This window comes from Papio anubis, chromosome 10, assembly GCF_008728515.1.
Source record: "Papio anubis isolate 15944 chromosome 10, Panubis1.0, whole genome shotgun sequence".
NCBI lineage: Eukaryota > Metazoa > Chordata > Mammalia > Primates > Cercopithecidae > Papio > Papio anubis.
Genome location: NC_044985.1, coordinates 117,806,519 through 118,094,876, shown reverse-complemented (window position 1 = coordinate 118,094,876; position 288,358 = coordinate 117,806,519). Strand labels below are relative to the sequence as shown.

Genomic DNA, 288,358 nt, shown 5'->3' with positions numbered 1-288,358 from the left:
TACAACAAATATGATTAATGGTTAACAGCTGATGAATCTAGATTTAAAAGTATATGATTATTCAGTAGGAAATTCTGGCAACTTTTTTGTAGATTGACATTTTTCAAAATTAAAAAATTAAAAAATATAAAAAACAGAAATTAAAAAATTAAACCCAAGGAAAAAATCTAGTAGAAAAATGAACAAAAGCTATTGAATAATTGGCTGATAACTACTTGAAAGTGGGGGTTCACATCATTAATCATGAAGGACAGAATTAATAGTATCCAGTAAATAAACTGTGGATTGTTAAGGATACTATACAGCAATGAAAAGAAACAAGCAATTGCTGAACAGCAATATGGATACAATGCACGAAGCTAACAGCAATTTAAAAAAAAGAACTCCCAGACCAAAGAGTATATAGCATGTAATCCATTGATATAAAACTTCAGGGATGGACAAAGCTCATTTATGAATTTAGAAATAAGGGCCCACGGGGGCTTCTAGGGGCTGCTAATGTTTTGATTCTCTCTCTGGGTGCTGATTACACCAATGGGTTCACATTGGGAAAACCCATCCCACTATATGCTTCTTATGTATATTTGTTTCTTTATGTTACTATAAGAAATAAAATATTTTTTAAATAAAAAATAGGTTTTTTTGTTTTGTTTTGTTTTGTTTGTTTTTTGAGACAAGGTCTTTTTCTGACATCCAGGCTGGAGGGCAGTGGCACAACAACAGCTCAGTGGAACCTCTACCTCCTGGGCTCAAGCAATCCTCCCACCTTGGCCTTCCAAGTGGCTGGGACCACAGGCATACACCACCAGGCCTGGCTAATTGTTTAAAATTATTTTTGTAGAGATGGGGGTCTCACTACATTGCCCAGGCTCATTGCAAACTCTTGGGCTCAAGTGATCCTCCCATCTTGGCCTCCCAAAGTGCTGGGTTTACAGGCACAAGCCACTGCACCCGGCCTAAGAATAATCTTATACTGGAAAAAAACCTTTCATTTCAAACTCAAAAGAAGAGAAATAGCAGTCGTTTGCCAGCTTACTTCACTCTCGCTCATTTCCTGAAGTACGGACTGGATAGTCCCTGCTATTTGCTCTGGAATTGGAGAAAGATGAGTCATGCTGATGAATGCAGCATAGTTTTGAGAGGAGCTTTGAGTAATTCCCACATGAAAGAGAACCTGAAATTAATTACTGGCTATTAACACAGGACAAGTGTGTGAATTAGTAGCCAAAAAAATAAAACAAAACCTATTGAAACTTGTTTGGAACAGAGGATTTACACTTGAGACGTGTGCTCCAGACACAAGTGTGTCTTCACACTACATCAGTAGGAGTTCCACCAAGCACGGGCTCAAGGCTGTCAAGGCTATTTCAACTGCACAGACAGCACCAGGCTGCCACACACATGGATCTAGGAGTTTCAGTCTTGAGATTCATAACTGCAATACTATGAATTGCTTTTTTAAAATTCTAGACAGGGTGCAATGGCTCCTACCTGTAATCCTAGCACTTTGAGGGGCTGAGGTGGGAGGATCACTTGAGGAGTTTGAGACTAGCCTGGCCAACACAAGAAGATCCTGTTTCTACCAAAGATAAAATAATTAGCCAGGCATCGTGGTGTGCGCCTGTAGCTCCAGCTACCTGGGCAACTGAGGCAAGAGGATTGCTCGAGCCCAGGAGTTCAAAGCTGCAAGGAGCTGTGATTGCACCACTGTATTCCGGCCTGGGCAACATCAAGTGGGCTAACAACCCTCTGGGCCAAAGCAAATCACAGGGTTGAGTCCATCATAAAGATGTGGGGAAGTTTCCCTGCCCATTGTGGGTGAGCACCGAGAAGCTACATGGTAAAGGGAGCAGATACTGGGAAGAACACCGCATTCCCATTTGTTCTTATCTGTTTATGAGCTGGTTCAGAGGTTCTCATACCTTCGGTGCCTGGTGCCAGTTTCTCTGAAGGTCCCTGCCACCCCTCATCCCTCCCTTGTTCTGTGTTGCAATTGGCCGCTTCTACTCATGCTCATGTCTCCCTTTGCTCCCCTTGCTCCTCATGCTCAACTCCCCTCTCAGAGCTGCTGACTTCCATGGCCACAAAATAAGTAGGGTCCCCCATTTCCTTCTCTCACACTGCTCTGAAGTTTTCCTTCCTAACACTTACTTCTGGGGTGAAAGGAAGTAAATTCTAGAATCAGAGGACCTCCACAGGCCTCTAAGGACCTGGGGATTCTCAGGTCTACATTTCTTGCTTTAGTGATGCATAGTCTGAGGCTCTGGGCGGATGGAACTCATGCTTACTTGGCTGGTGAGGAGTGGTCAGGAAAGAAATTTAATTCTGCTAACAAAGGCCGCAGGAGAGAAATGGACAGAGATCCTGACTGGCCAACTCATACAAGAAACGTAAGCAGTCAATGAGCATATAAAGAAAATAATATTTTACTTGCATTCATAATCAAATAAATAAAAGTAAATCGTCTATATATACATATGGAATTTTACTGGCTACAATTGTTCCAGACACTAAAACAACAAGCACATTTAGAGTTTTTAAATAGTACTGATGAATACTGTGAATATTCAACTCGAATAGGACAACTAGAATAGTCCCTCAATGTGTTCCTTTGGTTAGGTTTTTTAGTTTATTTTGGAGGGGGGAGCATGTTAGTTTCAGCTCATCATGAATATTTATTCCCAATGATCAGTTTGAAAAAAATGGAGCTGAGAGCAGCAGACAGAGACAATCGATCCACAGAAAACAAAGCAGGCAATCCATTGTTGCTAAGAAACGTCATCCTTAAAAGAGCAGCAACTTAACTCAAGCCCATCTGAAAACTTAGTCCAGATATTCCAAAGAGGACGGGGAACCTGCTCCGGGGTGAACCTGCTGTAGGGTGAACCTAACTCATGCCCATCTGAAAACTTGGTCTAGATATTCTGAGGGGGAAGGGCAAGGGGAACCTGCTCCAGGGTGAGGAAACCAGTTTGAAGTGGTAAGCAGGGACATGGATCCAGGTAGACACAGGAAGGAAAGATTCTGCGGAAAAAGCTTACATGCAGAATAAAATAACAAGAACTGACTTTGGAAACCTTTTGCATAAAATCAGTACAAATTCATGGAGTATCTAAAGATAAACCTACCTGTCATCTTTAAGCCATGGCAACTAGAAACACTGCATTTTATAAGCTAACTGTGCAGCTTTGACTAAGACATAATTAAGCAGTAATTATCTGTTAGCCCTGGAGGACAGGGCTGACTGGACCTATAGGTAACGGCATTATGCAGGGAGTGTAGCGACTATCGTCATTTTCATTAGACACCTGGCAGGAGGCAACGGAAACCTTCCACAGAAAGGCTCCTCCTTCCCCACAGGGAGACCAGGGTGTGAGAGGCTGCAGATACAGGGCTTCCAGTTAGAAGCACAAGATGATCTGCCCTGTGGTCTTGTCCACTAAGACAAACTGGAATTTGTGAATCTTTCATACATATGAACTGATGAAAAGTCAGATCTCAAAGCTTGAGCTCTGGACAAGTGTGTAGAAAGACACCAAGACATAGCCAAAAGAAATCAGACCTCCTTGCACTGACAGAATGGACCAGAGCAGGATGGACCCCACAGGAGGGAACTGCAGAGCCTAGAGCTGAGGAACACAGGTCAACTGAACTGTGCTCTCAGCCACACCGGCCCAGGAAGACCACCACTTCCTCAGCACGGTGGAGCTGCAGAAAGACACATACGCGGGCCACAGGTCCTTAATGCACCCTTAGATATATATAGGCATGATGAATTCTAGGTGGCTGTCTCATCAGCGTGGCTTCCACTATTCTTAAAAAAGCATTTTCTTACTTTCATAAAGATGTCCAGAATTTTCTTTTTAGTTCCTTAGGTGGTGTTATCTATATATAGCTGGATTGGATGGACCCTACTTCCTAATGATTATCAGCATTTCCTGATGCCTGGGTGTGCAAATCTAGAAAATTGCCTTAGGTGGGGCTCTGTGTTTGTTGAAGAAGGAAAGATGAGAAGAGAAGGAAAGAAGGAGGAAAGGAAGGAAGGGAAGGGACGGAAGGAGGAAAACGAAAGAGAAAGAATGAAAGAAGGAAGGAAGGAAAGAAGAAAGAAAGAAAGAAAGAAAGAAAGAAAAGAAAGAAAGAAAGAAAGAAAGAAAGAAAGAAAGAAAAGAAAAGAAAAAAAAGAAAAGAAAGAAAGAAAGTAAGGAATGGAAGGAAGGAAGGGAGAAAGAAAGAGGGAAGGAAGGAAAAGAGGAAAGAAAGAAATGGTTGCCACAAGCCAACAAACAAAACGGTTATCAACTTCTCTGTGTGTGTGTGCGTGCGTGCTTGATGCTATGCCGCCACTGTTCAACCTCAACCATTGAACAACTTATCCTTGTGTTCACCCTTTATGGCAGAGTAGGTTTGGAGAAGTACAGAAAAACTCTAATATCTTCTTTGTCTATGGAATGCATTTGCTGTAATAAATTTCCTTCAGTAAAAAATATTTCCAAAGGATTTTTGAAGTGCTTTTAACTGCTCTTGACATTTGAGTGGATATAGCTTTAACAATCATCACCAAAATACTAACTTTATATATTTAGAAACTTAAATTCTCTAATGTGAAATCATGGTTATAGAAACACTGTGTGTGTGTGTGTGTGTGTGTGTGTGTGGTCTGTGGCTTGTGTTTCTGAGCCCAGAATATTCCATGGACTCCACCTCCCCATGGTTTTTGGTCCAAGAAGCAGCCTGCTGCCATGTTCCTGTCTCCTGTCCTCCTACTCCATCCTCATCTGTCTTCCTGGTCTCCCACTGCTCCTTCTTCTGTGGGCTGCACATGTTCAGATCTCTGAGCTTCCGCTGTATTTCTTTTGAAAATTCTATATAACCTGGGCACATCCCTGACTATGCCCAAAGCACTCATGACTCTCAAATCTGTATTTTTAACCTCCAGTTTTCCTTCTGTCTCCCAACTGTGGCAGCCAGACATCCACTCCAGCATCCTAGCCTCAAGTCCCTTCCTCTTCAATCCATCCTCTTCTTCAGTGCATCCTCCTCACTGATCTCCACGTACACTTTTAAAGACTGATGTGTTGTTTTAACCTGTTGCTTAAAGTCCTGCTCATCACCTAGAATATGGTTTGGCTCTGTGTCCCCACCCAAATCTCACGTTTATTTGCAATCCTCAATGTTGGAGGTGGGGCCTGGTGGGAGGTGATTGGATCATGGGGATGAATCCTTCATGAGTGGTCTAGCACCAGCGCTTTGGTGCTTTTCTCAGGATGGAGAGTGAGATCTTGTGAGATCCAGTTGTTCAAAAGTGTGCATCACCTCCCGTCTCTCTCTTGTTCCTGCCCCAGCCATGTAAGAAGGCTTCCCCTTCATCTTCCACCATGATAAGTTTCCTGAGGCCTCCCCAGAAGCCTTGAAAAAGCCAGCATCATGCTTCCTGTATAGCCTGAAAAACTGTGAGCCAATTAAACCTCTTTTCTTTATAAGTACTCCAGTCTCAGGTATTTCTTTTTTTTTTTTTTTTTTTGGAGATGGAGTCTCACTCTGTCGCCGAGACTGGAGTGCAGTGGTGCAATCTCAGCTCACCGCAACCTCTGCCTCCTGTGTTCAAGAAATTCTCCTGCCTCAGCCTCCCTGGGACTACAGGTGCGTGCTGCCACACCTGGCTAATTTTTTGTATTTTAGTTGAGATGAGGTTTCACCGTGTTGCCCAGGCTGGTCTCGAACTCCTAAGCTCAGGCACTCTGCCCACCTTGGCCTCCCAAAGTGCTAGGATTACAGGCGTGAGCCACTGTGCCTGGCCTTCAGGTATTTCTTTATAGCAGTGTGAGAATAAACTAATACAACCTACAAGCTGAAGTTCCTACTCCCATCTCTCCTCTTGTCTGCGATGATCCTTCCCAACTCTTCTCTCGCTGCTCCCAGACACTGTTGACTCTTCAGTCAAGCAGGAATGTGTGGAGCTTCTCCAATTCCAATGTTTTTCATGTCTCTGTGCCTTTGCATGTGCTGGCCTGGCCCTACCACCCCTAATCCCTTCCCTTCCTGATTCCCCTGTATATTCCTCCTCCTCCTCAGAACCTCACTCAGTGCAGTCATTTCTGTTTTGGCCAGGGTCCCTCCTCTGCACCCCTCCTATTAGCATTATTTAAATTTATTTGCTTATGTGTTTGTTCCTCTCCTGGAAGGTGAACCCCTCCATTGACTTCCTCATTAGCATAATCCCTGGCATGTGGTATCTGCCTAATAAATGTTTGCAGAGTGGGTGCATGCGTGAATGTCTGTGGATCTGGTTCATTGACTGTGGTTTCATGGGGAAAGCAACTGAGGGATATAAGAAGTAGATGCGTTCCTAATAATTTAGGTAACACCAAAGGTCAATCTAATGTAAAACTAAGCCAGCCAAGAGTACCTGTACTGAGTTGAATAGTGTCCCCAAAATTAATGTTCTTCTTGAAACCTTGGAATGTGACCTTATTTGGAAATAGGGTGTTGTAAATGTAATTAGTTAAGGTACTATTGGAGTAGGGTGGGTCTTTAACTCAGTATGACCCATGTCATTATAAGAAGAGGAAAAGAGATGCAGAGACAGTGACATGCAGGGTGAACACCACGTGCCAACCAATAGAAGCAGAGATTGGAACAACACATCTACAAGCCAAGAAATGCCAAGGGTTGCCAGAAACAGCAGAAGCTAAGAGAAAGGCATGGAATAGATTCTCTGCTGGGGCCTTCAGAGAGAGTTTGGCCCTACTAAGAATTTTGACTTCAGACGTCTAGCCTCCAGAGCTGTGAGAGAAGAAATTGTCATTATTTCAAGCCACCCAGCTCGTGGCACTTTGCTTCAGCATTCCTGGGAAACTAATACACCACCTTTGCCTGAGTTCAGTAATTCCTAAGGAGGAGTAAGGGAATAGGATGCTGATTAATTACTGCATCTCTTTGCAAATAGGAAACAGGGTACTACACAAACCAGTTTGTCAACGTGAAATGTGATATGCTGACTAACTAAAACTTTCCTCCACCTTTCTACAAGTGCCTCCAAAATAAGGATGATGATTGAGAGCACATCTAACGGAAAAGGCACTGGTGATTGAATGAGTGGCAAAGATTGTGGGCCAAGGCCAGAGTTATTTTCTGTCTTTTCTTTCAATTGATCCCTCGAGCAATTTGGTCTTTCAAACAACCATGAGATTCTGAGTGATCTGTGGGGCCACTTTCACTTTAAATTCAGTGATTCTCAGAAAAGGGATAGGTCAGAGGACCAGAAAATGGCAAGGCCAAAAGACAGGGGAAGGGGAAGAGCCTCAGGTCAGGGGGCAGCTGGGGGAAGGCAGGGTCTGGGGAGGGAAAGGAGGTGAATCCTGCAGTCTGGGAATGCCAGGCTTCCAGGGATCCAGAGCCCTCTTACCTCACTACTGAGGAAATGCCCAGGAAAATGACTCCCTGCCCCCGACCAGGCTTGGCCCACAGACCCGGCCGCCATGCTGGTTTATGTGTTTGTCTTTCTGAGATGCTGAGTTCTACCATTGCGTTTTCAGCTTGACTGCCTTCAATAGCCTCCCTCCATTGTCTCTCCTCTTTCTAGCTCTTTCTTCATTCTACCACCAGCATTTTCCACGTCAAAAACAAATCCTATGGGGCCATTTCCTTTCTTTGATGTGTTAGGGCTCGCCTCTGTCCATAGAGGCAGCTCACACTCCTATCGCTCTAGACTCCTGCCCTACCTTTCCCTCCATCTCTACCCAGTCACGCTAAACTTCTAGTTTCCAGAATGCTTTTATTATGACCCAGGCTTTTATCTTTTTGCAGTTATTTATCCTTTAAAATCTAGATCAAATATCAGATGATATTTCAGTTAATTGTGTTCATTTGTCCTCACAAAACTCCCTGAGTAATATCCTCATTCATACTTACGAACTTTTGAACTATTCCATGGCAAAAATTGTAAAAGTATTAATAAAATTTTTTGTTTTAAATAATATTGTTTGTTTCAGTATCAGGAACTCTTATCATTATAATGGCTTCTACAATGCCTAGATTCTGTAATAAAATCTTAGCCCCATTGGGCTTGCAGATTCTTGGGAAGCTGTAATGTAGGGAGTAGGTAAGAAAACATCTCAAACCCAGCTTGAAGAAGTAAACGTTGGCACATTTAAATTGTAGACAATGTCCCTATTTACGACGTGGGATCTTTCACAGTCTTCTCTCAGATTAGCTCTTCCTGCCCCTACCGTCACTATGACAATGCACACCCCATAATGAGCAATGGAGACTTTCTCAAGAGAGCTTGCAGGACTGAGCTTGCCAGTCTAAAAGCATAGAACGATACGTCATTACAGTGTTAATTTTCAGTTATCTGATTACTAATGTTTCTGAGCATGTCTTTGCACTCAAAAGTTTCTTGGTTTTTTTTCTCTACCATGCTTATTCATCATTGTCCTTTGCCCATTTTTTTTTTCTGTTGGGATGCTATCATTTCCTTATTGTTTTGCAGGAGTTCTGTGTGTTCTAGAAAGCAATCCCCTGTTTATCATAGGTACGGCAAGAATCATCTCCTATTCTGTGATTTCTCAATGATTTCGTTTACACTGTTCTTTGATGAATGGAAATTATCAATGCTAATGTAATCAAATTAATCACATTTCACCTTCCGGCTTCGCTTTTGAAGTTTTACTGATTCAACTGGTAATGACAAAAGGAGCCACTTTTATATTTGCACAGTTGATTACTTGCAGACGGAAAGAAAAAGTGTTTAAGTCAAAGGTGCCGGCATCCCTCAGTCCTTATCCCATACACCAGAAGGGTGACAAGAAAACAGAAAAGGTCAATGACTGCAATGAAATTATGGGATACCTCACTGGTGAGGAGCAAAGCCTAGACCACAGCTGAGTGGGTGGTTTATCGTCTGCAGTTCTGTAGGAGGCGCGGGACGGGCGGGGGGTGAGACTGGAAGCCCCAGACCTCATTAGAACCCAGAGAACCCAGGAAACCATGAGACACTGTCTCTTGACAGCCTTCCAGGGGAGACAGGGCAGTGGGAGGGCAATGGCCTCATAGCAGCTACTCACCAGTCTCTTATCCTCTTGTGTTCTGGGAGGAACACAAGGCATTTTGCCAAGACTCAGATTCAGCTGCAGTTCAAGCCTTTGCCTGCGTGGCCAAGTGGCTACGTGCAAGGTTGCCAGTAACCATGTTCCTTGCTCTTCCAGGTTTGTTAGAGTTGCATCTTAACAAAGGCTTTTTCAGCACATTGGAGATAATTGCGTGATTTTCCTCCTTGAATGCATGAATGTGGTGAGTTACACAGATTCATTTTCTGATTTGAAATGTCCTCGTATCAGAGCAACCTTCTTCATCACAATGAATGAGATGTGCTGTTGGATTTGGGTAGCTGACACTTTATTTGGGCGGTTTGCTCCTACGTTCAAATATATAACGGGCCTATGGTTTTCATTTCGTGAATTGTCCTTATCTAATTTTAGAATCAAGATTGCAGATGACTTATACAATGAGCAGTAGCCTATTCCTTTTTATACTTTCTAAAACAACTTGTGCGATACAGAAATTAACTACTCTCTGAAAGTTTGTCAGGATTTACGTGTGAAACCATCTAGATTTGAGTTCTGGGGAAGAGGGAGGGTCTTCAATGACAATTTCAACTTTTTAAATATTGCCAGTCTATTCTTGTTGTATTTTTTCTTTTTCCAGTTTGGCATTTTATTTTTTTCTGGGATTGAATCCAGTAGCTTTTCACATTAAATGTATACATGCTCCCAATAAAAAACTTATTGCTAGACTGTACTTATTTTTGTTGTTTATTTTGGTTATTTGCCTCCTCTCCCTCCCTCTCTCTTTCTCTTTCACTCTCTTTCTCTTTCTCTATCAGCCTTGCCAGCAATTTATTTATTTTAATAATCATTCCAAAGAACCAGCTTTTGGTTCTGTTAATTTTTCTCTGTTGTTTTCCTGTTGTTGTTTCTCTGTTGGATTTCTGCCCTTGCCTGTATTCTACCTTTCTATCTTGTTTATTTGGATTTGCTCTACTGGTCTTTTTTCAACTTGTTGAGATGAAAAGTTCATCAATTCATTTTTAACATTCTTGTTTTCTAATAAATATAAATTGATGAATGTCGTCTTCGGATACAACTTTTTGGATACAACAATTTGGACATGAAATGTTTTCATTGTCGTTCAGTTTTAAATATGCCTTAATTTACTATTTCCTTCTTAACCCATAGGCTCTTTAGTAATAGGTTAGTTTCCAAAGATATGGGATTTTAAAACCAGCCATTTGATGTTAATTTCTAACTTTCTTGTGTTGTAATTGGAGAACAGAGTATGTAAATGTTAATCCCTTAGAGCTCCCTCTGATAAGTTTTTTAGATTTAGTTGAAAAGCACATGCAGTTCTTTTGTTTATTTGATACTGAGTTCTATATATATCTAACATCTCAAGTTTATCAGTGGTATTGTGAAAGTCTTTGTATTTCTGCTTATCATGGTTATTTCTGAAAATGTTGCATGATTAATCTATTTCAGGGAAAGATGAGTTAAAGTCTCTCATACAGTTGATTTGCCTATTTCTCTGTCCTTTCATCAATTTTTGCATCTTATATTTTGAGGTTGTGCTGTTTGATACTTATAAATTTGTGAGAGAGATATAATTTTCATTCTATTGCACCTGTTACAGACATACAAATGTAAAACCTCCTTCTTTGCTCCTCATAATTTTTTCATTTAAATCCATTTCATCAGATATTGAAGTTGCTACTTCAGCTTTATTCTGCCTTGTATTTAACTGCTTAATTTTTTTCTAATCCTTTCATTTTCAAGCATTATGTATCCTTTTCACTTTAGGGTCTTTTGTAGACAACATATTGTTGCAAATACCAAAGGCCAAGCCTTCATGACCTGCTCAACTTATGGAGAGATGAGGACTGACTTCAGAGTGGACAGTCCTGAGCCGCCCAGGCGGTGGCATCCTGCCTGTTGCCACCACAACCTTCGTTTGCTCTTCTGGTCAGGAAGAAGCAGTGGAAGGTGCAGTCCCTGGGGTTGAAATTGATCAAGTCTGTTGACTTGGAGGAGGGTGTGAAGACAGGACTGACCAGGAGAGGCTGGGCAGCCACCACCTGTTCCCATGAGTCTCCTCAGCACCCACCCAGCAAGGATTTTGCCTTGCCCCATGGTATCCTATCCTTATACAAAATCAGCCGAAGATGGCCTCTGCGTGTTGGCCTCAAGCTTGTTTATTTCTTCACTACAGGCTGAGACCCGTTAGCTCAAAAGCTTGTTGGTGCCAAACTCAGATTTGTACACATCCAATTACTTTAAAAACAGCCCAAACAAGCAAATTTTTAGCCATGTAGAACCTGCCTGCATTGCATATCCTGTGGAACCTCACCAGAGCTTGTTCTTTATAGATAGAGTTACAAGGCCATGAGCCTATACTGCCCTTCAGACGAGATCAGGTGCGTTCAGGGTGTTATGTCCGCAGACCTATGCTGCTTTTCAGAGTTCTCTGACCCAGGGGATCTGCTGTGCTGCTGAGCAGCATCACTTAGACATGGAGGCCCTCTCTTCCACCCCCTTCTGCCTTAGGAGTTCCTTTGCCTCCCTCCCCTTGGGAGTAGTGACCCTGCAAAATCCTGCTGTGAGGGGCGTTCTCTACATGCAGAGTTGTCAAAGCATCCCCAGACAAAGCTTGTGTGTGCTGCTGCCCCATGTGGTTATATCTTTTTCCTTGATTAGCCCCTAAATCCCTCGAACTCTTATTCTGGTCAACGCTGGAAGCAATGGCCGAGACAGTGGTTACAATGTCTGCAGTAAAGTGGCAGGTAGTGACTGTGCCAAGGGTATGCTAGCAGGATTTGAGAAGCTGTTCTCTAAACCATCCTCTTACTGCTGCCTCTTCCCAACTTCCATGCCAGGCTAAGACTTCCACCTACCCCAGACAGTAGTTTAAGGAAGCATCTGCCCTCCTCCCCAGGGGCTTCTCTTGGTTTCACTGGTAATCTTAAAAACATTATTTATTTCTGTGCTTGTTCTCTGGCTTTTACCAGTTAAAAGAACATGTTTTTTTCTGTTATCAAAGTAACATTCAGTCTTTTTTTTAAGTAGAGAAACTTTAAAAAGTGGAAGAAAATGCAAATATTTTTATCATCCAAGACATGCACAGTTAACAGTTGGGTGCATTTTTTCAAATCTTTTTTCTATTCATTTTTTGTTTTAAAGTTATTATGATCATGTGGTACATTCAAAATTGTGCATAATGACATTCAAGTCTATTTTTCCCTGCTTGTAAAGAAATTGCATGCTCATCACAGAAAAACTGCTTCTTGGTGATGTATTGACTGTTCTCATCTAAAAAATATCCAAAGATTCAGGCCCATCATTATGAGTTTTGAAGATGCAGAATCTCACCACCCTAGTTTTTGGCAGTGAAAATGGCCATTTTGTTGTTCTATGCATTCATGCTGTTTTTGGAGTGGAAAAAAACAATCATTTTGTTTAGCTGTTCTCATGGCACAGCCACATATAGCTTGGCCATTATTAGCAAGTATTAGAACAGAATGGTCATTTTTTTAAAGTAGTCCTCAACACTGACAAGACAGTCCATCTAAGTTGAGAAAACAAATGGAAGATGTGGAGTTTTTGTATGTTTCCTTAGACCAAGGATCAGAAGTATCCCTCCCCTCACTATGCCTTGGTAAGACCCTGTAATAGCCTTGACAAGACCCTGAGAAGGGGGTTGAAAGACGCAAGTTAATGCTTCCACCAACCAGGGAGAATGACTGTTCCATCAGAAACTGACAAAACTATAGCAAACACCTGTGTGCCTGAAAGGAGAGTCACAACCATGGCAAATACACAAGCCACCTGGAGTCCTGAGTTTGTGAGACCCCAGAGGGCCCTTCCTTTTTCAGTGATGTGCTGGAGGTGACTTGTACAAGTTCATGAGACCTGATGTTGTGCAAATCTGCCTAGCTCCATGTGCAGTGAATCGGTACCTCGAAATTGGCTATGGTGGTAGTAGTTACACTGCAGAAATTGGCAAATACTACAAGTTAGCTTTTTTTTTCCCACTCCCAAAGCCAATTGCTAATCATTCATGAGCACAACACTGCCTTTGATGCTCTGAGACAACAGAATGTAGGAAAAACAAGTCTCATATGATGTGGGACTGGCAGAGTCCTTTGCTATACTCATGTGAACTGCAACTCCCCAGGTGCAATGCGCCACCGAGAAAGAGCCCACCTCTGTGTCTGCTTGGTGGTTTCCTGAGTCTGGTACAAGTGGGAAGAGAGAAGGAGATGGAGGTGGGAGGTTAGGGGTGGAACATGCTGACTGCCTTAAACAATCGCTCCCATGTATTAAAGGAAACGCTACCAAATTGTTTTGTTTGTAAAGAAAGTGTCATTTTCTTCTTTTTTCTTTGCTCTGTGTCTGAAATCTATCTTATCAATTCATGTCTTAAATATTTTTGATATCTACCAGGTACGAAGCACTGTTCTCTGTACCCGCAATGCAGGAATGCACCAGACAGACAAATCCCTGCCTTTACACAGCTTATGCCCCAGGGGTAGAAACCATCAATAAACTCACAAAAACAAACAAACAAACAAACAAAAACAACAACAAAAAAACACAAAAGCAAAAGGCAGCAGAAGTGCTCTGCTAAAAATAAAGCCAAGTCAGGTAACTGAGAGTGAGTGGAAAGGCAGCTTGGCTCAGTCAGGATGGTGGCCATGGAGATGGAGAGATGGCAACAAGTTGAGAGTAAGTGCCAAAGACACCTGACACTCCTGTAATCAGAAAAATGTAAAAGTCAGTGTATTCATCCATTTTCATGCTGCTGATAAAGACATATCTGAGACTGGGTAATTTAGAAAGAAAAGGGGTTTAATGGACTTACAGTTCTACGTGGTTGGGGAGGCCTCACAATCATGGTGGAAGGCAAGGAAGAGCCAGTCATGTCTTACATGGATGGTGGCAGGCAAAGAGAGAGAACTTGTGCAGGGGAACTCCTTTTTACAAAACCATCAGATCTCATGAGACTTATTCACTATCATGAGAACAGCATAGGAAAGACCGGCCCCCATGATTCAATTACCTCCCACTGGGTCCCTCCCACGACACACGGGAATTGTGGGAGCCACAATTCAAGATGAAATTTGGGTGAGGACACAGCCAAACCATATCAGTCAGCTTAAAAAGAATATGTAGAAGGATCATCTACTTAAAATATGGAGCGTGAATAAGTAAGGAGCACCGAGATGAGCTATCAAAAAATAATGGAGACTTCTAAATGTCCTAGAAATATTACCAAAAACACGAAAAGGAGGTGCTTTTAGAAAAGCCACATTTATTAATTAATAATATTACACTGTATTCTTATTTATTTAATTATATTATGTTATAAATGCCAGCTTATATTATCCAGACAGCCTGTGTGTGGCTGAAATGATTTAACCACAACCCATCAGCTCACTCTGGGATCACCTCCTCTATGTTCCTTTCATGCGCTCAATTCTGGAACTCAGTTTACTCTCCAAATGGCGGTGGCGGCAAAGGTGATGTAGCCCTTCTGGGAAGACTTCCAGACCTCTCTGATCCGGTCATAGCCCTGCCGTGGACATCTGTGGCACTGCGTATCACTCCTTAGTAGTTAATTTCACATCGTTTGTGTCATGAGAAGATTGATGCCTGTCTCCTCCATCAGTCTGCAAGCCCCATGAGGACAGGACATGCGTTTACATAGCCTGCCCTTACAAAAGGGACTCCACCAAGATATCTTGATTGAATGGTAACTGCAGAAATTCTGAAGCCACATTTATAATTTCAATTTCCTGCCAGGCAGTCTCTTAAATACAATAAATAATGGACTTTATAAAAAGTTGTATTAATTTACTGATTGAACAACTATATACAGAGCATCCACTGTGCACCAGGAACAATGCTAGGGGTATATGGCTGTGACCACCATACTCACTGTCCCTTTCTCATAGAGCAAATAATCATTTTCTCATTGTATACAATTTTCTTTCCAGCAGTTTCTCAAGTGTCAGTTAATAATCTGCCCATGCCTTCATAAACAGAGCATGTTTAAAAAGCTGGTTAGAATTCCTTTGCACAACTGATTATGAATTTTATGGATGTAACAACATATCTCATTTTCTTCCTGCATTGGAAAGGCTAGTCACTGCATGATGTTGCCTCTGCAATTAACATGAAACAGAAACCTTTGTTTAATTAGTGCAGTGTAATTTGGATCAACTCTTTATTATAACTCTTCCCCCCAATATGACCATCAGGAGGTTCCTATGGTCCTGGTTTTGCCATGTTGGTAAAACCTTATAGAAACCTAGCTGAACCCTGTTGTGTTTATAGTCCAGGAAAATCAATTGAAAAATATCTATATTCCTTTGTAAAAACTATATGTCTGAAATTTACATCCTGCTATTGTGAATTCCTTTGGAAGGTTGACAAACTTCACATTAGCTTAAAACTAAAATGCCCTATTTGTCAAGAACTTGGAAGAATGACTTTCTCTATGACTAGCTAAAAGAAAAACAGAGCACATGTTTCTTTATATTGTTTCTCTGGACATAAATTAGGTTTACATGAGAGAAGGATGCCTAAATTTGTATTCTAAATAATATAGGAAAGAATTCCAAAGCTGTTGCACAGATTGGAGCAATATCCACAGCCATTTTTATTATCAATACATAAATTCCTTCAGATAAAATGTGTCTCTATTTCTTTTTTCTCTCTCTTTCTCAGTATATCTCCTTTCCATTCCTTCCACTGCCAACCTCTCCCTTTCTCACATTTTCACGTAACCACACATGCATGGACACAGGCACAGAAACACGTCACAACTTCAAGGGAAGAGGAAGCCATCCTGTGAGCACTGCAATCAACATTTTCCATCTTCGTTTTCTCTGAATGCATTTTTCTAGAGCAGAAGACTCACAGAAATAAAGGACAATAGGTTCCAAATCTGCTTTCAGCTCTACAGTTCCCAATTCTAAAAATGTCCATCAAAGCACGTAAATGGGACAAATCTGCATAATCATTGGAAATCAAGAATAAGTTCCTTTTCATGCTGGAAAGCCAGAGGGTTTCCAGACCCACGCCGGACTCAGTTTCCCGGTTGTAGCACATGCTCATTTCCGACAGCTGCCATAACTAAGCACCACAAGCTGGGCGGCTGGAAACATCCAAAATGTATCCTTTCACAGTCCGGAGTCTCCGAGGGAGAATTCATTCTGTGCTCCTCTCCTGGCCTCTGGTGTTGCCGGCAGTCCTTGCTGCTCCTTGATTTGTGGATGCATCACTCAAATCTCTGCCTCCATGGTCACATGGCATTTTCTCTGTGTGTCTGTCTCCAATTTCCCTCTTCTTGTAAGGACACCAGTCATTGGGTTAGGGCCCATCCTAATCCATTATAACCTCATTTTAACTTGATTATGTCTACAAAGACCCTGTTTCCAAATAAGATCATATTTACAGTCATGTGATTTTTGGGGAGATGCTATCCGATGCATTACCCAACACATGGAATGAGAACTTTGGGGGTGGTCATCATGGTTACCTCCCAAACATCCAGCCCACCACTAGGGAAGAGCCCTCTGGTTTGGTTGTACCATTCCCACACACATCCAGTTATTTTTTGTTGACAGTTGATACAGTTTCATCCTCTTTGTCACAGTGATTGATTCAGAAATCAATATGTCGTGAATCACTAATTAGTGATTAGTAACACTGATTAGCTTAGGAGTAGATGAATGACTCCAGTTGGTTTCTTAAAAGGGAAGCCAAGACTTATATCGATGGTCCAGGAGAGAGAAGTCTTTTTCCATCTCAACTGCCAAGGCACAATGATGCAAAGCATAGTGCTGCGGAAGCTGTTCAGCCAACACCAGGAACATCAGCCTAACAGTGAACCCGATGCAAAGAGGGAAAAGTGAAGCATCAGGGAAATGCATCTGGAGCTCTGATCACACTCGGCTGAACTGCCTCTATTGCTGGGCTTCGTGGTTACTGGAGACAAGACTTTTGCCTTTGATGGTTTGTCAGTTTGAGTGGATTTTCTTTTTTTCTTTCTTTCTTTCTTTCTTTCTTTCTTTCTTTCTTTCTTTCTTTCTTTCTTTCTTTCTTTCTTTTTCTTTCTTTCTTTTCTTTCTCTCTCTCACTTTTTTCTTTCTCTTCTCTCTCTCTCTCTCTTCCTTCCTTCCTTCCTTTTTTTTTGACAGAGTCTTGCTCTGTCACCCAGGCTGGAGTGTGGTGACACAGTCTCAGCTCACTGCAACCTCCGCCTCCCAGGTTCAAAGGATTCTCCTGCCTAAGCCTCCCAAGTTGCTGGGATTACAGGTATGCACCATCAAGCCTGGCTAATTTTGTATTTTTAGTGGAGACAAGATGTCACCCTGTAGGCCAGGCTGGTCTCGAAATCCTGACCTCAAGTGATCCACCCTCCTTGGCTTGCCAAAGTACTAGGATTACAGGCGTGAGTCACCACGCCCAGCTGATTTTCTTTTATTTATAGATGAAAGCATCCTCTTTGGTAAATTCCTTCTAAGAAAGAATACTTTCTACTGGAATATTCCAGTAGAAAGGAGAAGGGGCCTCCAACAGGCATCCACTAACACCCTGGGGATATAGGACCAGAGGGAGGCTGGGATGAGGTCATTAGGAGTCTGCCCTGAACCCCCACTTTGTTGTTTTGTTTTGTTTGGTTTTGTTTTGTTTGAGACAGAGTCTCACCCTGTCGCCCAGGCTGGAGTGCAGTGGCACGATCTCAGCTCACTGCAACCTCCACCTTCCAGTGAACCCCTTTTTGCTTCTGCAAGCAGCATAAGAGACCATGACAGTACAGGCAAGGATTGAAATCTTATGCACATGCCAGTGGCCACACCAAGCAGATAATTGGTCCAAAAATGAGGAGAACATGGTTTCCTTCAGTAGGAAATCCTTTCAGGCAGAGACCTGGGTGTGATATTTGGGAGATCCCCAAGATTTGATTCCTCTTATCAAAGAGCAATGTGCAAAACCCAGACACATCTAGTGGTGGTAGAATGCGGGGGTTGAGCTTACTCATTGCACGTAGTGAGCACTCAATAAATGCTAGCGATTGTTACTACTGCACGAGAAATCTCTTCAAGACATATTGTTAAATTAAAACTGCACATTATTGAACAATACACGCACCAAGATTAGTTTTATAAGGAAAAAGAGGAACCCACAATACATTCTGTATGTACAAGCATGCTGTAAATTATAAATTCCCCTAGACCGAGAGCAAGAGGAATACACACCAAAGTCAATAGTTGTTATCCCTGGAAAGTGAAGATGGAATGGGGGCTGGGAAGATGAAGAAACACTCTCACGTTTTACTACTGTTCTATTTTAATATACACAATTATACTATTTTACAATAAAATATGTACTAATGTACTTCCTTGGGTAATTAAAAATTGTTTTAAAATGCTCAGACTCACTAAGAATAAAAAAATGCCTATTGGAAAGATGGAAAGATGTTATTTTTGTCCGTCAGAGTGGCTAAAGTTGCAGCAATTTGTCATATCCGGGGCTGCTAAGCATCTGAAAAATGAACATTCCAATATTCTCTGAGTAATAGAATTGGTACATAGTTTTGGGAGGAAATTCGACATTATCTTTCCAAATTTAGATGTGTTTACATTGTAACTCTAAAGTGTCTGTTCTGGAAATTCATTCTCCAGAAACCCTCCCCGTTACACAAAAGATGGATGTTCAAGGATGTTCTTCGGAGCATCTATGATAGCGGAAAGTAAGAAAGAGTCTAAATGTTCTTCAACAAAGAATGGTTGAGGAAACGTTGGCTCATATGTAGTGCAGAGCAGTGCTGGGCAGCAGAGCTTCCACAGGTGACGGAAATGCTCCCAGTCTGCTCCCTCTCGCACAGTAGCCACTAGCCACGTGCGGCTGCTGAGCACTTGAAATGTGGTCATTGCAATGGAGAGACTGAATTTTAAGCTTTATTTCATTTTAATTATTTTATTTTATTTTATTTTATTTTATTTTATTTTATTTTTGAGACAGAGTCTCGCTCTGTCACCCAGGCTGGAGTGCAGTGGCGCAATCTTGGCTCACTGCAAGCTCCGCCTCCGGGTTCATGCCATTCTCCTGCCTCAGCCTCCCAAGTAGCTGGGACTACAGGTGTCCGCCACCACACCCGGCTAATTTTTTGTATTTTCAGAGAGGGGGTTTCACCGTGTTAGCCAGGATGGTCTTGATCTCCTGACCTTGTGATCCAGCCTCCTTGGCCTCCCAAAGTGCTGGGATTATAGGCGTGAGCAGCCGCGCCCGACCCATTTTAATTATTTTAAATGGAAATAGATCCATGTAGTTAAGGAATACTATATTGGGCAGTGTGGGTCTGCAGACTACTGCTCAGCCAATAAAAAGGAGATAGATATACAAAAATTGATATGCAAAGGGATTTTAAAAATTGTTAAATTTTTAAAAAGCAAGTGCTGAGCCATTTTATACATCATGTATGTTTTTTGTTTTCAAATATTTGTGTAAGTACACATATATGTAAGTAAACGCATAGAGAATGTTTTGAAATAATACATAGCTGCTAATCTTTGGGAAAAGAGTAGAAATGGGAAGTGTAGGCAAAGGAACTTTTATATATGACTTTATATTTTATGACAGTGTAATAATGTGCTACTTGAGTAATTTTTAAAATAATTTTAGAAAAGCAAGAGATAAGTAACATTGAATAAATCACTGGGATGCATATGTAATATTTTGAACGTATTCACAGAGTCCATTTCAAATGCCTCAACTTCTTGACATCTTTCTTGACTCTCCAACCAAATCTACTCTCTCCCTCCTTCAAAACCACAAGCTAGGACTCTCCCCAAGGTCCTTGTCATATTCTGCCTTAATTGTTCTCAAGTCTGTTTCTCCCCACGAGACTGTCAGTTGCTTGAGGGAAAGACAGTTTCTTCCCTGTCTTATTCATTGCACAGTATCCCCCAAGCACATTGCCCTGCATGTTATGGATACTCTACTTACTTATGCATGGAATTGGATTTTGAAAGTCTTTTATGGAATCCAGTAATCATTATTCATTTTCTCCTTTTTAGCAAACATCCTTTTCTTTCCATGATTATAATCAATATCACTTTCCAGGGCAAATGTGTATTCTCTGGCTGATGAGCTCAGCTAGTTAGAATTCTGCATTCACAAGACCGTAATCCTGGTGAATATCTGTCCTCTGTTCCGTGGCCACAAATGGTACCCCTAATTCCAGCCAGCTGTTACTAAAATGCCAGTTGTATACAATAACAAATATTAGACGGGAAAGCTGGTGGAATCTGCCTAAAACTGTCATGACTATTCTGGGTAAGGAGATATATTTACATAAGCATGCTTCATGAGGGTGATTTCTGCTCTCATCTGCCCTTCTCACTGACTGCAGACCTCATAAGGAAAGGAGACATGACTCATTCATCTTTGTATCTGCTTCAGTGCCTTGCGTTACTTAATGCATATGTTTAATAAGGGCTTTTTGAATTGAATTCTACTAAAAATGAATATTTTGCTGGTGGTGTGTTATTGCAATACATGATAGTTAAGTGGAAAAGCAGCCAGAAAACCAATGTTTTTATGTGCCTTCTATGTTATAGTTCCTATAGTGGGCTTTGAATCCACACTATTTTAAACCTATTAATAGCCTGGTAAATTATTCCATCACCACTATAAATTTTTTAAATGAGGCAAACAAAGTGTAAGTTCAGGGACACTTGGATAATAAAAGGCTGAAGTGATATTTAAACTCATTTAGGATCCAAGCCCATAAAAGTTATTGTTATGACATAAAAACACTCAGTTTTGTAAACCCAGATTATCCTAGTCTATAACGAGGTATCTGCATGGCCCAATATACCAAGATAGAGTCCATATAGTGTGTGCAAGTCCTAGAAGTGAATCAGCCACATATGAGGTAATTGGATTTGAATTGTGGTATAATTCTGTTTGTGTTTGTTTAAGCATTGCCTGAAATTATAAGACTATAACATTGAGAGGGTTGGTATCCATAAGATAGAAAAGGCAAGCCTAAGGAGAACATAACTGTCATTCAAAATACTTTTTTTTTTTTTTTTTTTTCAGAGAGAGTCTTGCTCTGTTGCCCAGGCTGGAATGAAGTGGTGTGACCATAGCTCACTGCAGTCTTTAAATCCTGAGCTCAAAGTGTTCCCCTGCCTCAGCCTCCCTAGTACCTGGGACTACTGATGTGCACCACCTCATCTGGCTTTCTTTCTTTCTTTCTTTCTTTCTTTCTTTTTTCTTTTTTTGAGACAGGGTCTTGCTATGTTGCCCAAGCTGGTCTTCAACTCGTGGCTTCAAGTGATCCTCCCACCTCAGCCTTCCAAGTAGCTCACAAGACTATTTTAATGAAGTGGCACTGAAATATGGATGGCTTCCTGTGTAGGGTTTAGCAAAAACAAATATGGGAAGGTGAGTTATGTTTTTATTTTCCACTAGTTCCAATGTGAGAATGTTGCATGATACATATTCAGGGAAGATCTTTAAAACCAAATTAAACATCCAGACCCAGACAACCAACAGCCCATGCCATGTCTCCTCCAACTCCTGCAGACATATGAATATGAAAATCAAACTTATTATTTTTCCTGAAGAAGCTGTTATGGGCGGCAGAAAAATGGCACCCAAAGGATGTCCACATCTTAATTCCCAGAACCTGGAACCTGTGGATATGTTACCTTCCATGGCAAAAGGGACTTTGCAGATGAGACTAAGTGAAAGACCCTGAGATGGAGAGGTTATCCTGCATTATCAGGAGGGGAGTGCAATATACTCACAAGGACTCTCATAGAGGGAAAGCAGGAGTCAGAGTTGGAAATGGTGACATGGCTGCAGAAGCAGAGATTAGAATTTTGCAAGGCCACGAGCCAGGGAATGTGGGCAGCCCGGAGAAGATGGAAACAGCAAGGAAATGGATTCTCCCCGAGAGCCTCCAGAAGGAACGCAGCCCTGCTGACCCACTGTAGGCTTCTGACCTCCAGAACTGTAAGAGAATAAATTCGTGTTGCTTTAAGCCACTGAGTTTGTGACAGTTTATTACAGCAGCGGTAGGAAACAAACACATTTGTCATCCTTCTTACAACAGTCAGAAAAGCTGTAGGAAACAAGTAGCTCATTCAAAAAGGGTACTTGAGGAAAATTTTATGAAAGAGTCATTTTCAAGGCGTGGGCGAAGTTGAAGAAAACCAGCAAGGGACAGTGAGGCGCCTCTGCATGGGTCACACCGGGGAGCCATTCAGGCTGGACAGTTCTTGGCACCCAGAGTGCAGCAGGAGAGCCTGTAGCCGCTGTTTGCCTGCAGCCTGGCACGGAGGCAGCCAGGGATAAGTGGCCTCACCTCTCCCTCCTCCCGTTCTTTGATCCTTTGCTGGTGCTGCTGCTCGGCCAAACCCAGCCAGAAGCCACAGCATTAGGGGCCCAGTTGAAATAGTCCAGAAAGATCAGCCCCGCAGAGCACAGAGTGGAAAGGGAAAGAATAGAGGACATATCTGGTCTTTCTCTACATTCCATTCGTGGTGAATGGTTCCATCATCACCCAACCGCCCGTTTGGCAGCCTGGAGTCGCCGCTGCCTCCTCCTTTTCCTCCCGGCTTCAATAGGAAGATTCAGCTCACACAGTCACATAGATTCGCGCTATTTCTCTTATCTCTCAGTGCCCCTACTCAATCACAATGCCTGCACTGCCCCCTCTCAGAACTAACCACCCGCATGAATGGACAGTTATCTTTCCTCTCACACAGTTCTTCATATCATGACTAGATTATCCCTAAACAATACAGAGCACTCTTTCACATGCTTTAAACTTACTACAAAAATGATAAAAGAAGAAAAATGATACCTTACTGGAGATGATATTCAGTAATTTGTGGAATTTTTTTTTTTTTTTTTTTTTTTTTGAGATGGAGTCTTGCTCTGTTGCCAGGCTGGAATGCAGTAGTGTGATCTCGAGTCACTGCAACCTCCGCCTCCTGGCTTCAAGTGATCCTCCTGCCTCAGCCTCTCCAGTAGCTGGGATTACAGGCACACGCCGCCACGCTCAGGTAATATTTTTTTTTTTTTAATTTTTAGTAGAGATGGGGTTTCCCCATGTCGGCCAGGATGTTCTCGATCTCCTGACCTTGTGATCTGCCCACCTTGGTTTCCCAAAGTGCTGGGATTACAGGCATGAGCCACCGTGCCCGGCCAATTTGTGGAATTTTGGCATACACTTTTGTTTTACATAATTGCATAAATTATATTTGTGAACCCCATCATATATATACATGAACATATACAAACATATTCCCGGACGGCAGATCTAATTAGTCTATTGTCACTGCTGTGTAAAACCCAGCTGTGAATTTTAAGAAGCGATGCTTATCATGATGCCCTGAGAGGAAAGTGGCTCAACTTTTCAAAGCGGGGGAAAAAAAAAAAGTCAAGGTAGTTCCAAAATCTGTTGTAACCAGAAGCCAAAGTAAAAACCAACAAACAGCAGGAGGGTGAGTTGAGTGTCATGGCCACAAATCTCCATTTATCTCACTTTGCACACCTCAGTAGCATTCCTAGGATTTTACTTTTTTCACTAAAGATGTGCTGTAATTCTCCACTTGAGAAAACCTGCACATATTCTCGGTGCTTGGCAAGTTTATGGGGTGGTGATTTTGAGATATGGGAGCATTATAAAGCAGGACATTTGCTAGTACTGTTGTCAGAATTGGGAGAACTTTTGACAATAGAGCTAAGGCCAGAAAACAATCCTATGAGGAAAAGAAGTTGAATCGATAGGCTCCTCTGCTTACATCACTCAAAAACACAGCGGTTTAAAATGACATATGTGATGCGGTTTTCCTGATTATAAAGCAATATCATACATTGGAGAATTTTAGAAAGCATATAAAAGTGTTTAAGGAAAAATGCTCTTCAAAAAACAGCACGATAGAATTCTTTCCAGAATTTTTCTGTAAATACACTTACTTGAGATTGGGGCTCATTCTCTCTGTTACAATTTTGTTTCAATCAGTTCTTTTCATAAGCCATCATAAGTATGCCCCATGCCACCAAAACCCAAAAATCTCACCATAATTTCAAATCAATAGGGATTTTTTCTTTCTTTTTTTGAGACGGAGTCTTGCTCTGTTGCCTAGGCCAGGGTGCAGTAGCACAATCTCAGCTCACTGCAACCTCTGCTTCCTAGGTTCAAGTGATTCTCCTGCCTCAACCTCCCAAGTAGCTGGGACTACAGGCGTGCACCACCACACCTGGCTAATTTTTTGTATTTTTAATGGAGACAGGGTTTCACCATGTTGGCCAGGCCGGTTTCAAACTCCTGACCTCAGGTGATCTGCCTGCCTTGGCCTCCCAAGTAGCTGGGACTACAGGCATGTGCCACCACGCCCGGCTAATTTTTTGTATTTTTAGTGGAGATGGGGTTTCACTATGTTGGCCAGGCTGGTCTCGAACTCCTGACCTCAGGTGATCCACCTGCCTCGGCCTCCCAAAGTGCTGGGATTAGTCATGAGCCACCGCACTCGGCCCAATAGGGATTTTGAAAAATGGCTTAATAGGTGGTGTCAGCACAATTTATTAACCAGTAGGAAGAAAAGAAAAGGCCGGGCGCCGTGGCTCACGCCTGTAATCCCAGCACTTTGGGAGGCTGAGGCAGGTGGATCACAAGCTCAGGAGATCGAGACCATCCTGGCCAACATGGTGAAACCCCATCTGTACTAAAAATACAAAAAATTAGCCAGCTGTGGTGGCATGTGCCTGTAGTCCCAGCTACTCGGGAGGCTGAGGCAGGAGAATTGCTTGAACCTGGGAGGTGGAGGTTGTGGTGAGCTGAGATCATGCCACTGCACTCCAACCTGGGTGACAGAGTGAGATTCTATCTCAACAACAACAACAACAACAACGACAAAAACTACAATACTACTACTTCTCTCCTTACTCCAAAATAAACTCTAGATTTTAAAAAATTTAAGTATTAATAAATGAAAACATAAAAGTAATAGAATCCAGCTTTAGAAGAATATTTATGATTTTGAAGTGAAGTCTTTTCTAAACATGCCACAAGACCAAAACTCATAAAGGTTAAAGTTGGACCATAAAATATTAACTTCTTTGTGGGAAAAAAAAAAAATGAGCCAAGCTGAAAGAAAAAAAATGACAAAAGAGGGGTAAAGATTTGCAGGCAATGGGTTACTATGCAAAGAATACTTACAGTCAAAATTAGTTAAATGACTTAAGGGGTCTGTTCCCAAAAGGTTAGCTACATGTTCAGTATGACATGGTTCAGCTTTATCAAAAAGAGAGAGCGAGAGACAACTAAAGAAATCAAAGAAAGACAACCAAGGAAATGCAAATCTGTGTTTGCTATCAGATTGCCAGCTTGTCAATGGTTGGTAATATTGATGGACCCAGTGTTGATGAGTGTGTTGGAAAATGGGCACAGTCATGGCTGCTCACATTTCACTGGCCAAAGCAGGTCCCATGACCACATTGAACCTTAAGTAAGAGGGAAAGTCCCATTTTATTATGTTCAGAGAGAGGGCCGGTGAGTTCATCAACAGCCCCAATGACTACCATACTGAGTGTTGGAATACTTAACGTGATTTTTTACTTTCACCTTTGTACCTTTCAGTACCGTTGATTTAGTTCTACAATTAACATATGCCTTAAAACAAAAAAGTTGGTGGGATGGTTTGGATATGTGGCCCCACTCAAATCTCATGTTGAATTGAAATCCCCAGTATTGAAGGTGGGGCCTCGGGGAAGGTGATTAGCTCATGGGGGTGGACTTCTTAGGAATGGTTTAGTAACATCCCCTTGGTGCTGTCCTTGTCATAGTGAGGGAGTGACTTCTCAAAGGATCTGGTCATTTAAAAGTGTGTGGCACCTCCTGTTCTTTCTCTTGCTCCTTCTTTCACCCTGTGATGTGCTGGGTCCCTCTTCGCATTCTGCCATGATTGGAAGTTTCCTGGGGTCTCCCCAGAAGCTGATCCTGCCATACTTCCTGTACAGGCTGCAGAACTGTGAGCCAATTAAACCTCTTTTCTTAATAATTTATCCAGTCTCAGGTATTTCCTTATAGCAATACAGGAATGGCCTAATACAGTTAGTAAAATAGCATTATAAAAATAATTTACCAGCTATTCAGAAGGCTGAGACAGGAGAATCGCTTGAACCCAGGAGGTGGAGGTTGCAGTGAGCTGAGATCGTGCCATTGCACTCCAGCCTGGGCGACAGAGCGAGACTTCATCTCAAAAAAAAAAAAAAAATTAAAATATTTCTATAATAACTCATTGTGTGACAGAATCATAATTTAGTAATCCGGTATCCTATCTCGGGCATTTGACCTTTTCCAAAGGTTTTGCCATTATACATAACACTATGACAAATATTGTATTGCAAAATAGCTTTACTTGCATTTCATTAAGATAGATTGCTATCAGCAGAATTAGCAGATGAAATGGCATCTATATTTTCTGACTCTCCTTTTCTTATCTTTCACACAACAAAACATAAACTTCGTGAAATAAAATGAAAGACAAGGGGAACCAGGAGACTGATATCTGGAAAAAATGCCTCATATGCTTCAGCAATCTGTAGTTTGTTTTTTTTTTTTAATTTTCCAGAGAATTGCAGTTTTACAAACTTTATGGGCAATTTTACAAGCGGTAGGGAAAGAGACAAATGAGACACAGCCCTTCATCTTAACCAAGAAATCAGAGCATATACCCAGAAGTCTGGCGACCTGAGCCCCTTTTATCAGCTCCTCTACTTTGGAAGCACATCTGTAACTTTGGGCCTCTTGCTTAAACTCCCCAAGCCTCAATTATTGACTGCAAAAGAGAGATTAAAATGCTCACCGCTCAGTGATGAAAAATAAATATTTTGGAGAGGTCTATTAAGGGCTAACTCTCAGGCAGGAATCGTTCCAGCTGCTTTTTGTGGTAATTTAATAATGTTGGTTTAAGAAACTGTTGCCAAGAATGGAGAAGGTTGTGAGTTCCACTGGACAGAAAAGAAAGAGAATCAATGCATCGATTAGAACACATTACTGTGTACGTTTCAGAACAACCTCTTTCTTACTTCCCACTCCCCTCCAAAGCCCAGGGAGCCAACCAGTGCTGGAAAAAAGGTTCTGAAAGGGACAAAGATAGACGCAAGATTTGCAAGTTTCCAAATTCGTCTTTGAGCAAGGATAGACCTCCTTCTTCCTAAATCACTGGTCTTCACTCACGCAATTTGGACTCCCAGGAAACAGTTTTGGTTGTTACACATGGGATGTAATGGAGGGCGTGACACTAGCATCTTTTGGTAGAGACCAAAGCTGCTGCCAAGTGTTCTATGATGCACAGAACAGTCCTCCCCCACACACCACATACAAAATCATCCAGTCCAAATTGTCAATAGTGTTGTGATTGAGAAATCCTATTCTACATTGATATAGTCTAAAATTTGATTCCATTTTTCTCTATTTAGCAATCTATTTTTCTCCAAATTTATACATCCATACTAATAACTTCATAATTTTATTTAGATGTCAAGGTTGACCATAGTTTTTCTTCTTTTTTAGAATTTTATGTTTTATATATATGTATTTTTTGAGACAGAGTCTCATTCTATTGCCTAGGCTGGAGGGTGATGGCATGATCTCGGCTCAATGCAACCTCCACCTCCAGGGTTCAAGTGATTCTCCTGCCTAAGCGCCCTGATTAGCTGGGATTACAGGCACCCACTACCATGCCCAGCTAGTTTTGGTATTTTTAGTAGAGACGGGGATTCACCACATTGGCCAGGTGGGTCTTGAACTCCTGACCTCAGATGATCCACCCCCCTCGGCCTCCCACAGTGCTAGGATTACAGGCATGAGCCACTGCGCCTGGGCCATAGTTTTTATTCTAATTTCTCATTGGTTCTAGCACTTAAGGCCTTTATTGGCACTGGCATTTTTAGCAAAATTTTAGAAGTAAAACAAAAACCAAGTGAAAAAATTTTTAAGTGATGCTTCGATTAATGAAAGGAGTTATCTTGTAGTTACAATGTATTTAGAAAACAATACCCATGGAAATTTTGCTTATACAAAACCATACAATTTGGACGAAGCTATCCCCAGATGAAAATTCTCTTTTAAAAGCTTTTATTATGTGACAAAAAAAGAGAGAAAAATATCAATAAGCCAAGGATTTCTCTTTAGATCTAGAAAAGGAGGAAAAAGAAAAAAAGCAAAATCCCAAAGGAAAAAATAACGATGACAAAATCAGAAATTATTAATTACAAAAATGAAATAAAATTATTAAATAAATCCAAATTACTTGTTCAAAAAGGCAATGACAATATGCAAGTTTCCCAAACCGAGAGGATCATAAGACAACCTCAGATGATTGGTAAAATTGAAGTTCCCGGTCTTCCTATCACCCCAAATTAAAATCCAGAACATTCGGGGAGAGGCCCTGAAATCTGTATTCTTAGCCAACACTCCAGGTGATTCTTAAAAATGGATATCCTTAGGAAACCCTGAATGTAGTCACTCTTTAGCAAGGCTAATTAAGAAAATAGGAGAAAAAGTCCAAATATGGAGCTTTACACATGCAAGGTGATTCAGAACTGCATTTATGGAAAAGATTTTAAAAGTATGAGAGAATGAAATGTCATCTATTACCGGAAAACCCTTCTACGCCTGCTCTGAGCTTTGCTGCCATTTACATTCTGATAATGGATATACTGAATCTCCTAAATTTGTTCTCCTTGTCACTTATTTATCTCTACATGCCTGTCACTTATTTGTCTCTTCACTTTTGCTTTCTTCATTAATCTCTGCAGACTTTTCCTCTGAGAATTTCAGGGAATCTCATCTAACCTTCTCTGCCTCCACCGACATTTTTTCTTTTAACTCACTAGTTGTACTTTTTGTCAGGACGCCCTTTTTTTCTGCTCTTGTGTCATTCTCTACTCACAGATACGGTATCCATTGAAAACACAGATTGAGAGCACGCCAAAGCTCTCCTCCTGCTTCCCGGAATAAGCCCATGTCATGCCCAGGAATTAGGGAGTCATGATAGGGATAGTATTTGCTCTGAGTTCCTAGACCAGTTTCTTCCAGAGCCATCATCACGGGGCTTTTCGATATCCTGTTGCTTTTCTTAGCTTGCTTAGCATGCCGAGGGGTTCTGATCTGTATCCAGGGAGCACCGGCAGTGAAAGTGGCTTCCGTCAGAGACCGGGCGAGATTGTGCAGGATCCTGCTGGAAGTGTCTCAACCCAGATTTACCATGCTTTTTACTTTGGCAGGTCAGAGGTTGTATTCTCTGCAAAAGGCTTCATAGCTGTACTGAGGCAGGCTGGGTCAGTGGCCACTTCTTTAGCGGCTGTGGAGCCTCTGGTTAGCAGCTGGTGGTGGCAGAGCCCACAGTGTTAGCTCACTCCCGCCTGTACTTGGAGACACTGTGATGAGGGCCTCCATGGACACCCTGCTCCGGTTGCAAGATCCAGGACACTTACTGGGAGGGAGAGTGGCTCCTCCTCGCTGCCATGCCATCACAACATCTCCAGGGACAGGCAGGGGCACTGTAACACTATGGGCGCTGCCACCCCTGGCTGCTAACCAGGGGCCCCACAACGGCTGGAGAATGTCCGGTGACCCAGCCTTCCTCGGAACAGCCATGAAGCCCTCGGCAGAGAAGATGACCTTGCCTCTTATCTCTGTAACATGGACCACAAGGTACAGATGGAGGTTGCGATTGCCTCCCCAGGCAGTGGGAGACACACACACCTCAACATGTCCCCATTCCTTTCTCTCCGTCTAATTTCCCTTACATGAACATTTTGCAAAACTCCCTTGAAGTCTCTGGCATGCTGTTGAAATGCACCCTCCCCGGTCTCCAGCGTTCACGTATGTTCTTCTCTTTTGGGTTCTGGATTTGACATTGGGATGGGGGAGGCATGTTAGAGGCATATGCTCCCTTCGCTATTTTAACTGAAAAGCTTACAGTGTTCTACTAAAAGGGAGTTTTCTTTTTCTTGCTAAAAGTGGAACCAAACAAGATAGACAGGGCACAAACGAGTATCTGAGGTGAGAAACAGCAGATGGCAAGGAAGCCAGCTTCCAAAGGTCTTGTGGCTCCACTGCAAGGGATGGCAGAAGGAGCCCAGGACAACTCAACCCTATCCCCTTTCAGATGGCGACCTCCCTTCTCTCCACTCCTCCAGGCGACTGCCCGCCTTTCTGCGAACAGCGCGGTGGGAGGACCACCTTTCCACAATTCGAGTCTTTAAAGCAGAAGCCTCCCTACTACGATTTCACTTTACAGGGTCGAGGTCTGATTTTCACAGGAAACTCATGTCACAGATGCTTTCCCTTCAACCCAGATCCAGTTATTGGAAACAAAGATGTACATGTCACACACACACAAAAACAAAAAACCAGAAAATAGTTCAAACAAAGGGACAGGAGAAAATGAAAATCTCTACCATTTGTCAAAGGGCCCATTAAGCTCATTATTTTCTGAAAGGCAATCTTTCGGCCGTCTTTTGTCAGTTCCAAGTTTAGAACCGCACATTCAGGATGTGAAGGTGGAAATGAAGCTAAGAGGGGCTTGACTGATGCTATTTTTAAGCCAGTCCACGTGTTCTCATGGGATGGGAGGGGAGATGCAAATATTCATTAGGAAAGGAGCACCTCATTGGCTGGAAGCTCTGCTTCTGTTGCCTCTAGCATTGGCACAGCTGGGAACCATCCCATAGCCCTCCCAGCCCCAGAACACCTCAGTGTCCATGGCTGGCTTCCTACTGTGGCTGCAGCTACTTCTGAACACCTGGCAGGGCTTCCCTGGCCTTACTACCTACAGTTCCAAGGGTCCTTGTTCAGTCCTCCCCTCTTCTCCATTCTTCAGCTTTTCCAAGGTTTCCACCTTTTGTGACATAGAAAAACGAAAAATGAGCTCATTGTAACCCACAGGGCTGGGTATTCTTGATCCCCTTGACTGGGTAAGCAAATCACTTTTGTTGGTTTTTCTAACCTGTTGGCCTCTGATACAAACAGCCCCTCTAGCAGTAGAGCTGGTGTTTGCAAGTGGGGCCCTGGAGCTGGAGTTCCTGGCTTTGAACACCTGCCCCACAATTTCCTGGTTGTATGACCCTAGAAAAGATAATTGGCTTCTCTAAGCCCCAGGATGATCAACATACTTACCCCAATAGAGTAATTGTGATGATCAGAAACTATTATTCATGGAATGCTGCCTAGAATGAATACTGTGCTCCAAAAATTCATGTGCACCTGAGATCTGTGAAGGTGACCTTATTTGGAAATAAGATATTTGCAGCTGTAATCAAGTTAAGAAGAGGTCATATTGGATTAGGGTAAAAAGAGGGAAATTGGGACACAGAGGCACACAGAGGGAAGATGGCTATATGGTAACGGAGACACAGATTGGAGTGACCCTATCATAAGTAGCTATTACTTAGGACCAAGTGAAAGAATGTCAAGAATTGCTGGCAACTACCAGAAGCTGGAAAGAGGCAAGGAAGGGTATTTCCTTAGAGTCCTTAAAAGAAGCACAGCCCTGCTTCCAGCCTCCAGAGCTGTGAGGCAATGTCTGTTGCTTAAACAGCCAAGTTTGTGGAATTTGTTACAAAAGCCTTAGCAAACTAATTGTAGATCCTTTCATATAATACCTGGTACATAGTAAGTGAACAATCAATATATAGGTGTTTTTTATTAGCCTATCAATGTGTCTAGACATAGTAGGTGTTCAATAAATGTTTATGGAATAAAATATGTAATGTTACTACATCTCCTTGAAGTGTATGTTAAAATATATTTCTAAATAAGTCTTTATGCAGAAAAAATTATAATATTAGGATATTTAGTGTTAACAGCTTTTAAACAATTTTAAACCTAAGATTAGCACAACAAGTAAATTATGGTATCTCCATATGGCAGAATTATATATATTCTGCAATAATTAAAAAGCGTTTGTGGCCGGGCATGGTGGCTCACACCTATAATCCCAGCACTTTGGGAGGCCAAGGCACATGGATCATGAGGCCGGGAGTTTGAGACCAACCTGGTCAACATGGTGAAACCCCGTCTCTACTAAAAATACAAAAAGTAGCCAGGCGTAGTGGTGCATGCCTGTAATCCCAGTTACTCAGGAGGTTGAGACAGGAGAATTGCTTGAACCCGGGAGGCGGAGATTGGGGTGAGCTGAGATCGTGCGACTGCACTCCAGCCTGGATGACAGAGCAAGACTCCATCTCAAAAAAAACAATTTGTAAGGATTTTAATATTATTAAATATTTTGAAATAAAATATATTATTTCAATGTAGAATTTTTTAGTATCATAGAAAATAAGTTATGATGAAGTTAAATGAAATAATAATATAACCCTATTAGGTTAATCTATATTAAAATATGCATTAAAAGGTTGGAGTAGTTACCTATAGGTCATTATAAGTGATTCTTTTTCTTTTTTTGTGTGCTCATTTTCATATACATTTGCTATAGTGAGTGTGTCTTACATTGATAATAAACAGAAATTTTACCTTTAAACAAAACCAATTCAGGTAGCAAAATATACATGTAATGTAACAGTATATACCTTCCCATTCTTCGTTATATTGTGCCATGGATTTTATAAACCAGAGTGATATGTGCTTGTGTGTCTAAAAACAGTATTTGCAAAATGAATTACTTTGGACCAAGTTTATATCTACAGCATGAAGAGTAATCATTTGTTGGCTTGAAATGGCATTGTATTTTGCAGAGAGCTATGTTCCTGTGAAATATTGACTGAGGCCCTGTCTCAGCTTGAAAATATAAAATGTGTGAAATCAATCAATCAATAAGTACTATTTTAATGATCATGATGTGCTTCTTATTGTACTAGGCACTGGTGGTTGAAAAGAAATTTAACCAGAGAGTTTTAGAGTACAAAGAAGCATTAATGATCACTCATTTCAACATTCTACCCAGAAAATGAATGTTCTCTATTATAAAGCTAGTTGGGCATTGTGATAAAGCATAACTTTGGTGGACTCCAATGGTGTATTCATGTTTTATGTGGTTCCCTCCCCTTGAATTTGCTCTGGCCCAGTGACCCTTTTTCAACCAACAGAATGTGGCAGAAGTGATGCTATGCCAGTTCTGGGCTTAAACCTTAATCAGGCCTCGAAACTGCTCTTCTGTCTGGATGAAGGTAGATATAACATAAGAACTACTGGTGACCATCATGCTCTGAGAAGCCAGCCTAACCATGTGCAGAGGCCACATGGAGGAAAACCGAGGCCGCCAGTCAACAGCCCTAGATGAATTTCCGGCTGCAATCAGCACTAACCTGCCAGCTATGAGTGAGGCCATCTTTGAAGTGGATCCCTCAGCCCCACTCAACCCACCCAGATGATGCCACATGAACTGCTCCTGCCAAGCCCTGCCCAGATTGCAGAATCATGAGAAAATAAATTTAAAAGACTTTGTTTAAGTCAGTAAGTTTAGGGTTAGTTTTTTTTTTGCACAGCAACAGATAACCAAAGTAGATATCTCGTCTCAGCTTAAACACTTTTAGGAACAGAAGACTCCATGCCTCATAAAGTAATCCATTCTGTTTCTTAATAGCAACAGTTATTAGAACACTGTTCTCTATATTTAACCAAAATCTGCCTTCCCGTCACTCACAACCTGTCTCTATGGTAAAGTCAGTCTGTGTGCCTGCCACATGGCAGCTCTTCCAGTTTTTTCAAAGAGTCGTGGTCTTTATTCCCCACACCTCCAGTTCCCATTGCACCCCGCACACCCAGGTTGCACATGGACAAGTCTTTTCTTTCTAGACATAAACATCTCCAACTCCCTCATGTCCTGATTCTTTCCCTACACAGCTCAAACTCTTATTAGTAAACCAGATGCTACCTAGAAACACATGTGGGACCCACATCACTGTATAATAAAGTGATACCATCTAAAAGTGTTCCAGAGCGAAGTCAAGCAATCTTCTCTACGCATCCAGTTTGTCTTGTGGCTGGTGGGTATGTGTGCACATACGTAAGGTTATTTTTGCTCTTGTTCTAAAATATTTCTGAGAGCATGGGAAATGGAATTACTCTGGTAGAACCACAAATTGAATAACTAGACCAGAATAAGTTATGGGCCTTGCATGTATCTGAGAGAAAATGGGTGGAATGTTCAATGTGGTCTCCCACAGCTGCAGAATGTGAGCCTTTCAGTGTTTTCTTTGCCTTTCAATACATGGCTGCTCGGAAATATTTTTCTCAGATATTTACTGACTAGGCTGAGCAAGGGGGTTGGGTTGATTGGAGGCAAGTATGGAAGCAAGGAGAAGAGCTAGGGGCTTGCTGAAAGGAAGGCTGAAGCAGGCTGAGAACCAGAATCACAGGCACAGGGAGGCCTAGGGCCTGGGTGTCCCAGTCCAGCCCTGGGGCATCCACAGAAACAGGGCCTGTGATGCTGCCTTCTGGAGGGGAAAACAAGCAGGGGGTGGGACTGTGTGAGCAATGGAAGTTAAAAACTAACACAAGAACAGAAAAGCAAATGCCACTTTTTCTCACTTATAAGTGCGAGCTAAACACTGAGTACACGTGAACACAGAGAAGGGAACAACAGACATCGGGGCCTACTGGAGGGTGGAGGGTGGGCAGAGGGTGAGGACTGATAAACTACTTATTGGGTACTATGTTTATCATCTGGGTAATGAAATAATCTGTACACCAAGCTCCTCCTACACGAAATGTACCCATATAACAAATCTGCACATGTACCCCCGAAACTAAAAAAATAGAAAAGGTACCCGAGGGATGAATGCAGAGCCTCGGCTGCTTGCCTATGATCTTCATAGACCCTTGGGGACTCACCCATGGATCTCCATGGACCCTCGGCTGCTCGCCCATGATCTCCATGGACCCTCAGCTACTCACCCATGGATCTCCACGGACCCTCGGCTGCTCACCCATGATCTCCATGGACCCTCGGCTACTCACCCATGGATCTCCATGGACCCTCGGCTGCTCACCCATGGATCTCCATGGACCCTCGGCTGCTCACCCATGGATCTCCATGGACCGCTGAGTCACCTACTTCAATCCATCGGTGTGCAGTTGGCAATGAGATTTTAAAGCCTCACCCCCAGGCTTTTCTCAGCTCCTGGCTTTTAGGTTCCAGTTCAGGGGACCGCAAGGATAGTCACAAGAGCAAAACAGCTGAAAAAAGAGGTGAGATAAATCTCAAAGGGGACCTGAACTTTATTCCTCCCCCTTATATCCAATCTGTGCCTGACAGCCATCCCTTGAGGCCTGGCACTGGCCTCAGAGGAAGCAGGAAACCCGACACCAGCCGTCACCCCAGTGCCGTCCCGGTGCAGTCACGCCGCAGCGGCTCCTTTACACCAGCACCAGACTCTCAGCTGAGTGCTGTTAGCCCAGTAGACAGATGAGGAGGCAAAGGCTCCGAAGGGACACGTGACTTGCTCATAGTGGCAGAGCCGGGTTTCAAAATCAAGCCTTTCTTTGCGCTGCACCACTGGGCTGCTCTGATCCGACGGCCGCTTCTGTGCTGTTTCAGAAGCTAAAGGTTTTGCCCAAGGCCTGCCAGGGGTGGCCTTTCCCTCAAGTCATCAAGGCCCCAGGAGGCCTTCAAGGCACCTTGGCTCTTTTGTGATTTAGTCACCTACATGGAGAAACTCACAAACCCTCCCCCAGGACACGGCCAAGGTCATAAGAAGGTCACCATGTAGAGAGCCTCAGTGCCTTGGCATTGGTGACCCAGGTCTGGCTCACAGCTGCGTTCATCCCTGGGTGGGACCGGTGCCCACGAGACTGAAGCCTTTGCCTCCATGGCTTCCAACTGGATTTGGTGTTGCCTGGGCTAGTCTCCCTCAGTCTTCTCCCCTTTGTTCCTGAGGCTCCAGGGCTCCCCAGTGGGTCTTCAGGTAAGATAATTTAATCCTTTGTTGTAAATGAAATAGGAGAAGAGATGGGCTCCATCAAGCAGCAGCTAGCCATTGTGGCTTGCATTATTTATGCGAAAGATACGAACATTTCTGCCTCTAATCCTAATGAGACGAGTTCGAGGGAGAACCCTGGGATTCATAAATTTGTCTACAGAGCAGAATTCATAATAAAGCCAAATGTGGGTGCAGAGTCAGGCATTTCTTTTGTGTGTGCAATTGTTACTTGAGAGACAAAAAGCTTCAGATGTCAGGGAAAAAGAAAGAGAAACTATTTAGAGATGAACAGATGCAAATGTAAATAGTTACTGGAAGATAAATGGAAGTGCCAGAGCCATAATGCATAGAAGGTTTCAGGGGGAAAATTACAGCTCAGATCCAAAGAGGATCAGATAAGATAGACGATAGTGCATGTAATTGTATTTTACTCTAATCCTCACTGGGAAAGAGACGGAGAAAGCTTGACTTCATGTCTCCCTCCCAGGGTCTTCAGTTTCCCTCCAGTAACACTCAATCTGGAGTTACTCCTTTGATGTTGATCCCCAAACAACTGTCCACTTTTCAGCCGTCCCATGAGCCTGCCCATCATGGCCCTCACCTGGACAGCTGTCGTCAGTCTTCTGGAGCTCTGCTGTTTACCCCCATCTGTTCCCGGGCTGCCAGGACCACCTGGCTGGACACATATCACATTCTACCTCTCTGGACTGCCTGTCTCCTTCACCTTGGGCCAGTTTTACATATCTGCTTTAACTCTCTCCCCCAACAAGCAGACATATATGTGTGCACATGCCCATCCACACAACACCCAGATACACACAACATCTGTATACACACACACAACATACACACACACACACACACACACACACCATCTTCTTTGGTACACTCTGGAATGGTAACCTGATCCAGATATCTGATTTCTCCCTTTGCCTGTTTATGACCCTGGAACCTGGTATGAACCACCCTGCCTTGCAGGTTTGCAGAAATTCTTCCACCCCACGGGCTGTCTCACTGTGCAACTGTAAACATGTTCCTGTCTACAACTGGGGACGCAGAAAGGTTGAAGTCAAGCTCATTCTGAATAGTAGAGACACAAAGCTGGAGTATTTTGAGCAGTCTGAAGAGAGACCCCTTCCCAAAGACAACTCACCTAATGCTTGTCGTGGGGTCTGAAATTGCAGCATGAATGAATCACAACACTGACATTTTAATCGAAGAGTAAATCTATGTGTGCATAACATAAAATACATAAAAGGGATTTTTAACATTTGTCTCTAGGGACTTCAGCAATGTGCTCTTAGATGATGCGTTAGGGCTCCGTTGTGGCCTCCTCACTCAGTGACTCTTCAGACCTGTCTGTTGGAGAGGGTTCCGGCAGCACGTTGGTGGGAGGGGTAGGACCGGGTCACTTCCTCATAGATGTGAGTGCATTGGTCACTCACATCTATGAGGACTGGGAGGACAATGTGCTTTTTCATCTACGGAGAGCTTGAAAACTCTAGAAGCTGGACGAATTCAGTTCGTTTCTCTCAAGGAAACAATGGCACAATGTCTAGAATATGCCGTGGCAGGAGTTAGCTTTTACTACATTCACGCAGATCGTTTGTCAAGACATTCATGGGGCTCCAGAGAGCACCTGGTGGTTCTCAGTGGTGTGATCAGCATGGGGCCACCATCCTTGTCGCAACAGGAGACAAGGCAGAGAATGGGATTGGGAGTCAGCAAGAACTGGATTCAATTCACTTAATGGTGTACAGTCTTGAATTAGTAACTTAACCTCCTGACACTCGGTTTTCTTGTCCGTCAAGTGAGGCTGATAACAGAGCCTACCTCAGTCATTTGGCCAATGAACCCAGTGAACAGAGTGCAATCGTCAACACGGCACGCAGTAAATGGGGCCACACCTTTCATCAGCAAGCACGCTCAGTCACTAAGTTTCCTGAATCATCCACAATAGAAACTCTCCCCAAATCGATCATCTTAGGAAATTGATGAGTCAAAGGCATTAATAATATTACTAATGACAAGTCATAGACAAACACCTTGGAGAGGCTTCAGGCTCTGGGGAACGGAACAGCAGGAGGAGCACAGGCTGAGGGAAGAGGGGGTCCCCAGGGGGATACCGACACCCTGACACCTTGTCTCAAGGTGAGTGGTTCTCACTCCAGTCAGGGGGGGATGAGAGTGGTCCTTCATATTTATTTTAAGAGATTTATTCTATGGGAATGGTATTTACACTCTTTAACAGTGGACTTTCCAACCACATTTTGGAACTCCAAGGCAAATAGCCTAACTTAGAAAGGTCCCGGGTGCCTGGTTTTGAATACTGATCTGCCTCTTCCTAGCTCTCTGCCTTTGGCAAGGAACTGGGCCACCTCAGCGCCCCATCTGTGGAAAGGGGGTACCTGTCACTCCTGCCACATAGGACCTTGTGCGAGCTAGACAAGTTCACCCCTGCAGAGTGCTTACGACAGCACCTAATATTCAGTGAGCAGCTATCATTATGATTGCTGTATTGTATTCGTTCAAACAATATTTTCAGAGTGCCTATTTTGGTGCATCAGGCGCTGGGCTCAGTGCTAGGGTGGTCCTCACCCTCTGCCTCCAGGTAGCTTGCGCTCTTCCAGGCCAGTGCCTCCACTTCTGACCTGGGCCTTGTCCCCACTCAGGCTACTCAATGACACTCGGGGCATTCTCTCCCCTCTGCGTGCTCATCATCCACTTTTCCCTGTCCATGAGATTACTCCCATCTGCACAAAAACATGCTGTCGTGTCCTCCGTATTCATAAAAACTCCCTTGACCCACATTCTCCTCCAGCAACTAACCCATTTTGCCACTTCTCTTTGTAACATGTTTCCTCAAATAATTGTCCTCACTCAAGGTTTCCCCTTCTTTCTGGAACCCTCTCCGTTTAGGCTTTTACCCCTATCCTGTCTGTGGAGCTGCTCTCTTGAGGTCACCAGGGACCCTCATATTGCTAAAACCAACAACCAACCCTTAGCCATCTTCCCTAATCTGCCAGCAGCTTTTGACCTAGTGATCACTTCCTCCTTCCTGGTGCACTTTCTCCCCTCATCCTCCGACGCCAGGCTGCTCCCAGTTCCCTCCTGCCTCAGTAGAGCACCTCCTCAGTCACTTCGATGGTTCCGTTCAAATCCCCAACCTCTTCATGTTGGAACAGTTGAGTCCCCTCTCCTCTCTATCCACATTCACTGCCTAGAGATGTCATTCAGCCTCATGGCTTGAGGCATCCTCTGTGCTGAGCGCTCCCTAATCTGTAATTCTAAACTGTTCCTCTTCCCTTAACTCCAGTCCCCTATCCAACTGCCTACTCAACGCTTTCATTCAGACGTGTAGTTAATATCTGGTATGGCTTGGATATTTGCGCTCTCAAATATCACATTGAAATGTGATCTCCAATGCTGGAGGGGGCCTGGAGGTGTTTGAATCATGAATCGATCCTTCATGAATGGCTTGGTCCTCTCCATGAGTAATGAGTGAGTTCTTACTCTATGAGTTTGGGCACATTGGCTCATGCCCATAATCCCAGTACTTAGGGAGGCCAAGGCAGGTGGATCACCTGAGGTCAGGAGTTCAAAACTCGCCTGGCCCACATGGTGAAACCCCGTCTCTACTAAAAATACAAAAATTAACTGGGTGTGGTGGCAGGCACCTGTAATCCCAGCTACTTGGGAGACTGAGACATGAGAATTTCTTGAATCTGGGAGGCGGAGGTTGCAGTGAGCCGAGATGACGCCACTGCACTCCAGCCTGGGCAACAGAGCAAGACTCCATCTCAAAAATGAAAAATAGGCCGGGAATGGTGGCTCACACCTGTAATCCCAGCTCTTTGGGAGGCCAAGGTGGGCAGATCATGAAGTCAGGAGATTGAGACCATCCTGGCTATCACGGTGAAATCCTGTCTCTACTAAAAATACAAAACATTAGCTGGGCATGGTGGTGGGCGCCTGTTGTCCCAGCTACTTGGGAGACTGAGGCAGGAGAATGGCGTGAACCCAGGAGGCAGAGCTTGCAGTGAGCGGAGATTGTGCCACTGCACTCCAGCCTGGGCGACAGAGCGAGACTCCATCTCAAATAATAATAATAATAATAATAATAATAATAAATAAAAATAAAATAACAAATAAAAGAGTGTGGCACCATTCCCCACTCCCACCATATGATGTGCTCCTCCTGCTTCACATTCTGCCATGAGTAAAAACTCCCTGAGACCTCATCAGAAACCAAGCAGATGCTGGCACCATGCTTCCTGTAATATAACCTGCATAACCATGAGGCAATTAGACCTCTTTTCTTTATACATTATCCAGCCTCGGGTATTTCTTCATAGCAATGCAAAAATTGACTAACACAACATCTTAAGTTTAACATGTCCAAAGCCAGACTCTAATGTTCCCCTTACCTCAGTCTATTCCCCCGATGGCTTTCCCTATTTTAATAAACGGCAACTTCATCTTTCTAGTTGCTCAGGCTAAAGAGTTTGAATCATCCCTGATTCTTCTTTTTCTCATATTTCACATCTCATGCACCAGCAAATCCCATTGGCTACACCCTCGAAAGATATCCAAACATGTCTGGGTTCCAGCTGTTTCTCCCGTTTTCACCACTACCACCCCGATCCAAGCCACCCCACGTCTGACCTGGAGTATTGCAATAAAAACCTCTGAGCTGTTCTTCCTGCTTCCTTCCTTCTCTGTAGGTGCATCTTTTAAAACATCATCACCCCACTACATTTGGGGTGGTCTGTTCTGCAGCAGTGGGTAACTGTAACACACATCTTTATTTTCTTAAGTAAATTTGGTTCAGGCCCCCACTCAGTAAGGCTCACTAAGGCTGTTAGGATATTCCATTTCAGCCATGCTTTAGTGGGGGGTCCTTTCATCATCCTTGGGATGTAGAACGAGAACTTTAAATAATTTTTTGTCCTAATTACTTTGTGAGTCGTCCGTCTTCAGCAGAAAGTCCTCTTTTCAGGCAAACCCTGGGGCTTATCATTCACAAATGTTGATTGATCTAGGCTCTGTTCAGACGCAGAGAACACAGGAGGGAACCAGACAGAGCAAGTCCCTGACTGCCGGTAGCTTACCTTTTAGTGAAGCAGCCCCGCAGTAAATAAATCAACAACACTGACTAAGTTTGAAACCTTCTAATTTACCGGGGTGGGTTTGTTGATAAATCTATTACTTTACCACACATCCTCTCATTGTGCAAACCATGGGAAGTCTTCGATATGCAAAGAATTCACAAAGGCAAACCAACAAGGAAGCATCCTCCAACTCTTATAAACTGAGGCACGTGTGTGTGCCTTGACTAACATCTCCCATGCAGTGAAGCTTTGTTCTCACTTTGGGATTGGTCTTTGTTTCCCCTGACACCTGCATTAGAAGTTTGTCTGATCTTTTACCTCTCCACCAATTGGTTATAATCTGAAAACAATCAGTACTGGAAATGTGGGAAGCCCTGGTGTAATCTAAAGACCCATCACTAACGTGTACCTTTCTTTTTTTGGTTAATTTCAGGCTTTAATTGCCCATATAATTGTCATTTTTAATGTACTTGCAATCAAAGACACAGACAATAAAATTTAGGTCAACCATAGATTAAATTGTAGAAGAAATGAAATTTTCTAAATTTGGTCCCGTCTCTCTCTCTCCTTTCATCTTTGCCCCAAATATCTGCATTTCCTCCATTCATTCCTCCCGTTCCTCCTATAGGGTTAGATGAACTAAGGGGAATCACACAGCCTGTGGTTCCCCTGAACTCCTCCTACCCCCACATTTCTGAGGTCTCCACTTCCATTCTTACCATCCAAGCACCTCGTAGGACACTTTCCAATTTAACAGGGAAAACAGCCCCTAGGCTGTGTGTCATGGAGGGGCCTTCAGGGATGATTTGGTCCAGCCCCCTCATTTTGAAGCTGAGGAATCTGAGGACTAGAGAGATGGCGTGATTTGCCCAAGGTCAGCAGAATCTTGAAGCTGGAGTGAAACCTTAGGAAGGGGATTGGGGAGCGGGTTTTTCATACACCTCTGACAACCCGGGAGAATTATGTTTTAGCGAAGGGGCCTCAACTCACACCCTGTAGGCAGTTCTAATCAAACTGCAAACTCTAAATATAATTCGTGTGAGTGTGTTTTGGAAATCATTTTTACTTAACTATGTCTTCAATGATTAAGAATCCTTTGTTGGGGCTTATATTTATTTTCCTTGAATCTAAAATGGTTATTTCTCAGGGGCAGAAATTTGATGATTTTTCTCTTTAACTTTTCTCTTTCAGCTTCTTCTAAGCTGCTTAAATTCTTAAAAATAAGCAGACTTGATTTTTACAGAAATAAAAAGGGATCTTTTATTTAAAAAAATTGAATATTTTAATGATCTATCTCACTTTAATTACACAGGTAATCACAGGTTTGCAGACCTGATCTTACAAAATTGGGTTAAAAGCTAAATATGCAAGATGATAAAAGAGTAGTTTTTAAAAAAAAAAAAAAAATCTTAATGTAAACAGCCCTTGAAGCAATGTGAAAAGTCTACAGATATATTTTGGCCTGAGCACATCTTAGAGTGTTCGGTTCTTGAATCACTCAGGACTAACAAAAAGCCCTTTCAGAGAGCAGCGCGGGTCTGCTGGGGATTGATCTATCATTGAACTATAATTTTTAAGGACTTCTAGATTCATCTAGAAAGATGCAAAGAAACTGTTTGGAATTAGAGGAAAGAATCCAGGCAATTCCCAGGAGAAAAGCAATGAAATTAATTAAGGGTAGGCGTTTGCTGGGAAAAAAAGATTTAATAGAAATTCCCCTAGTAATTGTTGTTAAATGCTCAGTATAAGGCCTAGCACATAGTCAGCACTCCGTAGACACTGGCAAGCATTGTTTTTATTATATATTCCTGTCAACCCAAAGCAATAAACTGAGGCAAAATTAATAGAATCTATTTGGGCCAGCAGCTTCCCAGCATACTCTTCCAAGTTGATTTCAGGAGCAAAGCAACTTGGCCTTTGTTACAAGCAAAGTTTTAAAGGCAGAAGGGGGAAGGGGAACAGGCTGATACAACGTTATTGTCAAATTCTCATTGGTTTACAGAAATAACATTGATTAGTGATTGGCTGTACATTGGTGAACGATAGAGTGTATGGCACTTTATGGCTACTTGGCGTCAGTTAGTCTAGAGCCCACATAGCAGGTGGCTTCAAGAGGTAATTATTTAGCTCAAGAGGGAGTGAGACCTGACTGCTGTCACACGCTATCACATTTCATTGCCCCTCTGGGCCTGGTAATTAAGGGGGGCTCACATTCCTCAGATAAAAAGTTTCCTTTCTTTTTCACTCCTGAGGACCATAACTCCCAAAATGCTCTGAGCCTTGTCTACCCTGCCTCCCTGACTATCCTCATCACCTTTCTGCTGTGCTGCTTATGAGCAGAGATGAGCACTGGTGGGGAGGGGGAAATGCAGCCCCAAGGAGAAGAGGTGACTGATCCACACAATTCTCTTGCTGATACAGACTCCAGGTGCCTAAGTTAGAAGATAGAGTGATTTGGAAGAAGAAAAAGAAAGAGGAGGGGAGAAGGGAGAAACAGGTCATCTCAATTTTGTTTAGGGAAAGCCTGGGAATAACACTGGTTGAATCACCCAACTGATGTTTATTTGTTTGCTTGTTAGATTCTACCCAGCTTTGTTTTTTGTTATGATTGATGTTAATTCCTCCTAGATCATGGCATTAAGACTTTTGTTGGTTGTTACCACTTCATGTGGCAATGAGTTTTACTATTTTCCTATTTTCTTCGCTGTGTTAGTGAGAAATTAGGAGGCACTGTATTATTTTAAACAGGAGATCTGATAAAATTTCTGAGTGATTCTTTGAGCTGTTTTAGATTTAGATCTAGAAAGACATCAAGTGTTGCATCAAAAGGTCCTACACAGTTGATTAAAATACATATAGTGCATTATTTCTCATGCCTTAAAATTATCTGAAGCATGCAATGCATATTCAGGAAAAGGATAAAATGACTATGACTCAACAGTGACCAAGTGAAAAATTTTCAGGTAATAATATTCTATCTTATGGACAATTCTGAGAGCTGATAATATATATCGCAATTTTAATGAGTTGAAAATTATTGTATCATATATGAAGTGAACCATATGCAACTGTCATTTTTGTGGGTCAAAAAAACAAGAATTGTATATTGACAACTTCATATAGTTCATCCTAGGAGTTGGATTTTTTACCAAACATTTATAGAGCACCTATTATGTATAGGACTCTGCTGTGGGGCTCATAAAATTGAGGAAGACATTGCCCTTGCTCTCCAAAGTGGTGTGGACAACATCCTCGAGGAAGCTGCAGAGCAAGGTGGCTGTCCCGAGAGAAAACTCACCAGAGAATCGTTTGAGCTATTCTTAGAGGTGATAGTGACAAGTGGACAAGCAAGATGCAGAGGCACGTGGACATGCATTATTGAAGCTCAAGGACCCTACAAAAGGTGCTGAAGGTAACAGGTACCCTACTTCACAGAGAACAGCTACGACTGCCATGAGAAGCAATTGCTGGCAGTTGTGTGCTCCATATGGCAAGGTCACTGGACAACGACTGCTGACCAAGCTGTGATTGGTGGGGCAGCCAGGAGGATTCACCATCAATTGACAGCAGGTGGGCTCCACAGCCCACATCATAACCTGGCTCTGGTGGAGGGTGGTGACATCAAGGAGTGCCGCAAAAGGCCACCATCATTGGCCATGGCCAAAGAAACCAGCACTGGAAAAAGGGAGAATATCCTACTGGGAAGACAGGGCTCCACCCACCCCACAGCAACCCACCCCAGGCATCCAGAGGAAGCAAGAAAATGTTGTTCTTTCATTATAACCCTTCACTCTGAAAAAAAAGATAAACAATTTTCAAAAAAAACCCAAAACCTACTGAGTTTGAAAACCCAAAATCTTAGGGTGAAGGCTCAGATCAGCCATAGAATTTCACCTTTAGCAACCTTAGGATTCCCAGTGTAGACTATGGCCACAGTACAGTGTATACATCCAATGGCTACAGGAGCTTCCATCTGATATAAACCTACTCAAAGGAAAGACAGGCATTTGAAATTGCTTGGATTTTCTCAGTGAGTATGTGCATTTTAATTTACCCTTAATTGTTTTGTGTTTGGCAGAAGGAAGCCATTAAGGAGAGTCAACAAACATCAAATCTTTTAAAATGTTTACCAGCCTGGGCAACATAGGGAGACCCTGTCTTTACAAAAAGATTTTAAAAGTTAGCTGGGTGTGGAGGTACGTACCTGTAGTCCCAGTTATTTGAGAGGCTGAGGCAAGAGCATTGCTTGAGCCCAGAGGTTGAGGCTGCAGTGAGCAGTGATCGTGCCACTGCACTCCAGCCTGAGTGACAGAATGAGACTCTGTCTTAAAAAAAAAATCCCAAACAAAACAAAAACACCTTTAAAAATGTTTAAATATCAAAGTAAGGATGAGTAAAATGAATTGTAGTACAATTAGGTGTGAAACAAGATTAATTAAATACAATTTAGATAAATATATGGTAATTTAAGCTAACTAAAAGGGAAGAGGAGATTCTCTCTATTCAACCATTAAACTATCAATGAAGAAAGTTTCATGAGCATCTGTTGAGATGTTTAATATTAAGCCAGATACACAAATTGAAAATATTATGTCTTGTAGTTACAGGGAGGAGGATTACAAACTGAGATGTTGAAAATCCTGAGATAATACAATCATGACTTTCTTACTAAAGAAAATGAGTAATATGGCTTGGCTGTGTCCCCACCTAAATCTCATCTTGTATTGTAGCTCCCATAATTCCCACGTGTTGTGGGTGGGACCCAGTGGGAGATAATTGAATCATGGGGGGGATTTCCCCCATACTGTTCTCATGGTAGTGAATAAGTCTCACAAGATCTGATGTTTTTTTAAGGGGAAAAGCCTTTTGCTTGGCTGTCATTCTCTTCTCTTGTTTGCCACCATGAGACAAGCCTTTTGCCTTCTTCCATGATTGTGAGGCCTCGCCAGCCACACGAAACTGTGAATCCATCAAACCTCTTTGTTTTGTCAACTGCCCAGTCTCAGGTATGTCTTTATCAGCAGCATGAAAAGGGACTAATACAGTAAATTGGTCCCAGTAGGGTGGAGTGCTGCTGAAAAGATACCGGAAAATGTGGAAGCGACCTTGGAACTGAGTAACAGGCAGAGGTTGGAACAGTTTGGAGTGCTCAGAAGAAGACAGGAAAATGTAGGAAACTTTGGAACTCCCTGGAAACTTGTTGAATGACTTTGACCAAACTGCTGATAATGATATGGACAATGAAATCCAGGCTGAGGTGGTTTCACAGGAAAATGAGGAACTTCCTGGGAAGTGGAACAAAGGTGACTCTTGTTATGTTTTAGCAAAGAGACTTGCAGCATTTTGTCCCTGCCCTAGAGATTTGTGGAACTTTGAACTCAAAAGAGAAGATTTAGGGTATCTGACAGAAGAAATTTCTAAGCAACAAAGCATTGAAGAAGTGACTTGGGTGCTGTTAAAGGCATTCAGTTTTAAAAGGGAAACAGAGCATAAAAGTTTGGAAAATTTGCAGCCTGACAATGTGATGAAAAGAAACACCCATTTTCTGAGGAGAAATTCAAGCCAGCTCCAAAAATTTGCATAAATAACAAGGAGCTAAATGTTAATCACCAAGACAATGGGAAAAATGTCTCCAGGGCATGCCAGAGACCTCTGTGGCAGCCTTCCCATCACAGGCCCTGAGGCCTAGGAGAAACAAATGGTTTCCTGAGCCAGGCCCAGGGTCCCTCTGCTGTGTGCAGTCTAGGGACTTGGTGCCCTATGTTCCAGCAGCTCCAGCCATGACTAAAAGGGGCCAAAGTACAGCTTGGGCCATGGCTTCAGAGGGTCCAAGCCCCAAGCCTTGGCAACTTCCACATCGTGTTGAGCCTGTGAGCGCACAGGAGTCAAGAACTGGGATTTGGGAACCTCCGCCTAGATTTCAGAAGATGTATGGAAATGCCTGGACCTCCAGACAGAAGTTTGCTACAGGGGTGGGGCCCTCATGCAGAACCTCTACTAGGGCAGTGTGGAAGGGAAATGTGAGGTTGGAGCCCCCACACATCTCCTGGGGCACTGCCTAGTGGAGCTATGAGAAGAGGGCCACCATCCTCCAGACCCAAGAATGGTAGATCCACCGACAGCTTGCACCATGAGCCTGGAAAAGCTGCCAACACTCAAAATCAGCTTGTGAAAGCAGCCCAGGAGGGAGGCTGTATCCTGCAAAGCCACAGGGGCAGAGCTGCCCAGAACCATGAGAACCCACCCCTTGCATCAGCATGACCTGCTTGTGAGACATGGAGTCAAAGGAGATCATTTTGGAGCTTTAAGATTTGATTGCCCCGCTGGATTTCAGATTTGCATGGGACCTATAGCCCCTTTGTTTTGGCCAATTTCCCCCATTTGGAATGGTTGTATTTACCCAATGTCTGTACCCCCATTATATCTAGGAAGTAACTAACTTGCTTTTGATTTTACAGGCTAAATAGGCAGAAGGGACTTGCCTTGTCTCAGATGAGTCTTTGGACTGTGGACATTTCAGTTAATGCTGAAATAAGTTAAGACTTTGGGGGACTGTTGGGAAGGCATAATTGGTTTTGAAATGTGAGGACATGTGATTTGGGAGTGTCTAGGGGCAGAATAATATGGTTTGGCTGTGTCCCCACCCAAATCTCATCTTGAATTGTAGCTCCCATAGTTCCCTGATGTTGTGGGAGAGACATAGTGGAAGATAATTGAATCAAGGGGCCAGTTCCCCCATACTGTTCTCGTGGTAGTGAATAAGTCTCACAAGATCTGATGGTTTTTTTAAGAGGAAACTCCTTTCACTTGGCTCTCATTCTCTTGCTGTCACCATGTGAGACATGCCTTTTGCCTTCCACCATGATTGTGAGGCCTCCCAAGCCACATGAAACTGTGAGTCCATTAAACCTCTTTGTTTTGTAAATTGCTGAGTCTCAGGTATGTCTCTATCAACAGCATGAAAATGGACCAATACAATGAGATTTTTCAAATATGTGGAAATGTAGTCAGTTCATGGATAGCTGCCATGAGGCCCCTTTTATAATCTAGGGGTAAGGTTAAAGGAGTGTTTTTTGCAGGTAATATTAGTATATCTCTCAAATGTAATCAAGGAAACCAGTGTACTTCTAAAATTCATCAGAAAAAAAAAAATGAGGCTTCACTGAAATTTACCATGGAAGAATTGATCATTGATGAATAGATATAGATAGATGTAGATATAGACAAACATATAGACCCACATAATATACATACACACGTATATATATCTCTGTGTGTGTATGTGTGTATATATATCCATGTATGTGATGCAAAAAAAAAAGTCATAATTGAACCTGTTACAAAATATTTGCCACAAAGTAACATGATTCAGGTGAGGGGCATAATGAATGGGTAGAGGAAATCCTGTTTCTGATGGCCACTGAGTCTGGTCTCAAATTTACTCAACTGAGGAACAAAGGCTCATTAAGCTTATCATAACCGCTAAAATTGTATGTCCTATACCAAAATCTACAAAGCAGGCATTCAACAAACATTTCCTATTATTAACAAACGTTAGCTATTATTAACAAACATTAGCTATTATTAACAAATGTTAGCTATTATTAATGAATGTTAGCTATTATTAACGAACGTTAGCTATTATTAACAATTATGTTTTAAAAGCGCTCATCAGCTCCTCTTGTGCAGCTTCTGCTCGCTGACATCTACTTGGTGACTCCATTTCTTAGGCGCTTTGCCCTCTGAAGGGAATACAGCCATGGACATGCTAGTGGTTAGAAAGGTTAATCCCAATGTTTCCAGTCCCCTTCCTTCCAGGCACTGTTTTTCCCTGCTCCCTGGAGATGTGATGTGGCTGCATGCTTTGCTTTGGCCCATGAGTGGAGGTGGCTGTGTTACTTCAGGGGAGAATGTAAGTAGCAGTGGAGGACCCTCCAGCATGCCCTCTCTCCCTCCCTCATCAATCGTAGCAACACGGTTGATGTGGAGGTGCAACACCAACCCATTGCTTGGAGGACAGCTGCCCTGGGCGTGCTGTAGCCTTTGCATCAGTGAGAATGAAGGCTTTGTTGCTTTGAGCCCTGAGTTTAGAGCTATCATGGTGACATAGCCAGGCCTATTCTGATCAACACAAGCTCCAACAGTAACCAAATTTTAACGCAGATTGTAATTCGATCTCTTCTAAGTGTTGTTAATATAAATAGGTTTCCCAAGGCCTCATCAATTTTTGAAGCAGTTAAGAACATGAAATGTCTAAATCTTCTAAGCCAAAAAAGAGGTCCTGAAACTGCAGAGACCCTGCTGGGGTACAAATTGCAGGAAGAATCAGCCTTGTCTTGTCAACATTCCTCAAACGGAGGATCAGGACGGGGCTGCGGATCTCAGCTCAGGAAAAGCTGTTCACCACAAATAGAGGAAACCAAACATTCCCTCTGTCCAGAGCAACTATGCACAATGCAAGGCAGTGTCAATCCAGCAGCCCCAGGCTGGGTGCTCTGGGCAGAGCTTGAGCCCAAATCAGAAAACTGATTAACGTCTCCATCATCCTTGATAGCCCTGACATAGCCCATAAAGTACCATAAACTCAGTGTGTGTGTGTGTGTGTGTGTGTGTGTGTGTGTGGCGGTGTGGGGGTGTGTGTGTGTGTGTGTACGATCCTGTGCACTGATTTTTATGCAGCCTGAAGTCTGAAAACCAGAGGAAGGAAAAAAGGGAACTTTTATATGCACATGTCTGGTTCTTAACTCATTTTGTCCCTAGGAAATAATCACATCTCTAGCAGTAGACCTGGGCTCTTTGAAAAGCTGTAACAAAGGACTGTGCCACCTCTTCTCATCCCACCATGTCAGTATTGCCTGCAGTGGTATCAGGACTACCTTTCCCTCCTGGGCTTCTGATAACTGCTGTCATAAACCCAGAAGTGGAGCTGTATGTTACATGGAGATAAGAATCTAAGTCCATGAATAACTGACATGCACGGGTATAATTGTAAGGCAAGTATAGGGTTATTTGCCAATCTCTTACTCTGGTAAATTCTATACTGTCTTAGTCCATTTTCTGTTGCTATAATAATACCATAGACTAAGCAATTTATAAAGAGCAGAAGTTCATTTGGCTCACAGTTTTGGAGGCTGGGAAGTCCAAGAGCATGGCTCCAGCATCTGGTAAGGCCCTCTCTGCTGTGTCATAACATAACTGAGGGCATTGCATGGTGGGAGGGCAAAAGCATTCCAGCTCAGGCCTCTCTCTTCTTATAAAGCCACCAGTCCCACCATGTGGATCACACCCTGATGCCTTTATCAAATTCTAATGACTTGCCAAAGGTGCCACCTTCAAATACGATCTACTTATGAATGTATGGATTAAGTTCCTAATACATGACATTTGAGGGATATATTCCAAGCATAGCATGTACCATGGCCCTGAATGAGAAGAGGAGGATTAGGTCTTATTTTTAGCCTGAATTTTCTTCCCTCTTGGAGTTGATACTGTCAGCCCTATAAATCTGTTTCTGTGCCATGTGTTGGCCCACGGATGATGCTCATCTATCCTAGCCCATGACACACAGTTTCTTCCTTTATTAGAATACACTCATTGCAAAAAGACTCTGCATGGAATTTCTTTCAACAGCCCCAAGGCTTTACCTGCATTCTTAATGAGGTAGGACTTTCCTCCAACCACAATAAACTCTCCTTATATTGGGGACGCTGAGAAGGTCTAACCGACGCAGCAGAAAAGAATACTGTCCTAAATAAGTCACTGGAAGGCCCTCTGTGCAGAAATGATTCTGGCTCCTCTGAGCCATTGAAATGAGGCTGTTATCCACTGCAAGTGAAGTTTGTGACCAGTGCGTTCTGCCAGACCAAAGCCAGACAAGGTCTGCCACCTATATGCTTTGAAAAGTAGCCTCAAGGTACAAGAAAATACTTGTCTGTTTTTGGCCAGCTAGTCCATTTCCATTTTCAATTTCTCCACTCCTGCAAAACAGCATGGAAGCCCCAAGTGAGCATGTTGAGAAAGGAAAGGAGACCTGTCTCTGGCTTGTACCCAGTAGGCTGGAGCTCAGGCTCAGCAGGGAGCAGGCTCCTCTTTATTTCCCTTCATTTTATATTGTTTTCACTTCCCAGGATGTCACCCTGGGACCCCAGGGAAGTCATACAGCTTGGACAGCAAAGAGGGAACAGCTCCCCAAGTGGTGGGGAGAATTGGATGAGACTGCACTGTATTGGGAGCTTGAGGAAGGCTCAAATGTAGTCTACTGCTTGTTTGAAGAAAAGGAGATACTCGGAAGGTGAAAGAAAGCCACTGCTAAATGTCCTTGAGTAGGAGTCAGCTCTTCTCATCCTATGTCTTGTCCTCCCAAGGCTACATACCTGGGAAGGAATCCCAAGAACTTGGACAAGTGAGGTTCAGAGTTGGCCTCAGCACAGCTAGGTCAGCCCCTGCCTCCTCAGAAGGACAGGAGGAAACACATTCACATCTCTTTCCTCTGTGAACTTGCCCTTGTGAGGGGTCAGCTATGGAATAAGCTCCCTTAGGGTAGAGTCTTCATGGCTGGGATCTTCCTGAAGAGGCTACTCTGAAACCTAGAGGGACAAAAAGAGGAAGACTCTGGAATTGCATTGGGAGTAAACTACAGAACTGTGAAACACCATCATCACGTAACTCAAGGAAGATGGGCTGGAGTTCAGTGCTGGGAAAGCCATGGGGCTAATTTTCAGATTAAGTTTATCTAAAAATTGCTTAGTTTAATGATTAATCTGACAGCTGAGGTGCACTTAACTTCCAGAGAGAGAATAAACAGCCTTATTCTAAGCATATATTCCGCACACATGATTGTCCAGACTTGATCATGAAGGGCAGACTCCACCCTCTTGCTGATCACTCTCTAATTAACTTTCCATGCCCATCAGGGCAGAAACATGGTGAAAAACATTTTGAAGAGTAAGATGATTCTAACCTGACTTGTCTGAAAAGCGATGTCAGGAGTTATGGCTTCCTGTGCCTTTGATCTCCTTATCTGAGTCTGTCATCTAAGGGTGCCAATTAACATTTATAGTTTGTGGTTAGATGCCTTGGAAATGCTTCACTGAGTGTCTCCAGGAGCCCATGTCAATTATTTACTGGTCTTAATAAGTTTCTTTTTAGCGTTTTGATCCTTGAGGTCAATGCCAACTTAGAGCCCTGGGTCTGGATTACACCACTTCTTCCCATAGAACTATACTTAGAAGAAGGAATCATGAATGCTTTCACAGCCATTCCCTGAGACCTCTGCTTCACCTGGTTTGTTTGATAACTGAACCCGCAGCACAATTCCCTCACGCCTTCCCCAGACATGGGTGAAAATTGTCCCCTGTGTATTCAGGGCAGTAGTTCCACAAGTGTTCTCACTGGTGAGGCACTGCATCCTCTAGTCACAGTCAACCCCCAGCAGGACCGAGTCCTAGCTCCTGCAGGGATTTTTCTTTTTTTTTTTTTTAGATGGAGTCTCACTCTGTCACCCAAGCTGGAGTGCAGTGGCGCAATCTCAGCTCACTACAACTTCTGCCTCCAAGGTTCAAGCAATTCTCCTGCCTCAGCCTCCCAAGTAGTTGGGATTACAGGCACGCACCACTACACCCAGCTAATTTTTTTGTATTTTTAGTAGAGACGAGGGTTTCACCATGCTGGTCAACCTGGTCTTGAACTCCTGACCTCGTGATCCACCTGCCTCGGCCTCCCAAAGTGCTGGGATTACAGGCGTGAGCCACCGCACCTGGCCTAGGAAAATTTTTAAAGACATGCATGAAAAAGCAACTTTATAAATAACAAGTATGCTGCTTGGTATTTTATAAGTACATTCTCTCCTATGATTCCTTTCTTCCCCCAGTGGTTCTATGAGACAATCAGTACAGCCCTTAGAGACCCAGTGAGGAAACTCACTGCTCATTCTCCCCAGTAAAGGTGAAGATAAATGACCTCATGTGTGCCCAGGCTAACATTTGGGGCCATCTGGTGGCTTCCTCTCACAGGCAGCATGATCCTCACTCTTCCTTCAACATTGACTTTCTGGATGACCTTTGCTGACCTTGGGGAAGCACACACTCGTGAATGTTAGAAAGTCTCCCTCGGTGTCTGTGAATATGATTAATGTCTGCAGCGCTCTCTGAACACACACAGCTTCCTGTTAATGAGAAGCAGAAATATGAGACAGGATGTGGTCTTCCCTATCCTGAGTGAGTCAAATTCTGGGCCCTAGTCACTCAGCCCGTTCCTGCTACTCTCTTGTCAGAGACCAGGACATAAAAAACACATTGATAGTTTGCTTTTATAAGTTCAGCACAGGGCCCAGCACAGCACTTTGCAGTTTAGTAGCAAGTAATTATATGTTTACTGAATGAATCTAGTGTATAAATTTTTTAAATTGATGGCCTGGTAAACAGTTAGACCCCCTTTTTTTTTTTTTTGAGACGAATCTCGCTCTGTGGCCCAAGCTGGAGTGCAGTGGCATGATCTTGGCTCAGTGCAACCTCTGCCTCCCAGGTCCAAGCGACTCTCCTGCCTCAATCTCCTGAGTATCTGAAATTACAGGTGTGCACCACCATGCCCAGCTAGTTTTTGTATTTTTAGTAGAGACAGGGTTTCACCATGTTGGTCAGGCTGGTCTCGAACTCCTGACCTCATGATCCGCCTGCCTCAGCCTCCCAAAGAGCTGGGATTATAGGCGTGAGCCACTGTGCCCGGCCAATAGTTAGACCTCTTAAGAAGAAAGTTCAGTAAGAATTGCTGTAACATGTTTTATTGATTCTACATGTTTTTGAGTTTCAGTCAACAATGGGTTTGACAGGAGAAGATGGAGCTCCTGTTAGTAAATGCAGTAGAATCCTTGCTATCATTGGCTTAACCATTCTGAATTTCCACAGACTACCACGACACTTTCTCATTCCATTCTCCTGCCTGCAGAAAATCAACCTAATCTACCGTCACCAGGACCACACTGTAACTGCCCAGCAAGTTCTCTTCCCTGCTGCCCAGATGGAGCCAATTTATCAAGACAGGGGAATTGGAGTACAGAAAGAGTTTAATTCACATAGGGCCAGCTAAATGGGAGACCAGAGTTTTATTATTACTCACATCAGCCTCCCCCAGAATTTGGAGGCTAGGGCTTTTCAAAAATGGTTTGGCAGGCATGGGGCTAAGGAATAGGTGCTACTGATTAGTTGAGTGTGCAGTCACAGGGGTGTGGAAAATGGTCCTCATGCACTGAGTCCACTTCTGGGTGAGGACCACAGGACCAGTTGAGTCAGGAGTCATGGATCCAAGTGGTGCCATCCAGCCCTCGAAAGTTCAAAAGCCTGAAAGACATCTCAAAAGACCAATCTTGGGTTATACAATGGTAATGTAATTTACAGGAATAATAGGGAAAGTTGCAAATCTTATGATCTCTGGAATAATGGTTAGTAATTGTTCAACTATGCCTACATCTTAGTGGAATTCAGGCCCCTCTCATTCTCCTAACCTAGTGACTTTTCATTAGTGTTACAGAGGCAGTTGAGTTTGGGGAAGGTCTATTGTCATTTGAACTATAAACTAAATTACTCCCAAAGTTAGCTTGGCCCATGCTTAGGAATGACCAAGGGCATTTTGGAGGTTAAAGGCAAGATAGAGTTAGTCAGATCAGATTTCTTTCAGTGTCATAATTTTCTCAATGTTATAATTTTTGCAATGGCAGTTTCAATACTATGATTATTGTCAGTCCTTTTGCCTTTGTGGGTCCTTCTCATAATAATAGACTTTTGTAGACCCTGATATGGGCTAAATTGTGTTTCTCAAAATTTCGTATGTTGAAGCCCTAATCTCCAGTACTTCAGAATGTGACTGTATTTGGTGATAGGGTCTTTAAAGAGGGGACTGAGTTAAAAAGAGGCCATTCAGGAGAGTCACTTGAACCCGGAGGCAAAGGTTGTGGCGAACAGAGATCGCGTCATTGCACTCCAGCCTGGGCAACAAGCACGAAACTCCGTCTCAAAAAAAAAAAAGGAGATCATTAGGGTGAACCCTGATTCAAAGACTGGTGTCTTTATAAAAAGAGGAAATTTTGCTACAAAAAGATACACAAAGAGTACATGTGCACAGAGGATGGCTTTGGGAAGAAGCAGCAAGTGAACACCATCCACAAGTCACGGGGAGAGGTCCCAAGGGAGTCAACCCTCCTGGCACCTGGCTTGGACTTCCAGCCTCCAGAATCCTGAGAAAATACATTTCGGCTGTTTAAGCCACCTAGCCTGTGGTCTTTTGTTCTGGAAGCCCTAGCAAACTAATATAGTTTCTAACATTTATCATTCATTTTTGATGAGAGAAAAAAATTAAAACATTGTTCACCCTAAAAGTTCATTTTTTTCTTCTGGTTTTACAAGAAATTGAAACATTTTTGTGGGCTCCTAAAAGTATCATGGGCTTTCAGCCATGAGCTTCCTGTCCTGATGGAGAAGTTGGCCCCGATGATCATAGGAGCACAGAGAATGACTGAACAGTTTTATGATGAAACTCATTTTCCATCCCTATATTCCTCATGAGTCTCTTTAAACACCAGCTCACATTTTATTATGGCCTAAAGCTAGACCACTGAAATAAAAGAGCTTGGCCATTTTATAACCCAGCCTCCTTAGAGAATCTTTGAGGAGTGAGATAATTTAGAAATGCTTTGATAAACACCAATTTAAAACTCAGCCACATAGGTCTCAGATAACTGTTCATAGTCTGAACAATGTCATTTCCAGGTGTCTGTGCCCCAGCAGTGGGTCATCATGCAAGCCCTTCATTAAATTCGCTTATGCATTTGAAATCGAAATAGGAAATCAGAGGTGGAAATGATTAGCAAGAGGTCACAGCTAATGCTTTATCTTGCATGAAACAATTACGTAAATTTTATGTGACTTTGCTGAGACAGAGAGTTTATTAATTGCATCAAGAATCTACTTGAGCTCTTATTTTTACCATGACAATGGCTCCTGTTTGACAGGGCCTGGGCAAAATTGGGCCCAAGCAAGAGAAATTCTGTGGTGGGATATGGGTTCTTTCAGGATGCAGGGGGTGGGCAAGAGCATGTCACATGGAAGGGAGAGTGCCTATAAGGACACAGGGACATGGAACAGGCACGTGGGCCAGGGCTGAGTCAGGAGTATGAGAAGGGGAGCCAGACTCAAAGGCAGAAAAGAGTGCTCAGGGAGGGTTTTTGATGCCACCAAGTAAAGGAGCACGAACTTTATCCTTGGGGCAAACTAGAGCCATTAAAGGATCTTAAGGAAGAGGAAAAGAGAATTAGTTTACATTTGGGAAAGAATATTCTGGGACAGGGTAGAGAATAGACTTAATGTGGTGAATGAGCATAGAAGAGAGAGCTTATCCAGAGGCCTATTAAGATGGGCCTTGCGGGAGATGATGGAAGCTCTGGCTATCGGCTGGTGATGGTTTTGAGTTTTATTCCGTCCATCTGTCTTTGTGTACAGCTCACCTGATAGAAGTTTAGCTCAAATGCCTGTTTAGATAATGCACGGTCAGACTGAGCCAGAACCCACCAGGTAAAGAACTTCTTTAGCTCTTCAGAAGATGTTAATGCCAACAGACCCGGCAAGCCCCTTCCGCCTTTTTGAAGAAAACAAATTGGCCAAACAGGGATGTTGGGGCAGGGGAATGTAAAGACGTGCAGGGGAGTTGGAGAAGCCCTGAAATTTTTGGATGTTTTTGTGGTGTGAGTGGCCTGTGACCAAGTGCCTGAGACCTAGTCTGGCATCACACAAATGCCCAGGCTGCATGGATCACAGCAAAGAGGTACTTTTTGTTTTTTTCCTGAAGGTGAAATAAAAGTGTACCTGAGGACAGGCTAGGAAAATAAACAAGAGTATTATTGTAAAGCCCGCCCAGTTCCTAGAACATGGCAGGAGTATTCTCCAAGCTGATGGGCACTACAAAGCACTCCAACTTTCCTAAACATTCTAAAAGGCATTTATTTGTCTTAGTTGGCTAGCCTGCCCTAACAAAATGCCACAGAGACTAGTGGCCTAAACAACAGAAGTTTATCTTCTCACAGCTCTGGAGACTGTAAGTCCAAGATCAAGGCGTTGGCAGCATTGGTGCCTGGTGAGGGCTCTCCCCTTAGACTGCAGACGGCCGCCTTCTCACCATGTGCCCACATGCCCTCATGATATTTTCTTTGTGCATGGGCAGAAGAGAAGGAGAGGAAGCTTTCTGGTGTCTCTTGCAAGGACATTAATCCCATTGGATCAGGACTCCACCCTTATGACCTCATTTAACCTTAATTACTCCCTTATTTGAAATACAGTCACATTGGGGGTTAGGGCTTCAATATATGAGTTTGAGGGGGATGCCATTGAGTTATAACAATGTCTCTATGTTTCACATCTCAGAACTATGGTCCATCCAAGCCATCCTGTAGGTCAGGAATTGTAAGTGCTAGACAAGCCAAGTTTTTAAAATCCCTTCTTCCCTGCAATGAAAACTTCAAGGCTCATGCAGGCTATGGGGGTGACATTATACATGCTCTATCCCCCACTTATCATGTGAATTCAGGGCGGATCTTCACAGATCCCAATTCCCAGGAGGACCTGATGTTTCCCAGAACATGGCATGGGAACCTGTGTGAAGTGGGCTAACTAATGGCTCCCCAAAGATGTTTACATCCTAATTTCTAAAGCTTGTGAATGTGTTACCTTGCATGGCAAACAAGGAACTTTGTTCATAGTGATTAAGGATCTTGAGATGAAGAAATTAACCTGTGTTCTTGGGGTGGGCTCATGTAATCACAGAGTCCTTATAAGAGAGAGGTGGGAAGGTCAGAGTCAGAAGAGGAGATGTGAAAAACAGACGCAGAGGTGAGGGGTAGGGGGGATTTTGAAGATGCAATGGTACTGGCTTTGAAGATGCAGGAAGGGCTCTTCTACCTAAGAATGCAAGTGGTATCCAGAAGCCGGAAAGGCAGGGAAGTGGATTCTCCTCTAGAGCCTCCTGAAGGAACATAGCACTGCCATCCTATTTTAGACTTTTGCCCTTCATAACTATAATATAATAAATGTTGTTGTCTTAATTCACAGAATTTGTGATAATTTGTTATAGAAGCAACAGGAAACTAACACACTGTGTAGGAAATTGCATCTCATCTATCCCTGGGCTGCACAACTGTCCTCTCTAGTTGTGGTATCCTTCTGCTCGAGGGGCTCCACATCCAGCCAGCCCACGACTAAACTGCCGTACTCATAGCTTCTTCATCTTCGACAGGAATTTTAGTAGTTAACTGGGAGCGACTTTATCTGGAGATGCTATCTCAATGCAATTTTTAAACCAGAAGTACATTACTACTGCAGTTTGGTAGATTTTTAATAATATTCAAAACAAGAATAGTTGCCACGGCAAAATATCATAAATATCACTTAAGCAACTCTCAGAGATGCTATTGCCTAAATAATTAATTGCAGTATTGCTGCTTTTGCTGCCCTTAGGTAAACACTGACTGTATGTGATGTTTTATAAGATGGTTGAATCTGCATAATGGATCACAGTCATATTTACTTTTGGGCCTTTTAAATATAGTATCCAAAGCTTCCAAGGAAATGCATTTAGCTTTAAATAAGCTCTGTATTATTGATTTGATAAAGTAATTGATGTTGTCCCAGAGTGACAGGTGAGAACTTAAAAGATGACCATTTTTAGCTCTACACACAGAAGAATGTTGTATGAACGAGAGCTGGGGAATGAGAACCATAGAGAGAACCGTTATGTGAATTACACAGGATGGTGTGATATACTGGTGAGATCTTCCCTTGTCCTGCAAGAGTTGCTAAAGGATGCAGCATCTTCCCTGAAGTTGGACACTCCTACAAATGGTCACCACTCCCCAGCACTACCATCAGAGAAGAACTGATTCTCAGCAAGGGTGGGACTCCCTGTGCCCCATGGAAAAGAGAAGCCAAACTGGTTAGAGGCTTTGGACATTGAGAGAGGCTCTAGAAGAGCAAAGACTGATTGCTTTTTGTGCAGCAAAAACAGAGTTTAAAGGACCAAAATCCACACATTCCCCCTCATCTTTCCATGGGATCTCCACTTAAACGTCCTTTCCTTTAAGATCCAGGATACCATCGCTAATTCAGAGAATGGTGACTTCCTATGCTCCAAATTCGAGAAAGGGAAGAACGGATTGTTCTTTGGTGGTAGCAACAAGTAACCACCGTGATCAATTTTAAAGCCATTCCAATCAATCAGCAGCATCTTCACATCAGTAGCTACACCTCTAAAAGCCAACCAATCAATAACAGTTAAATCCCAGTAGCCACAGTTTCACAGCTACAGGACAACTCACCTTGCCTCCAAAAGTCCTCCAATCCCTGAAGATCATAGTTCTCAAAACCCTACATAAAGTCAGCAGTTTGTTTCTTCGGAGAGACTCACATCTCCAACTGCATAGTCCTCCCTTGCTTACAGGGCAATGTATATACTCAGCTTTTGGTTCCAGATACCAAGTAGCCCCCTCTTTCTTCAATAGTAGTGGTTGTCTCTTGTTCGAAAGTAGCCAAGCCACTCACCCTACAGAGAAAGTCAGTAGTGTGCTAATACATTTTTAGTAGCCAGTTCTCTGGGCAGAAGACAACAATCCTTGTGTGCAGCTCTTGCCAATTCCTGTGGTGTAAATGCTCCTAGCAGGACATATTTCAAACTACCAAGGAAATATCAATCTGCTCACAAAATTCCTAAAAATCTAATCATCAGCTCCTATGGGCTGGTCCAAGCTGGCTCCCGCATACCACTGACTAAGGGAGAGAATACCAGGTTAGAAAAGTTCCATCATTATCCCGGGTAGAGTGGACATCATTGGCCAGAGCTCCCATGCCCAGGTACTCTTCCCACGTAAGAGCCCGAGCAGGATGCCTGCTGCAAAAGAAAATGCATAGCTGCTTCGTGCGGACAGAAAATCAGCCTCGGTCACAAGAACAGCACCTTGTCACCACCGAGGGCAGACTGCCACGGAAGGGAGCAATTGTTCCCCTTAACCCAAAGGGGATAGTCAATTGCCACATAGAGATAGAGAAGGGGATAGATTTTCCTCTTTCCCTCCTTAATGCCCCAGCCCCAGGCCAGGAAGAAGGAGGCCAGACACAGCACCCTTCATTCCATACCATGACAGCCACAAGTACCTCCAGCCTAGAGAGCTTTAGATCAGATATGAGACTGAAACTGTTAAATTGAACAAGATTGAATTGTAACAAAATGAGACTCTGCTTCAGTAACTGGACATACCTGGAAGGTTGTGGAGTCCAGCTGAGGTCGTGGGAATGGAGCTTGCTCCCTGGTGGAAAAGGCAGATGGAGCTTGACAGAGCCCAGATACAATCAGATCCTGTACATGAAGGAGCGAGGCCCCCGTCACAGCACTGCGCTGGGAGAGGCCTGAAAAGATGAGTCTTTGAAACACCTTCCCAGTAATTTCAAGACCCCTGCCTCTCCATCTGACTCCATTCTCAGCTTCACCCTGCTTTACCATGGCCTCTTAGATACCGCCCCAGCCCCAATCCGGTGCAGGTTTAGGCTGGTGTACATGTTGGTGCCATGTAAACCCCTGCTTCATGCAGTTCCTCAGGGATTCAGGATGCTGGCAGCTATGCCACCTTCACCATGTGGCTTCCAAAGTCAAGGTCACCTTGGACACTAACCTCCAGCCGGCAGATTGCCAAAGAATATAGAGGTTGGGACATGGGGAGTGTCAGCAGGTCAAGTCTGGAGATGGTCTACATCAGCTCTGCCCAGAAGCCATTGACAAGGTGCAGCTATGACCACAGCTCCCTGCAAGTGAGGCTGGGAAATGTGACCTGGCTGGGGCTCAGGGAGAGGAGGAAATGGTGGGACACTCAGTTGGGAGTTCCTGCCCCAATTGCTCCCCTTCAGATGTCCTTGCTCCTGCCATTAACAAGTTTTTCCTTCCAACTGTTTCTTTCTTATGCACATTTCTGTATTTTTCATGGAATCATTGGCTGCTTTATAAAACTGCTTATTTCACAAGGCGTCTTATGAGCATCTTTCTTAGTCAACCCATACTTCCGAATTTTAATGACTGCACCATGGGCCACTGGGTGTACGTGCCATTCTGTAGTTAATTAATTAGGCTACCATGTGACAGGACCTCACTTGTGTGCATAATTTTTCCCCTTTTTTAATTGAACGTCTCACTTACTTTCATTTTTTTTTTTAAAGTAATTCACATGCTTGATGTTTTGAGGCATTTCCTGACCACTCTGGTTGTTAAACACAAGCATGGAGCTTAGTGTATTTGAGGTTGGGGGAAGGAGGTGGGGACAGCCACACATCAAATAATCACATATATTAGTATATAATTACTAATTAAGATGTTACGATGAAGGAACGACGGTGGTGCTGGAGGGCATCAGAGAAGGTCTTGACTGAATGATGGAGGGATCGGGAAGGCATGGCCACAAAAGGCTTCTCTAAGAAAGTGACATTTTAGCTAAAATCTGAGAATAGTTCCAAGCCCTTCTAATCACTGTAGTTTTCACATTATCTTGCCAATAGTTTAAAATTCGATGCTTCAAAAACTTAATTTGAAAGAGAAGATATTTTGTATCCAAGTAACACCAACAGCAAAAGAGACATGAATTTAATTCCTACTTGCAAACCAGAGTCTCCCGGCACAGGAGGCTGCCCGTGCCGCCTCATGCCTGGCCTCCTGGAGAGGACCAGATAGATGGTGCAGAGCCCCACTGTGCCAACCAGGGACCTTTGGGACAAGGAACCAGACTGAATCCAGAATGTCCCAGCTGGGGGCCAGCTGCTTCTGGGTAGAGTGATTTTGCCATTGTGCTGGCCCCAGAGGGCTGTGAAGACTCATGTTCAGCATGCCCCTTTGAGGGGTTTTACCAGAATTAAAGGGCTTTAATGGCTTGACCTAATTGTCTTGGGCTGTGGAATTCTTTTTGGTTCCTAGTCAGTGTTCTCACCAAGACCCAACTAGTATAACGAACTTGCTATGGTTGCAGGAAAAAGAACTCACCTCAATGAAATGAGTCACTGGTTGGAAATGTAACCTGCAGGCATTGGAGGCTGAGGGAGTTCTAATTTCTCAAAGAACAAAGGCAGGCAATTTGACAGCTTTTGTTGACTGTCATAGAAATTTCCTGTGAGAGGGAGTCAGTTGCTTCATCCCAAGGAAGTGTGAAGAGGTAACACTTTTTTTTTTTTTTAAATTGAACAAAATTCACCTAAAACATTTTGCAGCCAGGTGTAGTGGCTCACACCTGTAATCCCAGCACTTTGGGAGGCCGAGGCAGGCAGATCACCTGAGGTCAGGAATTCAAGATCAGCCTGGCCAACATGGGGAAAACCCATCTCTACTAAAAAATACAAAAATTAGCTGGGCATGGTGGTAGGCACCTGTAATCCCAGCTACTTGGGAGGCTGAGGCAGGAGAATTGCTTGAACCCTGGTGGTGGAGGTTGCAGTGAGCCAAGATTGCACCATTGCACTCCAGCCTAGGTGGCAGAGTGAAACTGTCTCAAAAAATGGCATAATCCCCTCTCTGTCACCTACTTGTTGAATGTGTTGATGAAAAGAGTCAAGTTCTGTAAAATCTTTGAAAAGATTTATTCTGAGCCAAATATGAGTGACCAATGGCCCATGACACAGCCCTCAGGACATCCTGAGAACATGTGCCCAAGGTGGTCGGGGACAGTGTAGTTTTATGCATTTTAGTTTTATACATTTTATGCATTTATACATTTTATACATCGGCATCAATCAAATTCATGTAAGATGAACATTATTTCTGTCTGGAAAGGTGGGTCAACTGGAAGCTGCAGGGCTTGGAGTGGAGGATTCCAGGTAGATTCAAAGATTTTCTGATTGGCAATTGGTTGAAAGAGTTAAGTTATTGTCAGAGTACTTAAGAATGTCTGGGTTAAGATAAGGGGTTGTGAAGACCAAGGTTTAATCATGCATGTGAAACCTCCAGGTGGCAGGTTCAGAGAGAATAGATTGTAAATGTTCCATCAGTAATTCCAAAAGGGAGGAGGGCATAACGAGGCATGTCTGACCTCTGACCCCCGCTTCCCATCATGGCCTGAACTAGTTTTTCAGGTTAGCTTTGGAATGTCCGTGGGGAGAGGAGGGGTCCATTTAGATGGTCGAAGGGCTCAGAATTTTTCTTTCTTTTCTTTTTTTGGTCTACAAATGACTTTGAACAAAGTTTGTAATTTTCTTGTGCCTCAGTTTTCTCATCTGTAGAATGACAATGATGGTAGTAGCCAGTCCATCGTGCTTATGTGAGGATTAAATACATTGATATGCGGAAAGTGCTCAAAATGGTGCTTGGCCATTTTGAGCGACATGGGTGTTATTAGAGGCATCCCGAAAACCATCCTGGGGGCTGCAAGGTAGGCCTAGGCAGCAGCCTTAGAGCACAGCCCCTTCTAGGGCTTCAAGAGCTCTTCCTCCCTGAAGCCCGTGGGGCAGGGTCCAGAGGCCACAGAGACCCGTTCCGAGGTCCCTGGCTGCACTGCACATAGCCCTCCCACCACTGCTGACCCCCTGGTCTCTCCCATGGGCTGTGCCCCACACCCTCGCCTGTGGTAACTGCACGTGAATGTAAAAGCTGCACGGAAGGGTTGAAGGAGGGGGTGATCCTTGGGTGAAGTCCTAATCCCCACCGCCAGCCTCACTGGTCTCCCACAGACAATCAGAATGACAATGGCCACCTCCCAGCGTGGCGGCCGGGTTTGGAGGAGCCAGTCCCAGGTCTCAGGTCCCAGGCAGTTGTTGGGCCTTATCGATGCCTGATCGCCATCTAGTGCCCGACAAGAGTCACTGAACCTCTCCCATTACAAACAGCTGGTATCGGTGACTGCAGGACTGGAAGATTCCACTGAAGTCCTTTAGGCTTGGGGTCACCCATTTTAAGAATCCCTTCTAAAGAATCCCGGATCCAGTTTCTGTTTAGAGTTCAATACGGGACTCTGTTGCATTTTTTTAACAACTCTAGGTGTGAAAATCCTATTCCTCGGCTGGAGTCTTCTTCCTTACCTTTTAACATGCAGTTTTACCCCAAAGGTCCCCAGAATGAATAGCAATAGAGAGGAGAAAGTGTCAAAGCGAGGAGGCCTGCCTCTTGGTATATACTTGGCTGATATGAGATCACTGTTTCTAAGCAATCATTTCCTTTTCATTTCTTTCTGTCAATTAAGCAGCTCCTGGATTTTGTGCACTGTGCTAAAATCTGGGAATAGAAAGGTAACAAAAAATGCACAGACTTTGCCCTCACCAGGCTGAGGCAAGGTCAGCTAAGAGAAAGCTATGGTCAACTGGATGGGAAGTGAGAATGAGACCCATGTCCTCAGTCCCCACTGTCCCCAACGATCACCAGGGATCACCCAGGGGCCTTTCAACCGAGGGCCAGGCTGCCTCCCAGATGCTCACATCTGACTCTGCAGGCCAGGCAGTGGCCTTTGAAGCCCCCTGTAGTGCAGGTGCTCGATGGAGGGTGGGATTAACCCCCATCCAAAATTGGTTAGGATGCCCAGACTGGTCCCTTCCATTGTTAGGCTGTGAAAAGGGTCACATAATGTGACTTTCTTGGGAGATCAAGTTGGGCTCAATACATTCCAGGGGGCTTCAGGAAACCAAGTAAGTGTGATAGCAGTGGCATTGGTTCTACTGTGGTTAAAAGTGAGCCAGCCAGGTTGAGGGTTCCTGCACAGAGGCCAGGATTTGAACTCCCCATGGGCATTCAGGCACCCAGGGAGAAAGCATCAATGTTCTCATCAACTTGCCTGGATGTGGTTCCGGGGGAGGGAGAGAGAACAGATTGAAAGCCATCAGTGGTCAAACATAAAAAAGGAAGTCTTTCTCTTTATTACGTTCCCCCAGGTCATTGCAGACAAGCCTGAGAACCGCTCAACTAGATGGTCTGTGCTTCCCCAGTCACTGAGGAGAAGAATCACCCTAGGGAGCTTGCTTCAACACTAATCCCCATGCCTCAACCCACACCCACTGACGAGAATTTCCAGGGATGAGGCTGGTCATCTAAGCCTCTGCCCAAGGGGTTCTTATCATCTGGGAGGTTTGAGGAGTGCCAGGCTTGATTATGGCTCAGGAATGCACAGGTCACTTCCAGTGAGAGCCGCTTTCCAGGTGACAAGGGTTTTTACACACCATGTGACTGACCTTCACACTGTGAGGCAGAAAGGGGAATGTTCGTCCTTATTTTCAGATGGGGAGCCAGGAGCTCAGGGGCATCAGAGGAACCCCGGAAACCACAGTGCTGGGAGCCTGGAGGCTCAGCTTCTGCGTCATGCTCCCCATCAGACCTGGCGGGTTTTGCGGTCATTCCTCTGCACTTACTTTTTCCTTCACTGTGCGTATTGGGTCCTGCAAGAACAATCCCAAGAGATCAGGCCCTGGTCTGGAACAGGAATCAGCCATCAAGATGGCCCGGGCTCACTGCCAGGATATGAGTGTCTCAGCTGCACATAACCCAGGAGGGGCGGTGCTGCGCAGCTGGTCTCCTCTTCTCTAAAGGCAACACAAGCAAAAGGCTTTCTTGGTGCAGACCCTAGTACTCTGGGTCTGGACTCCTGGGGGCAACCAGAAGGATTCCCTTTGGCCTTCTGAGCTCCTAGTTCCCACCACAGGTGCCATGTTCCTGTGTTTTGGATCTCACCATTTTCAAGCTGATAGTGGCAAAGATTCTCTGCTTGACCGAACACTAGTCAGGCTTCTAAAACCTCTGGGCCCGTCTGAGCTCTTTCTTGTAAAAACCAGTTTTAGCAAAGAACCCGCTAAATCAGTTTGGCAAGAATCCTATACCTTCAAATACCTGATTGCCCTTGATATCTAATCAGGTTCGTCACCCCCACCCCACCACCCCCCAGTTGCTGTCTGATCACCCTGGGCCCTTAGTGGTTTCCATCCACTCCCTCCACCATGTCCTTGGCTGTAAATTCCCACTTGCATATGTCATGTTCAGAATTGAACCTAATCTCTCCCCATCTGCAAAACCCCATTGCAGTGGTCCCAATGCCTATCTTGAGGGCTTCTTACATGCTTTCACAAGGGCCATTGAATAATTTTTTCTTTAACAATAGATGTAACTGCAAAAAAGTTGCAGAATCTCCTGTCACAGTGGAGTGAAAGAAGTGAACACTCCAAATGAGCCTCCCAGCCCCACTGTCCCCCTTGTGGTCCCCAATGAGTCATGTGAGGGATCAGCTGGATTTGGAGAGCTTGTAATTCAGCCACTCTTCAGAGAGAGTGCGTCAGACACTAAATCAATTACTTCAGACACATGCTCTTGTAGAGCACGAAAACCTCTGACAGGACCACACTTGCTCAGCCCAGGAAACAAGCTACGTGTTTCTAGAGAGTGTGTTAATCCAGCTGGTTGGTAGGAATGTGAGTTTCTGCAAACCTACCGCATGGTCTTGGGCTCTGTAGGGAGGCAAGAGTGAGTAATGGCAGTGAGGGAGCTGATTGTAAAATAAGATCCATGGCACGCTTCATGTTTGGAAGGAATTAAAAATCCAGCTGGGTTGGCATAGCCACTTTTGAAAACAGTTTGGCAGTTTATTAAAAAGTTATGCATATACTTACGATATAACCCAGTAATTTCACTCCTAGGTGTCTATCCAAGAGAAATGAAAACATACATCCACAAAAGGGTTTGAACATGGATGTTCATAGCAACATCATTCATAGCAGCCAAAAGGCAGAAATAACACAAACGTAGATATACTGATGAATGGATAAACAAAATGGGGTACATCCTTACAATGGAAATTGCTCAGCAATTAAAAAGGAACAAACTACTAATACATGCAACCACGTGCTAAAACACTGTGTTCAGGGAAAGAAGCCAGGCAGGACAGACTACATGTTGTATTATTTCATTTCAATGAAATTCTAGAAAAGGCAAAACTATGGCAGCAGAAAGCCATAGATCAGTGGTTGCCTGGATGGGGATGGGAGTAGAGATTGACTGCAATTTTGAGAGGTAATGGAAGTCTTCTAACACTGGGTTGTGATGATGGTGACGCAACTGTAACCATTTACATTTCCTTAAAGTCATTGAACTGTAGATTTTTAAAAGTTATGTAAGTTATACCTTAATGAAGCTGTTCTAAAAATCTAATTGAGTAAAGTGTAATACAACTCACACAGCAATTAGCAACACCATAGAAGTCTTCGGTTTTTAAAGCATTGCTTGATTTTGAACCTCACCTATGTATTCTCCAAGGCAGATTACGCAGTGCCTGTGTCCAGAAGCTTCACGACTATGTGTGGAATCACAAATGAATGAGGGTGCTGGCCTGCATGCTTACGTGGTGCTAGGCACCGTTCTAAGTACACACGTTATCATCTCATTTAATCCCCAAGGTAAACCTAGGAGGGTGGCACTTTATATTATTATGCCCATTTTACAGTTGAAGAAACTGGGGACACAGAAGTTGCTTAGCTTGTCCTAGGTCACAGGCAGGCCAGCAGTGGGCTGGAGATGGCACCCAGAAGCCCTGTCTAAGTTGCCCCCTATTCACCTGCACCATGTATCAAGGGCTTTGATTTTCTCATTTGCCCCTGGCTCAGCCCTGTGGGGAGGCGTCATTTCTCCCAAAGCTTACTTTGAACCGGGGCCACATCCTGGATCTCCTCCGGTGGTTCCCACAGGTCTGCCCCCGCAGCCACAGCCTCCTTTCTCGCAGTAGGACCAGCGTTTCCAGCCCGGTGGAGGTAGCCCTGTGGGAACATCCAGCCAGCAGTGTTCACTCTGGTTTCCAAAACAAAGCAGGGCACCTCCTTTGCTGCTCCTCCTCCAGCATCAGTGCGTATGAGTTTGCCAGAGCTGCCATAACAAAGCACCCATGGGTGAGTCCAAAACAACAGACATTTATTTTCCCACAACTCTTAAGGCTGGAAGTCTAGATGGAGGTGTCAGCTGGGTTGGTTTCTCCCGAGGCCTCTTTCCTTGGCTTGCAGGTGGCTGTCTTCTCCCTTTGTCTCCCTGTGTTCTTCCCTCTGCGTGTGTCTGTGTCCTCATCTCTTCTTATAAGGACTCCAGTCATATTGGATTTGGGGTCCACTCTAACGACTTCATTTAACTTAAGTACCTCTTTAGAGGCCCTGTCTTCACAGTCACATTCTGAAGTACTGGGGGTTACAAATTCAAAGTGTGAATTTGAGGGGATACAGTTCAGCCCATAGCACTACGGGTGGAACAGGGACATAGAACTTCATGACTGCTGGGCCAGGGCTCTGAAAACAGAAGAAAAGAACCAGAGAAATGCACTGCTAAGCTGCTCTCTTGGACAGGGACCCTTCCGTCTCCCAGTGCCTCGGCATTTTGGGATTCTTGCAGTTAAGGAAAACCCAGGCCTTGCCTACTTGTTCTTCCTGGACCCTTCTGAGCTGGAAGTCCCTCCGGACATCTTATTCTACCATACTGTCATCTCCGTACTCTCTCAGTTAACTTTCCTCTCCTCTTCTGCCCCCAAAGTATTTCCATGTTCTCTGGAAAAAACTCACACAAAACTTTTCGTGGTTAATAAACCACCCCTATTGTAAAATGCTTTAGCAACTGTTCCTTTTCCATCCTTGCCTTAACAGAAGTCTGGCCACACCCTGAAGGAGGTGCTCCCCAGTGGTTTTCTAGTGGGTCCAATCATTCTCCTACACCCCCTAATCTCTCTTCTTCCTGCTGCCTTGACCCTGTTACTCCTCCCTCTTTGTAGCCAGTTGCCTACCAGACATCTCCACTTGACATCACAGCTTGATATAGCCAAACTTCACCATGTTCCTCATCTCAATGAATGACTCATCATCAAGCCAGTTGTGAAATACAGAACGCACAGATGGGGTCTTCACTCTGTCACTCAGACTGGAGTGCAACAGTGTAATCATAGCTCACTGCAGCTTCAAACTCATGGGCTCAAGAGATCCTCTCACCTCAGCCTCCTGTAGCCTATTCTTGATCCCTCTCTTCCCCTTACATGTAATCCCATTGGTTCTGGTCCCCAGCTGTCTCCAGAATCTTCTTCCAGTCTCTATTCATCCCTACAATCACTGCACTAATTCAGGGCCCCGTTGCCTTTCTCCCAGATAGCTAAAACAATTCCATATTTGCTCTCCCTGCCTCCCTCTTCCCTCACAATCTGTTCTCCACACTGGAGCCAAGGACTTCTAAAATGCAAATCTGAGATGTCATTTCTCTGTTTAAAACAGTTTAATGACTCCCCATTGCCCAGAGTAATATTCGAAATCTTTACCATGGATTATAAGGTCATTCATAATGGAAAAGGGATAAAATAAAATCTACTGGGTAAGTATTTACATTCCTTCTCTCCTGTGAGCCCGCCCACTGCCCTCCAAACACATGAGTACCCTCTAATGAAGGAGGGTACCGTGATCTGAGCTTTAATTTTTCCTTGCTCAGGGCAGTAAGTGAGCTGCCCAGCTGGAAGAAGCCTGGAACACCTAGATTGATTTGCTTCAAAACGAACAAAAGCAAGTTGTTAAAGAATTCACAGACCTGGCTTCCAGTCCCCGAAGCCCTGAAGTGAAACTGGGTTTGGACCTCTTAGCCACCTAGTAAGAAGCCTCGCCACGGGGAGCCATTGGTTCACGGGCAGTGCCCAGAAAGAGGCAATGTTCCAATGGAACCTATTACCACAAGTATCAAAAACAAATCAAAGCCACTGCCTGGAGAGGTGGCATAATTATTTCAGATGTGAAAGAAAGCATACGTGCGGAGCTTAAAGTTTTAAAAGACATATTTCCTTGAAAAGTATATCTATATACTCATTATTATATTCATCTCTTGGAAATAATAAAAATAGCTAAAATTTCTCAAGTATTTATTATATGACGTGCATTTTACAAACCCTCTTTCTTTAATCTTCTTACCCTTATTATGTCCATTTTGCTGGTAGAGAAACTGTGACTTCAAGAGATTAAGTAACAGGTGTACATAGTTAGTAAGTGGCAGAACCAGGAAACAAACCTGGACTTTCCTGGTTCCAAAGCCCAGGCAGGTGATTGTTACACTAGAGCATCTGACAGCTCTGTTGAGACAAGGTGAATGTCTCAGGTCAGGTCAGATTCCCTGGAAGCACAGCCTGAGTCAGAGATTCAGGTCAACGTGATCTATAGGGAGGGGTCTCTTTAGGAGACACCTGTAAGGGAAGGGGGGAAGCAGGAAAGGGGAGAGAAAGGAGGAAAGCAAGAAGATGGCCTCCGGTAAAGTCTAACCTTGGCTTAACCCATGGAGTGGGTGTGTGCTGGTGGTAGGATATTTGGTACATAAAATACGCCATAGAATTACACCACCTGGAGGCAAGGGAAATGGGCTTTTATACTCCCTATATCAGTCAGCACTCATATAGATGAAGGATGAGTACCCCAAGAGGTAAAAAGAATCTAGCAAATTCTACAACTCCAAAAATACATGAACAATTAAGCAAACAAGCAGTGAAGTTTCTCAAAATCTCTCAATCTAAGTTGGGATAAAAATGTCATTCTTTCCTGCCCATTAGAACACATCTGAAATCTCTTAGATTTCCCTAAAGCATGAGGCCATAATCACAAAACAAGTGGCCAATGGCAGGCAGAAGTGTAATATGGCCCAGGATCCCTGCCCGCAATGTTCATGCCCTGAGTCTCCCTGTACCCTTTGAGTGCTGGCAGGACCACACTTCTTCTCATCAATAGAATATAGCAGAGTTGATGAAATACAGACTGTTACTTCCTTGACTAGGTTACATTATTTCAGACTCTACCTTATTCTGCAGCTTCTCCTCCTCTTTCCAACCTTCGAATACTGAATTCCTAAGGTGTGGGTCATGGTCCTTTCTCTTTTTAAAAATGATATTTTTCTTGAACTTTTCTTGTATTTCTATTTCACTTATTTTTCTCTTCCCAAGTGATTTTTAAATGTTCTTGTTGATTTAAATACCATTTTTATGCTGAAACACACGAGAGTTATACCTCTAGGTACGACCACTCTTCTGAGGTCTAGACTCACATATCCACAGTTGATACTTCTAGTTGAATGTCACACAGTCACTTAAATTTAACATGTATAAAACACAACTCTTATTTCCCCCAACTAGCCACACCCCCAAATGGATCCCCTCATATTTTAATTTAGAGCAGCACGATGCAAGCAGGGCTCATGTCAGAAGCAAAGAAAGAAAGAGAGAAAGAGAGAGAGAGAGAGAGAGAAAAGAAGGAAGGAAGGAAGGAAGGAAGGAAGGAAGGAAGGAAGGAAGGAAGGAAGGAAGGAAGGAAGGAAGGAAAGAAGGAAAGAAAGAAAGAAAGAAAGAGAGAGAGAGAAAGGAGGGAGGGAGGGAAGGAAGGAAAGAAAAGAAAGAAAGGAAAGAAAGAAAGAAAGAGAAAGAAAGGAGGGAGGGAGGGAGGGAAGGAAGGAAAGAAAAGAAAGAAAGAAAGGAAAGAAAGAAAGAAAGAAAAAGAAAGGAGGGAGGGAGGGAGGAAGGAAGGAAGGAAGGAAGAAAGGAAGGAAGAAGGGAAGGGGGAGACTCTATCTCAGCAAAGAGATTCTCCTGCTGGCCTTGAAGAAGTGCCAGCCATGCTGTGGGAGGCCTCTGGAGAGGGCCACATGGCAGGAAACTTCCAGTGCCCTCTTGGAGATCCTGACAGCAGCCCCTGCTGGTAGCCAGCAGCAAAACAGAAATTATCTTCAGCCCTAGGGGCACAAGATCAAAGCTGTCAACAATGGAAGAGGGCATGGAACCAGACTCTTCCCCAGTCAAGGACCCAGATGAGAACACAGCCCAGTCAACACTTGGACTGTAGGCTTGTGAGACCCTGAGCAGTGGACTCAGCTAAGCCATGGCCAGACTGCTGACCCATGGAGACTGTGAGATGCTTTAAACTGTTAAGCTTGCTCAGTTTGATAGGCAGCAATAGAACACTAATATAGTGTGATGTTGAGTAATGGACTGAATTTGTGATTCATGTGACGATTAACGTTTATATAAGCTTAAATATACTCCAGAAATACAAGGATTATTATCATACCTGTAGGAAAAGGAATTAGAAAACTCTCATAGAGTGTGGCATAATTAATTCACTCAACAACATGTAATTAAATGCAGCAAAGTTCATTTTGGGACTCTGTACAAGACTTCATACCTATCATTTTAAGCAGACATCAGCACACAACAAATCATAATTTATCAAGCTATAAAGACACGTTGAGTCTCTAATTTGTTAATAAAATCTCACATTTTACATCTCAAATAATTGCCCCAAATTATTACGATATAATTACTCTATATTTTAGTAATAGGAACGTACTCTTCTTATTTTGTTTTAAAGAAAGATGTTTTGTGTTCTTTTATGGTTATTCAGGTGTGGCCACAAAAGGAGACAGAGGAGACAAAAATAACCTGTTAATATAATATTCACAGGTTCAAGAGACAGGAGGCACAGCATGCCACATAAGGCCACATGGGAAAGACACCAGGATGGTCAGAGGCAGAAGACATGAGGTTTAGGCCACTGTCTTTATTGGGGTTTCTAAAAGAAAAGCAAGGTAGGGCAGGGCAGCAAGAACAGCTTCCCAATATGGTGAAACCCCATCCCTACTAAAAAAAAAAAAAATACAAAGATTAGCCAGGCGTGGTGGCACGTGCCCGTAACGTCAGCTACCCAGGAGACTGAGGCAGGAGAATTGCTTGAACCCAGGAGGTGAAGGTTGCCATGAGCCGAGATCGCACCACTGCACTCCAGCCTGGGCGACAGAGGGAGACTCCACTATGTACAGAGAAACCCTTAAACTGAACTTAAGATATGTATGGAAGCAGCTTTAAGCTAAACTCAATTTAACAGGAGTAATGGCCGGGCGCGGTGGCTCAAGCCTGTAATCCCAGCACTTTGGGAGGCCGAGACGGGTGGATCACAAGGTCAGGAGATCAAGACCATCCTGGCTAACCCGGTGAAACCCCATCTCTACTAAAAAATACAAAAAACTAGCCGGGCGAGGTGGCAGGCGCCTGTAGTCCCAGCTACTCGGGAGGCTGAGGCAGGAGAAGGGCCTGAACCCGGGAGGCGGAGTTTGCAGTGAGCTGAGATCCGGCCACTGCACTCCAGCCTGGGCAACAGAGCGAGACTCCGTCTCAAAAATAAAAAATAAAATAAAAAAAACCCAGAGTAATACAGGGTGTTCCTTCCAAGGTTGCTGAGAAGATCTGCACCGCAGCAGGCCTAGAGCATCAGCAAAGATAGATTCTTGTTCCTGCTAGTGCAAGATAGATGTTGACTCCTGTCCTGAACCAATAGCCATTTCATTTGTCCTGACCAAACTGGTAGTGAGTTCAGTGAAGGGTATGAGTCTTTGCCTAGAGGGGTGAGTGTCAGGCCGGGATTCCTCTGCACTCAGGGCTCCTGGCTTTATGCTACATCTGCTTGTTGTTAGAGAAACCCCAAAAACAGCCACTTGGGTGCATTCCCTGCCCTGTCCACCCTGTGGCCTGCAGAGAATTACAGTCTGTGAACATAAGTGTGGAGAGATCAGTCCACGTGGGGAGGGCTACGGGAGAGTGATGGGCTCTAGGCCTTCCTAATTGAGAAGAAATTGTCTGCAGAGCTGACTGACAGGTGGCCACCTGACTGCTTTGGCTTCTTGTTTGTTCGTTTTATTGTTTTAAAAAAGCAGCAGCAGACAATTGTAGAGAATTAATTTTTTTTTCCAGTTCAGAAGATGAAGAATGTGTTTCTCAACCCATCTATAGAGTTTATACCATGGCAGAAATTTTACCTTGAAATTGACTTCTGGCTCTTCCTTTTCATATTTGACTATCCTTATGGATTTTTAAAGTGAGAGATGCAATGAAGCCATTGCAAATATAGCTAGTGTTCCTTTGTTATTCTAACCCCAACATTTAAGCGTTATTTCTCTGGCATTGTAAATATTTTAAAATTTTCTCTATATAGAAAATTCTCTGGCCGTGGTGCAGATCTTCACAGCAACCTTGGAAGGAACACTCTGCATTACTCCTGTTAAATTGAGTTCAGCTTAAAGTTGCCTCCATACATATCTTAAGTTCAATTTAAGGGTTTCTCTGTACATAGTGGACTGTAACCTAATTGGACATGTAAGCAGGTTGTAACCTACCCCTGTGCCAATCACAGAGTTTCAGCCAATCACAGGCCATCAACTGTTCACACTGTGTTCCAGTAAGGCAACGCGGAGCTATAGCCAATCTCTGGCTGTTTTCTGTCCCTCACTTCCGTTTTCCATAAGTCACTGGCCTTTTTCTGTCCATAAATGTTAACCAACCATGTGGCAGCCCCAGAGTTGCTCGGAATTTATTTTAGTTCTGAGGGTGTTCGATTCATCTGTTGTTCTTTGCTCAAACTTTGTCAGATTTAATTTGTCTAAAGTTTTTTTTTCTTCTTCTTCTTCTTTTTTAAACACTCCATTCTGTAGATCTCAGAGCTAGTAAGTGGCTGAGTCAGGGTCTGAATCCAGGACCTGGGCTTTTAACCACTGGGCCATATGGATTCCCAGAATTGGAAGTGCCTAAAAATTCTTGCAAATCGGCCATATATATATCTCCATTTATATCCATTTCCCAATTATATATATACACACACATGTATCTATATCTGTCTTTATGTTTAGATCTGAGAGCTGGAAGCTGCCAGACTCTAAAAGGAGAGGGGCAAAATCTGTTCCAGCTGTCCTGTGTGTCCTGTGTGTGGAGAAGCACTCAGCCTAGGTAGAATTCTGTATTCTTCATTTCTGAATGAACAGGAACAAAAAGAAAAAGAAAAAAGAAAAAAAGAAAGAAAAAGAAAGAAGAAAACCTACTCCTGGGCCCTGGTAGTTTCTGCCTCAAGACGGTATGCAAATGATGATGCAAGTAATTAGCATTAGTAATTAGGAAATGTGTTAGAGACACTGACGACCTCTCCCACAGATGCCGTTTGCATCCCCAGCAGCAGAAAGATTTGTTTGCAAATTACTTTCCACCAAGTCTATTAGAATTTCATTTCTGGCCTATTTATTTATTTATTTATGCCACACACAATATTCAGGAATGCATTTATTGCTGTCTGGAGATGACTGTCACTGATGAGGACAAAGTCGCTTCCCGTCACTCTTAATACTGTCATTAGCATATATCCTGTAGTCTCACTAGCCCCCCCAGGAGCTACTGTTTTGACTCCTCATTGAGTGATTTGCAGATTTAACCTTTGCTATCTGAGATCTCACCAGGTCTCTCCAGGAGGGACGTGGGTGTCTCCCTAGGAGACTCTGATACTGACATGCCCCTGCCCCCACCCCTGCCTGGACACCGCACCATCCCTGCAGCCATCACACCCCTCTCACCTTTAGCTAACAGCTCAGGGTTTTTCTTTCCTTGATTCTAAACCCGCCTTCTTCAAACTCAGACCCTGGACTCCTGGTTCCAGGCCTACACAGAATATGCCCAGGGGATCACCTGGAGTAGTGGAAAGAGAATACATTTTTGATTCAGAAGCCAATCAAGTTATTTGATACAAGGCATGTCCTCCCTGAACGCTTAAAAAAAAAAATCCTTAAAAACATTTGTCTAGTTTATATCACAACCATCTTAGTATACGCCATCTCCCAATTTTACATCAACGCAACTCCTTCTAAAAGAGTTTACTTGCATTGTTTTTATTATACTATTTCTTTTAAGTGTACAAACAGAAAGAAGATGTAAATTTGTTATACTTAATGCCTTTATCTACTCCACAACCGAGACAAACCGACAAAATGATTGGAGAAAGCCCCAGAGGAAGAGCTGGACTGGCACCCCCTGGAGGCTGGTGGCGAGGGGCAGGGACAGCAGCAAGAGGCTGGCAGCTTAGACAGCCATCACAACTCCCAGGGACCGCAATCCCACTAGGGGGTGTGTGGTGGGTGGTGAATACCCCCAGGTTCAATCCGGGGGCCCATGAGAACCACCCTCTCCTCCCCCACTGAGGACTCCAAAAAGGAGCAATTGGGCAAGAAGGCACCAGGAAAAGATGGCACTGCCTACTAATCAGGCAGTGGGGGGCTCAGGGCATAGATATGGCGTCATCGGAAAGGAGGCACATCTCATTCATTGATGGGTGTGTTAGGGAAGCAGGAGCATAGGAGAGCCAGAGCAACACCATTTTGAAATCAAGGCACATTCCTTGCTAGTCATGACCCATGGTCATAAGATGTTTACGGCTGAGGAAGCAGCTTGATAACACCTGCAAGGACACCTTCCTCTGACAGCCGACTGTTTGGCTGGCCCAATATAGTTATGCGCTAAATGTATTTACGCAGTAAACGCCATGGATCATTTCCTTTATTTATTTATTTTTTTCAAAAGATTTTCTTTAATATCATAAAATATTTTCATGGACAAGTGAGCTAGCAAACACACATGCACCAATGTGCCTTTTGACAAGAGTACCCCCTACCCCGACTCCCACACCAAAGTGGACATGAGATTGGAGAAATGAATACAGCAGATGGAACAGATAGAAGAAAAAAAATCAGTAAAAAGGATGGAAGATAACTTTGTGCTTGGTTATTTTCCTATGTCACAACAAAACAAGACATTTCGGTGCAAATAGTTAATCTTTCCTCTTTTTTTCCATTTGGTGGAGAAAAAAATACTTTTTCTATAATAAAATATGTAGTTTTTTGGTTTTTAACGTAACTTTTTTTTTTCTTTTTTGCAGAAAGGATCATTTCCTTTAAATCAGCAAAGTAATAAATGTTGTCATGCTGTCAGCCCACCTGCACGTAGATACAGCGTAGCTTTTACATAGATAAGACCCCTATGTAAGAAAAACTTAAAACAAAGAGGAGGCTTTCCTCCTCCTGCCTTCTGAGGGCGCCCTACTCTGAGTAGCTTTCGATACACTCTCTGTCTTCTCGCTGCACTCTGTGACTCACCTTGAGTTCTTTCCTGCGGGAGATCCAAGAACCCTCTCTTGCTGCCTAGACAGGGACCCCCTTCTTCTGGCAACAGGTGCAACTAGGAGACCAAAGGTCTCGCCTCCCTATTAATCACACTTAGTTTCCAGAAAGTAGCTCTTTAAGGGTGGAAAAGTCAGTTTTGATACCTAGTGACCATTATTTTGTATAATAATCCTACTCATACTTGTATTAAAGCCTTTTAAAAATAATATTAATACCTTTATTATTATTAATTTTTCTTCCTCCTCTAAATTGAAAAGCGCTGTCTTCATTCCAATTTCTCAGTTAATGTTTAACAGATAAATACATTCTTTCATAAAAGTCCAGACTTTCAAATAAAAATATGAAATTCATTTAGTTCAAATTATTCTTTTGGGCAGGGCGGTGGCTCACACCTGTAATCCCAGCACCTTGGGAGGCTGAGGAGGGCAGATCACCTGAGGTGAGGAATTCGAGACCAGCCTGGCCCATATGGTGAAACCCCGTCTCTACTAAAAATACAAAAATTAGCTGGGCGTGGTGGTGTGCACTTGTAGTCCCAGGTACTCAGGATCCTGAGGCAGAAGAACCTCTTGAACCTGGAAAGCAGAGGTAGCAGTGAGTCGAGATTGTGCCACTGCACTCCAGCCTGGGCATTGCAGCAAGACTCCATCTCAAAAAAAAAAAAAAAAAAATTGTAGGACTTTGATGTCATCAAATTTGGCTACAGAAATCTGTACCTTCCAATTAGGAAACTAAAGAAATACAATTAGAGTAGGGTTCAGAAAGATGCTTTAAAATGTTTCCTTCTTTTTTGGTAAAAGTAGGAAAAGTCCCAGATTCTCTTTTTTTATTGGTGTTATTATTATTGTAGTAGTCTGATACAATCAACCAAACTACCGAGAGTGATTCTGTAAGATAAGGAATGGACAATACATTGTCAGCCCCATCACATGGGGCCTCCCTCTCAATGCAGGACGAGCTTTCAGGGGCTACAGGCCCAATCATTTTCCCATTTTCCAACTGCCTGGCTTATTACCTCATCCTTTCTCCGGAGATTCCCTATATGATTCTAGGATATCTTTGCATTATTATTATGTGGTGATGTGTTTGCAATGTTTACAGCACTGTGCATCAGTGAGATGGTCTCTAGGAGATATCTGCAATCAGAGCTGTGAATTTTGATCTCTTGGTTCCAGATAAATGGTCACAGATATGTGTTCATCCCCATAAGTTGATAGGGGTGTATCTATGTATCTTTTACTTCATTATATTGTTTCAGTGAATTACTCAAATCATTCTTTATAAAGTACTTATGCTTTCAGCATTTGATATTAATGTTACAGAAAGTAATTCATATCCCCATCTTTTTAATATTCAAAGCAAATTTAGGCCGGGCGCGGTGGCTCAAGCCTGTAATCCCAGCACTTTGGGAGGCCGAGACGGGCGGATCACAAGGTCAGGAGATCAAGACCATCCTGGCTAACACGGTGAAACCCCGTCTCTACTAAAAATACAAAAAACTAGCCGGGCGAGGTGGCGGGCGCCTGTAGTCCCAGCTACTCGGGAGGCTGAGGCAGGAGAATGGCGTAAACCCGGGAGGCGGAGCTTGCAGTGAGCTGAGATCTGGCCACTGCACTCCAGCCTGGGCGACAGAGCGAGACTCCGCCTCAAAAAAAAAAAAAAAAAAAAAAAAAGCAAATTTAGGCTGGGCACAGTTTGGGAGGCCGAGGCGAGTGCATTGCTTGAGCTCAGGAGTTTGAGACCAGCCAGGGCAACATGGTAAAACCCCATCTCTACTAAAATATAAAAAATTAGCCAGGCGTGGTGGTGCACGCCTGTAGTCTCAGCTACTCGGGAGGCTGAGGTGGAAGGATTGCTTGAGCCCAGGAAGTGGAGGTTGCAGTGAGCCAAGATCACACCATTGCACTCCAGCCTGGGCAACACAGTGAGACTCTGTCTCCAAAAAGAAAAAAAAAAAAAAGCAAATTATTATGGGGTACTTTTCAACTTTTGGATATAAGCCAAAAAGTTGGGAGGAAAGCAGAAGGGCAAGAATAAGAATTAGGACAGAACTTGCTTTATTGGGCACCCTCTGTTGAGGGCTGTGCGTTTGTACAGTGAGCCAAGGGCTGGGCTCACAGTACTTAGCGTCCACCTCTCCGATGGCTCTGTCTAAACACGTAGGTTGTAGGTCAGGCTGTCTCTTACACAATCACATACCTGTTATTTGCAGAAAGGGGTAGGGTGAGGGAGGACAAGGAGAGAGAGGGGGAGAAACAAAGGATATCTCAGAATCACCCTTCAGGAAAAAGCCTTACTCAACTCCAGAAGATCCAGGCCAGATTAACTTCCTTTAAAGTGCAAGGGGAGAGGGCAGACTCATCTCCCGGAAGAACTGTGGAATCAGCAGTGACTTCTGCCCAAAGCCTCAGGACCAAATGCTGGAAGGTTAATGGGTGTCTAAGCTGGTGAGGGTCAGACCCCTTACCTGGTTCACGTAAGGCAATTGTAAAACATGTTCTAGATCACTCCATAACTTGGTTGACATGAGGGACTTTTTTGGGGCATGCATGAGTATGTTATGGATATTATCAGAAGTCCCTAAAGCTAGCCAAGTGATATCATTGAATTAGTAGAAAACAGTACTTTGTATATAAACATAGCAGTCTCTGGATGATCTAAAGTTAAAACAATGAAAAATAATGGCAGCTCTCACTTATAAACCCCTTTCCTAATTCTGGATATTGAGCTAAGTGCTTTGCTGATGTTAACCTAAATTATCGTCAGAACAATTCTATTAGGTGGGCAGGGGAGAGCAGAGGAGAGGATAACTATGCCAGCTATCACCCACCACAACCTGAATGCACATCCAGAGTTAATTGCACGATAAGAATAATTGCTTTCATCTCTTGAGCACATCTCACATACTCCATCTTACCCAGGAAGCAACTGTGATCCAGAGACCCTAAGCAATTCCTCTGAGGCCATGCAGACACTAAGGAGCAGAGCAGATGCCAGCCCAGGGCATCGGACTCCTATGCCCATGCTCCTAAGGAACATGGGGCCCATTTCAAGGTGGATCCTCAGAAACGTTCTGACTCCCATGCTGGGTACAGACAGGCTCTACCACCTACAAGAAAGAGAACCAAGCGCACTGTTCATTTTGAAGAAAGCCAAATTCTTCCATTTGAAGAGCACTTCTTTACTCTGATAGTGTCCTTTCTAACCTTTTCTTTCTAGTAGAATGTCCTTTCTTTGGTACATTGGTGGTGCTAAGAGAAGTTACTTTGTTTATCTTAACATCATTTTTAAAGTAAAACTTTGTCAACATGTATGGTCTCCAAAATATATATATCTGTGCAAATTACTGTGAGCCATATTATCCTAGGGTCTGTGAGTGACCCATCTAGCATCTATGTCTCTCCTATGTGTTGGCAAAGGAAGGATGGTGACAAGGGCCCAGCACTGAGGGAGGGGGAGAAGATGACCCCTGTGTCCTGGCCACAGAGCAGTTCTCACCTGGTCTTTCTCCATTACTGCTTGGTCAGGGAGTGAGGCTCATGCTTCACATTCCCACTCTTGGGACTCGGTGCCCAGGTTCCTACTTCTCTGCTCAGAAGCAAGCGGCCACACCTTTGGACAGCAGATGTCCCCAGAACATGTGTCAGTGGAGGCCAAACTGAGGAAAGCTAAGTGCTGAGCTGTCTCTCTGTCCCTATTGCTCTCTTGGGACAACCTGAAGATCCTTCTTGCTTTGGGGCTGGAGGGATTCTGCCCCCTTATTTCTATTTCCAGTGGCTTTGCCTCCCTCTTCCTTTGCTCGCTCTCTAGTCTTTGACAATGGAAAATGGCTTCTGCAAGAATCTTTTCACTTTTGCCTAGGTGTCTTCCTTCAGAGGTTTCTGAGTCTTTGTCTCAAGTTTGAGACCAGAGTGGCCTGGGGGACCCAAGGGGGAGAGCAGAGGAGAAGCTAACTATGCCAGTTATCACCCACCACAACCTGAATGCACATCCAGAGTTAATTGGATGATAAGAATAATTGCTCTTATCTCTTGAGCACTCACCCATTATGGGGTGAAGGGCAGGACGGAAGTCACTGAGTCCCAGCAACTCTTTGAGGGAAGTTTTATTATTCTGTTTTTATAGAATGAGAAGACTGAGATATAGTGAGTCTGAGTAAATTTTCCCAAAGTGTCATGTTGGTGAATTAGGATCTGTCTAACTCCAGATCCGTCTAACTCCAAAGCCAGTGAGTCTCATTCCATGTGCACCTCCACCATCACCAGTGAGCAACCTTCCTCCTTCCACCTGGAGACAGGTCTCTCGTGCACAAGGAGGTGCAGCTCCTCAAGGGTCTCTGAGCAAGATCAGCTGTGCCCCTGTTACCCTCCACAGAGAGGATTTCCTTGGTGAGAAAACTCACAGACCCTGTGCGGAATTCCAGATGCTTCAATGGGCAAAAAGTATAAACAGGAGAGAGACCTCCCTTGGCTTCCATCCATCTGCATGGTGAACCTGGCCTTGTAAAAGCCTCTCTGCATTTTAAACATCTTTGCCATATATCGCCAAAGAATCAGACTGGGATGTCTTGCTATCAGAATAGATGCCACATATTCCCTCTGTCCACCTGCCTTCAGGCCCCTCTGTGGAGAGCTTAATTTTTATGTGAGACTCGAATGCAGTTTTCTGCTCATGTCACCTGTGATGGCTCCCATAGGACCTGCCGGGGGCCTTCAGGTAGGGATAGAATAAACTAGAAAGACCAAGTCTCCCATTCAGGCAGTCCGAAAGTATCACCTGGATCCTGGGAGCCTGTACATTAAAGCAAAGCTCAGACTCCACTTTTCGTGGGTCTATAGGGATTAAATCCAGAGCGTAGACCCCAAATCTACACCTCAGAATACAAGGAGATAGGGTATTGGGCCATGGATTACAATTAAATCAGAACATACAAAACAATTCAAGGCCAAATGTAAGATGTCAAAGAACTTCGAATTTCGGATATTCAATAGGTTGAATATAGTTATCAAGGATGCATTATTTTAACATTTCATTGTGCCTACTATTATGTCAATAACAAAATCAGTTGTGTAAAAAAAATCTACTTATGATGCAAGGAATTTCTATCTGGAAAAACAACTCGAAAAATTTTCAGTAAATTAGAAATGAAATGCCTGAAATTTAACTGTAATAATAATAAATTTGGACTAGATAGCTTTAAAATAAAACCGTAGCTAGTAAATTACTCACTCAAAATAAGTTTTTAAAAAGGATAAAACATGCCTGAAAATTAGAGTTGAAAATACTTATTTCTTGTAAACCTGTGATTGCCATTAACAAGCTTTTGTTTTCCCGAAAAAAGAAAAAAAACTTTTGTGAATTATTAGAAATTAACCAAAGGTTAAAGGAGAAGAAAGAGCTGTAATGATGAGCTTGATTTGATTTCTATAAAAATATCTGAAGTTCAATCATTAGCATATCTATTATTTACTACTGCTATCTATTGTTTACTATGCTAGCATACTATTATTTACTACTAGAGCAAATCACTACAAAACACAGTGGCTTAAAGTAACTACAATCATTTTTTATCTCTCTTGGATTCTGTGGGTCATAAATTCAGGAGTGGCTTGATTATGTGATTCGGGCTCTGAGTTTTTTGTGAAGTTGAGTCAAATTTCAACTGGGGCTGCCATCATCTGAAGGCTTGATGGGGGCTGGAGAATCCAGTTCCAAGATGGCTCACTCATCTGCCTGGCAGGTCAGTTTTGGCAAGTCCTCTTCTCCCCATGGGGACTTCACTATGGGGAAGTCATCACTATTTGAGTGTCCTCACAACCTGATGCTAGCCTCCCCCAGGGCAAGTGACCCCAGAGAGCAAGGTGAAACCTGAAATACTTCCTATGTCCCAGCCCCAGAGTGCACACATTGTCACTTCTGCCATATACTATGAGGCATAAGAGACCAGCACCGATTCAGTGTGGGTGGGGATACAAAAGGGTATGAAAAAGAGATAAGAATCATTAAGGGCCAGCCATCTTGGACACTAGTTATTACAGAACAGTATGGACTAAGATATCATGGGTGAGATCATCATTATCTAAGCATATAAGATAACACACAATAATATATCTTTTAGTGCAATGAATTAACAGCAGCCAATCTAGTACTTTATATTTTCTATGGCTATCTTACTAAAAGCAATGTTGCTATAGTTTCATTAATGAATAGGTAGCTGAAATAAATGATAGAAGTATTTTTACCAATCATAAAAGTATTTCTACAAAAAATCAAAATTCATTTTGATAAAATGTGGCATGGCCTGTGATAGTATGGGCAAAAGACCGGGCTATGCAAATACAAAGGAGTCTAAACAAACTTCCTGAAATACATGCCAATCACTGTATGCATATGATCACCATATATATGTGCATGTGTGTATACATAAATATATATACCTATGCCTATATCTGTATATTTTTACACATATAATTTGAGGTTTTTGATGATTTGAATTATTTACAAAATGATATCACTATTGTTGTATCACTCAGGATTTGTTTCTGTTGTATATAACAAAAAAATAGGCTGGGTGCAGTGGCTTACGCCTGTAATCCCAGCACTTTGGGAGGCTGAGGGGGGTGGATCAACTGAGGTCAGGAGTTCAAGACCAACCTGGCCAACATGGCAAGACCTCATCTCTACTAAGAATACAAAAAAAATTAGCTAGGCATGGTGGCAGGCGCCTGTAATCCCAGCTGCTCGGAAGGCTGAGGCAGGAGAATCGCTTGAACCCAGGAGGCGGAGGTTGCAGTGAGTTGAGATTATGCCACTGTACTCCAGCTTGGGCAACAAGAGCGAAACTCCATCTCTCTGTCTCTCTCTCTCTTTCTCTCTCTCTCTCTCTCTCTTTTTATATATATGTTTTAGCCACTCTATTATATATGTATGTGCATATATGTATATAAAAGTATATATGTACATATATACATATACACACACACATATATACACACACACACACACATATATATATAATATAGTGGCTAAAACAAAACAGGAGATTTTCTGTCTTCCTTAAGAGAAAGCAAGAGGTCAGCACAAGGTTAGTAAAGTAGCTCTATAGTCATCAAGGACCCAAGCTCTTTCTCTCTTTCTACCGTTCTAATGTATGGTTTCCATTCTCATGTTTGTTTCATCGTCCAAGCTGGCTACTGGAGCTCCATCAGTCTGAATTCTAGGCTACGAGGAAGAGGGAGAAAGAGGAGAAGCCAAAAGAGGACACAGCTCCCAGTGGGGCCAGTTGACTTTAAGGAGCTTCTCAGAAGTCCCACACGATGCTTCTGCTTATGTTGCATTGACCAGGACTTAATCACATAGTCATACCCACATGCAAGGACAGCTGGGAAATGTAATCTTTATTCCAAACAGCTAACATTAGGGTTATTTCTCTGGTTCTGTTAAAAATAGACAAGAAAATGGATCTTGCGTGGGAAAATAGCAATCGCTCCCAATTTGTCAATTTTTATAAGACACGATTTACATTGCAGTAGGTATTGAGTAGATTTTTAAGTATTTGAAATACTGGAAGTTTATGAAACAAATGTATTAAACAGTATCTCAATGATATGAGTTTATAGACATTGGTCTAAATTTAAATTATCATATTTTTACCAAGTGAGTGTTACACACTTTTAAAAAAATGATTCAAAGTGAAATGAGGGATTTTCATTTTCAAAGGAAACAAAAATACTGTTGTGATAATTTCAGAGAAATGATGAAAGTTTCAAAGAAGGCTGGAAGGCCAAAATTAATTTCTGAAGGGTTTTGAAACCAAAATAACCTTCCTTGTTGAAGAGTTGAGATATTCAAAAGGAAGATATGGGGACAAGAATGACTTAATCTTAAATGCTAATCTGCCTTCCCACTTCTAACTAACCCCCAGTCTAGGAATGCCTCCAAAATGTTGTTGATGAATTACTCTTTAGGTAGGAACACCTATTCACTGTAAGTTTTCTTCCAAACAATCCTTGATGTTGTTGCAGAAATCATAGGCTGTGACAGCCATAGCTACCTACACATTCCTTCCAGAGCACGTATCCTTTCTCCCCAGGCATAATCCCTGGGTCTAGGGGGTTATGGTGTGGCCATCTGCCTGTCTTGTGGCCTCCCAAGACCACACTTCTGACTCTAAGTTCTCCCACTGAATCATCCCATACTGACAAACAGGATTTGTCTACCTTTCCCTTTGGTCTCTTGGTTCCTTCAGCATTTTGGGGGGTTGCTTTGCATATGTGGCTCTTTTATGAACCAGAAGTGTTTTATAGGAATGACGATTGCAGTGATGTGGTTAGTGTGTTAAGAGAACGGTAAAAATCAGTGTACAGGACCAACATTTGCGTATATAAGATAAAATTTTAATTTTTATGGTAATTTACAGAAAAAGAAAAAAATTAGAGCCATATTTAGATGAACGGAGTCATTATATGTAATATAAAAAACCAACTATGTGTGAGAATTTTACAGATTCATTGCAAAACCTCATCCCAGAAGTTCAATACACTTGAAGCTCTCAAATTATTTTTCTGTTGCTATCTAGCTAAGCAATCTTGGCTGTTTGTTAGATGGTCTTCAAAAGAAAGTTATTGGGTTGTCAGCACTAATAGATATTGGGCTGACCTAGCCAGTCACTAGAGTGAGGCTCATTTCCAATTCTTATTTACCTAAAACTATACTTACATAGCTCAAGGGGAAAAAATAGACTCGAGGCCCAGTGGCCTGAGACAGATTCCTATCAAGCGGAATTTGTAACCAAATTCATGGAGCCTGAAGGACTCACTGTTGGTGTACAAAATTTGACTGCTAAAACTGTGAAAGGGTAATGGTTTATTAACGTAATTACCCTATGAGAATTTTACACTTCAATTGCTGTGCTAAAGTTAGAAATGCAAGACATAACTCTAAGGTTTATCCTGTGTTTATAATTAGGTCTCTTTCCTTCTTTTTACGATGTTAAATTTTAAATATTAAAAGGTTATTTTATGACGATATTCTATTCTATTCAAAACAAATAAATCGACATTTCTGCTTCTGGCCAAGATGGAGTAACAGCGACCCTCCTGTCTTAAACAACTAGAGAATGGTAAAAATAATGTTTTCTATAAACTGGGCAATTTAAAAAGTTCAGGGGCCTGTAGAGAAGGTAAGCAAATAATTCCCCAAGGTTTCTCCAGCTCACTGTCTAGAAGACACTTCCAAGATTCAGCAAAGGGAAGAGAATCCAAACAGAGCCTGGTGGTCTCCCCGAATTGAGAAAAAGAAATTGAAGTTTGATCAAGAGGGCAAGAATTTTCAAGGCAAAATACTGGAGAGGAGTGAGCTACAAAGAGAGAGTGAGAGTTCTGGAGATTGCCAGAGAAGAGCCTTCAAATCTTTGGCTGAGGGTTCATCTGTGATTATGGGAGAGGCAATTATCTGAGTCTGGCAAAGAGTCACCAGAAAGTAGAATGCAGAACAATTCTCTGAGCTCACGCAGAGCTGGAAATCATCTGTGTTCCCACCATCCAAAAAGACTTTGTGATACATGAGGCATTGGGTAAAACCCTCAGAGAATTGCTTTCCTCGTGGGGCTAGGAACTAGACCTAGATTAAAAGTTGCACTGAACAAGTCCTAACAAAGCTTAAAAGCAAGCCTTAAAAAATCTGATTCCAAGTAATTTAACTAAGTAATAAAACAAAATTAAACACCAGTAAGGAATTCAAAAAATCTAGCACTTGAGAATGAAAAATTTACAATGTTCTGTGTCCAACAAAAGTTACCATACGAAGAAGCATGAAGAAAATTTACTCATTAGCCACTGAGCCAGAAATGATAAACACGATGAAACCAGCAGAAGAGGATGATAAAAACATTTATAAATAGCCCACATATGTTCATGAAGGTATAGGAAAACATAAGTATGATGAGGTGAAAGATGTAACATAGGAAAAGACCCAAATAGAACTTCTAGAGACGAAAAGTAAAATATCTGAAGAGCCATTAACAGCAAATTAGACACTGCAGAAAAAAATATCAATGAACAGGAATACAAAGCAATAAAAATCTATTCAAAATAAAACAGACAAAAGATGGGAGGAAATAACAAGGGTATTCACGACTATGTATACTATTAAATGTTTTAACACACATGTATGGAATTCTAGGAGAGGAAGGGCAGATACAGAAAAAACATTTGAAGAATAATGGCCACATTTGAATTTTACAAATCTTTAGGAAAACTGTAAGTCCTCAGATCCAAGAAGGTCAAGTAAAATAAACTTTCAAACCATTTCAAGCCACTTCATAACCAAATTTCTAAAACCTGGTGATCAAAAAACGAACACTAAAACTTGTTTTAAAAATGACACTTTAGGGCCGGACGCAGTGGTTCATGCCTGTAATCCCAGCACTTTGGGGGGTCGAGACAGGAGGATGACAAGGTCAGGAGTTTGAGACCAACATGACGAACATGGTGAAATCCTGTTAGCCGGGCGTGGTGGCAGGCACCTGTAATTCCAGCTGCTCAGGAGACGGAGGCAGGAGAATTACTTGAACCCGGGAGGCCAAGGTTGCAGTGAGCTGAGATCATGCCATTGCACTCCGACTGAGACTCCTTCTCAAAAAAGAAAAAAAAAAAAAGACACTTTAAACAGAGGCAACAAATACAAGGAAGACAGGAGTTATGCACATCAAAATACAGTAAAGCCATGTTTTTAAAGTGCTGAAAGAAAAAAAAAAACTATCAACCTAGAATTCATCGCTCAGTGAAAAACTTATACTGGAAATCCCTGAGGAACCATTAAAAAAGTAACGTGAAGAAGAATAACTACCATAAAAAGTGCTCAATCCAAAAGATATCAGGGAATAAAGAAAAATTACAAGGGAAATAGGAAATACATATAAAATAAGTCTCAGCATGGTAAATTTAAACCCAACTCTATTAGTAGTTACATTTAATGTAAAAGGCTTGTGATCAACCTCACTGTGACAGCCTAATGATGTGTTGGCTTTTGCGGGCTACAATTCACAATATCTTAATCAAACATGAATCTAGGTGTTGCTAGGATAGTTTCATTTACTTATCCTAGATAATCTGGGTGGGCCTTACTCAGTCAGTTGAAAGGCCTAAGAGCAGAGCTGAAGCGTCTCTGATGAAGAAGAAATTCTGCCTGTGGACAGCAGCATCCACCACGCCTGAGTTCCGGTTCCCCCTTCTCAGTGACCTGCCCAATAATGTCCAACTTGCCTAGCCAGTTACCACAATCACATAAGCCGATTTCTTACAGTAAATCTATTACTCTTATCTCCTACTGGTTTTGCTTCTCTGGTTGAAACCCAACTTGTATATCCATCAATTAAAAGGCTTTTGTGAATTGACAAAGCAACAAAATTCCACGGCATGTTGTTTAAGAGAAATGCATTTTAAATATAAAGGCACAGACAGGCTGAAAGTAGCATGATAGAAATACACACACACACACGTGTGAAATAGATAGATAGATAGATAGATAGATAGATAGATAGATAATGCAAATATCAATAAAAAACCTGGAGGGCTTATATTAATATAGACAAAGAATTTTAGAACCAGCAATATTAAAAGGGATTAAGAGGAAGCATTTTATAATGATAAATGAGTTAATTCATTAGAAAGACATAATAATCTACATGCATATGTGTCTAGTAACAGCTTCAAAATACATAAACAAAACAATGATAGAAATGAAAATAATTTGGCAAATTTGTAACTATAGTCTGGGATTTCAATCCTACTCTCTCAGTAAACTATAGAGCAAATAGACAAAAATCATTAAAGATATGGAAAATTTGAACAAGAGACAAAGGTAGGCCTTGAAATGCTTTTTATGACTTATCCTTAGTCACACACTGGCACCTCTGCCATATTCTACGGGGCACACAGGGCCAACTCTGATTCAGTGTAGAGGGCCCTTCACAAGGGCATAAATACCAGAAGATGAGATCACAGTCATCTCAGAGGCCAGCTATTACTGGCCTCTGAGATAATAATACGAACAGAGATGTCGTGGGTGGGGTTATCATTGTTTAAGATCATAGAGTACCATATAGTAATATACTTTCTAGTGCAATGAAAGAACAATAGCAGTCTAACAGTTGACATTTTCCATAGGCATCTTAAAGCAATGTTGTTCTTGCCTGTTTATATTCAGGAATAAAGAGACAACTGGAATCAACGCACACCACTTATAAAAACATTTCTGCAACACATCAACATTGATTTTGATTAAATGGTGCCATGCCCTGTGATGGTACTACCAGTAGGAAGTGGGGCCATACAACTGGAAATGCAGCTTAACAAGAGACTTGCTGAAGAATATGTGAATCAATACATATGTATAATTAATGTGTGCATATGTATATATATTTTTTCATTCCCATCATTTGAGGCTTTGTGCTGAGATGCCCGGCAAGAGTCAGCCCAGAAGTTTACCGCAGCTAGAAGCTGATGCCATCATTACAGAAGGACAGTGCTGGCATAGAGATGATTCACTGGCAGATGATGATAATAAAGGTGACAACCTGCCCTGCTTTTGAGCTTATAGAAACCGAAAGGTTTTAAGCATATTGAGATTGCAATCTTCCACTTATTCTTTCCCTTCCAAAACTACAAAAGCTTGCCTTTCCTATCCTGTGTTTGCCAAAAAGCAAAAGAACACTCCTCAAATACTGTCATCCGAGACATTTAGAACCTTTCATCAAAAAGACATGTGTCACAACAGGCCTACCGAGCCTTGCTGGCAGAGGAGGATCTCAGCTTGTGAAACCTGTGCATGTCTTCAACCCCTCTCCACTCATCATTCCCTTAACTCTCAGCCCAGGTACCTGTGATCCAGCATCACACCTCCGCCAGCCCTGAACCACAATCCTCACAAAGCACTACCCAGATACGCAACTCAGAGGCTGGTCCCTAACTGAAAAGGACCCCCAAAACACCAACAGTTCCTCTACTGAGGTCAGTTTTGCTGTCCAGGTACAACTGGAAGACCGTAGTCCAAAAAAAATATCCCTGACATCTTATTCGTTAATCAGGGCCAAGCATATGATGGGTTCCCAATGAAAACAAACAAGAAAGTTAATGGCTACCCTTCAGACAGCAGGGGAAATCTATGATTGGTTTCTACCATTTGCATTTTTTGTTTATACCAGGAGTGGCCATGAGGATCCAGAATGTAAGGCTTCAAAGAACCATGGCTGTTTAGAGAAACCCTAGAATACCAACCGCAGGAAGCAAGGAACTCGTGATTTTCTCGCCATTGACTCCTCAGCACCTAGGACAGTGCCTGGCACCTAGTGGAAAGTTGAATACTTATGTAATGATATTTAATTTCAATGAAAAAAAAAACTTTTGCTGAGACTTTCCTCCACAGCTCTTTGGACTAAGGATCTGGAGGCTTTACTTATTGTTAAGATCTATTCTTTCTTTCCCCAAATTATTTATATAGGAAAGTTCAGACACAAGAAAATGTTGAAAGAAGAGCAAAATAAACAATCACACACTCACTATCTAGGTTTAATAATTGTTAACAATTTATTTGATTTCTTTGAACATTTCAAATACATTTATATATGTTTATGCTTATATATATAAGCATAAATATATAAATATGTTTATACAAAAATGAAATGTATATATTATATAACATAAATATGTATATACATGTAATATGCATACAGAAATATGTACTTATTTGTATACGTAGGTAGGCTTGTGTATCAGCTGGGTTCAATCAGAAAAGCAGAGCCACTGTTTATCTGTATTTCTTCATATCTGCAAGGCTGTTCTTCATGTTTTATGCTGGAGCTTGAGGCTCACAGAGCAGGAGTCAAGAAAGCAAGATGCATGTGGAATGTGGGGGACCAAGAGCAGGCTGGAACCCACTAGTGTGAGCTGGGCCTTCACCTGGATGGACAGACTGCTGGTCTTCAGAGAGCAGGTAAGTCTACCATTGATAGACTCCCTTCATTCTTGTCACTTCCAACCCTGATGAAGTGGGTGTCCTAGTGAAGCCAGGGGTCCCTCCTTATGAAGCTAAAAGCACACACATGACCCAGGAGCTGGAGCAGCTGGAGGAGGTCCCAGGGAAGGCAGAATGCTTGCTAACAGGTGAGGGGGAGAGGGGAACCACCTACTCCGTGATGATGCACCAGAGCTGCCAAATGGCTGTGGTTTCCCCTCTGCCTTCAAAATCTCCCGTTTGTCTTTTGTGGTCCAATCTAATGTGAAACATACAGGAGAGGGAATCCTGGAAACGTAGTTCAGCTTAGTCAAGTTGACACATTATAAAGTCAGGATTTCAAAATAGGTTTCAAAAAATGTTGTCCCTTTACTTCTAAATACTTTAGCCTTCATGCCCATGGCCCACTCTTATATGGCAGAAGAGAACAGTGGACCAAGGAACGTACAACAGCCAATGCTCAGCTCTCACAAGTGGCGTGGATATAAGTGTTTGCAACAAGGCATGCGTGATTGCAGTTTGATGCTACTCTCATTTAATACAATACCTTCTTTTTAAAGAAGATTTTGTTAGATTCATCTGGCCTGGTGTGGAGATGATTTTTATTTTCCTCTTCTAAATGTAGAATGAAACCGTCAACATTGTTTTGACACACACGAAACTTTTAAAAATTTCTGCGGGAAAAAGCACCACAAAACTTGTGGTGGGGACACTGCTTTCCAATTAGTAGCTTAAGCTTTAGGATTAACCTGTTGACAAATATTTTTTTCTCCTGTTCTCAAGCTATTACAGCAAAATTTCCATCCTGGAAAAGGCAAACCATTCCAAATCTTTCTTCTTAAGATCAGTATTAGAACTCTTATGAAATATCATTCTCCCCTGCTCTGCTTTATTCTCTTGGTGCTGCTTGGATAGCCATTGCTAGAGGAAAGACTAAAACTATTTAAAAATTTATATATTTTCTCTCATTAGAGTCAAAATATCCCTTCAGCTGCAGAAACTTGAGCTGAATTAGAAGCAGCAGATGAAGAATTTTTAACCAAGCAAAACTCTATAGCAACAAGTAATTAAAGTTGATTATAATTGTAAGACATTTATTAAGGATTTCTTTAATTCCTATGGAAAATTCAACATGAAAGAACATGTCTCCGGATTTCAAGGCACACAAGTTGGCAACAAGTAAAAACCATTCATGTTAGATTCAGTCATTCAAAAAGGGGTGCATATTTTAAGCTTGAGAAAAAGCTTTACTGTGAGAAATCCAGCAAAGTCCACTACCTCAATTAAGCCCCGGGTTGAATTCTGTGTATAAGCTGGTTGCAACCCTGAGTAGATTTTTCCTCAGTGACAACTTCATTCTTGGTGGTATGATTTCCAGACAGTGCGCAAAAGCTTATTTAACCCACAAACACTCACATTACATCTCTAATCATACTATTTTTACTACATCTAGCTGCATTGTTTTGTGAAAAATGCCTTGTGACTTCCAAGTTGCAATGTCAAAAACACATCTCTCCAGAACCTGAATAGCAACTGTAGTGGAAAGGGGAGATGTTGGTCAAAGAGTAAAGAGCACAGAGTGAAGAGCACGGCTAGACAGGAGCAATAAGCTTTAGTGATCTGTTGCACAAAATGGGGACTATGATAAAACATAACGCATTGTCTATTCCAAAAAGATAATCATGTGTTGTATATTTCTAAGAGTAGATTTTAAATGTTTTCACAGCAAAAAAAGTATATGAGGTGATAGATTGCTTAGTTAGCTTGATTTAATCATTCCATACTGTAAACATATATCAAAACATCACATTGTACCTCATAAATACACACAATTATTATTTGCCAATTAGAAATAATTTTTTTAAAAAATTTTACTTTAAGTTCTGGGATACATGTCCAGAACCTGCAGGTTTGTTATATAGGTATACATGTGCCATGGTGGTTTGCTGTACCTATCAACCTGTCATCTAGGTTTTAAGCCCTGCATGCATTAGATATTTGTCCTAATGCTCTCCCTCCCCTTGTCCCCCAGCCGCAACAGGCCCCGGTGTGTGATGTTCCCCTCACTGCTTCCAAGTATTCTCATTATTCAACTTATGAGTGAGAACAAGCGGTGTTTGGTTTTCTCCTCCTGTGGTAGTTTGCTGAGAATGTTGGCTTCCAGCTTCATTCATGTCCCTGCAAAGAACATGAACTCATTCTTTTTTATGGCTGCATAGTATTCTATGGTATATATGTGCCACTTTTTTTAATCCAGTCTATCATTGATGGGCATTTGGGTTTGTTCCAAGTCTTTGCTACTGTAAATAGTGCTGCAATAAGCATACGTGTGCATGTGTCTTTATAGTGTAATAATTTAGAATTATTTAGGAGTTTGGGGGAACAATAAATACATTACATATAAAAAATACTAAATTATAATAATTTAGAATTTTGGGGGTATAATAATTTAGAATTTTGGGGCATATACCTAGGAATGGGATTGCTAGGTCAAACGGTATTTCTGGTTGTAGATCCTTGAGGAATCGCCACACTGTCTTTCACAATGGTTGAACTAATTTACACTCTCACCAACAATGTAAAAGCGTTCCTATTTCTCCACAGCCTCGCCAACATCTGTTGTTTCCTGACTTTTTAATAATCGCCATTCTGACTGGTGTGAGATGGTTATCTCCTTGTGGTATTGATTTGCAAAAAATAAATTTCTTAAAAAAATCTTTCTCTCTCCAATTAAAGTGATATGATACAGATTCCTTGCTACGCAAAGTGTGGTCTATATATCCAGGAGTGCCTGATATCATCTGGGAGCTCATTAGATGTGTAGACTATGGCCAGCTCTAATGAACTAGAATTCACATTTTAATAAGAACCCAGATCATTCATAGGGACATTAAAATTGAGGTGCACTCTCATGGATAATTGATTTAAATAATCAGGCAAAAGAATTGATGATTCCATGTTCCAACAGAAGGAGAGGGATGTTAGAGCTTGGCAAGAAACCTATCCATTCAAGTCAAAGGTCGTGAAGTTAACTTGGGGCACATTGGGACTTCAGGTGGCCAAACACCACTCAACAATAACAACAAGCCTAATGTAAAAATAGAACTAGACATTGCAAAAGAAGGTGGAAGGGTCCCCTTGAGGAGGCTTTGACACAATGAGGACATGGTTCAGTCTATCATTGTCCAACAGAGCTTTCTAAGGTATGGTAAGGTCTTGTTACTGGGCTGGGATTCAAGAAAAAGGCCACATTCTCTTGGGGGAGAAGTTGGGAGGAGCAGGGGGAAAGCCAAACAATGCAAAGCAGAATCCCAGGCCAAGAAACTGAGGCCCAGAGAGACCAATGAGACTACAACATGGGAAATGGGTGGCTCTGAAGATGAGAAGGCATCCAGGACTGAACCACCACAGACCAGTTGCTGGGACTTAGATGCCATCTTAACCACTCTGGACCCAAGGTAAAGGCAGAACTTGGAGAAGGAAGCCACGAAGATCTAGTGAGGCTCACAGGGATGAAAAGTCACAGGCTCACTATGGACATCACTGGATATGAAAAGTCCCCCCAAGAACCTCATCCTTTCACAAATGTACACCAACATAACAAGGTGTCCTTGTAGAATGATCACTCGAATGCTTGTTGCTGGAAAAATGCCAACCCTAAGACAGAATGCTCCCTTTCCTTTCCTTTTTCTTCTTAGCCTTTTTTCTGACTGTGTGAGAGAACAACTCCTCTCCACCCCCATTAGTTGTGATTGAAATAATGCAAAACTGTACACATCTTTTGGTTTCTAGCTGAAAGACAGTGAAGCTTCAACTGTTGGCTCATCCTTTTCATGATATTTTTAAATACATTATTTATTTCTTGAATAGATAATAAGTGTCTGTGGGGCCAAAACTCAGAAAATAGCAAATATTAAACAAGGGAAAACATCTCTCTCCTTTACCTTCTCCAATACACAGGTTTTTTGTCTCCTGGTTTTCATCAGCTGCATAATTTCGACATGCCGGTAACCAGATCGCTTTGGTCTTAATCCTACACCTTAATGGAGTCAGTCAGTACTCCCTGGTGGTGTTTTTACCACATTTTTTTCCAGTACAAAATTGCCTGAATGTCATCCTCTAGTAGTTTCTTCGAAAGTGACTCATGGGAACCACACTCCCTAAGCTCTTGCATGTTCAAAGATGCTTTTCTGCTCTCTTATTTATGATGCATGGTACAGACGGCTATAAAATACACGTTTTCTCTTTAGGACTTTATAGACTTTGCTCTACTGACTTCAAGGGTCGATTGAGGCTGTGAAGTGCTTTGAGCCAGGCTGATATTTTCCCGTTAAGAGAAAATTTGATCTCTTGATCTACCTGTCCAAAAGATTCTTTCTTTCTGTCTGACGTTCAGTAACTTCACTCAGATGAGGCTCCATATCAATGGTTCTGTAAATATTTCCCTCTAAGACACACTGTTATGATCTTTCAAGTTGAAGAGCCAAGTCTTTTTTTATTTTTAGTAACTGTACTTGGATTACATCTTTATTTTTTATTTTTTGGTAGCAAGGTTGAATTTATTTATGTTTTAATGATAGATAAAATTTACGTATTTACTGTGTATGACACATGGTTGAAGTATGTACGCACTGTGGAGTGACTGACTCTGGCTAATGAATCTGTGCATTACCTCACATAGTGTTATCATGTTTGTGGTGAGCACACTTGACACTCACTCTCAGCATTTTTCAAGAATACAATATATTGTTAACTACAGTCACCATTGTATATCTAGTGTATAATAAAATAGATCTCTTGAACTACTTCTCTAATGAACCAGAATTCTACATCCTTTGAACAACATCTCCCCAATTTCTACCCTTAACCTTCTTAAAATATGCAGTAACATATTTGGTTATCTTCTTTGGAGACATCAATTGTGGGTGTGTTTGAACTTCTTTGTCTGTCTTGCTTATTTCTCACTTTCTCTGCAATCCTCTTATGACTCTTGGCTCATACGAATTTTATTTTTCCCATCTTTCTCCATCTTATCATCCATTACCTTTGGCATTTTCGACATCAGCTTTCTGCACTGCTTCCCATCTGGCTTTCCTTCTTATAGTTGTTTTATTTCTCATCCACCCCTTTCAAGACCTCTCCCAATTCATGCTTTATCTCATTCATTCTCTTATCTGACCATGTCATCCCTGAGCTCCTATCTTTGGGCTCTGATTTTCCAAAGAATTCTTTTTTTTTTTTTTTTTATTAAGGTAAGGTCTTGATCTGTTGCTCAGGATGGAGTGCAGTGGTGTAGTCACAGCTCATTGCAGCCTTGACCTCCTGGGCTCAAGCGATCCTCCTGCCTCAGCCTCCCAAGTAGCTAGGACTACAGGCACACACCACCACGCCTGCATATTTCTGTATTTTTTGCAGAGATGGGGTTTTGCCATTTTGCCCAGGCTAGTCTTGAACTCCTAGGCTCAAGCAATCTGCCCACCTCAGCCTCCCAAAGTGCTGGGATTACAGGTGTGAGCCCCTGTGCCTGGCTTATTGTTTATAAAACTCTCTATTTCTTCACTAAGATTTCAGAAAATTCGCAGCGATTGGTTTAATCACAATGTTCATCTGACCCATGGTAACGTTTTTTCTGTGACGCTTGCTTATCTGCTATGTATGTTTCCTGTTTCTTTTCTCATTTTTTATATATTGCTGTTGTATAGATTCTGTGCTGATTCCTTCTTCATTCAGACTCATTGTTAGCGAGCTAAGCTCCTGGACAAACTATAGGGATAGGCTGCTGGGGCCTATGGACCAGGGCCTTCTCCTAGCCTAAGGGACTTTTTCCTGGTGTCCGGTGAAATTACTCATGACGCAGGTTTATGTGTGAGTTTTTTGTTTTGTTTTAGGTTTAGTTTCCAATTTCCTCAGTCAAGAGAGATCAGCAGTTGCAAAGGAGGTCTCCATTCAGTCTTTGAACACACCCGGACATACACATAGACTGATTTTTACACAGTGCCTATCTGGGCCTCTCTCAGTCCCTTGGTTCCAGACTGGCTTTAGGGAAGATCATGTTGCTTCCCTGCATATTCCTTTCCACATTTCTAAACAGAAGTTTCGGGTTTTGCCTTTTATTGATTTAAGAGAGAAGTGTGGATAGAGTGAGGATAGGAAAGCTATCCTCAAAACCAGAGGTAAAGCCAGGATTGGTGCATTTTCTCTGTGAATGAGTTAGTTCATTTATCATTCTTTTCCCTGGAACTATGAGAACAGTTATACTTGACTGATCTCTTTTTCTTTCTACACTGTAATTCCTTCCTGCTACTCAGAAGAGTTTGCCAGACCCTGATAGGTAGGAAGATGGGTGGATGGATAGATAGATAGATAGATAGATACTTCCTGAAGTTACTGGTTTATTGGGAAAATTCAGGGAAGAGGCAGGAAAGTGAAGGGTGGCCTTCTTTCCACCAGAACTCCAGGAGGAAACTGTCAAGACAGGAAGCAGTGGCCCAGGCCCTGGCTTAGAGAGGCAGGGGAGACCTTGGAAAGTGTTTGCTGCCCATCCTTGTCCCAGGAAGGGCAATGAGACTCTTGTTTCTTACTTATATTTTGGTAGATTGAATAATACCTCCCTAGCCCTACACTATGAATGTGTACTTTATACGGCCAAGGGACCCTGAAGGTGGGATTAACTTAAAGTGGAGGAAGGTAACTCTGGACAGCAACAAAGAGTTGATGCTGGGATTGCATAGACACCAAAATCAAAATAGCGCTATTTATGGAGCACAGTTTTAGAAATTCTCCCATATGACTCTCTCAAAAACGCTATGAAGTAATAAAGGCTCAGAGAAGTCAAATTTTTTGCTCAGAGAAATCCAGTTAAAAAGTAGCGTTGAACTGTAATGGAAATGTATGTCTGACTGTACACAAGGTCTCCCCTAGTAACTCAGCCATTTCACATCAGAGGTGGCTGACAGGAAGCAACCACCTGCAGTACTCTCTTTAATACAAAGGAGTCTCTGTAGTCCAGTGGTTTGGTGTGCGCAGAACTCGCCCGACCTGCTTCTCCCTCCTGGAGTCTGCAGGATGATAAGGACCTGTGCAGGGCATTGGGTACTCCTGTCTCTACCTTTCAACCTCTGTGTGACCTCCTGACGCTGATATCTCCAAGTCTATGGTCCCATTCTCTCTTCTCACCCCGTCCCTTGACAAGTCATGGAAAACTCCAAAGTGCAATAAACTTGGTGCCAAAAGAACCTCTTACTCTTTCCCCTACCTCCCCTAAACCTTTCAAAACTTCAGAAGAAATTTGAGCTTACTCCTTCTCAGAATGGAAGGAATATTAGAAGGAAACAATAAGAACGGAAAGGGGATGGAAAAACCAGCCTTCAAGGGGGGAGAAGAGGAAGCCAACATTCGCTGAACATATCACATGTCATGGTTGGCGTGTGTTCATTCTTAATCCTCCCAACCCACTATGGTAGGTAGTAACATCCCACCCTACAGGTAGGCAACCTGAGGTTCAGTGAAGGTAAATAACACAACTGAAGTCAAAAGACTCTTAAATACAAAACCACTTTCAACTCTCAATCTCCCTGGCCCACGCTCTTTGCCCCAGAGCCAGCTAACAAGTGGCCCTGTAGGTGAATTAAGCAGAAGCCCTTCTCCTCAAAAATATCTCACAGAGAGCCACATCTCTGATTGGGTGTTAACCAGGAGCCAGATTGCTAACAACCCGCTATGTTGGCCATGCCCACCGTGCCTGCTCTCTGGAGGATAAAAGGGAAGAGACTTTGAACAAGACTGTGTGTATGTGTGTGTGTGCGTGTGTGTGTGTGTGTCTGCCTTTCTCTCTTCCTCTGTCTCCCTCTTTCACTCTGTCTCTTTCTGTCTCTGTTCCTTTCTCTTTCTGTCTGCCTGTCCCTCTGTCTCTGTCTCTGTCTCTCCGTCTCTCATCACCCTTCCCCTACCCATAGACCACAAAGGTTTTCCCCTCCACTTTACCATGGGCAGAAGCATTCACGGGGTCTCCACTATACGTCCATGGAGAAGGAGGAAGTCAATTTTGAACTTTGAATCATACTATAGTTTCTAATCCATCAGTCACAAAGCAGTTTTTATTCATACTTGATACTTACGTTTCTAAATGACACAATTTAGAACTCTGAGAACAAGGGATTTAATTATTTATCCCTTTAAATCTTAACCACAAAACGTGTCTTGTTATCTGCCGTATCTCCAGTGCCAAGCGTAGTCCCTGGCATATAGAGCAGGCTCAATATATATGTAAAACGGTAGATATATATATTAACACGCATGTTCCAGAAAAGTGATTGAGTATGTAAATACAAGTATTGGGCACAAAATTTTATGTTAAATGTCAGCTGTGCTGCTGTTGCTTTTGCTTTCACCTACAGTCGCAGCATTTCAGAGGACTGAGATCTTACCACAGATTTCCCTAAAATATCACAAAAGGAAATGATAAGAAGCCTTCATTTCTTCAATTGTCAATCTGTCTTATTTTGACATGGTCAAAAATATTACATTTCCAAAAATATATGAATCACAGAAAAGATAACCGAACATGGAGTCTTAGTTTAAGCAACAGTTTACCTACATTAAATATACTCTGCTCTTTTGTCCCTAAAGATTTTTTTTTTTTTTTTTTTTTTTGAGACAGAGTCTCACTTTGTCACTCAGGCTGGAGTGCAGTGGCCCAGTCTTGCCTCACTGCAGCCTCTGCCTCCCAGGTTCAAGCAATTCTCCCTGCCTGAGTCTTCTGAGTACCTGGGATTACAGGCACCCACCTCCATGCCCAGCTAATTTTTGTGTTTTTAGTAGAGACGGGGTTTCACCATGTTGTCCAGGCTGGTCTCGAACTCCTGACCTCAGGTGATCTGCCCACCTTGGCCTCCCAAAGTTCTTGGATTACAGACGTGAGCCTCCATGCCCAGCCGTCCCTACAGATTTTAACCTATTAGATTAAGATAAGCTATCCTTTCTCTTAGTATCTGAAGATAGATGAGCCTCTATTGCTGACTTTAAGAGCCTACCCAAGGGTCCCCTCTGTCACCTGCACACTAACTACAGCTGGGACCAGACCCCACCACCAGTTTATAATGAACTCTATCCCAATTGAGCCTTCAGATGAGACACCAGCCCTGGCCAACACTTTGACTGTAGCTTATGTGAGACTTTGAAAAAGAAGATGGTAAGTTATGCTCAGGTTCCTGACCTATAGAAATTGTGAAATGGGTGTTGTTTTAAGTGACTAAGTTTGTAGTGATTTGTTATATAGCAATAGATAGCTAAATACAGCACCATTTGGAAAACGACCTTTTCTCAAACTTCTTCTATACTATATTAGTCTCACAGAGCTTCTATAACAAAGTATCCCTAGCCCTCTATTTCTGTGGGTTCTGTATCTATGGACCTGACCAACTATGGATCAAAAATATTTGAAAGAAAAGAATGAATGCCTGCATCTGCGCTGAAGCATATACATAGTTTTTTCTCGTCATTATTCCCTGGGAAATACAGTAGAACAACTCTTTACATAGCATTTTCATTGTATTAGGTACTATTACAAGTAACCTGGAGATGATTTAAAGTACATGAGAAGATGTACCTAGGTCACATGCAAATTATACATTACTTTATATAAAAGACTTGAACATGTGTGGATGTTGGTATCCACGTGGGGTCCTGGAACCAATCCTCCAGGGATACTAAGGGATGACTGTGCCACAAACTGGGTGGCTTAAAACAACAGAGATTTATTGCTTCACAGTTTTGGAAGCTAGAAATCTGAAATGAATGTGTTGGCAGGACTGTGATTCCTCTGAAACCTGTAGAGAATACTTCCCTTTTCTGTGGTTGCTTCAGTCCTCGACATTTCTTGGCTTACAGTTGCATTAACTCTAATCTTGCCCCTGTTGTCACATGGTTTTTCCCTGTGCAGCTCTGTCTTCACAGACCCTCTTTCCACAAAGACACCAGTCATATTGGATTAGGGGCCCACCTTAGTCCAGAATGACCTCATCTCAATTTAACCAGTCACATCTGCAGTGACCCTATTTCCAAACAAAACGACATTCTGAAGTACTAAAGGTTAGAACCTTACATATCTCTTTTTTTAGTGGGGCAATGGGAGGCAGTGAAAAATTCAATTCATAGTCTCTACCAAGGATGCTTTCTACTAGCATGCTACCGTAGCCTGAGTTAAACAAGCTTAATCTGTTTTGACTACAATGTTTTCACAGGGAGTAAAGGTTTGTGTTTTTCCTGATCCATGTGAGACTGATTAAATAAAAAACGAAAAGTGAGAAGTGGCAGGGACATCCATCACTTAAAATATTTAGCCAGCACTCTCAAAACCCAATGGTGCACAACTGCAGAGTCAACGCTTCACCGGATGACCTTTCTAATATTGCCGGTCGACATGGTTATTGCTCAGTGGAGGAAGGTGACAGAGCATGAAAAAGATGGCATTTTGTTCTTCTCTCTAATGTGAATAATAGAAGAGCTGGGAAGTTTATGGAGGTGGACGAGGACCAGTAGTTGAAGAAGAAATACAATGTTTTATATAGTTTCCAGATGAGTGTTTTATTAATGGTGACAAGACCTTACATTTAGATAATGCTCCACAATTTACATTGATATTTCCTCCCTAGCAATGTGCCTTTTACATAGTGGTTACCCAAAACGTGTTGGAAAACTGGTCACCACAATGAGGTTGGGGTGTAGAGCAGCTCAGGTGAGAAACGTGTTGGGCAGATGTTGTTATTTTCATATTCAGATGTGTGAGTAGAACCTGGAGATATTAAGTTACTCTGTTCAAAGTCATTTCCAGATGTTATAGCAGGTTGCCTGATTTGCCTTTGTTTTCAGTATATTGCCCGGAACAACAACAACAAAAAAAGGTGTGTTAATGAGGGAAGGAGTCCGGGGAAGAATAATGTAAGCCACGAAAAGGAGAGAGATAAAAGAGGAGAAAGATAAAAGCGGATTCACCCACTCTGAAAAATGTCCCAGTCTGTGGGAGGAAGGGATGTCCACAGGCTTCCCTGGTCCTCTCCTTTCCCTGAGGAGGCACAGGCTAGAGCAGGTATGTGAGGAAGATGTCCTCAGGAGGTCAAGGCCCTTTCTGAGCGTTTCAATAGCAATGGGCAGGAACATTCCAATCCAAAAGCAAGAACTAATTGGAGAACTGGACTCTCAATTAGCATGCCTGCCCATATCAAAATGCTAAAATGTTATTGGCCAGGCACAGGCAGGCACCTCGGTGCTTCTGCAAGCCTCAAGAAAGGTGTCAGTTTGGGCGAGGAGGCTTAAGCCTGTAATCCGAGTGCTTTGGGAGGCAAAGGAGGGAGGATCACTTGAGGTCAGGAGTTTGAGACCAGCCTGGGCAACATAGCAAGACTCTATCTCTACAAAAAATTTTAAAAATTGGGTGGGCGTGGTGGCAGGCACTGTAATTCCATCTACCCTGGAGGCTGAGGTGGGAGGATCGTTTGAACCTAGGACTTCCAGGCTGCGGTGATCTATGATCGCACCACAGCACCCTGGCGCCCTGTCTCAAACAACAACAACAACAACAACAACAACCAAAACAAATAAAAAACAGAAAAACCTCAATAAGTTGGGTTATGAAGATATCATGTCCCAAACAAATGCTGCCTCCCTGACTTTATCCATTTTCTCTGAACGTTAAAGATGTCTCCGAGAAGCCTGTTTATCCACCAAAGCGCAGTGTGTTTAGAAAGGTGTGTGGAAGACCTGCTCCAGCTCATAAGGACTGTGGACTGTGAGATGGAAAGAACTGCAGACTGTTATCAGGAGACGGGGTCCTGGTTTCCGATCTTGCTCTAAACAACCAGTAATCTTGGACAAGTCCTTTAACTTTGGCCTGTTGGACTCTGGTTTCTTGCATAAAATGAAATGTATTGAACACTATAGTATATCATACTTATGACCCTTTTGCAATAACAAGCAGCCCAAAATGACTTAAACAGTAAAGAATGTGTTGGCTCTGGAAGTGCAGGATGGGTTTGAGGCTCAGTTGAACCCTGTGCCTCTGGCTCCATGTCTCTGATTCTCTCAGCTCTGCCCTCTGCCAGGCGGCAACTTCATATTCAGCTTTGTAGAGGAAGGAGAGACCCGTAAAGCAGGAAAATGTATCCAGCAGGCTCCAGCAAACTCACTCTTGCTCAACCCAGGCCTGCATGGACTCCTGGGCCCATTTCTGAACCAGTCACTGGAAGGAGCTGGTGTTCCCAGCGCTGGCTGACATCCCACCACTGGCTGAGACCACATTGGCCCAAACTGTGAAAGAGACAGAAAGGATGTTGGAACAGACTTTGAGCATCTACTGTCAAAGGTCTCTAAAGTTTCATCTAACTAAAGAGTCAACAAGTTTTGTGAAACAATTTAAAAAATTAAAACTTATAAAAATCAAGGAAACCAAACTAGAGGCATACTATTAAAGAAACTTAATTCCAAATAATTTAGCTAAATTGTCCCTGGGCCTTCTCATGATACTGTGTGCAATTTAAGGATGAACGTCATTTAGTTTTTCATATACTTCAAAAGGGATGTTATATCATTCTAGCCATGACGATTTTACTAAGACAGCCTCTCTTCATGCTATATGGTGGTGTTATCTCTTCCTAAAGAAGAGACACTGGGAAGAAGATGCTAGAAAGAGGAAGGCGAAGAGTTACAGTGCATCTGCTTTGTCCTTTTAGTGTGTGTGCACGTGTGCATGTGTTCATATGCATGTGTATGTACTTGTGTGTATGAATGGGTGTGTGTGTGCTTGTGTTTCTTTTTTAGAATCAAGGAGTGTTATTTAATAGCTATTGGCCAAAGAAAGAATGTTTTTCTTATTTGATTGTACTAATCAACTTCTTTCTAGACTAATTTTTTTTTTTTTTTTTTTTGAGACGGAGTTTCGCTCTTGTTGCCCAGGCTGGAGTGCAGTGGCGCAATCTCGGCTCACGGCAACCTCGCCTCCCAGATTCAAGGGATTCTCCTGCCTCAGCCTCCTGAGTAGCTGAGTACAGGCATGCACCACCACGCCCAGCTACTTTTGTATTTTTAGTAGAGACGGGGTTTCTCCATGTTGGTCAGGTTGGTCGCGAACTCCTGACCTCACATGATCCGCCCGCCTCGGCCTCCCAAACTGCTGATATTACAGGCATGAGACACCGCGCCCGGCCTCTAGACTGAATTTTTAATGTCATTTTAAAAGTCTGTGTAATTTTGACCCTGAGTTAAAATTACACAGACTTTTTCTTTTATATAAGCTTATAAGAGGTCACAGGGCGCCTATAAACTTGCAATTAGTATTTGTGCTTCAGCACAATAGCTAGTTGGGTAATAATTTCGTGATTTATTATATTGTTTCTAATTATAACCTTGAGTATCAAGATAGTTGTTTATATAACAATCAAAAGTTTTATTCAACTGAAAAAAGCAACGAGCTCAGCTCCTGGTACAATTGCATCTGTTTAATATAATTATGACCTTTATGATGGTTATTTTAGCAAGGGCTTAACTTATGAATGCTGTCTTTGAGCACAGCACATGGAATGACTTGTCCAGATGATGTGGTTCAGACACATTTGCCTCAGTACTTGGGAATCGATGTGCAAGTGGCCTTCACGTGGGCCATTTAAATGTTAGCAGGAGGATCAAATCTTGGAAGTCTTAGAGGTTACTTAGCCCACCGTCCTTGCTGCTCAGAATATGTCACCAAGTTTAAGTGACTCACAAACACTCCTAAGGAAAAAATAATTAAAAGTTAGCAAAATACAAGTGGAATCCCAGATCCCCTGGCTTTGGAGGGACACAGTTTTCAGTAGCTCTTCTAGGCCAACTTCTTCAAAACAAAGATGCTCAAAGCCTTCTTGAGCTAACTTTACTGCCACAGCTGGTGGATTTATTTTATTAGGCATTAAAGAATAAGGACGGAGCTGACCCACACCACTTTTGTTCGCGGTACTTAAGAATAGTTTGCTCTATTTCAGAATTTGCTTTTAGAGTTGAGACCAATAAAAGAAAAGCCACAAAGAAGCACATTTTTAAATACACATCTGACACCAAATTTAAGGGATGTGAGCTAATTGTGACTAAAATATATTAAATGGGTAACCCAGACAGCCTAAGTACTGGGTTGTGCCTGGTTTTCAGATGGTCGTTTTTCATGCTCACAAGGACTCATTTGAAATCATTGTTATATAAATGAATCATAGTTATTACATGTCTTGTACCAACCAGTAGAAAATAATATTTATGGAAATTATAGGCTTTGAGCAATAGGCTTCAGGCAAGAGAGGCACGTATGGTGCCAATGCAGAGGGTGTATCCCTTGACCCAGCAATTCCATCTCCAGGAAAATTTCCTAAGGAAATTGTCAGATACTCAAAATGTATGTTCAAGTGTAGTTAATTTCTTATTAGTTACTGTAGTTCAATTTTCAAATATTAAATATTTTATGATAAAGAATAGATTGGCTTCCTCATACTACAGAATAATGTTCTGCCATTAGGAAAAATGTTTGTATTTTTGGAGGGGTATTAGTTTTCTGTGACTGCCACAGCAAAATACTATGAACTGGATGGCTTAAAACAACAGACATGTATTCTCTCACAATTACGAAGGTCAGAATCCAAAATCAAGGTGTTGATAGGGACATGCTCGTTCCCGAGACTCTAGAAGAGGACGCTCCATGTCTTCCCCAGCTTCCAGTGGCTCCAGGTGTTCCTTGGCTTGTGGTAGTATCACTGCTACCTTTGCTTTTGTGGTCACGTTGCCTTCTTCTCTCTGTGTCTCTGTGCCTTCCTCTCTTCTTATAAGGACACCTGTCCCCCAGTTAGGGCTTATCCCAAACCCAGGATGATCTCATCTCAAGATCCTTGATTGAATTATATCTGCAACGACCCTTTTCCCATCCGAGGTCACTTTCACAGGCTCTGTTTGGACATGTTTTTTGGGGAAGGGGAATGAAGGGACCACAAGCCAACCAGTACAACGAGTCAGAAAGGCAGTCGATATCACGATACATGGTCCTCCCTCCACAGTGGAAGAACACAGAGATGTAACGGGATGCTAGGACGGGCCTGGAGAACCAGAATGACCAAAAGGACCCTGCTGCTAAGCCCATATGCAGAATTTTCAAAGGGAAGGGAGGAGAACTTATGGCCCATGGCATGGAGCTCTTGGCAGGACCACAGATTTGCAAAGGGGTCAGAGGGAGGGAGGCTTTGGAGAACAGACTGTGAAGAGATCTCTGGAGAGAACAGTTTCCTTGCTGTGGAAGCCCACCTTTGGGAAAAAGGAAGGGGATGCTAGTGCTAAGCCATAGCCTTGGAGGGAAGTTAGTGATACCTGGTGTCCAATCCAAAACTGAGATGGAGAAAACGGACAGAGGCCTGGGATCCAACTGCCACCAGGAGGTGGAGAGACCAGAGCAGAGCTGTGCAAGGGCTTTGGAGGAAGGACCAGGAGAGGGCTGCGCTCGGAGGACCAGCCTGGCCTCCAGGGTTTATGAGGACAAACGACGCATGGGTGCTTCCTGGGACTACATGTGGGCAAGTAGGGAGCAAGTCAGTATATTCTCTTCCGGGGGCTGCCATAACACATTATCTCAAATGCAGGGGTTTATACCAACACATACTAATTTTTTCACAGTTCTGGAGGTCGAAAGTCTGAAATCTGGTTGTTGGCAGGGTTGCTTCCTTTGGAAGTTCTGCGGGACAATCTCTTGCATGCCTCCCTCCTAGCTCTCGGCGGCTCCAACACCCCTCGGCATTTTCTGGCTTGTGGGCGTGCACCCCCAATGCTGCCTCCATCATCACATGACCTTCCTTCCTCTGCCTCGGTTTCTCAGTTTTCTCTTTACTGGATAAGAAACCACTCTAATCTAGTATGATTTCATCTTAAACAAATTTAACTAATTTAAACTTAATTAATTTCATTTACAAAGACCCTATTACCAAATAATGTCACCTTCTGGGGTTCTGCATGCACATGAATTTTGGGGTGACACTATTTAACCCAGGATGAGATGGGGTCACCCTGAGTCAGTTCACATGAGGTGTGGAGGGGTAAGAGACTCAGGGAAGGAGGGCAGGTGTGTTGGAGATTGGCCTGGGGCTGAGCGAGGAGCTGCAGGTAATATTTGGAAGGGAGCTGGGTCCGCTCTGAGCCCAGGGGAAAAGAACTCCAGGGAGAAGGGAACACAGGGCATTTCTTAGAAGCCCTGAGTGGAAGGACCAGATTACCAAGTGCCAGGCCCAGGGCACCAAGCTACCCAGTCCCCTGCAAACTGTCCAGTCCCCAGCCTGTGCTTGCAGGGTGAGGGTGGATAACAGAACCACCTCCGTTTCCCCTTCGCAGGTGCAGCTGCAAATGCAACTGAAAGGAAGAGGCAAGAAATGTGACAGTTGGCTTAGAGTGTTGACTGTATCGAGGACATATGCTAATATGTTTGTATTGATACTCACTATGCCCATGTATCCTGCAACATGGCGTCATCCTAATTAAAGACGTGGGTCTATTTTAGCACTGGAATTGACCACAGAGCTTTTACTTATCTGAGAGTAGCCACGGTCAGCCAGCATTCTCATTCTTGGTCAGGGGAGGATTTCCCCAACAGATTTTAAAGGGAGCACAAGAGACACAAAATGTATGTGGTGGGATTCTTGGTGAATTTATTTTAGTATTTTTTTTTTTAAATCTGAAGGATCCTTTTACAACGCAATGCATTTTCTTGGAAATCTGAGTTTTGTCCCCACAGAAGCAAACCAGTGAAGAGATGAAAATGGAATGTTCCTAACACCAGGTGTGGTTTGGAATGGAAAACAGTGACCTTACCCACCCTCTGAGACACCAGGGTGGTAGACTGGGTGATGTCCCAGCGGGCCCCAGTCCGAGCGAGGGGAAGCAGGCGAGGGGAGATGGCGTGTCAGGAAGAAAGGAGAGGAAGAGCAGGTTGAGAGACGCAGGAAAACGTCAGCAGCTGCAGCAGCCAGGAGAGCTCTATTTTGGAAGAAGCTGCGGCAGCTCCTGCAATTCTGTCCGCAGAAGGACATGCATGTTCCAATTTAACTGTGATAATTGACTGGAACCTGGAGAAAATACCAAGCCTTGCTCTCGTAGTCACAAGGCCTGGGGCCCTGGGAGCCCACGGAGCCACAGTGCTTAGCAAACTCTGCCACCGAGTGCCCTCTAGCTCAAAACACCAGGAGCAGCTGGGGAACCAACCTTGGAAACCCAGCTTTGTTTCTCTCTCCCTCCTCCTCCAGTTTATTCACAAAGCCATTAACTCCCCCGTATCCTACTTCAGAGAAAAATAAGTCTCAGATTTCCTGTCTGTTCATTAATTTTGTTTTCCCTTTTGAGGCAGGTTTTATTTGGCTTTTCAGGATGCCAATTTTCTGTTGAGTGGGAGCCAAGGGAGTGTCTATTTGGATGTCAAAAGAAAGAATGCCAGGGTCACAGGTAAAGGGAAACTTGAAATGAACCCCAGCTCCTTGTCTAATCTCATGAGCTGAAAACTTCACGCCTTCGGTCTAAGATTTAGGCAAAAGTGTGAGTGTTTAACAGGGTCCTTTAGGGTAAAATAATTCCACACCCGCATCTGCACAGTTTCTGTAGCTGCATCAGACTCAGAGAACCAAGTTCTCTGGATTTCCTTATGAAGCCACTCAATGCACATTTTTCAGAAAGGCAGGCAGGACGGCAAGAGGGGCTTGCAATCGCTGTGTAAGAAGCAAACACTGGCAACATCTGATAGCCAGAGAGGTACATCAGGCCTGCAGTGTGGCTATCATCCCCTCTGCTTCATATCTATCCAGAGAACTGCAATTCCATTGAATTTTTTTTTCTTTTAATAGAAGGGAGAAGACAGAAACCAGAGAGCCAAAATGTAAGTCTTGCTTTTGCCTCTTACTAGCAATGCAACAAGTTTCCTCTAAGCTATCTTTTCCTTATTGGTAAAATTGGGATAGTGATGGTAGCTACCCAGTAGGGTTGATTTAAGAATTAAATAATATAATACATGTAAGGTTCCTGCCTGGCCTGCAACATTCAACACGTGGCAGCCATTTGGATGGTTTGTGGTGGTTGTGGTAGATTGAAAAATGCCCTCCCTACCCACAAAGATGTTCACATCCTCATCCCCAGAATCTGTGAATATGCTACTTCCGTTTTGTTTGGGCTGCCATAACCAAATACCACCGGTTGGGTGACTTAAACAGTAGAAAATTATTTTCTTACAATTCTGGAGGCTGGAAGTCTGAGATCAAAGTGTCATCAGGTTTGGATTGTCCTGAGGCCTGCCTCCCTGGCTTGTGGGTGGCCGTCTTCTCCCTGTATCTCTGCATCATGTTTCCTCTGTGTGTCTGTGTCCTAATCTCGTCTTCTTATAAGGACACTGCTCATGTTGACCCACCTCTATGAACTCATTTTATTTTAATTTCCTCTTTGAAGGCCTTCTCTCCAAATACAGCCACATTCTGAGAAACCAGAGATTAGGACTTAAACATACGGGTTTTGGGAGACACAATTCAGTCCGTAACAGTTCCCCTACATGGTAAAAGGGAAAGGTGTTATTAGGTTAAGGATCTTGAGATGAGGAGATTATTCTGGATTACCCAGGTGGACCCAATGTAACCACAAAGGCTCTTCCAAAAGGGAGAGAAGAGAGTCAGAGTCTGAGAGAAAGCTGGCCATACGATGATGGAAACCAAGGCTGGAGTTTCACATGGGGAAGACAGAGGAAGAGACCATGAGCCAAGGAATGCAGGTGGCCTCTAGAAGTGGAAAGAACGTGGAAACATTCTCCCCGGAGCCCCCGCAGGAACCAGCCCTGCCAACACCTTGATTTTAGCCCAATGAGACCCATTGCAGATGTCTGTCTTCCAGGACTGTAAGGTAATACATTTGAATTGTGTTAATCTACTAAGTTTATGGCAATTTGTTTAGCAGCAATAGGAAACCAATACAAGTATAACTACCAACCCCCCAACCCAAAATGTGTCACATGAATCATGACATTGGGTCAGGCTCCTTCTTCGAAAATTAATAAACTTTAATTTTCAGAGAAGTTTTAGGTTCACAGTCGAACTGAGTAGAAAGGACAGAGTTCCCATATACTCCCTGCTACCACACATGCTCAGCCTCTCTCATGATCAACATCCCACACCACAGTGGTGCCTTTGTTACAACTGATGAACAAGCATTGACACATCATCACCCCAAATCTATAGTTTCATTAGGGTTTACTCTTAATGTTGTGCATTTTGGGGGTTTGGACAAATGTATAATGACATTTTCCCACCAATATAGTATCATACAGAATAGTTTCACTGCCCTAAAAATTCCCAGTGCTCCAACTATCCATCCCTTCCTATCCCCAACCCTTCACAACCACCAATCTTTCGACTGTCTCCATAACTTTGCATTTTCTAAAATGTCATATAGTTGGAATTGTACAGCATGTAGTCTTTTCAGATTAACTTCTTTCACTTAGTAACATACATTTAAGTTTTTTTCCATGTCTTCATGACTTAATAGTCCATTTCTTTTTAGCACTGAATAATACTCCATTGTCTGGATATGCCACAGTTTATCCATTTATCAACTGAAGGACATCTTGGTTGTTTCCAGGCTTTGGCAATTATAAATAAAGCTGTTGTAAATATCCAAGTGTATGTTTTCAAATCATTTGGGTAAACACCATGGAACAAGATTGCTTGATCTTAGGGTACAAGTATGTTCAGCTTTGTAAGAAACCACCAAACTGTCTTCCAAAGTGGCTGTACCATTTTGCATTCCCACGGTAATGAATGAGTGTTCTTGTTATTACACATCCTCAGGAGCATTTGGAATTGTCTGTGTTTTGGTTTTTGGCCATTCTAGTAGATGTGTAGTGGTATCACATTGTTGTTTTAATTTGCAATTCCTTAATGGCATGTGATGTTTAGCATTTTTTCATATGCGTGTTTGCCATTTGTATACCTTTGCCATTTGTATACCTTCTTTGATGAGTTCTACTTACATCTTAAAGTTGAGTAGTATCAATCTTCTGGCTTTCTTGTTGTTCTTGATTTCTGTATTTGGGGTTTTCAGCATCTTTATATACACTTTAGAATCAGTATAGATACCACAAAATACCTTCCTTGGATCTTTATTGGGATTGTTTTGAATAATTCTGATTGTACATTATTATATTTGATTTGTTAATATTTTGTTGAGAATTTTTGCATCTATGATCAAGAGCGATATTGGTCTATATATTTTTTATTTTCTTGTAACCTCTTTGTTTGGTTTTGGTTTTAAGTTAATGTTGGCCTCATAGAATTAGGAAGCATTTTCTTTGCTTCTAACTTCTAGAACAGACTGTAGAGAACTGGTATAATTTCTTCCTTAAATGTTTGGTAGAATTCACCAGTGAACCCATCTGGGCTTTGAGCATTCTGTTTGGAAGGTTATTCGTTACTGATTCTATTTCTTTAAAGGTATAGGCTTATTCCAATTGTCTATTTTTTAATGTGTAAGTTTTGGCAAATTGTATCCTCTAAGGAATTAGTTTGTTTCATCTAGGTTATCAAATTTGTGGACGTAGATTTATTCATAGCATTCCCTTATTGTTCTTTTAATGTCCATGAGATCTGTAGTGATGTTCCTTCTTTTACTGTGATATTAGTAATTTGTGTTATCTCTTTTTTTTTTCTTTTCTTTCTTTTCTTTTCTTGTTTTCTTTGTTTTCCTGGCTAGAGGCTGATAAATTTCTTTAATATTTTCACAGAACCAGCTTTTGGTTTTATTGACTTTTCTCTGTTGAGTTCCTATCTTCAGTTTCACTGATTTCTGTGCTAATATTTATTATATTTCTTCTGCTTACTTTGGATTTAATTTTCTCTTCTTTTACTTGTTTCCTAAAGTTATAACTTAGACTATTGATTTCAGAGCTTTTTTCCTCTTTTTCATATGCATTCAATGCTAAAAAATTCCCCTAAGCACTGCTTTTCTAGCACACCACAAATTAAGCTGTATTTTCATTTTAATTTAGTTCAATTTTTTTTTTGTAATTTCCCTTAAGATTTTCTTTGACCCATTTGTGACTTAAAAGTATGTTGTTTAATCTCCAAGTATTGGGGAATTTTTCAGCTATCTTTCTGTACTAATTTCGAATTTAATTCCACTGCGGTATGAAAGCAGACATTGCATGATTTCTATTCTTTCAAACTTGTTAAGGTGTGTTACGGTTCAGAATGTGCTACATCTTGGTGAGTATTCCATATGAGCTTGAGAAGAATGTGTAATATGCTGTTGTTAGATGAAGTAGTCCGTAGATGTCAATTACATCCAGTTGATTGATGGTGCTATTGAGTGCAACTATGTCCTTCCTGATTTTCTGCCTGCTGCATCTGTCCATCTCTGATAGAAGAATGTTAAAAACTCCAACTATAATAGTGGATTCATCTACTTCTCTAAGCAGTTTTATTGGTTTTTGTCTCACATAGTTTGATGCTCTTTTATTAGGCACATACACATTAATGATTGTTGTTTTCTTGGAGTATTAAGTCCTTCATCATTATATAGTCACCCTCTTTAACCCTGATAACTTTCCTTGCTCTGAATTCTGTTCTGTCTGAAACTAATACAACTATTCTTGCTTTCTTTTGATTAGTGTTAGTATGATATATCCTTTTCCATAGCTTTACTTTTATGTGTCTTTATATTTAAAGTGGGCTTTTTTTAGACAAGATGGTGGGTCATATTTTGACCCATTGAAACAACCTCTGTCTTTAATTGATGTATTAGGTTGGTGTGAAAGTAATTGCAGTTTTTGCAATTAAAAGTAATAGCAGGCCAGGCGCGGTGGCTCACGCCTGTAATCCCAACACTTTGGGAGGCTGAGGTGGGCAGATCACGAGGTCAGGAGATCGAGACCAACCTGGTCAATATGGTGAAACCCCGTCTCTACTAAAAATACAAAAATTAGCTGGGCATGGTGGTGCGTGCCTATAATCCCAGCTACTCGGGAGGCTAAGGCAGGAGAATTGCTTGAACCCAGGAGTCGGAGGTTGCAGTGAGTTGAGATCACGCCACTACACTCCAGTCTGGCAACAGAGTGAGACTCCAGCTCAAACAAACAAAAAAATGTAATAGCAAAACCCACAATTACTTTTGCACCAATCTAATATTTAGGAAATTGATGTTTAAAGTGATTATTGAGATCATTGGACTAATATCTACCAAATTTGTTACTATTTTGTTTGTTGCACTTGTTCTTTGCTCTTATTTTTGTCTTCTACACTGTTTCTGCCTTTTATTTCAATTAAGCATTTTATATGATGCTATTTTCTCTTTTGTTAGCATATTATTTTTCTCTTTCTGTACTCTTCTTAGTGATTACCTCAGAGTTTCCAACACACATTACAACTAATCCACGTCCACTTTTAAATAACACTTTGCCATTTCATGGGTAGTGCAAGTACCTTATAATAACAAAATATTCCTAACTTCTCCCTCTCTTCTTCCTTGTGTCATTGTTGCCATTTATTTCATTTATGCATAAACATATTATATATATATTAGAACACAATGTAGCTATTGTTATTCTGAACAAACTATTATCTGTTAGATCAAATAAGAATAAGAACAATAAAAGTTTTGCTTTATCTTCACTTATTCCTTCTCCAATGCTCTTCATTTCTTAATGTTGATACAACTTTCTGACCTATAACATTTTCCTTCTCATCAAACAACTTCTCTTAACACTTCTTTCAAAGGCAGGCCTACTGGCAACAAATTCTCTCAATTTTTGTCTAAGAATGTTCTTATTTCTCCTTCACGTAAGAAGGATAATTACATGCAGAGTAAAGAAGTGGGTTTCCTCTCTCAACGTTTCAGATATTTCACTCCACTCCCTCCCTGCTTGCGGGGTCTCTGAGAAAACGTCACATGTCATTGGTATCTTTGCCTCTCTATAAGTAAGGTGTTTTCTTCTTCTGGCTTCTTTCAGGACATTCTTTTTATCTTTGATTTTTCTGAAGTTTGAATATGATGTGCCTGGCCCAGGTGTATTTCTTTTGGGCATTTATCCTGCTTGGTGTTCTCTGGGCTTCCTGGATCTGTAGTTTGGGCGTCTGACATTAGTTTGGAGAAACTATCAGTCATTGTTGCTTCAAATATTGCTTTGTTTCTTCCCTTCTTTCTTTGTCTTCTAGTATCCCCATTACACATATGTTATGCTTTTTATAGTCATCTCACAGTTCTGGGATATTCTGCTCTGTTATTTGTTTGGTTTTATTTTTGGTTGGGGATGGGGGGTGGGGTTGGTCATTTTTTCTTTGCTTTCCAGTTTTGGAAATTTCTATTGACATATCCTCAAGCTTGGAGATTCTTTCCTTGTCTATGTCCAGTCTACTAACGAGCCCATCAACAGCATTCTTCATTTCTCTTTCAATATTTTTAATCTCTAGCCTTTCTTTTAAATTTTGTCTTAGAATATATATCTCTCTGCTTACATTATCCATCTGCTCTTGGATGTTGTCTATTTTTTTTTCATTAAAGCCCTTAGCATATTAATCATAGTTTTGGAGTTCTAAAAATTATTCCTACACTGAAAATTCCAAAATTCCTGCCATATCTGACTCTGGTTCTGATATTTATTCAGTCTCTTCAAACTGTAAGGTTTTTTCCCTTTTCGTATGTTTTGTAATTTTTTTATTGAAAGGTAAATATGATTCCTGGGGGTATTTTTCTCCAATGTTCACTGTGAGGATGCTAGAGCATCTCAGGGTGAAACACAAATGTGTGGAGACGTCCTTTGAGTGCATCCCCTGGAGTTTTTAAAACTCAGACCTGTCCATCCTGAGCCTTCAGCAATTCATCAATTACAGCTCAGCTTTCCCTACCCTGGCGTTGTTTCCCCACAGGCTTATGCTTGTAGATTTCTGCTCTGGAAAGTTGTGACTCTCTGTATTCACCCGTCTATCTCTCCAACTTTAAGATCAGCAGTTTGTCCTGTGACCTAACTTCTCTGACAAGCCTAAGAATGTAAGAATCTAAAAATCTTGAGTTTTCAGTTTGTTCAGCTTTTACTTTTTGTTAAGACAGAGTGGAGACTTCTAAGCATCTTACGTGATGGATAAGAAAATTCAATATTTTTATTTTTATAAAAGGGATTTCCTCCTAGTCAATAGTCCAAGGGTTCGGTCAGGGTGAACCTATTAGCAAGTAAAATATTGATTGAGAAACTGACCATTAAATATATTAATATAGTCACGTTCAAATGGGATGTAGAAATGAGTAGACAGCATTTGAAATAAAGGTCTGCACAACAAATAGCACAAAACAATAATGGACAGTGAAGGGAAATATTCAGCTCATTTTATTACTAACTTAAGAAAGTTAAGAAAATAAATGCTTGACACTTTGCATAAATTGGATCATAAAAGAATAATAGCCAAAGCAATCTACTACCAAGGAAGGAAAACATGGGAATCCATCACAGACATTTGGGACCCAAACCACGTCCTACATTATAAGGGCACAAAAATATCAGGAGGGAGATGTACAGACTTGAGCTGGGCAAGGAAGAGGTCAGCTCTGGGGCCCCACTCAGGGGTTGTACAGAATATCCTGGTGTGGTGGAGGGCACAGGTGAAGGTGGAATCGAAAGAGGGAACAAGAAAAGGTGTGGTTTGGGGGTACATATGCAAACTCATATGTGTGCGTTTGAGAAATCTGCAGGTCTCAGACTGTGGCTTCTGTCACTGACCCATTGCTGTTCCATGGAAATAAACGTGGTTGGAAAATCAATAAGAATGAGCAAATTGAGGAGGTTTCTCTTTCTCTGCCTGTTGGTACCTCCAGGAAGACCGGTTCTTACCCTGGGGAGTCCTTTGGCAGGGTGATCTTGGAGGGCCGAACTGGGACTGTAGCAACTGTGAGAGTCCAGAGATGCAGCAGACGCACTCCTGCTGATCTGGGGGACTGGCTAGCACTGGATCAGGGAAGTGGGGGTGAAGTTGGTCAGCAGCTAAATATGGGACCCCAGCTCTCAGAGCTCCCGTGGTCAGTGGAGTGTGTAACGGCTCTGGTGTGTCTGATGCTCCATGACTGTTACGGACCCTCAAAATTCATATGTTGAAGCTCTAATCCCCAGTAGGATGGGGATTATTTGGAGATGAGGTTTAGGTGAAGTCCTGAGGGTGTGGCTCTGTGATGGGATTGGCGGGTCTCCTTATAAGAAGAGGAAGAGGGGTCAGAGCTCATTCTCTCTCCACTGCAAGTGCACAGTGAGAAGTCAGCCACCAGCCAGAAAGAAGGCACTCACCAGGAACCAAATCTGCTGGCACCTTGGTGCTGGATTTCCTGGCCTCTAGGACTGTGAGAGCCATAAATGTCTGTTGTTTAAGCATCCCAGTCTATAGTATCTTGTGATTGCTGCCCAAGCAGACTAAGACACTGCCATTGTTCCCTTGTCCCTGTCTGATCCTGGATGCTCCCTACAGCTCACCCCAGTTAGAGATTTCATGTGTTCCTTGGACCAGTGGCCCCAGCCACTCCCATAGCAACTGTAGCTGGGCCCCTAACTATGCAGTGCCACTCGCAGCCTGTGTTTAGACATCAGGCCTCAGCCTGGTCTGCTAAATATCTGGAAGCACCACTTTCTCACTCAAATTCTTCCTCTTGCCAAGCAGTCTGATCTGACAGGGGTCTTGAGCAAGAAAGATAGAATTTGTCATATTTGCAGTACATAACATTCTATAGAGTAATTCATAACTTGCCCTTTCCCACTTCTCTTACATACATCCTTTTGTGTCTACTAACATTCCAAAATCACTGAAGAAATGAAACAACGTATTGTGAAATGCAATATAAAATTATTCTCATGATCAAAATTAAATCTCTTGTCGCAACCTGGAAAGAAAAATAACATGGATCAGAATAGCCCTAGGAAGCTGCCTCCAAACTTGAGGAGGGCACCAGCTGATTTTCAGGCTGACACATCACCAAAGGTGACAAGAACTGACTGTCCAGCTTCTCATACATGCGGTAACCTGGGCAAGGGAGGAACAATGTGGCGTACGTGTTGGCAACAAGTCAGGCGACACTGAAACATTCCAAGGATAGAAAACAAGACAGAACATTAAATATTTGAACTCTGGCAATTTTTAATCCCAGCTGTGAAGGGACAGGAGGGTAAACACAGTCCATTTATAAAAGGTGTGCACATTCACAGGGGCTCTAAATAATGCAACATTGTTTCGCTCGTCCGTGCTGCTGATAGTTTCATAGTGAAAAAGTCACTCCAGACAAGTTGGCTCCAGTCACACCCGCCTCTGGAGAGAGGCCAAAATTGTTCTGCTGCAGGCCTCGCAGTGGCACCCAGACATTTTAAAAGAGGGGCTTTCCACTGTGTCGTGCCGGGATTTCTACAGAGGTGAGAGCTGAGAGGGAATCCTGGCAGCGACCACATTCTGCAATCCCACAAGTGGGGACAGGTGTGCTCCACTCAAAAAAAACCCACAGTTCTCTTTGTTTAATAGAAAATTAATGACGCACCTGGATTCCAGTCTGAAGGAAGTAGATCATGTTTGTTTTCAGAAACAGGCTCGGCTGAGGGTGCAGAGTATGTGGGTCCCACAGCCTCCATCTGCATCTTCTGTGACGTCTCTGTTGCTGCCCACAGCCGTGTTCCCCACTACGTGTATTTCTATTCCTACTGGTCTGCTAATGCCCAAGGAAAGGCAGTGTTCTGAGAAGGCATGTGCTGAGCTGGGGCCTGGTAGCCAGGTTAATGATGGAATTGCCTGCCACAATCCCAAAGGACACATTTCTAAAACACATGAGACAGTTCTGATGCCAGTACCCCTTACACACCCCAGCACTCTCCTGGGCCCATGGCCGTGGCTAAGCAAGGATCTCACATTCCGGGCCTAGTATTTGTTTGCTACTATCCTCTTTCTCCAGAAGAAAGTGAAATAAAAATGAAGAGTATTTTTGCCAACTTTCCAGAAGAAAGTGGAAGAAAAAGGCTTGGAAAAGGTTGTTGAATTCAAAAATTGGCAGATTACAAAAATATGTAAATTAATATATATTACTTTATATACAGTTAATATTCTATTCAGACCATAAAGAAAAATCACACCCACCCTCCGAGGATGTTTAAAGATAGGTCCTTTACTAGACCAGAGTGTTGGAGGTTGTTGGGACAGGAGGCGATGCCGTGGAGAGACGATAGAGATGGAAGGGACTTCACAACCCGGACACCAAAACCAAACAAAGACAGCATAGAATAAACTACAGTCGGTTCTCACTTAGGGAGCTTAATATAAACAACCTGAATGAAACAACGGCGTATTTACAGAGTGGTAAACCATGACCAAGTGGGGTTGTCCCAAGAAAGCAAAGATGGTTCAATACAGTGATTTGTTAACAATGCATTCTACTTTTTTTTAATCAAGGAAGAACAAAATGAGATAATTTCAAGACATTTAGTAAAGTTCAATATACATTTGTGTTGTGAGCTTTTAATAGTGGAAGAACAGATGCAACTTTAATGTGCTTAAGAATATAGATCCTCTTACACCCAAACTGACGTCAGCATTGTCCGTGGTGAAACACTAAAGTGCTTCTTAGAATGCTGTCAAAGTAAGGAACGGGACACAGCGGAGTCTATCATCACTCTGGCATTTAGTCCTGTTGGAATAGACTCATCAAAGAAAATAGGAAAAAGAAAGAAAGAATGTTTAAAAAAATGAAAAGAAGGCAAAATTAATATTATTTGAAAAAGTTATGGCTGTAATACGTGGAATATTCAAGAGTGTCAGCTGAAAATCTATTAGTAACAATATGAAAAGTCAGCAGGAAGAGAGGCCAAAATCTTAATATATGTTAGTCAATTTTATATTATGAAATATGATGACAAAAGATCCCATTTATAATAACAATGAAAAGAATTATAGCAATAAATAAATCTTAAGGGAAATATGCAGAACACATATGAGAAAATTCTTAAACTCCAGAGGGGCATAAAGGAAGACTTTAGTACATGGAAACATATATTTTAGTCTTATGGAGCAAAACTCAAAAATCCAAAGATGTCATGTTTTTCTAACTTAATTTGTAAATTTGATGCTATTAATTTGATTTGAAATGCTATCCGAGTTTTCTTCATAACCTGACAAGTTGATCCTACAGTTGAAATAAAATAAGCATATGAAAATATTCAGGAAAGTTCTGGAAAAATTATAGAAGAATTGGGGTGAGATAGCGACTAGCCTTATCAGACATTTAAAAGCTGTAATAAGTAAAGCAGTTTGCTATGGAGCAGAATTAAATAGCCACATCTACACCCAGGCACAAATGACTGATAATGACTTAGTGTATCATGCATCCAGGAAATAGTTTTCAAGGGTTGATGATGTCTTCCGCCACTGCCCTGGTAACGCATGTGGGTTTCAGTCCTAGCAGGAGACTGTGATTGGTTTGGGGGATTCTCACATCCTCAAATTCTTTCACTGCTCAATCAGCCCCAAAGCAGGCCTGGCTCCAGGAACGGAACCAATTTGGAGCACATTTCTAAGGAAGTGGCTTGGAGAACAAAAGCCCCAGTCCTCTGGACCTCTTCCTGGCGATACCTGCTTTGATAGAAAGCTCGCTTTGCTATTGATTCCCTAGACTGAGAAACCCGGAGGAAAAGAAGCAACAAGGGTATTTTCATGGGGACAATGATGACTGTGATACCTCTTACTCCTAAGGCACCAGATAATTCCTTTATTAATAAACTTTATTTTTTAGACCAGGATTAGGTTTCTTAAAAAGTTGAACAGAAAACAGTGAGTTCTCAGATACCCCCTTTCCCCACCCTAAACCTCACCCCACAGAATTTCCTCTACCATTAACATCTGGCTTGAGTGTGGCGCATTAGGGCGTGCGCTCTGCATTGCACATCCTCCGGGTTTCCACAGTGCATAATGTCATGCATCTCCCATTTCAGTATAATATAGAGCAGTTTCACTGTCCTGAAAGTCCCCTGAGCTCCATGGATGACTTTTTCAAAATTAAAATCAGACACAGGCCGAGCGTGGTGGCTCATGCCTGTAATCCCAGCACTTTGGGAGGCCGAGGCGGGCAGATCACGAGGTCAGGAGATCGAGACCATCCTGGCTAACACGGTGAAACCCCATCTCTACTAAAAATACAAAAAAATCAGCCAGGCGCGGTGGCAGGCACCTGTAGTCCCATCTACTCAGGAGGCTGAGGCGGGAGAATGGCGTGAACTCGGGAGGCAGAGCTTGCAGTGAGCTGAGATCACACCACTGCACTCCAGCCTGGGCGGCAGAGCGAGACTCCATTTCAAAAAAAAAAAAAAATCAAACATAAAGAGAAAGACAGAGCTCTTCTGACACTGAGCTGCTTGCCTTTCTAATAACAAGAAATTTACAACCATTGTAAATTGACCTGAAATACACCAGTCACTTTGAGAGTCCTCAACTCCTAAAATCCTTAGCTAATACCAATCTTATTAGTTTCTTTTATTTATCAAGGAGAACAAAATGAGATAATTTCAAGACATTTAGTAAAGTTCAATATACATTTATGTTGTAAACACAAATCGAAATTGGCTGCCACAATCCCAAAGGACACATTTCTAAAACACATGAGATAGTTCTGATGCCAGTACCCCTTACACACCCCAGCACTCTCCTGGGCCAATGACCGTGGCTAAGCAAGGATCTAATATTCCAGGCCTAGTATTTGTTTGCTACTATTGTCTCTCTCCAGAAGAGAGTCCCATCTCTTCCAAGGGAAGAGAAAAATTTCATAATGTTACTTTAAAAAACAAAAACAAACAAAAAAAAACAACAACCAGGCAATGAAAGACAAAGTCTTACCAGAAAAATAAGGCATTTATTACAGATTGAAAGTGATCAGAAGAAAAATCACAGAATTCACAAAATCATTCTTTGTTGGAACTTCTCTTCCTTCCAGTGCATTTTGCTGTTAAGAGAAAAGGAGCGTGAGGGTCAGACCACCACAGCATGCATTCACATTCCAGCTTTGGAGGCCCGGGACCCGGGACTCCTGGGCATTACTCAAAATTAGATCCGATGATACAAGACACTAGAGCAGCTATGCGAAGCAGCAGCTCCTTGAACAAACCAAAAGGGCGAGAGACGCCTACAGGAGGAAGAACAGGTAACTGGGTCTGGGGAGCAGACACACAGCCCCAGAAAGGAAGCTCAAATCTCATAAAGGGAAGAATCAAAGAGACCCCAAGCAGGGGCTGCAGCCAGGTGTTGGGCCCCAGGCTGGTCTGTGAAGGTGTTTGTGGCGTGAGGTCAGAAAGGAAGGAACCAAGCAAAAGCAAAAGAGTAGGCTGTCCATAGCTGCCATTGTGAGCGGGTGTGGGGCTGGAGATCAGGATACTCCCTCCAGCCATTCATCCATTTATCAGTTCATCTGTTTGATAAACACGTATGCACTGAGCATTTGCTGGGGGTTACAAAGATCAATGAGGCATAGTTTTGACCTCAAAAATCTCCCACAACCTAGTGAAGGGGGTGGAGGTAGTTAGAGTACAGCTTGGTAAATGCCAATTCCAGAGACACCCATGTGCAGGAAACCCGAGGAAAAGGGTTCCTGGAGAGGACATGTTCGCTGAACTCGGAGGATAAGCTGGGGTGGGGATACTGTATCCCAGCAGAGGGGGCCTGAGAGTGGAGGTGAGACCCAGACTCGGGCCCCAGGAGAACAGTCAGCTGTGTGAGGCTCTCCCATGTGACTCAGGAGACAGAAGCGGCACACAAGGCTGGGGACAGACAGGCAGCGCACTGCCAGGTGTGTGGGCGAGGACTGCTGAGGCGCACACTCTGAGGGAACTCATCCCCATCCTCCGGCAGAGCAAGGTCCCAGACTCGTGATAAAACGACTCTGACGACAGTGCACAGGTGCCTTTGAGGGCAACAAGACACAGCCACCAGGAAAATGCTGAACATAGCAGGCTGGAGATGCAGTTGGAACTGGAGCCAACAGCACGGAGCGGACAGAGCTGTGAAACATTTCGGAGGAAGGGTTAGCGGACCTCGGTGACCAACTGGGTGAGGTGGGGAGGAGGTCTGAGATGCATCTGCCTCAGCCCTGGGGGCCCTTGGAAGATGGGTTGGAGACAGGGGGAAGAGTGACTCTCCGAGGGAAGAATCGCATTTTGAAGGTGGTATGGAATACCCAGACGAAGGTGTCTGGCAGGCTGCCGTTGACTCAAGCTTGGAGTCCAGGCTGGAGGGACAGTGTGGAGGAGAGGGGGAAGAATCCCCAGACAGCTGGGTGTCAAAGCCCTGGGGGTGCTTGGCATCACCCAGGAGAGGGAAGGCCATGAGCAGAAGGAGAGCCAAGGCTGGAATCCTGGGGAACATCGTGGTTTCAGGGGCAGCAGGAAGAAGCCGGTCTGTGAAGAGCAAGAAGTCTTGGCCTGAGAGGGGACCAAATCTCAGAGGTCAGAAGGTTTCAAGAAAGAAGGAGTGGTCATCCACATCCGACACGGCCGTGAGGTCCAGGAGGAGAAGGGGTGGACGTGAGGATGGGACAGCAGTGAAGTGGCTACAGAGCAGGGCGGTGTCGGGTGCAGGACGAGAGACTGCATGAGGCCCTGGGGAACTCACGCAGATGGCGTTTTTAAAAAGACAGGATGAGAAGAGATCAAGGGAGAGTAATGAGAAGCTAGGGATAAACGAGGGGCCCGAACCCGCTCTGCAGTCAATCCTCATTGGTCACAGATGCTGTATTTGTGAATTCGCCTACTCACTGCTAACTAATAGTTATTTGAAATCCCAAAATCAGTACTCATGGTGCTTTCTCATTCATTCTCAGACAGGCACAGAGCAGCAAAAGATTGGAGTCATCCTTCTCACACCTTCCCAGCTGAGGTCAATCAAGGCAACGCTCTACCTCCATGTCTCAGCTCTCCTGCTGTCAACAAGTGTCCTTTTCGCGGTCTATTTAATGCCCCAATTTTTGCATTTTTGTGCTTTTTGTTGATGATGTCACTGTTTAAAATAGCCCTCAAGTATAGTGCTGTCAAGTGTTTCTAAGTGCAAAAAGGCTGTGATGTGCCTTACAGAGAAAATATATGTGTGTTAGAGAAGCTTCACTCAGGCATGAATTATAGCACTATTGCCCATGAGTTCATTGTTAATGAGTCAACAGTATCTATTAAATACAGCATCTAAACAGAAACACACATGAAACAAGGTTATATACTAATCGGTTGAGGAAAACGTTGGGAACAGAGGCTCAGAGAACTCTAACCCTGGATTGCCTACATGAGCGATAGTTTAGTATTCACTAATTCAATGTTCGAAGCAACTTTATAGATGATAGCTGCCTCAGATAACAAGAACCAACTCTACTTGATGCAGCAATTAATACAATGTGCTGTGAATGTGAATCAGAGAAAGTGTAAATGAATACAACTGCACATCGCCATGTCTGTGCCTCTGGAGTCTCGGTTGGGTCTTTTCTGTCTTCTGTGGAGCATCTGGCTCTCTTCAGTAGGGGGACTGTCATGGGAGACCATGATGAGAAGTTGTCACGAATGAATCTGATACCTGAATGTGGAAATCACTCAGAAAGCTGGCAGAGGTGGTGCGGGTTTTAGGGACCGGTCCTCCCACATAGTTGATGATAAGCAAGTATGTTTCTAACACTTTAGATCAGTTAAAGTCTTTGCCATCTAGTTGGTGACTACATTTCTAGTTTCACCCAACACATGACAAATGCTTCTTAAACAAATAAGCCTTGAAGTTTTGCCCTCTCATCCTATTTTTTTTAAATACGGAGATGTGAGAAAAACAGGAAGGAAGAGGGAAGAGGCTTTGGAAACAGACAGACATCAAGAGTTCAGTCTCAATCCCAACACTATCTCTGAGGGCAGGGGCCTCTAAATGCCTCTGCTTCCTCCTCCATGAAACAGAGAGAATGACAAGAAGAAAACTTCATTTGATTGTTCCAACGTTTATGCAAGGGAATGTACGAATGGGTCCAAACACAGGCCCAGGCATTCTTGAGAGCTGTGATATTCGTGGGCACAGAGGCCAGGCACAGAGGCCAGGCACAGAGGGGCATTTAATGAACATCTGTTGAATAAATGGATAAAATTATGAGAATGATTCTTTTTACTATGCCCTTATTGACAAAAGGCCTCAAAAAGAACTGCCCCCTTTGCTGCTCTTGGGCATAGTTTAGGAACTCCACACTAACAATCAAGATTGTGACATAAAGAAAAATGCATCACTCACACTGCTATGGTTTGGGTGCTGAGGGGCTTCTGGTCACTACATAATTGAAAAGTCAGAACTATTCCAGCTACAAAGATAAGAAAGTCTAAGATTCTCAAAGAGATTTTTTTCAACATGGGAGCTGGGACCTGATTTTCTACATTTCGTACCTTAGAGCAATAAATGAGAAAAAAATTCAGAGTATTTTATTTAAATATTACATTTCACTATCTACTCATATATCAAATCGTTTTCTGGCAACATGAAAGAATCCTAGAACAGTGTTGAGGGCTCTGGGGATTTCATAACAAATAGCCAAAGTCTCTGCCTTTAAAGAGCTCCCCGGTGGAAAAATGTCACTCACAATTTAGAAAGAGTAATTTTGTTTCTGGTCATGCATTCATTCATTCTTTCCTCCCAGTCTGATTGATTGTAATCTATACACTGTTCTTAGCACTATGAAATTGACGAAGGATATTTTTCATAATTTCATATAGACATATCATTAATAATATTTTTACTTCTTATAAAACTGAAATAATTAACAAGGAGAATGCATCCTCAAGAAGTTTATGGTCGGCATGGTGCCTCATGCCTGTAATCCCAGCACTTTGGGAAGCCAAAGTGGGTGGATCCCTTAAGGTCAGGAGTTTGAGACCAGCCTGGCCAACATGGTGAAACTGCATCTCTACTAAAAATAGAAAAATTAGCTGGGCATGGTGGTATGCACCTGCAATCCCAGCTACTCGGGAGGCTGAGGCAGGAGAATTGCTTGAACCTGGGAGGTGGAGGTTTCAGTGAACAGAGATTGTGCCACTGCACTCCAGTCTGGGCAACAGAGCAAGACTCTGTCTCAAAATAAAAAGGAAGCTTGTGGTCTAGTATAGACCAAAAAAAAAAAAAAAGTAATAATAAACCCTTGAAGGAATTGCATCCTGAGAGGTTAAGGAACTGGATCACTATCGCAGATGGGAGAGCAGGCTCAGAATCAGGCCCATGGATTCCAGATCCCATCGGATTGGCCTCTTCACTAGACTCACTGTGCCGGCCTCACCAGCCTCATTCTGTGATTGCAGGGAACCCAGCATGGTGTAGAAACCTGTCCTGCTAAAGGTCACGGGAGGACAGAGATATAACTGGGACTTCAGTCAAATCCCATGTTCAGGTCAGGGCTGCAGCTGTCTTTAAAAATAAATGTTTTGAGTGATCAACTTCTTCATAAAAATCAGATGATGAATTTATATTGCAATACACATATGTATACACATCCAACATTATCATGTTACAATAAACAAAATATAGCCAATCCACTGAGAACTCTATCCTCCCTGCCCCAACCCATGATATTCTGTAAAGAAAAAGAAAGATATCATTTACATTTATATAAAAGGAATATGATGTGTCTGTTTCTTCATAATGAGTAGATTTCGATCTCAGTATGGAGCTAGTTTTTATATTTAGAGTTGTGCCATACATTCAAAAGAAAACCTACCATTTGTATCTTTCATCCAAGAAGGCCTCACTGGTGAATTTCCCTTCTATTTTAGTAAAATGTCAGTTGACTTCTTTCAAATCTCAATATGGTTAAAAATTAATTATACTATGCTTAACTTATGTTTTTGGTAAAAGAATTTCAAGAACCCAAAGTGAAGGATTTCATTCACTTAAAAAATATTTACTGAGTGCTATTTATTGAGTGTGCTGGGCTGTGTGCAGGGCACTGGGAGACAGTGGCAGTTGAAGTTCCTTGAGACCTCCTCTTGGGGAGTCTGGTAGTCAGATGGGTGACAGGAAACAACCAATTGCAGTGCCCTGTGATGAGGACCCTACAGAGGCCCAAAGAGGGACATCATCTCTGATTCAGTGGCGGTGGCTTGTGATGTCAACATAGACCTCCAAAGGGAAGCGACAACTGAGCTGGGACCTGAACGGTGAGGCAGAACTAGTCAGGTGGATGGTCCCAGTAGAGGCAGAAGCTGGAGGGACTACAAGTACCTCAATGCCTCAGGAGCTGAGCAGCCAGGTAGGCTGGAGATGTGGGCAGACCCAGGTCATGAAGGCCATTGTGAGCTACACTGGGAGTTTGGACTTTATCCTGAAAGCATGCAGTGTTATGAAGACTGTAAAGCCCGTGAACACTCCAGCTTCATTATTAACTTGTGTGTGCACATGTGTGCATGTAAAATACCTATGCATGGAATTGATGTCTACAATTCCTTCTTGACATTCCTCTTAGGTGTGCCCTTCATGATAGCTACATTTGCTCCCATCTCGGCCCTAGTAACTGGGAATTTATACACATGTGAAACTCTGTGAAGCTCAGTGCCAGTGTGATAAACCTGGACTCCATCTCTAGCTTTCTATAGAACTGGGGCAGATAGGCTGTTCTTCCTCTTGGCCCAGTGTCTAGTTGTTGCCCACCTCTGCTCAGTCCCACAAGTGAAGCAAGCATTAGTTTATATGGGGCAAGGATCAGAGTCTCCTCCATGTTTCATGATAAACCTGAAGACAGTAAGCAAGGTAGACATTGTGGGATCAGAACCTGAGGCAAGAATACAATCAATAGTTCATTGGTGATGGTAGTGAAGTGATGGACCAATGCCAGAGAAATGTGTGGGGGAAGTGAATAAGACCGGACCCCAATGTACATTCCAAGAAGATGAAGGATGAAGGGGAGTCAGTGATGCCCTCAAGAGTTTTAGCTTAAGCAAATTAGGTGGATGGTAATGTCATCAATTAAGAAAGGGAACTTGAGGAAGCTAGTTGAGTTTCAGGGACACCCAGGATACACAATGGCAATGCCACATAGGCAGTTGATATAAAGGCCTGGATCCGGACTTAGAGTGTGGTAAGAGACAAGTATTTGGAAATAATTATGCATCATTGATAGTTAAAGTCAAGCAAGAAGAAGAGATAAAAGAGTAATCTACAGAATAGGGGAAGAACTAAACTAAGGAGATTATACAAATGCTCACCAGTATTTAAAGTATACATCAGCCAGGCGCGGTGGCTCACACCTGTAATCCTAGCACTTTGGGAGGCTGAGGCAGGCAGATCACCTGAGCTCAGGAGTTTAGACCAGCCTGGCTAACATGGTGAAACCCTATCTCTACTAAAAATACAAAAATTAGCTGAGTGTGGTGGAAGGAGCCTGTAATCCCAGCTACTAGAGAGGCTGAGGTGGGAGAATCGCTTGAACCCAAGAGGCAGAGGTTGCAGGGAGCCAATATCATGCCATTGCATTCCAGTATGGGCAACAAGAGCGAAACTCCCTCTCAAAAAATAAATTAAGAAATAATAAATAAAATACACATCAAGAAAAGGAAGCTAGATGGTATTTCATAGATGTGAGGTGAGGAGGTTGAGGAAGCAACCAGAGACTACAGTTGTGTCAAAAAGTTTAGCAGGGAAGGAAGAATGGAGGGAAGGTAGTTGCTTAGATGGATGAGATGGGCCAAAAGAAGGGGCTGTGCCCTTGTTGTTTGTTTGCTCCTCAAATGGATAGACTTGATCACATCAGTGGCAACAGATAAAAATGTCATGGGAAAAAATTGAGGGTGCATGAGATTGAAGAGGCAATTGAGCAGAAGTCTTGGGAAGGAGGTCATAGAAGCCAAAAGGCAAAGATTTGAATAGCACATTGTAGATATTTGGAGGCCGGCAGTTTTAAGGCATTCACTCCACATAGCTTCTATTTCTAAATACACATGTGTGCACCTGCATTTTCTTACCTCAAGGCTGTTACTCAAAGTCAGCATTTATTCTTGCTCTGTGCTGGTGGTTTGGGTATCTTCTGTTTCCAGGAGGCAAAACCCTTCTCATGATCTCTAAAGATAGAAAAGAGAAGCATAGGCTCTGTCAGTCACATCAAGAGCTGGAGACAGTGTGGACAATGTTACTACAAATTAATGAGAAGGATTGTGACAAGCATAACCTGAACCCATCTGCCATGAGAATACCTGAGGGCGTGATAACTTCATCTTCCTTATTCCACTCTCTCTCCTTCTCCCCTGTGTTGTGTTACAGCTGGGTCCAGTGCTCATTTCTCCCCACTCTGTATTACTACATGTGATGTCTCAGCCACCATGGATGCCCTCGAGGGCAGGAACTGCCACATTTATCTTTCAGTCCTCCATGGGACCTACCCAGTGTTTGGCACACACATTTGTTGAATTAAATTAAATCATCATGTTCAAAGCAGTCTCCAAGACAGCTGCACTTCTGTGTCAATGATGCTCCTCCAGGCCCAATGTGTTTTTAGATTTTGGCTTAGAAATCTCTTCCAAGACATATAAAAGAATTGGTCACATTAATTTATATCCATATAACATTTTTAGGCCCAAATGGCATTTGTCCAATGCAATAATCAGTTTCCAAGATGGCTTCCTGGTATTCACACTCCTGGGCAGTCCCTTCCCACATTGGGGCAGGATTCGCCTGTGTGTTTAATAATAAACTATGCAGGAGTGAAGTCATATCACTTCCAAGATTAGTTTATAAAAGACCGTGTCTTCTGCCTTCGGTGCTCTTGCTTGCTCATTCTCTCTCTCTCTCTCTTTCTCTCTCTCTCTCTCTCTCTATCAAATCATCATCTCTGGTGGGATCCAGCTGTCATTATTTGAGGACATTCAGAAGTCCTATGGAAAGGTCACATGGGGAGAAACTGAAGCCCTTGGTCCACCAGCCTGTGAAGAACTGAGGCTTCCTAACAACATGTGAGTGGGCTTAGAGGTGGCTCCTTCAACCCGTCAAGCTTCAGATGAGATCACAGCCCAGTCAACATCTTGTCTGAAACCTTTCGATAGACTCTGAGCCAGAACCACCCAGCTAAGTTTCTCCTGGGTCTTTGACCCTCAGAAACTGTGAGGTAATAAATGTGTGTTGTTTTAAGCTGCCAAATTTTCGGGTAATTTGATACATAGCAATAGATAACCAACACACCCAAGTTGATTATTAATCTGATTAATCAGATTTATTTCCAAATATCTTTTGAATATTCCCAACATCAGATCCAAGGGCAAATGTTTGCCACCAGGACAGAGACTAAAAAAAAAAAAAAAGCCATGGATTCTGAAGACAATTCCAAAAGAAAAGCTCATAAAAACGTTTCAGCAGTGGTCATGCTGTTGTAATAACTGTATATTCTCCCAAAGTGACAACTTGGATGAAATATAAAACTAGCATTTAAAAAAAAACAAGCATCAGGTTATAAGTTCTAGCACTTCAAATAAACTGGAGTATGCCTAATGAAGGTCAGACTTTGAGCTCACTGAAATGTTAATATCTGTGTTATTCATTTTAATGGGGAATGCTGAACATCAGGTGGATTTTGCAGCTCTTCTGGGAGGCAGCATGAAACAGGCACAGGTTTTAGATTCTGACAAATCTGATTAAAGTCCTGCATTGGCAATGTAGCCACAAGCAAATTAGGGAAACTCACTAAGCCTCAGTTAGCTCACCCACAAAATGGGAAAGAACACAGTGCTACCTCACAGAATGGTTGTGACACTGAAGAAGAAAATTGTGTTAAGCAATTAGTACAGGGTAGGCAATTTGCATATGCCAATTAATGCCATGAGTTCTTACTGCTTTCTTCGTCTATATAAGCAGGTAACACACCTGGTTGACAGGGCTATCATGAGGACCAAATGAGAAAACTGATCTGTACAGGAGAGGGACAAAATAACTTTGTTTCATCCATTTGGTGAGAAGTTTGGTTGAGTATGGCAAAAAGAAGATCATTAGACACGTTGTATGCCTGCATCAAAATATCTCATATATGCCATAAATATATATACCTCCTATGTACCCATAAAAATTAAATTTTTCAAATTTAAAAAGAGAAGGTTATTAGAGTTCATGCTACTTTTTAAATGCTCCAGAGAGTGTCAGAAAAAAATGGTGAATTCTTATTTCCTGAGCCAGATTTGATATTTTGATTCTTAGTAACTTTTAAGTCAGTTAGTGCCTCAAGGCTATCTTTTTAATGATTTGCAAAGCAAGTTTATACATTACTATTCTTTTCATTTTTACTTAAAATATTTTGTCTTTCAGAGATTTAACTCCTATGAAACTGGAAACAGCTATGAAATAGGATTTCTCAGGAATTGACCAGATTGATCAGAAAAGGGTCTGGTGGCACAGCAGGAAAGAAGCCACTTACCAAGTGACTGATCATAAAATTGTTCACTTGTGGACTCATCTGGAGTGAGACCTGTAACACAGTAATAATCATAAGACAAGACTCCTCTCACTATTCCAGAATGTTCTATGACTTCATTATGAATGCCACAATATGCTTCTTAAGCAAAAAAGCAGTAAGAGATCACCACTGAGTTTTATTGCTATCAGCACTAATAGGAAAAATGCCTCCTAAATCATAGAACACTAACCCAACCCACTTTGTATTAAAAGCCACACAGGGAAAGAAAGAAGAGGAGCCCTTCCTCCCTGAACCAAGACATTCAAAGGGATGATCAGATCTAGTTGTATGGCTGAAAGACGATAGAATTCAGCCTGTTTACTCCTGATCCTCCCAGCTACACATTCTTAAGGGGAAAACCAACACTGGCTCTGTTTACTTGGCAGAGATGTTGGGGCCATTAAATGGAACGATGTATGGAAAAGCTCTGTTGTGAATACAAAGAAATATCTAAATGAATAGCTGTATCATTACTACCTAGTGATAAAAAGTAAGCAAAAGCAAAACAAAATATTAATTTTCTTTTTTTTTTTTTTTTTTTTTGAGACGGAGTCTCGTTCTGTCCCCCGGGCTGGAGTGCAGTGGCCGGATCTCAGCTCACTGCAAGCTCCGCCTCCCGGGTTCACACCATTCTCCTGCCTCAGCCTCCCGAGTAGCTGGGACTACAGGCACCCGCCACCTCGCCCGGCTAGTTTTTTGTATTTTTTAGTAAAGACGGGGTTTCACCGTGTTAGCCAGGATGGTCTCGATCTCCTGACTTCGTGATCCACCCGTCTCGACCTCCCAAAGTGCTGGGATTACAGGCTTGAGCCACCGCGCCCCGCCAAAATGTTAATTTTCTATGACTGTAATTGTTGCAAGATTATATACATACGTATTTCTAGTTTTAAATGACTCACTAGGAAAGAACTGCAATATGAAGTTATTTTAAGAAAAAAAATTAAAAAGAACAAATCTTAACTTACCAAATGGAGAATTGTTTCTCCATTTACGAGATCCCAGCATGTCCCCAAAAATCATCTAAAGAAATTCAGGCATCAGGATGTTTCAGCACATGAAAGAAAGAAAAAGAAAAGACACTGAAAAATGTAAATGTCATCTGGAAGACTCTGATATATGTTATATAATCCATTTTTAATGAAATAGGCAGTATATTATATTAAATAACTTTATATGGTATCAAACATGTAAGTCTAAGAAAGCACATGGGGAAGAGCAACCTACGTGAAGTTTAAATTGCCCACAGATCTTTCCCCTAGACTGAGAATGTACTCCCAAACATGGTCGACCTCCAGAAAAGCAAAACCCTGTTACACAGACTTGCACATAGACTAAGTTTAGGTCAAATTTTAGAGTTTTCTCTCTACAAAGTCATTGTAATATGTTCAGTAGGAAAAGGTGTCCACAAGAAGTTTGTATGAAACCACTAAAAGTCCATGCAATCATCGCAAAGTAAAGTGGTTGCTTGGCTCACAGTCTTTCTACCAAGAGTCTTGGTAGGCTGTCCTCCCTGTCCTGGACAGTCACAGGTAGTCTCTTGGCCTCCATCACAGTCATTGGACCAGGAAGGGACACATACCAAGACAATTTAAGAGAGAAAGAGCATTCCTTTCAACAGATAGTGCTGATACTACCAGATATGCACATGCAAAAGAATGAAGTCGAACTCCTTCCTCACATCATATGCAAAAGTCAAATCAACATGGAGCATAGACCTAATGTAAGACTACAGAAACAACAAAACAAAAAATTACTAAACTGGACTTCATCAAAATTTAATTTGGCTCTTCAAAGGGCACCATCAAGAAAGTAAAAGATAATCCACAGAGGGGGAGAAAATGTTTCAAAACAACTCAATAAAAAGACAAATAGTGCAATTAAATCATAGGCAAGGATTTGAACAGACATTTCTTCAAAGAAGATGTATAATGGCCAATCAATAGTCATTAGAAAAATGTAAATTAAAACCACAATGAGAGCTGGGCACAGTGGCTCATGCCTGTAATCCCAGGACTTTGGGAGGCGAGGCAGGCAGATCAGCTGAGGCCAGCAGATGGAGACCAACCAGGCCAACATGGTGAAACCCTGTCTCTACTAAAAATACAAAAATTAGCCATGCACGGTGGCACACACATGTAGTCCCAGCTTCTTGGGAGGTTGAGGCACTACAATTGCTTGAACCCGGGAGACAAAGGTTATAGTGAGCCGAGATTATGCCACTGCACTCCAGACTGAGTGATAGAGTGAGACTCTGTCAACAACAACAACAAAAAACTACAATGAGGTACCATGTCACACTCACTAGAATGGTTAAAATAAAAAAGACAAGTATTGACAAAAATGTATAGAAACTGAAATCCTCATACAGTACTGGTGGGAATGTAAAATGGTACAGCTGCTATGGAAATAATGTGGCAGTTTCTCAAAAAGTTAAACATAAAGTCACTATATGGTCATTAAACATCGAGTTACTATATGATCCAGGAATTCTGTTCCCAAGAGAATTAAATATATGTGTACACAAAAACTTGCTCATGAATGCTTCTAGCATCATTATCTGTGATAGCCAAAAAGGGAGAAATAAACCAAATGTTGATCAACGAATGAATGGATCAATCAAATGTGGCTCTGTAAAATGCAACAATAAAAAGGAATGAAGCACTGATGCATGCTACAACATAGATAAACCTCCAGAACGTTATGCTAAGTGAAACAAGTCAGTCACAAAAGAACACAGGCTGTATGATTCCATTTGTATGAAACGATCAGAATGGACAAATCCATAGACATACAAAGTAGATTAGTGGTTGCCAGGTGTTGGGAGGAATGAGGAATAGAGAACGACTGTTATTAGGGTCTCTCTTCCACGTGATGAAAGTGCTCTGGATTTAAATGGTGGTGGCAGTTGTGAATATACTAAAAAGCACTGAACTGTACACATAAAAAGGGTGAATTCTATGGTATGTAAATTACATCTCCACCAAAATGTATTTTAGAAGGGGAGTATCAAAACATCACATTGTACACAGTAAATATATAAAATTTAAAATAAATTAATAATAAAGTTATATGTATAAAAGAACAAAAAAGGGGACACCTAAGCCAGGCCAGCAGGGGAAATGCTGAGAGGTTTCTCTAACTGGCAGCAGAGAGAAATGCCTCCTTTCCCTCCTAAGTACAGAGGACATAGTCTGGAGTAGCTTGAGGCTTTACTTCCTGCTGCAAGGAGGAAGCCTCTCTGCAGTAAGAGTGGGCGTGGAGTGCGGGAGGCACAGTGACAGAGAGAGAGAGACAGAGAGAGAGGAAGGAGGAGAAGATGGAGGAGGCAGAGAAGGAAGGAGAAGGAGAGGGAGAGGGAGGAGGAAAGGGAGGAAGAGAGAGAGAGAGAGAGAAAGGGGAATGAGGGGAAGGAGGAACAGGGAGGGGCATAGGGAAGGGGAGGCAGGGAGAGAAGGGGAAGGAGAAGAATGTGGCACATACAGGGCTGAAGGACCCTAAGTCGAGTTGTCCCTGAAGCCAACTTCTCTCCTTCCTTTCTGGGAATGTGATCCAGGGAATTACCTCTTTTTGGCTTAGACTACTTTTAGTTGAATATCTATCTCTTGAAATGAAAGGCAGTAAGTAAATTAAATGCCTGTCACCCCTCCCCTGAGCTCAGAATTCCTGTCATTATTCTTCCTCAGTTTCTCTCTCTTGGACTATTTTGGGTCTCGTATTGGAAACCCTAGCTGACTTCATCGTATCCACTCCAAATCAGAAGGATTTGTCTAAAGTCAAGCTCACTTATTAGAAACTGAAGAAAAAAAAAAAGAGAGCGCCAACCTACAACTGTACTACGTTGTACCCTTTCAGCATTGTACTCCTGATGGCGCCTGCACCAGTATAAGACTGAGTGAGTGCTTATGCACCATATGGAAAGCTTTTCTCCTCTACACATTTCTCTTTCAGGATTGTAAAAGAAATAATAAAAACTACAGTAATTCACATATCTATTTAGTCAAGGATAAGAGAATACTTGCAAATTTAGAAAATTATTTTCTCAATTTTTCATTGTTACTATACTTTAAAAAATTATGTCATGGAAAGTCCAAAGATTTTATATTCAGGTCTCTCATTATGTCCTTGCCAGACTTACTCTAAGTCCTTATTAGTCATAATTTGGATTTTGGGGTTTATTTGCCATGGCTTCCATTTTTCTTTATCTTACATTCCTTACTCTGGAAATTCCTCTACATTCTCTATGTGTTTTTCAAGTGATCTTTATTCTTATTACTCTGGGAGTTTTTTTCAGTTTTGTTTCTTCTATTTCTTCCTTCTGACGATAATTTGTTTGTTCTATGACTAAATTTATCCTAATCTAATGTCTTTCATATTTATAATATCACCATTTTTTTCACTGAAAATGATTACCAGTTGTTCTCTCATTTCTTCTCTGTTTCATGCAAGAAATTCATTTCAGAGTTTCCAGGAACTACTCAAGTCTCTATCTGCTTTCTTCTTTCCTTTTGAATTGTAGAATTTTTTTAATTTGAGAATTTTTAAAAATAAATTTGCTCAAAAATGTTTATGATCACCTAAGCTTTAAGAACAAGCAACCTGGGAGTTTATTTTAAGATCTAGTTTTTTCACAAGGGCTAACTTAATATCTGAGTCTTCTTAGAAAACTTGAAATCGGAAGAAAAGAGAGTGGTCTTCACTATGCAATTAGAAAGTTGCAACAGATTTGTGGGCTTTGCAAACAACCAGAACCCATTTTCCCATTGAGGGGTGGAAGAGGCGTTAACTTAGCTGGCCATTTACTAAATTCATTTTGTGTTGAAGGTCATAAAATGAACCAGAATCCATTTCTCTCAACATTCACTACTAAGCCCTAGACCCAGTCAGCATTCTCTCTCACCTCTTATTTACTTCATATTTACTCCATATTTATTCTTACCTAGTTCCAATCTGTTCATCATCTGATTCGGTTACCCTCCTCCACTCCCAACACACACACATTTAAAACCCTTTCATAACCCCATGTCTTCAGGATAGAGCCAGACATCGTCAACAGGACCCTCAAAGTCCATCTTGACTGCTAGTGTTCCTCCAGCTCCACCTTGTGCCTCCCTCCCCATGTTTTTCTCATTCCTGTTGTAATAGAGTTCTATCCATTTCAACCTACCAGCTTTCCTGGCAATTCAGGGTACTCCACATGATTTCCCCTATGCTTGAAATACCCTTCCCCCTCCACACTCTGCCCTGTTTGTTCTAACGTATACCCGCCTTCTGAATCTTGGCTGGAAGGTCAGTTCCTGGGATAAGCTGTCTGCTCCCCACGTGACCTGAATTCCTCTCACTATGTAGCCCCCAGTGCCTGCCTGACAGGGTAATTCCTGCTTAGTGGACACCTTTCCCCCAGACATGTCTATAAACTCCACAAAGGTTAGCACTGTGCTTGTCTTCCTCCCCACCATCTTTTTTCTCATATGAACCACAAATCAAGACTAACAAAAGACTTGTGAAGCGATAAGCATGGTCCTTGTCATTTCTGTGTTAGCTGGGCCACAGTGTATGAGTGTGTTACAACAGAATGTATTTGACTTCCTAAATATTTCAATAGGATCTAAGGAAGGAGGCCCATGGTACTCGCCCCAGCACTAAGAAACGAAGATTCTTCAACTATGGCTCCAGAACAAGTTCAGAGATCAGCTGGGAGATGACCTTCAGAAGTTGTCAGTGTGAATGGGATCAATCAATAAGGCCATACTCAACTGAACTTTTTGTGGAGAAAGTCCTAATAAACTGTGTGAAGTTCTCTTTGTACCAATAAGGCCATCCTCTGTGATAGGAGTGTCTCAGTCATTAGTTTCATTACTTTCTAATTCTGAAACGTACTTCCAGACAAAATAGTTAAGGCGTGAGTATGTTAATTATATGGGAAAATTAACTTTTATGTGTAATTCTTGAAGTAGAAATTTTATAATATTTTAATGTAATTTTCACTAGAGTTAAATCTTGAAAAACTGAACAAAAATATTAAACAGAAAGAATATGTTTGACAGAATCATCCATATAATGTTGGAAATATTTTAGAAATATCTGTCAATAATATTATCCTATTACACATGAACAAATATGTCATGCTTTTATCCCTAAAGTGAAGAGATGGCCTCTTCTTATCATATTCTTGTCCATTTCTTCCCCAGTTTTCTTGCATTTATACAACAAGTATTTTGTGAGCTGTGTCAAACATTGTGCTGCATCAAACATTGTCCTGGGCTGACAAAAACAAACATTCCCTGCCCTCATGAGACACACAGTCTAGTAAGGAAAGCAGCCAATAATTGGACACATATATAATATAATTTCAAGGAAAAAATGTCTATGTTATTAATATTACAGTATTATTGCAAATCACTTTCAATACAATTGAGAAAAAATAAGGGTCCTGCCATCCGTTGAGTATCCCAGTGCCAGGCCAGATCCTTCATGTCCATCAACTTACCGGATTCTCTCAACAGCCTATAAGGTGGTCTTTATGACTGCTAGCATTTAACAGATGAAGAAGTCATGGATCATGAGGGTTAAATGAAAGTCAAGTGTCCTGACCTGGACTGCAGAGCTGGAAAATAGTTTTGAACACTGGTTCAACAAAAATGTCCTTCTTGATTACACTAAACCACAGTGCCAGCAAGCCACATACTTAGATCTGAAACTTCAAAGGTTTGCTAATTGTTACTTTAAAGCCATTTCCCAATCCCAGGGAAATCAAGTGTGTGTGTGTGTGTGTGTGTGTGTGTGTGTGTGTGTGTGTGTGAGAGAGAGAGAGAGTACAAGAGTGAAAGAATAGGCTGGGAGAAGTAGGGGATGTGGACAGTGAGGCTGTAGGTGTCCGAGAGAGAATGCCACTGTGTCAGCAGAGTTCTGCGTCCCCAAGCCCAGGCGACGACCCAACTACCCAGCAAACCACTCTGTTTTTCACAAACCCACACAGACCCTAAGAGGTGCGGTCTGAGAGAAGACAAGGCCCCGGTCATACCTCTTCGCTGCTGTAAGACTCGGACGTGGAGGAGGACCAGCTGCAGCGAGCATGCACGCCCTGCACCTGCTGGGCAGATACCTTCACGGTGCTTCTGCAAACAGCTGTGGGCTGGAAAAGACAAAGTGGTGAGTTCTCTCTTCAGCTGTTTGTGGAAAGGAGTAGCCTCCATCAAGTAAATCAGGAAATAATGTCAGGTTTGGCGAAATGACAAAGGAAGAAAATCTTCACAGAGGCATTTTATTTTTTCAAAATGAAAGTTCCTCAAGACCGAAGCAGAAACAAATGAAATATTTAAATATCTCTTTGCTGTTTGACCCATTACAAGTCTCTAGAAAAAGCAAACATGTCCCCCATGAGTGCTGAGTGGGCTGCCCTGAGTCAATTTTCATTCAGACAAAAAGAAATGATGAAGAACCCCACAGGACTTCACCCTCTTCTTCTTAGACCTCAAATTTCATTAGAAATAGAAGCTTCTGACACTTTGGTATGAGTCCTTTGTAAAACAGAGTCACAGCGAGTAGTTTCACAACAAATAACAAATCAAACAATCCTCTTTTAAGTAACAAAACCCACGAGCTCTAACCTCGGAATGCAAACACTTTGGAAAGCAAATTTCGGACTGCTGGAGTTGCCCTGTTCAGATGGGATTACTGCCCGTGGATGTTGACTAAGTGTCTGTGGAGACCAAAGCTATTCCACCTTGGATGCCAATCTGCCATGTTGACTTCTGATTAACCCTTTTCTGGGAATCCCTCTAAGATTTCCACTTTCATGTACATACTGTAAATCCTGGCCTTAGTTCAAATTCCCTACAGTATGTAAGCCCTGGATCTGGGAGGTAATGGCACAGGATCCACTGTCTCACCTCCACCTAAGATACGGGTTCTGTTTGTAAGTCCCTATGAAGTGTTTTGTTTTGTTTTTTTCTGGTAAACTGGATTTGGGAGCCTCTTTCTTCAGCCTCTCGGCTCCCTTGGCCTTTGGGGTTCGGTTTGCATGGACCTGCTCACTATGGAGCAGTGCTGTACATGTTCTGGTCATGAGAGACATGAAAACGAACATGCCGTGTTCCTGATCTCACTAAGCCTGAAATAGTAGGGAAGACAGGTGTCATTCAACAGTCAACGGCAAAAGAACGTGACGTGTGCCAGGAACAGTCAGTGTTTCATAATCTTTTGTAAGAGAATTTTAAGTGTGTCTGGGATTTGTCTCTGGTGTTGTATTCACTTTACCTGATACAAATACATCCTCATGTTAAAAAGCAGGAAACTGAGGCACCAGGGATTAAGTAATTTGTCAGGATCACTCAGGATCTCAGACTCCACAGCTCAATGCTCAGCCACAGAGTAACACATCTCCCACCAGGGGACACCGTGTCCACACTGTTAGCGGTGGGGCCAGATGCTAGCCAGGCAGTGGCCAAGTTCTTTGGGTGACTCCAGGTCATAGAAGAAGTGAGGCTCTTCCTTTTGTTCATTTCTGGGGGGGGTCTTCTCCCACTTACCACATAGTAGTCCCTCTGGAAGGCACATGTAGCAGGATCTTCTCCAGAATCCCTCCTGCATGTAGTCTCCCGGATGCTGAACTCTAAATTCATGACCAAGCTGTTCTCATCCAGGACCTCAACCTTCACAAAAATAAAGTATCAGAGTGTGATCAACGCATGTCTGAAGTTTACGATGCTATAAACCATTCTTTCTGCCCCATGAGAAAAAAATTACGGAATCGTCCACCATGAAAGCAATACATTATCTTAGCAATCACCTAATTCCATGCCTTTCTTCTCCAGACCAAAGAGAAAAAGTGACTTACCAAAGTCGTACAATAGTTTAGTGACAAAAATGGAACCAAAATGTAGGTGTTCTAACTCCAAGGCCAGTATGGCTTCTAACACTTTACAGTGACAATTGATACTCACTATTTGTGGATTCCGTATTGGCGAACTCATCTACTCACTAAAATTTATTTGTAACCCCAAAATCAATACTAGTAGCACTTACTTTAGCAATCATCTATGGACAAATGCCGAACGACAAAAATCTTGAGTCACCCAACGTGCATGTTACCAACAGAAGCCAAACAAGGAGACATTCTGCCTTCTTGTTTCAACTCTCATATTGAAAACAGGTGTGCTTTTTATGGTCTCTTTAGTGGCTTTTTTTGTTGTTGTTGCATTTTTGTGCTTTTTGTTGGTAGCTTTAGTGTTTAAGATGGCCCCCAAGCCTGGTGTAGAAGACCCCACTAGTGTTCCCAAGCACAAGGCTGTGATGCACCTGACACGGAAAATATGTGAGTGAGGTAAGCTTTGTTCAGGGAGGAGTCACAGTGCTATTGGTCATGAGTTCAATGTTAATGAATCAACAATATATGTTAATTTAAGTATCCTCAAGCAGGAATTCACACAAACAAGGTTAGTATTGATGGGTTGATGAAAATGTTGTGACCCGAGGCTCACAGGAACCGCACCTTCTATTTCCCCTAGGAGCAATGATTCTGTGTTTGCTAATTCGGTGTTCATGGTGATTTTATACAATGTAACTACTACAAGTAAGAGGAATCAACTGTACATATTTCTAAATGTCATTTTCCTAAAAGACTGCTCCATAATTTTAAAAATAATTCCTGAAATAAATAATTAAGCAACAAGTGCATCTCTGCAGTACAGACTATTCTGCAGCCCTAGCTTCCTGCTTGAGCAGTTCTGATCTATAAATGAGTGTAAATGATTTTATTCTCCTTTCCACAAAGGAAAATCATCTAAACTCTATGACAAATCTGGGGAGTTCTGATGTCACAAAGTCCTGTGACTTCTTGAGTACTCACTGTGTGTTCAGTACCAGAGGCAGAGCAGGGAAGATGCCACGTGGCTTAAATTCCAGAGGAAGTGCCACACAGTGGACACATCAAAGAAAACTATACAAGATCCTCCCAGATAGTTATGGGGCTATCAAGAAAAACAACAACATGGCAATGGGGGTGAGGGAAGGAAGCAGCTGTTTTAGAGAAAATGCCAGAAAAATCCTCCCAAGGAAGGCAAATTTAAACTGAGCCTTGAAGGATGGGAAGAAGCTCATCCTGTGAATAGAAAGCAGAGCCAATGCCCTGGGGCAGGGACAAGTCCGGCTCTTGTGGCTGGAGCAACCTGACCAAGGCATGAACCACACACTACAACTTTGGAGAGATGGAGCGTGTCAGACAAGGTATGGTCTTGGAGCTCACGGGAACGTATTTAGATTTCATTGTCACTGCAGCGAGATGCTATCACAGGGTTTTAAGAGCTGTATCTGAATCACTGTGCCTGCTGCAAGGTAAACAGTTTGGGACAGGAACAAGGGGGCAGCAGGAAGTCAGTGGGGAGCCCACCATGGTCCAGTACCTGACAACACCCCCAGGATCCAAGTCACTTCTTCCCTCTTAGTTTCTGAACCTATCTTGCAGCAAATTGAAGTCAGCAACACATTGAACATACTACCCAGGAAGTAGAGAGATGGAGGCAGCGCTCTTTCTGTGAGAGCAAGAACTGCTTACAATTAGGGAATAATAGGCACATGCAGAACATTTTGTTTTAGATAAAAAGTGGCAAAACTCCAAGCTTAAGATGGGGATCTTTATGTCTCCTAACATAGGACACATAATGAGTGCTGATAAAAGCAGAATTTTCTGAAAACAAGTAGAAATAAAAACTCAACCTCACTGTGAATTACTGCCTCATATATTTATAATTTTAATATTTTGAATGTTAAATCTGAGTCTCATTAAAAAATTAAAAAATAAAAACCTCTCCCATCAACTGAAGTCCATTGTTTGGGGCCCTCCACTGCAGAGCATGCTTCAGCAGTTCACCGGAAAGCAATTCGATGGAAGCAAACTGGCAACACGAAAGCTGAAAAGATGAAAATGCGGGTTTTTGGGGGGTACAGATCGTTTTATTGAGCTGTGAGATAATTTTGCAACCTCTTTTGCGTCTTGAAGGGGTCTTTCAAGAATAAGGAGAAACACCTAACATTTTTGCTGTTTCCTTTGAACTCACTTTCTGCCAGTAAATTTCTATTCTGTGTAATTCAAAAAATGTGGGACAGCCTAAATGCTCAACAATAAGAAATCAACTGGAGAAAATTAAAAACCCAGCATTACTGCTGAAATAAACTATGGTAATTTACAATCAGTATTACAATACGGTCTTATTTTTCTTTAAAAATGCATTTTATACCTTCATATGAATTAAAAAACCTCAAGAGGATATCCTCTCATGGGTTTATAGTGAGTGTTTCTCACAGAAATGGATAATGAATGTTATTTTTCATTTTCCCTTTCTTGTATTTTCTGACTTTTTGTAATAATTACATTTTGGTTTTTATTTTTAAAAGAAATACAAACATATAAAAATAAAAGACCCACAGCAATCCCGTTTGACAATTGTAACGGTTAATTTTGTAGTGTCAACTTGACTGAACCATGGTGCCCAGATATTTGGTCAATATTATTCTGAATGTTTCTGTGAAGCTATTCTTTGAATGGGATTAATATTTACGTCAGTGGACTTTGAGTAAAGCAGATGACCATTATGTGGGTGGGCCTTATCCAATCAGTTGAAGGCCTTAATAGAATAAGGTCAAAAATCTTCCCATCAGAAAGGAGCTCTGCCAGCAGACTGCCTTTGGATTCAAACTATAAGTTGTCCCTGAATCTCCAGCCTGCTGGCCTACCTCATGAGATTTTGTTTTTTCCTTTTGGACTTGCCAGCCTTTGAAATTGTATGAGGCAATTCCTTATAATAAATCTCTCTCTCTCTCTCTCTCTGTCTCTGTCTCTCTCTCTCTCTCTGTCTCTCTCTCCCCCACCCCCCGCCATATATTCATATGCATGCATTTATACATGTATACATGTCATATTGGTTCTGTTTCTCTGGAGAACCCTCACTAATAGGGCATCACTGGTCACTTAGGTTTTTCAAATGAATCCTTTATTAATGCACAAAAAGTAAAGATCAGAAATGACTAGCTGAGAATAATTTAGAAAGTCAAAAACCAAAAAATGCAAAGAGGTTGAAACGTAAAATGGACACACAAAAAAGGGCATGGAGACCTCAGGGATCCCAAACCTCCATGGCTTTGCCTCCAAACATACCACAAATTTATCTGCTCCCCCCATCCTCCCTCCCCTGACTTGAGACCCCACCCCAGCATCTCACCATGCTCAGTTTCTCCCCCACCCCCCACACAGGCAGCTAGAGAGATTGTAATGGACTGTTTGTCCCCTGCCCCAATCCGTATATTGAAACTCTAATCCCTGATGTGGTATTTGGAGGTTGGGCCTTTGGGAGGTTATTAGGTCTTCAAGATAGAGCTCTTGTAAGTGGGATTAGCATCCTTATAAGAAGAGGCTGGAGAGTTAGCTAGCTCTCTTTCTGCAATGTGAGGATACAACAGGAAATCAGCAGTCTGCAGCCCAGAAGAGGGCCCTCACCAGAATCGGACCGTGCTGGCACCCTTATCCCGGATCTCAGCCTTCTGAACTCTGAGAAATAAGTTGGTGCTGTTTATGCATCACCTAGTCCACGGTTTGTTATGTGTTCATGGTACTTTGTTACTGTGGCCCAAGCTAAGCAGAGATGGTTTGCAAATGCAGATGTCCCCAGGGGTTACCCATTGCCCTTAAAACAGACCCCAATCTCCTCAAAATCATGACCTAGGCATGTCCCACTCATGCCCACCTCTCTCTCTCTCCACTCCCACCTTTCTCTTCCAGGCTCACTTGGCTCTAGCCAGCCTCCCTCTCAAGGCCTTTTGTCCTTCAGGGCCCTCCCACTGACTCTGCCAGCTCACCCCAATATTTCCTCAAAAGGTCTTTCCATGGTGGGAACTTCCTGTCACTGGAGTGAGTCTTAGCTCAAATATGCAGTCTCAGAGGACACTTTTGCCCCATCTGACTGCTGCCCCAGACCGGGCCTGTCATGTTAACCTGCTTACCCTCCTCTACGGTACTCTCCACTATTGGAAATGAATTTGGTTTATTTAACTGTGTCCTCTTCCTCTTCCCCTTTCTTCCCCTTCCTCTCCCTCCCCATCTCCCTTCCCTCTCCTTCCCCGGTAGAAACTGCTCCCTATGAAACCACAGCCTGACTTGTCCTCTTTGCTTCCCCCTGCCCAGCACAGGGCCAGTGCCCACCTTTCCTTTCTCTGGTCGTGTCCACTGAGGAAAGTCCAAGTGAGCCTATTGTCAAGGTTGGAGCAAGAAAACCATCAATGCTAAAGTCATGTGGTTTTATCTTTTCTCATCGTTTTTCAGATTTGGAGTCCAGGAGGTGAGTAACTTGAAATCAATTACAAGAATATTTGTTCCAGGTTTGTTGTTAATACCCAGTTGTTCTTCACTCAGACCACACATTAGAATGAGCAGGAGAACATTGAAGAATATGAGCCCTGCCCTCAGAGACTGGGGTTTAAGGAGTCAACCATCCCTCCTGGACATCAGAAATATTTAAATATTTAAACATCATCCCACGCGATGATGATGTGTAGTCTGAGTAGAGAATCAGTGGGCTTGGTAAGCAAACCTGGGGGCAAAGCAGAAGGGCCCAACCCTTCTCCCTACAACCATTGAACTGTACCCCCAAATATTCATGACTAAACCACTTACTTGCTTTGAACATATTCTTAGAAGTGAAACTATGCAATTGAAAGTTTTAAATATTTACTAGTTTTAACGTTTAACATGCTAGTAAATACGTTTAACACATATTTCCAACTTGCTTTTCAAATACAATTTTACAAAATTACAAACTCTTAAGCAGTAGTTGTGATTTTTTTTCACCCTGTTACTCTTTTACCTTGTTATTCTTCTTTTTCACATTGCGATTTTAATTCTGCACCTTTCTTCTATTAGAGAGGTTGAATACTTTTCCAAATCTTTCTTAGTCTTTTGTATTTCCTCTTTTGTGAATTGTTTGTAACCCTAGTGCTAGTGATCTATTCACTCAACTCTTTCCTGAGGGCTTTGCCTCTTAGTGTATCTGTCGTGTCTACTAGGGTAGAGAGAATTGGTATATTTGGAGCCATCTATAGGGTGTTTATAAAAGACGTGGTTAATACACACAACATAAATGAAAATATGAAACACTCCCAATAGGAAAAATATCACCAGGAAAGATGAAAGGAAGAGAATCTCCCTTCCAGTAGGGGAAGAAATAGAGTTCTCAACAAGAGGGCAGGGTGACTGTCGCTTGATCAATGAATTTGAATAATCAGAAAAGGGTAGGGAGAGGCAAGAATAGGCAGACCTCCAGGTAAAGGAGCAGTGTACTTGAGGTGGAGAGGCAACATTTTTCACGTGCTCATCAAGAGTCACACACATCACATATAAGTGTGTCTATTTTTAGGTGCATGTGTGTCTGGGCTCAAGTCTGGGCGACCATACCAAGATGGTGCATGAGCCAGAACACGCTCTGGTGGTTGTACCTCACAATAGCTCATCCCCACAGGCCAGATTTCCATGGTGTCAGTAACTGGTTCTCTTGCGATCTGTCTTCATGCTCTTATTCGTCTAATACACTGCTAACTTTCTTCTGTAGTGAGCAATAGCGAAATCAAAAGTAAATTTAAACTGTTCATCTGCAAGGTTGGCAACAAGATCCCGATTCCACATCGCCACAAGTGGATTTCATTAAGTGCCCATGGAAACTGGCATTTGGAAGACAATATAAGCAAGGAAGAGGGTTCTGTATTCTGATCCAGGAGCAGCTCAACCTTTGGTGTGGCAGCTGACCAGTGCCTTCACACAACATCTCTGGATATTGCAAGTGACCCCCCCACTCTGGCCATGATTCTGGAATGGCACCTAAAAAAAACACAGCCCATAGTCTTCATGAACTATAACCAAACTAAAAAAGAAAACTGGGTCCATTTGATTCATTTCCTTGAAATTTGGAAAAGAGAAACTGGGAGCCAGGCTCTGAAGAAGATCAAGCTGAATATGTTGTATTTGGAAACTAGAACTAGGAAACCATGAGCCATGTGCTCTACAGCGTAGCAGAGGGAACAAGCTAAGAGTCAGTCCAGGAGGGATGGGGGAAGTCAGCAGGCAGACAGAGAGAAATCAACACCCATCTGGTCTCTGCTGCCTGGACCTTCGGCCATGTCTTCATTCTCATTCCCATGCTGCCTGGCTGCACAGAGCCTTCATTCCTAAGACGTGCAACTTTATAGAACCTCTCTACCTCCCACCTTAACCTAAATTTGCTTGAAAATACATTCATTCCTACCTCCAAATGAGCCCCATGAAGATGATAATAAGGCCGTGAAATTACCTGGGGAACAGGAAGACAGGAGATGACTTGCTGCTCATGTTTCTCATTTCCTTTGAAGGATATTTTTACATTTCTTTCCTTGCATATCACAGACTTAGTCACTGGAAGCCCAAGTGATTACTCTCTCTCTAGCTCCCAAGGCTAAGAGGAAATAGACTATTACCAAATTGACAAGGAAAGGTGGATTTCTTTGGCTCAAAAGCCAGATTATTTCCAGTAAGTATTAGGAGCAGAGCTGCTGAATTTGAAAGGAGGCTCATTTCCAATAAATGAGAAGTTCTTAATAAAACACCTCAGAAAGAACCACGAGGACTTCAAGTACAAAAGCAAGATGCAGGAAACCAGAAGACAAGGTTAGAGAGGAGAATACAGCAGAAGAATCAGTCATCAAAAGTGGCTTGGAGAGCCTCATCACAAAAATTGTAATTAAATCCTTTCTCTGTCAAAGAAAAGAGACAGTATGAAAGACATGACTAGCTACTATCATTTTTAAACTGGAGAAAATTTCTTAAAAGTATATCCAATGAACTGACAAAAGGCAGACAGCATTGGAAGGAGGAGTAGAGAGGACTTCATTGCGCACTTACTCTTTTTAATGAGCTTCTGAATGCCCGAAACAGATACGAACTCAGTGACTGGGAATTCACTTTTGCCACAGAGGCACTGAGGGCGTCCCTCAAGGAGGATGGATCGTAGTCGTACACTGGGAAACCTGGACATGCAAGCACATGGGGCACAGTGAGACAAGACACAGGCACCAGCGTGGCTCTGCATCATCCAGAGCAGGTGGCCAGGTTGGTGAATACCTTACCTGAGCAAGACCAGTAGTTCGTTCCAAGAGCAAACATAATCAATATCTTCATCATCATCATCATCATCTTCTCCATTCTGGAAATAATGATTGTAATAGAAAGAGAGAGTGTCTCTCTACGTGTTTGGAGATGACAGTTCTTTCTAAGAGGAGCTGTCTTTATCAAACACTGGCTGCTGATTTTGACTGCAGCAATCTGTAACTTAAACAGAAGCAATTGATCCTGGGGTCAATATTTTCTGCTGACTTTTCCTATGGAAATGTTCCAGTTTGAGGACACTTTTGAAGTTTGCAACTCACCAGGGAACTTTAGCCCAAGGCAAAAGGCATCAAGAGGCTCAGGATTCCACATGTGCTGTTTATTTTGCTCTATTTTAATTTCATTCTTTTGGGGGAGGGGATATAATCTTACATTCAACAAAATGGTTAATCTTAAATTGTTGTGTATTGAGATCCCCTCATGGTTCTAAAGATCTTGCAGTTGACTGCTTATGAAAATGGCGTGTGTATAAGATCTTCTTGGAAATTATAACTTTGGAGATGATAATTTTATATACGGTTCCTAAAAATTCAGAGCAAGTACAAGTGCGGTAAAAAACTGGGACACACCATCCTATTAACCAACCTTCTGTGCTGCTGGACACTTTTGCACATCACCTGGATAATAAGGTATTTACATATTGATGATTTCCATGCACTGTAAGATCCCAAGGTAGTTTTTGAATGATTAAAAAGGAGAGCTACTTTATTAGAAGTACAGTTTGTGTTGTATGTAGGTCATTATGTTCTTATTTGTGGATTTCATGCATAAGAAGCTGTGTTTTGGCTCAGAAAGACCTGGACTGAGATCTTGGCTCGACCATGTACCGGGTGTATACCCTTGGGCATGGCACTCAACACCTCTGAACCTCAATTTTCTCATCTATAAAATGGGCGTAAATGGTTAGATGTCAGGTGTGTTATTAGTCAGGGTTCTCCAGAAAGGAGAACCAAAATATACAAGGAGAGAGAAAGACAGATTTTTTAATATATATACTTTAAGTTCTGGGGTACACATGTACAGAACCTTCAGGTTTGTTACATAGGTATACATGTGCCATGGTTGTTTGCTGCACCCATTAACCCATCGTCTACATTAGGTATTTCTCCTAATGCTATCCCTCCCCCAAAACCCCACCCCCCAACAGGCCCCAGTGGGTGATGTTCCCCTCCCTGTGTCCCTTTGTGCTCATTGTTCAACTCCCACTTACGAGTGAGAACATACGGTGTTTGGTTTTCTTTTCTTGTGTTAGTTTGCTGAGAATGATGGTTTCCAGCTTCATCCATGTCCCTACAAAGGATAGGAACTCATCCTTTTTTATGGCTGCATAGTATTCCATGGTGTATATATGTACCACATTTTCTTTATCCAATCTATCATTGATGGGCATTTGGGTTGGTTTCAAGTCTTTGCTATTGTGAACAGTGCTGCAATAAACATACGTGTGCATGTGTCTTTATAGTAAAATGATTTATAATCCTTTGGGTATATACCCAGTAATGGGATGGCTGGGTCAAATGGTATTTGTAGTTCTAGATCCTTGAGGAATCGCCACACTGTCTTCCACAGTGGTTGAACTAATTTACACTCCCATCAACAGTATAAAAGCTTTTCTATTTCTCCACATCCTCTCCAGCATCTGTTGTTTCCTGACTTTTTAAGGATCGCCATTCTAACTGGCATGAGATGGTATCTCATTGTGGTTTTGATTTGCATTTATCTAATGACCAGTCATGATGAGCATTTTTTCGTATGTGTGTTGGCTGCATAAATGTCTTCTTTTGAGAAGTGTCTGTTCATATCCTTTGCCCACTTTTTGATGGGGTTGGTTTTTTCTTGTGGCTAGCCATATGCAGAAAGCTGAAACTAGATCCCTTCCTTATACCTTATACAAAAATTAACTCAAGATGGTTTAAAGACTTAAATGTAAAACCTAAAACCATAAAAACCCTAGAAGAAAACCTAGGCAATACCATTCAGTACATAGGCATGGGCAAAGACTTCGTGACTAAAACAACAAAAACAACGGCAACAAAAGCCAAAATAGACAAATGGGTTCTAATTAAACTAAAGAACTTCTGCACAGCAAAAGAAACTGTCATCAGAGAGAACAAGCAACCTACAGAATGGGAGAAAAGTTTTGCAATCTATCCATCTGGCAAAGGGCTAATACCTAGAATCTACAAAGAACTTAAACAAATTTACAAGAAAGAGAGATTTTAAGGAGTTTGCCCACACGATTGTGGAAGCTGGCAAGCCCAAAGTGTGTGGTGTAGGCTGGGAGGCTGGAGCCCCAGTGAAGAGTTGCTGTTTCAGCCAATGGCAATTGACTGGCAGAATGTCTTCCTGCTCAGGGGACATCAGTCTTTTTCTATTCAGGCCTTTGACTGATTGGATGAGGCCCACCCACATAAGGAAGGGTAACCTACTTTACATGAAGTCTATCAATTTAAATGTTAATCTCATTTTTAAAAATACCTTCCCAGAAACGTCTAAAATAGTGTTTGACGAAATGTCTGAGTACCGTGGCCTAGCCAAGTTGACACATTAAATTAGTCATCATAAACAGATTAAATAACAACCTCTCAGAAGAGTACTTGGCAATTAATTGCTCAACAAAAGGTAACCACTAGTAAGAATTCAATTCAATAGATACTTTTAGTATCTGCTATGTGTAAGGCAACAGGTCCAGAGAATATCTGAAATGAACTAATAATCCAGCCTATCCTTCATAAACAGTGCAAATGTGGGTGCCATCACAGGAAGTACAAATCCCTGGAGGAACTCAGAGAGAAGCTGAAGAAAGACTTCTTGGAGATGATGGAAACATTGGCAGTTTGTGTTCTTTTCTCAAGCTCAGTGCCCAGGAGATCATTTGTCCCTTTGACCTTGGCCTTGATGGATGCAAACTCATTCAACAGGAGAGAAGGAGCCTCAGCCTAGGACAAAAGACCAGAAAAGGGAACAGTGGGAATGAGACAGAATCATTTGCCAAGAGATGTGGTGGGGAGCAGGGATGTTCTTTCAAGGCAGGCCAGGCACTGTTACCAACCAGGAGGATGAGGAGACCTAAACACAATAGATGTGCCCTGTAGGAAGGCAGGGATGCAAAGTTTAAATTACTGCTACCGTTATATAAAGCAACTTTATGAATCAAAGTATTGCCTCAGTTTTGCCTGCCCTCTTCACCAAGGGACAAAAGTATGCTTCTGATTAGTTTACATACTGACCAGGTCATGATGCTCTCATGAGTATTTACTGCCCTGACCCAGAAGACGTTCTTGCTACAAGTCTTACTCATCAGCACTTTGGCACAAAGGCATGTTTAAAATCCCTGGATAATCTCAGGTTCTAAGTGCTCATTCATCTCATTTACGCACAACTCTGGATCCAACAGGTTCTGGCCACTCTCCAGCCTTATCTCGAGCCATCCTCCCTTCCCCACTAGGTGTCCTTGTGTTCGTTGGGGACACCAAATGACTTCCATCCCAAGGCCTTTCCACATGCTATTCACTGCATCAGACAATAATGACATTCCTCTTACATGCCCCCAAATCAGCTTCTCTCTACCACTCAAGTCTCAGCTTAAAGAGCACCTCCTCAGAGAGCTTCCCTTGATCAAGCCCTGACCTAAACCAGTCTACCTTCTACTCCTCCATGCCAGTTCCGTGCTTCCCTTGTTCCTAGCACTTACCGCAAATGCATAATGATCTTGCTGGTTTGCTTGATGTTGTCTTTCTCCTCTAGTAGACTCTAAGCTCCATGATGCAGAAACCATGATTGTCTTATTTATGGTATCCTGAAGCACCCAGATAGGAATAGGATTAAATATTTGCTGAATGAATGAGTGAGTGAATGAGCACACTTGGTCTCTCCGAACTTTAATCCAAGTCTTTCTGTTTGAAACCAGCACTAATTTCTGGTATGTAACAGGTACACAGAGCAGTGTGCTATGAAGTGATGACCGTTAAAATTTGTAATTCTATTACTTTTAACCTGCTTTGAACTCAATTCCATTAGAGTCTTCCAGATTTAACTAATGGCACCATCTGGCACCAAACTCCATGGTCTCATTAAATGAGCAGTAGTAATAAAACTAATTGCAGAAGAGTAGAGGAGATTAAGGAGACAACAATAAAATAACGTTGCCAGCACAGGGCTATTGATTTTGTTTGTAGCTTGCTGGTGTGGGGAGAGATTCTTTCATTTCTCAGATTCTCTTGGCTACAATTAAACGTTGGCACCAGACATGCGGGGCAGGCACTGATTAGTGCTGAAAAGTGATGATCTAAAAATGTCTCTGCAGACTTCTGTCATGTCTAGTAAACCTAAAAGATTAAATACAAGACATCTATTAAATTTTAGGCCATAATGATTTATTTTATTAGTCTTTTTCCCATCTGCAGAAATGTGTACAGCATTAATGCCCCCCAGTTTTGTGCTGCTCCAACACAAATTATTTAGGTAAGGTATTAAAAATTATGTGGCACTAAGTGAAAAGAGTTGTGTATAATAGCTTTTTTCTTAACATAGCCTCTGGAAATTTATATGTAAAATTTACCTCAGAAAGTTTGAGAAGAGCAATTGGAAACCTATCAAATAAAGATGGGTGGGCGTGTACATTATAGACTAATAAGTTTCATCGCTATAATCTTTATTATTTCTTTCGAGATTGTTTCTTTTCATCTTGGTCATCTCTGTTATTTGAGAAAAATCATTGCATTTAGAGCAAATGTAAACCAAATCTTCATCTAATGCATAAACCATAGTTTTTGGAGCTGCCTTCCAATTTCATGTAATAGCATGATTTCTAAATTCCTGAACTCCACTGTCAAGATTTACCTTGATGGCCTATAGTTCACAACCCTTCCATGTTCAATGCTATTGTTACATTTATTTGGTAGGAACCACAGGTTTATCTGCTAAGGAAAGTAGTACAGATCAGCAGTTCTCACAGTGCAGGCCCCAGACCAGCAGCTTCAGCACCTCCTAGGAACTTGTAAATTCCCAAGCCTTATCCCAGACCTGCTAAATCAGGAACTCTAGGGAGAAGATCAGGCCATCTATGCATGTACAGGTCTCCCCATTATTCTGACTTACACTCAAGTCTGAGATTCACTGGTACAGAGCAATTGTTCTCAAAAGGGATGATTTTTGCCCATTAGGGGCACTTCACAATGTCTGAAGTCACTACCAATCGCCACAACCAGAGGAGAGGGTTCTACTGACATCTAGTAGGTGGTAGCTGGAGATACTACTGAACATGATTAATATAATTCACGGGACATCTGCTCACAAGAAAGAAATATCTGGTTCAAAATATGAATAGTGCCAAAGTTGAAAAACCCTGGTACAGGAAAGGACAAAGAAGAGTGAGCCCCATCCCTTTAAGGACACTTCCCAAAGCTCACACACAACATTAATGTTTGCATCTCATTGGCCAGAAATAAGTTACAGAGCTAACCTACTGTGAGGGACAGTAGGAAATGTAATCCACTCACTGAGAGGATAGGCGTTGGAATAGTAAGCAAGACTTTGCCAACTTGAGTTGCAGAAACCAGGAAATTTGTGCTGCATAGTATAGAGATGAAGGGCATTTCCAGGAAGACAGTTGTGCAGGAGGCTAGAGAGCAATCCTTGGTTGGAAAGTTCCCAAGAAAAGATGAAATTAATAGAGTCCTTGATAAACAATATTCGAAAGAGATTTATATATCTGACGGAGAGTTTTAGAGTTTAATTTCTGATAAGTACAGAGAAAATAAAGCAAGTTTTTTCAATGAGGTGCTGTTATTTTCAGGAAAAAAATAAACATTTATTCAAGAAATGTTTATCAGTTGGGAATGTCTTGGTTATAGTGTGGTAACAAACATTTCCAAAGTTGCAGTAGCTGGAAACAATAAGGTTTCATTTTTTGCTTATACTACATATCCATCATGGGTTGAAAGAGGGGTTTTGTTCATCATAGTCACAAATGGATGCAAGGTAATGAAGCAACTATGTATTATTATTATTATGATAAATAACACATAGCAGAAGATCTGCTCTCTTAACAAACGTTAAGTGTACAATACAATATTGTCAACTACAAGTACAATGTCACAAAGCAGATCCCTTGAACTTTTACATCTTGCATGACTGAAACTCTACACCCATTGAACAACTCCCTTTCCTCCTTCCCCAAACCCCTATTCTCTAGCAACAACCATTATATTTTCTGTTTCTGTGAGTTTGGTTACTTGAGAAACCTCATATAAATGGAATCATGCAGTATTTGTCCTTTTGTGATTGGCTTATTTAACTTAGTGTAATGTCCTAGCACAATGTTCATCCATGACATAGCATATGACAGGCTTATTTTTATAGCTAAATCGTATTCCATTCTATGTACATACCACATTTTCCTTATCCATTCATCCATCAATGAACATTTAGGCTATTTCCACCTCTTGGCCCTTGTGAACAATGCTACAATAACCATGGGAGTGCATATATCTCTTCAAAAACGTGATTTCAGTTCTTTTGGATAAATTCCCAGAAGTGGGATTGTGAATCACGAGGTAGTTATTTTTAAGTTTTTGAAGAATCACCACAGAGTTTTCTATAGCAGCTGCACCATTTTGCAGTCACATAAACAGTGTTGAAGACTTCCAACTGCTATACATGTTCACCAACACTTGTTATTTTCTGACTTTTGGATAATAACCATTCTAACAAGTGTGAGGTGACATATCATTGTGATTTTGATTTGCATTTATTTCTCTGATGACTAGTGATGTTGAACATCTTTTCACATACCGATTGGCCATTTATACGTCTTCTTTGGAGAAATGTCTATTCAATCTTTTGCCCATTTTTTCATTGGGTTATTTGTGGCTTTTGGCCATTAGGTTGTAGAAGTTCCTTATATATTTCACACATTAATCCCTTATCGGATGTACAATTTGCAAATATTTTATGCCATTTTGGAGGTTTTCTGTTCACACTATTGGTTGTTTACTTCACTGTGCAGAAGTCTTTTCGTTTGATTAATCCTACTTGTCTATTTTTGTTTTAGTTGCCTGGCTTTTGGTGTCATGTCCAAGAAGTCATTGCCAAGACCAATATCATGAAGATTTTCCCTTATGTTTCTTCTAGGAGTTTTACAGTTTTAAGTCTTCTGTTTAACTTTTTAATCCATTTTGAGTTGATTTTTGTGTATGGAGCAAGATTAGGATCCAATCTCTTTTACACATGGATATCCAGCTTTTCCAATACCATTCATTGAAGACACTAATGTTTCCCCACTGTTTACTCTGGGCTCCCTTGGCAAAGAGCAATTGATCAGTTTTTGTACGGATTAATTTCTGGACTCTCTATTCTGTTCTATTGGTCTATATGCCTATCTTTAGGCAAGAACCACAGTGTTTTCATTACTATAGCTATATTTTGAAATCAAATAGTATAGCACCTCCAGTTTTGTTCTTTCTGAAGATTGATCTGTAGTCTTTTGTGGTTCCATATAAATTATAGAATGGCTTTCTTTTCTATTTCAGTTAAAATGCCATTAGAATTTTGATAGAAATTGCATTGAATCTTTAGATTTCTTTGGGTAGCATGAACATTTTAAGAATAGTATTTCTTGCAATTCATAAAACCTAAGTTGCCTTTTTATTTATCTGTGTCTTCTTTGACTTCTTTCCACAACGTTTCATAGTTTTCAATGTAAAAGTCTTTTACATCTTTGGTTAAATTTATTTCTAGGTATTTAATTCACCTTGACGCTATTGTACATAAATTGTTTTCTTAATTTCTTTTTTGGATTGTTTGTTGTTAGTATATAGAAATGCAACTGATTTTTCTGTGTTGATTTTGTATCTTGCAACTTGCTGAATTCATTTACTAGTTCTAACAGGATTTTGTGAAATCTTTAGGATTTTCTACATATAACATCATATCATCTGTGAACAGAGATACTTTTACTGCTTCTTTTTCAATTCGGATGCCTGTTATTTATTTTTCTTGCCTATTACCCTGACTAGAACTTCTAGTACAATGCTGAATAGAAGTGGGAATGTGGACATCCTTGCCTTCTTCTTGATCTTAGAGGAAAAGCTTTCAGTTTTTCACCATTGATGTATGATGTATAGCTAACGGTATGATGTTAGCTATGGGCTTTATATATATGGCCTTTATTATGTTGAGGTAATTTCCTTCTCTTCCTACTTTGCTGAGTGTTTTTATCATGAAAGGGTGATAATTTTCTTAAATGCTTTTCCTGCATATATTGAGATAATTGTGTGATTCTTACACTTTGTTCTGTTAATGTGCTATGTCACATTGATGGATTTCTGTATGTTCAACTATTCTTGAATCCCAGAAATGAATCCACTTAGTCATGGTGTATGATTCTGTTAATGTGCTGTTGAATTTATTTGGCTAGTATTTTGTTAAGGATATTTGCACCTATATTCATCAGGGACATTAGCCCATAATTTTCTTTTCTTATAGTTTCTATTTCTGTGTAACTCTGGTCTTATATAATGAGTTTGAAAATGTTCCTTCTTTTCAATTTTTTTTTTTTTTTTTTGAAGAGTTTAAGGATTGGCATCAATTCTTTAAATGTTTGGTAGAATTCACCAGCGACGTCATCTGGTCCTGGGCTCTTCTGTGTTGGGAAGCTTTTGATTACTATTTAACCTCCTTACTTATACATGTGTTGAGATTTTCTATTTCTTCATTATTAGGTCTTTATGGGTTGTGTGTATACTTAAAATGTAAGAGAGAAGATCTCTCATTATGTGTTATTTACCAGAAAAACCTGGGTTTTCCAATGCATTGGTGTGTAATTGTTTGTAGTAGTCTCTTAGAATTCTTCTTATTTCTTTGGCATTAGTTGTAATGCCTCCTCTTTTATTTCTTATTTTATTTATTTGGATCTTTTTAGTCTAGTTAAAAAATTGTCAATTTTATTGATCTTTTTCAAAAATACATTCTTAGTTTGGCTGATTTGTTTATCGTTTGTCTATTCTCTATTTTATTTCTGTTAGAATCTATATAGTTTTATTCATTCTGCTAACTGTGGGCTTAGTTTATTGTTCTTTATTCTAGTTCCTTGAGGTGTATATTTAGGCTGTTTATTTGGGATCTTTCTTTTTGGTAGTATAAGCATTTATCACTTTCCTCTTAGTACTGTGATTTTTGTATCAAGTAAGTTTTGGTATGTTATTTGTTCTCACTTGTATCAATATTTTCTGATTTCCCTTTTACTTCCTCTTTGTCCCATTAGGTATTTAGGAAAATGTCATTTAATTTCTACATATTTGCAAATATTAGTTTTCCATCTGCTATTGATTTCTAGTTTTATTCCATTGTGGTTGAAAAAGACTTGGTGTGATTTCAATCGTTTTAAATCTATTAAGACTTGTTTTGTGACCTAACATGTGTTCTGTCTTAAAGAATGTTCTGTGTGCTTGAGAAAAACATGTATTCTTCTGCTCTTGGGTGGGATATTCTGTGTATGTCCATTAGGTCCATTCAGTCTATAGTGTTGTCCAAGTCTGCTGCTTCCTTATCGATCTTTTATCTGGATTTTCTATCCATTATTGAAAGTAGAGTATTGAAATATCTTACTATTATTGTGTTGCTGGTTATTTCCCCCTTTCAGTTCTGTCAATATTTGCTTTACATATTTTGGTGCTCTGATGTTGTGTGCATATATATTTATATTTATATTTATCTTCCTAGTGAATTGACTCTTTTATCACGATATGATGTCCTTCCTTGTCTCTTGTGACAGTTTTGACTTCATATCTATTTTCATTGATATAAGAATGGTCACCCATGCTCTCTTTTGGTTACCATTTTCATGGAATATGTTTCCATTCTTTAACTTTCAGCCTATGTGTGTCCTTCATTCTAAAGACAGCATTTTGTATACAGTGTACAGTTGGATCTTGTTTTTTTAAGTATATTCCCCACTTGACAGCTTTTGATTGAGATGTTTAATCCATTTACATTTAAAGTAATTATTGATAAAGGAGTTACTATAGCCAATTTTTAATTGATTTTTGTCTTTTTTTGTAGTTATTGCATCCCTCTTTTCTTGTTGTCTTTCTTTGTGTTTTATGGATTTTTTTGTAGTGACATGTTTTGATTTTTTAAAATATTTTGGTATATCTTCTGTCAGTATTTTCTTTGTATTTACCACAAGGCTTTCATAAGATATCTTGTAACAATCTATTTTAAGCTCATTGCAACTTAATTTCAATTGCACACAAAAACTCCACACTTTAATTTCTCCATGAAATACTTTATATTATTATTTATTAAAGAAGGATGCTTAGATTTATTTTTAATTTTTATTTATATACAATATTTGTACATTTTTATGAGGGTACATGTGGCATTTTGATACATGCATAGAATGTCTAATGATCAAGTCAGGGTATTCAAGGGATCCAGCTGAATGTACTTATCATTTATAAGTGTTAGGGACTTTTTAAACCATTTCTTCTAGCTATTTTGAAATACACAATTTATTGTTGTTAACTGTAGTCACCTTACTCTGTTGTCTAATGACAAAACTTATTTCTTCTATCTAACTGTATGTTTGTACCCATTAAACAACCTCATTTCATTTCACCCCTCACACACACAAACCCTTCCCATCCTCTGGTAACTGTCGTTCTATTATCTACCTCCATGAGATCAATTATTTTAGCTTCCACATATGAGTGAGAACGTATAATATTTGTCCTTCTATGCTTGGCTTATTCTACCTAACTTAATGACCTCCAGTTCCACATATGTTGCTGCAAATGAGAGAATTTCATTCTGTTTTTAATGGCCAAGTAGTATTCCTTTGGTTATGCATGCCACGTTTTCTCTATTCATTCAAATCTCGACGTACACTTAGGCTGATTTCATATCCTTGCTATTGTGAATAGTGCCGTAATAAACATGGGGATCCAGGTTTCCCTTGGATGTACTGATTTTCTTTCCTTTGAATAAATACCCAGTAGTGGGATTGCTGGATTTTATGGTAGTGCTATTATTAGTTTTTTGAGAAATTTTCATGCTGTTTTCCATAATGGCTATACTAATTTACATTCTCACCAACGATGGATAACAGTTCTCTTTTCTCCACATCCTTGCCAGCATTGGCTGTTTTTTGTCTCTTAAATAATAGCTATTCTAACTGAAATAAAAGGATAGCTCACTATAACCTCAAACTCCTGGGCTCAAGTGATCCTTCTTTTTTATTTATTTTTTATTATACTTTAAGTTCTATGGTACATGTGCACAACGTGCAGGTTTGTTACATATGTATACATGTGCCATGTTCGTGTGCTGCACCCATTAACTCGTCATTTACATTAGGCATATCTCCTAATGCTATCCTTCCCCCCTCCCCTCACCCCCACGACAGGCCCTGGTGTGTGATGTTCCCCTTCCTGTGTCCAGTTGTTCTCATTGTTCAGTTCCCACCTATGAGTGAGAACATGCGGTGTCTGGCTCTTTTGTCCCTGCAATGGTTTGCTGAGAATGATGGTTTCCAGCTTCATCCATGTCCCTACAAAGGACATGAACTCATCCTTCTTTATGACTGCATAGTATTCCATGGTGTATATGTGCCACATTTTCTTAATCCAGTCTATCATTGATGGACATCTGGGTTGGTTCCAAGTCTTTGCTGTTGTGAATAGTGCCGCAGTAAACATACATGTGCATGTGTCTTTATAGCAGCATGATTTATAATCCTTTGGGTATATACCCAGTAATGGGATGGCTGGGTCAAGTGGTATTTCTAGTTCTACATCCTTGAGGAATCGCCACTCAAGTGATCCTTCTTAAGAGACTGATTATTACTGATTCAATTGTGTTACTTGCTATTGGTCTGTTCAGGTTTTATATTTATTTGTGGTTCAAGATTGGCAGAGTTTATGTGTCCAGGAACTTACCCATTTCCCAAAGGCTTTCCAGTTTGTTAGTGTATGGTTGTTCATAACAGTCTCTGGTGATCTTTTGAATTTCTGTGGTATCAGTTGTTATGTCTGTTTTTAAATTTCTGATTAGGTTTATTAGGATCTTCTCTTTTTTTCTTGCTTAGTCTAGTTAGTGATTTATCAATTCTATCTTTTCAGATAAGCAAATTTTCATTTTGTTGGTCCTTTGTATTTTTATAGTCTCTATTTTATATAGTTCTGCTCTGATCTTTATAATTTATTTCCTTCTACTACTTTTTGGTTTGGTTTGTTCTTGCCTTTGTGGTTCTTTGAGGTGCATCATCAGATCATTTATTTGAAATCTTACTCTTTTTTGCTGTAAGCACTTATTGCTATATACTTCCCTCATAGCACTCCTTTTGCTGTATCCCATGGGTTTTTGGTATGCTGTGTTTCTATCTTCGTTTGTTTCAAGGATTTTTTTAAATTTTCTCCTAAATGTCTTCATTGATCCAGTGGTCTTTCAGGAGCACATTGTATAATTTCCATGTATTTGAACAGTTTCCAGAGTTCCTCTTGTTATTAATTTTCAGTTTTATTCCACTGTGCTTTGAGAAGATACTTGGTATGATTTCATTTTTAAAAAATTGTGGAGACATTTTGTGGTCTAACATATGATCTATCCTGGACAGTGTTCCATGTGCTGACGAGAAGAATGTGTATTTTGCAGCTGTTGGATAAATGCTCTGTAGATGTCCGTTAGGTGAATTTTGTCTAAAGTACAGTTTGAATTCAACGTTTCTTTGTTGATTAGGTGTCTACAGGACATTAGGTGTCTATAATGCTAAGAGTGGGGTGTTGAAGTCCTTAACTATTTAATATTATCATATTGAAATCTATCTTTTCCTCTATATCTAACAATAATTACTTTATATATCTGGGTACTCAGGTGTTGGATGCTTATACATTTAGAATTGTTATATCTTCTTGCTGAATTGATCCCTTTATCATTATATATGACTTTCTGTGTCTCTCATCACTGTTTTGGACTTAAAATCCATTTTATCTGACTTAAGTATAACTAATCCTGCTTGCTTTTCATTTCTGCTTTTGTGGAATACATCTTGCTATCTCTTCATTTTCAGTCCATAAGTGTCTTTACTGATGAAACAAGTTTCTTATAGACAGCATACAGTTAGGTCATTTTTAAAAATTCATTCGGCCAGTCTATATCTTTTAAGTGGAAAATGTAACTCATTTATATTCAAGTTTATTACTGATATGTGAGGATTTATTCCTGTCATTTTGTTTATTGTTTTCTGGCTGCTTTGTATATCTTTTGATCCTTTCTTTCTCTCTTGTTGCTTATCATTGCAGTTTTGTGGCTTCTACAGTGGTAACATTTGAGTCTTTTCTCTTCCTCATATGTGCATTTGCTCTCCCAGTGAGCTTTATGCTTTCATGTGTTTTCACGAATGTCGATATTATCCTTTGTATTCCAGGTTTGGGACTCCCTTAAGCATTTCTTGTAGAACCAGTCTATTGGTGATGAGTTCCTTCAGTTTTTGCTTTATTAGGAAAGACTTTATTTCTCCCTCGTTTATGAAAGATTATTTTTTTAGGTATACTATTCTTGGATGGTGATTTTTTTCTTTTAACACTTTGACTATATCATCCCGTTCTGTCCTGGGCTGTAAGGTTTCTACTGAGTAATCCTCTTTTAGTCCAGTGGGGATTCCCTTATACGTGGCCAGACTCCTTTACTGTTTCTACAATTCTCTGTCTTTGACTTCACACAGTTTGATGTAACATGCTGTGGAGACTTTTTGGATTGTATCCATTTGGGGATCCCTGAGTTTCCTGGATCTGGATATCTAAACCTCTTGCTAGACTTAGGAATTTTTTAGCTACTGTTTTGTTAGGGAAGTTTTCTATGCCTTTGGCCATCTCTTCACCTTCTGGAACACCCAAAATTCATATAATGGGTCTCTTTATGGTGTCCATATGTCACATCTGCTTTATTCATTCTTCTTTCTTTTCTTCTTCTTCCTCTTTTTTTTTTTCTTTTTGGCCTGACTGGGTTATCTTTAAAGACCTGTCTTCAAGTTCTGAGACTCTTCTACTTGCTTTAGTCTATTATTGATGCTCTTGAACAAATATTTTATCTTTTTCATTTAATTATTTAGTTCCAAAATTTCTGGGTTTTTTTTGTTTTGCTTATTATATTTATATCGTTGGTGAATTTCTTGTTTATATACTGAATGGTTTTCCTGATTTCTTTGCCTTGTTCATCTGTGTTCTCTTTTATCTCACTAAGCTTTTTTAATGTCATTTTTTGAATACTTTTCCTGGCATTTTATAAATTTCTGTTCATTGGAATATATTGCTAAAGAATTATTGTGTTCCTTTAGAGGTTTCATATTTCCATGTTTGTTCCTGTTTCTTATATTTTTAAGTTGATATCTGTGCATCTAGTACAATGGTCACTTCTTCTAAGTTTTAAAAATGGCTTTTATAGGGAAAGACCTTCTCCTGACGATGAATTTATGGTGTTAGTTGGATAGGACATTTTAGCTTTTATTCTGGGTGTGTGCAGAAGTATAGTCTTGTATGATTTATTTGGCTATAACCAGCAATAGCGGTGTCTGATTTCTTCAGTGGCTTGGGCTGCAGTTATTAGTGGAGGCTATTGTGAGGTTTTGCTGGTAGCAGGGACACCAAGTGGACCAGTCTTTGGGCCCCATTGGTGGCAGTGGTTAGCTGGATGGGTCTTTCCTCAGGCCCCCAGGAGAAGTGCACAGAAATTAGAGGTGATGGACAGGACAGGGTAATTCCAGGGCCCCTGGGGATGTGCTTGGGTACTGGGATGTTGGGGGATACATGTGCATTGCCAGGCCAGGTAGGTCTGGCCTAAGGGCTCCTGGTGGTATGCTTGGGTGCTGGCTATGGAAGGCAGAGTGAACTGATCCCCAGGCCCTCCTCAGCAGAGTGCTTGGCTGCCTACAGCAGTGAGAGCAGTGGTTGCAGGGAGCCTGTCCTAGGGGCATGTGCAAGTGCATTATGACCCTGTTGCTGGAGGAAGCATGGCTGCTGACAGTAGCTGCAGCTGCAGGTAAGCAGTTCTCAGGCCCCAGGGAATACATGCTGCAGCTCTGCTGCTGAAGAGGCAGGGTTAATGTCAGTGGCATGCACTTCAGCCTCCACGGGCAACAGAAGTGGCTGCAATGGATGGTGGCTGAGTCTGTTCTCAGGGTGTGTATACAGCAGCCCTAATGCTAGAGGAGGCTAGAGTTGCTCTCTGTGGTAGCCACCCCATGTAGGCAGTTCTCAGGCTTTAGGAAGCACAGGCTTTGACTCTCTTTGTCCCATGGGCAGCCTCCATAGTGTCCTCCACTGTCTATCCCCTCAGGTGCAAGATACTGTGTGTGCTAGAATGCTGGGGACCCTGCTGCTCTACTGAGTCCAACTGCCATTGTGCTGATACAGTCCTCTTCATGCATGCAGTGGGAATGTTAGTGTGTCCTCAGAAATGTGTAAATGTAGGGGCTGTTGCGTCCCAGGGCAGGATGCAGTCTGGCAAGGGCTGAGTTCTCAAAATGGTGCCTTGCTACAGCTGCTTAGGATTGGGGAAAGGGGGCTGGTTGTGGAACCCAGTGTGAAGCTCCTTTCTGGAATGGTCTTCAGGCAGCTCCCTATGCTATCGTAGGTCCCACAAGGGTTGAAGGGTTCTCCCATGGCTAGGGTTACAGGAGTTCATGGTGGGAATGTGCACAGCTGGGGATCTTTTACCCTTTCTTTAGACTGGGGAGCCTCTCCAGACTCCCAGCCAATCCCAGTTAACTGAGGGCCTTGCTTCTCTCTCCTTCCATGCCTGTGGCGTTTTCTGTCACTTCTCTGTTAAATTCCAGTGTTCTCTCTCAGATGCTCTATTCAAACGGTGATTATGTACTTGCTATTTTGATTTTTCATGGAGGAGGCAAGCGTCAGATGCCGCTAGTTGGCTATCTTGAGGGTCCTCCTCCCACTCTCTGTTGATGATGTCACATTTCTTTATACTTTGTATCCATGAACATATTTTTATAGTTATAGTTATTTTTAATACTTTGTGTTTTAACTTCTATACCTGCATTTATACACCACCATTGCAGTATTACAGTATTCTGTATTTATCTATATACTCAATTTTATCAGCAAACTTTATACTTTCATATGCTTTTGTGTTGCCATTCCATCTTTCATTTTAATTTGAAGAACCTCCTTTATCATTTCTTGTAAGGCTGGTCTAGTTGTGATGGCCTCCCTTGGCTTTTGTCTTATCTTTCCTTCATTTTTGAAGAACCATTAAGCCAGATATAGTATTTTTAGTTGGCAAATTTTTACTTTCAGCACTTCGAATATATCATCCCAATCCCCTGATATCTTAAGGAGTATTTTTCTATGCATTTCTCTTGATGTCTTCAGAACTCCCTCTTTGTCTCTGATTTTTGATCATTTGATTATTATGTTCCTCTGTATGGACTTCTTTTGATTCATCCTATTTGGAGACCATTGGGCTTCTTGAATCTGGCTGTGCATTTTCCTTCCCAATTTTTAGAAAGTTATAACCATTATTTTCTTAAATAAGCCTTGTGCTCATTTTCCTTCTCTTCTGAAACTCACATGGTCATGGCCTTGTTTACCTGATGATGTTCCATAAGTCCCTTAGACTTTCTTTACTCTTTTGTATTCTTTTATTTCTTTTTGCTCCTCTGACTGGGTAATTTCAAATGATCTGTCTTTGAGTTAGCTGATTCTTCTGCTTAATAAAGTCTACTGTTGAACTTCTCTAATGAATTTTTTAGTTCACTTATATTCTTTAGTTCCAAAATTTCTCTTTGCTTTCATATTTTTATTTATTTGTTGAAATTCAAATTTTGTTCAGACACTGTTTTCTTGAGCTCACTGAATACTGTTATGATGGTTACTTTGAATTCTTTGTTGGGTGTTTTGTATACCTACACTTACTTTGGGTCAATTTCTATAGATTTATTCTGTTTCTTTGATTAGGCTATATTTTCCAGTTTCTTTATGTTTCTGTAGCTTGGAGTTGATATCTGCAAATTCGAAGGAACAGGCACCTTTCTCATTCTTCACAGACTGGCTTCATACAGAGAAAGACCTTTGCCAGTCAGCACATGTAGAAAATCTGGGGGTCTCTCAAACCTTTTCTATGGGTGTATTTTCTCTTGGCGAGTGTGTATAAATTTCTAATTAGAAGAATTTGCTTGTTTCTCTCTTCATATGCTCATAATCTCTTACTTCCTCTGGTGTCTACCTGTTGTACTCTGGGTCCTCTGTAGCAGCAGCATGTACTCCAGCTTTTTTTTTTTTCAGTAGTCACCAGGAATCTAGATTATGTTAGGTCCCTTCAGCACCCTGAATTAGGTGAGACAGAAATCAGTAATTCAGGCAGCTCTGCAAAATGCCGTGCTCCAACAATTTCTTTCCCCAGGGAGAAATTACCATTTGAGAGTTTTCACTCACTCATTCTATGCTGAGCCAGGAGGAGGGGCTATTGTAAATGAGTATATACTAGTCCAAACTATTGCTTTTATTTTCAGTGTCCCTACCAACCTGGTACTTCTTCCTGCCAGTGCTTACATTCAGTCAGACAGAAACCAGTCCTTCAGGCAGCCACTCAGAAAGCTGGACCATTAGACACATGCTTCAATTCTTTACCTCCTAAGGAAGAAGCCAGAAGTTGTGTTTTTTTTACCCATTTGTTTGTGCTGTACTGAAGGGAAGAACAAGGCCAAGAAAAGTGCCCAGAATTTTCCTACTGACTTTCATGCAGCTGGTCTCATGCTCATCTCAGATGCAGGAACTTCTTATCTGTTTCTAAGTTTCTCAGAAACGAAGTTGCCCCATGTATTACTATTAAATCAACGTGTACATGGGTAAAAGGAGGGTCTGGATCTTCCAATCCACCATTATGCTAGCATCACTCATAAACTGCTTCTTGAATATTGGTGGTTAGCAATGCCAGACAGAAGGAGAGCTCTGGAAAGTTTCACACCAGTAATTACATGCTCTGGCCTGGAGCTCATTGGCTAGACCTAGTCACATGACTTTACCCAATTCAAAGGGAGCAGGAAAGCAAGTCCTGCTATGTACCTTAAAAGTTGAGAACAAAATATTTATCACTGAGCACTAATGACAACCATGAAAGGAAATACGGGATTGCTGTGAACAATACTTAAGGTCACGATAATACAAACACTGAACAATAACAAAAACTATAAGATGACTGTCTTGGGAGGATGAAGGCGGGGTTGGGAACAGGGCATGAAATGACTGAGTCTTCATTCTTTCACCATAGGAAGTCACAAATACTAACCAATCAAAACTTGCAGTATAAGTCTATTACTTAGAAATAGGAAAAGAAAGAAGAAAAACAAACAGGCAAAAGACTTCTAAGTGGTTGCTTCAGCTCTTAGAGTGAAATGGGGCAAGGATTTAAATGCACATTAATACATGTCATCCATCCAGGAAGAAAAGGGAAGAATGCAGTGAGATGCCTTATTAGCTTCCCTGCCACTAAACTTCAGATGCTCAAACTTGGAGCAAATCCTGTGTCTGTTTCCATTTTCACAACCAGCAAATAAGCACCATTCAAAAGCAAAAAACCTGAAGAACTGAATGACTTTCATTTGAAGGATAATTTGCAAATTTCGATACTTCCAATAACCAAGTCTAATCCTGTGCTAATCCCTGGAAGCACAATAGCGTTACTATGTGACCAGAATCCAAATATTTTAAAACAACACTCTTTCATTATTAAAATGTAAATCAGTGGACACATTTATGGGCTCAACCATTGAAGGCACTCTGAAAACTTCTCTAAAAGATTCTGTGATGCTTTCAAATTCTTGGGATTGCTTTGTATCTCTCCAAAATTACTAAGAAGCATGAAGTTATTTTCAACCTGGTAGGATATACACATTTTTATTTTTTATTTTTTTCTTTTTTATTATACTTTAAGTTCTAGGGTACATGTGCACAGCGTGCAGGTTTGTTACATATGTATACACGTTCCATGTTGGTGTGCTGCACCCATTAACTCGTCATTTACATTAGGTATATCTCCTAATGCTATCCCTCCCCCATCTCCCCACCCCCCAACAGGCCCCGGTGTGTGATGTTCCCCTTCCTGTGTCCAAGTGTTCTCATTGTTCAATTCCCACTTATGAGTGAGAACATGCGGTGTTTGGTTTTCTGTTCTTGCAATAGTTTGCTGATAATGATGGTTTCCAGCTACATCCATGTCCCTACAAAGGACATGAACTCATCCTTTTTTATGGCTGCATAGTATTCCATGGGATATACACATTTTTAAAGCAGTCATTTTCCAAACATGTGCTATTGAAAAATATAGTGACAAGGGCGTGACTTGGGGTTGAAAACCACTGTCTTCTGAATGAGGCACCTAGCCCTTAGTGACTGAAATCATTAAACTCTTTTTATTTGTCTCACATGGATATGACTAATGATGACTGCCTTGATTCTTCTCATCAGATGCACTGAATTGCCTTTATCTTTCTTCTGAAAACTGTCATGAAAGTGTTGGTGGGAGAATACTCAAGACAGGGAAATAAAAAACTTGTAATTTTACCTCAAGGCAATATTCTGCATTTCAAAGCTAACCTCCCACTGCCTAATCCTATTTTGCACATTAGAAACTGAAACTTACATTGGCCTCCCTGTGTGACTTTGAGACGCTTCTAATCTCTGCTCCATTCTCCCACCCTCAGGCAGATGGAGGTCCTGAGCCAACTAGAGGTGATGTCATGTTCTCAAAGAGACAAAAAAGAAATGAGATGAATAATTTCCAAAGTATTCCCCAATTTTGATGCAACCACTTGGATAGTTTTCACGTGCTAAGGACTATGCTGAGCACTCACATCCCCACGATAACCCAGCAGAAGAAACAAAATGTGACTGCCTTTTCGCAGACAGGAATATGGTGCCCAGATTGTAGGGTTAGTGGTAGAGACAGGTGCCTGAGCTCTCCGCTGGGTTGTTATACACTAGGCCACTTGCCACGGTCATGGGGGTGATAAGACTCTCCCTTAGGGACACCACTATAGGTTTGGAGGGATTGGGAGCCAAGGCAAAGCCTAAGTAGGGAGAAGAGGGAAAAGGGTCAACAAGCATTGCAGGGGACTTTCTCTTGCCTTTGACTTCAACTCCCTACCTCACCTTCTTCATGGCCAAGTTACTTTGCCCTACCAGACTCAGCTCAGATCCCACCTCCCTTGCACAGTTTAATCCCATGCTCTCTGTCTCCGCTGCAACCCCATGGGTCCTACAGCAGCTCCCTGGGATTTCCTCTATTATCATGCCCTTCACACCGTGTTAATATCTTGAGTTTATATTTCTCTCTCATTAGACTGTGGATTTTTTGAAGCCAGCAGTTATGTCATTTATTGCAAATAATTCAATAAATGATTGTTGAATGAATAAATAAATGTATAAAGGAATGACTGAGTTCAGATGAGGAAACTGGAGCTTTGTGACCTGCCCAGCTTCACATAACTAGTTTTGCCTGTACATATGTAAAAGTTATGTCTCCTAATTTCTGATCCAGGGCTTTTTCTACTATACTACTATACTCCACTGAACTCTGAATGTTTTTCCTCTTTAAGAGTCCCCTATAAAGATCAGCTAACACTCTGGGAGAAATTAATGTACCCATTTGAAAGGAAATGGAACATAGATTAAGAACATAGGAGGAAAAAAATGACAAAATTAGGAGAAAAAGAGAACATTAAAACTTGAGTAAATAAGAGAGATGGTCAATAAAACCTTTGCTTATTTCAGATTATCACGTAGGAGTGATCTCAGGAATGTCGTTTGTCTATGAGTAAGGAAAACAGGGACTTATACTCAAGACATTCACATGTTTTATTTCTGCGCATCTTGATACTAAAGTCTAAGAAATATACAGAATGAATAGAATATAATTAATTAATTAATGTCAAAAACTGTGAAGGGTCTGAGATTTCACCAAACATGCAACTAGCATAAGTGCTGAAAGAAGACACAAGATTATTTGTTAGAGATGAAAGACAGTTTATTACTTACAGCAGGTGCCAGAGTTTCAATGTTTTTTGCATTGGTTACTTGAGCTACAATTCCCACAGAACAACATGAAAATAGCCATATTATTCCTGCATATGCAGTCAGTTATGTTTCCAGCAGAAGAACACTGATCTGAGAGAAATGGAATCACTTATTATGGGCAGGAAGCACACCTGCCCTTTTCTTTAGAGGAAAACATTATCTTTATTATATTGGGAAGCTAGCACGTCTGTCCTCTGTTCTGAAGGGGGACTTCATATGTATCTTCCAAGGCTGTTCATTATTCAAAATGCTTGAATAGACAGATAGTCAGAAACAAAGGTAGTCAATATCTCTATTCATAAGATGTGCAGAAACATAAGAAACCAATGGATAGTTACCCCTCAATAATGAGCTGATTTCTTTGTTGACTCGCCTATTGAATAATATTTGGTAATTATGTGTCAGATACTGAGTTGCATGTGGGGGATACAATAGTGAGTGGACCTCGATATGATTCCTGGCTTCAGGGAGCTTACCCTTTAGTGGAGAAGATTAAATATTAATCAAATAATCTCATAAATGCACACAAAGTGGCAACAGTGATGAGGATTCTCAAAAGAGGTCAATGGCACTCAGGAGGGGCTCCATAGAAAGTGTGGCAAAAGTGCATCGCAGAAGCATTGGAGGTAGGGAGTCAAGAAAGGCTTTCCTGAAAAAGCAGATCTTGAGATGAGACCTGAAAGGTGAGTCAGAATTAATGAGGTAAAGAAGAGAGGCCAGAGGTTTCAAGGCAGATGGAATAGAGCAAGAAAAGGGCCTGCAGCAGGAAGGAGAATGTCATTCCTGAGTGAAGGCGTCATACAGTTTGATCAGCGTGGTCATATTTTATGCCTGTTGTCCAAGACTAATTATTAACAGCATCTCTTTCCCTCTCCATAGTGTTCTTGAGAAACTGAGACAGTTAGAGATCAGAGAGGGAGAATATGTATCAGGTAAGCCTAGAAAGGTAAGTAGGACTAGAGACTTTTTTTTTTTGAGATGGAGTCTCACTCTGTCACCCAGGCTGGAGTGCAGTGACACGATCTCGGCTCACGGCAAGCTCCACTTTCCGAGTTCGAGAGATTCTCCTACCTCAGCCTCCTGAGTAGCTGGGACTACAGGCGCCCGCCACCACGCCCAGCTAACTTTTTTTTTTTTTCTTTTAGTATCTTTAGTAGAGACAGGGTTTCACCGTGTTGACCAGGATGGTCTCGATTTCCTGACCTCATGATCTGCCCGCCTGGGCCTCCCAAATTGCTGGGATTACAGGCATGAGCCGCTGCGCCCGACCAGAGCAGAACATTTTGAGCCTTATAGGCTCCAGTAACAATCTTGTTCTTTCATCCAAGAGCAAGGGGAAGCTATATAAGGGTTTTAAGTACTACATGATCAGAGGTTAATTTTGAAGAGATCACTTTGGTCTAGAGCTGGAGAAGAGTGAGAGGAGGGCAGGAATAAGTAGGTAAACAAGGAAGTGTCGAAGTTTATCACTGTGCTTCAGGCAAAGATAACAGTCCAAGCTGGACAAAGACGTAGCGGTAGGGAAGGAGAGAAGTGTTTAGACTGAAGAGATACTTAGAGGATACAATTAACAGGATACGAGAAGAAAAGTTAGAGGGTACCAAACATGACTCCAAGATTTCTGTCTGGTAGAAACATTAAAGAGTGGCAGGGCACGGTGGCTCACGCCTGTAATCCCAGCACTTTGGGAAGCTGAGGCGGGTGGATCTTTTGAGGTCAGGAGTTCAAAACCAGCCTGGCCAACATGGTGAAACCCTGAATCTACTAAAAATGCAAAAATTAGCTTGGCAGCAGTGGTGCATACCTGTAATCTTAGCTACTTGGGAGGCTAAGGCAAGAGACTCACTTGAGCCTAGGAGGAGGAGGTTGCAGTGAGCCTAGATCGCACCACTGAATTCTGGTCTGGGTAACAGAGCGAGACTCTGTCTCAAAAAAAAAAAAAAAAAAAAAAAAAAAAAGAATAAATAAATAAATAAATTTTTAAAAAACCTTAAAAAATCAAAAACCATTAAAGGGTGTATGTCGAGATGTCACTTGGCTTGGATAAGCAGAAAGGGCCTCAGATAGGAAACCTGGGCTGGAGTTATAAATCCAGGAATCAATAGAATCTAGACCATAACTGAAGCAATAGGTGTGAATGAGCTGACCCAGAGTGGTCCAGGAAAGAGCCTAGGACAGAGCAGGAAGGAAGGCCAAGATTCAGTGATCAGAGTAGAATGAATTGCAGTCAGAGGGGACTGAGAAGTAGCAGTCAATGGTATGAAGAAAACCTGCAGACTGTGGTTTCCAGAAAATCAACAGAAGAAAGGGTTCAGGAAGAAGGAAGTTGTCAACAATGTCAAATCTGCTGGGCAATGAGGTAAGAGGAGAATTGAAAAATGTCATTGGATATAAAGACATTGAGATCACTGGCCAGCTTAGAAGGAGGAGCTTCGGGGGGGAATGAAGCTGCAGCAGATCAGAGAAGGCTACGCAGGGAAAGAGAGGGAAAGCAACGGAGACGATGAGTACAGGGACAACATTTCTGAAAACTCAGACTACGAAAGAAAGGAGACAGAAAGGGCAATGGGAAGAGGGAGGGCATAGGCTTTATATTGTGAAAATGGGAAAGGCTTGAGCAAATTGAAATACTTCTGATGAAAGTTTCCAGTTGAGAAAGGAAGAGTTAAGGGAAGGTGAGAGGAGGGGGTAATCACTACTACAAGGTTCCTGACAAGAATGGAGGGGATGGCGTCCTAAGCACGGGAGGAGAGAGTTTACCTTAGAGAAAACAAAAGAACGCTCCTCCACTGCAGTAGAAAGGAACCCCAACCTTCTGGTCCAGGTGTAGGAAGGTCTGTAACTTGAAAGAGAGAGATTGAGAGAATTCCCGGTGGAATAGAGAAGTAGAAAGTCGAACTATTTGCCAAGACTACAGAAGGAGATTGGGGAACAGGAGGAACCAAAGGCTTTGAGGATGATGGAGGTCTGAAATGGCCATGACAGAGAGCAGGGAGTGGGTGGAAGGAGAGCTTCAGACAGAGCACATACTTACATGCACACACACGCATGCAAGCAAGGCAGGGCCCAAAGTCCTGCTACTCCTCCTCTCCACACTCCGTAAGTTCTCTCGAATGCAACCAGGCAGGCCCCCTTCCTTCTTTCCACTTGCCTGCCTGGAACCTTCCTGTTCCCTCATTTTTCTACCACCAGGTTCATTCCCACAACCAAAGACAGCCTGGTGAACCAAGCAGGAAACTCCACCCTTCCAAAAACTGTGAGAGGAGAGGGAAGTTGCCAACACTCATCATTTGACACCTGTCCTTTCCTCCCTGCCACATGTACAGAAATCACGTGAAAGGAACCCAAATGGTCAAGAAGGTCTGTTGCTGTTTGTTTTGACCAAAGCCATGTGCTCTCCTTCCATTTATTCTGGCAGTGACAAAATGTCAGTATTTCAAAGCAGAGAGAGCCTGCATAATTATTTGGTTCAAATCGTTCCTTTTTCTGACGAGAGAACTGAAGCCCAAGGAAGCTTCATGATCCGTCTCATCAGTGGGGTTTTCACATTCGCTGAGAATGTGAAATACTGGAGAATTAATCTGAGCACATCGGATGAAGAGGTGAGCCGTGGTGCTCAATGAAAATGAACTTATCTTCCTTCTCTGAACTCAAAAGTGCTTCCATTCAAGTCAAATGCTTTTCAAGTCTGAAAATGAAAGCCTCCTCTCTTTTAATGGGGAGAGAAATTGTGTCACTTAATTATGGAAGGATCAGCAGAGGAAACCTCATAACAAAGGAACCTAAATCCAGGATTCTGGAGCTCTCAGCAGTGGAAGGAAAATGATTCTCCTGACCTGGAAATGACCTTCCCTTGGAATGAGAGTTTTGTGGTTTCTTGACACTCCGAAGAATAACAGGGCTCAAAGTCCTGTGGCTTTGATGGGTTTTGAAGGGGCTGGGGAGGGGGGGCTGTGGGGGGAGAAGGATAGGAGGTTCTGCAGGGGACAGAGCTGCTGCTTGGTGTTGGTGTCCTCAGGCTGTCCCTGGGGAGGGGGCTGCTAGGGAATGGACTGGGGAGAAACCTGCAGGGGGCCAGGAACTCGAGTCTTGTCAGTTCTGGGTCACTGAAGGCACATTGCTTAGAATAAAGCATCCATAAATCGCCTTATGCATCAGAAAGAAACTGACAGCGAGGCTTGAAAGGACATCCATTTCTGGAATAATCCGAGAGTGCTGCAGCTTTAGCCGAGCAGATTCAATGGGGAGGAGGGGATTTTCATTTTGCAGTGGTTTTGCCTCCATTGGGAGGTTTATCCAGAGGACATGAGAGGTGAAGTTGAAGGCAAAAGCCCTCACCATCAACCCAGAGGGCAGTTTCTCTTGAATTCTTCACTCATCTCTGAAAAAAAGGAACCAGACATCATAGCCATTTGCCAGTGCAGAAATGAAAGCAAGAGACAAAGAGGAAAAAATAAAAGGAGGAAGCTCGAAGGTAGGGTGAAAGGCACAGAAAACAGGGACAGAAACCCCGCACTATTTACAGTCAAGTGATTGGGAGTTACCATAGTCATAATAGAGACAGCGTGCAGTTGGAAGCATTATCTGTCCCTTTGTACTTACTTAAAAGCAATAAGGCAAAACGCGCACATGGAATTTCAGTTATAGCCACACAAAATTATTGCAAATGCTATTTTCCCATCTCATAACTTAAAAGGAAAAAAAAAACAAACGCTGCTAAAGCTCTTCATTTGGGGACTGTAGCTTTGTTGTTGATTTATTGTTTTGGGTGTGTGTGGGCAGGGGGGAAGCACTCTACTGGGTGGAAAATCCACTTTGGGGTTGAGAGTGGGCAGATGTGCTCTAATACCCACACCCCGTGCAGAGGTCTCCTGTGTCCCTGTAGGAAGCCTCCCTGGGGTCTTTACCCCACAGGTGCAGCTCCCAGAAGGCAATTGGCTTGTTTTCATTTTTCTCAGGCAAAATCATTCCTGACGTGTGAAGGCAAATTTCACAGGATAACTGTGAAACATTTTGCCCAAAACACAGATTTTAAAAGAAGTTGGTAAGTGACACGTAACTGCAACAGCTAACACTTTATGAGTACAGACTGCATGCCAGGCAAGGGTCCCAGCATATTTCAGAGGCGGGATTTGAACCCAGGCGAGCCAGTTCAAACCTGTGCTCTCCACCACTAGCCCATATGTGTTCCATTTGCTTCAAACACTCCTCCATGATAAGTGCTATTTATCCCTTAGCTGGGTCCTGGGAAGCCTTCCTGCCTTCTCCCCCATAGCTAGGTTGTGACTCCCTCCTACCTGCTCCCCTGAAGCCTTGCACTAAAGCCCCCATCATAGTTCATGGCTCATGACTGCAACTAGCTTGGACCTGGCTTTCCATGTGGATTGTAATTCCGTGAGAACAGGTTTAGGTTATACCCAAGCACATTATGGCACACAATTTATGTGTCTAAATGCATACATGTGTCAACTGGTACAAATGTCCAGGGCTTTGTCCCACAAGAGCTCCTAATCCGGGGAGTTGGGGAGACAGCTGTGATGGTTAATTTCATGTGTCAACCTGACTGGGTCATGGGGTGCCCAGATTCGTGGTTAAGCATTATTTCTGGATGTGTCTGTGCGGATGTTTCAGGGTGAGATTAGCACTTGGATTGGTGGTCTCAGTAAAGCAGATTTCCCTCCCCAGTGTGGATGGGTATCACTCAGTCTGCTGAGGACCTGAATAGAACAAAAGGGCTGAGGAAGGCTGAATTCTCTACCTCTGCCTGACTGTTTGAGCTGAGACATTGATCTTCTGCCCTTGGACTGGGACTTATACCATCAATCCTCATGGTTCTCAAGCCTTTGGACTCAGATTGGAATTACACACCACCAGCTTTTCTGGGTCTCCAGTTTGCAGATGACGGATTGTGGGACTTCACCGCCTCCATCATCATGTGAGCCAATTTCTCATAGTAAATCTCCTATTGTTTCTGTTTATCTGGAGTCCCCTATACAATGACCATCAAACCTTGTAGACAGGCTACAAGAGCTGCAGTCAAGTTTACAAGTAGGGTTCTGGCCTCACATAGGGCAGGACTGGTGGCCTCTGCCTGGGATTGCAAGGAAAGGATGCAATGGTGCTTAATTACGAATGAGCAATATTTCAACCAGGCGAGAAAGAAGAAGGAGCATGAATAGAGAAATTATACAGCACTTTGGAGAATGGTGAAGAAGAGCTCAATTCAACCACAAAAATATCCCATCCAGCTCCTGTAACAGGCCAGGCACTGTCTGGGTGTAATGAGTTAAACAAATCTGTAGAAGTCTCTTCCCTCAAGAACTTCCCAGTCCAGTGAGGGAGGGAGACACATAAACAGATCATGATGGAACTTGATAACCACAGCTGCCTGACCTTGAATTGGCTACAGGGGTGTCAAGGCACTGAGCCACTAAGTAGGGTACGGCCAGGGCCTGTGACCAACAGAAGTCCTTGTCCAGCACCAGGTGACCTACAGGTTCTTCTATTTTCTACATGTACCATGAGTGGAAGAGTCAGGAAGCCCTCATAGGACAAAGCTACCAGAGATTGCTCTGGGAGCAGAGGATCAAGGCAGGCTTTCAGGAAGAGGTGATTCCCAAGTTGGACCCTGATGGTAAAATAACAGTTTGCCAGAGAGACGGGTGGAAGAGACATTAGCCAGAGAGAACAGCTGAAAGTGGTGCTGACGGGGACAGCTAACATTCACTGAGCAGTTATAAAGGGCCAGCCCTGGATCTAGGGACTTCTCAAGTTATCTCATAGAATCCTCTCAGCCCTCTGAGGAAGGGGGAGTCATTTTACAGATGCAAAATCAAGGCACAGAAAACTCATAAAACCTTTTCAAAGTCGCAGAGCGTTCGAACAATGATGCAAACTTGTCCTACAGTTCTGAATTAGAGCATTACGCTGCCTCCTTTTAGGAAACCCCTAGAGGAAATAAAACAAAGGAGGGGGGAAGCCATGGGGAAGAGTGGCCAACACAAGTGGCTTGATTTTTCCCCCTGGCATACAGTGCTGGGCAGTAGGTGGTGGGAAGTGTCAAAGGAGGACACGCCACTCAGCTCAGGACAGGAGGGCCACAAGGGCAGTTGGCATGAGGTCTGTGCCCAGACGGCTGTCCTTGAAGTTTGGGAACTGGGCAGGGAGGACTCTGGAATTGCATCTGCAGAGGTCAGTAAGGGCCAGGCCACCGATGTCCATGAGCCCCATATCAGGAGTTAGGCAGGGGTTAGTACATAGGGAATCTCTGAAGACTTGTGAGCAAGGAATGGTTGGCTCCATCCTGCATTTCAAAAAGATACCCCCAGAGCAGTGTTGAGAATCAGTGGGAGAGGTGAGAACTTGGATGGAAAGGTGTTTGAAGGATCTTGCTGCAATCTAGCGTGACGGGAGGCTGGGGGGCTCACAGGCCTGCCATGCTCCATGTTCTAGAAGGTCACAGGTGTTCTGAAGGCACAAGTGTTTTGATTTGTGTATTTATTTTCTAAAGATTTGTACCATCCCAGGGAAAGGGTCTTCAAAATACACTCCCCCTAACACATTCCTCTACCCTGCCCCCTTTTGCTGTTCTTATTCTCCGTGAATCCTCCTCAGTATTTTCCCAGCAACTTCAAATGCCTCCCCTTTGCCTAATGCACCGCAGTAAGTGACCATGTGTAGCCACCTGTGTCTTGCCCCCTACCTTGAGGAGTTTCTTGGGGCATTTCTGCTCTACAAATACAAGACTGGTCTCCTTGGGAGGAATTCAGGAGAAGCCAATGTTCTCCGTCTTGTTGCACAAGCAAAGATGAGTGCCTCCAGGCACTTCTCTCCTCCTGTACCCCACACAGGAGAATCTCCTTATTCTGCATGTGAATCTGCAGAATAAGGAGATACACACCCCCTTAGAATTCTGCCTTGTAGTGTTAACTTCATTTCTTAAATTAACCTCAACTACTAAAACAGATTGTAAAATGATGGAAGGCACAGGCTACCAATCCCTTTCATTTATTTTGAACCATTCTTACCACCAAAGAAGTGCCCAAAGTCAACATTTAGTGACAACATGTCACACATATAAAGGAAGACGGGAAATTTCTTCTGGTCAGATAAGACTTTTGTAGGGGAAAAACTGGTTTTAAAAATTTGATGCTATAAATGTGTACGTGCAGTACCCTAAGCCCCAACTGACTTCCACTAAATTAATTGTGGTTCAGAGATGCCTGTTTGGGTCTGATAAACAAATGAAATAGGCCAGCCACTGTCACTTTTCCCATAAAGATTTCTATCTTCAGGGGAATAAAGGCTCGCCTGCTTGTGTCCAGGTTTGAGTTGGGAAGGTCAGAGGGATATGTGCTCCCTGTATCCAGCACAAGCTCAATCCTGACTTCCAAGCCTTTTATTTGAGACCGAGGCTGCAACCAGCAACTGTATCCATGACAACAACACACTTCAGTCTGCAGGTGGACCAAGAAGCAGCAGTGTGGGAAAAGAGACATTTCCCAGATTCTTCCTGGAACGAATGTGTGTTTGGAGCAGGAGGACCCAGGAACACTCTGGGAACAATGTCTACAACAAGGAAATCATGTCCTTTGCTGGGCCCAAAGCTCCATTGTCACATGGTTTGTGGACAATTGACATTCATGTTGTCCCCAATACAGAGCAGAAGCACCTGTGTGTGAGCCCACATGAGGCCTCAAAAAAGACCCGTGACACATTGGGGTGTCTCTGAGTCAATGCATCTGAAACCCCCGGGGCTACAGATGGGTGCCTGACTTGGGGGGGACGAAAAAGTGGGCCACAGAATTCAGGTCTGGATATGCTGACAAGAACTGGAACCAGAGCGGGGAATGCATCTGCTTGCATTTAATCAGAATGCTCTAGTCATCTGCTTAGAGAAGTCAGCTCATGTAACTCTCGGAACCAAATCCCTATAGAAGTGAATCTCACCGAATTAAGGAATTTTATTTTTTCACTCTCAATAGAATGACAAAAGCAACCCATGACAATTCCTCCATTATTTATTTCATGAACACACTCATTAAACCAAGCTGCAGGATTCTCAGTTGTGCAAAAGTACACAGGACACATTTAGTACCATACACAAGAACATAGCACCTTTGATTAGAGGTATGTTCAATACGTTATTGTGAACTACACTAAAAGTAATGATTTTTCGTAAGCAAAATTCTCAGAGTAACCTGCAAAAACATCTACCAGATGAACTGGGTTGAAAACACTTAACGGTTCCCTCTCTAATGCAAGTTGCTTCTCAGTATTGGGCAAGTTTTCTGTCTTTAGTGTCAATGGGAGGATTTCTTTTGCAGCTGATACTGATGTAATCACAGGCCTATTTCTGAAGCTAACAGAAACAGTCAGTGGAAATATGAATATAAGGACAAATTCATTCAAAGGGGATCATCAAATAGGTTCTGCCAAATATGACTTCTGGGAAGTTTTAAATTTAATTTACTGGTCTTATTCAAATTTCCTGCTTGAATTGAGGGTAAGAGGTTGAGGCTGTTGTTTCTGCACAATCTTACGTACTGCCATAGACTTTATTTCTCCAGTCAGCATGGAGATGACATTACCCTCTTCTGGTTTCAGAAAAGGCAGACATTTCAGTTGCCATGGTGAAGTGAAAGTGACATTCTTTCACTAATAGAGAAACTTTGAATATTTCATTCATTGACGATTTTTGTCATGTAAATTTTGCCCATCTACTGTCAGCATCTGAAACCAGGAATTGATTGGCCCTATGAACAAGATTCCCTTTTAGGTCACTATTGGCGTTTAAGTAAAAAGGCATCTTTTACTTGTGTTAATTCCTTGCAAACATAGTGAATGTTGTGAGTAGTCGTTTTCACTGCTGCCCAGACAAAAGAAAAATAAACTTTTTAAATTAACGCTTTTGTAGTTTTTCTAATAGATCTTTTAGTAGCTTCTTTCTAAAATTTCCTCCTTCAGCCACTTAGTTTATAGTGTATTCACAGCTGAAAAACTAATTATGGGCATTTCAATTGCTTTGTGCACATCCTGCTCAAATACCACCACTTCCAGAGAAAGCTGGGACTACAAGTGTTCAGTAAGATAATCTCTCCAATTCTGTACTATTCCCTTCACCATCCACAATGTTTATTTATTTATTTTGAGTTGGAGTCTCATTCTGTCACCCAGGCTGGACTGCAGTGGTGCAATCTCGGTTCACTGCAACCTCCGCCTCCCGGGTTCAAGCAATTCTAGTACCTCAGCCTTCTGAGTAGCTGGGATTACAGGAGTGCACCACCACATCCAGCTAATTTTTGTACTTTTAGTAGAGACGTGGTTTCGCCATGTTCGCCAGGCTGGTCTTGAACTCCTGACCTCAAGTGATCTGCCCGCCATCCATAATATTTAAATAAGCATATTGACTTCTTCTTAAACTAAGGGTTAAATATTATATTTTATTTTAATAGTTTAGGTTCATGTATCTCATATCTTATGCTCAAGTTAATAATTCCTATTTGCTATACATTTACGAAAAAGCCTTATAAATGGTTTAATAATAAATATTTCTTGGAATCTAACCTTGGAAAATTTTCCCAAATACAGCAAAAAGATTCATGCACAAAGATGCTCATCCAATTATCAATTGGAAACAGTCTTCAATGAGCAAAATTATGGAAATCACTAGAGGTTGCCTATTATGCAATTATTGATATAATGTTTAAGAAGGCTATGAATATAATAAAAACATCTTTGATAAAATATTAAGTGAAAAAGCTTACATAAAAGTATATATGTAGTATGATAATATTCTGTAAAATTTTATAAGATAATTGAGACATACATAGAAAAAAAATAGACTGGAAAAACCATCCAGAAATTGTTAGCAGTGATTACCTTAAGGTAATGGGGGACAATGTATGTTCTTTCTACATCTCTACATGGTCTAAATTTTCTATAATAGCCAGCTATTATTTTTAATGAAAAAAATAATAAATAAGAGGAGTATCCAATAAGAACAAAGTCAGTAGTGCCTTTCAAGGTTGATTTTGGGTGACTTTTCACATATTTAGGAATGGGGATGGTTCCTTTAATAGGAGCCTGGTGAGTCCAAGAGAGCAAGAGACTGCCTCGTCACTCCTCTGACAGGTAAGAAGCATCCTGAGAAATGAAAACACTTTTCCTGAAGACAGCAGGGTCCTCTTGCTGCAGCATGTTTCAGAATCTGGCCTAATTTGGGAGACTTTTAACAATATGCCAACTAATCAGTCACATAATACAAAAAAGGGAAAAGTAGACAATCAATTGGAAATAAACAAAGACACAGTACAGAGCATGACCAGGTTCTTATTCATAGGAGAGATGTTCTCCTATATACGTGTTCATCAAAAATAAGATTGAAGGAAAAAGGAGGTGGTAAGAACACACTCAAACTATCAACCTCCAGTCCCAGGCACTGAGACACAGAGAGAAACAGGCACCATTCTGGAGAAACACGTAAAGGAAATGTTCTTCCTTTATATCCATCTTCACGTGTGAAACCAATCACACACTTTCTCAAGGTTTCAGCACACTAGGGTGATTAAAAATCATCCATCCTGTACCCAGGGTCCTGAAAATCTCTCATTTAGTAGTCGATAGCAAAATGGTTCATCAGCATTCATTAATATGATCTGTAAAAACAAAGAAAGAACACGGTGTTAAGAATAGATTTCCCACTTCCATTCTCAGGCAGGATATGGTTTGCTTCAAAATATACTGGGAATATACTGGGAATAGATCCAAATATACCACCAAAGTTGAGAGATTTTTTTAATAGAAGCAGCTCTGAGAACGTTTTTTTTTTTTAAAGATGTGTATTCTGACCAGTTTGTCGGTGTGAACTGCGTGACTCAGGCTGAATGATCAAGGCTCAACTCATTCAATCTAAAAATCCAGAACGTTTCCGAGCATTTTATTTGCTCAGTGGTTTCTGCATAAATTTAAAAAAAATGAATTAAAGCTGAAATAACTTACAAAAATGTGGGTTTATGATGAGCCCCCCAAAGAACAACTTAGATTCTTTTAATGAACTAGAACGTAAGCACAGCAAATGCAAGAATCAATGGATTATGATGCAGGAAATGAACAATTTCCAGGGGCCTTCCTTAAGGTAAGGTCTATTCCCATAGTCTTCGAGGAGGGTGCCCACTCCTTAAGTGTGAAGATAGGAGAAAACGAATGGCTTGCTCTCACCCTGGATTCTTACTTCCTTTCAACTTTGGTGTAAGAGAAGGAAAACAATAGACAATTACCTGTTTATTTCATCCCAGCTTCCTGGATCAAAGGCTGATTCAGGGATGGAGACGGGGGAATTGGTAAAGGCTTGTCCCCAGGGTCAGCTCCTCGCCCACATCAAATGGTTGCCAGTTCACTCCCACAAGAGGCTGACACTGTCTTCCCTGACCACTACCCCAGGGAAAGATTACCGTCACCCCTCTAGAGAAAGAAGCCTCGGGAGGCACTGGCAGAGTATACCTAGCTGGTTGCCTATAAAGTTATATTCTCAGTGACGTTAAGGATATGACAAACACACTATTCAAAAAAATGATCTTATATCTAGAATTAAAAAGCATACGAAAACTTGGACATGCCAAATTTGTTGTCTCTAAGGCCACCAGTGGTTCTGAATTTTGGGGGCACCTGTTTTCTCACGGACTCTTTTGCTCCTCTTTTTTTCTGTGTAGACGCAAATATCTACACCTGCACACACATAAAAAGTAGGTGATGTCCTTCTCTTAGTTCCTTTTCATTCACCAATTACTTAATTCTCAGTATGTTAATTAAAGTTTAAAGTTAAACAAAGGGCAAGTTGATAGGAAATCAGTGTGTCTGCCCATTTTACTCACAGCACATTTGAGAAAGAATGAGAGATGAGAAGATTGGAGATTTAAGAGGGGGATGTGTGTGTCTGAATCTGACTCTTTTCTGATGATTACAACTCTTTAATCACCTTTAGATTTGTATCATTTTAGTTGTTTTACGTTCCTGATTTTTTTTTTCTACATTTCAGCTGACAAAATAGCATGTGTTTCAAAATCCAAATTGTAATTTATTATAAGGTTTAATAGTGTTTTCATTAAACACAATTATGAAAGAGTTGAAATAAGTTCTCCCTTAATATGCAAGGCTTATTTTTTTGAGCACATTAGGAGGCTGTACCTCCCTTTCAGATTACATCAAATATGCATCAATCTTGCTCTAACAAAGCCCTCCATAATACAGTGCTTTTTGATATGAGCTATAACTGTCAGAACCCAAGGAAAAGAATTCTGAGACCAGAAAGATTGAAAGGAACCTGATGCAACATGATTTCCCCTATAGCACAATCATCCCATGAATATAAATTTCTGCAGCTTAAGTACTTAATGCATAGACAGTGGTCAGTGTATGAGGTCAGTGCCAGGGTCAGCACAGTTCTGAGCACTGAGCAGGTACTCAATAAATACTCATGGAAGGAAGGGAAGAGAGGAAGGAGAAAGAAGAGAATTCTTAATTATGTTTCCATTCCTTACAATTTGCTTTCTCAAAAAAATATTCTAATCCAGTGGAATGCCCATTGCTGTTTTTTTCCTAACTCAACATGTCCCTAAAAACATTCTTAACATTTGGTTTTAAGATTTGGACAGGTAATGAGAAAACATAATAAAAGCAAATGGTAAGACCATGGACCAAAGCCTTGGGTTAAATTTTGCCAGTAAATTGAATTGCATTTTAATTGTGCAAAAGAACTATTGTTAAAAACTTTGAATGCCTCACCAAAACATTTTTTGTTAGCAAAAAGATGATTAACATATTTGTATATTCATAGTAATAAATATAATATGAGAATAAGACATTTTTGGGTGCTGATCTGTAAATACATTCATGATACAGAATTAAGGAAGATTAAAAAATAGCAGATCTTGGAACAGTGTGGCCTTGTCTCAATTCATGCCAAAATAGCTGTATAGGTTACAAGTGTTTTAAAAGGTCCTACAGGACAAGATACTTAAAACCTGTCCCTAACAATGCTAACCCCTGGTGTGGGGGCCAAAATTGGTAGGGAAGGTAATGTGAGAAGGAACTTCAACTTGTTTCCTTCTGTATGTCTGTAATTTTTTTTTTCACAATGCGTTATTTTCAAATTTGGTAATTTATGGAAATAACTGAGAAAAAATCATGATTTTAAATTAGTCTTAAAAGATGCAAATTTTCAGAGCAAAGTAAAAAGCCATTAGAATGACTCACCTTGCTATAATTAGATTTTCTCCATTAGAGTTCATACAGTTTTATTTGATTTTATTAGCAATTTCTTTCAGAAGACCCTTGAGATCATTAAGCTTGGAAAGAGAAAAAAATTGAACCAGTCTTAAGATAAATTTTCCAACACTCATTTTTAAATTATTGCTCCGTGCCTTTTCTAAGAAACAGACATGTCTACTAAATAGCAAGTACAGCACATCTAAAATAAGGCAGAATGAGAGTGGCATGTGATATTTCAGATCCTGATCATTGCTTACTTTCTGAAATCATATCACTAGCACTTAGTTAGTAAACCAATTAATATTAACTTTATTCAGAGGCAAATCATTAGTGGCTCCCAAATAGAGATAATAGATTTCAATAATACGAACAAGTAATATGTAAAAAAAAAAATGTTCTATGTAACTAACATTAATAAAATTATAAGATACTAATTAAGTTTTGCTTTAGTAAAAGTATAATACTAATAAAAATAATGTGATACTAATAAAATTTTTGCAAATAAAAGATCTCCCCACACACACAAAAACAGCACACAATTTAAGTAAGAGACATAATTAAATTAATCTTGATCCATGAATGTTTCACAAATTTATTACAAAAGATACATGAAGTCATTTTAAATTACACGTCATATTAGTACACTTGATAAAAGCAATTTCTGTATAGTTTGGTTTCTAATTTGCTATATCACTCACTCAAGAAACAAAAAATCTGTATTTAAGTTGGGCTTAATTTCAGTAGTAACTTTTTTCTTTAACTGTTTAAAAATAAAAGAACAAAATGAAACTATAAGTGCTAATGGCTTCCTAAAATAAATAAGGCATAGTAAGATCCATACCTTACAGACATAAGATGAATTGTATTGTTTTCTGGTATAATGAGATGGGGAAATTTTGTATTCCCTATAGGAGCTTTTGAGAGAGCCTTGTATTTGTTAATAGTAAAATGACTTTAGTAAGCTGTTTAAAGTAGAGCAAAAACTCCAAGAGCAAAATACATTTTAAAAAAGAGAGAGTCGAAAAACAATGGGAAAAAAAATCATTGAAAGTAAGAGTTGGTTTTTTGAAAAGATAAACAAAATCAACAAACCTTTTAAAAAAAGGAAGAAGACACAAATAAATACAATCAGAAATGAGAAAGACAACTTTACAGAGAGGGCATAGAAACGAAAGGAATCCGAAGGGGCTAATATAAACAATTATATGCAAAAAGGTAGATAAACCTGGAAGAAATGGAAATATCCCAGAAATGTACAACTTACAAAGACCTGAATCAAGAAGAAATACAAAGCCTGAACAGACACACAACAAATGAAGAAAAAAAAATCAGCAATCAAAAAGCTTTCAACAAAGAAAAGCCCAGGATGGCTTACTGGGAAATCAGATGGCTTACTGGTAAATTCTGGCAGACAGTCAAAGAAGAACAAATACCAAACCTTAGACTCTTCCAAAAAATAGAAAAGGGAACAAGTACAAATTCATTGTGTGAGGCCAGCATTATTCTTTTACCAAAGCCAGAAAAAGAAAACACAAGAAAGAAAACTATAGGCCAATGTTCCTGAGGAACATAGATACAGAAATCTCACTAAATTACTAGCAAACTGAATTTCAGAGCACATTAAAAGGCTCCGTGGAGACACCACCACCCAGTGGTATTTATCACTGGTATGCAAGGGTGGTTCAACATATGAAGATTCATCAGTGTGATACACCACATTAACAGAATGAAAGATAAAACCACACGATCATCTCAATAGATGCAGAAAAAGCAGCTGACAAAATTCGAGGTCTTTTCATGATTAAAAAAAAAAAAACTCTCAACGAAATAGGTATAGAAGGAACTTACCACAACACAATAAAGGCCATATATGAAAAACCCACAACTAACATCATACTTTATGGGGTAAAACTGAAACCTTTTTCTCTAAGATCTAGAATAAGGCAAGGATGCCCATTCTCACCACTGCTATTTAACAGCATGAGAAGTTCTAGCCAGAGAAATCAGACAAGAAAAAAAGAAAAGAAAAGCCATCTAAATAAAAAAGAAAAAAACTAAAATTATCTGTTTGCAGATAACATAATCTTATATGAAGAAAACCCTAAGGACTACACACACACACACACACACACACACACACAAACTGTTAGAACTGCTTGGCACGGTGGCTCACGCCTGTAATCCCAGCATGTTGGGAGGCCAAGGTGGGCAGATCACGAGGTCAGGAGATGGAGACCATCCTGCCCAACATGCGAAACCCTATCTCAACTAAAAATACAAAAATTAGCCGGGCATGGTGGTGCGCACCTGTAATCCCAGCTACTCAGGAGAACTGCTTGAACCCAGGAGGCGGAGTTTGCAGTGAGCTGAGATTGCACCACTGCACTCCAGCCTGGGTGACAGAGTGAGACTCTATCTCAAAAAAAAAACCAAAAAAACAAACAACAACAACAACAACAACAAAAAAAAAACTGTTAGAACTAATAAATAAATTCAGTATATTTGCAGGATACAAAGTCAACATACAAAAATTAATGGCATTTCTATACCTCAACAAAGAGCTATCTAGAAGGGAAATTATGAAAACAATCCATTAATATAATTAACAAAAGGAATAAAGTTCTTAGAAATTTAACAGAGAAGTAAAAGACTGGTACACTGAAAATTATAAAACATCGATAAAGGAAAGTTTAAAAGACACAAATAAATGGAAAAACATCCCATGTTCATGGATTGAAAAAATGAATATAGTTAAAATATCCATTCTACTCAAAGAAGTCTACAGATTCAATGCAATCCCTATCAAAATACCATGGGCTTTTTTTTTTTTAACAGAAATAGAAAAAAAAATCCTAAAATGTATATAATACCACAGAAGATTCTGAATAGCCAAAGCAATCTTGAGCAAAAAGAACTAAGCTGGAAGCATCACACATCCTGACTTCAAATTATATTACAAAGCTAAAGTAATCAAAACAGTATGGTACTGGCATAAAAAAGACATATAGACCAACGGAATAGAATAAAGAGCCTAGAAATAAATCCACGTATTTATAGCCAACTGATTTATCTAAAGGCATCAGTGGGGAAAGTCTCTTCAATAAATGGTTTTGAAAAAACTGAATATCCACATGTAAAAGAATAACATTGGACCCCTATCTCACACTATACACAAAAATCAACTCAAAATATCGGATTAAAGTCTTAAACATAAGACTTGAAACTGCAAAACTCCTAGAAGAAAGCCTAGGGAAAAATTTCTTGACTTTGGTCTTGGCAATGAATTTTTGGATATGAGTCCAAAAGCAAGGACAACAAAAGCAAAAATAATCAAGTGGGATTATATAAAACAAAATCTTCTTCACAACAAAAGAAGCAATAAATAAAATAAAAGGGCAACCTATGAAGTGGGAAAAAGAGATTTACAAACCATTTATCAGTAAGCACCTAATATCCACAATACATAAGGAACTCACACAACTCAATACCAAAAATACAAATAAACTGACTAAAAAGTGAGAAAAAACTTAAATAGACACTTCTCAAAAGAAGAAATTCAGATGTCAAACAGGTATATAAAAAGGTGCTCAGCACTTAATCATAGGGAAATGCAAATCAAAACCACAATGAGACCATACTTCACATCTGTTATGATGGTTATTATCAAAAAGGCAGATGGTAAGTGTTGGCAAGGAGGTGGGAAAGGGGGAACTCTTGTACACTATTGGTGGGAAGGTAAGTTGATATAGCTATTACAGAAAACAGTATAGAAGTTCCTCACAAAAATAAAAATATAGTTATCATATGATCCAGCAATCCCACCTCTGGGTTTAGATCCAAAAGAATTGAAATCAGGATCACAAAGAGATATCTGCCTTCTCACATTCACTGCTGCATGATTCACAATAGCCAAAATATGGAAACTACCTAATGTCCATCAAGAGATCAATGGATGAAGAAAATGTGGTATATACCTATAATGGAATATTTTTCAGCCTTAAAATAAGGAAAGAAATCCTGCCATTTTCCACAGCATAAGTGGAGCTGAAGGACATTATGCTAAACAAAATAAGCCAGACACAGAAAGAGAAATACTGTGCTATCTCACTTATATGTGAAATCTAAAAGAGTCAAACTCATCGAGTCAGAGAGTAGCATGGTGGTTGCCGGGGGCTAAGAAGAAGGGGTAAATAAGGTGATACTGGTCAAAGGGCAGAAAATTTCTGTTATGCAAGATAAATAAATTCTAGAGATCGACTGTACAGCATGGTGACAACAGTTAACAATATTGGACCCATGAAATTTGCCAGGAGGAGAGATTTTAAATTAATCTCATTCCCTCACACATACCTACAACACTCACAGATGGTAAATATGTAGAAGTAATACGATGTTAATTAGCTGGGCTGGGTTGTAGTGATCATTTTGCAATGTATACATGCATCAAACCATCAAATTGTACATTTTAAATATATGTAATTTGATATGTCAGTGATATCTCAATAAAGCTGTTTTAAAATAAATTTAAGAGATTCCAAAAGTTTTCTTGAGAAACAAAAGATTATCCCTAAAATTCTGTGTGAGCAAAAAGAAGGAGAGTTTTTTGGTTGTTCAGAAGGGGAGGTAAGAGGACAGAGGGGAAAATTTAAAAGAGACAGAGAGCAAGGGGAAAGGGAGGAGGAGAGGGAGGCGGTGGGACCACCTGAGTGATGGCCAAGGCTCTGCGCTGTGCAGTGGGGGTCCAGGCTGACGAAAATCGAACATTCTGGACCCTGGGAGTCAGGTCAGCTGGTCCTGTATCCACAATTCTACTGCTTCTCCTCTGACCCAGGGCCCAGGCTGGGGCCAAGTCTCCCACCCTGTCCCTCTCTTCCTGCATCCACTGTTGCTGCCCTCCTCTATCCACTCTCTGCATGTCCCACAGCAGAGTCAGAACCAAGGTGTGGCTTGGGGAAGCTTTTGCCCAAACCCTAAGATGGCTTTCCATTAGCTTCCTCCAAAGTCACCCCAAATAAACTCTCAAATAAAAAACAAAACAACAAAACAAACTAAAATACTGTTTTCTCTACAAACACGCCACGTAGAAGAGTTCCTACCGCGTCCAACTCCCCAACCAGATTGCTGGAGCCTCTCCTCCATGATCATTCTGATCACTCAGAGAGCACTTTGAAAGGAGGATTCCAGATAGGTCCCTCTTGGGTTTTAAAACTCCCTGAGCCTTCCCTTGCGTGGGAATAAAATCCAAGTCTATAGAGGCAAGCAAGTTCCCAGGCAGAATAACCCAGACTCCCCTACTTCTTCCCACTGGGCTCTCTTCTGGTTCATGCTGCCCCTCATTGCAGCTGCTTAGAACAACCCACGGTTCTCTAGACTTAGGACCTTCACAGCTGACAACTACTACCTAGATTTTTTTAATGTTGGGGGTAAATAACACAAGAAACTGTAAACAGATACGTTCTTATATGAGAGCTCTGCAAAGGACCCCTTTTGTTCATTTATTCATTCAATAAACATTTATTAAGGCTCTATACTATGGACAAGGTACTGGGTGGTGTAGATTTTGCCAAACCAGATGGGTCTTGTCTACCCACCGAACAGCCACAATACTGGAAGGTCTATGAATGTCATCATCCAGGATGCCATTCTCAAAATAACGTGATAGAATACCAAATATTATCTCCTCTTCAGAGCCTGGCAGGAATCTAGCATATAGGAATCGATTGTGATTCCTGATTGTGATTTGAACCTGATTATAATTTCAGCTACCCAGCTCAGAGTGAGGGCAGGCACACTCTGTCTATGCCTGGAGTTCGTATGCGTACTCACGCATTTCCAATGCCCTCCAAATAAAACAGGCAACAAATCAGAGTGGCAGCAAACACGAGCATCGAGGCACACGGGCCCCCAGAAAGCTCTTTTGAGCCTTCCTTATGTTCCCTATAATTGTAAGCATCTTCACCTGCCTCCACAGCTGAAAGAAAGAGAAGAGGGGGCCCTGAGTCAGATAAGACAGAAAAGATTTTAGACATCATGGAATTGGGACTTCAAGACGCTTACCTGGGTGATGCTTAGAGCATAAGAAGCATTTCCATTCCAGCACCCAGCTCTTAGACAGTGAATTAAGAAAGCTGAATATAACTTCTTTTATTTTCTGACCATAACTACTGGCCTCTAGTTGAAAGCTCAAAGATATTAGTGACCAAAAAAAAAAAAAAAAAAAAAATCCAAACTATTAACAGATCCATACCTTTGTATCCAGTTGTCTAAATCGATGCCTCATTCTGCAAAGAAATTAATGAAAAACAAAGTGAACAAGAGAAAAAGAGATTGAGAGAGGGCTATTAGGCTCCATTTTGCAGTCTTTTAAATTAAAGTACAGAATATAAGTCATTTTCACTCTCAGCTAGATCAAGAATCAGCTGCATTTACCTTTCTTTCTGATTGTCTTCCTAGTACCCAAACAAAGCAGAATTTTGTCTCATCACAATTAGAAGCACAGCACATAAATACTATCTCTGTTGATAGGGTGTTGAAAAATGACTTGTAAGTCTGTCTGTGCCTTGCAAAACCTAGATGTCAGAGTCTAGGGACAGAGGAGAGCTTATGGCACCGTCTCTGCTGTTAAAAGAGAATGAGCATCCCATGCTTCTTTCAATAGCTGTATTGAACCCAGCAAAGGTATTCGTTGTGCTTATGTATACTCATATTTTGTTAGAGTGAAACTTGAGGTGTTTTGAGCTCTCAGGAAGAGTGACAGCTGTCAGTGAAGAACGTTAACCTTTACAATAAGAGCACACTCTACACACTTCACGGCATATTACTTGTGGGCCACCTACAGACTTAGCTATGACTTATCTATTTCTATAAGATGTTTTATCAATGTATTTCTTAATCACATGGATTTTATAACAGCTTCAGGCGATTCATAAATGAATTCAGGATTTTTCAGGGGCAGCCTGTAATAGATCAAGAAAATGGTTTGTCTATCTTCTCGTCTCTGTACTTCTTCACCACAAAGATAAATAGGTGTGTGGCACTTGCAAGATAATGCCAATGGCCCATGACCTGTGAGTCTTGCCAGAACCGACCTCTGCAGCTGCAGCAGGGGACCCACCCTCTTCTCGTTACTCAGTTTCATGGCCCTGCACTGCAGGCTCCAAATACCTCTTTCTCTCCCAGGGCCTTGAAGGGCAATTGGGATAGTAGATGGGTGTTTTTTCCCCTTCTCCAAAGGCTGGCACACACTTATGTGTTTGTCACCTTCAATTGCCCGGGTAATATCTTTGTGGTGGTATTGCTCTCTGTTGAAAATGCTCTTTACTGAGTTTGCTCAGATAAGCTGCCTACAATCTGTGGGCTTATGTCTAGAGGGAGCCTTGCAAAGTAGAAAGGGATGTCTGACATACTCCTCTGAGGTGTCGTTGGCTTTCGTGTTGATCTTGACAAGGTAATTTTCCTTCATGACACCCTCCCATGCCAAAGTCTCGTTGTCCTCATTTTTGAAACCTTGAATAATGAGAAAAAGAAAACATTCAAATTGTTTCATTTGCCCCTTGCTTCCTAAATTAAGATCTTCTAGGCATTTTGTGAGACTCTGGAACTAAGAATGAGATTCATCCCGCACAGGCTGGTCTAACTAATGTTACCTCCTAGTGACAGCATCGGAGTGATGGAATAGTAATGGCTTTCTCCGTAACAATGAGGAATTGAAGCTGCCTGCATGAAATAAGAATGCAATCTTTATTCTAAATAGACATCGATCCAAATCCTATCTGTGTGTTTTGTGACTTAGCAAAATCATTCCACTAATGAATTTAGTCCTCCCATTTGATATGTGCTCTTATTCCATTTTGATGACATAAAAATGCTAAACCATTCAGCTAGATAATTGCTGATGAATTGTGTACCTACTCTCAACCTAAAATTGGGGTAGGAGATCTGGAGGAGAGGAAAATAAGCCCAAGGCATTGTTCCTGTCCTGAAACATGAGACGTGGACCTCAAAGAAAATTCACCTAAGATAGAGCATGCCCTAAAATTGTTCTGGGACATATTCAAGTAAGATCCTTAGTTCAATTAATTATGGTGCCTGAGCCTTTCAGATGACAAGACAACAAAAGAACAGATCCACATGTCACCTATATTTCAAGTACAAATGCAATGGATGTCAAACCTCCACACAAATTCACGGGGACAGGAGCGCACATATGCCCACACACACGTCCACTTGAAATAAATTTATGTCGTTTTTAACTTTTGAGTTACCATTTAAATGTATTCATCAACATCTTAGAGTTTAGAAATAATTATAAGATTTCTCTGGATTTAAAAAGAATTAATTGGGGGTCAAAGACAGAACCAATATGCATGTGGTTGGATTAAAGCAAATTCTTTGTGTGTGTGTGTGTGTGTGTGTGTGTGTGTGTGTGTGTGTGTAGATGAAGTTTCACTCTTATCGCCCAGGCTGGAGTACAGTGGTGCAATCTCGGCTCACTGCAACCTCCGCCTCCTGGGTTCAAGCAAATCTCCTGCCTCAGCCTCCCAAGTAGCTGGGACTACAGGCGCATACCACCAAACCCAGCTAATTTGTATATTTTTAGTAGAGACGGGGTTTCATCATGTTGGCCCAGGCTGGTCTCAAACTCCTGACCTCAAGTGGTCTACCCACCTCAGCCTCCCAAAGTTCTGGGTTTATAGGCTTCAGCCACTGTGTGCAGCCTCGATTTAAGCAAATTCTACATAGCAAATATGGATTTATTTTTAAGTGTGGTTACTCATTCTACAAAATAATTCTTAACTAATTTTTTGAATTGTATTTTTCCCAACAAAGAAGTTTCAATGTCTTTTCTTCAAACAAAATCAATGAGGAAGTCCAACAGGAGTGCTTAAAAATCAGCACGGAAAGGGTAGACACTCCTGGACACAGACAGCCAGAAAGCAAGGATGACAAATTACCAAAAAATAAAAAAAAAATGACCAACCTCTGTAACAGTCAAATAAATTGCTGATTGAAATGATGACATAGCATTTTCACTAACCATACTGGAAAATTAGCAGTGAAATAATGACTATATCCCGTATTGGCAAGAACGTGGATAAATAGTCCTTCCATATGAGGGGAAAATCTGTCAGTTGTTATTGCCTTAGGGTAATGAGGGACCAGAAGGTGGAGGAGGGGGGACAGGCAATATACAAAGACTTAAGAGGTACATACCCTTTATTTAGAAATTTCTCTTTAGAAATAATTCGAAGGAAAAAAGTATTCATGTGCTCAGAAACGAATGCATAGAACTCTTTAACATAGCATTTTATGCTAGCAAAAGCATTGAAACAATCTACATGGTTAACAAGGAACTGATTAATTATGGTGCATTCATAGGCTGGAATACTACTCCACAGTTGAAGATTGTCATATAGATTAGATTGTTATTTGTGGATATGGAAAAAGTTGGCAATGTATTATTAGTTAAATGAGCAAGTTAGATTATGGATGTGTGTACACAGAGCAATCCAATTCCTACACACCCACACAAGAATAACAGAATAAACACCAGTGTGTTGACAGTATTTACCTCTGGATGGTGGGTTACATGTGCTCTTCATCTTTATTTGTGCTTTCCTATATTTTTCAAATGTCCTATAATGAATATGGATTGCTTTCTGAATCATGAAAAATGATATATTTTATGAAAAAGCAATTACTGGGTAGCATACTTTTTTATTACTTGAAAATGTCACCAAAAAAAGTACCAAAAGTCAAACTTTGGATTCTGCTTATCTGAAAGTCATTTGAAAAATCCAAAGAAGAACAATTTCAAAATTAAACCCATGACGTCGCTGTCATTTGGAGGCAAAGCAAAGTACATGTAGGAAATGAATTGCCAACTAGAGGTCCTGGCAACTGCCAAGTGCTGTGGTTTCAGGCATTAGTCATCGCCAAGGAGACGAAGCAAATGAGCAGGCAGTGACAGGCACCCTGGGGGGTCGGCAGTTAGTAAGTGGGGCTTCTGGCTCTCTCTGTCCCATTACCACCACACCACCCGAGGGTGGAGAAAGATCCTGTCCTTCTGCCGTCTCCTATTCTCACTGTTTCTTTGTTTCTTCCTGAGAATATAAACTGTCTGAAGAGGGATAACATCAACAGTTACATCATTTCTCTGATTATTATGAGATCGCCACTCTCCCAGGGGCCCACTTGGGAGACAGGTCCAAATTCACTCATTCATGTCTGACTTATCTGGTGGCTTCCTTGAGCTGAAGCCTCTTGTCATTTGCTGGCCAAATTGGGGGATTTGTTTCCATTTTATAGTCATATTGTGCTTAATCAATAAATATGTTTTAGGGGAATGTAATGAATTTTGTCCTGCCTTTTCAACTTCATCCCTAATCTGGAGTACTGAATTTCCCGATTCTCCTGATCCTGGACTGAGTACAATGTATCTTTGGAGAATGGACCTTTATCCCATGCAGTCCCTTCCTCCCACACATCCTCAACCTGAATCCCACTAGTGATGGGCAGTTCACTACCTCTACAGAACAATTAATCTCATTTCCAGATAGCCCACACTGTTAGACATTGTTCTTTGTACTGAATCAAAATCTTCCTCACTGCAACTTTTATCCATTGTTTGTTTTTTCCCCTGAATCATTCAGAAAAAAGTATGACGCTTGTAGGGCTTCCGTTACATGAAGGCACCGAATGGCCCCCTAAGTCTTCTCCCAGGTCCTATAGCCACCAGCCATGACATGGCTTTAAGACAGAACCAACAAGAGTCCTGAGGCGTGTCATTAAGTGTTTCTAGTATCTGGGTGCCATTTTTGAGTATAGTCAAATTCCAGATCTGAACTTCCAAATCCTCTCCCTGATGTAAAGACTTTTTGTGCTTTTAGTTAGAATGGAATCACTTTGTCTTTCAAGGCAAAACGATGGAAAGAAAGACAGCAACTTATCCAAATTGTCAAAACACTTTCTTCATTAAGAACGGCAGTTACGTATGTGTGATTGTTAATGACATCCCCAAAGTGACATTTAACATCTTAAAATAATGCTGTTAAAAGAGTTGACTACGATGATTCTTTAAGGTGTGACAGGAGTTCGGGGTCGTGAATACATTTGCATTCTGAAAGCCAGACTTTAGGGCTCACAGCTATAGGGAGAACACAGAAATATGTTATGATCAATATTTAAAGTAATATTTATGAGTACTTTGTCTCCATTTCTAAGTAGTTCAAGAACCCCACAAAAAAACGATGCTTCCTGGCAAGTTAAATGTTTCTTAATTGCCACCAATTACCATGTCTAGGTTAGCAAAATTTATATTTTTACTTTCTGAATCTTCAAAATATTTGAGATTACACTAAAGGCACAGACAGAATCAGCCCTCTATGGAACATGAATCCAGTGGTGGCCGCCGTCAGTGACCATTTTATCAAATACCCTTAGGAAAAAAACAGAAGGCAACACCTGTCCAGCAGCCGCGGAAAGACACAACACCTGCGAACAGTAGAATGAGGATTTTAAAAAAAGCAGAGAGAAGGACCACCTAACCCTATTCCTTTAGTCACATGTACTGGATTCTCCCCTAGATTTTCCACTTCCAAATTGCCCTTGACTCCAAATTTCCTATCTAACAGCGACTTTTCTTTTTTCAGTAGTGTTCCAGGTGTAAGCGGGGGAGCATCTCACGACCCTCCCCTCCGCCAACATCTTCCCCAAGTCACAGGAGTGAGCATCAGGACCTGAGAAGCCAATTCCACGTGGTGATTTGTGGGTCTCCCCAAACTGGCCCTGGGAGTTTCTTTGCTCACTTCTGCCTTGAGGGAAACAAGTCCAATCATCAATGAGGTGTCATGATGTATGTTTCATGGTTCTTGTCACCATTTCTTGCACTGTCGTGTCTCCTGTCTACAATTTTTCCTTCCTCTGGGATTCAGGATGGCACATTGTGACTTGGTGGGCTGATGGCAGGGAGAGGGGGACTGTATGGAGCTAAAACATGGCTGTAGGATACAGCCCAAGCCTTACACTCGTCTCCTACAACCCTCAGTCCCGAGGTCTTCTCTCCCCTGTCCACCTACCTCTCTTAACTCCCTCATCCCTCTGCCCACTCCTTGCTCTGTCGTGCCATCTCAGCCTCTGCCCCTTTGCCTGGCTAATTCCAATTCATCTTCTGGGTCTTAGCTTGAATATTCCCTTCCTCCATAAATATTCCCTGAGGCACTCTAGTCAAGGGTTTAAATGTCCTCTCTGTGGCCATCATAACCCCCTGCACAATCCCTAAAATTAGTGTTTCCCACACTTTTAAATTAAGGCCTTTCCATTTTCATTCTCTGCTCCCCACTCTCCCAGATGATGAGTCCTGCTCAAGGGCACAGATAGCTTCTATCTTATTTAGCACCATATCCACAGGGCCCACTATCATGTGGCAGGCTCTTGGCATGCATTTGTTGAATTGGCTCTCCTAGGCCCCCTCACTCCCTGCATCGCAGGCTCTCCATGAAATTATCTACCTCACCTCTGGTCTAGCTCCCACCAAATGATGGCCTCCAGGCCCAGCCCATGTGCTGTTGTTCATGGCTGCATCCCCAGAACTGAGACTTCATGTTTGTGCAGGACTGACCCCCTCCTGCAAGAGGACTGCTTTTACACTATTTATTTTTATAGGTGCTAAGCAGGGGGTGCTCCTTTTCATGCTGTGCTTTTCTTGCCTGTGCACAATTTCCACACATCCTTGTGCTCACTCAGTTTTCCAATTTAGATCTGTGGGTAGTGTGGGGTGCGTTTTACAGAACTCTGCCAAAGTGGACTGTGGCAGGAAATGAGGTTGGTAGACTCTTGCTTCTGAAATTTATTAGAACTCAATGATGTTCCTTTCTAACTTTTATCCCCCTACTTAGACATTTTATGAGCACTTTTTTTTTATTGGTTTCTGGGGGCCGTCCAGAATATAAATGATGATAGGGTTTAGGACCCACTACCTCAAAATATGGCACCATGGCATTTTGGATATTTTAAACGGAAAGAACTGGAGAAAAACCACACAATCAGGAAGGTCTCTCTGATCTGACTTTTCCTGCCCCTCTCCCCTGAAGCAGGTCATATCACCTAGGAAGGATTTTCTGACCTTCCCCTACAGCAGGTCATAGGACCCTCATGTGAGAGGCACCCTCCTTATACGTAGAGGAAAAGAGTGTCCTCATCTCCAAAGACACAGGGATGCAGAGAGAAATGTGAATGCATAGGCCTTGCTAGGTCTCCAGTTTATTACCATGGGATCATACTCTGTTTGCCCTATCCTATTTCTCCACAACCCTCCACTCTTCATTAAACCTACCATTAAAAATGTTCAAGTTTGGCTGAGAACAGTAGCTAACGCCTGTAATCCCAGAACTTTAGGAGGCTGAGGCAGGCGGATCGCTTGAGGTCAGGAGTTCGAGACCAGCCTGGTCAACATGGCAAAACCTGTCCCTACTAAAAATACAAAAATCAGCCTGGCATGGTGGTGCACCCCTGTAATCCCAGCTACTCAAGATTCTGAGGCAAGGGCATTGCTTGAACTCCGGAGGTGGAGGCTTCAGAGAGCCAAGATTGTGCCACTGCACTCCAGCCCGGGGGACAGAGCGAGACACCATTTCCAAAAAAAAAAAAGGTTGTTTCTTTGGATCTTCCTTTCCTTATGAAGGCTCCGATGCCACATAAAACTTACATTAAATTTCTATGCTTTCCTCTTGTTACTCTGTCTTTTACTATAGGGATCTCAGCCATGAGCCTAAGATAGGTAGAAGAAAAGATATTTTTCCTCCCTGACCGTAATGAGATAACCGAATAATTTATAAATATCAAGGAAGCCGTTAGCCATTTCAATCCCAAATTGCCAAAGGTCATTTTCTGGAGCCAAGTTTATGCATTTTAAAAACATCGACATAGGGCCGGGGGACAGTGGCTCATGCCTGTAATCCCAGCACTTTGGGAGGTCGAGGCGGGCAGATCACGAAGTCAGGAGTTCAAGACCAGCCTGGCCAAAATAGTGAAACCCTTTCTCTACTATAAATACAAAAATTAGCCAGGCTTGGTGGCAGGCGCCTGTAGTCCCAGCTACTTGGGAGGCTGAGGCAGGAGAATTGCTTGAACCCAGGAGGCGGAGGTTGCAGTGAGCCAAGATCGTGCCACTGCACTCCAGCCCGGACAACACAGTGAGACTCTGTCTCAAAAATAAATAAATAAATAAATAAATAAATAAATAAATAAATAAATCATCCACATTGACCACAGATGCTGCTCAGAAAGAACGTGCTCAGGAAAGGTTTTTTCAAGAATGGAAAACATACTCGATCTTCAAATTACTTGTGAAAATATATCAATTTTGGAACAGTAGTAACAGAAAATCAGCTAAGTGCAGAGTATGCTGAAGAAGCTCTTTCTTAAAGATCTGCTGGAACTGCCTGGGCATGGTGAGGATCAGGAAAGGCACCCTGGGGTCAGCCCATGTAACCAGCATTTTCCAGGCGTGAATGCAGCTGCAGATGTCAGGGCACAGAAAATTTGGGTTTAAATTGTTCAAGGCATCAAAGACAACGTTGGACTGCTCAAACTACCCAAGTCTGGTATGGTAGGTGAGTTAATGAGAGGTAAGCCCCCATGCACCTTGCTCCAAGGGAGCCACGCATTTCTGGTGTGATTGGGAGTAGGATGGGCAGTGAGAAGCTCTCCTTCTTTTGATAGACCAGCGTTGGGTGGGGGAGGCACTCTCAGAGGACCAGCGCATTCAGCTCAGTGATGCCTAGAGTGGTAGGTGGCCAAACAGGGCCACAATGGCCAAACAGGGCCATGGATTCTTCCACCCACCGGGTAGGCTGTCCTTCCCACCCAGAAGCGCAGTCACATTCTCTACCAGCTCTGTCTGGGTGGGCCTGTGACTTGCTTGGACTAATAGAATGCAGCAGAAGTGACGTCATCTGACTTTCTGAGCCACGGCCTCAGGGGCCTTGCAGCACCTGCTCTTTGCAGGAACCCAGCTGCTATGTGTGGTGACACTGAGACTCCCTGTGCTGCCTAGCCAGCCCTGCACATGAGAATGCGTGTGGACGTCCGGACCAGCCAGCCTGGGGCCCAGCTTCCAACCACTGGATGCTTCAAGGAGCAGAGGCAGCCAGCCCAGCCCAGCCCAGCTCAGCCCTGCCCCGCCCCAGGAGGGACCCACAGAATCAAGGGCAAATAAATGCTTTCAGGAAACCAAGTTTCGGGGTGACTTGTTACACAATTATATATAACTGATTCAGTTAGAGACCTAAAATGGCCCTCCTTAATTTTTTTCACAAGAACGTAACTGAAAATGAAAATCCTGAAGGTACCAAAGCATGGTCCAACCCGAGTCATTAACTCTACATCCCTTGTCAGCACATGGGGCCATGTGAAGACCAGAAGGGTGACCAGCAGTCCCTGAAACCAAGGAGGTTCCCAGAAGGCAGAAATTTCCATGTTACAATTGGGATAGTCCTGGGCAGATAGGCACAAGCTGCTCACCCTAACTGAATGGGTACACTCTGCTAACCTGAACAGGATGGGGTCAAGCTACTCACCCTAATCAGATGGGCGCAGGCTGCTCACCCTGAGTGGGCACAAACTGGCACCCTAACTGGATGGGCACAAGTGGCTCACCCTAACTAGCTGGGTACAATCTGCTCACCCTAACTGGATGGGCACAGGTGACTCACCCTGACTGGATGGGCACAGGTGGCCCACCCTAACTGGATGGGCACAGGTGGCTCACCCTAACTGGATGGGCACAAGCGGCTCACCCTGACTGGATAGGCACAGGTGGCTCACTCTAACTGGATGGGCATAGGCTGCTAACCCTGACTGGATGGGCACACATGGCCCACCCTGACTGGATGGGCACACATGGCCCACCCTAACTGGATGGGCACACATGGCTCACCCTAACTGGATGGGCACAGGCGACTCACCCTGACTGGATGGGCACAGGCTGCTTACCCTGACTGGGTGGGCACAAACTGGCACCCTAACTGGATGTGCACAAGTGGCTCACCCTAACTAGCTGGGTACAATCTGCTCACCCTAACCGGATAGGCACAGGTGGCTCACCCTAACTGGATGGGTACACGCTGCTCACCCTAACTGGATGGGCACTAGCTGGCACCCCAACTGGTTGGACGCAGGCTGCTCATCCTAACTGGTTTCCCAGGATGCAGGACTCTCAGTACTAAGATGGGGAAGTCCTGGGCAAACCACGATGAGATGGTCACCCTAGGCCCTCGGCACATTTGCCATCCTGAGTCCCTTCCTTCAGAAAAAAAATATTAAAAATATTTTATGACTTAGTTGGTGTAAAACAAATACATTAATACATGTGAGAACACTTTCTTTAATCTAAAGGCTCATTTTTTTCTTCTGATTTTTAAAGAAAACGTAAAGATGTTCAGGAGCCCCTGAGGTCCTGTGGGCCCTGGCACTGTGCCTGATGGAGGAGTTGGCCCCACAGCTACACCCCCACCCCAGAGATGGATCCTTGGCTTAGGTCTGAGGTTAGGGGGTGAGGAAAAAGGCCAGGGGTACCCTTTCTACCTTTTCTTTTGTGTCCAAACATCCAAACGAATAAAAACAGGTCCCTTCCTCCCTGTATGCTTAATCTGGTTGAGGTGTAACTGCGGGCTAGGAAGATTGTCTGGCTTAGTGATTCTGGGAGAAATCCAAGCCTGGTGTGGGCTCCTGCAGGGCCAGGAAGAGAGCTGGGTGCCAGCTGCCTGCATTCAAATGACATGCGGCTGACAGCTGCTCCCACTTCAGGGGTAGGGAGAGGTGGCTGGGTGGGGAGCTGCCTGCACCCCAGTTTGTGAGGGCTAAGAAGGTAGGTGACCACATAAGAGTCAGAATGATCCACAGTCCGATGTGTGGATGGGTTGATGGCTGCCTTCCTGAAGAGATTAGTGTGGGGAGTCTGTGGGGTGGACCCCTGGAAACCAGAGGCTGGGGTGGGGGCAGCCACCAGAAAACATGGCCAAGTCCTAGGAGTTGGGGTCAGAGGGGACAGCCAGGGGACTCTCTGAAGGACCCCTGAGTGCCCACACAATCAAGGATCAGTTTCATGTGCCAGGCTAGAGGGCATGGGGCAGCCCAGAACAGCATCGCTAAGAAAAGGCTTTCAGCTGGCCTTCCCATCCTGTCCCTCTGTGCTCCAGCTGCGGAGGGTCAGTCCCCACAGCCGGCGAATGGGAAAGAAGGGAGGGAACAGCTCACTGCCCACCCTCCCTGACAGCCCCATCAGCTGGGAGGGGTGAGGGGGAGGGGGAGTCTCACCGCTAAATAGCAATTAATAGGCTGGTTAATATATTGAACTGCACGTTCCTCCCTCCCTTCCTTCCTTCCTTCCTTCCTTCCTTCCTTCCTTCCTTCAGATGGAGTCTCGCTCTGTTGCCCAGGTTGGAGGGCAGTGGTGTGATCTCGGCTCACTGCAAGCTCCACCTCCCAGGTTCAAGCAATTCTCCTGCCTCAGCCTCCCAAGTAGCTGGGACTACAGGCGCACACTGACACGCCCGGCTAATTTTTTTGTATTTTAGTAGAGATGGAGTTTCACCGTGTTGCCTAGGCTGGTCACGAACTCATGAGCTCAGGCAATCCGCCCACCTCGACCTCTCAAAGTGCTGAGATTATAGGCATGAGCCACCGCGCCCAGCCACATGTTCCTATTTCTAAACTGAGATGATGTTTTCTCAAGTAAAACAATTGTAAGATTTTCCATTTTCCTAAGAAGAGTCACAAACCCTGCTGGAGTCAGGTTTAAAGGTTCCTAGAGAATAAATTTCATGGGAACAATGAAAAGCAAAAACAAAGTCATGACTGGACTCTATCCCATGATTTCTGCCCGTTCAACATACTATTTACATTATTACATGATCTGTCCCAAAGTCATTCATTCCCTGCAAAGTAGGCTATCCCGGCAGTTCCACAGTGCTTTCTTCATCTACGCTTCCTCTAGGGCAATTCATTGGTTGGCCTGATGCCTGATCTTTACAGATGTACAGATGTGAACAGTGAAAGAACTTGTGAATAACTCCTTCCTGTTGAGATACACACCAGGCATCTTTCCCTGAAATTAATCGCTGCCTCTGATCCCAAGCCCACATGGATAGACCACTCACAGCAGACAGAAGACTCCATGTTTTTCTCCTTACAGCAACACTTGAAGCACTTCTTCACCACCATGTAGAAGTAAGCGAAGACGACGAAGGGGAAGGGGATATTGAGGCGGCTGCAGTACTCCTGCACCAGGAAGTACCTCTGGAACTTCCAGACCTGGTCATTGTTCTCCTGGACGGTGCCCACCGTGTAGCTGGCGAGGGAAGAGAGAAAGCCAAGACTTAGCATCGTGCATGCCTCATCGCTAAACTGCCAAGTATGGCAATAGTGGTATTAAGCTATTACTGCAATAGCTTAAGTCCAGACAGGAGAGAAGAACCCAGACTGATACAAGAGCCAAAATACCTCAGCAGGAGGTGAAAGTGGTCTTCAATTCATGCTGGGTCAAAAGTGTGTCTGGCTTTTGGTGTTTTGTTTTTTTTAATCACAAAAAAATGCTCAACAAACTTTAAAATTATTTTATTTCAAGATATTTCAACGATTCTCTTTTTGTGTTCATTTTCTCATGATGTTAGATACAAAGGGGTCCAAGATGTCAACACCCTTGGAACTAGCATGGTGGCCCTCATCCATGTCTAAGTGTAAACAGCCTGGGAAGAAAACAGCTTGTTAGTGTTTATCAAGAGCCTTAAGAATGTTCATCCCTTTGACCCAGTGACTTTACTTCTGGGAACTTACCCTAAGAATAAGGAAATACCAAGAAAAAATATATATGTAAATGAATATATATGCATGACTATTGGCCACCAGCACCATAGGTAACAGCTGCCCCCACCCACTACTCAAACAGAAAGAAAGAAACTTAATGTTCATCACTAGGAAAATGTGTCACACATTATGGTTAATCAATAGGATTACATTATGCAGCCATTAAAGTTATGAATAATGGTTTTACTATGGGGAGATGCTTATCATATATGTTAAGTGAAAATAATTAGGCTCAAACTTGTGCTTACAATATGGTTTCGTTATGCAAATCTCAGTTCACAAAGAGAAACAGATCAACCACAAATGGCAGTCACCTTGGGCATCATGTCTTGGGTGCTCTTTATTCTCTTTTCCATGTGCTTTCCAGCATGGCGCAATGAGTATGAATTACTTCCATAATGATTAAAATGTTTATTTTGTGTCTTACTCCAAAATAGATAATGCCAAGGACTTCTCTGTTACAAATTAAACCAAAACTATAAAATAGCTAACACTTATTATAAATCAGACACTGTTCTAAGCGATCTGCTTAAATTAATTGGCATTATCTACAAACAACTCTCTGATGTATGTCTATTATCTATGATGTCTATTATCATCTACAATGAACAGATCAGGAAATGGAGGCACAACAAAGGTAAGTGAATTGTCTGAGTCCCCCAGTTAGGAAGTGTTGAATCCGGAATTTGGACCCCACAATCCAGCCCCACGTCTATTTGCTTCACTGCTACATGATACCACCTCACAGAGGGGAGCGGGAAATGTTTTAAGCAACACTCTATTTCAAAAAAGGGGTTTGAGATGTGCTTCATTTCAAAAGGATTTTATTGGGCTACTTGCTAGCTTAGCATTTTAGATAACTACAAAGAATATGACAATGTGCAAAGTTCAACCATCCAAGACATTTTTATTGCTAATATCAAATCATCCTTTCAAGAGCCAAAGAAGCTGCAACGAACTGTTTGAAGGCAAATCCTGATGGGGGAAGCATTAAATTATCTAAATTCTGGGGAACATCCTCAATGAGGTCAGGCAGAAAAATCGATTACATATGTTATGAGACCTCATTCTTGCACCTTAGTACATTACATTACATTAGACTTAAATATCTTAAGCAAAAAAAAATGTCAGATATCTATGCAAAACACTAACCTACACAGACAATGGTTATGGCTTTGCTTAAAGTTTAGCTTCGTTTATCTTGGTGTTTAATAATGAATGTAACACCTCTGCAATCTACACTAGGGTCTGGATCCTGTGTAAGGCAGACTTGTAGCAAGTGCCTCTTGAACAGGGTGAGATCCTTAAAGGGAAAGGATTTATGTTTATTAAACATCTCTTACATGTAAGCTCCTATACCAGGCATGTAAATTGGTTGCTTAACTGATCCTCACATCATCCCTGAGTGGTAGATTGCTTAGGTGAAAAACAGCCAGGACTGGGATGTATTACAGTGCAGCCAATCCAATCTAGCAGCCAGCCTGGCGTTTCTTCTAAATGTAGGTCAGGTTGCTTTGAGGCTAATACCAAGCATCATTATCCACCCTCTCTAGCCCGCAGCTGGTTCTGTTGCCTACAAAATGCACTGCATGCTTCTGCTGCTGCAACGAGACAGGTGTGCATGCAGCAGCCCCAGATTAGGGAAGGCCAGGCTAAGAACTTGCCAGAAATCAGAGTTTACTACTTGGACCAGAACAACTATTACCATTCAAATTATCATCCCTGGAAGTAACTTGAAATATTCGAATTTGGGGAATTTAACCTATAAATAAGACGAGATGAACGTGAAGATATTTTAAGCAATGTTGTATTTCCAAAAAAGAAATAGATGCTCTATTTCAAAAAAGGAAATGGAATATTTGACTATATATCTAGTAAAAAAAAAAAAAGGATTATACTGACTTCCCAGAACTCTAACACCAAAGAAAAAATTAAAACAACTGCATCCATTTTCGTGCATTGATGTTGTTTTCTGAGGTATTATTCCAAAGGAAGCAATAAGTCCTATTGAAAGGAGAAACTTCCAGGATGCTCAGAGCAGGGGAAAGCATTCTCTCCGGCAAGTGGGCCCCCATCTTCCTCAGAGAGCTCAGAGTGGAAATGCAGCCCAGCAGAGTCCACATAGGAAGAGATTTATTGCACCATGGCTTAAGTGGCCACTTGGAGTCAGGGAAAAACGTATCTTCTAGATCATCTAAAATAAGGATTAGAAAACTGCAACTTGGGACCAAGCCAAGCTCCCCACCTGTTTTTGTACAGTCCATGGGCTAAGAATGGCTTTTACAAAGCAGGGAAGTGCGGGTGGGTACAGCATCACTGAATACTGCTTCTTTTGACACATCTGACCAACGACCCTAGCTGGCCCTTACAGAGAAAGTCTGCGATCCCCGAGCTATAGTGCACGTAGGCCAGTGCCCATGAATAAGGCTTTGTGTTTATAACATTCCCTACTTTAAAGAGCTCTGCCTCATATGTCACCAATCATTTGTTCCCCAGGACAACCAGGTTGACTGCATGGCCCCTCCTGCTGGAAGGGTACCTTCCTCTGTACCTCAAGGGCAAAGGTGGATCCAGTGAGTAGCAATGCTTTCCCAGACAAATAGCACACATCCCAGGGGGTGTGAGTGAACCAGCTGATAACTGGACATTAATACCCAAAAGCCGTTTTGCATAAATAATGCATATTCAGGATCGGCTAGGCTGAGGTTTATTTATACACCAAGGTCCACCTGACCCGGATGGCAGCAACTTCCAAAATGTTCTGTTTCTCTCAAGTCAGTCCAGGACTCAGCCAAATAGACATGAGGGTTCTCCAGAGGGGGGCTCCTAATGGAGTGATGCTTCCACCTGCTTTCCTAAAACAATGTTTTTATTCTGTAGACATTGTTTTCAAATTCTGTAAAGGGGAGAGTGAACTCTGCAAAAAAGGATTTTCTGGGCCAACACGTGCACACCCCCTCAGCAAAGCAAGCATCAGAGTGGCTTACAGACCATCTCTCATGCCCAGGGTCTCACCCGCCCCAACTGAGATGGTTCTCAAAGTCTCCTTGACAACCAGTGGCCATCTGGTGTTGTCCCTGAGAGAATTCTGCAATTTTCCCTTTGTGCATCTCTCCAGCAATATCTTGTGCCCTTGGCGTCCTGTCCCTGGCAAACACCCAGCTGGCTGGAGACGTGCAGTGACAGCTGAGGTCCATCTCCTGAAACCAGTTGAGCACCTTCAGCTGAGCAGGAGAGGAGAAGGAAGGAGAGGCCCTGCAGAGGGACAGCAGTTCAGAAACTCACTGAGAGTGGAAATGGTACCAAGAGGGAATAGACGTTTAGAATTCAGATAGCTTTGTACATAAATGAAGTCCAGAAGTACATTAAAAAAAAATACACCATGACCACGGAATAGGATGACTAAATATTAAAAACATTTATATCATTCATCATTTGTACAGTACATCATAATACTAGATCAAAAGGAAAAATAGCATTTCAATAGCTGCTAGAAAGTCTTCTGGCAACATATAACATCCTTTTCTGATTAGGAAGAGAAAGAGAAAGGAGCTTAATAAACAAAAAAGAGGAGGAACTTTCCATGACATGATAAAAAGAAAAAAAAAAAGAAAGAAAGAAAGGTAATTTAGTAAGGAGAGCCATTCCAGAATAAATAAGGAAAACTTTAATATCCTTCCTATGTACCAAAAGGTAGTCACTGAAAAAACATAATAGAAAAAGTACCTTACTTTTTTTCCCCCCACCATAAGTGGCTGGAAATAAATTAACAAGGAATCTGCCAGATGCATATGAAAAAGACCATAAAACTTTACTGGGAAATTATATATGTTTGAATAAGTGAAAATCATACCATTTCTTCTCAATAGTAGGATGCTAAATTCCCTTAAATGATTCTACAAAGCTAACATCATCACAATAAAATTCACAAGAATTTTTGGGGGAAGGAGAAAAAAGAAAGAATTCACAAGACAAGCCTTAGGCTCCTCTGTACAATTAAATATACCAGAAATGCCAGAAAAGTTTTGAATAAGAATAATGAGGGAAACTTGTACAACAGATGTTAGAATGATTTAAAAAAACAAACAAACAAACAAAAACTTCGGTAACCAAAGCCATTTGGTAGTAAAAACCAAAATATAAAGACAGATCCACAGAACAGAATGCAAAGTCTGCAAAAAAAATTCACAAGGAAAAAGTAGATGCTAAAACAATGGCAGAATTTTCAAATACATTGAAATACAAGAAACTTGTCAGCTAGCTCTCCATCAGATGGACACCTCATCCAAACTTTGCATAGATTTCATGCATTTTCCTTTGTCGCTCCTTCCCCAGCACACAGGCAGTATCTAGCCAGTACTGCTCCATGGCCCGTGGTGACACTGACTTTTTGCTCTCTCTGATGCACTAGTGTGTATGTTAAACTGTGTAACACATCCTGGTTCCCCTCTCATTCTGCAACATCAAAAAAGCAAGTACAAAGCCAACAACAGCCAACAGTGAGAGATGACCAGCGACTGGATCGCACTGATTTTGGAAGGGATAATTCAGGTTAGTATATGGCTAACAGAGTAAGCAACTAAGACTGTGCCATATACCTGCACGAAGACCCATGAAATTTCTCTTCACCTTCAGGAAAATGTCCAAATTCTTTAATATGCCATAAAAGACCCTCCATGACCTAGCTCCTGCGCACCTTTCCACCCTCCCTGGCTCTTGATTCCTCCTCAGACTAACATTATCTCCCCTGCTTCTACATCTCCTACCAACACTCCGGGCTCTGGGTACATGATCCTTCAAGCACACATCACCCCCAACTAGCAGTTGCTGCAGATCCTAGGCTCCCCCAGCCAACAGTCACAATTAATAACTCCCTCCTCTGCAAATAGCCTCTCCATGCTGTTTATATTACATTATATTATATACATAATATTCAAATGTTTCCATGTCATCTCTTCCCTTAACAGCAGGGACTTAACCTTTCTCTGCCTCCCACTCCTTATGTGTAAAATGGCAATAAGGCTGCCTGCACCTGAAGCAGGTTGGATGAGGTGGTCAGAGCCTCCCTTGAGAGGAAATAAGAAACTTGTCAAATTGATGAAGAGAACAAACCGCCTAACAGTGCACAGACCGCATCCTGAGCTCGTGGTTAGAATATCCTACAGCAAAAAGGCAGGAGCAAAAGGGAAGAATCCCCACACTTGCACAAGCACAGAAACCTGTGATTAGTGTCCTTGGGCTGAACTGTGCTCATTATAATAGTAAAAAACGCACCCCCGGGTGGAGATTTAAAATGCTTATGAGACATGCGATGGATGTACTAGCACGTACAGCCGCTGCACGTGTGGGTCTAAGAAACCACTCCTAACATGCTTAATAGCAACACCCCTTCCCACCCCTTCATGAATAATCATGCAAATTTCCCATAAAGGAACATCCCCCAGTATTGGACAGAGCTGTCTGGCCTTTGAACGGCCCGTTCTGACCAGCTGCTAGAGTGTGTTTTGGTTTTGCAATCAACTCTCTTGCTTGCTTTTACTTTTGACTCACTTTCAAATTCTTTTCTGTCCCGAAGTCAAGAACCTGAACTAGCCCACCGGCTACACACCTACACAAAAATGAGTCATCATTAAATGAGGTGACCCCTGTAAACCACTTGAACCTGCGCCCAGCATGGGAAAGCTTCAATAAATATTAGCTATTGTTACTATTACAATTATCTGCGCTCTTCTTTCTATTCTTTTCACCCCAATTCAATAACCTCCCTTAGACTGTTCACACACTACTCAAACCTTTAGTTTGTATCGGGTCATTATTTTCTTCTTTCTACTTTTCTGCATGTTTATATTATTCCTAAGATCTGAAAAACATTTTTAGAAACTATTCGACATCAGGATGTGTTTGACGAGTCCTTTTCAGAACTGCATGGGGTGAACTTATGTTCAGGACACGATGCTTATAAACGCCCTAGCTCCTGGTAAGTCAACCTGGAGTCATTTACTGACTTTAAGTTCACTTCCTGCCTCTGATAAGCCACACAGGGCCTGTGATCGATAATTTTAATGTAGAATAATCACAGATGTTCACGTCCATTTCCTTTCTCTGTTGAACACCATCTAGAGAGCGCTCTAATACTCCTTCAGAATTCCCAAGGGTACATTTGCATTGCAGTTAATAAGGTTGCCATTGTGTATGGTTAAGCTTTTAAATGAGTATTTTGATGTGGTACCAGGGAAGGGTCACAGCCTGGGGCCATCTGCTCACAGAGTAAGCCCTGAACAACTGTAACAATGACCAGAAACAGTGTTCCAAGGACTTAACCTAAGGATACCAACACGGCGTCTCTCGCTGTTCTGGAGTTCCCCGGACAGTTATTAGCAAGGAAAGGGCCTCTGGTTTAAGCCGGAGCTAATCGAGAAGGCTCCCCAAGGACAGGGATGTTGCAAGTTGTCACACTTAAGCACTGACTGGGGCAACAGTAGGATGTGATGCAGTGGCTCTGGCCTTGTGGGGAAGAGACCTGAGTTAAGCCAGATAACGCGCGGCCAGGATCACAGTCACTGAACTGTTGGGACTTCCTCTCCTTCACCTGAAAGTGATAGACGAGGCTCCCATCCTGCTCAGCTCCAAATTCAATCATTTCATTATCAAAATGCAGGTAATGGATTACAAAAGTGTCACGGTTCTCGTGAATGACTCCTTCAGACAGCTCACAGTGTATAGATTCAAGAGAGCTCTAAATACCATGTGCCTCGCTGAGATGTACCAAGTTAGCACAACTCAAAGGCCATGGCTTTAGGAGCTGTCGGTCTTTTTGTTTAATGTCTGTAAATATAGTTAGTGGTGAGTTCTTACAGGACTATGCAGTGTAGCTACGATATCTTATCACTGTAAGGAAAGGCCTGAAGCCATCCCACTTCCCCCTCGCCTTTGCTTCAGGTTTTGGGATTGGTCTGGTTTTTTTCCCTCTCTTGTGGAGACATAATCACCCATCACCTGCTGCTTCTCTCTGCAGCTCAGATGTTGGCCCCTCTGATGTTTGGACACTATTTGGACATCATGACATTGGCTGGCTCCCTGTGAGTCAGACAGGCTTCTGGATGCCCAAGTCCCTCCCTGCCACCAGCTAGGTGGTGAGGGAGAGTTTCACCTTCCCTCCTTAGGGCCATGTGGAACTAGCAGCCACATAATCTTCATGGCCCAGACACCTAGCACAGAGCAGATGTTCAACATTTACGTGATGATTCTCTTGCCGATTTGTTACTCACCATTGATGCTTCTCAGTATATAATATACCAGGAAACTAAGCTCATAACTAATAACTAAATAATGAACTAAACATGGGTAAGAACCCATTTTTTTCATTCATTGAATAAACCCACAAAGTGCCAGGTGCTGAGATGGCAGGCACAATCTTCACCCTCCAGAGTTCACCGTTTGCAAGGAGAGAAGGTTGTTACTATGCGAGTAAAAAAGTGCCATAGGGGCTCAAAGAGTCTCTGTGTGAAGTGGGGAGGCCATCAGGTACCACCCTGGCAAAAGACGATTCCTGTCTCTGTAAAGAGCAAGCAGGAACTGGGCAGGAAGAGAAGTTCAGGATGGAACAGGCAATCCAGACAGAAGACAAGTATGTGCAAAGCATCAGGCATGGCGGATCACCCCGTTTAAGGACGAGCATATGGGAGGCCTGCCAGGGGACAGAGAGCAGGGAATGAGCATGGTGGGGAAGCTGAGAAGCCTGAAATTTATCCTGAATGCTGTAGGGAAATATTGAAATCCTTCCGGAATTTTAAGCAGAACAATGACTGTGTTAGTCCATTTTCACACTGATGATAAAGACATACCCAAAACTGGGCAATTTACAAAAAAAAAAAAAAAGAGAGAGAGAGAGGTTTAATGGATTCACAGTTCTACCTGGCTGGGGAGGCCTCACAATCATGATGGTAGGCAAGGAGGAGCAAGTCACGTCTTACGTGGATGGCAGCAGGCAAAGAGAATGAGAGCCAAGTGAAAGGGGTTTCCCTCTAAAACCATCAGATCTTGTGAGACTTACTCATTTCCATGAGAACAGTATGGGGGAAACTGCCCCCGTGATTCCATTATCTCCCACTGGGTCCCTCCCACAACATGAGGGAATCATGGGAGCTACCATTGAAGATGAGATTTGGCGGGGGACACAGCCAAACCATATCAGCGACATTTTAGAAACACCACTTTTGGTCACAGTGTAAAGAAGACTGGAGTGGACTGCAGAAGGACATCTCCAGACACTGGGAGACCAGATCAACACACTGCTCAGTCCTTTTGATATGTGACGTCCCCAGAGGTATGTGCTTCCACACAGTCCTGCTCAGAGGGAGGCCACTGGCCAGAAAAGGCAGGTGACCCTCATCTGTAGTCCTTGTGCATCTTGAAATCTCAGGGCTCTATTTGACAATTGTCTTTTCCTTATATTCTTTTCTAAATTATGAATGTAATGTGTGATCATTGTAACCAGTGAAGTATATACTTGATTTTTAAAGTCCATGTTTTTACTGTTAGAAAACAATATTATGCTATAAAATTAATTTGAAATTTGTTTTTTATATTTAAAAAATATCATCCTTTCAAGTTAATAGATATAGATCAAACTTTGTCTTTTAGGAGCGGCAAAATATTCTGCAGTGTGGATACAGCACACTTTCTTTAACCTTTCCCTAGTGATAGACATCAAATAGTGATCTAATAAACATCTTTGTACATACATCTTTAGGATAGATTCCCAGATGTGAGAGGTTCCAACAGAGGTCTGCATGTTTTTCCTTTAATAACTATTTACAAATTACTTTCCTAAGAATGGGAAGTGAGTCAGGTTCCCAGAAGCAATGTCCATTTCCCAGCATCATCCCAACACCAGAGACTCCCTTTAACTTTCGTTCATCTGCTGGGTTCAAAACAGTGTTTCATTGTTTCCATTTGAACTTTCCTATCCACAAAATTGAGTCCTTTTTTATATGCTTATTGGTCATTGGACTTTTCTTTCTCTGAATTATTTATTTTCTCTGACAAGTTTTCTATGGGTTGTCTTTCTCTTATAAATTCACAGGAGCTCTTTCTATTTTAGGAAATTCATTATATGCAAACATTTCCCCTAATTTATCAGTTATTATATGAAACTGTTTTATGTAATCAAATATGTTTGTCTTCTCATTCAGAGTTTCTAGGTTTCTGGTTTTGAATTAAGAGTTCCCTTCCACCCAAAGGTTTAACAAATAATGTATTAAATGTGCATATTTGTCAGTTAATTTTCTTTCTAACTGTGATGGGATTTGTGCACTTAAAATGCTGATATACCTTAAAGGAACAATATAAAACTAAGGCTCTCCCACTGAAACTACCACTGGGGCTCTTTGCAACCCTCCTAAGAAAGATGGAGAGGAAATGAAAAACATCATTTTCTAAATGTATAAAGAAGAATTACCCATATTATTCCCTCCAACCTCATCAGGCATGAGCCCTAAAGGAGAGTCATTCTCCAGTCTCTGCTCTTTGTATTCTAATTTAAACTGAAAAATGTAAAACAGTAACTAACTAAAGTCTGAGTCCTGTAATCCTAGAATCCATACCACTGAGCCCCATAGCATATAAGGCACCTTGGAGACAAGTTAAACCACATTTCTGTCGCCAAGGGATGATGTTGTCACCAACCTCACGGAGCTCCAAAGAGCTTGCTAAATGGATGTCAAATACACAGCCTGGATTTGATGGAGATTGTCACAGGTGCTTGTCTTCAGTGTCAAATAAACTCAAGGCACAGCTTATATTTTTAATATGGTCCCTTTAAAAAGGCCCCACTCCCTCTAGTCCACCAATCCCCCAGAAGATCTCTCAAGTATGTTCCTCAAGGGTGGGACCTTTGCGATGCTCCCAGCACCTCCGGCCTGGCCCGGGGCCTGGCCCAGGGTGGACATCAGTGAACATGTGACTGAACACATACCCAAACATGGCGACCAGCAGGTTGACCAGCAGGATGTTGGTGGATAACATGTAGATGCACACCAGGGGGATGGTGATCCACTCAGGGAACCGGGGCAGGTTGTGCTCATCCAGCTCCACGCACAGTGGCTTGGACTCATTCCCAGTGAAGGTGCAGTGGGCAAAGTCATACGTGGTACCTGAGGATGTAGAAACCAAGAGGCAAAGTGAGGACCCTCTGGAGGGGTGAGAATGATGGCATCCCCAAGGCCTCAAGAACGTGATGGTCATGAAATGTCTTAGGTCGTGTTCTAAGGCACTTTATCCAAACAAGTCACAGTCCTTAGAATCACCTGTTCATCCACTCAATGCGTATTTACTGAGCAGCTACTAAGAACAAGGCGCTTTGCAAAGATCAAGATAAAAGGAAGGGCCAAGTGAACGTGTTCTTTGCCCTCAAGAAGGTTCCAGCCTCTTTGGATAGGCAGATAATCAACCACACACATTTAAAGTCTCAGCCCATGAAAAGTGCTAAGAAGGACACACACAGTGCTCTGAGGGGCATAGACTGAGACAGCTCATCCAGGAGCAGCTTCCCAAGGAGGAAGGGTCTCAGAACTGAGAGCAGAGGATTAGCAGCAGGAACATGAACTAATGGGGAGGGTAGGAGCCTAGAGCACCCCACAGAGGCAACAGCATGTGCAAAGGCCCTGTGGTGGGGGCCAGGTGGGGGTTGTAAACATCAGTGGAAATGAGAGAATAAGATGTGCACTGAGCAGACATATTAACGTTTTACTTTTTTTTTTTTTTGAGATGGAATCTCGCTCTGATGCTGAGACTGGAGTGCAGTGGCACAATCTTGGCTCACTGTAACCTCCACCTCCCAGGTTCAAGTGATTCTCCTGCCTCAGCCTCCCGAGTAGCTGGGACTACAGGCGCATGCCACCATGCCTGGCTAATTTTTTTTTTTAGTAGAGGCAGGGTTTCACCCTGTTGGCCAGGCTGGCCTCGAACTCTTGTCCTCAGGTGATCCACCAGCCTCAGCCTCCCAAAGTGCTGGGATTACACGCATAAGCCACCATCCCCGGCCTATTTTTAAAATTTTTACACTGAAGTGATGGGAAGCCATGAGGCTGTTTTAGGCAGAGGAAAGACACATCAGATTCCCTTTTCCAAAGAATCTCTCTGGCTACAGCACAGATCAGAAGGGGTTCGAGGAGAAGGAAGGTGAGGAGGTTGTGCCTAAGACTCAGGCAGGCAAGCGATGAGGATGGCTCACGGGGTGGCAGTGGTGATGGAAAAAACAGATTTCAAAAAAACATTTAGGAGATAAAAATCAACAAAACTAGTGGATGAATTGAATAGCAGGGAATGAAATCCAAGAAGGTGTTAGGGACAACACTGAGGCTTCTGACAGCTCTGTTCACTCAACTGTGTGGAAGCTGGCAGCAAAACTTCACAGGAGGACACTGGGGGAAGTCTGGGTCTGGAAGTAGGCATCAAGACCCTTTTATTAGGATATGCCAAGGTGCGTCTGAGAAATCTCAGAGGAGGGGGCATTGGGTACAAACATCCGGCCTCTGAGAGCTGCTCTGTGCCAGAGATCCTCATCCGAGTGTGTGTGGGGTCATGCCGGCCAGTGAGAGGCCCCATAGAGAAGATGTGCTTTACCAGTTTTGCCCATGAAACAGAGATAGCAAAATGAAGTCACTTCCCCAGGGCACACAGCACATGAGTGGCTACCCTGGATCTGAACCCCACCTGCCAATTCCTCTTTAGATTCTGGTGGAACTAAAACCACGGACGTGGAGAGTTGTTATGAGGACGAAACGCATCTGTTTCTGTAAAGCGGTAGGCACAGTGTGCAGACTGGGCGTGACAATACCAAGGTGCCTTTCCACCACGGCAGGGGAAAAGAGCTGTTTCTAAGGTCTTGGAAGAGGCTTCAGCAGATGGGGCCAGAGAGACTTATGAGGCCGGGAGGATAACACAGAAAACAACAGGCATGGAGAACTGTGACCAGGAGGAACAGGCTCTGGCTCAGGGAAACCAGGACGGTTTTATCGCGGCAGGATAGGAAATGACGAGCCAAGGCTATTGTCAGCATCCTAAAGATGCTTCAGCCCGCCATCCAAAACACACACAATTTACATAGCCCCTCACTTTCCTTCTGTAAATCGGGTGTGGGCAAATTAAAACCATCTGTGCCACCATCAGCCTGCCTCCAAAAACCAGTTGGCAGTGGACTAACTAACGCCGGAAGTCTAAATTCCAGGTTCCAATGTGGATTTTCCAGTGTTGCTCTTTTTGAAAGAAACGGGAGCCCAGTCACTCTGTTACATGGGTGAGTACAACTCACAACCCTCGTTTCTAAACTAGTAAGCCTTGTTGCCTTTAATTACCAATTTTCAATTGTTATTGAAAATATCAGAATCACTATTTTTGAAAAGGTTTAACAATTGAAATGTTGGGCACCATCTGCAAGGCTGATGGAAAATCTTGCTTAAGAGCAAAGAAGAGGTTTCGAGGAGTTAGTTTTTACTGTGTGGTGTTAGAGTCTGTTTCACGTGCGTGCTTCTGAAGTGCGGTCTCTGGGGCAGCCCTGGGGGCTGCTTCAGGGAGCAAATGCCTCGTCCAAGCTGTTTCCACCCGAGCCAAGTCAGGCTTACCGTCCACGTCACTGGGCACCTGGCCGAACATGGCCAGGTAGGGCTCGTAGATGACCGAACGGAATATCCACCTCCAGCGCTGCTCATTCTGCCTGAGGATCCCTTGCCTGGCCACGCCAAAGGCCACCATCCACACCGCAAAGAGGAACAGGAAGAAGAACACGTCGATAAGCTGTCAGGGAGGACAAGAGAGCGGAGTCAGGACTGTGCCCACAGTCGGCAAGCCCCTCGGCCTGGCCGTCCTCAGTGGACCATGGAGAAGAGCAGTGGTTCCAGGGCTCAGAGCATCTAAGTCACCCAGAGTTCACTGACTAATTGACAAAGGCGGTCATCATCATCTTTGGATCTTAGGACATCTGTCTTCCAGGGTTAAAACCAGTTTGATGCATTTTTGCTTACTGATCTCCAAACCAGCCCAGCAACAGCAGCTTTCTGAGTGGGAGCCCAGCTCTAGAGCAAAGGAGGAATCTAAGTTTTGGAGGACCTCTCTCTCCCTATACCTCACGATTTTGATACACTTTTAACCCCAAAATTATTTTCGTAGTTTGTCGGTTTGTTTGTTTGTTTGGAAAATAAAAGCTATCCTTATTAGACAAGAATGGACCGTTTCATTTTTTTTTAATTTTGTGCACACATAGCATGACTTCGTGGTGACTGGATGTCCCAGAAATGCTTTGAATTAAAACCACAAACTGAAAGAACCTCAATATTGGAATGGAGCTTCCAGATGAGCTCATCTAAATGCTCATCTGATTTAAAGACAGAAACAGTGGAGGTTTGGGTCATCTGGAAAACAAGTTTAGGAAAGCAACACCATCCGTGTGTAATTCTGTCTATTACGTGTATATATAACAAGACTGCTATAGCCTTTCCCTGTATCTATATTACACAGTTAGATGATTCAAGTTCCAATCCTCACTGTGCATCTAGCTCACCGCTTGTCTCTAGACAAACACAGTCCTCCTTGGACTCAACTGTCCCCATGTATAAAATTGGCATAAAAGTTCCTCCCCTGACCACACTCTTAGCAAACTGTCAAGACTCAAATGAATGTACATTGTAAAGTGTAAAATCTAAATAAGTATGAGGTTATTTGTTAACAACGCACTAAATGACACTGTTTGCTCCTCACGACCATCTTTCATTAAATTTTAACCTGGGAGAGGCCCCTGATGAAATACATCAAAGAAAGCAAATGTTACTGATGGTGAAATGCAACAGTCGTTCTAAGGACAAAATCCTCCTGTCAACCATTAAAAGAACTCTGGGCCCCACAAGAGAAATGATGACTACAAATATTCTTGACTCTTACCATCCTCTGCAGCATTATAATCTTGGGTCCTAAGTTTCTGCTTACAGTAAAAATGTGGATCAATCTTAGAGTGAAAATAATGTAGTCCAGACAGAAAATGACTCGTCCAGAATACAAAGAGCTTTTATTAGAAGAGTGGAGGCTAGGGGAAAAAGAAGGAACAGAATTCATGAGATATTGACAAAACATGCTAAAGTTTTGTTTCTAAAAATAACCCGATTTCAAGAAACAGGCAAGAGCTGGAAGGTTGAGTGAGTGCAAACAGGCCAGAAACACCACCCAGCAAAGGCCATGATCTTCTGCTTTCATGGACTCAAGTACAGTCAAGGACATGAAAAGACATGAAAAGCAAAGACATCTCACCAAACTGAGCTCTCAGAGGTTCCTGTCTCTTTAGCCCGCCATCCTCACCCACTACTGCAGGAACCTAACCGTGCTATTGCTAACTTCCCTGGCTCACAAGGCTTCTAGAATGATGCCAACCCCCAGCCCATCCCCGTGACCATTTGGGACTTCACCCTGCCAGCTTTCCCCTAATGAAACTTACCTCATTTGCACCAGATCATTTGATTATCTAACCACCTGCTAATGTGCTCATTGAAAGCCATCTGTGCTTTCTAACTGGAATGATCTAGAAACATGTCCAACCAACTGTGGCTCAAATGCTGGAACCTTAAACCCAACCAGAAAGGGAGGCTATCTGAAGAGGAAATTGACATTTTTACCCCATTCAAATTGGAGAGTGAACACTCATTGTAAACCATCTCATTCTGTATACGTGTAAATACGAATGGTTAAGCTTCTTTACAAAATGACATCATTTGAAAGTACTACTCATATATAATTGCTAGCTTTATCTTTTTTAAAAAAATTGAAACAGGGTCTCACTATGCTGCTTAGGCTGGTCTCAAACTCCTAGTTCAAGTGATCCTCCCACCTCAGCCTCCCAAAGTGTTTGGATTACAGGTGTGAGCCACCATGGCCCAGTTGCTAGCTTTATCTTAAAAGTTATTTGGGGACAACAGGCCAGTTGGGATGCAGGCTAGCCAATGCAAACCATGGTTTGGGGCATACCCTAATCTCTCCATGATGTGGAATACACATTGTTTTTTTGGTGGTAATTTGTGGTTGGTTTTTCTAATCCCACACTCTGGCTGTGCCATTGAGGAAATATGCTTGTAACTGGAAGGGCAGACTCCACAGCCAGCATTCAAATAGAAGTTAAGTGCATATTAGAAGGTCATATGGCCCAACACGAAACAATGCTGTATGATATTTAACATTCTCGGCATCTTCTCCTCTTATTTGACCCAGCAATCCCATTACTGAGTACATACCCAAAGAAAATAAATCGTTCTACCAAAAAGACACATGCTCTCATATGTACATTGCAGCACTATTCACAACAGCAAAGACATGAAACCAACCTAGATGCCCATCAGTGGTGGACTGGATAAAGAAAATGTGATACATATACTCCATGGAATACTACACAGCAATAAAGAAAGAACATGGATGCAGCTCGAGGCCATTATGCTAAGCGAATTCACGCAGAAACAAAAAACCAAACACCACGTGTTCTCACTTATAAGTGGGAGGTAAACACTGAGTACATATGGACACAAATATGGGAATAATAAACACTGGGAACTCCAAAAGGGGGAAATGAGAGAGAGGGGGCTAACTGCTGGGTATTAGGCTCACTGCCTGTTGGGTACTATGCTCACTACTAGGTTAGTTCAACATATGCAAATCAACAATTGTGATTCACTACATAAACAGAATTAAAAGCAAAATCTACACAATCATCTCAATAGGTACAGAAAAAGCTTTCGATAAAATCCAACATCCCTTCATGACCAAAAAAAAAAAAAAAACTCAACAAACTAAGCATTGAAGGAATAGACTTCAAAATAGTAAGAACCATCTATGACAAATCCACAGCCAACATCATATTGAATGGGCAAAAGCTGGAAACATTCCACTTAATAACTGGAACAAGACAAGGATGTTCACTCTCACTACTCCTATTCAACATGGTACTGGTAGTCCTAGCCAGAGCAATCAGACAAGATAAAGAAATAGAAGGTATCCAAATAGGAAAAGAAGTCAAATTATCTCTCTTCACTAATAATATGATTCTATACCTAGAAAACCTTAAAGACTCTGTCCAAAGGGTCCTAGGACAGATAAGTGACTTCAGTAAAGTTTCAGGACACAAAATCAATACACAATAATCAGTAGAATTTCTCAGTTTCTATTTATTTCTCCCCATGATCAGGTACAGAGGCTCATGCCTGTGACCCCAATACTTTGGGAGGCTGAGGCAGGTGGATTGCTTGAGCCCAGGCATTTGAGACCAGCCTGGACAACATGATGAAACCTCATCTCTACTTAAAAAAATAATTTTCCCCAAAGTCTATAAGAACAAAGAGAAAAATCATGCAGGACTCCTTTTAAATTACACATCAGTGGGAGGGGGAAGAGAGGGGAGACTCAACTTCATGCCAACCAAGCTGCATCTCTATAAAGCAGACACAATGATCTTGTGTAACAATCTCTAATGAGTAATAGACTTCCCTTGGGTTTGAAATGTCTGCAGAGCTTTTCTCCACTTTTGTACTCAAAACACGGAAAATTAGGAAAAGTGAAGAGAGTACTTACCGAAACACAATTCCTGCTATGAAGTAAAAAAGCCCCAGCGTGTCCATAACATTCCACAGGTCAGTAAAATAATTCACCCCATTTATGTACCACTGTGTACAGAAAGGGACAGAGAGGGACATTAGCAGCTTGGAAATATCAACCACTTTCAGATTTTTCAATGTCCACTCATTTTCTTCCAGGTCCTTTTTGAGCCAATGACGTGTTTGCTTATTCTTTCATATGCCAAGTGAGCCCTACCACACGCCCCACGCTAATCCGGGAGGATTGGAAAGTAGGTTGCACACTGGCTGTTCTGCTCTTCATGTCTGCTGGCAAAGTCAGGAAAAAGGATTGACGTATCCTCACCGTTTTTTCAACAGGAATCTGCAGAGGGTGAGTACACCCTCTGTAGGCAGATGTAGACTGTCCGGTCACCATGTACAATGGTACAGACTGTGCACTACACAGTCCTACAGAGAATTACTCATATTGTTGTCATCATAGATTTGTGTCATTACTGTAAAATTTTTCTGTCACATGGCAGTAAAACATCTTGATTAAAAGGAATCTTTTTTAAAAAATGTGCACATAGGTGCTGTATATAACATCTATGAGGACAGATGTGGTCACAGAAATGACTGACAGGAACAGTGTGCCTCAGGGATTGATGTGTATGTGTTGGTCATGATTCTTGGAAGAAAGTATGTCAGGAAAATACTGAAACAAACAGAGCGTATCCTTTCTCTTTTCTCATTTTCCCAAAGAGGGAAAGGAGAAGACCACATCTGGATGGCTCCTATATCAATCCATAAACTGGATTTGGGTAATTCCAGAGTGACCAGCTAATCCTTTCATTTGTCCATCCATTCAAAATATATTTACGGAGAGCACATGGAATTCCAACCACCTGTGCCAGGCTCCCGGAGCACAGAAACATTGGTGCAATGCTAATTCTCAAGGAATCTACTGTTTGGTGGGAAAGACAGATGTTAAACATGTTGAAAAGAAATGACACGAAGATAGGTATGGGGATAAGACCGAGGCCCCAGGTGAATTCAAAGAAGGAAACCCAACACTTGTGCAAGGCGGGGAAACAACACCAAAGAAATGTCAACAAAGCAACAGGGCACTTCTTAATGTTACTAAATGAACTCACCAATAGGAGTCCATCTGATATTTAGATATATTTCCTACTTTGCTGTTGAAACCACAGCCTAGAGAGGCTAAGGAACTCACTCAGCAAGTGGCAGACCTCACGACTCTGAACCCAAGTCAGTTGCTTCTTCCCACATCACTCTGCTTCTTCAGATCCCACAGAAATCCTACAGTCTCAGATGTGGAAGGGATTCAAGACACATCATTCATTTCTCAAGAAGCATTTCCTTTCCTTCATTTGTAAATTCGAATAGCAACTTGAGTGGGCCAAGGGGGTGAGGGCACTATGAAATCAAGCACCCAGGAAATTTTAAATTCCCCCAGGCTGGGGCAGCACCGTGGGGTGTGTCAACAGTCCACTCACTATGTGAAGACTCAACTCTCTCTCTTTTTTAAATCAGTACATAGGATGTTATTGCAGCATTTTTGTTGCAGGGAAAAGTATAATCTGGGAAAAAGATGTGGTCCTTCATTAAAGAAATATTGAATATATTACAATCATGTTTTTAAAAAGGAACAGAGTGATGTCATTTGTCTTGGAGAGATTTCCACAAAGTAAAAGAGAAAGCAAAACGCAGAAAAGTATGGGAAACGGAATCTTGTTTTTGTAAAACAAAGAATGAAGAAAAAAGCCCCCAAACATACATATGCCTACTCTATTTCATTAAACCTCAGATTGTAAGAAATTGCAGTTTCAGAGATGTTAAAATGTGAAAAAAGAATGACATCTCAGATTTGATGTAATACAGTGTGTGTACATAGCACATGGACCAAATAAAAGCAGAAAGAGACACAGCAGTTTATTAACATAGCTTGAGGGCGTTGTCTTTAGAGTAAAGGTTGAGAAAGTTCGTAGGGAGACTAACAAAGAAGGAAAAAAAGGCTCAACAAGCACACACACACACACACACACACACACACACGCACACAATATAATATTCCATTTCTGTGAAATATGTGTGTTTACAAGAAACTAGGTTGAAAAAGAGATCTATGTCTAAGATTAACTTGCAGGAAAACCCATGAGAAATTCTCAAAAAAAAAAAAAAGCAAATTGTAGGGTGATGAACACAGTATGATTCTATTTGGATAAAAACAAACAGAACAAATGCATATATTCCTCTCTTTATGGGCATGAAGAAGGTTGTGAAAGATTATACTCTAGATTGGGCAGGATTATTCTTTATATAGTCCCACTTGTGATAAGCATTATTACTTTGTGATTTTATAAAACTAAATAAAATAAAAACAGACAAAAATTGAGGGGAAACAGATACATCTTGCCATATAGCTAAAATACGTTTGATATTTTCATTTGTATTACAATTGTCTCTGCCAATAACCATTATTATTAGGACCATAATAAAGGACAAGAGATCTGCTAATTCCTCAGTGATCAATGACAAAATTCAACTAGGCAGTCCACATGGTTTATATTTCTTAATGTATTGTCAACATTCTTGTCACCCTATTCACTCAGTTCAAACATTCTGCCTAGGCTCAGAAACCAAGACAGGCTCCTTCAGGGAGCCACAGGAACTGTCTGCTTGGCTGGTGTTAGCAGCTCCAGTGGCCCCTCACCAACAACCTTTTCCTCTTCTGGTGCCTGGTAAGATCAGGGGGATTGGGAACGTCCCTCCCTGCTGCTAGCTCCCGGCTTAATGCCCTGCAATAGGAGGCAGGTAGGCACCGGGAGACTCGCACTGCCCCAGCCCAACTTCAGCCCGGGAGACTTTCAGAAGCCTGACCTACATGAAGAGAGACATCAGAAATAGGTCAATTCTGAGGCTCCAAGTTACCATCGCAGGGAGAAAACCTGTTTTTAAAGGAAAAGAGGCCTCTTCTCTGAGCGTAATGCCAGAGGTAGGCTGTATTCACAAAATCCCAGGACACTGTGTCATTCTATCCATCAGGATTTGGGGATTCAGCATTCCTCAAGATTGAACGGTGCCCCGCATGAAGGCATGATGAGACTCATCCCATTTTAAATAAACATCCCCAATGTATGTTTAGCAGACCCAAGGATTATTTAGCAACTGTATTTGCACTTATTGACTGCCTCGTTTCAAAATTCCAAATTAGCATTTCGACATCTGCATTCAGGCAAAGGGACACAGGTACATACGGAAGCGCATGACTTTTTGACACCCAGACACAACTTAAATCAGGTCACACCCTGCTTGGGTTTTTGGGGTTTGTTTTTTTTTTTTTTCCTAACAAGTGTAAACTAGGTTAATTAAGACAGCACCAGGCCAGCAGAACTGTTTCTTAGAGGAAAGCAATCCCATTTAGGACGTCAAATGCATGAGTCTGCAGACCGGAAGAGAAACAGCGACCCCGAGTGTTGGATTCTTTTAACAGTAAGAATCTCCATGGCTATGTTCTACAGACCCGTTCATGCTGCAGAATCACAGCTGTGAGGCCGGAAAAGGCCTCGGATGGCAGAGCCACCTGGAACACACACTGCTGACCCTAAGCACAGGGCGCTTCCCATACTGTTGATTTCATACCCAGGATTTCTGAGTTAAAAGTGGCCCATTCAAAGGTAATTCTTAAAAATAACAAGAAGAGATACTTAGTAAGCATCCCCCCCATATCCAGCATCACCCACAATGAAGGCAAACAGAATACGTAGGGGTCAACCAGACCCCTACCCTTCTTCCCACAGGCCCAGGGAATTACTTACAGCCCGTTGTCCTTCCCCAGTTTTCCTGCGCACCTGCCCCTGTCTACTCCCAACCCACGTCCCTGCCCTGTGTCCTCCCTGAGCAAAAACACCTCATGCTAACTCTGCCCAGGGCCCTTCTCCAAGAAAAATGTACTTCTCCTGAGTCTCCTCCTGCATGACCCGAACAGGTGACTTAGTAGCTAAATGCACATAGGAAATTGGCACAGAGATGTCTGTGATTTACAGACTTTGGATTTCACTGTTGCAAGTCCTCTGGGCCAACCTCCCAGTAAATGTAAGACTCGCCCACTTAGTGCTGCTTGCCGATGCTCATCTCTTCTCCTTGAAAGCTCCCAGAAATCATCATGAACTGGTAGAACTCTCCACGGGCGAAGAGATCTTCGTCTGTTTGGTCCATTGCTGCCGAGAACAGTGCCTGGCACAAAGTAGGGGTGTGAAATATTTGTTGAAAGGAAGAATGCATTAATGAAATACTTGGATGAAGCCAAGACCAATCTCCCTGCAGCTTACATCCAGGCCAAGGTCTGCTTCCAAAGCAACCCAGAACAAGTCCTCTCTCTCAGATTCTTGTTTTTTGTTTGTTTGTTTGTTTTGTTTCTTTTTGTTTTGTTTTGAGATGGAGTCTCGCTCTGTCACCCAGGCTGGAGTGCAGTGGAGCAATCTCAGCTCACTGCAACATCTGCCTCCAGGGTTCAAGCAATTCTACTGCCTCAGCCTCCTGAGTAGCTGGGATTACAAGCACGCACCACCATGCCTGGCTAATTTTTGTACTTTTAGTAGAGATGGGATTTTGCCATGTTGGCCAGGCTGGTCTCAAACTTCCTGACCTCAGGTGATCTGCTCGCCTCGGCCTCCCAAAGTGCTGGGATTACAGGCATGAGCCACTGCGCCCAGCCTCTGGTTTCTTCAGATGCCTGAAGGAGTCAAACAATGTCTGGACTTGCACAGCAGCTTCTGAGCCTTAATGCAGCAAGGGAAGCAGGGTCAAGGACAGGTAGAGAAATGTTTGGGAGCCTGAGGGGTGAAAAGTAGCAGAAAAAGGACTTTTGACTTTTCATCAACCATTCTGAAAAGAGGCCACCAAAGCGCCCTCTGTCCCAGAGAACACCCTTGAGCCCCTGCCTGTGGGGCTGTGGACAGGGTTCCTCTCCAGCTCCCCAACGCTGGTCTCCTGAGTGTTACCATGGCCACTCCAGGGCACACAGCCCTTGGGTTGAACTATGAAGACCTTGCTTCATCAATCCTTTTAGTAAAAACACACACGCTTGTCAGAAACATGTCAGTGCCAGCTCCTGTGCCAGCCCCTGAGGACCAAATGTGAATAAGAAATAAACATCTAAATCAAATCATTCCCATGCCATGCAATTCTGAGCAACAACAAGAGTATGTGTTAGGAACTGGAAACGCTCAAAGGAACCTCCCAGTGGAGCTGATGCAAGAAGAGATGCACTAGGGCACCATGCCAGACGTCCATCCTCTTATTCTCTAAATAACCTCTTGCAGGTCCAAAAAATTCAGTAAGTTACTACTGCACCAGCCATTCGTAATTCCAGCTGGTTTTTTCTCCCTCCCCACCTCCACATTTCTCCTGTCTCTCTCTCTCTCTCTCTCTCTCTCTCTCTCTCTCTCTCTCTCCGCTAATTTGTGCTCAAGACTCATTTCCCCATCAGGCTATGAATCCATTGTCACTTGATTCTACTCAGTGGCTACCTTTGAGATGTCAGGCTGGTCACCTGAGTCATGCAGTGTGCTGCTCCAGTTCCTACAGACCCTGTGCCTCTTCCAACAAACTCTGCTGCCCCCACAGAGCTCAAGTTCCTGCCTGTGAGTGGCCACCAAGGGTTGGAGGCCTGTGTGACCTCCCAGGTGGTCCAGTTGCCTCTCCTGTAAGCTGTGCCGGTAAGGGCCTGCCAGGAACCAGCGGGCTGCCCTCCAAGGCTACCAATTTCCACAGACCAGGCAAAACCCTTTGGTGGCCAGGCATGGTGGCTCACACCTGTAATCCCACCACTTTGGGAGGCCGAGGCAGACGGATCATGAAGTCAAGAGATCAAGACCATCCTGGCCAACATGGTGAAACCCCATCCCTACTAAAAATACAAAAATTAGCTGGGCATGGTGGCGCGTGCCTGTAGTCCCAGATACTCGGGAGGCTAAGGCAGGAGAGTCGCTTGAACCTGGGAGGCGGGGATTGCAGCGAGCCAAGATCATGCCATTGCACTCCAGCCTGGGCGACAGACCAAGATACAGTCTCAAAAAAAAAAAAAAAAAAAATTGGCACTTACCCTACTCTTGGGGCAGACACTGTCCCAGTTGTTTCCAGTACATAATAGGACATCAGCCAGCCCCTCAGAGGGAGTGAGAGGTAGGGGGTGTTGGGGCTTTTCCCCCTCCAGTGCTACAAAGCCCCCAATCTCACCCTTTCATCCCCTCCCTCTTGCAAAAGCTAAGCTGAGAATGCTGCTTTTTGTTCCTGAAGTGCCTTTGAAAAGGGTCTTGGTCATGGTCAACTACAAGTGAGAGTGGAGGACACCACGCCAGCTCAGGAGAAGGGAAAACGCAGGACCTCATCCAGAGTGAGCTCCCGCACCATGGCTCCAGGATTCCTAGCTGGATGAGGGCTGCTTCTCTCACTTTCTCACTCTGGTCTGGGCCCGCCCTGTTCTAAACGATGAATCTCCTTCAGTCTTTCTCTGCTTCCCTCAAATAGAATATTTCCATTCCCTCGCTGCTGCTGACACATACATAGCAAATCACAACACAGAGCAAGGAAGTAGGATGGTAGCTAAGAGAAAGAGACTTGTTGTAGGTGTTACAGGTTAAATTGTGTCTCCAAAAATTCACACATGGAAGTCCTAACTCCCAGTACCTTGGCATGTGACATTGTTTGGAAACAGGGGCATTGCAGATATCACTAATTAAGTAAAGAGGAAGTCATGCTGAAGTAGGGTGACCCCTGATCCAGTACAACAAATGTCCCCAGGAAGAGTGGAAATTTGGACACAATCACTCAGGCAGGAGTCACCCCTGAGGACAGGGATCAGAGTGATGCATCGACAAGCCAAGGAATGGTGAAGCTTGCCAGCTGGCCGGCAAAAGCTAGAGGAGGGACTAGGACAGAGTCTCCCACACGGCCTTCAGAGGGAGTCAGCCCTGCCGACAGCTTGATCTCAGACTTCTGGCCTCTAGAACCATAAGGCAATGAACTTCTGTTATTAAAGCCATATGGTCTATGGTGCTTCATCTTGGCAGCCCTACAGACTGATACTGAGGGCATGGCCTGGGCAGGGCTGTGACTTCCCAGGGCAGTGCATGGGACTCCCACAGGGCTGATCTGAAGTTAGGGAAATCTCCTGCACATAGCAGGGCCCTGTCCTGGGGGAAGAATTGCTGGTAAGTGAAGCCTGATAATCCTGCTATTCAACACTGGCATGAGTCATTTAGCTCATGCTTCCTCCACCTGCATCCCAGCTCTATTCCCCATCTGCACCTCAGACCTACTAGGCAAGGAAAGGCAGATACAGGGCACTGGTACCAGGACTCTTCCCACAGGTCATACCCATGGCAGACATCACTAATCAATCAAAACACTCTCCTGCTGAGAACAGACAGACCCTTGGAATCTTTCTCAACCCAGGACTGCTGGGAGTCACCAAAAAAAGTCTGTCACAGTTGGCATGAAAGTTTAAGTCAACATAGGGTTCTTATATGAGTCAATGACTCTATAAGGGCAATAAAAACACTCTTTGCCCCTCCAGATCTCTTGCAGCACATGGCATTGTACCTCGGAAACTGTCAATGCCTAGCATGCACTTGCTGAATTGATGTATTTTTGCATTTAGGTTCAGAGGGGACAACAGTGACAACAACAGCAGTTCTCAAACAATTTGTAAACTGCTAAGTGTGAAAGGATTTTCTGGGATGACTTTTCATAATGGTTTAGGGATAACACCACTCTCACCATCGACATTTATTTCTTCAACAATTACTAACCAAGCGCCTGCTACACAGGAGTCCTGAGCTAGACTTCTGGGTTTAACGGTAGAGAAAGGATGCCAAAAATGAAGGTCCCAAGAAACTGCAGAAAAGCACCATGAATAATTCACACCAGCTCCCTGAAACCCACAGGGAGTTACATGACTTTTAAATATTGTCACTCTGACATGCTAGGCATTAAGATGCTCTTAGCTCAAAAGTCCTGCCAGCTCCCTGCTACTTATCATGCCATGGTAATGGCAAACCACTCCTGATGACAGCAGTGGGTTTACCATCCTGGGTCTCTCTTCTCTTCGAACACTCCCCCATTCCTGACTAATACATCTCCATCAATTAACATTCATTAGAGAGCACAGAATAAACTTGGTACTAGGAGATCTTACTGAATTACTAAGGGTGTGAAAATGCACCTTCACATTCACAGATTAGCACCTAAAGAGAACATTTATTTTGGGAAAATAATGACTTTTGAACTTCAGAAGCAACTTCTATACCTCTTGGCTTTAAAAAGATGCCTCCTACCGAGGAAGCGAGGGGATTCCTGCTGTCATGGCTGCCCTACCTGTCTCACTTCATCACAGAAGAGGACAAAGACCAGTGCATACAGGACCAGCTCAGGGGGGTGTGGCACCGAATGGAAATCCATGAGCAGCACGTAGGCAAACAGCAGGAGGAAGGCTATGTAGAAGACCACATTCCAGGAGAAGACCACGAAGGGGGAGGTGAAGAACGCCACATAGTACCAAAGCAGCTTCTTGTGCTTGTCAACAGGCTTCTTCCTGGACCCAGAGATAAGGGCATCGTCAGTGTCCTTGCAAGCATGGGATGGACACAGCCCTCCCCACTTCTAAACATAGATAAATACAGACTTGTAACCAGGAGGAAGAGACAGGATCAAAACTGTCCTAAGATGGACCCGAACCCAATTCAATACCTGGCATTTTGCAATTAACAAATCCACATTCTGCCCCAGATATTAAAGACACAACCCCACCTCTACTCACTTAAGAGGGAACCCAGGAAAAGTCAGGGGAGAAACCAGACCAAATTCATAGGCACCAATGTGAACATCATAAGTTCTAGGCTTTTTAATCATTTACACGAGAACACACATATGTGGATGCATCTACACACACTGGCGCACACACACACACACACACAAAATTATGTGCCTTGGTTTGTACCTAAATGATACAAAGCCACAGCCCACCAAGGGTATAATAAAGAGACACAGGATAATCTTCCAGTTCTTGGTGTCTCGTGAAATCTCTCCATACCATTGCTTAGAAAGAAAATTCTACAGGGAAACAAAGACAGAGAACAAGTCCTTATTAACACAATTATATGCAGGATGGCATGCAAACTTTCTTCCCTGCCCCACGCTTTCCCCAAAATACACAGCTCTTTGAATTAATGCCCCTATTTTTTTTTGAGACGGAGTTTCACTCTTGTTGCCCAGGCTGGAGTGCAATGGCGTGATCTTGGCTTACCACATCGCCTCCCGGGTTCAAGCGATTCTCCTGCCTCAGCCTCCTGAGTAGCTGGGATTACAGGTGTGTGCCACCAGGCCCAGCTATTTTGTTTGTTTGTTTGTATTCTTAGTAGAGATGGGGTTTCTCCATGTTGGTCAGGCTGGTTGCAAACTCCCAACCTCAGGTAATCCACCTGCCTTGGTCTCCCAAAGTGCTGGGATTACAGGCATGAGCCACCACACCTGGCCAAACTTGGTTTTATTTTAACTCTTTTTCTGAGTTGGATTATGTGCACTTTAAAGTAATAGTTGTGTACGTTCAAATTCAATAAACCTAGGAATTTTTTGTCCAACTCACATTTTTATTACATGAGTTTAAACAAGTATCTTTCTGGCTCCTTTGTCTTCAATGATCACAAATTCACAGGCACAGCCAGTACTACCTGCAGAGTCCCCAAGGATTCATTTCTGGAGAAAGACAGGTGATGCTTTTGTCAGGAAACTAAAAGGAAGTTCGGAAGCGGGAGACTGTCGGTATCTTGACGTCAATTCAGGCTGAAATGCATGAAAAAGCTCTTCCCAGACTGAATCAACCCTTGACATTGGGATAGAAGGAACTTCCACAAAGGTGGAAGTTAGAAAACTCACGGCAGCTCCGAGAGTTAGCAGGGAGCATAGACTCGACCACATCAAAGGATCCACATCTCTCAAAAAATAGCCCGTCAAGCAGAAGGAGGTTGGTGTGTCTCAGGAGCAGAGGAAAAGGGAAACCCAGGACCTTCTCAGTGCGGGCTTGGAGGGCTGGGACTGACATGCACCCCTGCAGCCCTGGGCACCTGCCCTGCCCTTGGAGGAGGATGGCTGCTTCTGAGGGCCCCTGCCTGGGGCTGCTCCAGCCAGGTGCGTGCTCGACCCGTGAGGACTAGTGTCCTGGAACAAGGTGTCAGCTTTCAACAAACAACCAATTGCAGTTGGTGGGCAAAGGGCCAGCTGCTTTGCACTGGGCCGGGCAACAATGAAGCAGGTTCTACAGTTTCCCAGAGGTACCCAGCAGGCCAAGCCCCAGTACCCACAGTGGCAACATCCTCATCAGCACATCACGTCTGTCCCTGTCCCTTCCCTGTCTCCCTGGCGCCTCCTGTGCTTCCCAGGTTCACCTCCAGAATAAACTCCTTGCATTGAAATCCTCACTTTGGGGTTTGCTTCTTGGGAGGGTGCGCGGGGGTCATGGGCAAGGAAGACAGGTTGTGCTTAGTCTTCCTCACTCTCCTATTCTGCTGGGGCCATCACGGAGTGTCACTGTCAGGCCCCAGTCACAGAAATTACAGCATTGGGTTGGGTTCCATGGTCACTGGCAGCATTCTGATGTCACACAGCACCTTGACTACTGAAAGGAAACTCCCTGGCCGGGCCCACAGGTGATCCTGTGGCCTGCTGGTAAGATTTTCAGTGAAATGAATGACCTGGCATCTGATTGAAACCTCAGGATCTGTGAACCTGGGCAGGAGTAAAAGCCAGCCTCCACAGGGCCCCAAGTTCTGGGACATACGCAAGATGGGGTTTGGGGCCCAGGAAGCCATAAGCAGAGTGTGGCCCACCTGGGAAGCCAGCCCAGCCTCCCAGGCACAGCCCGACTCCAGTACCAGCCTTGCTTCTACCCACTACACTGCAGCAGAGGCTAAAACTGAGCAATAGTAAGACCCTCTCTGTGCGCTCCTTGTCATGGATCAATGCTCTCATTTAACCTAGCTTAGTTGCAGTAGTAAGCGGGTTTTGTTCATAAACACTTGGCTGTATGATATCATGGAAAGTCCATGACATGAAAGTTGCAGGCAATCAACATGAGAGCCGATCCCACTGCTGCTACTTCCCAGCAGTGCAAGCTGGAAGGACATTCCAGAACCTCTCTGAGCTCCTGCATCCTCCTCAGTGAAATGGGAGGGCACCCATCGCCACAGGTGCTGTGAAGATGAAACGTGGCCTTGTGTATAACAGCTGTGGCTGACAAGCGTTGGTCCCTCCATCTCTTCCCTTCCCCCTCCCCTTCTCACACCCACATTTCTACAACTGGAACTGTGGATGAAAAGCTCCCCTCTGCAGCCTGAGACACCAGGTGCAGACTACGATTCATTCACTTCAGTGCAGAAACCCTCAAGACTGCTTTTACCCATTTCACAATAGTTTCCCTACCACTATCACTACTAACTGCAGTAGCAATAGCTAAATAAAAGACCAATGCCTTTCACATATTATCTCCTTAAATCCTCACAATAACCCTTTATCCGCTACTCTCACCATTTTGCAGACGAAGAAACTAAGACACGGAGAGCTCATGTGACTTGGCCCATCATCACACACTTCATTGGGGGTACAGCGGATGGAGACCCAAGCAGTGGGATCCAGAGACACAGCTCATAATTGCGATGCTGTGTTGTTTACTTAGTGGAAACTCAAAGAATATTCTTTGTTCTGCACCATTTCTTAAAGCATGGATTTCAACCAATGCCTATATTCTGCCATCTCCCACATCATCACCAAACCACTCTTTCTATGGCTTTTATATTGGAGAATAAGGTTTGTTTTTAATATTTTTTAATGCCGCTGATAGCATCTGACATAAAAGCCCCACGTGGTCTGGAGGCTGAGCACGGTTTACCTGGACCCCAGGCTGGGCGATGAAATGCTGGTCTGTGGCCTCCACCGCCAGCTCCAGACAGTTGCTTCCACCCCAGGCTTCACAGGAATAGACCAGCAGCTGTTCTGCCAAGTCTTCATCGCTGCTGTAACACTCAGTGAAGAGCTCTACAGCGACAGCAGCACAGAGAGAAGCTGGTGTCAGAGCTGCACATGACCGAAACTGTGCTGCTTCCACCCCAGCCAACTCCTGAATCCAAGAATAGCCTGGGTGTGAGTCCATTCTTATAAAAGGCATAGAAAATGCCATCACAACACAATTCGTTACTGAATAGCAGGATTTTCTAAAGGCACAACAAACCCAGCAGAGCTCCTGATGGCAGCAGGTGGCAATACCTGCTCACTGGATTGAGACTGCATTGCACACAGGGAGTCCCTCTCTTTGATGGGCTTCCATCTGGGCTCAGGCAGAAGAGCCTCAGCCACTGAGAAGGGCTCTAGACCTTCTGCACCTCCCCTCCTTCCATCCCCCCGTAATCAGAGCAGCCCTTCTTCCATCTCATCTGAACTCTACATCTTCTTGGCAAGGTTGTTTGGCAGATAAGGCACAGAGAGAAAAAAGGCCAGGCGCGGTGGCTCACACACTTTGGGAGGCCAAGGCGTGCGGATCACCTGAGGTCAGGAGTTCGAGACTAGCCTGCCCAACATGGCAAATCCCCGTCTTTACTAAAAATACAAAACATTAGCTGGGCAAGGTGGCGGGCACCTGTAATCCCAGCTACTCAGGAGGCTGAAGCAGGAGAATTGCTTGAACCTGTGAGGCGGAGCTTGCAGTGAGCCGAGATCATGCCACTGCACTCCAGCCTGGGCAACAAGAGTGAAACTCCGTCTCAACAACAACAACAACAACAACAACAACAACAACAACAACACTGACCTACTGCATTAGCGTGTGCTTACATTTCATGATCTAAAGACAAAGAAATTGCAGTGTAGATCCTGAGAGGAAATTTTTTAAAAGTAAAAATATCAGGAGCCATTGCCTAATTGAGGCCATCCAGAAATGAACTGCTTTGAAACTTTAATAAATTAAAAGAAATAATTAGACACCTTTTTTCCAACACGGACAAGCTAAACTCATGAGCATGTTTACATTTGATAAGACACTAGACAAACCTGGATGCAAATACCACATTGCAAACTTAAAACTGTCAAGTGAAAATGGAAAAAACTGAGCAGTTCTGAAATTCTCATTTTAAATGATGTTTAGAGGCAGTCAGTTCTGGATTTCTCATGTTCCTGAATGATCGAGGCCTCTGTGCAAAGGGCACTGACAAGCTTTGTTCGAGGACTGAATAGCAAACAGCAGTCAGGCATCCTGAGACATGCCAGGAGAGTAATGCTTAGTGGAGTTTCGTCCACTCCAGGCAATAAGTAATCTCAGCCGCAGCCCTGATAGAAGCCCTGTGTCCCCTAACTTCAGTGAGCTGCAGCGCAACCATCATTAGAGTTACCCCTTGGGAACCGAGGCAAGGGGAAGCAACCCAAGATGCTACCTTGAGGCTGCTGCTTTTGCTACGAGTGACAAACCATGAGTGTCGCAGGCTCAGGGGCTGGGTCCTCTGGCAGTGTGTGCGTATGAAACTGGCAGACTAACTGGTTAGTGTGCAAGGTAAAATCTCAGCCCTGTCACAGTGTTGTAATGGCATCCAGAACCCCCCCCCCAACACAAAAAAATACTCCAATGCTCCCTGAGTTGCTTAGAACTGGGCCCGGGTATGGCCCTGGGTGACCGTGGGATCAGGGAGCCCAAGGTTTCCCACGTTCATTCTTGGAAAATTCCGTATGTGCCAGGACCAAGGAACTTGTGGCATCCGGACCTTGTGGTCTGCAGCCCTCAATTAGGCTGGGGAGCCTGGATACACCACGGACCTCCACCACCTGGCCTGTGAGTGCCACTGGCAATGTCTATGCTGCATGGCAGATCTGCACCCACTGCAGCATCCCACACTGTGGACTCACCGACAGCCCGCGTCTCGTACTCATTAGCCAGCTCCTCGGACTCCCCAGCAGCATTGATGTCGTTCTTCACTTTGGCCAGAGTCTTCAGAAGCTTGCTGGCTCCCAGGGCTGCCAGAGTGCAGCCCCTGGTCTTTTTAGGGCAGTGGAGAATTTTAAGGTTAATTCTCTCTTTTTTTTTTTTTTTTTTTTTTTTGAGATGGAGTCTCACTCTGCCACCCAGGCTGGAGTGCTGTGGTGCAATCTTGGCTCACTGCAACCTCTGCATTCCGGGTTCAAGTGATTCTCCTGCCTCAGCCTCCCAAGTAGTTGGGATTACAGGTGCCCGCCACCACACCCGGCTACTTTTTGTATTTTTGGTAGAGACGGGGTTTTGCCATGTTGGTCAGGCTGGTCTCGAACTTCTGACCTCAGGTGATCCAGCAGCCTTGGTCTCCCAGGGTGCTGGGATTACAGGTGTGAGCTACCTTGCCCAGCCTAAGGTTAATTCTTAATCCCCTGAAGTGGTCAAGTTAACATTAATGTCCAACAAGAATGTATTCATGGCAAAAGCAGGAAATAGTAGAATCAATTTGATGGGAGGGCTTAGAGAATGTGGCTGACATGTGCAAATGGAAATTGCTCTGGGGTCAGGGAGCCCTAAACTCTCCCTAGGAACTAGTCATAATGATTCAAAGTAAAATTTTTAATGAACATAAAATAACTTGGAACCTGAATACGTTCATAGTCTTGAACATAGAATTAGCATATAAAAATACTAAGAGTAATGCCATGAGAAACTGACAGTAAGACCATGATAGTGGGAGGTCTAATTCACTCTCATACTGGAATAGTTCAAAAGTTGAGTGGGTCCTGGGCAAGAACACAGAGGACTTGAACAACGTAATTTTAAGACTGAGTATGTGGGCCGGGCGCGGTGGCTCAAGCCTGTAATCCCAGCACTTTGGGAGGCCGAGACGGGCGGATCACGAGGTCAGGAGATCGAGACCATCCTGGCTAACACAGTGAAACCCCGTCTCTACTAAAAATACAAAAAAACTTAGCCGGGCGTGGCGGCGGGCGCCTCTGGTCCCAGCTACTCGGGAGGCTGAGGCAGGAGAATGGCGTAAACCCGGGAGGCGGAGCTTCCAGTGAGCTGAGATCCGGCCACTGCACTCCAGCCTGGGTGACAGAGCGAGACTCCGTCTCAAAAAAAAAAAAAAAAAAAAAAAAGACTGAGTATGTGAATTCAATATTCAATATCTAAGCTTAACTCTCAAAATAAAGTAATGTGAGTGTCCATAAACCATTTACAAAAGTTCTTACATGCTAAATCACTAGGAAAATTCTCAATAAACTTTCCAAAGCGGAATTTTTCATGGGGCCTACCTCCTGTCCATAATGCAATAAAGCTGGAAATTCATTTTTAAAATCAAATGTGAATACCTCATCCACTTGGAAAACAATCACATACCCACACACACCTGAGAAGCAGGTGCCTACTGGACTGCCCCCCAAGCCCGACTACTTTCCAGGGACTGTCCCTCCCAACATGGAACAGAGGCCATGTTCACCTGACCTCAGACATCCCATTTCCCTGATGATGTTTTATATTAGCATGTGAATTTTGAGAGGATCAGAACTGTTAAAACAAAGCATACATGTGGTGTAAATCTGTTGTGGGCTTGGGCACTTACCTGCTCCCAGATGACTTTGGAGAGTTCCTTCTTGTTCTGAAGAATGGCCCAGATGAAGAGAGCTTGCAGGGGGTGCCGAGTAATAGGAGACACGTCCTGGGGGGTTAGAGCATGTGGTCAGCATGTGCAAATGGAAACTATTCTGGGATCAGGAAGCCCTAGAAGAGTGGCCCACGTTTGGAGGGCTCTGTGGTTTTGTGCACGACTCCATTCTCATAGTACAGTGATGTGATTTTCATCTCTGCAACTCACTGAGTGGTCTAATTTTGACACCAAATCTTTTATCTGTCATAAAAGACAAAGTACAGCTAGATGAAAAGGTATAAAGGGTGAAAAAAAGCCTTGAGAGCAATTTGAAAACAGAATGACTCCTGACAGGCTGAGAGAAAGCAATTCCTTCTCATCATGTAACTCTGTTTCTCTTCCAGAAAAAAATTATTCAAACTAGATTCCAACTTTCCTATGGCTTAAGTTCAATTATCCCAACATAAAACTGTGGCTTATTTCTTTGGACGGTTATTCAAAGATTCGATGCCTAACCTATCACTTAGAATCCCAGCTCCTATTCAGCATTCTGTACCTTTAAGGGAAACTTTTCAGATAGAAAAACAACTAAATGGATATATGTAATATATTCCTTTTCAACTTCTTTACAGGTTTTACCAACGTATAAAATGCATGAGGCATATTATGCATATTGCAGAGAAATTTAACATGAATATAGTTGAACAGAAGCTCTTTAAACACTTCCAATTCCTGCAAACACCTAGTGCATTTAGATTTTTGCAACACACATACACGCACTCTAAAAATTCCATAATTACAAAGTATAATGACCTAGTTTGGGTTTCCCCAGAAAAAATCTGAGACAAGGATTTGAGGCAAGTAGTTTATTTTGGACGTGATCTCAGAGAAACCAATGGAGACCTGAGGAAATGATACCAGAAAAAAGGGGAACCCAATAAAAGGTGCATTATCAAGCCAATTATCTTGGTGGATAACTAGAGATCAGCCCCACTAGCCAACTCTAGGAGCCAGAGTAGGGCACAAACCTTCAAGTCAGCTCCTTCAAGTGTGGGTATTTATACACTGCTGGGCTCAGATCAGGATAAACTGTCGGCGAAGAGTTACAGGTGCTGGCAATTGGGAACTGGGCCTTCCTGTACTTAAAATGAGAAGTCCTGAGGGATTATAGGTGTTACAGCCACAAAATTGTCTCCAGTGAATATCCAGATTTATCCCTTTGAAAATATGCACTTTCTGCCTTTACTCACAAAAGAGCACGCGAGCTGCTATTTTAAGCATTTCATGGCCGGTGAAGGATGACAAGAGCATGCAGCTATTTGTTTGCCCCTATTCTCTATTAGATACCTTCAGAAAGTATACCACACCAAGCTCTGTAATTAAGAAAACCTGAGGCCGGGCACGGTGGTTCACACCTGTAATCCCAACACTTGGGAGGCCAAGGCAGGCAAATCACCTGAGGTCAAGAGTTCGAGACCATCCTGGCCAACGTGGTGAAACTCCATGTCTACTAAAAATACAAAAATTAGCCAGGCATGGTGGCTCACGCCTGTAATCCCAGCTACTTGAGAGGCTGAGGCAGGAGAATCGCTTGAATCTGGGAGGCGGAGGTTGCAGTGAGCTGAGATTGGGCCACTGCACTCCAGCCTCAGCAACAGCGTGAGACTCTGTCTCAAAAAAAAAAAAAAAAGAAAAGAAAAAAGAGGCCAGGCGCGGTGGCTCACGCCTGTAATCCCAGCACTTTGGGAGGCCGAGGCAGACAGATCACGAGGAGAGGAGTTTGAGACCAGCCTGGCCAACATGGTGAAACCCCGTATCTACTAAAAATACAAAAATTAGCCGGGCATGGTGGCGGGTGCCTGTAGTCCCAGCTACTTGAGAGGCTGAGGCAGAAGAATTGCTCGAACCCAGGAGGCAGAGATTGCAGTGAGCTGAGATTGGGCCACTGCACTCCAGCCTTGGTGACAGAGCAAGACTCTGCCTCAAAAAAAAAAAAAAGAAAAGAAAAGGAAAAGGAAAAAGAAAAACTGCAACTAGTCTGAAATATAGTATAGTATAGAATACAAAGCAAGACATTAGAAATAGCAGAGACTCACCCTATAGACAGACGCCTTATCTTAAGTAAACGGAGTTAAAAAAAAAAAATTAACAATGTCAATGTGTTAAGTATTTTATGGCAACAAGACAGGGAGTAGGGAAAATGGAGATATCTTGTGAGGAAAGCCTCAAAATATCCGAGAATTCAAGCAGGCAACTCTCCCAGTACCTACGTGGAGTTCTATGTCCATCTCGTCCCGGCCATTTCTGTCTTCCTTCCGGAAGCCTCTTCGGAAGTTTGCAACCAGTTTCCAGACAAACGTGAGGAGGGCATCATTATAGGAATTCTTGGCGATCTGCAGATTCCGGTATACAAGGGTGCTGAAGTGGTTGGAGAAGAGCTCAGTGAGGACATCGTGAGTGAGAAACTTCCGCAGGTTCAAGCCGTTCTCCAGAAAGAGGCGGACAAACTTGGGTCTGTCCTTTATGAGAGCCGTAAACATGACTTCTTGAAGGTCAGCAGACTAAGGAGAAAGAACAGCGACAGTACTAACAACACTACACAAATATGGTAAAGAAAACACTAGGCATTTTTCTTCCTCGGCAGCACCGTATTTCCAGTCACAGAGTAATAATATCTTCAACTTCTCTTTCAATCCTGTCTTGAGAATAAAATGTATCTTTTTTCCATTTTAACACAACAGAGGATTACAGTTCAAACCTCTAAACAGGGGAATGGCATGGTGAAATCTTTGTCTTCAGCTAGATGTGAATTTGGTTGTGACTTACCTCCTTGCTAAAGTAGAGATAAATACACCCATGTAGAGATGACATTGGTCAAAAATTTTCCCCAGTATCAGACATAGAGGAAACACTCGATCAGGGGGTGGGGGTGTGGGGGGTAGTAGTATAGCTGGAACCACCTCTCTGAAGTCGACAGTAGATACCAGTTATGACCCAGCCACCACCGCTGTCTCTACACTGCACTGTGGGATCTGCTGCCCTTCACAGATGCCCAGAAACCTTCTATTATGGTGACTGCGTTCTCAAATACAGGTGTTAAAATAGAATGCATCAAACTATATGCAAACCACATGCCACCAAGCCAATGTCTGGTCATGTTACAGACCAATAAGTCACTGGAACACTTGACCATAATACTTGATTTTTTTCTGTCTCTAGCTCTGTTTCTGGGCTTCTGACAAAACTTAGCCCATAGGAACTTACGCAGAATCTTAAGAAAGATCACCAGCATTTTGGGAGGCCAAGGTGGGAAAACCACTTGAGGTCAGGAGTTTGAGACCAGCCTGGCCAACAGGGTGAAACCCCATCTCTACTAAAAAAAAATTTTTAAAAATTAGCCAGGTGTGGTGGCATGCACCTGTAGTCCCAGCTACTCGGGAGGCTGAGGCACGAGAATCGCTTGAACCCAGGAGGCAGAGGTTGCAGTGAGCCGAGATCACACCACTGCACTCCAGCCTGGGTGACAGAGCAAGACTCCATCTCAAGAAAAAAGAAAAAAGGATCATCAATGTTTCCTTCAGACACAACCCAGTGGACGACAGGCCACTCCAGCTCTCAGTCATGTTCTGTGTGTCCTCCATAGCATTTCTCACAATTTTATTCCATTGCCAACATTTAAAAATTAGAAAATTCATCAAAATCCACATTTCTAGCATTAAAATCTCAAGAGTAAAAGCTGCCAGGCACAGTGGCTTACACGTGTAATCCCAGCCCTTTGGGAGGCCGAAGTGGGCGGATCACTTGAGGTCAGGAGTTCGAGATCAGCCTGGTCAACATGGTGAAACCTCATCTCTACATCTCTACTAAAAATAAAAAAGTTAGCCAGGTGTGGTGGCAGGTGCCTGTAATCCCAGCTGCTTGGGAGGCTGAGGCAGGAGAATCGCTTGAACCTGGGAAGCAGAGGTTGCAGTGAGCCAAAATTGCAAAATTGCAAGCCAAAATTGCTTGGGTGACAGAGTGAGACTCCATCTCAAAAATAAAATAAAATAAAATAAGCTGGGCGTGGTGGCTCATGCCTATAATCCCATCACTTTGGGAGGCTGAGGCAGGTAGATTACCTGAGGTCAGGAGTTCGAGACAAGCCTGGTCAGCCTGGTAAAACCCCATCTCTATTAATAATACAAAAATTAGCTTGGCGTGGTGGCACACACCTATAATCCCAGCTACTCTGGAGGCTGAGGCAGGAGAATCGCTTGAACCCGGGAGGCAGAGGTTGCAGTGAGCCGAGATGGTGCCACTGCACTCCAAGCCTGGGCAACAAGAGCAAAACTCCATCCCCCGCCGCCCCCCGCCCCCAAAAAAAGAGTAAAAACCAGCAGCTCCAACAACATGGGAACCATCAGTGGGAGCCAAGGGGCAGCTGCTTCCCAGAGCCTTGGATCTCCAGCTCCCCACAGTCCCCACCACTCCTCCCTGGGACCTACAGGCCCACTTACTCTCTTACACTGCGTGCCTGATCCCTGGTCTAGGTGGATGTCTTCTGCCCACGGCAGCATTAATGAGTTTTGTTCCTGCCTAATGTTGGTCTCATGGGGATCACACATTGCTTAGAGAAGGAGTTGTCAAGGGTCCCCTGAGTCCCCACATTGTGGATCCTGCATGGTTCAGCAGGGGAAGAGGGGGTTACCTCTGGAAAGATGGCAGCTATGATTTCTCTTCTGTCCTTTAAGGAAGTGTTCCTCATGTCCAGCATTTCACTTTTCTTTTCTAAATCCATTGGCCTTTCCACTGGTCACACACTCGCTAGCATAGTGCAGTGGTTCTCAAACTTTAATCAGAACTACTTGGAGGGCCTGGTAACTGCAGAATGCTGGGAGTCAATATTGGAATTTCTGTAAGTCTGAAGTGGAGCCTGGTGATTTGCAAGGTAGCAAGTGCCAAGGTTATTCCCAGGCTGCCACCAGTCCAGGACTCACACCTTGAGAACCACTAGCATATGGGAAGAGGCTTTGCTGCCAGTCACATCTTTGCTTTCAAACCTTGAGTCTACCATTTTCCAGCCACGTGACCTGGAATATTGTGTCTCTGAGCCTCAGTTTGCTCTTCTAAGAAATAAATGGTTGCAAGGATGAAATAAGCTAACACAGGTCAAATTCCTCTCAGAGATGCAAGTTCAGACCAGGCCCTCAAAAAACTATCAGCAACTCCCCCTGCCATGATACTGATGAGGCCCTGATTTCATAACCACAAAGGGGATCATCCATGCTGTGGACTGGTGTGACGGGCAAGTGAACACACATAGGGGAATTGCTTGGGGCAATTTATCAGTATTCCGGAGATTTGTATTTTAAAACAAATAATGCTTCATATGTGCCAATGCTCTAAGCACTTTAGAAACATTATCTGATTTAATCATCGTAACAGCCCAAGGAGATAAGTACTGCTATTATCGTCATCTCCATTTTCAGATGAGCGGTTGGGTACTGGTAAACACTGAACCACTGGCTCTCTCAAAGAAAACAGAAGCCCTGATTTGTAGTGTTTTCTGATTCCTACGGTGTAAATACTTCCATTGTGGCCAAGTTTCAGCTACCAATGTGACATCACTAAACACAGAATCGGGAAGAGATGTGGAGTGGCTCACCATCATATAGCGTCTCCTGCTTCCACATACAATACACACAGTTGGCCTTCAGAGCAAAGGTAATAGTAAATGTAATCAAATAATTAGAAAATGATATGTTTTGATTATTGATTACCTTTGTAATTCTATAGAATTCTATAAAATCTATGTAATTCTAAGTTTGAAAAATTCACTTTTTTTGGTTTTTGTTTTTTGGGTTTTTTTGTTTGTTTGTTTTGAGACAAGATCTGGCTTTGTTGTCCAGGCTGGAGTGCAGTGGTGTGATCTCAGCTCATTACAACCTCCACCTCCTGGGCTCAAGCAATCTTCCCACCTCAGCCACCTAAGTAGCCTGGACTATGGGTGTGTGCCACCACGCCCAGTAAATTTATATATATACATATTTTTTTTGGTAGACATGGGGTTTTGCCATGTTGTCCAGACTGATCTCAAACTCCTGGACTCAAGCAATCCTCTCGCCTTGGCCTCTCAAAGTGCTGGGATTACAGGCATGAGCCACTATGAGCAGCCAAAGATAACGGATTAATAATGACTGTATTTAACAACCAACTCAGAAAATCTCTAAAAATTTAGTAGTTGGCTCTTGTCAGTCAATACAAGCTGGCTCTAACATGCCACTGTAGGAGGAAACTGAGGCACAGGGAAGTTAAATAATTTGCCCAAAGTCGTGCAAATGGGCTGACTCCAGAGTCCATTTCCTTAGCCATTGTGCCCTTAACCCTTGACCATCTTTAGCTGAGTTAATAAAATTAAATGTACCATTCATGACGTGCCTAAGTTTATTTGTACCATCTGACCTCACTTAAATAGAACATTTCACACACAGTAATTCATTTATGAATCAATTGACTGGATCTACTTATAGTTCCACTTTCCCTCCACTAATTAAAGCCTTGCAATGTGCAGCAGGGTTCATTGTACTGCAAACACCATACACAAGATAATGTTTGCTAAAGGAATGAATAATTTAAAAATTCATAAGCCATGACTTTATTTATGCTGTTCTCATTAAAATTGATAGCATGTTAATATAAATCGAGTCTTATTCTTTGATTATACAACAATAGGCCTGAAAGTGTTTTCTGACCCTGTCTGCCAAGAATGAAAGTTATGAAATATATGCACCTTCAAATCTATACATACATGTATAAAAGTACATATATTATCATGGCCCCCTAAAGACTGAAATTAATTTGGAAAAGCCGAAAACAAAGAAGCAGCCTTATAAAACTGAGTGTGATGGTTCATAATAATTGTCATTGAACAAGGCTCCTAGGGCTGACCGCACTTCAGTTGTACACAGGAGGATACTGCTGGAAAATGCAATCCTAAAACACTAATCACATTGAAAAGTGAGGAAATGCAGTCTGCTGGAAAGAAAAAAAAATGCTTTTTATTGCATGTGCAACTTCCATATTAAAGGTGCTCATATGGCTAGGGGAGTCCTGGTTTCTAGCACTAAGACAGCAGTCACCAATCTTTTTGGCACCAGGGGCTGGTTTCCTGGAAGATAATTTTTCCATTGACCAGGCTGGGGGGATGGTTTTGGGATGATCCAAGAGCATTACATTTATTGTGCACTTTATTTCCATTATTATTACATTGTAATATATAATTAGATAATTGTACTATGCTCATAATGTAGACTCAGTGGGAACTCTGGGCTTGTTTTCCTGCAACTGGACAGTCCCATCTGGGGGTGATGGGAGGCAGTGACAGATCATCAGGCATTAGATTCTCATAGGGAGCGCACAACCTAGATCCCTCGCATGCTCCGTTCACAATAGGGTTCGTGCTCCTATAGGAAGCTAACGCCACCACTGATCTGACTGAAGGCGGAGCTCAGGCGGGAATGCGAGCAATGGGGAGCTGGTGTAAATACAGATGAAGTTTCACTTGCTTGCCCACTGCTCACTTCCTGCTGTTCCTAACAGGCCATGGACCTGTAACCCTGCTCTAAGACATTCACCGGGGAGCGTCAGTCAAGTTGTTCTCTTTGTCTCTTATGCATCTCATTACGGACAGTTATCTAATCAGAACTTGGCTAGGCAGGTGGGGGCAGGGAGCAAGAGTGCTGCCGTCTTGATCTGTAGTTAAGCTACTTTCAATCATCCAACATATATTTTTCCCATACTTCTGCCCACGCACATCCAGGAGGAGATCTGCATCTCTGCACCCATATGGGGAATCACCCTCATGTTGTGGCTGAAGGCATTGTGGAGTTGATATTATTTTAGACCATTTATTTTTATTATCTCTTCACAACAAACCTACTAAGTCAATGTTATGACCCCACGCTGCAGACAAGGAAATAAAGACTCACCAAACCTGATATTCCAGAATAGAACAATCCTTTAAGAGATTCAGCATTGAATCTTGCTGGAAATGAACCAGCCATTGCCCAGACCACTGTCCAGACCCAACACTAGAATAACCCAGGAGAGCTTCGTGCTCACCTCCCATCGGCGGTCATTGGTGAAAATCTCATCATTGGCTAAGTCCAGCTGGTTCCACTCCAGCAGAAGCTTCAGCTGCCCATTCCAGTTATCCTTGTCTTGCTCATTGGTGCTGAAGGCTGTAAGAGGGCAGGAAAAGACTCAACTCACCAAAGGCCCAGAAATAAGAGTCAGAACCATTCAGTGTGGCCAATTATCAGAGCTATTTACCACAGGTGATGCTGAGCATGTTCTTTTACATTCAGACACTCAAACTGTCCTTCACTCTATCTTCACTCATTCTTAACCACATCCTGTATGTCCCAAAGTTTATAATGGGGATCAACTCAGGTTACAGTAACGTTTTTCCATTGAATATCCTAACGGTATATTAAGGTTTTTCCCATAGATTCAGATTCCATAGCATTATATTTCAAGGCCATATCTGACTTATGCTACATCTAAATCTATGAAACAATAAGCCACCTTACAACATTGTTATTCTTGTCTTTTCCAGAGCTAATATTTTCTGCATCTACGTATCTGTATAGATGTAATTCCATTTTAATAAATACTTTTATAACCAAATGTCTGGCAAGTACAATAAGAATGATTCTAATAAATTGCTAATGCTTTAATTGCACTTCCAATGTGCCTAGCTCTACTCTAGCTAATTTACATTTATCAGTCACAAATTCAAGTCTAGACAACCCAGGATCTATTTACTATGGGTAACATCCACTTTATGGAATTCTAAAGCAGCAAAGATCCTGAATGAGAACATTTTAACCTGAGTTTCATTCATAAGCTTCAGGAAATTTGTAAACTCCTGAAATTAAATGCAAAATTACTTATGTGTGAAGTATGTGTGCATATGTGTACAAATATGTAGAATGCTAGGAGTAAGATCTATAGTTCTGCCATATTCTCAAAGGAATCTGAGGCCCAATAAAAAACTATTTTCAACCACTGTTAGAAAAAGCTCTTTGGAGACAACTGTGATTGTGTTTGACCAGTATTTTAATGACATAAAAATTATTATTCTACCAAATACATACGACCAAGGAGATTCACCTCACTTGGGCAAGTGTAGTTATTCTAGCTTCCCATCTAAGATCATCAAAATTAAGCACAAGCTTGCCTTTCAATAAAGCTGTTTTATAAAAGAAATGTACCTCATGAAAAGCCACAGAAGGCAACACAAAGCTGACACTTCAAAAGGAGCTATTTTTTACTCACCTTTATACAGAGCGTAGGAGATGGCATTGCTCACAATTTCGTCCCCAGCTTCTTCCATTTTAATAACTGTTAATAGGTGAGAACTTTCAAGAATTTCTTTGAGCTGGTGAAATTAAAGAACAAAGTTGTCAGCCAACAGATTTTAGGCATGAGGAGCATAAACTTCTTTCTTTTTGTGAGAGATCTTTTTTAAAAAGACCACCTGTAGTGGAGTTCCAGATCAGCTTCTCATTTCGGAATTGTAATGAGTCCTTGACCACAGTGAGAATAAAGTACCGGTTATATAAGAGCACACGTATCAAAAAGCCCCTATCAAAAAGCTGAGAGCCTCATTTGACTAGGGATGTGTGCGTCTGTGTGCACGTGCGTGTGTGCATGTGTGTGTGTCACAAAGCTGACACATGGCAGATGCTCAGTTATTAAACGACCGAGTAAATCAAGAAGGGACAATAGAAGACCGTAGACACCATCCAAGTGTGCCCATAAAGATTTAAACGATAGGAAATAAAAGCTCAAATGCAAACAAGAAAGAAGACTTGGAAACTGGAGAAAAAGATTAAGAATTTTCTACATTGTCCTTTGTTATTTTTCTGTAATGTTTAACTTTAAGACATTTTAAAAAGTAAAGAACCCCGTAATTCCAAGATTACGAGTACTGGCGAGCCCAGCAGGAGCTTGGTGAGTAGGGCCCCTTCTAGCCAAGGGAGCAAGTCTGGTTTCCATTAGACTGAGTTTGAGGCAATGGTGGGCTTCCCTGGCGACATTTGGAAATAAGGATCTGGAACTGCAGAGGCTCCGCTGGGTGGGAGACGAAGTCTCAGGATCTAGCTGTTTGAAGATGGCAAGAAGAGCCCTTGGATTTGGAAATTAGAAGGCGAACTTTTGAGGCTGCAGCTGCCTGGGAAAGGTGGCGATGGAGGTCTTAGTTCAAAGCACGCAGGTAGTTGATGAATAAATCAATGAAAACTGCAGGAAAAGATAAACCATGGAGATTTTGAAGGAGAGGGTGGACGGGAATGATAGCATGAAGGAAAGGCCCTCTTCATCTGTCTGCAGCCTTTGTTCAGGCTGAAGAATAGGGGTCCAGCTAGGACTGACAGGCAGGGAGCAGGGCTGAAGGTCCCCAAATTCTGGGGCACAAGTGGAGGTGGGCAGTACCAAGGAGTTATTTTTATTTTCCTTTGAAATAAAAAGGAAGAAGAAGAAAATGAATATGGATATCAAGTAAACTGATGGACCCCAGAGACGGCCACAGGGGCCTCCTAGCTGGGACTCCATTCCGCATATTCCTGCCTCCTCCATCCTCTGCCCCACTGCTGCCAGAGTGAGCTCTCCTGAACACAACTCCCATCTCGTTTTCTCCCTGCTTCAAACCTTTTAACAATATCCCATTACCCTTGAACAAGACCAAACAGGGCCCAAGGAGCCTCCTGGGCTGGGCCTTCACAAGTTCTTAGCTCCCACTCACCGTTTCCACCCTCATGGCCGTCTTTCACTCCTCAGGCATGCCTCCTACCTCAGGACCTTTGCACATGCAGTTCCCACCACCACCACAACCCCAGCCCCCACGTCATTAACTCTCTCCATCCTTCAGATCTTGGCTCCCATGTCACTTCCTCCAGGAAGCCTTCCAGAAAGCCCCACACCAATCCAGGCTCCCTCAGCACCTGCCTTTCTGTATCCATGTTACCTTTCTTCTGAACACCCATTTCAGCTTGCAATTACAGAATGCATTGTACTGTCATCCCTCGACATAAACCTTTTTTCAACTTCTGTTTTGTCTATGAGAACACAGACTGTTTCTATTGTGTATGCAATTCTTTCTGAAGTGCCTGTTTCAGAACCTGGCACACAGTATGTGCTCAACAAATATCTACTGAATAAATTAATAAATGAGAGTTAAAGATGAATAAATGAATGAATGATATCTAGATCGGTTGATAGATTGGAAGACTGTGAAGGGTCAAGTTCTCGAGAAGTTGACAAATAGGCATGGGGGAATAACCGTGGTGGCTTTTAGGAGAAGAAGGTGTGAGTCCAGTGGGAGAGGTATAATGCGTCGCTTAGAGTGGTCAAGAAACTGGGAGTCCAGGTTTGGGGCTGCTTGTCCACATAGTCAGTGAGGTCACCCAGGACTGCCCTGGAAAGTTGCCTAATTAATATTTGCCTGAATGTATACATTCATTAATTAATAATCCCACTCTTGAGCTTGGTCTTTTGGGAAATCTGTACCAATTGCAAAGCCCTATATGAGTGCCTAATTAAAATTCCAGACTAATTTTTATTATTGATATATGTCTTCTGATTGACGTGCTTATAATTATGATATATCATTAGCATATTCAGTATGAATATGAATTAGCTATGAATTGCAGAAAGGATAATATAATCAAAGAAGGTACAATATGCCTTTTAGCCTATTTCAGATGAGTTGCTTGTAACAGTTTTCATGAAGCTGAAATCAAAATCCCTTATAAAGGGTGTGGTAACCCTTCAGATGGCCTCTGTTCGTTGGACACGGCCTGGTCAAGACCTGGTAAGCCAGCTTGTACAAGGAGTAAGAGGAAAGTCACTGAAGTGTGGACCTGGGGCCGTCTTTGGTGGATAAATTAGGAGTCATCTGTTTCTTCCTCTATGGGGATCCCTGAACTGACCACTGAATTTATTCCATCCATCACAGGAAATGACGTTGAGAGTGGTAATCAATAAGCAATCAATACGTAGTGTCTTACTTTGATATGTATACTTTGGAAATGGCCTGTTTATATGATTTTTTTGATTGTTTGTTTTGGTTTTTTTCCTGAGATGGGATCTCACTATGTCACCCAGACTAGAGTGCAATGGCTAGCAGCTCACTGCAGCCTCAAACTCCCTGGCTCAAGTGATTCTCCCACCTCAACCTACCAAGTAGCTGGTACTACAGTTCTATGTCTGGGTAATTTTTGTTTGTTTGTTTGTTTGTTTGTTTGTAGGGACAGAGTCTCACTACATTGTCCAGGCAGGTCTTGAACTCCTGGCCTCAAGCGATCTTCCAGCCTTGGCCTCCCAAAGGGTTGGGATTACAGACAAGAGTCACTGCACCCAGCCCTGTTTATATGTTCAGAACTGACTCAAAGTAGTTAGGTATGAATGCCTAGAGAATCAAAAAGATATAAGCACTTTGGAAAGGGAGTGCTGCTTTTCCCAACCAACAGAATTCCATAGGGAGAAGCCTCATCACAATTAGCTGCCTGGTCAATCTCCACTTTTTCACTTAGCCCTACTCAGGGTTGGGGAGCAATATTGGCTTTGCCCAGCCAGCCCTCTCCTTCTCTCACTGGGCTTTGCTCCTTGCAAAGTACTAGTGCCCTGGTCTGCAGCCTCCATGTCTAGCCCAGCAGGGAGGTCAGCAGGTATCCGGGGCTGCCTGTGTCAGGGTGGGCTCATCTGTCTTATTCTGAGACTTAGCATATGCAGGTCCAATGTTCTGCACCTCAAGCCACCTCTTTCAACTTTGCCTTCATCATCAGTAAGGCTGATATGTTTATCTCTTTTTGCCAGAGTCTTGTGTCTATCTCTCTCCTGGACTTGAATAAGATATTACAACGTCCCAGTAAGAACATTCGTATAAAACCATCAGTTTTCCCTTTTTCAGTAAACTCTGAAAAATGCAATATCTCAAGTAGAAATATCATACACTTGGTGAGCCATGTAACTTATTGAACTTCAATTTCCAGCAAGTCACCTGTTGAGTCTGAAAGGCACGGAGAAAACATCGAATATGTGCAGCTGCTGGTGGAGTTGGGCGTTTAAGGCATTCTCCCTTCTCACAAACTAGTCTCATTTTCTCAGCCTCCACACATGGTCCCAACAACTCACCCATTTGATCCAACTCTCAGTCTCCTCCTCCGGCAGCCGGGACACCGTGCGGGGTAAAAAGCGTACCAGCTTCTCCTTGACGGCAGAAGATGTCAGGGCATCCTCCACCTCCACCAGGCTGGCGATCACATCAGCGATTTGGCCCGAGCCTTCCACCACCACACAAGGAATTTTACTTTTGATGGAAGTATTGATGGCCTGGAGGAAGGAGACAGAGTCAGGCAGATCAAAGAGACCTTGGTCCACAGAACCCAGCTCCGGACTAAGGTTCTGAGCCAACCTGGTAAAAACACATGGACCCATCCCTACATTTTTTCCTTTGGGGTTTTTATTTTAATTCAGAAGTAAATCAAAAGTTGGCAATTGCTTTATGAATAAGAAATGTAATCTGCTTTATGAAATCTTGCACCCACAACGAGTTCCATAATAAGAACACATATGACTAGCTTAAGTTTTCCATGGATAAGTGCTTTAAAATATCCCTGTACACAAAATCGATCATTCCAAGTACTGACATAATAGATTTGAGTGGCACGTATTAAGACTGTATTCAGCATTATTGTTGATAGCTTATCTGAAATAGGTTAGTAGTAACCAATACTCATACTTTTAAGGTACGAAAATAGCTTAAAAACAGCAACCACATGTTTTATGTGATGTTTACTCACACATTTCCCTCCTCAAATAATTTCCCCTGCCCCTGTTATTAAAAATGAATAAAAATATATCTTCTTTCTGGATAAACATCTAGCACACTTTTATGACCTTTATAATAACTGCAGAGGTCAGCAGAGGGAGATCATATTTTAAGGATTTTAATCACTGGACAGCAAGATACAGTGATCTACCTGGAGGTACAAAAGAAATTGAAAAGCACTTGTTTTTAGGTCTGAGTGCTTTCCTTAGAGAAGACATCACGCAGAAAGCCAGATGTGTGGTGCCACGATTGGAGACCACAGAGGGTGACAGTAACAGAGCAGGCTGGGGTCCCTCTGTGTGCCTCAAGTGTCTGCATCACTGGTGGTCGTGGGTGTGCTGATGGGGGCTGAACCAGGAAGGGATGCAGAGGCACCAGCTGGGTACTTTCTTTTTTTCTTTTCTTTTCTTTTTTTTTTTTTTTTGAGACTAAGTCTTGTTCTGTCTCCCAGGCTGGAGTGCAATGGCGTGGTCTCGGCTCACTGCAACCTCCAGCTCCTGGGTTCAAGCGATTCTCCTGCCTCAGCCTCCTGAATAGCTGGGATTACAGGCACCTGCCACTGCGCCCAGTTAATTTTTGTATTTTTTAGTAGAGACGGGGTTTTGCCATGTTGGCCAGGCTGGTCTCGAACTCCTGACCTCAGGTGATCCACCCACCTCGGCCTCCCTGTAATCCTGCAGGGATTACAGGCCTGAGCTACAGTGCCCAGCCCTGGCTGGGTATTTTCTCCTAGTTCCCCTCACCTCTCCTATCCCCACTACTGTAGGTTGTTAATTGGCTGAGCAGACAGCACTAGAAACTGCTGTAGAAATGCAGTGCCCTAGACCAGCAGCAGCTCTCCAGTCTCCCCCTACACCCTAGGCCAAGAAATCTTCATTCCAAATCTAATATTTGCTCTGGTAAGATAATAAATGTAACCGTATTTCACTGACTTTTTCTCCACCCCTCTTCCTCTTTGATGTGGCTGCTTTTTCAGATTCGAGCCATTTATGCTGGAAGTTGCAATTTTTTGAATTTTTGGTGATCACCTTGGCAATGACCTTGAGCAGTAGGATATAAATAATTCCCACATGCTTAGCGTTCCAATAATGGAACACTAGACATAAAAAGGTTTTAATACACTGACACACACTGAAAAAAAACTCTATTTTAATGTTTCCTTGAAGATTTTTATTTAACCATGGTCTCAATTGTAAATCTCATAGTAGATATTCAACAAATATCTGTTGAATGGATGAAGAAAAAGACCATTGTTACATAAAAGAATAATGAGAAGTACTAGATGATGATTCCAGATAACTTTGCCAGCACTTACTTTTAGCTCTAGGGATTTACTCTGATGAAAGATCGAGGGTCACAGGTATCTTTAATCTATTCCCTGTCTTAGAGGTAAAATAGGATGTGTAAAAGGAGGAATATGCAAATCATTGTGGAAATTCATGAAAAAGATGAGTTAAAAATGACTTTCTTGTGCTATTCCTAGAAAAATGAGCTCTTGAAAATTGTTTACAATACTTACTAAAATGCAGTCATACTAACTGTTTTTTAAAACTACCTATGGGGTACTATGCTTATTACCTGGGTGACAAAATAATCTGTGTGCCAAACCCCGTGACATACAATTTACCTATACATAAAACCTACACATGTACCCCAAACCAAAAAGTTAAAAACAAATAAATAAAAATATAAATAAATAAAAGGTTTTGATTCAAGTGGATTCTCAAACAAAAACAAACAAACAAACAAAAAACGTCAAACAGAAGCCTGGCTGCAGGCAAGATGAACTCAGTAATGAGTCCATACAGATTGGCTGGGAAGTCAAATTCCTTCTCAGTTGCTCAATATTGCACGTGCAGAAACATTCAAGAAGTTTCCATGACCTCAGAATCACTTAGGGTTTGGGATTCCATCATGCGACATACCTGTATCCCCACATGGCATATAAATGGGCCTTAGGTGGTCTGGAAACATTTGATTTGGGGGCAATCTGTGTGTGTACGATCATAGCTCATCTCAATGTAGATGGGGTGGCCATAGCTTTCTCATATGTATGCTGATTACAATCTTTAAGTCTCCTGAGTTAATGTCACCTCTTCTCTTTGGCAGGTTGATTGTCAGGGCCAACACCAAGTACACAGGTTATTCATGTCACTGAAATTCTCCTCCCAAATCTTCTTGACTGAGGAACAACCGGAGTCTGTGAGGGGAACGGTATGTGGAGGGAAAACACTACCTACTTGCTGTAGTAAAAGGAACTAGGTTAGATTAGATGAGCCCAAATCCCTGAAAATACAAATTTGTTGGATAGGTTTATTAACCAACCTTCTAGAAAACTAAATCAGGACTCACTTTCAAAGTCTCTTTTCCACCTCCTTGGGCAAAACACACGATGGGGATCTTGCCACCGTAGTTGGAATCTGTAACACATAAAAAGTAAAGGATATTTTGAGCTCATTGGAAATACTCATCCACCGCTGTGAAAAGTTGGACCAAGAGCTTCTGCCCTGTGAGCCACGGTGTGGAGAGATAGCTTCACATCTCACGGACTTGAACATTATCTACTCATTAAAGACGGATGAGTGTTTTCGCCCCACGCTAGTAATAGCATGACATGGGTCATGTTGCAATTTGTCGTTGATACCTAAAATGCATATTTAAATATTTAAAGCCCATGCATTATTTACCTTTGCACCTATAAATTAAACTAGGTTTAAGTTTATCCTTATAATAATGATGCTCTCACTCATTTGCATAATCCTATGTTTTCTTGAGTGAGTGAGAACTTGGCATAACTAGTGGTCTTTCAACAGAGTTTATTGCATATATAGTTTCTTCCTTCGTGTATGTCCTATTGTGAAAGGAAAATAATTGAGAACATCTCCAACAAGTTCCTGCCATTATGTCTATCACTAAATCACAAGGTAATCTTGTTCTACGGCAGGACATATCTCAATACCCTGTCCACAGGAAGAGAGAAACTACATGTCACTTAACCATGGCAAATAATGGCTTTCACTCAACTATCACATTCTTCTCTTGAGACGACTGTTTTCTGTTACTCAGAAGTAGCCAAGATTCAAAAAAGTAAACCATACCATTGTTAAACTAGTAGGTTGGTTTTATCTTTTCTCTCCTAGCTAATTGCATTGTTTCATAAACTCATATTTGTCATCGCAGATTGTATTTGTTCTTAAATGGTATCTACTAGAAGAAGACAGCCAGCTCTTGTTACTGACAAACTACAGTGGAAGATGGCCGTACTTATCATTGCCTTCAGCATGTTGAAGGGTACATACCACAATGACCCTGGCAGAAGCATTCCTGGTGTGTTGAAAAAAGAAGAGAAATAACAGTTCTTTGGCAATAAAAATACCTGATCAGGCGTGTTTCTCATGCATCACTCAATAGTTGGTAGCGATTGTTGTTGATGCTGTGGCTGCTGTGGTTATTGTACATGTCTGGTGTCCTACTTCCTAACCACTGACCTTGAATAGTGCGCTCAGAGATGTATTTCTCTAGCTGATTCCGGAGCTTTGCTTCCACGGTGGGATGTCCATGACAGCCATTGTCCACGAGCAGCAAATGCGTGTGGTTGTTGTCCAGGATATACAGAGGGTCTCTCGTGAAGTCATCCATGGGGTACTGGGCTGAAAAATAGCCCTGAGAAGTACAGGGAAGCTTGTCTTTGAGATTGTATTATCAGTCAAGATACATGGTAATATTTTTACATATTCATACGAAAGTTAATACTTTGGGTTCAATTATATTATGCCTCCTCCCAGATTTAAAAATTCTGAATTTTTAAATTCAGAGGGATCTTAGTGATCTTATAGCACAGACTTCCTTTTAAATACGAGGAAATGGAAGTTCAAAATGGCAGTGTCATGTGCTCATTTTCTCATAAATGGCCAGAGACAATGTAAGGATCAGATTCCCAGTCCCATTCTTGGTTCATTGCTCCGTGCTCTTTTGCAAAAATTCAACAAAATTGAAATTCAGCATTCAGGAAACTGTATGTGCAAATGTATGTGTGTGTGTGTGTGTGTGTGTATTTGTGTGTGTGTGGATACAGGTAGAAGCAGACATTGAAATGCATACATACATAGTTGTCTGGAATCTATCATATGCCATGACCCATGCCAGGATCTAGGGATTAAAAAATGAATGAAATAGTCTTTGCACTTGAGAAGCGCACAGCAACAGGACCACAAAAAGAAGTAATTAAATGAATACTTTGTCCCCAAAATACCAGAGGATAAAAAGCTGCTTGAGGAACATAAAGAAAGGAATCCTTCCCAAAAACGTTCCTCACTCTCAAGCTCCATTCAAAGGCATTTAGTTTTTAAAGTATCAGGGTTGCATTAAAAGGTTTTCAATCTTAACTCCAAGAATAGAATTTAATAAGTTTGAAAAATAATATCACCACCAAAACTCAAGGAGAACAAAAGGAAAAAATAGTATTCAGAAAGAATTCAGAGTTTTGCTGGTGATATGATTTTTAAAATTTATTAATTTGAATACTGTAGTGGTTAAAATATTGTGCACCATGGACCTGCCACTAACTAGATATGTGCACTAAGAAACTTTCTTACTTTCTGTATGCCTCACTTTTCTCATTTATAATGAGAAGGGAACAGTAGTACTTACCTCATAGTTTTGTTATGAAGATCAAATGAGTTAACATATGTAAAACACTAGAATAGAACCTAGTACATAGTAAGTGCTATTACATCAACGTTAGGTTTTGTTATTATGATTAATGAATTACTTATTAATTTTAATTTTCCTAATAAAGGTATATGGCTAAGCATTTCACTTTGAGTGCGGCTTTGGCCATACTGATATATTAATATATATTATTCTCAATAGGTAATGTTTTCATTTGCATTGCTTTCTAAGTTATCTGATATTATATTTTTGAAAGATCATTCTAGATCCTACATTTGTTTACCAGACGGTTGGGATAGTTGGTTGTTTCTTAATTTCCAAATGATTGGCAGGTTCTTTAATCTTCATATATTCATTTCAAGTTTTCCTTGTTGCCAGGAAATGGGCCCTATAAGCAGCCTCTAGGGAGATTTTGAAGTCTTTTCTCATTCCTATTCAGGGGTAAAAATACCTACATTTTCAAGGCTTTTTGTGAGTCTATGAATTAACACATGTACTGCATCTACCATGGGGATAATTACACAACACTGCATTGACTCCCGGACTCCCGTGCCCATTACAAATATTGCTAATTGATAATGGTATTCTTTCCCACTTAGCCTGCCACTGTCCTCAAAAGCCTGCTCTAGGCCACTCTCATCCCTGAAGTTGGCATTTTATGTGAAACCATTTTGCCATCCCTTGTTGAGCATGTAATAATAATAATAGAAGCTACCATTCACTCTGCACAATTAGATAAATCAGTCCCATAACAATATAGGTTATTATTATAAAAAAACTTGAAGAAGGGAACTGGCTCCAGACTATGCAGCTCGAAAAGGAATGATTACTCCAACCCCAACTTCTCTGTCTTCAAAACGTACCCTCCTCTCCCTCTACCATGCTTCCTCCTTGAAGATGCACAAAAAAACACCTCCCACTCTCCCCTGCCCCTTATATATCTCAAAAATGGTAACCAAGACACAAAAATAAAATAATTCTAAAAGAAGAATCACAGCAATTCCAAAAATCCTTAACATTTGCTGCTTCTAAGGAGCCCAGATGGGAGAAGGTATAGCTTAAATGTGGATATCTGAACATTTGGCCCAAAGCTTCTGGGCAGAGAACACCTGTTGCTTAAGAAGGTTCTTAACTACTAGAAATGTTGTTTTCAAAATGCTACACTTGATACAAAACCCATATGTCTACCTTGTATTTTTAACATGAAAGGCTCATTATTCTCTAAATATGTTCACAGGAAACATTTGCGGGGTGGAGGCTGGGGGTTGTCTCACAACCTTCTTAATGCCAAATTAACCAAGGACAATATCCATTGATTTGTATTCCTCTGAGTGTCGCCAAGCAATCAAGATACTGCGGTTGGGCTTGAGCCTTCCTGAAATGGATGTAAGCCTTGGTTATAAAGAATAAAGAACCTGACTGTGATATGAGATTGCTGAGAACACATTTTAATGAACAAAGCAACATTCATTGTTAACTCTTTCCCAGCAGTTAATTACGTACATCATCCTTGTTTTCAATTCCTTTAAGGTCCCAAAGACACTCCTTGCAAGGCAGACTTCCCCATGGTCTGGCTCCATCACAGAGCCCCAGGGTTCTGGCCACAGGCTCATGCCATGGTGTTTCTTCCATGTGACCTAGCAGACCTCCTCCTGTCCCACCCGTACCTCAGCATCACAATTCCTGATGAGGGTGTCCCGGTTGGAGACCATGCCCCAAGCTGCCACGCCAATGGCCACAATATTCTCCTCTGAACTCCTGCTGATGGTGTTATCTCTCACCACCTCCCCGATGTACTTCATCAGGCCATAATGGGTGCCTCCTGTGAGAATCCAAGCACCTGTCAACACATAGGAACAGTAAATGGTCAACCGGCACTGGGCAAAGTTTCCATTCTGGACTCACAGACCCCTAAAATAAAGTCCCCATCCCTGTAGGCGTCAGGACACAGCACTGGCAGCTATGTTGTACGGCAAGGAAGAAGAGGGGACCTCAGACAGTGCTGCTGAGAAGTGTTCACTTAAAAATACAGATTCTTGGCCAGGCGCAGTGGCTCACGTTTGTAATCCCAGAACTCTGGGAGGCCGAGGCAAGTGGATCACAAGGTCAGGAGTTCATGACCAGCCTGGCCAAGATGGTGAAACCCCATCTCTACTAAAAATACAAAACTTAGCCAGGCGTGGTGGTGGGTGCCCGTAATCCCAGCTACTCAGGAGGCTGAGGCAGGAGAATTGCTTGAACCCGGGAGACGGAGGTTTCAGTGAGCAGAGATCACACCACTGCACTCCAGTCTGGGCAACAGAGTGAGACTCCATCTCAAAACAAAACAAAACAAATAAACAAACAAAAAAACAGATTATTGACCCTATTCCAGATCTACCTCATCAGGTTCTCTGGGAGGTGGGTCCAGGGAATCTGTCTGCATCTTTAACCAGTCTCTAGAGGACTCTCATGGACAATGAATGTCTAACTAGAGCCTCTAAACAAGTTAGGCAATGCCACCATGGTAAGCCGGGCACTCTGCTCCTGGACCCCCACATTGGTTGGATTCGAATGAATCTTCCTTGGATGGCCTTTGTGTCAATAACTTTGCTTTATAAAACACAATTCTGTATGCTGGCCTTTTTAAGGTTTAGATCTGATTATCTTCTCAATGCTAAGGGTTATACAGGGTTTTATTGGGGAGGGGCAAAGTAGAATAAACACTATACCTACAAAAATATTATTTAGCATAAAACTAGAATCTAAAGTTGGAAATGACCCTAGTATAATATGCTGCCCACGTACGAATCTACCCTCAGAGCGGTCACTGGCCTCTCTGGATTAGCTCTTGTAAGAAAGCGTCAGGAGCTGAGAGGCAGCCCCCTCCTCCAATCGTTAGAAAGTCCCTTTGCTGACTATTTCCATTCTCTAATTTTACTACGGTCTTCAGCAATGAGGAACAATTTTAGTCATCTCCACATCAAAGTCCTTCCAATATTTTCAGGTAAGTATGATGTGATCCTTAGAAGTTTTACACCTACTTCTTTTAACCAGTTCTTACAGGGCATAAATCCAGCCTCTCAGCACACGGTCTCCTTCCTCTAGACAGATATTGACACCGAGGGCTAACCTAATCAAGCCCGCCAAACTTCACCTGCCTTGCTTGCTTTTAACTGCTTCCTTCTAGTTGATTTTAAAATCTATGTAGCTAAAAGTCATGTAGACAAACAATATATAACTAAATCACCACTAGTTTCCTTCTAGATAACATCTCTGACGTATACATCACTATGATAATAGTTGCTAAAGTTGTTTTTCAGGAACTAGGGAGCTGCTCTTATCCAGTTCAAAACAGCTGAGACCGTTGACTCTTCAACTGGGCATGCACATATGCCCAAGAGATGACCTTTCAATGTCAGAGGGCCAAAACTCCTCCCTCAGATCACGCCAACACTGCCATTTTCTGAACAGGTGTCCTATGAAGAGCCATGAACCCTGACTACACCTGCACAAACCACCAATTACCTCATTCCTTCTCCACTGCCTATCACCTTTCCCCACGCCATAGAACAACCGCCTCTTCACTCCTTAAATATCCCTAATCCCTATCTTTGAGGAAGCAGATTTGACAACTGTTCTCCCATCTCCTCACTGGGCAATCCTTTTTTCTTTTGCAAAACCCACGCTTACAGTGATTGACTTCACATCCATTTCAGCCATTTAACGTTCCCTTTTAAAATGAGACAATGGGAAATGAAGGTAGCACTCCAAGTGGACAACCAGCAACAATGAAACTATTCAACTTCTTCAATCGCTTGACTTCATCTACATAGAAATACGCGTCCCAGCCCAGGGATTTTTTTTGTCCGTTTTGTTCTGCTGTATTCTAGCACATAAAACAATTTCTAGCACATTATAGGCATCCAGTAAGTATCTGTTTGGTGAATGAACAAGGTGTGTTCAGGATTTAGTAGCAAGGAAGCTGAGTTGCTCAATTTTGTATCAAAGTGACAACCCACAGTGTCCCCTCTGGTTGGTCAGGAAACTGAGAAAAATAAATGGGAAAAACAAAACAAAACATCTCAGTTTCTTCCTGACAACAACAACAAAAAAAGCCCACATCTAGATTAGGACACGTTTCCTTAGTTATATCAGTGAATATTAATTCTGCATAAAAGAGGTTTTTGGTTTTTTTGTTTGTTTGTTTGAGACGGAGTCTCGCTCTGTTGCCCAGGCTGGAGTGCAGTGGCTGGATCTCAGCTCACTGCAAGCTCCGCCTCCCGGGTTTATGCCATTCTCCTGCCTCAGCCTCCCGAGTAGGCGGGACTACAGGAGCCCGCCACCTCGCCCGGCTAGTTTTTTGTATTTTTTTAGTAGAGACGGGGTTTCACCATGTTAGCCAGGATGGTCTCGATCTCCTGACCTTGTGATCAGCCCGTCTCGGCCTCCCAAAGTGCTGGGATTACAGGCTTGAGCCACCGCACCCGGCCAAAAGAGGTTTTTAAATGTTAAGGTTGGATAAACTGAATCTAATCATGAACAAACATCAACTAATTCCACATTGAGAGACAGTCTACAAAGCAGTTGGCCTATACTCTTCAAAAAATGTAATGCAAGACAAGGGAAGGCTAAGAACCAGTTCCAGATGTAAGAAAACTAAAGAAAAAAAAAAAAAAAGCAAAGCTAAATCGATTTGGAATACAAATTGAGAAAAAATAATGTTTGCTCTAAAGGACTTTGTTGAGATAATTAGCAAAATGTGAGTGTAAACTGTGAGATAGCAGTATTGGTCCATGGTAACTGTTCAGGTTTGAAAATTATATTGGGCTATGTGAAAAAAAACCCTGTTCTCAGGAGGGGCATGTTGATCTGCTTAGGGAATTAAGGATCATGATTCCTGCAACCTGCTTTCAACAGTTCCCCCCAAAATCATACGTAGATATTTAAGGAACAAGATGAGACAAATGTGGGAAAATGTTAACAATTGGTGAATCTAGGTGAAGAATGTACAGATGTTCATTGCATTATTTTTGCAACATTTTTGTAGATTCAAAACTTTTTAAAATATAAAGTTAAAAAGAAAGAAAGTGTTTCAAGTAACACAGCCTTAGTTGCTTTGACCTCAATCAGACACAGGGTGCTTACAATTTCTCAGGCACCGTCACTACTTTCAAAAGTGCATCACCGATCTCACAATTACAGACCAAGCAAATTACAACTGTCCTTTTCAATTCGCCAGAACCGAAACTCTGGGGAAAATTTTTCGTGTGTTAATAACAAAATGAAAATCTTACAAGATTTAAAAAATTCCCCTAAGGAAGCACCTTAACGCTGATTTAGAGTTACTTTGTGACGCTCCCCCACTATCTGCCAGAGCTCCCCGTCCATTCATTTGGGGATATTGCTTTCAATAAAATAACGATTCATCAGATGGTTCTAGCAGCACCCGGATTCTCCGGAATTGCACACGGGAACTGCCTCCTCTGCTCCCCAAACTTGGTGCAGCCCGAATGGAAGAACCGGGTCGCTGCTCCGACCCCCACCTTTGGACTGCGCGATGTAGATGAGCCGGCTGAAGATCTTGCGCATGCGCGGCTTCAGGGCGAAGTTCTTGGCGCCCCCGGTCACGGAAATGACCAGGTTGGGTGTTTTCAGGTGCCAGTGCTGGGTCAGCAGCTCGTAGAGGATTTCTGCGTCCGTGTCGCAGGACAGACGGATATACTATGGGGGGAGGAGCAGAAGCATCAAGATAAGCCTGTGTTCTCCTGAGGTCGGGGTTTAGCGTCCGCGCCAACACCCCGCCCACGCTTGCCTGCTTGTAGAAGAGGGGCGGGGTGGGAGCAGCAGAGATCGTGGCACTGGGGGTCCCAGGCGGGGGCCGTGCCAAGGACCCACGAGGAATGGAAGTGTGAAAGGAAAATAAATCTTGGGGCCCGAAAATTCAAGCTAGGAACTGCTTGGGACAAACCTGCCTCCCACTCTATTCAAAGTCACCCCTCTGCTCGCAGAGATGAATGCATATGTGATTGCCTCCTTTGGAGAGGCTAATCAGAAACTCAAAAGAATGCAGCCGTTTGTCTCTTGTCTACTTATGACCTGGAAGCCCCGTCCCGTTTCGAGTTGTCCCGCCTTTGCCTGGTGAGTTGTCCCACCTTTCCAGAAGGAACCAGCGTTCATCTTAACATATGTTGATTAATGTCTCATGTCTCCCTAAAACGTATAAAGCCAAGCTGTGCTCTGACCACCTTGGGCACGTGTTGTCGGGACCTCCTGAGGCTGTGCCAGGGGCGTGCGTCCTCAACCTTGACAAAATAAACTTTCTAAATTCACTGAGACCTGTCTCAGATATTCAGGGTTCACAGAAGGAAAGCAGAGTTGTGGGGAGAGCAGGGGCGCTGCAGGGGCCCGGAAAAGCCCCATAGGCCACGTGGAGAACTTGGGACTTTGTCCTGAAGGCAGAGGGGTGCCTTGAGGTGTTTGAACAGGGTAAGAACAGGGTGGGCTTTGCATTTAGGGAGTCCTGCAGCAGCCCTGCTGAGGCCACAGGGAGGTGAGCAGAGCTGCGGGCAGCAAGAGAGGGCATCGGCCCATTCCAGGGCAGAGGCCCTGGGGAGAGTCAGCAGTGGATGGGGCTGGGTCATCTCCCAGGGATGCCATGGGGGTTTGGGAGATGAGAGGCCCAGGCCCTGCAGGAGCAGCCTGTGGACGGTGCTTTCATTTGAGACTGGGGGCACAGAGGATGCAGGAGAGGCTGTTTCCCATCATTAAACACCTTTGCAAAACCTTGCTGGAAAGCTTGTACAGTGAGTATGGAGGGAATGCATATTCAGGGCCATATGTGCCTCAAGAGTACACAGAGCTAAACAGTAGGGTTCACAAAAGCTTTCATGGGGCCCTGGGTAGCAATGGGGCTCAAGATGGGTGTGGCATGGATGCCTGCTTTGTGTGTGGACACAGGAGGCTAGGTGATAATCCAGTCCTTACCTGTTGAGTTTTCCTGTTGAGCATAGCCTAATAACAGCTGTCTGGCTTTTACAAGATGTCTCTTTTTCTGCAGTCTTTTTTGGTGTTCACTAACCATCTCTCCTGCCTCCATCTTATTAGACAATTCCAAGTAAATCAAGGTAGCCCAGGTCATTTTGGCCTATGAATTAGCTACCAAAGTAGAAAACCACTGCTTACCTTCCCTTTCTTCCCCAGTGTCTCAAACTGAATATCCCCAAAGGCGTCCGTAGGAAATTCCTTTGTGTGTTTCTTGTAGTTCCATTTCTCGCTTTGGTTGATCTGGGTGCCTTCCATGTGCTGGCTCTGGGCATAGCCACACTTGCACACATTCTCCCTGATAAGCACGATGATGTGGACAGGAAGGAAGGATTTCATTGAGCCTGCTTATGGAAACTGGCATTGTTAACTTAAATAGACACACAAAGGATACCTTCAAGTCTTATTTTCAGACTGTTTTCATCATCTCAGTCGCTTGCGTAGAAACTAGTTTGATGTGGACCAGCGCAGTGGCTCACGCCTGTAATCCCAGCACTTTGGGAGGGTGAGGTGGGCGGATCACTTGAGGTCAGGAGTTCAAGACCAGCCTGGGCAACATGGTAAATGCCCATCTCTACTAAAATACAAAAATTAGCTGGGTATATTGGCGGGCGCCTGTAATCCCAGCTACTCGGGAGGCTGAGGCAGGAGAATGGCCTGAACCCAGGAGGTAGAGGTTGCAGTGAGCTGAGATGGCACCACTGCACTCCAGCCTGGGCGACAGAGCCAGACTCCATCTCAAAAAAAAAAAAAAGAAAAAAGAAAGAAAGAAAGAAACTAGTTTAATGTTTTATCCCTGGTGTTTATTGTCCCTTCACCAACAAGCTGGCTCTGTGATAGGACAGAACAGACCCCTGCCCTCATGGAATCTAGCTTCGGTCCTTGGGACTTATGAGACTGAGTTTCAGAAATCTGGACACTTTATTCAGCTTCTCAAACAGTTCATAACCCACAGGAGCCCTGAGTTGGCCTCAGCGCCTCAGCACCAACCCTGCCAGTTTGCCCAGCCAGTAAGGCTCTTCTGAAGCGAGGTGAGACATCCTTCCCGTGGGCCGAACTCACCGGGAAGATGCATTCCTTTGGCAGAGACCCAAAATGTTCCAGACTCTAGAAAGATCATCCTTTCCTTATTGGACATTAGCTGCTAGAGAGACTTTCAATAATTCGGGGTAGATGAGGACAAACTGTGCGGTAAATGAACACAAGTTCTTCTCATTAAAAATGCAGTGGAACTAAATTCATCCATTAGGTGACACAGAGGCATAACAGGAAATTGGAACAGGATAAAAAGATATGCAGTCAGTGGTAAATCCTCTTCCCCGGTGCCTTTGCCAACATACCACTGTCACTCGACAGATACTGACTGAAAATCCACTCTGAGTCAGCCCTGGGCTGAGCTTCACAGCAGCCCAAGATGAGCTGGATGTCCTTCCTGCCCTTAAGTTGGTCTCTTAGGAATAGCTAAGCACGACAGCTGGCAAAGTGCAGAGGGACAAACAAAACACCTCCTTTCACTCTCGCACAGCCCCTCCCCTGTCAGGCTTGCCATGAGGGTTGGAAATAACACAGTGTTTCGCTGGGCCTGGAATGTGGCACCTGCTCCCTCAAGGTGACTTAGGTTATGGTGGTGCCATACATGCAAATCAAGGATTAATGAAGGCAGTGGCAACAGAAAAGAAGCAAAAATGCAGTTAAAAAAAAAATCTAAAAGTACATTCTATGACTATTTGACCTCTCTATCCACAGCATCCTGAGAAATATGGTCTCCAAAGACAGGAGCAACAACAACCAAGATTCCCATTTAGCCAAAAACAACTCCCGTTCAGTGAGGCACTGTTCACCCTCCTCCCAGCTTCCTTCTGCCTGCCCCACCCACTTGGTTCTGCATCTCTCCCTGCTGTCTCTCTGACCAATCTTTGGGCAAGATCCAAGGGTGCTAGGGATTCGAGGGGGCCATGGCCAATGGAGAAGGAGAACAGAGAGTTCTGTCCCGAGAAGGCTAGAGAGCAGCAAAGTGGGAGACATGTTTGGTCACTGAAACAGGCCCTAAGGGCACAGCTCTCCTTTTGTCAGTGGGTGACTCAGTGCCCTGATTTGCCCAGGACAGTCCCAGTTTACACCTGTTGCCAAAGTCCTGGTAGGATCGGTGCCTCCATCACTCTTATCCACGTCCTAGACCCTACAATAAAGTCTGTGGCCACACATTCACCACTCACCTACCAGGAAAGGCATCCCCCTCTGCAGATGTGGGTCAGTACCAGGATGCAGGGTCAGATAACAAGATTCAACCCCACTCACCCCCAGCATCCTTGTGCAGTGCACAGCCCAGGCAACCATACATGGTGACTCTGGAGCAAGGATCCCCTGCACAGGCTGAGTCAAAGATATATAAACTGAGGAAATCCTGTTAGGGTTTGCTTCCGGCTGGACTCTTTATCTTATATTCTCTGTCCCCATGTTTCTGGCACATCAGGGCATTTAGCAAATGTCCTTTGAATGAATGAAAAAATGAGTGAATAAATACATTGATTGATCTTCTTTTAAATAGTTTGTATCCTCAACGATTTTTGTAAAGTAGATATGTTTTCCTTCCAGAATACAAGCTTAAGTATAAATAACTGTTCATGGCAAGAGAAAGGCTGTATTCTCAAGGTCTTCTTCACTGTTCACCTTATTTAACATATGGCAAAATGTAGGATTAATTCTAAAAGCACTCTGTGGTGGGAGGTCACATTTTCGTTTACAAGCTGGTAATAGTGATGTGCATTTCTATGACTGTTTCTAAAAACACAACAGGAGCAGAAATGAGTTGCCTTATGGGCAAATTTTATGACCACTCCAGAAGCAGATAGATTCCCAGCCAAATTGTGGCCAAGTTTCTGCTGCCTGCACGCAATTGGCTTCAGCTGGAGCTGCTCTGCTAATAGTGATCTTCTTGAAGTACTGGAAGCCCAGGGTAACTACCAAAGCCACTCAACAAAGAGACGCTATAATGAGGAACAAATGCTTCTCAGCAGCAATCCTCACAAGGAGCTTGCTCTCCTGGGGGTTGGGGATGCTGCTGGAGATACATCAGGGCAGGTCCCTGCTAGAGATGGTGCATTGACACAGACTCCAGTGAGACTGTCTCTTCTCTCCAACCTCGTCTACACAGTAGGATCAAGATGAGCCTGTTCATATAACTGAATTGTGGAAATGCTCATAATTGACAAGCCCAAGGATGGGAAGTTAATCCAGGATTGACATAGGCATCCCTTTCTTAAGAATTTGAAATTAGGACCAAAGGAGCTGCTCCCATCTTTCTGTAGGTCTGGGCCTGTGACGTGGAAGATCAGGCACCACAACACAATCATAGCTACTCTGAGAAAGAAGAGGACAGGGTGTGTAGGGAGAGGCGGAGTCAGGAACGGGCAGAGGAGACCTGCCGAGTACCCCTCATCAGTCACTCTTTCTAACCACTCCAGAGGCCTGGCCACTGTCTGATCTTAGGTGGCATTTCTTTATCCCTATAGTAAATCCCTCTTTAGGTTTAGGTAGTTGAGCTCCTTGTAACCAAAAGTCTTAATTACCACACAGTATGAAAATGATCCCTATTCAAAATATTTCTCAAGGCATTTAATATTTTCTAAAGCTATACAAATTGAGCTAGAGACTGAATCCAAAATCACCCTCCAGCAGCAAACTCGCCTCTGTGTTGGAACAGTTCCCAGGGCATCATTCAGTGTGGCCAAGAAAATGTCAACCAGGATTGAGAACGATGTTCTCAGCCCTCTCTCTTCCTAAGTGTTAGGGCACTTCCTGAGCCCAGGCTGCTTCCTCATGCTCCTCTTCTCTCTCCATGGCCTCCAGTGTCCCACCATCCTTTGGGATCTGTCCACTCACCCAAGCTCATTGGAGGATGGGGGAGAGAATTCCCTGAACCACCTGTTCTTGCTATAACTGAAAACAGACTGTTGAGCCCTTTTCCCTGCTAAGGGTAGGAGTGTGTCACAGGTGACCTTGACCAAGAGAGCTGCCTGGCAGCTCTGGTCTATGGCCTGGTAGCCCTCTAAGCACCAGTATGTATGAATTGGTTTATAAATGGAGAAGAGAGATTGCCAGGAAGGCATTAGGAGTGCAGATACCTGAAGGAGGAATAGGGATGACAGACAGGAGAAATGAAGAGGACAGGAAAGCATCAAGACCCTAGTTCTACCCCCTTGGACCAAGTCTGAATCCTGTAGTACTACACTGTCCAGTATGGTAGCCACAGACCTCACGTGGCTATTTAATTTTATATTTAAATTAAGTGAAATTAAATAAAGTTAAAAACATTCCTTGGTTGTCCTAGCCACATTTCAAATGATCAATAGCCAAACGTGGCTAGCGGCTACTGTATTAGATGGTGCAGACATAGAATACTTTCACCATGGCAGAAAGTTCTGTTGCACAGTGCTGCTATTGTGAAGGTAGCATTCTTTCTGTTTCTCCCTGGAACCCAGCATGGCCAAGGAAGTGAGAAGTGACTAGAACAAATCCAGACCTAGGAGCCTACTACCCATAGTGTGCCAGAAGGTGGCTCCTAAGCTGGCAGCACATCTCAGAGGACACAGCAGCAGGGGCAAATGTGCGGCACCATCTTGCAGTGGCATCCACAAGAAGTCAGAGTAGAAAGGCAAGGGTGCGTTGGGCTTAGCACCAGGGTGGCAACCCTGGGAACTCTCAGGAGAGAATTTGGCGGCTTATGTCATCTAGTGTGGCAAGTAACAGCAAAACCAGGGTATCAATATAATTAATCATCACTTCACTTGATGCCCTTGTCTGATGGGTAACTTAGATTACATGGAGTGTTCCCGCTACCTATGGAGAGAGAGAAATAATAAATATGGGAGATTCAAAGATTATAGAATCCTGCATCCTTGCATCCCTTCTGAGATGGGAACTGAGGTGTTCCTGTGCTCTGCTTGTGTTGCGGAGGGCTGTGGCTGCCCACTACATCTCCCTTCATTTTGACCCAGACTTGAGGTGTAATCAAGCACTATAAGGTGGACAGCCATAGGTTTCCCTAACCTGCATCTGCTTCCCCTTCTGCTAGTAAGTGTGCCCTGATTTTCCCATGAGGAATCATCCCTTTCTGCACTGGGTTCACCTGGACACATCGCCCAAGGCTTGCCAATCAACATATTCCACTGTCCAACACAACTAATCCATCCTCCAGCCCTAGGTGTTAGTTTAGAGATCGGCACATGGCCCAAGCCAGACCATTAAGAGCCATGAACATCAGCCCAGGACTTTTGATGGAATTGCTAGGAGCAAGGCCCTCTTTGCTCTAAGTGGCACGTGGAAAGCTGATAATGCACAACCAACAATGACCACTTTGCCTCCAATAGTGAAGAGCCTTCCCATCAGAGAAGGACAGAAACAACAGGTGGAAAGAGACAGAGTCTTGGCAACATTGTTGAAGCCCTGGATCGGGCTGTGCTTTTCAGCCACAAGATCCCATTATCACACCCCACAGAATCCCCCCTCCAGCTTCCACTTATGCCAGTTAGATTGAACATCTGTAACTGAGAATGTGTTGAGGAATTTGTTCTGCCCAAAGCAATGTCATTCTTAGAAAGGGAGGCAACTGAGGGTATAGAAAAGGCACAACCTTGGAATCAGAAAGCCTGGGCTCAAGTCTCTCATCCTTCTTCCACTGGACATGTGACCATGGGTGAAATACTGAACCTCTCTGGGCCTCACTTGCCTTAAAGATAATAACAGCTTCCTTGCAAGGAGATTGATAGTATTAGCAACCCAGTATGTAAGTCCCATTCATGAAACATACAGGGGATAAATAGTGGACTTACAGAGCTTATACTTTGTTGGAATGACTCATGATGCTTAAATTTATACCAGTGACAAAGCAGAGATCTCTTAGTTTTTCTGATGTTCATTTTCTAATTCACATGGAGTAAGAATTATGCTCTGAAGTATTATGGTAGGTATTTTATATGCTGCGTCACTGAATACCACCACCACCCATGAGGTATACTTTTGCTAGCTTTTTAGGATAAGAGAATTAGCGTTAGAAAAGAGAATAATTGGCTCAAGGCCAGCCAAGTCAAGGTCGAAACCAAAGCTGGTTCTAAAGCTTTTTTCCTTATTTCTACATCCTTCCTCTGTTCATTGCCTCTGTTCAACAGAGGGTCTTTTCATTATAAATTACAGCAGCAACTTCCAATTAATAGCTAGACTGTTTCTTGCATTGCCAGCCAACAAAAAAAGAAGGGGCAGAGAGGAATAAGGAGAGTGGGAGGTAGGATTAAAGTTGTTTAATTAGATTCAAATGCATCTTCTGCATAAGGGGTGAGCACTAGTCGACCCATTCTCTCACTTGCTCATCAACATTTATTGAAGATCTCCTGTAGGCTGAGTTGGTGAAGCCTGCTTTTGTAACCCAGCCTTAATGTTCCAAAACACATGAGACTTAGAGCAGATGAACACTCAGAAAGAAAGACCCAAAGTCAACAGTGGGGAGGAAAAGCCTGACGGAGAAGCCAGTAAGATGGACATATGTACACATACATGGTATTGCCAGCCAACTGCTGTAAAACAACTTTCCTCACCAAAGTCACTCAGGTGAGTTCCCAATCTCATGGGAAGACTGAAGAGAGTGACAGCCTCCCTCAGTGACTTTTCCCACTATTGCCAAAGTTGAAAATACCAAACAGAATTGTATAGCTCTAAGTAACAACTACAAGCTCCTTGCCAGATCCTTCCTGCCCACACAATGTTTCTGAGAATTATGAGACGAAGACATCTTTAATAATGAACCAGTGAGCGTTCGTTTGTTTCTTGTAATGGTGGTTGATAATTTTTTTGAACATGGAAAGCAAAAATGGAGGGAAAATGGTAGCTTACGTGGCCTTGGAATCTTTGGTAAAGAAGACACATTCTCGTTTCTTAAAATTTGCTTGAATAAAATTCGCCAAGTCCTTCGGAGAGAGCACATTGAATAACACATTACTAATTCATTCTCACCCCTTGCTGATATTAATGAATACCAAATATGATGTAACCCCACTTCAAAGGCTTTAAGAATTTACCACATATTCATAGCATCCAGCATTGGTTCATGCCTTTAGAATACACAAAGCTTTTTTTAAAGATGCAGACATTATAATTTTTATAACTAAATGGAAAATTTTTCTAAAAGTATTTTGGGCTTATCTTGTATATAAACAGTATTATAAATAAATATAAATCATGTTTTAAAAACATAATTAAACATAATATAAAAACATATAAACTATGTTTTTCCACCTCTAAGGCTACCATGGAGAATATAGGCATTGGATGATAGTTTTTCATAAATAATATATAAATGCAGATTCCCATTCCTCTTATGCTTGCTGTTTAAAAGAAGACATATTCCAAAAACCCTTCATAATTGTATTTATCCCTCCATGAGCGAGGTAGTTAGGCACATCTGGGACCTAATTCTGACAAAAAACCAAAAGCCTTTATAAACCAAAAGCTTCCCTTAAGTTGGCAGAAGCAAACTATTTGGAAACAAATGAAAACTCCTTTAAAAATACCTACACTCCTCAAAGTGGAAGAAGGTATTTGCATCATGTAGGAAACATCATAGGATTGGTAGCCAGAATATGTAAGCACCGTACATCAGTAAGAATGAGACAGGCAATCCAACGGAAAAAATATGGCCAAAGACAAGAGTAAGCATTCATTGAAAGAGAATAACCCATAAACACATGAAAGGAAGCTCAACCTCATTCACAATGAGCAAATGTAAAGGAAAACCACAGTGAGATCCCATTTCACACCCACCAGGTTAGCAAAAATATCAAAGGCAATAAACACCCAGCATGGTTGAAGGGGAGGGCAGTGGGATTCATGCCCAGCACGGATGGGTAAGTAAACAGATACATCCATTCCCGAACATTGTCCACTATTACCAGTAAAGTTACCTCCCTGAGGAAGAGTCCCTGGTGGAGAAAGGCAGGATTGTCCCATGAATGACTTGCACACTCAGAATGCCTGGCAAAGCTGCCTGACAATAAATTTTCAGCCTCAGAGGGCTGCCTTTCCCTGGGGAGGTGGGGCTGCTAGGAGCTTCCTCTCCCCAGCAATCCGATGCCACTTCCCACAGCTCACCAGATTACTGGTAGCTGGAGTTCTCAGACAGCTTTACACACAGGTGGCCTCATAAGACATGCCACTGGCACCAGAGCCAGCCCTGACTTCTTATCCCTCCCCCTACCCCAGCAAGGCTGCCACTAGCCATGCACTGCAAAGGGGGAAGTCTCCTCTCCTGGAATGAAGTTCACAATGTGCCCCCTTCCCTTTCACCCTCTGCCCCTGCAAGTCCTACGGTATCAGAGAAAGGTGACCACGTGCCTTATCTTCCCAATCCTTTGAACGTAAGTTTCCCCATAAGTCCTGTGTCTTAAACCCAGACCCCATGAAAGAGAGATGTTTACCTTCACCCACCAAGCCTCAACTCAAAGAATATTTTCCTGGTAGACATGGCTTCCACATCTAAGAATGTTAAAAGCGGTATTGCTCTTAATAGCAAAGCCCGGAAACCCACATGCTATCCCCCTAGGCTGAATAAATAAACATAAGCACACAGTGGGGCACAGCACAGCCGTGAAATAAATCAACAATGGTTACCCATCTCACCGTGGATGAATCTCAAAAACAGTTTTGAGAAAAAAAAAAAAAGGAACTCACAAAAAAATACTCATAGTACAATTCCATGAATGTTCAAACCAGAACAAAACTAAACAATGTATTGTTTAGAGAGATACATATACTCAAGTTATAAAATTATAAATAAAAGCAAGGAATGGGTAACACAAAATTCAGGATAGTGGTTATAACCTCTGATAGGAGAGAAGAAAAGCCAACTGAGCGGCCACATGGGGGCGATATGCTATTTCTCAAGTGGGTGGTGGGCACAAGAGCATTCATTTCAATATTCTTTTTAAGTTGGAAATTCACCTGTATACATTCTTTTCTATGTATCTTTCAACACAAACATTTTGAAAGCAAAAATAACTTCAATGCTCACCTGTACAGTTTTAAAAGTCTGTGATGCCCATTTTTACTTGTAATTTTCTCATCCACTTAACTAATTTCAAGTCTACTTAACAGGAAGGAAGAAAACAGCTGTGGAAGCTGCGTAATCAATGATCATGGAGGAAGGGTGATGATTTTTACAATCTGTTTTGTTGCTTAAAAAACCCTCTGAAAATGCACTTTGCAGAGGTGTGCATGTGCTTAGGGGGCAAAAAGGAACCCCCCAGAGCTGAGATGCTCCTGCGTGGCCTCAGCAGTTCTACCCATAGAGATGCCTGCATCTGGGAGGGGGTGACCCGCAGGGGCTGAGGAGAGGAGACCCATCCAGCAGGAGGTCACAGCAGCAGGCTCGAGAAAGAGTCAGCCTCTGTCCATCTCCCAGGGCTCCGATGCTGAGGCCAGGTGGATGCCTCCAGAAAGGCCCTCCCAGAGGTGCTTCAGGGGGTTGAAGGAAGAGAGCAAGGGGGTAAACACTGGAAAAGCTACCACTGCCCTTGGCCCACTGTTTGCTTCTCCCGTGGCCAGGACTGAGGTGAGACTGGGCAGCAAGTGTAAGGAGGTGCTCAGTCCCCCCAGGCATGCAAGTGCAGGGGCAGCCCCTGAGGACTGGCACCTCCTTAACTTTTGCATCAGGGGTGCCTCACTTGCCTAGTCCGGGCCCTGGGAGGCAGACCCAAGCTGGGGGAGAGCAGGTTTTTGTGTGTGTGTTTGTGTGTGTGTTTTCTTACAGCTCAATGATAGATCACAAAGTCAGCCCCCCATGAAACCCACCAGTGAGATCAAAATCCTAAACAACACCCCAGAACTGCCCCCCACCACCAATTCCTACTTTCCAAAGCTAGGCACTATCCTGACTTTTAACACTGTAGTCCAGGAGAACTGGATGTCAGGCTGGAATGTTGTCTTAATTTCTTGACAAATGAGAGTGTTGGACAGGATCTGAGAGCGGGTGGAAAACCTGCAGGAGGGAACTCAGCCCAGTGTCAGCAAAGCCAGGCACAGAGTGGCAGAGAGGTGCTAAGGACACACCTCCCGCTGGCACCCAACCCAACTCCAGCTCACCCAAGAAGCCACGACTGGGCACGTCTGTGTCCTGAAGGCTGCGTAGAAGCTGGCTTGGAACCAGGAGAGATGGTACGAAGGAGTGCAGCTAGGAGGCCATTGCAAGAACAAATGCAGATGGACCCAAACTGAGACCCTGGCCATAGAGCTGGAGAAGGGACTGAGATTCAAGACCCAGACCAGAACCAAGAGCACTGAGCATTAAGTAGTGAAAGGGATTGTGAAGACATGGCATTTAAAATTTCCTAAAAGTCAATGTGCAAATGCGTGATTTAACGCCTTATGAAGGTTACAGCGAAACCTTTCTTTTTTTTTTTTTTTTGAGACGGAGTCTTGCTCTGCCGCCCAGGCTGGAGTACAGTGGCCGGATCTCAGCTCACTGCAAGCTCCGCCTCCCGGGTTCACGCCATTCTCCTGCCTCAGCCTCCCAAGTAGCTGGGACTACAGGCGCCCGCCACCTCGCCCGGCTAGTTTTTTTGTATTTTTTAGTAGAGACGGGGTTTCACCGTGTTAGCCAGGATGGTCTCGATCTCCTGACCTCGTGATCCACCCGTCTCGGCCTCCCAAAGTGCTGGGATTACAGGCTTGAGCCACCGCGCCCGGCCTCAGCGAAACCTTTCAAACAGGTGATGCGCATGACTTACGCTTTCACTGTAAGACAAGTCTGTGCTCCGAGACGCGCTGGAGTACAGGGTCCGGGTGCTGTCCAGAATGCCGTTCCTTCTGTTCCTCATGCTGAGCTTGGCTCCCCCAAAGGACATCTTTTCTGTGGCGATGGGTGGAGGGGATAAGTTTGGGTTACAAACAGTAAAAGGGCTTCCTTCAAAGTTTCACCCCAATACCTCTTTCCTTCTACCCTCTCCCCTTTGCCACATGCAATGTCCCACACTCCATTCAGCCCATCACAGTAATTGTGCCCCTGCCCCTAATTCCTCTTCACCCTCCAAGACCCAGATAGTGTTTCCACCCCTCAGCCCATTCTCCCTGGACCCTCACCCCTGAGTCAGGATCCCTTCCTGGGCGCCCCCTCTTTGCAGTGGCCGAGTGCATGGCCCCACCAGACTACAAGCTCTGAAATGGCAGTCTGTACCACATGCATCACAGTGCACTACATCTGAGGGGCTTGCAATAACTACTTGTTAAGTAATAAATTGAGAATGAAGGGAATCTACAGAGCAGTCTATGGCTAGCAGCCTGTATTGGCCAGAGGACTTGGACCTCAGGTAGAAGAGAAGACCCCTGCCCCTGAAGGATGGTGGGTAGGGCTTGGGGGTCAGCATGCCCCAGGTCATCCTGAAACTCTAACGCCCAAGACTTCCCTCTTGGGCTCTGGAGCAGGCTGCGAACCTGGGCATTGCAAAACCTGATCTGTCACGCAATGCTTCCTCGGTTCCCCGCTCTGTTTTTCTCACTCTAAGATGTCCCCATCCCATATTTCAGGAGGCCCCTCTCTCCTCGTCTCCCAAACTCTAACTCAGACCCATATCCCAAGCTCGAGACAGAACCCGTCAATACCTACTCAACCTCTAGGGTTGTCCTGCAGACACAGTAAATGAAAACACTATCCTGCACGCCGTGTCTCCCTGAGTCCCCTCCTCCTGGCTCCAAGCTCCTCCCTGTCTGTCCCACCACATCCCAGTGGCAGTCCTTCCTCCTCACCCCTTCCAAGGCTCTCGCGTTGTCTCTGCACTTGGCAAGGGGTCCTGCTGGTCTCCACCTCTCCGGCCCGGCTGTGCCCACCTCCCTCTCTCTCTGGGCCTGCCTTTCCTATCTGGGGTCCCATCCCCTGTCCAGAGCCCTCTTCCCCATACCCCTCCAGCTGTCATCTCCTGCTCATCCTCTAGGCTCAGCTCACTCATCACTTCTTCAGGGAGATGCCCCACAACACCCAGGCTGGGCAAGCGCTCACCTGCCTCTGTAGCCCCTCCAACCTGCACCAAGCTGCGGGCATCATGATTTGTTCAATGGTCTGTTTGACCCCTGTTAACTTGCTGAGGCCAAGGACTGTATCTTGTTCACCACTAGACTTTCAGGGCCTGGCACAGCGCATAAAGGAGATCTGCATGAATATTTATTGGACGAATAATTTGATTGAATCGATACCCCCTCGCAAATCCTCCTTCGGTTTGCAAACTACTTCCACATCACCTTCTTTAACTCCCAAATGCAGAAATGTCTAAGACACAGAGCAGACCCACCACTCAGCCACACTCTGCTCTCAGACCCTCAGCCCAGCGACCATGACTTCTCCGTCCAGATCGCCCATCCCAGGCCAGCCACAGGCCTCCCACGCCACAGAGACTGTCACTGCTTTAAAACGCACTCCGAATGGTTGGTCTAGACTGTTTAAAACAACAAGCGCTTCTTTTACTTCTCTCCCCAGGCATTTCAAAGAGAAGCTGAGAGTATTAATTGGCACTTTACATACATTATTGCAAAACCACAAATCAATCCTGCAAGGTATTCACTATTATTCCCTTACAGCAAATTGCTTCTAAGTAGGGCACCAATGCTTAGGAAGTGACTGCATTTGCCTTGAAATGAAAAACTGTTTATTTCATTGCACCAGAAAAGGGGTATTTTTGCCTTCAAATCACATTTCTATCAAACAAAACATTGGGAAGTCATTTAACAAATGCAACAAATAGCCCTCCTCTGACATTCCGAATGCCTTTCTCAGCAGCTGGTAGTCTCAGCTGGTTCTCTGAGACCAGCTGATATTCAAGTTGGTTGACTCTGGGTCTTGTCATACAGTCTTAGAAAACAGCTATCCCAGGACTGCAAGTTTGTTGATCTTCTAGACACATTCTGGCAGGACTTCAGTCTCGGAAGTGGAAGAAGCATTGGAAGAAGGAACCTAAGGCCTGAGGCCCAAGAGAAGCAATATGGGAAGAGAGCGCCTGGGGCCCTGGAGAGTGAGGGGGGGGGTCTGCTGAAAAGGAGATGCCCCTGAAAAAGAGTGAACGGGAAAGGCAGGCGGAGAAAGCCGATCCCTTGGGGCATCACGTGCCAGGGAGAAGTAACAAAATCACACTGCCAGATCCAGTGATCCAAACTTCCCTGGAAAAAAATGAGCAAAGGGCTGGGATGTCCATGCCCAGCATGAGTCCTTCTGCTCCTGACTCGCCCACCTTGGACTTTTTGGTCAGTGTCAGGAGAAGGTCCCTGGGGATGATCTGAGCACAGCAAAGCCTAGGAGGAACCCGTGAGAAGCTTTTCATCCATGGGGATGTCTTTTTATTGCAGTCAACACTTTTCCCCCCAACACCATAAAAAGAGTTCTGTTTTTATTAGAGTTTTGACCTGATAAAGAAAATCCTGATGGCAGCCTCCCTGCTCTTCTTTCTGCCCAGCATGTTCCCCTGCTTCTGAAGTCCTGGTATTTTACTGATTCTAACCAGATATTGGTCCAACATTTTTACATTGATCATAAGCTCTCTTTACATGCATACTCAATTTTGGCTGTTTTTGTTTTTTTCCAGCTCTGGACAGTTTGTTGTTGTCATTGTTTTATTGTTTTCTGGCTACAGCCTCCACAGGCAGGAGAGAGAGTGAGGTGCTTCCCCAGGCACGATGGAAGCTGAGACTAGAAGTCTCAAGACCCACCAGTGAAATACTGAATTGACAGTCATCCTTATTTCTAATGAAATTGGCACCCTAATCAGGTGTGGCAAAGACTGGCAGCATCGTGTGACCCAATGTCAAACCAGAGAATGTGCTCGAGATGTGCAGTGGATGCCGACCCATGGAGCCCCGCGTGGTAACCTGGTGCCAGCAGCATTGGGTAGGCAGAGCATGGCAGCAGGGGACATGGCAGCAGGGGACATGGGGTTGTGTTTCTCCACTTTAACCCACCCCACCAAGGAAGGAAACCCCCTCGGTACAGCTGCCCCAAACCTGGCTGTGGCCCTTGCTGGAGGAGCCATGGAGAACACTGGAGATTCATCATGTCAGTAACAGGCCTTTCAGAAGAAGAGAACGTTCTACTTACAAGAGACACAGTCATCAAAAAATCAACAGAATAAATCTTCCCTGAGATAAAGAAAGATGTGAGTCTTCACAATAAAAATCTCACTGGGTCCGCTACCAAGCAAAATTAATAGGGCCGGAGGTATCCAGATGAAATCATTTAGGTATAAGAATAAACATGAAAACGGCCGGGCATGGTGGCTCACGCCTGCAATCCCAGCACTTTGGGAGGCCAAGGCAGGTGGATCACGAGGTCAGGAGATTGAGACCATCCTGGCTAACACAGTGAAACCCTGTCTCTACTAAAAAAAAACACACACACAATTAGCCAGGCGTGGTAGTGGGCGCCTGTAGTCCCAGCTACTCGGGAGGCTGAGGCAGGAGAATGGCATGAACCTGGGAGGCGGAGCTTGAAGTGAGTCGAAATCACACCACTGCACTCCTGCCTGGGCGACAGAGCAAGACTCCGTCTCAAAAAAAACAGAATAAACATAAAAACATACAAGCAATATAGCAGAAAAAAATTACTAAAGGAGAAAACCAAGCTGGTGTAAAACTTCTCTTCTTCAATACTATGAACTAGAAGAAAATGGAACAGTGTTTATATTTTTTAAGAGGGAAAAGATGGTGATCTAGGAATCGTATCCTGAGCCAATTCAGCTGTGAGTGCAGTGGAAAGACACACTCAGGAATGGGGAACAAGGAAGACAAACACATAACTTGAGGCAGTTCAGGAAAGGGAGACAGAGAAGCTGAAGGGAAAATATCAGATATAAATAATAAGTAGAGATGACGTGGTAGAGGTTCGTTTTCAGTGTAAATGCTTATATTTTATCTCAGTGCACAAAGAATTAAAGAAACTTACTAAAATATTACATAAAACAAAGGAACCCAAGAGAAATAAGTGAGCTAAGGATAAAATAAGAGAAAGAGACTGGTTAAGTGAGGGGTTTATCCAGCCACAGGGGAAGCCTGTTCCGAGGTCCTCAGGGGGCACTAGAAATCATGCCCTAAACTTACTAATGGCCAAAGCAAAGGGATTGTAAAAAGAAAATACAATTTTAGGACCTTCCAGGTTGATTATGCCAAGGGGGAAAGTGAAGCTCTGAAAACAGGGTCACATAACACGGCTATTTTTGCACAACCCTTTCTGACTGACCTTTGCAAGAGTTGTGCAAAACCAAATGATGTTATTCCTTAACCAGATTCCCTGTCCTTCATTTTAACCTAGACTTACTGATATTGGAGACAGAGACCCTTGCAACTGTAACCTCTTTACAATTGACTGTTAAGCAACCCCCTTAGAGTATAAACAATAGTAGTCAATCAAATCTTACATCTGTATGGTAGCCTTCATACAGAAAATGTGTTTCTGGCTGGGCATGGTGGCTCACGCCTGTAATCCTAGCACTTTGGGAGGCCAAGGTGAGTGGATCACTTGAGGTCAGGAGTTCGAGACCAGCCTGTCCAACATGGTGAAACCGCATCTGGGAAATACAAAAATATTAGCCGGTGTGGTGGCAGGCACCTATAATCCCAGCTACTCAGGAGGCTGAGGCACGAGAATCCCTTGAACCTGGGAGGTTGCAGTGATCTGAGATCATGCCCCTGCACTCCAGCCTGGGTGACAGAGTGAGACTCCATCTCAAAAAAAAAAAAAAAAAAAAAAGAAGAAAGAAAAGAAAAAAGAAAATGTGTTTCTGTTCAGCACCTCTGGTTTTGCCTGTATAAATGATTCTCCCTTTTCCCCATCCCAGGAGCAGTGATCACCATCCTTTGCTGTCATTCTGATATCTGGATGGCTGCCCTCATCTTTGCACTTGAATAAACTTTTTAAATTGGATCCCGAGCCTTTTGATTATTTTAGGTTGACAGGATGAACATAGTCAATTACAAGCTTCATGGCATCCATAAACTTACTTCAAACCCACATTCCCTGATACAGAGGCCAAGGTGAAAAAAACTCCTGCATTTGGGGACAAGTAGGCTGGGGAGGATGGGGCGACTGTAAAGGGGCAGGGTGAAGGGGCTTTTCCAGTGATGGAACAGTTCTGAAATTTGGTTGTGGCAGTGGTTACGCAAATCTACTCATGTGATAAAATTGCATTACACTATACACACGTGAATGAATGCATGTCCAAGTGGTGAAATCTGGGTCCGGGCGTGTTAGTTCATGCCTGTAATCCAAGCACTTTGGGAGGCCAAGGCAGGTAGATCACCCGAGGTCAGGAGTTCGAGACCAGCCTGGCCAACGTGGTGAAACCCCATCTCTACTAAAAAAAAAATAACAAAAAATTAGCCAGGCGTGGTGGTGGGCACCTGTAATCCCAGTTGCTCAGGAGGCTGAGGCAGGAGAATCACTTGAATCCAGGAGGAGGAGGTTACAGTGAGCCAAGATCACACCATTGTACTCCAGCCTGGGCAACAAGAACTAGACTCCATTTCAAAACAAAAAAGGTGAAATCTGATAAAGCCTTTGCCTTGTGCCAATGCCAGTTCTCTGGTATCAATCTTGTATGATAGTTATGTGAGATGTCACCACTGAGGGGAACTGGTGAAGAGTACACAGACCCTCTCTACACTTTTTCCTCTTCCACTTCCTGTGAAACTATAATTATCTCAAAATAATAAGTTAAAAGAAAAATGTCTATGCCAGAAGGACACTGGGCCACATAGTGGTAAATATCCCTGCACAGCCATGCAATACTTAAGGCACTAAACTTAGCCTGGTTGTTTCTTAGAATGTCCTAAATGCAAGTTGAAGCTATGCCATTAAAGCACAATTCAATGGAGTTATCTCCATGGCAGGCCCAAAGGATGGGACCTTCATAGAGAACTAAGGATTTGTCCAGTTCTAGGATTTACTTGTTTAACTATGTAAAACTTTGCTTTCGTGTTCTTAATCAATAATCTCAATTATTTCTATTGATGGTCTTTACTCTCAAAAATTTCAAATGGGCCTGATGAATTTAATGGACTCTTAGTGACCACCATAGAGATAACCTTAGTAAAAATTAAAATCAAAATGGACTCTTGAAATACCGGTCACATTTTTTCAAAACTTTGCAATAGACCTACTGTACCTATCAGGAGAGACAGCACTTACAAACTAAGGACCAACAGTTCCTACAGTTTCTCACACAGGAAACTATACATCACCCTGCAGCCTGACTCACTGGACTCATTAAAACCCAGAGTGCTGGGCCCCACCTCAGAGCGTGAGGTGTCTGCAGTGAGCCCCAGATTCTGTATCTCTAGCAAAGTTCCCAGGTGCTGATGAGGTGGCCTCAGGACCACATTTAGAGGACCACTGGGCCACAGATCACACCAAGGACCCCCTTGTTCTTAAACTACAATAAAATGTTTCCAGAGCGTGTAATCAAATCTTTTCAAAACACATGCATGTAATTGATGGGATGTTCAAGAGGTGATATCATGTCAATTTTGGCTTTGTGTTCTTGTGTAGTCACAACTTGAACGTCTGAACATTACAATTTGTCCTGCTTGCACATACATACATCTCCATCAGACCAGGAACACCATCCAAATGTCAGTAATAAATAACTGCTATGTATTGTGTCATGTCTGTTATATGCCAGGCACTGTACTTGTAATAAAATAATAATCTATGTAACTCATGGGAAGATGGATCCATGTAAATCATGTGTTTCTGATGATCCATGTAAATGATCATGTAAATGATCCATGTAAATCATGATTTACATGGATCCATCTTCCCATGAGTTATATGGATTATTATTTTCTCCTTTAGATGGATGACAAACCAAGGCACAGAGAGGTTAGGAATCTTTCCTAAAGTCACACAGCTGATAAGTAGAGGATGCAGAATTCAAAATCAGGCAAGCTGGCCTGAGAGCCCAATCTTAAACATTAAGCTAATTTGTGCCACTTTAATACAGCTTTGGGAAGAAATAGATGGTCATCTTAACAACGTGAGCACACTGCCAAAATTTAAACAAAGGATTACAAACCTCATTTTGTTTGTTGAGGGGAGAGGTTGGCCATAGTACTATTTTTATTATCAATGGTCATGAATAATTTGAAATAGTCTAGAAGTCACCCATGAACAACAGAATATTCAAGCATCCTTTGAACTCAATGCAAAAAAATAACAGTGTGTTATCTTATTATCCTAAGAAAAAAAGGCTTCTGGCATGTTTTATAAGTTGCTTTTTAGCCCACCTATCATCATGGTCACATCAGTCCTAAAGTGTCATTTTCAAGCAGGATTGTCTAGTTCTAAGTCTCTTTCTGATTAAATTGGGGTGGGGGGAGAAACAAGATGTTCTCCTTTGCACACTGAATGAGACAGGAAAAACTTGTTCATGCTCTAAGGAAAATGTTCCAAAGGGCCCCACACCAAACCCCAGCCATCTCCACTCTTTGAGCCATCAATTATTCATGAAAATGGTGAGTATGACACTTGCAGAGGCTTCAAATATAAATGACACCGTCCAGAGAGATCTCCTCCACTCTTATTTTGGCAGGGGCATGGCAGTGGTGCATACAAGGGTTCCAATAACCTGAAAGGGTCACTAGGCACCTGTGCCTCCATGTCTCAGCCACCACCAGGAGAAAGCTGAGATTTTTTTTGTTATAGGCATTATCCTGTTTTTCTAATTGCCTCTATCTGCCAAATTTTTTTTTAAGTTTGAATAGATGGATGAAAACTAGGAAAATAGCAAAAGCCAGTGGAGGGTCCCAAAGTCATTGACCCCAAGGTATCCTGCTCCAAAAAGTAGAAGTGAGGAACAGGAGGTAGATACAAGCAGCAGGTGATGCTCCAAGATGCTATTCACTGAGAGCCTTTTAGAATAAGAGGAAAGGCGGGGACCCTATGGAGCCTGGACCCCTACTGTCTTCGCAGATGCCAAGAATGATATCAGTTCTTAGGCAAGACAAAGATAATAATAATTATTATTATTAATTGTAATGTAATTATAATTTATAATGTAATTATATTATTTATATAACAATTATATTATTTGTAATATAATTATAAATATATTCATAATAATAATAAACAGCTTTTTCCCAAATTATAAAGAAATTTGCATCCAAAGTCACAACCTTGGAAGTAAGTCCCTTGCACTGTCGAGATTTTGACAAGCTAAAACTTCTATCATGATAAGTATCTTTGTGTAGCACATATAGAATAGACTTAAGGAATAACCACTTCCTTACGTTCAGCTCAAGAATCCTAACACTGAAAAAGTCAGCACTGGCCATAGTGGGCTGAAAATTAAATGGAAATAAAATATTTAATTATTCATGCAGCCCTTCAGTGTTTCTCTCTTGCCTCTAAATAATACAAATGATGAGCATGTTTCAACGGGCTGGAAGAACGGAAGGAAACACTATGTACAAACAAGCCAAAGATACCCTCTCCTATCATTATCAAAGAATATTTACTCTTTGAATGCATTATCTCCTGATGTTAATTTCCATTTCACCGTAGTCTTGATTCAAGAAAAACTTGTTTTATTATGTTCCCAATAGGATTGCTTCAGATAGTCTGTGGCAGAGTTCAGATGCCAGTGAATGTTTCATTACAGCTCATTTAGGGAGTTTCTAACTCTTTCAATCAGAAAAAGAAAATTGTAACTCTATTTAAAGTCATTCAGAAATCCGGCAAAGATTTCCACATTTCCAAATAAATCTGAGTGAGGATTAGATATATCTCTGAACCAGCATTTTGCTTATGCCCACAACTCTTTGAGGAATTTAAATTTTTGTCTTCCTTTAGTTTCAAATCTTCATAGAAAACCTAAATGATGCCCCTCCCAGAGACACAAACTCATACTATTCTACAAGTTACAGCAATGGCAACGTTTAAGGAGAAGCAAAAAGCAAACGTTGATGACATACCGTAAGTGATGGTTTTTATCAAGCAGGATTTTCTTTCACCCAAGGATCCTGCTGGTCTCTCCGCACAGGGGGAGGAAAGCTTTTATAACTGGAATCTTCTCAGCCCCGCCTTCTTCTCTGAGGTTCTTTTAAGCAGAGGAACAAAAAACTTAAGCCACTGAAATTGCAAGAAGACTCCTAAAGCCTCCGCGCACAGTAGCAATTTAGCAATGGAATACGAGTAGGGAATGGATAATTAGCGAACATGATATTTTAAATGCTAACAAAGAAATGATACCAAATTCCCAATCTTAGCTTGACAATAACACCATAGTATGAAATCATTCTAATATTTAATTTCTGCCATTAATGGCACATTTAAAAACCGCAAATAAAATGGGAAATGCTTATTATAGAAAGTGATGAAAAGATTAATAAATTAAAAGCTCTTAATTAAGATTAGGAAAAAAATTATTAGAGGAAATTTAACCAACATTGCTTTTTCGCAGATTTTGTGAACTTTCCTCATACCAACTAAATGCAGTATTGAGCCAGGCAAGAGGGCATCACAGAGGTGAGCAAATCTAACTTTATTAATTTACAGCTATTTCCTGTCCCCTTGAAATTATACTTTGGAAGAACTCTCCTAGAAGAAATAAGTCACAATTGTCAGTGGGCAACTTTCGGTCATTTTACTTAAATCATGTGCCACAAACATAAGAGTTATATTATAACTAATGTTCCTTTGTGTTGGACATTGTTTCTATTATGTTATTTTCATATGAAGCATATGTCATAGAGAAATACAAATAGGATAGTGTATTTTAGGAACTGACTGCACAAAACATACACTTGCGAAAAGGTTAGAGATGAAAGAGGAGGAACGTGAAGGGGATTTTTACAAAGGCAGAGAGATTTGAGCAAGGTCTCAAAGGAAGGATAGAGTTGTAGTGATAACTCCCGCAGAAAGCATGTTCAATTCACGAAGAAAACCCCCTCGACAAAGAGACAAAAGACTTCAGACAGAGGTCTCAAACTCAAATATTCCAAGCCTCAGACAGGTCATAAAGATGAAGGGAGCAGTCAAGTGTAAGGTAGTAGGGAAGGGTGGGGGCTGTGGAAAACTGGAAATGATAGATTTGAATGAGGACCGATGTAAGAAAAGATCCGGCCAGAAATGGAGAGAGAGAATCAGAGAAATCTCAGAATTACTCTAAATGTGGATCCTAGGACTTAAAAACTACCATACCCAGCATGGTCCCCAAGCACATCTAGAGCACTGCACAGGGGAGCTGGTCGATCTGAGGAGCGGAGCAGCAAAATGAACTTTTTAGCTGTTAGAAATATTGAGCAAGCTGGGCGCAGCGGCTCATGCCTGTAATCCCAGCACTTTAGGAGGCTGAGGCGGGCCGATCGCTTGATGTCAGGGATTCAAAACCAGCCTGGGCAACATGGCAAAACCCTGTCTCTACTAAAATTACAAAAATTAGCCAGGTGTGGTGGCATGTGCCTGTAATCCCAGCTACTCTGGAGGCTGAGACATGAGAATCTCTTGAACCTGGGAGGTGGAGGTTGCAGTGAGCCGAGATCATGCCACTGCACTCCACCAACCTGGGTGACAGAGTGAGATTCTGTCTCAACAAAGAGAGAGAGAGAGAAAGAGAGAGAGAGAGAGAGAGAGAGAGATTGAGCCAATTAATTAAGCTCATGTGGACTTCTCTCATTCATTTTCTGGTTATTAAGCAAATATTTTGTTCTATCTCAATTTTTATTCCAAATCCAAACTTGTTTTATCTACAACAGATAATGTATGATCTGGCCTGAACAAGTTGTATTCAAATATCTTTAGCAAGTCCTTAAAATCATACGTGAATGGATCCTTGCTGTGAGTGAGCATCCTCATGAAACAGGAGCGAGAGAGATGGAGATAGAGAGATATAAGTAGAGGTGTACGTATATAATGTACAGATTTGCCGTTTCATCCGAGACGCCACAAAATGCCCAATTCCTCTAGCAAGGTAGATAGAAATTGTTTTGTTTTTTTCTTGAAGTTTTTGTGGGTTTTTTGTTTTGTTTTTTTTTTTAAGACGCCGGATTGTTGCACTATCTTTTAGTGCCAGAAGGTGGCTGCCCTGAGCAACCTCGGTCACACAAAGCCATTTCCAGCCACTTAACCTTCTCAAAGCAGGTTTCAAAGGCGAATTAACGGCATTGTCCTTGCTCATCCCTGAACACCTTCATTCCCCACTAAGATGAGCAGAGCCATTCTGCATACTTCCGGCTAAATGTGTAGACTCAGACTCTCAGCTTGGCTTCCCTATTTTTTGTGCCATGAGAAAACGTTAAAACGGACCAAACTGTAGATGGACGATGACGATGGTTACAGAGCAGTGTGAATGCATTGTTGCCACTGACGCTGCACTTGCAAATGGTTAAGACAGCAAATTTTACGTTATGTGTATTTCATCACCATTAAAAACAATTTTTAAAAATATTCAGTGAAATCGGCTCTGGATTTGAACACGGTCCCTGACACTTGGCTACTTATGGGACCTTGAGCAAACTCCTCACCCAAGAGCCCAGCTCAGTAAAGTGGGACCCTATCACCCGTTTGGATTTTATGGGGGGAATCCTGAAGGACCAGCCATGCTGGATGTACCAACCCAATTAGAATCCTTCTTCCCTCCAATACCTTTAGTCCCTTCCAATTCAGGTCCACGAATTTGGGGTTTCGCTTTGCAGAGGACGGCAGCGGGAAGGGGTCTTTCTTGCTGCTGCCAGCCCTGCAATGAGAGTGAGGTGCCTGCCTCCCCTGCCGATGGTGAGCCTCCACCATATGTTCCCAATAGTGTTTTCCAGTGTGTGGCTTTTGCCCACCTGCACCAGCATTTCTGGGAGCACAGTCTGGAAATGAAGCTCCAGGGCCCACCCTAGACCATTGAACTAGGATCTCTTGGTGGGTCTGAAGAACATGGCAATTCTCCAGTTGAGAAGAAGTGCTGTTAGAAGAAATGCTGTCACCCAGCAGGAACAAGGTAAAAACACAGCCTGCTGGGTGGGGGTGAATGTGCTGTGCTGGGATCGAAGGAGAACAGGCAGGAACTTGGCAAAGACACAGAGAAGTGGTCACACCCCCGGGGGGAGGCTCTTGGATTTCATCTCCAAGGCTCATTGCCTGGTGTTGTCTACACAAGGAGGGCGAGAAGGAAAAAAATAAAAGGTCAACACAAGCAATTTTGCCCAGAGCTTGGGCTCCTTCTGCACCATACTGGCTCTGAGCTACTGAGATCTCTTGGGTTACAGGAGAGCTTTCCTAGCCACTTGTGTCCTCAAAGAATCCCTCTAAAAAGCAGTGAATTGCCTGTTCACTTCCAGAGAATGGGCAACCCCAGGGCCCAGTAGCCCCATGCCTCCAGCCCACTTGGGGCCACACCTGAGCCATAGAAGGAGCCCAGACCCCAGCAGGAGAGTAAGGCACACACTGGGCTCCCTTCCATCTCCCCAAGCTGCTCCCTTGGATTTCAGATTTCCTCCTCCCACACTAAACCCCTGGCTTTGCACCTGCTGGAGTTCACCTCCTCTCCCAGGCACTTGGACCGGGCTCTCCCCTCCCCTGGAGATGGTGCAAGGCAGTGTACAGAAGTTCTGCCCTCTCTGGCTGAGTTTGCTCCACTGGAGCTGGTGGAAGGGACATGGCTCTCTGGTCAATGTGGAAGGCCTCCCATCCTGGGCATTCCATGAAGGGTCTGCCCCTGTGAAGAGTCCTGTGGAGGCTACACTGCAGCCACCCATGAGCCTGCCTCCTTCTCTTGACCATATGCCAGAAGCTGGAGTTCTGAGAGTGTCCTGATCTTACTTACTGGCAGGAGCCCAGGCCTCCTTCTGAGGCCCTGGTGAGGAGAGAAGCCTCAGGTACTAGCTGAGGGTTCAGGGGCCACTGGCCCACACTGCAAAGAAGAGGCTGCTTCCCACTCCTAGAAAAAGGAGGACCGGCAGGCCTCATTCTGCTCCTCTCACTAAATCTTAGTCCTAGCCAAGTGTAGAAGAGAATTTGACACACTGGTGGCAACTGATGGAGGTGGGCACATACTCTCAAGTTAGAACTCCGGTCACTCAAGTACATCAGGTGTCTTTTATAATAAACCTTGTACAGGAGGCACAGACACTCCCTGACACAAACTAACTCCTGAGAAGAGCAGATTGCAACTGATGAACACACAACTGGGAGGCCCATCAAGTCATACATCCTTCCTCCCATTGTGCAAAGGGTGGAGTAGGTGCTACCCATAACCCTGTCTTTTGGCCTTTCCTGGTAGGAGACCCAAGATCTCACCTTTCCCAGGAGAATTAATAACTTACCCTTCACTTCTGCAGACTCCACAGCTTCTGTCTCCCTGCATCCTCCAACCATCCCAGCCACTGTTTTATAAACTTTGATATAGGCGTAGGTCATCAGGAAGAAGAAAGGTTACCATGGCACCAGAGGCGCAAATATGCAATGAATCTGTTGCCAAGACCCTGGTCCTTCCCAGTGAGTGTATTCACCCTAACACCATGGGCTGACCATGCCAGCTCCTGGCATATCAAATGCTAAGAAAGCTCTGAAGGCAGCAAGTATAGGGCATCTGCTCCTCCACCGTGGGCTGGCTGAGGAAGCCTGCACACAGTGCTAGTCCACTGCTTTCATGGGCAACCCAGGCAGGTCCCAAAGCATAGCCATGGCCCAGAAGGAGTTTTGTGGCACCTCATCCACCCAAAGCCCTTGAGTTCTCCAGTACATGTGCACAGCCATTGTATCCAGCCTCTGAGCTACTCGCTCCCATGCATACAACACCCTCCAGGCCTCTCAGTAGCCCAGACCTCCCTTACTCCTTGTTCGTTTTAGTCCCAAAACTGCAACTCCAACCCTTTTCCTGGCTGTCTTCAAAAATGACCTTGCTCTCTGACTACAGCCTTCAGTTCACCATCTCTGTTCTAGAAAGTGCTCCACTTTTTAATACCCTGTGACCTATACACTGACAGTCAAAAAGAAGCCAGATCCTTGGTTACACTTCCTATGTCAACAGCACGGCTGCTTCACTACCTCAGTAAGTCAATATTGCTTATGACTTAGGCAACTCGTCCATCAAGAACACACCATTCCATAGGAACTGTTGCCTGCACCTCGACTTCTCTGACATAATTTCGAGTCTGGACAAGTTTCTAGCTGATACAGGTACAAGTTAACATGGAGATCCGTAGGACCCTCTAGCCTATAAATGAAAAGTACAAATAACGCATTTATATGTCCCAGAAGCAATGACCTGATGGGAAGCTCCTAGCATAAAGTGTGCTTCCAACATGTATAGCCCACACTTGCAAACAACCATGGAACCCTTCTCAGCCACTCAAGTGATCAATCCTAATATAAACCAAATCTATGCAACTCTACCCACTTTCCACAACCCCCTTCTGCCTTCAGCCCTCCATTTCACATCCCCAGTAATTCTGCAGTAGAGTAATAACAAGTGATAAATAATGCTTCTCAAACTTTCATGTACATGTGAATCATCTGGGAATCTAGTTGCATGCAGATTCTGGTTCAGCAGATACAAGGTGGGACCTACAACGCTCCATATCTAACAAGAGCTTACCAGGTAAGCCAATGCTGCAGGTCTACAGTACACACTTTGATGGCAAGGGCTCAGGAGGTGCCAGACTCCTGTCAGAACCATGGTCAGTTCCAAGGCCAGCAACGCGGAGAAAGGCAAGAACCACAAGAGTGGTCCCAGAGAACGCTCACCTAAAGATGTTCACCAGGCAAACCCAGGGTTCTCTATGTCTAGGGGATAAGAGGTCCCTCTAGATTTGGTGCTCTTCAGAAGTCTCCCCAGTCCCTGGAACTCTCCCCTACCTGATGGAAGCAGGTCTAACCAGCTCCTTCAGACTCTGGTCTCTCTGTGTCTCTTCTGGCCTCAAGCAAGAAGTTCTTTCTCCAGTCCTGAGTTCAAGGTTCAATGGCCAGATGGCCATTGGCCTCAGGCTGGATTGTCCTTGGCCCCTTATTTAAGCTTCACATCTTCCCAGATCCATTGTGGGTGACCTCACCAGGCATCTATCAAGCTCCATGCCTCTTTAGAGATTAAGTTTGTATTGAGTAAATTGGGAATGTCAAAATATCAGTACCAGCCCCAGGGAACTATCCTTCTACCAATGCTATAAACTCAAAGAACTGTCCATGAGCCTGAGTAATAAAACATGACATTTTAATGGGTATATGAAGGGGACAGATGCTTTTATTCTATTACAATTGCTGTAATTTTAATGAGTTTTTCACAGTTTGCTTTATTCAAGTGAGGGTTTTTATAAGATCGTCCCAATTCTTATTCTCTTGTTCGACCTCAACCAACGTGATTTACTCTTTTCTAACTATAAACGAATCCTACTATTGTATTTACATAAATGTCTTTATCATCATTGTTCTTTCTTTTTAACCTGATATAGTTGCCATTCTGAACTCTATCTTAAGGGAATTATTTTCATCCTTTCATTAAATGTGAAAGAAAGCTGATTTTCTCTTGCCCACTGTCATCTTTCTCCAAGGAAGAGAATGGAACATGAGAGAATGAATGGGGCCTTGCAGTAATAACCACAGATCTCAGTTTCTATTCTGATATGATTAGTTACTGTAGGAAAAACACCTCTTCTCAGTTATCCAGAAGACATTCAGGGGACATACCATCTTTGTACGTAAGCATATTAAGGAAACTGCACAGAACAGAATCAATTGTGGTGAATGTTAAGGTGTGTATCCCAATGACCTCACTATATAAGAATTAACATATTGCTCAAAGGATTAAGCAATTGGCATCTTAGTGGGTCACTGATGGAACCAGGGCAGAGTTTTGGCTCTCTCTGATGCGTTGTATAATGTAAGTTACCAGGCCCTATGTTGATGAGTCCTTCTGATGCCACAGCTTTTGTGACACTGTTTCAGGCACGGTACTACAGTAGTGAACATGGCAGATTACACCCTTTGCCCAGGGAGCCCACATCCCAGACAGGGGGACAGAAAAACAGCAAACAAAAATGCCAGATAGTGCCAAGTAATATAAAAAATAAAACAGGGGAAAGGAATAGACAGTGGCAGGATGTTTTTTTTTTTCAGATCTACGGTCCAAAGGTAAGAACTGAGCAGGGACCTGAGTGAAACAAGAGAGCCAGAAAAGAGAACCTGATGGGGAGCAAATGCAGCCCAGGCAGACAGGAGAAGTGAAAGTCTGGAGTGAGCTTGCCAGGACTGAGTGAAGGCGGTAGAGAGAGGAAAGAATGAGTGGGAAAATAGCCAGGAGTCAGATTATATGGGACTTTGCAGGCCCTTATAAAGGTTTTGGCTTTTATTCTGCATATCATGGGAAGCCTCCCGGAGTTTTAAGCAGGGAAAGGAGTGATTTTGTGAGTCTTTGAAACCATCCTTCTGGCTGCAGCACACACAAGTGACTGGGAGGTGACCGGGGGACTGGTGGGGTTCTGTGTTGCCCAGTGGTCCAGGCTAGAGATGAGCGTGGCTTGGACTTCCTAGGGTGGGGCCATGGAGGTGATGAAATGTCCTCAGATTTAGGGTGGTTGTGATGGTAAAGAGTCAGCACAATGGCTGATGAGTTGGAGAAGGACACGTGGATGACTCATAGGGGATGGTATGTCACTCAGGCAGGAGGCCTAGAGGAGAGCAGCAAGAAGAGCAGAGCTGAGTCAAGACACCCAGGGGACAAAGCAGGAGCTTTCGACTCTTTCGTGGTCGTGAGGAGCTTTCCTCAGTCATCCCAGGTGCAAGGGGCCACGTGAAGCTTTTCAGCGAACTTTCTATCAGGTATCCAAGTTGCTTCGCATGCAAGAACCCACACTAGAACCTGGAACAAGAATAAACAGTAGGTGATACAGGCAGAAATAGAGATGGAGACAGAAATGGAGTCAGAGATAGAGATGGAGATGAGAATGGAGGTGGAGATGGAGTTGGGGATGGAGAGAGAGAATAGAGATGTCAATTAACAAAGACCAAGAATAACACAGACTCCGAGACCAAAGTATTTGATGTCCACCTACATAAATGTAAACAATGACAATTTGCCTCATGCCTTTATACTAAATCTTTCAGCGTAAAGCAGAATGCCATAGTCATTAAGTGTTCTGTCTCAGGAGGCACATCAGCCTGTATTAAAGCCCAGGTTCCAGGGCAACCTTGGGCAAGTTTCCTGACCTCTAAAAGCCTCGTGTCTTCACCTCTGACAATAACACTGCCTGCAGATATCTGTAAAGCACAGGCATCCTAAAGAGTAAAGAATCAGTAAATGTGAACCACTGCTGAGACAGAAGTCAACTCCTTATACAAGACCGTGTTCTAATAGCAATGTGTTAACATCTCTCAACTGTCAGACAAGTTCCTTGACTCAAGCTTGTCAATGATGTCGATGAGCAAGGAATTAGAAAGAGGAGATTAAATGTAAAGTAGATAATTTCAAAGAGACTCAGAGGAAACTGCATTTAAATATCTGCATTCAAATACTAGACAAAGCAAACGAGGTGAGGGGAACTGGGCTTTTGGGGAAATATTTTTGCCCTGACTGCAGCCCAATGGTGCTTCAGCTTTTGAGTGTGGGAGAAAATGAAACTACTTTGTATATTAAAAATTCACATAGTTGTCCATTTGGCCTATATGACCTTGGCCTATATGACCTCTATCCCAGTTTAGAGCTCCTGGCAGTAAGAACCTATTTCTTCCCTTTTATCTGAATTACCGAAACTTTGCTTGAGAAAACAAAATAAGTTCTGAGTGATTTCTGACCACTTTTATGTGGTAATGGCATGGGAAGAAAAATACATTCCAAGCCCACTTGGGTTAGCAGAGCTGCTCCATCTTCCCTCCAATCTGGGGGACGATAAACCCATCCCAAGACAGGGAAGATGCCGAATGTTACTTAAAAGCATGAAGGCTATGAGCGGTGAGGTGTAATGGAAAAGGGAACATGAAAAGCAATGAACAATTAGGATTATTAGAAATATTACCATCCCGCAGAGTGGTCTCTGAGTGGAGATGGGTTCAAATGTCAGAGACAAAAATAGCCAAGCAGCCCCAGATAATTGAATATTTGCCCCCAAAGTAACCTGATGGGAAAGATATTTTCCAAGGGGCAAACGGGCTCCACAGAGCGCTGGCCCCTGGGAACCCTGTCCGGTATCAGCTGGCTGCCAGCCTCTGGACTGGGGACTACAAATTCAGACATGATTAAGGCAAAACTCCACATGCAAGGAATTCAGTCTTGTAAAAATTGAGACTGTTAGCTAAGGAAGAAACAGGTACCTATTATTAGGAGGTTCGAGTCTGTTTTGATGTAGTATCCAACAAGCAAGTATCTGTTCAGCTTTTGCCCCTTATATCCATACTGTAATAGTGATATCTGAAGCAGGAAGGTGTTCCACAATTTTCCCAATAAAGAATTTCTATTTTTAACGTTTCTCCAATCACAAACACTCTCTCCATTTATGTGCATGGGTGCACACTCCCCCA

The 288,358-nt window shown here is 42.7% G+C and overlaps 2 protein-coding genes and 1 long non-coding RNA gene across 5 annotated transcripts; 1 reads left to right on the top strand and 2 right to left on the bottom strand.

Moving 5' to 3' along the window:
• The first annotated feature begins 9,125 nt into the window (after positions 1–9,125).
• On the top strand, positions 9,126–22,116 carry LOC108581458. Its single transcript, XR_002516312.2, has 3 exons — positions 9,126–9,294; positions 21,360–21,515; positions 21,657–22,116. It is a non-coding gene; the product is annotated as an uncharacterized LOC108581458 (long non-coding RNA).
• A 98,936-nt stretch (positions 22,117–121,052) lies between these two features.
• SPP2 (secreted phosphoprotein 2) lies at positions 121,053–173,246 on the bottom strand. The gene is made up of 10 exons (XM_031651717.1): positions 173,203–173,246; positions 170,940–171,159; positions 146,780–146,981; positions 146,556–146,680; positions 139,168–139,290; positions 137,661–137,771; positions 131,605–131,659; positions 130,601–130,651; positions 128,169–128,264; positions 121,053–121,162 (listed from the first exon to the last, which is right to left on the bottom strand). Exons 1-9 carry the CDS (start codon positions 173,244–173,246, stop codon positions 128,179–128,181), a joined length of 1,017 nt encoding a protein of 338 aa, XP_031507577.1. The 3' UTR covers positions 121,053–121,162; positions 128,169–128,178.
• A 5,970-nt stretch (positions 173,247–179,216) lies between these two features.
• Positions 179,217–272,212, bottom strand: TRPM8 (transient receptor potential cation channel subfamily M member 8). 3 transcript variants are annotated; one of them, XM_031651123.1, is made up of 25 exons: positions 269,622–272,212; positions 265,735–265,808; positions 258,991–259,147; positions 257,352–257,529; positions 253,494–253,666; positions 250,644–250,818; positions 249,508–249,575; positions 246,459–246,656; positions 242,601–242,703; positions 241,383–241,501; positions 235,553–235,843; positions 233,259–233,354; positions 231,586–231,715; positions 229,586–229,731; positions 226,643–226,755; positions 226,021–226,237; positions 217,637–217,728; positions 214,973–215,114; positions 213,661–213,832; positions 211,014–211,191; positions 200,332–200,522; positions 189,580–189,679; positions 188,421–188,454; positions 182,159–182,250; positions 179,217–179,562 (listed from the first exon to the last, which is right to left on the bottom strand). In XM_031651123.1, exons 1-24 carry the CDS (start codon positions 269,736–269,738, stop codon positions 182,200–182,202), a joined length of 3,315 nt encoding a protein of 1,104 aa, XP_031506983.1. In that variant the 5' UTR covers positions 269,739–272,212; the 3' UTR covers positions 179,217–179,562; positions 182,159–182,199.
• Between the last annotated feature and the right edge of the window lie 16,146 nt (positions 272,213–288,358).

Coding starts and splice junctions, on each gene's coding strand:
- SPP2 (XM_031651717.1), bottom strand. CDS start 173,246: ATGAACTATGATGGGGGCTTTAGTGCAAGGCTTCAGGGGAGCAG. Junction 146,982..170,939: donor TTGCATGCGTGTGTGTGCAT/GTAAGTATGTGC, acceptor CTTCTGTTTAAG/TTACAGATTGCTGCAGTCAA. Junction 139,291..146,555: donor TCAGAAGCTCATTAAAAAGA/GTAAGTGCGCAA, acceptor ATTTTTGTGAAG/GTTGAGGTCCTGGATGAGAA.
- TRPM8 (XM_031651123.1), bottom strand. CDS start 269,738: ATGTCCTTTGGGGGAGCCAAGCTCAGCATGAGGAACAGAAGGAACGGC. Junction 241,502..242,600: donor CTCCTACGCTCTGTATAAAG/GTGAGTAAAAAA, acceptor GCCCTCTTACAG/CCTTCAGCACCAATGAGCAA. Junction 189,680..200,331: donor CATGGAGTCTTCTGTCTGCT/GTGAGTGGTCTA, acceptor TCATTATTCAAG/GTTTCAAAAATGAGGACAAC.